The 288,358-nt window shown below is 44.1% G+C and overlaps 3 protein-coding genes and 2 non-coding genes across 20 annotated transcripts; 2 read left to right on the forward strand and 3 right to left on the reverse strand.

Annotated features, from left to right (window-relative positions):
- The first annotated feature begins 7,858 nt into the window (after positions 1 to 7,858).
- On the forward strand, positions 7,859 to 14,283 carry Kif12 (kinesin family member 12). Of its 5 annotated transcripts, none has more exons than XR_010051289.1 (19): positions 7,860 to 8,021; positions 8,118 to 8,183; positions 8,273 to 8,351; positions 8,483 to 8,610; positions 8,711 to 8,786; positions 9,088 to 9,222; positions 9,368 to 9,503; positions 10,291 to 10,382; positions 10,493 to 10,649; positions 11,301 to 11,419; positions 11,491 to 11,595; positions 11,909 to 11,993; positions 12,076 to 12,166; positions 12,362 to 12,448; positions 12,796 to 12,883; positions 12,956 to 13,060; positions 13,375 to 13,396; positions 13,564 to 13,682; positions 13,906 to 14,283. XR_010051289.1 is itself a non-coding variant. In XM_063260288.1 (19 exons), exons 1-19 carry the CDS (start codon positions 7,996 to 7,998, stop codon positions 14,043 to 14,045), a joined length of 1,935 nt encoding a protein of 644 aa, XP_063116358.1. In that variant the 5' UTR covers positions 7,862 to 7,995; the 3' UTR covers positions 14,046 to 14,283. The 5 variants fall into 5 exon arrangements, 3 of the variants coding, with proteins under 3 accessions (XP_063116362.1, XP_063116358.1, XP_063116381.1); XM_063260288.1 differs by having other exon boundaries at positions 7,862 to 8,021; positions 13,375 to 13,475; XR_010051290.1 differs by lacking the exon at positions 12,956 to 13,060 and having other exon boundaries at positions 7,859 to 8,021.
- A 9,896-nt stretch (positions 14,284 to 24,179) lies between these two features.
- Positions 24,180 to 37,128, forward strand: Ambp (alpha-1-microglobulin/bikunin precursor). The gene is made up of 10 exons (XM_013142665.3): positions 24,180 to 24,571; positions 25,935 to 26,077; positions 26,410 to 26,486; positions 27,427 to 27,543; positions 28,006 to 28,107; positions 28,782 to 28,828; positions 34,750 to 34,831; positions 35,858 to 36,025; positions 36,294 to 36,467; positions 37,011 to 37,128. Exons 1-10 carry the CDS (start codon positions 24,455 to 24,457, stop codon positions 37,040 to 37,042), a joined length of 1,059 nt encoding a protein of 352 aa, XP_012998119.1. The 5' UTR covers positions 24,180 to 24,454; the 3' UTR covers positions 37,043 to 37,128.
- Positions 37,129 to 40,236: 3,108 nt separating this feature from the next.
- On the reverse strand, positions 40,237 to 212,785 carry Znf618 (zinc finger protein 618). 12 transcript variants are annotated; one of them, XM_063260324.1, is made up of 16 exons: positions 212,638 to 212,785; positions 121,120 to 121,163; positions 103,513 to 103,772; positions 94,758 to 94,853; positions 91,768 to 91,845; positions 91,282 to 91,320; positions 87,774 to 87,863; positions 86,905 to 86,940; positions 86,734 to 86,811; positions 78,506 to 78,595; positions 69,127 to 69,366; positions 65,791 to 65,871; positions 63,868 to 63,912; positions 62,866 to 62,943; positions 48,403 to 48,504; positions 40,237 to 47,813 (listed from the first exon to the last, which is right to left on the reverse strand). In XM_063260324.1, exons 1-16 carry the CDS (start codon positions 212,668 to 212,670, stop codon positions 46,297 to 46,299), a joined length of 2,907 nt encoding a protein of 968 aa, XP_063116394.1. In that variant the 5' UTR covers positions 212,671 to 212,785; the 3' UTR covers positions 40,237 to 46,296. The 12 variants fall into 12 exon arrangements, with proteins under 12 accessions (XP_063116394.1, XP_063116387.1, XP_063116427.1 ...); XM_063260317.1 differs by having other exon boundaries at positions 65,791 to 65,874; XM_063260357.1 differs by lacking the exon at positions 69,127 to 69,366.
- On the reverse strand, positions 154,625 to 154,731 carry LOC111754388 (U6 spliceosomal RNA). Its single transcript, XR_002789080.2, has one exon. It is a non-coding gene; the product is annotated as a U6 spliceosomal RNA (small nuclear RNA).
- Positions 212,786 to 234,341: 21,556 nt separating the features above from the next.
- Positions 234,342 to 234,478, reverse strand: LOC111754327 (small nucleolar RNA SNORA2/SNORA34 family). Its single transcript, XR_002789030.1, has one exon. It is a non-coding gene; the product is annotated as a small nucleolar RNA SNORA2/SNORA34 family (small nucleolar RNA).
- Positions 234,479 to 288,358: the final 53,880 nt, after the last annotated feature.

A 288,358-nucleotide genomic window follows, 5' to 3' on the forward strand; every position in this document is an offset into this window, starting at 1 on the left:
CTTCCTAGAATATCCTTGAGTATTTTTGAAATGCTGATTTGGTAGTCAATGGATTTCTTTAGGTGTTTTTTACTATTTTAATGTCTTATTTCTCCATCAATTTTGAAAAATAGTTTTGCAGAATACATCAGGAAAGTTCTTTTCTTTTAGGGCTTCAAACACTTCATTTCAAGTTCTCCTGGCCTTGAAAGTTTGTGCTGAGATAGCTGATGTAATTCTAAGGGTTTACATTTATAAGTGATTTATTGCTTTCTCTATAACAGCTTTTAAAATTCTGTTCTTGTCTTGGACTTCTGGGAATTTGCATATAAGGTGTCATGGAGTAGTTCATTTCAGATTGTGACTATTTCAGGTTCTAAATGCCCTACTTATTTGTTTGCTAAATTATTTCCTCGTTTTTGAAAAGTTTTCTATCATTTCAGTAAACAGTTTTTATGCCACTTGTGTTGACTTCTAATTTTTTTTACTATTTCTCATTAGTCTTAGATTAGTCTTTTTTGCATCATCTAGCAGGGGCTGGACACATTTTCCTGTTTTCTTCTTGTTTTTAAGCTCTCCCTTGCTAACAGGTCCCTGACACTCTCCCTGTCTTCTGGTTCTGATGCTGTTCTTGCCTTGGTAGTGTCTGCTGCTTGCACGTTCTATAGCAATCTCCCTAATTTCTGTTTGGTACTTTTTTGAAGAATTATGATTGTGGGGGCTGGGGATTTAGCTCAGCAGCATAAGCATCTGCCTTGCAAGTGCACGGTTGTGAGTTTGATCCCTGGTACTAATTAACAACAACAACAAACTATGATTGTTTTCTATGCTGGGAATTCAGATTTTGCATCATTTCTTTTTTAGTTAAGTTAGTTTTTTACTAGTGTCTCTTACAGACTCACTCATAGTGTTGTTTATCAGGTCTATCACCTGTTTAGCTTTATCTTCTTTACACTCCTCAAGCAGTTTATTGAGCTGTTTTTCAAATTTCTCTGTTATCCTTTCAAATAATTCAGCTATAGAGTTTTTGCTTTCCTTCCCCTCCACGCCCCATGGATCAGTTTTGGGAGAGTTAGGAGTTTTGGACGGCATTTTATTGCCTTGTCTTCTATTTTCGGTTTGTTTATTGGTGTGTGTGCCCGCCCGTGGGGTGCACTGGGGTTTGCATGTTGATTATAGTACACGGTTTTGCTGTCAGACACCTCTTTAGTTAATGTCTGCTTTTCAACGATACCCTCTGGGCCAGCTAACTAGGAGCTTTTGCCTCTGTTCCGAGATCCAACCACCTCTACTTGTCTGGGTGAAGGGCTGCAGTATATCTGACCTAGTATTCCATTCTCAGGGAACTGGCCGTGGTGTTGTTAATGACACAAGGCAGTTTAGATATTGGCATACAGAGCAAATCAATTAACAGCAGCAACAGTGTTACCTTGGTTACAATACTAAAATCAGCAACAATAGCGCATCAAAGACATATCCTAAGGACCTGTAATGTGCCATCATATTGCCATAGAAAAGAGTTATATTTATAGTATAAACACTGAGACAAACCAAACATTGACATATGGTAATTATCTGCTAAATGGAACAACTTTACCTCCACTACCAACAGAACTGTATTCAACACAAACAACATAGAGTAATATGTAAAATTCATAGAGATTACTAGTTGCACTAGTAAAGATAGAGGGACTGAGAAACTAGAGAGCTGCAAAAGAAAATTTGAAATATTAATCGATGGAAGATGAGGCGGAGAGAAAAGTAAGAAGATCCTATTGAAGAATAAAAGGAAATTAATAGTATTAGATAACAGTAATGGGAAAAAATGAATGACAACAATAAAAAACAGAGCAAAATAAAAGGAAAATTTAAAAAAGACAACCCCAAAATCCTTTAAAAAAGAGAGAAAGAAAACAAACAAACAACAACAACAACAACAACAAAAACAATGAAAGGAAAAGCAAGAGAAAAAACAAAGAAAAAAGTATTGAGTTCGTTTCTTAAATTCTGTGTTTTTGAATGAATGGTTTCTTTCCAGGATCCGTGGTCTTAGAATACAGCAAGTCATGGTTTTCTCTGTGGACTCTTTGCAGGCCAGTGCTACAGGCCAGGTCTGTTTTTCTCCCTGGGCCTGTTGACTCCCTTGGGTTTATCTTCTCTCCTGGGTGTTGACCTTGTCCGTTGATTGGTTGGTCCGTGCCTCTGCTGCTCAGTGTCAAGGGCAAACAAAACACACAGTTTGGGGTGGCAGTGAGCAGGAGGCAGAATCCTTCCATGCAAGATTTGACCAGGGGAAGGGCAGCTTGCAAGGGGCAGGCTTGTCCTCTGACCATGCAGGGTCCAGAATTTGTATGCTGAAGCCCTTGGTTAGCCCCCACCCTGTATGTCACAATGTGATCTTACTCGGACATAGAAACATCGCAGATAAGAGTAAGAGGAGGTTAGGACCTGGCCTCATTTCTTAAGAAAATGAATTTGGAAGTGCTCCATTCCCTCTGGCTCTGTTGCCGGGAGTTTGTGTAAGATTGATATTTTTGCTTCCTTAATTGTTTGGAAGGTTCCCCAGTGACGCACCCAGGCCAAGAGTTTCCTTTGTGGGAAGGCTTTTAATTACAAATTCAACTTGTTTAACAGATGCAAAACTATTCAGATATTATGTTCTCCTATCCATTTTAGTAAGTTGAATTTTCTGAGAAATATTTCTCTGGACTCGTGAAAATGATCAAGTTTAGCCTAAAGATGTTTGTAGCATCTTTTTATTCTTTTAATGCTTGTAAGGTATGCATCAAAGTGTCCTTTTAATTTTTAATATCTATAATTTCCGTTTCTCCTTTCATTTTTTAGTAGTTTGCTAGGTCTTTACACAAGTTAATGACCTTATTAAAAACCCAACTCGTGGCTCTGGTGGTGTGTTCTGTTCTATGTCAGCTATGTATTTCACTAGCTATGCAATTTCTTTCCTTCTTTCTTTGGGTTTTGTGTGCTATTCTTTCTCTAGCTTCCTGTGATGAAAACTTTGATGACTGATTTTTTAACCTTCTTTCTTTTCCAATATAAACATATAGATTTTCCTCTGAGCTCTGCATTTATGTATTGTACTCACATTGTTGTCATTTTCAAAATATTTCTAATCTCAATTAGAAATATCCAGTGTGAAAATATTTGTCTTTTTTATTTCCTTTTTGATCTAGAGGTCTTTTAGCAACATTTTTATTTAATTTCCAACCATTTGGGGTATTTTCTAGTTATCTTTTTATTGAGTCTAGGTTAATTCCTCTATGGTCAGAAAACATACTCATTGTGCACAGTTTCAACCGTTTGAGATTTTTGGTGCTGGGAAATGTTTCTGTGTCAGTGTTTCCTGTGCAGGGAAGGGGGATGCATTTTGTTATAGTTACTGATTTTAGTGTTCTGTAGCTGTGGTCTAGATCAAATCAGGTAGCATGTTGTTCAAATCTCCTTTATGTTTAATGAAATTTTACCTGGTGCTCTATTAGTAACTGAAAGAGTTGTGTTACAGTTACCATCTGTGATGATGGATTTTGCAATTCTATCATTGAATGAATACAATGTAAGATTATATGTTGCATCATGTAAAATGCATCTCACTATCTCTACTGATACTTCTTACCCTGGAATCTGCTTTGTCTGGTGGTAATACATGTTCTTCTGCATAGGGTTTGTGTGGGATAATGTTTTCTGTTTTTACTTTTAATATATTTACTTTCTTATCTATTTCAGTGACTTGTTGCTTTAATTTTTTCTCTGCAGTACTGAGGATTGGTTGTGGGGGTTGAACTCGGTCGCTCTCCCACTCACTACCCTTCCAGTCCTTTTGACATTTTATTTTGAGACAAAGTCTCTGTGAGTGACCCAGGCTGGTTTCAAACTTGTGATCTCCCTGCCATGGCTAATGGAAATGTGTGTTTCTTTTTGTACTTTTTAAACATGGATACATTTTAATTGTTGTATCCAGTGTGAAAATATTTGTCTTTTTTATTTAGAGTATATAGTTTATATACTATCAATATACTGTTTGTTGTCCTTTAGAACTTACAGAGAATTCATTTCAGGATGCCCTCAGGATACTAAAATCCACATTCCCAAGTCCTTTATGTAAAATGGCATAGTGTTTATACATAACCTGTAATCCTCCTGTATATGACATCTTTAGATTACTTAAAATACTCAATTCAAGATAAACATTATCTAAATGGTTGCTATCCTGTGTTGTTTAAGGAAATAATGATGAGAAATGTCTACATTTTCAGTGCAAATGCATTTTTTATAATTTTTGATCCAAGCTTGGCTGAATCTGCTGATTGAGAACTCAAGCATGCAGGCTGCCAGCTGTATTTACCCATACAAATGGACTTAGTTGTACCTTATTATTTATTTACCTTTTGTTCACTGTGACTTTGTTTCTTCTTTTTTGTCTTCTTTTGAGTCAATCAACTAGTTTTAATTTATTCTGTATTATCAGCTTTTTTTTATTTTTATTTTTTATTTTTTTTTAAATTTTATTTAAGGAGAAAAGAAAAAAAAAGCGGGGAAAGGGTACAAGTTATACAGATTTACAGAAAAAAAAATGAACAGTAGGAAATCACTAGTTAGTGGATTACATATTGTCATCTTAGATATAATTGTTCAAGTCACAAAATTAAAGCTTGTAAAGTGGACATTCCATCAATGATACTGCAAACAGTTCTGTTCATTGATCCAATAAAACTCTGTGATATCATTTTCTATCTTATATCAGTTTTTAATGTTAATTTTAAAGCAATTCCCTTAAAGATTTCACTCTGCATCCCTGATCTATTGTGTGATAAACTGCTTTTATCACATCCCAAACAAGTGACAAGCCACTTCCACAATGCCATAGCTTAAATTCACTTACCATCGCTCCCAGCCCTAGTACTATTATCATGTGTATTATTTCTCTTTATATAATAGTGATAGCAAGACATTAGTATTTCTTCCAAGCAACCACAATGATTTTCTAGCCCTTCTTTCTGCTCCTGTTTATTTCTTCCTATAGCTTTATGTTTCTATATGGGATCATTTTCATTTTCATTCAACACCAAAACAACTTGCACTAATATTTCTTGTAGTGGTGACTGACCAGAAGTGAATTATATCAGCTTTGGCTTGTTAAAAAATATCTATTTTATCTATATTTGTGAAGGATATATTCACTGGAAATATAATTCTAGGTTAACTTTTTTGTTTTCTTTCTTTCTTTCTTTTTGGTACCAGGGATCAAACTCATGACCTCACACTTGCCAGGCAGGCACTTATGCCTCTGAACTAAATAAATCCCTGGCCCTTACTCTCTCTCTCCCCCCCCCCCCCCGCCCCTCTTTTTTAACTTTTAACTTTTTATCGGTACCAGGGATCGAACTCATGACCGCCTGTTGCAAGGCAGGCGCTTATGCTGCTGACCTAAATCCCCAGCCCCAACTTTTTTATTTTTAAACTCAGTTCTTTTCAAATTTTTAAGTGCATGTTGCAGTACATAAAGAACACATTCATCATGACAAATTGGTTCATTTACACACTGCATCTTAGTCTTCTTTGCTTCCCCCTCTCCTTCTCCTTTCCTGCATTTCCCTTCTCTCTCCAGCCCTATAAATTCAGTTCCTTAAAGTCATCCTGTTGTCTGTTAGTGTCCAGAATTTCATTTGGAAAATAGTTGTGAGTTTTATGGCTGCTGATTTGAAGGCTGTGTGTTTCTTTCTATAGCTGCTTTTCAGAGGTTTTCTTCGTCTTTGATTTCCAACCCTGTAAGATTTGCTGGAGCTTAGATTTAATCCTCACGTCTCTTACTTGATCCAATATCTTAACAAAGGTTCTTAACTCTATTCAAGACCTGACCACTTCTCTCATCACCTCCATTATCAACCCAGAGCAACAGTCGAAGTTGAGTGGCTTCGAGAATGGTTTGAATCAGGCCCCTTCAGCCTCTGGGACCACGTCTCGCCTCCCAGCCTCCCCCCAGCACCTTGCTCTTCTGGTCCTTAAACTTACCTCTGGTCCTGCTCTACTGCAGCCTCTGCACTGGGTGTTTCTCCTGCCCAAGATCCTCTTCCCCCAAATATTTTCTTGCTTAGCTAATTGACTTTACTCCTTCAGGTCCTTTTGCAAATGTTTCCTTCTCAATAAGGTATTTCATGACTCTTTTTAAAGACAACTTTTCCCATTCCCGACACTCTCAGGCTTCTTCACTCCTCACTGGCATTTTTCACAGCACGGAAGTCCTCAGACCACAGAAGTGGTAAATTATTTATAGTCTTATTTTTCTTTTCTGTCTTTCCTGCCTCACTGGAGGACAGGGATTTTTATCTGTTTTGCTCACTAATGTATCTCAAGTGCCTGGAAGCTTGCAGCCCAGAGGAGTCTTTTTAAAAATTTGCTGGCGAATGCTCAATGTGAGGGCAGCAGATGTGCGCACTCACTGTCAGAGGACAGAAGTGAAACCTGGCTCCTGCTCGCGGAAGTCAAGGATGCACATATCTGACCCGGACTGGGAACCCTGCTGCAAAATTCCCACTGAAAGCCATCAGCCCCTGACACACACCTTGTAGGCCTCCATACTTTCATGAAAGCCCCTGGGGCAGCTTGTACAAGCGCAACCTGATTAAAACAAAGTACTCGAAGATGCAAATGACTGATGGGCCTGAGGGCCTTAATGAATCAACTTGTTCACTTTCTGGATTTACAAGTGAAAAAAGCAACCTCCCAGGGAAGAGAGCATGGGACTTTCCAGGGCGTAGCTCCTGATTAAACTCTTGGATATGCCCTGGATAGGTGGATTCTTCGGTAATGTCATCTTCCATTTACCTCCGGTTTCCCATCTGAAAAACAACGGTAGTAATTCTTGTCCTATCCACTTCAGTGACTAAAAAAATACCAATAGATTAAAGAAATGAGATTTGAACATGATCGTGGGGATCATTTAGGGGTTTTTATTTATATTTTTAGGTTATTCTTTACAGTTTAAGGATCACTTTTAATTACACTGTCAGACTGGAATCACAGAGCAACCATGTAACGGGAGAGATCATTAAGCCTGGTTCACAGGAGGACAGAGGTGAAGAAAGGGCAAATTAATGGCAGCGCTGGGAGCTGCAACTCTTTGCTCCACAGGACCCTCCCTGAAGATGCAGCCAGCAGGCCTGTAGCTACAATGTCCGTAGGCTTTGCTTGCCTACCACTAGTTCATGGAAGCTCACTGCCACGTGAGACAGTTCATTCGCTGGTAGCAGTGGCTTTGGTAGTTGGCAGCTTCTGTGTTGGTACGGAGTGTAACACTGGGTGGGGGTGACTCAGGGTTTGCCATCTTAAGAGTGTGTTTAGGAGGAGAGGCATTTGCAGGAGCCCCCTGCCTTCCTGAAGTGTGAGTCTTCTGCCTCTGCACCTGAAGCTTGCATGCTGCGCCCTGGATTGATCTTACCTGACCCCTCTGCCAGTCCGGGGCTGGGAGCCGGGTGCACAGATTCCCAGCCTGGAGCCGGGCACAGGATGAGCCCTTGTCCAACCCCCTCCGGGGACCTCTCTCCTGCTGTCAGAAGCCGCACCAGGGAGATTCACAACCAACAGGGCGGCCTCGGACTAGATGTGGCCTTGCAGAAGTAAGGGGCCCAGTGTCTAACCAGATACTGGAAATCGGCTCTCAGGTCTTCCCTGGAGCCCTTCCGGGCCCAGACAAGGATGATCTGGGTGGTCCCGCGGGTCCCTTCCTGGTCGCCTGGCCAAGAGCAAAGACTCCAGAACCCCCTAGCGAGGGGGCCCTAGCTTGAGATTTTCCAGACCGTAGGGGTGGGGTTGGGGGGTAAATCTTTAACTAGCCAGCCGTGGGCCGCCAGGAGCTTTTCCGGATGGATGGTCGCCTGGGACCCGGGGGCGGGAGGTGGGGGTAAGGTGTGTGTGGCCAGTCTCGGGCTGCAGGAGAAGGGGAGGATTGGCGAGGAGAGACAGGAGACTGGGGCGGAGCCAAGGCCGTGCTCAGAGCGGGACATGGAGGAACGTGGATCTCCCGACGGGTAAGCCGAGCTTCTGGAAGGTCGGGGAGCCCTGCACGCCGCTCGCAGTGGCAGCGGGGCAGGGACACGGTATGGCGCCTCCTATTGCTACCACAGAGACCCTGCACGGAGCCTGGAGCAAGGGCCAGAGGGGCAGGAAACGCCCATCCAAGTGGTGCTCAGGTGGGCAGAAAGGGGTTGGAGAAACCCGGGCGAGGATGGGACCGATGGCGACGTCAGGCGGGATCATCTGGCCTTCGCTTGGATCCCAGGGTGCGCCCCATGAGCAAGGCTGAGCTGCGTCGAGGGGAGCAGAGCGCACTGCACTGCTCGGGGACCCGCACTTTGCAGGTGAGGAACTCGCACCTCCCCAACAGCCCAAGCAGAGGTCGCCGGGACCCTCAAGCGTCCCTCCCTTAGGCTCCTCCCTCCCCCAACCCGCCCGGCCTTCCCTTCGTGCCCCGCCCCCCGCCGCTCCCCAGGTGAGCCCCCCGGGCGGCGGCCCCGACGTGGCGTTCCGCTTCGGCGCCGTGCTGGACGGGGCGCGCACGCAGGAGGACGTGTTCCGGGCGTGCGGCGTGCGGCGCCTGGGCGAGCTGGCCCTGCGCGGGTGAGTGGGGCGGGCTCCGCCCGGGTCGCGCCCAGCCCAGCCCAGCCCAGCCCAGCCCAGCGCAGCCGCCCTGGTCCCACCGCGCCCCTGCCGCCCTCAGCTTCTCCTGCACCGTCTTCACTTTCGGCCAGACCGGCTCCGGGAAGACCTACACGCTGACCGGACCTCCTCCCCAGGTGGGCCGGGCACCAGCGACCCCCTTGCCAGGGTCCCCGCAAATGATGGGCTTCTTTTATTTTCCGGCCACGACGCTGAGGCTCCAAGGAAAGGCACTCACACAGTTTGGCGCCTTACTAGCTATTAGTTTCTTCCTCTAAATGGAAGTGACTACACTGACAGTGAGGATTAAATGAGATATTTATATGGGACATTGGCACGGTTCCTGGCGTGCTGTAAGTGCCCCAAATAGAGGGTAATTTATAACACTGCTACTGCAGCGGCCTACACGGCAGCAGGCCCAGCTAACTTCGTCTTCAGGGGGAGGGGGTGCCTGTGCCCCCCAGCTTGGCTGGCATCATGCAGAGGACCTTCGCCTGGCTGTTGGACCGCGTGCAGCACCTGGGTGCCCAGGTCACCCTGCGCGCCTCCTACCTGGAGATCTACAATGAGCAGGTAAGGGGTGGAGGAGGAGGGCGGGCCCCTGAAGTGCGGGGGCAGGCTGGAGGGCCAAAGCGGAGGTGGAGATCCTTGTCCAGAAGGCCTAGGGCTAGATGGAGCTGGATTCAGAGCGAGTCTTTACCTGCACCTCCTCCTCCAGGTTCGGGACTTGCTGAGTGCCGGGTCTCCCCGGCCCCTCCCTGTTCGCTGGAACAAGACTCGGGGCTTCTATGTGGAGCAGCTGCGGGTGGTGGAAATTGGGGGTCTGGAGGCCCTGATGGAACTTCTGCAGATGGGTGCGGCTCCTTCAGGGAAGCTGTGGGGTGTGGGTGCCCTCACTGACTGAGGCCTGGAGCCCAGGAAGGAGCTGGGGCTTCACAAATGTCTTGGTGAAGAACTGGCAAACGTGCAATTTAAAGACAGGGCCCACGGCTGCTGGCCTCAGTCCCCAGCCTGTCTCCAGGGTTGGCCACTTGTGCCCTCTGAGCCAGCTTTTTTTGGTTCCATGTCACCTCCCACCCCGCCACTTTCTTTGTCAGCTCCAAGTTCCTCCCTTCCAACCCCTCTCTGTGCTTCAGGCAGGCCACTTATCTTTTGTCTCCTGATGCCCTGATGCCCTGAGGGCAAAGGTCATACCTCTGAGCGCACCCTATAAACCCCTTCCCTTCCAGCCTTACTCATTCCTCCAGTTTACTGAGCAGCTGCGGCTCTGGATTCTGTGCTGCTGCTCCTCTCAGCGGATCCCCTGCCTCAGTTTTCTCCCTCTTCCCACATGGCAACAGGAGAGATGTTTAGGAGAGAGAATCTGGCTGTCTTGTGCTGCCCTCTGCCCGTCACCCTGGCATCTGACTTGTAGACCTGCCAAGTCAACACTACCTCCTGTCTCTGGGCTTCTGCTCTGCCACCTCTCCACCCCCCCCACCCCTCACCTCTACCCCCCTACTCTCCTACCCCCAACCCCCACCACACCCAGCCCCCACTCATCCCCCACTCCACCCCCCCATCCAGCCCCCACCCCCCGGCCCCCAAGCCTTTGCTCCCTTTTCATTTCACAGTGCTGCAGCTCCTGATGTTTCCCTCCAGGTCTCAGCAGGAGGAGGAGCTCTGCTCACACTCTCAACCAGGCCTCCAGCCGCAGCCATGCACTGCTCACGCTGTACATCAGCCGCCCCAGGGTGAGTGCCCAGTGCCACCCAGCAAGGGTCTGCTGCCGCTGGGAACTCTTGACTTTGTGACTGCAGTGGGGACAGTCCTTCCCAAGTCCCCATCAAGCCCTGTGCCCCAGCCGCAGAAGAAGTCTCCTTCGGACCCAGGGGAGTTCCCTGCTGCTGGGAAGCTGTGCTTTGTGGACCTGGCTGGCAGTGAGAAGGTGGCGACCACAGGATCCCGTGGGGAGCTGATGCTTGAGGCCAACAGCATCAACCGCAGCCTGCTGGCCCTGAGTAAGACCTGAAACAACACATCAGGTTCCTGCAGCCCTGTGCCTGACCTGTAGCTGACCACAGCAGGGCCCAGGGGCACTGCAGTGTGTAGGTGATGGCAGTGGTCCAGGAGCCACAGGCCTCATCTGACCCTGACTCAGCTGCTGCCCTCCCATCCCCATGCAGCACACTGCCACTCCTTCACATGCTGTAAGTTTCATCCTAACTCAGGAGGTAGGAACACCACTGCAGAGAGGGACCTCTCACGCACGACATTCAGCCTGTCCCCCTGTCCTTGGGAAGACTGAGGCCCAGAACGGAGAAGGGCAGGGACCTGGGTTCCACCCCAGATTATCAGACTGAGATCTGAAGATCTGTGTCAGGCGAGGGTGCTGCTCCTTTCCATTGAGCCATTGGTTAGAAGTTCCCTAAGCCCCTGCTCAGTGCCAGGCCTTGCACTAGACATAGGGGTTGGGGTGGACAGGATCAGCTGTGCCCCCTGAAGATGCTGAGGCGGGTGGTGAACACCAGTGAGTGGGTGAGGCGAGCATGCAGACAGACAGGTGTAGAAGAGTCACCTGGACCTGATGGCTATGCCAGCCCTGCAGTGTTCCAGCGAGATGGCCTTGGACAAGTGCTATAACCTTCGTGGCCTTGCTGTGTCCCTGCCAGGTCACTGCATCTCCTTGCTGCTGGATCCACAGCGGAAGCAGAACCACATCCCTTTCCGGGACAGCAAGCTCACCAAGTTGCTGGCAGACTCACTAGGGGGTCGGGGAGTCACCCTCATGGTACCCAAGGGGATACTGCAGGGAGGGTATGGTGGCTCTTGAGAGAAGCACTCAGGGGGCCTCCTCCCCAGGTGGCCTGCGTGTCCCCCTCTGCCCAGTGCCTTCCTGAGACTCTCAGCACCCTACGATATGCAAGCCGGGCTCAGCGAGTCACCACTCGGCCACAGGTTCCCAAGGTGAATAGAAGGATATTTGGGCAGGGGACAGAAAAGGGACTGTGGTCTCTGTTCAGAGCCTGAGCTGGCACCATGGTTAAAGTCTGGGACTGTGTCTGAGTTGGGATCTGGGTTGGAATCCTAGAAATGGTGTAACTGTGGTTGAATGGGAGGGGTCGAAGTCCCAGCCAAGGGATGATGTGGTTCCAGCAAGCTGCTGCTGCAGATGGATGCAAGGCCGGCCAGTGAGGCATGAGTTGGATTTTAGATGCCCTTCACTGCGCAGTTCCCACGCAGTTCTCAGCTTGTGCTGCCCTGGTCCTCTTTTCTGCAGCCCCCACGTCTGGAATCCGAAATGCTGCAGCTCCAGGAGGAGAACCGCCTGCAGCGCTGCCAGGTGGACCGAATGGAGCCCAGTGGTATGCACCCCCTGGAGACAAGGCGAGGTAAGGATGGGTTCCCCAGCTTCTGTGGATCCAGCCACCTCTTGCTTTCCCTTAGCCCCCGGGCTCCATGGGGCGCGGGCCTCCTGGGCCCAGCGGAACCTCTATGGGATGCTTCAGGAGTTCATGCTGGAGAACGAGAGGCTCAGGTAGGGCCCAGTACACAGCCTGGGGACTCTGTCCCCACCTATCCCCGCTGCTGTTTGGGCCAAGGTGCCCTGCTTTCCTGCTCCGTGGGTCCCCTTGTCACCTTCCTGGGGAGGCAGTCTCCTGCAGTGAGGAGAGGCTGACTGGCATGCCAGCAGCCCTGCCTCCTGTCACCCCCTGGGGCTCACTGTTCCCAGGAAGGAAATGAATCAGCTGCAGAGGAGCCGGGACCTGGCCTTGCGTGAGCAGCAGGTCCTCACCCAGCAGGTCCAGGAGCTGGAGAGGTGAGCAGGCCTCAGACAGAGGTTGCGGGCCAGGGGGTGTCATGGTGGGTAAGCATCTGACCTCTGAATCCCAACCACCCAGGTCTGCCGTATCCTGGTAGTGTCACCTCGGGCTGACCATTTGGGTCCTCACTCCCTGGGCTTCCCCCTTCTGTGACATGGGGGTCTTGGCTTGCCCACTTCATGGGGTTCTTTAAAGCCTGGAGAGCATGAGTTCGTTTGTGGCCCATGGGAACGGGGCCAAGGCTGGCACAGAGCAGGCGCTGCAGGAGTCACTGTTGGAAAGGGGACCTGGAGACCAGCCTAGGGCTTGGGGGCAGCAGGCATAGGCTCGCTCTTCCTCCCAGGCGCCTCCTCTCTGCCTGCTCCATTTGTCCCGGCCCTGCTGTCACCACACCGTGGCCCTGCTTGATGCTGCCAGCTGCCCCCTGCCACGTGAGTCCCACCACCCAACCTAGAGGGTAACGGGCTGGGATGTCACAGAGCCACTGAAGCACCCTCTTGCAGGCCTTGCCACCTCTCTGCTCCTGGCCATGCTGCCACCTCTGCCCCCTGTGCCAGTCACCCCTGGCCCACTGGGCATGTCCGCAGAGGGAGGGCCACCTGCCACAGGTAGGAAGGGCCAAGGTGGAGGCAAAGGGAAGTGGGGATTTGATGTGAGGCTCAGCAAGGGAAACCAGGGTTTCATGGTGGAAGATACGGGTGAAGGGCTGGCTGGGGCTCCCTCTGCACAGGGTGTAAGATGCCTAGTCTCAGGAAAGGGCATTGAAGGAGCCATAGAGGAAGGTGACCAACATCCCTTCGTGCTGCTTGATATTCTTGGTGCCCTGTGGGGGTAAACATGGAGGGTGTAGCTAACACCGGGGAAGTGGAATACCTAGAGCTCAGGCTGGGGTGTCTGACTGTGGGCTTGGTCTTTCCTGCAGATGCTGGACCCCAAGGCCCCAGGTGACATGCCTCTCTCTGCCCGGCCCCCTCCCTGGGCACCTCCATGCAGCCCTGGCTCTGCCAAATGCCCCACAGAAAGGTGGGCCCAGCCCTGGGACACTGGGTCATGAAAAAAAAGGCCTGGGGACAACTAAGGCTCACCTGCTGTCCCCACTCACCTGGCCCAGGAACCATGGCAGCTGGACACAGACCGCAGTGTTGGCAGAGATGCTGACTGGGGAAGAGGTGGTCCCCTCAGCTCCCCCTCTGCCTGTGGGGCCCCCTAACACGCCACCTGTGCTGCGAGGTGAGGGGGGGGTTGGAGGGGCCCTGGTGGGCTACAGGTTTCCTATCTCTGAATAGGGTGGGCTTGAGCAGTGTTTCTAAGATCTTTGCAGATTCCTACTTTAAAATTCTCTTTTTAGAGTGGATGGGATGGCAGGGGAGGGTGGCAGATGGCGTTTGAGCTTCCAGGTGGACCAGGTTGAAGACGGCTCAGAGTATAGGGCTCAAGTCTCTCTGCTTCTCAGGTGGGGCTGGAGTTGCAAACTTGGCCCAGAGGCTGGAGGCCCTCAGACACCAGATTGGCAGCTCCCTGCGATGTGGCCAGAGCCAGCCACCACCCGGAGAGGGCTCTGGGAACCCGGACCACATCCTTCCTCCCCACTGAAGCCACAGTGGGACCCAAGGCTGCGCATGCCCTGGGCCAGCTCTGTGCTCTCGAGTTCTTTCTCCCAACGTGTGGAGGGACTGGCCACCACCACTGGCCCTGAGCTGGGCAGAGGACACATCTGAGGTGGGAGCCCTGGGTTTGGGCTATTCAGGGAGAAAGGGCCAGCCTTCCCCAGCCTGGAGAAAACAGGCAGTGGGTAACAGAATGCGTGAATAAAGACAGGTGTTAACTCCAATTCTCCGGTGCCTGTCACCTCTGCAAGAGTGGAGGGGACCTTGAGAGGATCCGGAGGAAGCACAGTGTGTGGACCCCTTCTGCTCTGCAGTGTCCTAGGCTCCCCTTTGATTATTAGACAAGTTTTAATCGAGCAACTACAGTGTCCACTGGTGGGCAGGGTGGGGCAGGGTGGTGAGCACCAAAGTGAAAAAGCTCACTGATTGACTTGAGCTGGGACAGGGGAGTGGTCCAGGGTCCCTCACTCTGTGCCAACTGCGTGTGTCCTGGAGGGCTTAAGAGACTCAGCTTTGTGTGCCTCAGGTCTATGAGGGGACCCCAGGAGGCCCCTGCACAGTCCTGGACTGATTCTGGCCTCAAGTCCCTGAAATAGGGGACATAGCTCCTGTTCCTTCCAGGTCCAGTGAGGGTGAAGAGTGTGAGGAACATTATGGTCCTTGGTATGAGTCCCCAACAGGATGATCACAGTTCAGACACCACGTGAGAAACTGGGAATGGCAGGGGCAGTATCTCATGAGAGAAAGCCATCAGGCCAACCTAACTCTCCTAACTATTCGGGGAAACTGAGACCCATTATTCATTTATCCATCCGTCCGTCTGTCCATCCAATACCACTGCCCCTGTCTGCAGATCAGGCTGTTAGGAGTAAGTAAAACCAACAAGAAAGAAGGTGGTTTTGCCCAGGAAGCACACAGACTGGTGGGGATAAACAGTTACAAGTTTGCAAGTGATTTACAAGTGCTTCAGTGGGCAAGTGGGACTTGTGGCTGTACAAGGTGGGAGTCGCCCAAACAGAAATTGTGAAAGGGTCACGGAGGCCTTCAAGGAAGCCCTGAATGCTGGGAGGCAGCAGCCAGCAGCCCAGGAAAGATGGGCAGCTGGGAGGCAAAGGCCCAGACATCTCTGAGGTTCCCAGATCTGTGGGTCTGGGAATCGCAGGGCCTTGCTGGTCACATCCAGAGTTTGGGGCAGTAGAGGGCTCTTGAGGAATCACCGGCTTAGGTTTGCATTTAGATCATGCTGGCCGTGTATGGGAAGGAATATGACTAGGGGTGAGTGAGGGTGCGGGACCACTGAAGAGACGAGAACGGAGACGCCTTGGCCAGGAGTACTTGAGCCAAGGTGGGCAAGCCCCAGACAGGCCAGCTGTCACATGGCCTGGGGGGGGGGATCCGAGGAGGAGGATCAAGTCAGCCATCCCGGAGCTGCTGGAGACTTTGGGGAGCCCAAGGCTGAGGTAGGGAGGTCCCAGCTACATGTAGAGTCTTCCCATCTCTGAAGTAGGCTGGACCTGACCAGCTCAGGGAAGACTTGGTGCTGTGCCATCCGGCATTCTGCAAAGTAGCCTTGAGATTTGTCTCCAAATCATGCAGCAAGGACCAACCGGGCCAGCCAACACAAGCCCCAGGGCCAGGTACTGGGAGGTATGCCTTGTAGTAGGGTGTTAGGGGTGCTCAGAGTGGCCATGGTATTTGTGGAAGGCCAGGAAGAGGCAGCCCAGAACCAGAGGGTGATGCCAGGTACAGGAAGGTGGGTGTGGCAGGGCAGGAGGCAGCTAAACCGGCGGATTAACCACACAGGTTCCAGGCCTGGCTTCATCACGTATCCATGAGTGACTCTGGGCAAGTGATGTCACTGCTCTGAGCCTGAGCTTCTCATGTTCAAATGTGCCCATCGATTGGTTTCCTTTACAGAGCAGTCATGGGGTGAGACTCCCTGAGGTTTAGAAAGCATCTTGCATGTGGCTTTGCCTATTGCAGAGAATTTAGCCAAAAGCAGCTTTCAGTGAACACAGTTTGATGGAATCAAGAGTGCAGAATTCAACACAATCTGTGCTCATTAAACACATAGCCACAGGGAGCCTGCTGTGAGCTCAGAGGTGGTGTTTATGCAGATCCCCAAAGCGGGAGAGAACCCAGTTTACATCATCACATCCCTTTTCCCAGTCGCTTTTGGATGCCACCTCAGTATGGGGGTCTCTGCAGGGCCATAGCTGGGCTCGTTCCACTCCCCGATACTTTTCACACTGCCGCATCCCTGCTTGCTGGGAGGTCCACAGGCTCAGAGCGGGAGGGGGGGCAGCTGGCATGGAGCGTGAGAGTTCTGAGCTGCAGTAAAGTATGGATGGGGACCACCCAGGGGCACTGGCCACTGCTTTTCCTGATGGCCCTGGAGCCTTAGTTCCATGCTCCAGCTCAGCAAAATCTCCACTTCCTTTCCTCGGAGTTATGGGACTCTCAGGCATTGAGTTCCACCAAACTGTCTCACGAGCCATTTGCAGCCCTGTGCATCAGCATCCCCCTTCTAGGGGCCCGGAACCCAGGGGCCACCACAGGACTCCTGAACTGGGTGAAGATTTCAGCTCCATTCAACACTCACTATGAAACTGCCTCTTAAGGATAGTGTTTCTGGAACGCCAAGAGCCATAGCTCTTCTGCAGACTGCTGGAATGTGGGGGCTGAGGCAGTGGCTCTTAAACACTTCAAACTGAAAAGAAGGTCTCTGGTACCTTGGAGTACTGGAATGATAAAAGCTCTTGGAAGTGCTGAAGCATTAGGAATTTCCCAGAAATTCAAATGCCAGCGGGAATTGTAAAATATGGTCTAGAAGTTGGAAGGGATTCTGTGCAATCTTCAGGGGATGGAGTGTGTGCTGAGGGGAAACTCCCAGACTTGGGAAGGCCATCTGTGAGCTGGCCTCCTAGAATGCTGGTGAATCTCAAGCCACCTGGATGTCTAGAGCGCTAGTTGAGTTCTCCAGACTCTTGGGGATGCCAGGTTTTAGCCAGTAGAGTGGGGCACCACAGAAAACATGCACTAGAAGGGTGCAACTAGTTTTGCAAGGAGCGCTCCTGGGGATACTATGTTTACAGGGCTATGAGCTCTTGTCGGGGCCAACCCCCAGAAGGACCTCAGGAGCTGGAGTTCACAGGAGAGTGTGAAGACCGTATGAACCTAAACAGTTCACGGCTTCAGCCCTCCCAGCTCTGAGCCTGCCTTGTTTTCTGTCTGTGTCTTTCTCCCCGGTTGCCTACTGACACGTTTGCCCCAAATTTATATTCAATTCTAGCCCCTTGTGAGATACTTTGTGTTCTCTAAAATGTCTTTTTTTCATTTTCATCTTGGAACCTTGCTGAGGTTCCAAGCGGGCAAGATTGGGTAAATAGGCCCCTTCTTTCCATGAGCCAGGAGCAGTAGCGACCAGAATTTGAGGACAGCTCAGTGCTGTGGTTGGAGACCAGGAGTGGAGGAAAGAAACACAGGATCTAGACCCCTCCACCACAGACCTACTGGGTGAGCCAGACAAGCACCCTGGAGGTCACTGAAGCCCTGGCCACCTAGCAAGGGTGAGCTTTGACTTTGAGGTAGAGACCCCGGAACCTCCATTCTGCGCTGGTCCTGCTGTTTCTCATTCACTGCACAATGACAAGCCCCTCTATAAAGACTGGGCCTCTTCTCACTGGGTATGCATGACACTAGTCTGACCCTGAGCCACTACCCTGTTCTGAAAGAGTTTCCAGCCAGGCAGGGGAAAAGGACAAACAAAGCAACAATTACTGTGCACTAGAAATACAAATAGCGATAATTAGCAAGTTTATCTGGTGCCAAGCACTTGCCACGTGTTAACTCATTTATTTCTCAACTAGTGTTAGTGTTTTCATTTCACAATGAAGAAGGCAAGGCGAGAGGTTGGGAAGTGGCCTGGGGTCACACAGCCAGGAGATGACAGAAGTAGGATTTACACTAGAGTGCTCTGGCTCCTAGAAAGGGCTCTGACCGCCACCCACTGGGACCATAGGGGAGGACAGGTAGAAAAGCAATTTCCCCAAACTCAGGAGCCCATGGGTACAGTGGGGCCCCTCCGCCAAAGTCTCTCCTACCCCACCAGGCTGGATGTAGAGGTGCTTGGATAAAGCAGAGACTTTGCGAGCTCTTTCCCCCCAGGGAGGAAGCTCCACCATCCACAAGACAAAAGAGTTCTTTACCCATTACCCAGTGAAGCAGGCCTCTGCACTCTGACTGGAACCGAGAGGATTAAAAGTGGAGCCTGGGTGACCAGTCCTCGTCTACTGGGCAGGACCCTGGGCAGGGAGGCAGGAGATCAGGTGGTCTCCAGGCTACTCAGTCTCAGGCACCCTGCCCTTTACTAAGCCTCCATCTGCATTTAGCAGCTCTGGGCTCCTGGACAGGCTAGTTAGCCTCTGGACCTCAGTTTCCTCTTTTGCAAAGTGGAGATAAAACTGGTTTTCCTTTAGAGGAGTTAATTGCACCCAGGAGGTGCTATAAGGACTGAAAATGAAGCCTTTAAATTTTGAAAACAGCCTGGCACATGGCCAGCACTAAATACATGTCACTTGTTATCACTGTTATTACTGATGAGCACTCTTGGTGCAAATATTCTGTCATGCCTGTAGTTGATAGGGAGGAAACGTGTCAGTATCTGGACTCCTACAGACCCATGGAGTTAACTGACTGGTGCTGCCTGCTTCTTTCTACAGGGCGCCCCTTCTCACACGGATTCCTCCAGGGAGAGCTGGGGAGGAGTCAGGGAAGAGTCCCTCCCTCCCTTCCAGGGCAACCTGACCAGGAGGATCATTTATCTTTATTGCAAAAAGACATCATATTGTCCTGAGAGTCCACCCTGCCTTGTGGTTTCAGCAAAGAGCACCCCTTTTAAATGTGTGGGGTTATGTCCATTTGATCAGCCAGGAGTTGGGGCAGGAGGGCCTATTTTTAGTGGACAGATAAGACCAGGTTGTAGAGAGTGGGAATATGCCCATGTCTCCTCTCTGTGCCTAGACGGGGTCTTTAGAACATCCTGTGGGAGCCCTTTCCTCATGGTGCACAACGAGGCAAATCCTGGGTTACAAGTTCTGTCCATAGGCAGCCAGATCACAGGAATGCTATGAACGCCCCAAAATGTTCCACTGTCTGAGCTCCTCCTGCAGCCCCAGCCCCTGGCTGCTACAATCAGGAACTCAGACTGACATATCTAAGGGCCCATTACCTGAGCCAAGCTGTCTCCCAGGGGCACAGATGGGGCATGCTTCTTAGGCTTTAGTCTCACACCACGTAGGAGCTCTGAACAATGCCACCTCGCAGAAGAGGTTGCCCAGTTAAGATCAAACAGGCAGGTTGCAGCCATGATTGGACCCCGGATCTCTGTGGGTCTAAAGTCCTGCTCTTGACTATGTGGCTCCTAGCCCAGCACAGAGAGCCAAAGCCAAGGACACAGTAGAACCCGCTCCACGAGGGCTCCTTGCTGTCTAAATTGAGCTGTTCTTGAGTCGTCCAGCCACTGCACCATTTGTTCCTTGCTTGCTGGCAGTATTAAAGGACTCTCTGAGCAGGTTGATTTCCATCTCCCGGTCTCCCCCAGCCACCTTCTCCTCTGGGGTCCTTCTGGGGCCTAACCTAAATTCTCCCTCTAGATCAAAGTCAAGCAGCATTGTCTACTGATGTCCCAGCACAGTGCTGGACCCTCAGGAAGAAGAGAGGGCTGCACTTGGCACGGCAGAGGCCAGGCACACTCTTGGCTGCGGAAAGGAGAAACAGACCCAAATAATGCTCCCCTCTGCCATGAAAAGGCCTGGGAAAGGAAACACCTAACTCCAGGGGTCCTAAAGGAGGCCAGGAGGTCCCGTGAAGATCAGGAGATAGAGCCTGGGACAAGCCCACAGAGCGCCTTGGGTGTCAGGGAAACACATCCGGATCGGCATCACCACTCACTGAGCGGGCGACCTCAGCACTGACCACCAGCTCTCGCAGCCTCAGTTTCCTTACTTGTAATTGGAGTACCAGCCTAGAAGGGGCCTCCCAGAGGGCGCAGGAAGGCATGCTTGCAAAGTGCTCAGCAGAGGACATGGCCAATGTAAGGACTTAATAAAGCCGCAATTCAGGTGACAGTGACCTTTGTGGCCTATAGCAAAGGTAACCCAATATGGAACTCCCTCAGGGACCTTTTTTTTTTTTTTAAAGCCACAACTCATGCTCTCCCGCTGGGCTCTCTCTAGCTCTAGTTCTTTACTGGTGTTTGCTGCAGGCCGCCAGCCTTGTCTGTACAGAATAATGCTGAGCACAAACCCTGCAGTCTTTGTCAAAGCTCTCTCCTGCCCTCTGGTGGACACAGCATGGTCGTGCCTCTGGGGTACGATTCCAGCCACACTGGGGACTCGTGGGGTCCAAGTGCTCACTGTGAAGCCCTTTCCCAAGGTTCATCTTTCACTCTTCATTTCCGCCACGACAGACGTGGGCTAGAAGTGGAGGCCAAGGCCAGTGAGGGAGAGTCTGCCCCGTGGTCACAGCAAGTCATGAGCACTGAACTCGAGTCTCTGGGTGGCCTTTCTCTTTGGGGAGAGTAGCAGAGCCTAGAAGTGAGAGGGCAGGGAAAGCATTCCTTCTCACTGCACCGGTCCCTGTGTCCTGGGCACTATCCACCTCCAGCTTAGCCTCTGTGACCCTGAGAGAGGGCTTGAGGCAAGAGCTCCGGGTCCAGAAGGCAGGTCGCCGCAGTGTTCTACTGGGAAAGGAGACTCGAGGCTCGGCCACAGGCTCTGGCCTGTGTCCTACCCAGCGTCCCGGCCATGCAGCCCCCTGCCCCAGTCCCCGCCTCTTCTCTTTCCAGATCGCCTCTTAGAGAGCTGACCTGCAGCCCACTTCCTTCCCACATCTGCCATGCACTCCAGGTGAGGGCCAAGACGGCCAGCTTTCAGACTCACCCTGGCCACTGCTGTCGCTCAAGCTCCACAGCTATGAATTTGTGGTCGCTGCTTTTTTTTTTTTTTTTTTTTTTTTTGAGACAGAGTCTCACTAAGTTGCCCAACCTGGCTTTGAATTTACGACTCTCCTGCCTCAGCTTCCTAGCCAGAGTGCTGAGGTTGCAGATGTGAACTGCCACAGGCAGCCTGGATTTTTAAATTTATTTTCACATTACCAGACATCTCTGACCATGTGCCCCTTCTGCAGTTGCTGGTATCTGTGCATGAGCTCCTTCTGTCTTGTGGCAGTCCGGCTAGTTCCCACTCTCCAGGTTTGATTGCCTGCCCTGCCAGCCTCCTCTATCACTGTGGCGACCTTCCTGCCTCAGCCTCTCCTCCTCATTCATCTGCCCTTTGAAGAGACCTCAAGCCAGCACCTGGAGGCCCATGCTCCCTGTCCCGCCCCCAGAGCCAGGCACAGAGTGGCCATTTTGGTGACTGAATAAGTGAGCAAATGAATTAACGGTGGGGACAAACCCTAGGTAGGAATCAGGCCTGTCTGTCCCGCCAGGACCACAAGCTGGTTGACCTTGAATGAAATCTGTTCCCTCCTTGAGCCCTGCAGGTTTTCCTCAGCCCTGGGCGCCTCCTAGGGAGGCGCCTCCTCCTGAATGGGAGGGCCTTCTCCCCACCTGGACATGGCCAGGCCATGGTCACTTCCTCTGGACTCCTGGACTCCAGGATCCTTCCTCCCAGACAGCCAGGAAGGAACACAGAGCCAACCCAAGTCAGCAGGCCTGGCATCCTCAGGCCCAGGGTTAATTTTTACCCAGAAGCTCAAAGTTCAGATGGCCTTGGCAGCTTGTCCCACTCTGTTTGCTCGGGTTAATGATCTTGGGAGCACAAACATCCCCACTCCCCCACCCTCCCCCCACCACCCCCACTATCCCCCCTCAGGAAGAGGCTGTGCACTGAATGCTCAGCTCCAGGCCCCAGTGGTTAGGATGGGAGCTGATTCACCTCTGTGGGTGGCAGCTTTCCAGCAGGCCATGGGGTTGACATCTATGATCCTGCAGCCCCTCAGAGTGGGTCAGGTGAAGGGCTCAGTATACAGGGAAGGCCGGTGGACAGTTCAGGTCTTACCTCCACAAACAAGAGTCTTGCTTGAAAAAAAAAAAAAGAGTCTTGCTTGCTCTCTGGGCGGTCAGAATGGGGACTGCTATCTTCATTTTACAGATTAGGAAAGGGGTTGGGAAGCCACTCTTCAATTACTTAGAACACAGAAATAAAGAGGCTCTGGCTTCCAGTTCTTACTTCACACCACTTTCCTGCTACCACCACCAATCAATCCATAAAAGGCTGGGAAAGTCTGTGAGCCCAGTATCTTACTGTCCCAGAAAGCCAAAGCAAGATGCTACATCTAGTGTGTATCAAGGATTTGAGCTCCCTAGCAGCCAAAGCAAAAAGGAGATGTAATCAGTGCCCACACTGTCCGTTATGGAGCAAAGGAAGCACATTGACTTAGGAACAGACGCACACTTGTTCAGATACCAGTGAAAGGAATGCGTCAATCGGTCTGATTTTATTTATTGAGGTACTGACTATATAAGGGATCCCTCAATTTTCACAGAGCAGGAGGCTTGTTCTTGGACCCACCTTAAAAAAAGGACATCCCAGCCCTGGCAAGGAGGCTGCAGTGTGCACAGAATGTTCCCTGCCAGGAGCCAGGAGGAAGGGAGGACAGTAGCTTTCACTTTGGGTGGAGAAAGTGCCTTCAGGAGACCATGGTATCACAGGACAGAATTCGAGCTCTGGAGACAGACAGATCTGGGTTTTCAAAGATCCTACTTAAAATTTAAGAACTACTCACTAATATATTCATGTCCTTGGGCTGTTATAACAAAGTACCACGAACCAGACAGCTTAACAGAAATGGCTGGGAGTGAGGGGGTGTACCTGTGACCCTAGCACTGGGAGCCTGAAGCAGTAGGGTCACAAATGTATGGCCAGCCTGGGTAACCTAGAGACTCAGCAAGACCCTGACTTACAATAAGAAGAGCCAGAGGTGTTCTGTAGCTCAGCATAGCGTACACACACAGCGGTGTGAGACCCCAGAGGTGCGCTCACAAATGACTAAAAAGTGCTCCCTCTGTCTCAATGACAGAAGCTGCATGTCCAAGACCCAGTTGCCAGCACAGCCCGATTCCCTCTGGGAGCTCTAGGAAAGAATACTCCTCTGAGCCCTGCCAGCTTCCGGTGGCTGCCATCAGGTGGGCAGCCTGTCTCTGCCCCATCTGCACATGGCCATTGTCCCCGCACGTGTGCCCCCCTGGATCTCACTCTCCATCCTCTTATAAAGCCACAGATCATTGGATTTAGGGCCTATGATGAGGATCCCATGATCAGGACCCTAACTCACCTCACCAGCCAGTGAGGGTACATCCTGCAGCATGGGCGGGCATGAATTTTGGAAGGGGTGCCAATCAACCTACCACAGATGCCGTGGTACCACGAGCCCTCTAGGGTGTCACCAGTGCCAATGCCTGCATCCCTGTCCCAGTGTGGAGATCCAGGAGGGTGGTCTCTGGTTACAGATGTGGAAATCAAGGCACTGAGAGGTAGACTGAGTTGCCCAAGGTCACACAGCAGTAGGAGTCCCACAGCCAGCTGCTCAGTCCTGAGTCCCCGTGCTTAACTATTGACAAAGGCTCCCTTTCTTGGCGACCCCACGTCCCTGCTGGGGAACCCTGGCCAGGCACACCACCTCTTGGAGTCCAGTGTCTACCAAGAGAAAGACAGCACTCACTTCTGGAGGAGATTCAGATTTCAATGCAGCCCTGTGACCTGTGCAAATGCTGGGGACAAAACCTGCAGGTAGCAGGTGCCCAGTGAATGGATTCTGTTATATCAATACCACGACCATCACCACTGTCATCATCCTCATCATCACCATCAACGTCAACTCTGTTGTGCTCTGCAAAGTCCTCAGAAGCCGGGGGTCAGAGGAAGCAGGTCAGAGGCAGGAGGCCTGGTTCTAGTCTTGGCTCTGCCCAGAACCCCCAGCAGTGACTGGTAGGTCACTTCCTGTCTCCGGTCCTGTAACAGGACCAATCAGGCTCACACTGCTGGTACTCAGGTGGAGGGGCACTGCAGGAAAGGCCGCAAGTTGCCTCAAATGACTGCTGTGACAGCTGGTCATTCGCAGGGACCCTTCCCGGGGGCTCAGCCCTTCCAAGACAGCCACGCTGGCCTCTGGGCTTCAGGCAGCAACCTGACCCTCACCGGGCTACATGGTCGATCAGAGTGGCCTTGCTGCCCTGATTGGCCCTGGCAGAGCAGAGCAAACACTGAGGTCACCTACAAGCCTCAGGCCCTGTTCCTAGCCTCAGTTCACAGTCGTCCCTGCCAGAGAGGTGGTGGCTGCTGTGTCCCCAGTCCGAGTGCAGAGACACCCAAGACAGAAAATCTGGGAGCCATGTGGGGCGCTGAGGCCCTGCTGTTGCTGCTGGGCAGCTGCCTGGCCATAAGTGTGAATCCTGTGCTGACGCTGCCAGACGACATCCAAGTGCAGGAGAACTTTGACGAGTCCCGGGTAAGCTGGCCGCTCGCGGGGCTGCAGTGTCCAGTGCCCGGGCCTGGCTGGGCACGTCCTGCCTGTCTCACGTCTCGGTCCCTGTCTGGAGCTCTGCAGCTCAGTCCCTCTGGTCGGGATTCTGGGGCTCTCTGAAGCCGCAGTTCTGCCAGTGACTGGTCTGCGGGACTCTCCCTTGACATTGTGCGGCGAACGGCCTCACACTCTGTCCATCCCCATGGATCCCGGGGAAATTTATCCAGCGAGGAAAACTCACTGCAGGAGGGCTTTGTGCTCTCTGCCAGCACCTGGCAGCCCCCCTGGGCTCAGTGTTTAGTGAACTGTGAGGCCCGTCGGCTCCCAGTCTTCATCTTTTAGTGATTCGGCCCTGCCTGCAGCATCCTCCGTTAGCCCACCCTAGCCCCCCAATCTCACGCAGATGCAAACTCAGGGTTACTGGGAAGCAGGACAGAGGTGGATCAAAGGTTGCTGGGATCAAGGGCCATGGGTCAAGGTAGCATCCCGGCCCGGGGTGGGACCCAGCACCATGTGAGTCTGTGCACGTGTGCGTGTGCACGTGAGTGTGAGTGTGTGCATGTGTGGTCCTCAAACTGCCTGCAGCCCCACCTCTCAATGACACAGCCACCTCTGTGTGAGACTCTCGGGCCCTTCCAGAGGTAGCAACAGCAGACTTGCTTTACCTCAGGGACAAGGGAGAGGTGTGTGCAGAAAGGCTGTGGGGAGCAGGTCCCCCTTCGGGAGGTCAGGGGTGCCTGAGGCTTTCTGGCTCCTCTAGCCATGAAGGCCCAGGGGTGCGGCGTAGTGCCATGACCCCTCTTTCTACCACCGAGGGCAGCCTTGAAAGGTGGGGAGTGCCTTGTCACTGAAGGAATGAAAGGCAGGACTGGAACGTTGGGAAGCAGTGGTTGGTGACTTTAGATCATGAGTTTGCCCCTCCTTCACCCCCATCTCGGTGGAACATGGCCACCTGCAGGGCAATCAGAACTCTGCTCACAGCAGCTTACTGAGCCTGCGGGACCCGCAGCCCCACCCCCCACCACAGACATCGCCAGTCAGTTGTGCTGGCACACATCAGTAATCCCTCCTATTTCAAAGGCTGAGGCAGGAAGAGCACAAGTTCAAAGCCAGCCTGGGCCACTTAGTGAAACCCTGCCTCAAACTGATATAAAAATAAGTAAGTGGCTGGGGAGCTGACCCAGTGGTAGAGCAGCCCTGGGTCCAATCCTTATTGTTGTAAGACAAAACAAAACACCATCACCCACCACAAAAGGCTGGTCATTGAGAGAAGCGGGCAGGGGTGTCAACCAAGTCTTCTTCGGGGTCCGAGGCCCATCCAGACATAGCGCTGGTGGCGGCCTCCTAGATGTACGGGAAGTGGTACAGCCTGGCTATCGGCTCCACGTGTCCCTGGCTGAAGAGGATCAAGGACAGGCTGAGCGTGGACACCATGGTGCTGGGCAAGGGGGCCACGGAGGCGCAGATGAGCACCACCCGCACCCACTGGCGGTGAGTAGCGGCAGGAGGGAGCAGGACCCCAGCAGCCCTCCTTGTCCTGCAGAGATGGACTGGCCTCTGAGCACCAGATCTCTCCCCGCGGCCCAGGAAGCGTCCTTTCTTGTCCTGTCTACACTGCAAGTGCCATGTCCCCAGTACTGTGTGCTCTGACCCTGGTCCTGCTCCTATGTAAAGTGGGGTCTCCTGGCCTGGTGTCAGCATTAAATAGAAATATTAAATTTCCAAATTTAAAAAAAGGGAAGAAAAATCAGGGTCCGTAGTGGGGTTAGGTGTTAGCACCAAGGTTTCTACCACAAGTCACCTTTCTGGTTTGTTTGTTCCAGGAGAGGGGTGTGCGAGAGGACCTCGGGGTTTTATGAGAAAACAGACACGGCCGGGAAGTACCTCTACAGCAATCCCAGTGCGTGAGGAAGGAGAGCCGCCCTCCTCCCTGAGCCCAAAACCACCTTCGTCTCCTCAGTTCACTTGCTGTCTGTCCCTCTTTCCTCCACTTAGTTGAGATGTCACTTGCCTTTCTCCAGATGCCTCTTCCTCCTCTTCCCTCCTGTCTCCCACTCCATGTCTCTTTCCCCTCCTCCCCTCATGATGAATCAGGTTCCATCAGTCTTAGGTCTTGCTGGGCCTGGGGCCAACCGATAGACACTTGGGCATGCACTGAACCACTAAATAACGCTCTGGCCAAAAGATTAAGTAGGAGCTGGGGATTTAGCTCAGCAGCATAAGCGCCTGCCTTGCAAGCAGGCAGTCGTGAGTTCAATCCCTGGTACCAATGCAAAGGAAAAAGACAAAAAAAAAAAAGATTATATCACAGCTGACTGTGTGAATGATTGGATGGATGGACTGACAGGTGGATAAATATATGAGTGAGTGAACAAGCGGTGAATATATGTAGAGTAAGTCCCCTCTTTCTGGGAGAAGTGTTTGTAACCGCATTCATTCATAAGCCAAGGAAGAGTCCTACACAGTACATCGGTGAAAGTCTGCAGCTCTAGTGTTTGTAAGCCAAGGGTTACTGTGTGGAGGTAGATAAATGAGGTAGCTAATAGACACCTTGATGGAGTGACACAGGAAAAAAGGAAGAAAAGAGGGAAGGGAGGATAGAAGGAAGGAAGGAACAGAGCAGGGAGGAGGATTTCGAGGGAATTGGTGAGGTGATGGTGAGCGAGGTGATGGTGAGTACATAGTGGATCATCAGAAACCGAAGCGGGTGAACTGACAGCTACACAGAAGGCGCAGATGAATGGGTGAATAGTGGCCGAAGACTTGACGTGTGTGTGAGCAGGTGATGGATCTCAGAGCAACACCTTCTGCCCATGCATCCTGCCTTCATCTCTACGCAGAATGGAACTTAACCATGGAGTCCTATGTGGTCCACACCAACTATGACGAGTATGCCACTGTTCTGACCAAGAAGTTCAGCCGCCACCATGGGCCCACCATTACTGCCAAGCTCTACGGTAAAGGCCGATAGCAAGACGAGCCCCTTGGAATTGCAGGCACGAGGGGAGGGGACCTTTGATTCCAGATAGTAGGGTGGGGAAGAGCAGGGAGTTTTTTGCTCTTTTCTTTCTGACAAAACTCCGGTTAGAGGAAGAGGTAAGTGTTTACACTCCCGGAGGAGGGTGGTGCATCATCTTTATTGAATCTTTAAAATCAGTTCCAGGGCCTCTGGCCCTTGAAAGAGCCAGTGGAGAGAGGCCCATGTGGGGACACAGGACACATGGGAGTTCCTGCATGGGAGCCGAGGGGGAAGCTTCTTCCTGCTTGGGAACCCATCTTCCCACAAGGGCACTGAGATACTAACCAGGGCAGTTGCTTCCAAACTTTGCCTAAATAAAAATCTCCAGGCCAAATCATCTTGGCCTGGCCAGCTCAGGTGCGTGATGGCTTTACGTGTCTCTTCCATCTCCTGCTTTCAGGGCGAGAGCCACAGCTCAGGGACAGCCTCCTGCAGGGGTTCAGGGAGATGGCCCTGAGTGTGGGCATCCCCGAGGACTCCATCTTTACCATGGCCAACAGAGGTAAATGCCATCCCTACCCCACCTTGGGTTTCTGTCCTCTACTACTCCTTCATAATCCCCCGAGGCCAACTCTAGCCCCGTGTCTTTCCTGTAACCCTCGGGGTCAAACAGGGACCACAGTCCTCTCCCTCTTTCTAGAGAATCAGAAAGCCATTGGATCTCCCAGCATACCACGGCAGAGCTAGGACTAGAACTAGCTCCATGTTGGTGCCCATTCATTTCAGGGAGGGCGCATCAGAATCCATAAGAGCCTCTCTGGAGGCCATGGAATGCCGGGAGTGGAGCATAGGCTCCCTGTGTTTTAATTTATGTGGCTTCTGGCTAGTCAAGGTGAACCTCTCAGGGCCTCACTTTCCCGATCTGTAAGATGGGGACAGTAATGGCTCCCCTACCTCCTGCTATGAGGAATCGATGAGATAAAACCATTAAGTATAACAGTCCTGTGCCTGGTAAGTCCTCAATATTAGCTATGGCTCTTCTTGAGATGCTGAGATGCGGCAGGAGAGGGTGGGTGGGTGGTAATGATGGCGCATCTGCAGCCTCCTGTCTTTCCAACGAATGACCTCAAGCAAGCAAAATGGGCAGCGCGCTCGATATCATGAAAGAGATCGAGATCCAGTTTACCTCCAAGCCTGGTCCTCTTATTCATGCCTGTCTACTGTCCTCTGCTCTAGGGGAATGTATTCCTGGGGAGCAGATACCACAGCCCACCCCAGCCCTGGTGAGTATCTCTTCCCCTCCTCCACCCCATCAGCCCCGTCTTCAGTATTCCACGTGCTGGGTTGTTTCCGGCCTTCTGCGCCTGCTGTGTGGGGACAGATCACTGAGGGCTGCGCAGGACTTGAGTGCCAAGGCCAGACTCAGCGCTCAATCTTGGTTCTGCCCCAGAGCTGGTTGCTGCCCTATCTGGACCTCACTTTTCTCATCTTTAAAATGGAATCATTATGTTTGCCTCCTGGGCTTGTGCTAGAATCCAGTAGCATGTCGGAAAAGCTTTTAGGGCTTGAAAGTGCCTAAAAGAAGTAAGACACAAATATGAAATGGCAATATTTAGTAACACATTGTAGTACTCAGGACATGAAAATAAAATCAGTTGATTTCTCTTAAAATCCAAGAACAACTAACTTCTCAGATCAACTTCTGTCCTCAGCAGCTGTCTGAGTTTGCTCCTTTGCCATACTGACTAAGCTTTCTTCATTCTTGTTTCTGTACCTACTTGGAAGTTCTGAACCCTAATTTATTCTACTGATTTGCGTGTGATTTGTATGTCTCTATGTGTGTACCCAATGTGTGTATCTGTACGCACGTGTGTATAGTATATCTGTTTACTTAAAAACACATCTTTGAAAATTGAAAAATAAGAAAAAGTGAGATGAGAATGTCATTCTGACATAGAATCAACACTGCTAACTTATTATATATTTACTCTTGTATTTTTTAAAGAAAAATAACACATGTGCTCATTTAAAGAATTAAACCAGTGCAGGAAATATCAAGATAAATAGAATATTTTTTAAATCCTCAAACTCCCATTATTTGCATAACTTTAGCAATCTTAACAAGACAGACAAAAGGAAGCACGGATGGATGGGTGGACACACTTAGGCTCTTATTAAGCAAGCTTTTGTTACCAATGCTTTCGTTTTCAAAGCACTAATTGTCATTTTACTTAAATTTAAACACAAACCAAAGTGAACTGCTTGAACTTCAAATAAATATTCCCTTTCTACAAGAGACACATGGCTTAGAGGAAAGTAAAGGTTAGAAAAAGATGTTTAAGGGGCTGATGTTGCTATCTGTACATTGAAACAGTATTTATTCTCTCTGTGACTTGAAAGATAACATTAGAACTTTTAAACTTTGTTCCATCTCCTCTTGGTTTTTTCTTCTGCATAGACCAGGTTGACACAATCCCATTCCATTTTGTCCTGATGAAGCCCTCTGTCACTTAAGGCACTGAACGACCAGTCCTCAGCTCTGTCGTTCTGTTGTCAAATTAGCTCTCCTGGTTCTGCATGTTAGTTTTACGCCAGTCTAGTGACCATAACTGGATGATCCATTTCTGACTCATTCATTCCTATTAATGTTGCTCTTTACTGGGTAAAGTTTGAGAGGTAGTCCCTGGGTGTTTTAACCCAACAATCTCGAATGTTCGGGAATGACTGCCTGCTTCCTGCACACTCAGACACCATTTTGATAGGGTGCCATATCTTGGGATCATATTTGTCTCTTGGAACTCCGTGTGTCACTCAATCTTCTCAAGCATGGTGACTGCTGCAAAATGGGACCACCATGACATGTATTTCCTGTCCTCGCAGGCTCTGATACCTGTTTCTTCTGCTCTGATACCTGGGAAGATTTTGTCACGGAAGTCAAGGTCATGCTTGGTGTTCATGTTTCTGTGTAAACATTTCCTGGAACACTGTGTGCTCTTTTCCTGTGTAGATGTCCAACTACAGAGTCCAAGTATATTTCTTGTGTGTTCAGGGAAATTTCTTGCACATTGTGATTAAATTCATCTTCTGTTCCTTTTATGGCGCTTTGCTCATGGGGAACACTCATTCTCTCTACTTAGAGCATCTTTGTCTTTCATATTTACTAGTTTCTCTCCAGTTGATTTTAGCTCTTAAAGCTCTTTCACATTTGTTGGGATTGTCACTTATCTTGCATTTGTAGCCATTTTTAGTCACTCTGCTCTGTGGATAAGTCATTGCATTCTGCTCCTGGCAATTTCTATCTCCATTTTATTTGCTAGCTCCAAATTTTCATTGTTTTAATTCTTTATCTATTTAGGCCTTCACTTCTCATTTTATTCTGTTGTCTTGGAAATTCACCTTTGAGTCCTGAGTCATTTTCTCATCTTGAAACACAATTCCTGACACTCACAATTTAAAGGAGGAGAGACTTATTTTGGCTCATGTTTTCCATTCCTGGTGGGCTGGCTCCAAGGCAGGAAGGGTACAGTAGGAGAGTCTGGAGGAGGAAAGCTACTCACTTCATGGAGACCAGGAAGCAGAGAGAGGAAAGCCAGGAAAGAGACACACTGTCCAGGGCATGCACCCAGTGACCTCTTTCTTCCGACCACATCCCACCTTCAAACAACACACTTACTCTTCAGTAGATTAATCCACCGATGAGTACAGCATCCCCGTGATCCAATCATCTTCCAAAAGCCCAACCTCATGAGCCTTTTGGGAAACATAATAAAGCTATACCTTAACAAGCCCTGTTCTAATAAATGTATGTTCTAATCCAATGATTCTATAGCTTGGAGCCATTGGGAATTGTCTTCCATTCTTCAGTTCTGTTCTCATCGAGTAACACAGGTTGAGTTTTCTGGGGTCAGTATCTGTGAAGGGGAAGGGATGAAAGTGGGAGGGAGAAGTTGTGATGAGGGAGAAGTTGAGATGCAACATAGTCACCATGGCCCAGCCAGCCCTACAAGGACCTTTGCAGCTGGGATGACCCTTTTGAGCTGTCTTAAGATGGTGCACAGGTGCAAGACCATAATTAATATCCTTATGTGGACCAATCTGGGAAGAGCATACCTTGGGTAAAGTGGATTCCTTTAGCTGAGGCTGTCACTAAATAGCCATGTGAGAGCCTTCAGTGACAGAGCAAGTCCACTGCTGAGGGAAAATCTAGTGTGTGACAGTGTCCACCAAGGTCAGGCTCTTGCTTTTGTTTAGGTCATTTATTCACTCATTTCTGAGGTGAGTGTGTAGTGTATGTACTGTTTTACTTTAGCTTGCTTCTGTTTCCTTAGCTTTATCCAAAATTTTTTCTGATAAGGTAAGATGAGGTGACTCTTACTTCTCTGTCCTCTTCCCAAAATAATTTGAGCTTAATTCCTGCACATTTTACTTTAGCATAAGCCGTAGGGTGTTTTGTGTTCATCCACTTTCCTGAAGAGCTGGGGTGAGGTGAAACTCTCCCCCAAGGTGTACTATCCTGGTCCTCACACATTTTTGCTAGTTTCCTGGGGCTGCCCCAACAAGCCCACAAAGCGGAGGGCTAAGCAATAGAAATTCATTGTCTTACAGAGGCTCAAGATATTGATAGTGTTGGGTCCTTTTTAGGGGTCTGAAGGAAAATCTGTGCCTCTGGCAGTCTGCTGACCGTCTTTGGCATTCTGTTGGTATTCCATCTGGCATTCCCTGGTCTGTGGCTGCATCAGCTCAACTCCTGCCTTTATTTCCCAAGTATGCTCTTTGGGGAGCTCTATCCAAATTTCCCCTTTTTACATGTACATTACCTATATGGGACAAAGGCGCATCCTAAAGACCTAATCTTAATTAGTTACATCTGTAACAACCCTATTTCCAAATAAGGTCACATTCTCAGTTACTGGGTATTAAGTCAAATATATGAATTTTGCAAGGAACACAACTTATTCTACTATAATATTCGTTCTTCCTCTGCTGTGTTGCAAAGGATCGCTACACATTCTATGTGAAGTTCATTACATCTGTCTGGGTTGGTGTATTGTACAGCTGCTCCATGATTGTGTAGACATAGAATCTTTACACTCTTTTATTTCCCGAGGGCATTTCACTGCTCTTCTGTCAGGAAAGGAAAGAAATTGGATGTTCTCCAGTTCCTTTTCTCTCTGGAAGTATTGGGGAGAATTAAGAATTTGACTCTACACCAGCTTTGGCAGTTTGTGGACACAGCTAAGAACTGCCCCCTGCAGAACCATTATATACATTCCAGAATGTTCTATTTCTTTCATTGGTTGCCAGTTTTAAGTTTGGCTTTAAATCATGCCCCCTTTCCTTTTTTTGAGTGACACTGATAGAAACTTGGGGGTGTGTTGTTGGAAAAATTGTTTGCTAAATACTAAGGGGAAAAGAACTTGTGAAGATACTTTCTATCATGCCTCTTAGTTCAGATATCAATTTAATCTTCATTTCTTTATCCATATCAGGAATGAAGCAGTAACTAAAGACTCCCCTCGTTAAAGACAGAAATATAGCACATTTCCATTTTTCCTGCTTCTTGCTTCCTGTTTTTAATTCTTTTAAGTTTCCCATATTCTGGATTTTACGGATATTCTTGAAGACCGACATTTAAATCTTTCCACCTTTTGAAAAAGATTTTTTAAATATTTACATTAAATTGCATAACTGCTTTAGTAAATATCTATTGTAACTATGCTTTATTGCCCTTATCATAACTTCTTTGCTATCAAGTCTTTGATTTCTGGCATGTAGAATCTGTTCTCAACTGATAAGAGTATTTCTATAAGTAACTTTTCAAAAAAGAGGCATGAGTGGCAGGCTTCTAGATTCTTGCCTAGCTGAGAATGTTTTTCTGTGGTTGTATCACATGGTCAATAGTGTGAAAGAGTGAGAACTTTTAGGTTATAATCTTTTCTCCCTTCAGCCCTTAGAGATACTGCTCTTGGCATTTTGTCATTAAATCCTGTAATTTGCTCTGAGGATCACCTTCATTCATTTTTCCTGATTTTCTTTTCCCTTATAATTGAGCAACTCAAGTCTTTCTTCAACTCAGAAATGTTTTCTTCTATTAGTTTTATAGTGCTTGTCTCTCCTTCTGGAGTTTCAATCAATTGGATTTATTTTTTGTAGCATCTAAACTGCTGCTTATTATCTCTACTGTGTAGTTAAATTCAATATCTTTTCCATCTCCAATAGTTTTATTTTATAAATATATAAATTATAAATATAATTTAACATATTCATTTCTATCACATCTGAATCCTGTTATATTTATGTGTATCATTTTTAATTTCATTTGTGCTCTAAGTTTTCTTCTACTTCCTACTGTCATCTTGTGGTTTGTGAGAATACTCTCAAGTTTAATCCACTTTTTTTCTGAGAAACTGCATTATTTAACTTATGACTTTTCTCCACTCCTTATCCTCGTCAAAGAAAGCCTACACCTGCTAGCTTGAGAGGAGTCTAGAAGAAATTGGGGGTCCCTAAACATTTCCACAACTTTCAGTTGCATATAAAAAGTAGAAGGGAAGTTTAAGTTTACTATGGTTCTGCTTTTTCAAGTTCCAGGTCACATCTGTGGACAGAAAGGCTGCCTGGTTTCTCTGCTCATCCTTTCTTTAATTTCCCTGAGATTCTGCTTTAGGGGACTCTATACCCAGAAACCCTCTTAACAGATTTGGAGCCTGCTCCCTTCTCCATGCCCCAACACCCACAGCCAGGAATATTAGGCTCAGTCTTGGGATCCCTTAATACTCTCAAAATAGAGCTTTCCTTTGCAAGCAGCTAATGACTTTTCTCCTGAGAATCAGTCATGTAATACACTGTGTAAACAATGCCTTCCCATTTCAAAACTGATATGCTGCTTCTCCTTGATTTCCAACTCTTCGGTAGATTCTTTTCCATTATTATATTCCTTTAGGCATTTCAGTTGGAAGTTGGATATGAAGTTATTTGTATTTCATGGCTTTTATTTTTATTTCAGATTAGAAATCCACCCTATGATCTCTGTTCTGGAATTCAAGTTGATGCTCACGTAAAAATAGTCCATTCACCTGTCTAGTAGCTGCACTCAACCTATACCCCAAATTTTAGAATGTGTGATTGCTGTTTGTATATTCCTGGAGTGCAGCAAGCAGTGGTAGCACGGTCTCTGCAATAACTTATTGTTTCTTCTCTGCAGAGGGCCCGGAGGGCTGTGCTACTGCAGGAAGATGAAGGGTCAGGGGCCGGACAACCAGTGACTGATTTCACCAAGAAAGAAGGTACCGAGAACCTGCCTCTTCACCCAGCTCTGCCATGCTCCAAATAGGATCTCGCCCTAGATGCTTCGCTACTGTGAAAGCTCTGGCTCTCTGCTAGAGTTAAGACTAGGCAGGGAAAAAAGGAAACAAAGTCCTCTGTACTGTGCCAGGGCTGTAGGGGGAGAGTGGAGCATGAAGCATGATCGTGAATTTATGAGCTCTCAGCTCCATGATGAAAAAAAGTGTTGCTGCCCTGTCTGTGTCACTGTGTGACCTCCAAGCCTTGGTTTTCTCATCTATACAGTGGGATAATGGTCTGCTGGGCTGATCTTGGGGCTCTTGTAGGAGTAAAGGGGAAAGAATGTGAGGATACTTTGTGTTGTTCACAGTGTTCATAAATACCTCACTCTCCAACTCACTCAGCCCAAACGAAACCTGTTCAGCCCAGTCCTGTGCCAGCCACTAGGGTCACAGAAACAAACCCCCCTGTCTTCTTAGGCCTTCTGGTCTGGTGGGGAGACATCCAAGGAACAAAGTGGTGAATCCAAGAGAGGGTCAACAGGGGCTGGAGGAGCTCAGAGGATGTGGGGTGCACAGAGCAAAGAGACCTCCTGGACCAAAGGGAATTCACGCTACATCCAGGCATAGGTTTTATGGTAGAAGGCATTCCAAGAACAGGGGACAATGGAACAAAGGCACGGTGGTGGCATCTTCGTGAAGAGGTCAGGCTGCCTGGCTCAGGGCTGGGAAATGTATCATCAGCTACTATTATTATGGATTCTCTGGGCAGATAAATCCAACCTAAGCACATGGAAGGGCTGGGTCACTGGTAAGTCCCCGTGTTATAAAGTAGAATGAGCACTGGTTACAGAGTCCAACACACACGCTTTGGATCTTAGCAGTGTGACCTTGGCCAAGTCACCTCGTCTCTCTGTCAGCTTCTTTCTCTACAGAATGAGTTGGTAATCCTTCCTCTAAGTGCAGAGGTGAAAACTGAAAGGGTCGATGCCTGGTGACAGGTGTACACTAAGTGCTGCTCTTCTGCAGATTCCTGTCAGCTGGGCCACTCGGCAGGTCCCTGCCTGGGGCTATTCAAGAGGTATTTCTACAATGGCTCCTCCATGGCCTGTGAGATCTTCCATTATGGCGGCTGTCTGGGCAATGGCAACAACTTTATCTCAGAGAAGGAGTGTCTGCAGACCTGCAGGACTGTGGGTGAGTACAGTCGCTGCCTCGGCGCACTCTGCACTCTCATGGCCTGTTCTCCCTCTGTGACCCTCTGTGAACAGAGTTAGCAGAGCATGTCCACTGGTAGAATTCCAGGGCTTAAGGTCAGAAGACATGGACCTGGACATGGGTGGCCTGAGGCCCACCACTTCTTTCCTGTTTACCAGTCTGTGAAAGAGGGACCATGTGTTCTAGATGATCAGGGCCTCAGCGATCACAAGCATCACCAATGTCCTGTGTCTCTCTCCACCCACAGCGGCCTGCAATCTCCCCATAGTCCCCGGCCCCTGCCAAGGCTCGGCCCAGCTCTGGGCATTTGACGCCATCAAGGGCAAGTGTGTCCGCTTCACCTACGGGGGCTGCCAAGGCAACGGCAACAAGTTCTACTCTGAGAAGGAGTGCAAGGAGTACTGCGGTGCCCCGGGCGATGGTAGGAGGCCAGGGGGGCATGGGCTGGGCCAAGGGGCTGCCAGGATCCAGCGGGAGAGCCCAGGAGAGGGTGAGTCGGTCTAGACTGTAGCCAGTGAGCAGGCCTCAGCTGTCCATCTGAAATGGGCCAAGCCCAGAACCTTCCCCCAGCTGGAATCAGGCACCTGAGATGCCAGCAAGGTACCAGGAGAGGGCACACAGGGCAGGCTGGAGATTTGGGCAGAGCTGGGTGTCCATTCAGGCTGACCATAAGGGACAAGGGGCAATTTGTGCCTTCAATATCGCTTTCATAAAATGGAACAAAGTGCCGTGGTCACAGAATCAGTATTCAGGTAATGGCAGCTCTGCCAATAATGAAGATAAAGGAATAGCAGTCATTTAAGTTGCCCATGCCTTGATGTTCCCTTTGAAAATGGTACCCATTTTGTGGAACGCCCTTTGGAGAGAAGTCATCCAACAAGTGGCCTGCCCTCTCCGCTGCACTCCCTCATCCTCTGAGTGTCGCCACTCCTGGGCCACTCCCTGAGCCTCTCTGTGTCCACAGGGGATGAGGAGCTGCTGCGATTCTCCAACTGATGGCTGGAAGGTAGCCGGAGTCTGTGCCAGAGCAGGCTGGGCCAAGTGACCTGCGTCCAAATAAAACCAGACTGCTGAAGCTCCAAGTCCTTGCCATTCATTGTCACCCTAAATGTAACATGGTGAGGGGAGGGAAAGGGAAGAAGCTTAGGGGGGTGGGGGCCAGCAGGAGTCCCCAGAAGTAGAAAATGCATGGTGGGAAATGTAATCAAACTACCTGCAGCACATGAAATTAGCTATGCAGTGTGAAACACATCAGTTTGTTATGCCGCGATAGTGTAGGGATTAATCTGTTTTGTTTCAATAAAGGTAGAAAAGAAAGGAAGAAAAAACTCTGAGCACTTGTTTCTGGCAGAGGTTGGACCTGGGACATCAATGACAGAGGGTCAGAAGAAATACTGGTGCCCTAGTGTGCCCAGGTGGCTCAGGGCACACCCACAGTGCCTGGTCATTCCCATCTCCGGCCATACCCAGTTCCTCTCCAGGGTTTTCCTGTGGTTGTTGCCCCATTTCTGCTCCCACCATGGACATGCAATGCTTGGCTCTTTTCTACCTTGTCCTGGAATGCCCTTGCCTAGGAAGGAGACTGTTCACTGGCTTTCCACTGTGTCCAGAACCGCCAGCTGGACCCAGGATGAGACTGGAGGCCCTGACTGGGCTAGCTTCTCCCCACCTGAGAGAGATTAGGTGGGCTGTCCAGGGCACTCAAGGACCAGCTCGGCCTATGAATATGCCAGGAGACTCCAGAGTCCCAAGGCTGCTGCCACTGCTGGGAAGGGATGACGCCCCAGCTTCGTGTGGTTGGAGGTACAAAACTGAAACCAGGGATGGCCCATGCTCTGCATAGTGACCAGCGCTCTAAGTGCCAGTGACCAGTTCAGTCAAGGGCTGGAGACCTGTCAGGAAGGAAGAAGGGAGAGAATTTCATATCTTTTGGATTTGGATATGGAAAACTTTGCACCTCTCTCAGACACATAAAGACCTCCATTGGTCTCATCCAGAGTCCTGTGCTGGGCTGCTGGTTTTCAACAGGGGACTTTCCTTGGGACAGTATCTGCGACCGTGGTTAGGGCTCTCTGGGCAGACATGGGTGGAACAGGAGTTTGAACAGTCTGAAAGAAATGAAACTAGCCAACATTGTCCCATCCATGGGCATCCCCTATCCCTGTCACACATGCTTCTCATACCGGGAACAGGTGAGGATGGCAATTTGAAGGTGCCACTCTGAAACAATATTTTAAAATGACCCAGACTGAAGGACAAGTGCTTAACCACAAAGAACAAGCTATAAGTGCCTCGCCAGCAGGGTAGGATGTTAGACTCCTTGGGTCTTTTTTTTTCCCTATCTTTTTTGAGACAAGGTCTCACCATACAGTTCAGGCTGGCCTTGAGCTCACTTTGTAGCCCAGGCTGGTCTCGAACTTGCAACAATCCTCCCCCAGCCTCCCAGGAGCTGGGATTACAGATGTATACCACCATACCCAGCTCAGGGTCTTTTTTTTTTTTAAATGGGGGACTCGCTATACCATTCAGGCTGGCCTTGAACTCACTATGTAGTTCAGGCTGGCCTCAAACTCTCAGCAGCCCTCCTCCCTAGTGCTGAGATTACAGGTGTGTGTCTGGCTTTCCCAGGGTGTTTTTGAACAGTTCTGAGTTTCTCAACAAGCTGTCAAAACAAACAAACAAAAACAAACTGTGAAAACCTGAGCTTCTATTCTCATGAGAGGTTAAGAGGCATCTTGCAGTGCTGGTCGGGCAAGAGGGCCTGTCCTCTACCAGCCTGGTCCCTGAGACGTTTGCTTCTGTGACACTTATTGTAACTTTTCACTAGAATTTAAAAAATCAACTTCTCTTGACTTCACCCCTCAGTAGGGGGATGGATTCACATGCTCTGTCTCTGTCACAGAAAGTCACGATGCTCCTCTCATTTTATAAGGTACTGGGAGTCATTCTCAGCCTGGTAGTTCCTCCCAGACTCACTCTACTTCCTCACTTGAGTCTCACCTCCATTTTCTTTTAATGGTACAGGCCACATTTCCTACCAAGTATATGAAGGGGCTTAATAAGGAAACACTTCTTTTTTCTCCCTTTGAAAACCACACTGTGGGGCTGGGGATTTAGCTCAGCGGCATAAGCGCCCGCCTTGCAAGCAGGCAGTCGTGAGTTCAATCCCTGGTACCAATAAAAATGGAAAAGACAAAAACAAACAAACAAACAAACAAACAAAAAAAAAAAAAAACCCACACTGTGAGGCCCAGGGGCCAGTCCTTCAGCATTGAACTCTCTAGGGCCACGCCCACCCTGGCCTTACTTGGTTCAAGGGTGTGGGGGAGTCCTTTGGCCCTTCCTTTTTGTTTTAGATGCAGAGTAACTGGCAGCTGGGGATGTCCATGGTCACTCATCACACAGCTCCCAGGAGGGTAGTCTGGAGGGCAGAGGGTGGTGTCAGATGGGCCATTTGGTGATGTTTCCAGATGAACCAAGTAACTTGCCTCTTAAGGGAAAGTTAAGCCCTTACCCCATAGCTGGTTAGAGACTTGGGTGGAGTAGAGGCATGGGTGAGTGGGAGACAGGAAGACACAGGTGGCCTAAAGAGCTGTCACCCTCCCGATCTGTGCCAGCTGCTCTCTTGGGAATTGCCTCTCCTACCACTTGCCTTTGGTTTGTGTCTGTGATGTCTTGGGCTCTGGGCAAGTGCCCTGGGTTGGCCTCTCATAGCTTACCATGGAGAGTGCTGATTTTTGCTTAAGAGTCCTAGATGTCACAGGAATTAGGCAAAAGCCATGGTCACTCCTCCTTGGAAAATGGAGAACACAACAGTCACATGAGGCACACAAACCAACTGCAAGGTCCAAGGTGCTCAAGAGTCACTTGAATGACCATAAGAGCAGGCATACGGAGACGTGTGCCTTTAGCCACTGGGGCTGTGGGACACAGATTAAGCTCATCCCTTCTGCCACCGGGTAAGACCCCTACGGCAGGTGCACAGGGTCATGTCTTGGAGGGCCATGTCCCCCCTCATACATCACTCACTGGCTGAGCTGGGTCTGCAGCTGGAGAGGACCAATGACGCACAGATAAGGAGCCACACCCAACCTCAGTGTCCCTGCCTCACCCAGCTCCTGCCGGCGCCCTGCTAACTGGGTGGCAGAGCCAAACCCCAAACCCAAGGAAAAAACACTGCACACTGCATCTTCCTAAAGGTCATTTTATTGTAAAACCATAAATACAACACTGACATGAACTCATTTAAGCAACTGATCCTCTCTAACTGTTAAAAGGATGTCTTTTTGCCTTGGCATCAACCAACCGGGAAATAATGTGGCGAGAATTCAGGGGGCCGGGGCGGGGGTACAGAATCCTGGGCTGGGGCTTTTGGCGACTTAAGAAACCAGGTGGAACTCTCCTCCCAGAGAATGTCCCACTTGTGGACAAGAACAGACAGGTAAAAACAGCAACATTTAAACAGCTCAGTTTTAAATTTTATTACTTCGTAAGTTTTTTTTTTTTTTTCTGATCCTTTCCTCCATTTGACATCAGTAGAAGTTTTAAACATCATGAAACTGACTTGGCTGTAAATGGAGAAACGGTACCAAAACAAAATGAAACAGCAAACCTGAAGGACACACACAAAACCCTAAATAAACCCTCAAGTTTGGTCTCGGGGGTTCACGTATCAATAAGGACTGCCAACTCAACCCCCATGCAATGTGACTCCTTGTGAACTGCGGGATCCACACCAGCGATCAAGGAGACTGCCAGCAACACCTCTTGTAACACAGCGAGTGTGACACTGGGTGACTTTTTATTTTATTTTTTTTTAAATACAGTACATGGTACACAGGGTCCCAAGATGGCCCTGCATAAACCCCCGTGAAGACTTGAGCCAAGCACTGGCTGTTTATAAAAATATTGTGTTGCTACAAAAGTATAAATTAATGCTACCGGTATTAAGAAATATTAAACACATAAAACTTATAAGGATTAAGAAAAATATTCATTAATACCTGTAGAAAACTCTGGCCTAAAAAAGATATTTTTTTGTGTTTGCTTTTTTGTAAATTTTTTTGTTTTTTTTTTTTTAAGATGACTTGAGTTTCTTGCACTCAAAAGAGAGACACAGTCAGATGTGCCTATGGTATTGCCTAGAATGTCTTAACTACTGAGAAGGGACGAGGGGTGCACGCACGCGGTTAGAGTGGGGGGAAGGCGGGGGGGGGGCAGGGGCACCAAGGCGTTCTCGAGATTTACCTGATGTGAACGAATCACCGACGTGAAGTTGGGGGGGGGGGCGGGAGAAAAAGATAGGATCAGAAAACTGAAAATAATTTACATTTCTTAAAAAATATCTCTGCTTCGGGTGGTTGTACAAAATGATTTCCTGATGCTTGGGCTGTGGGTGGCCCTGCCGCGGGGCTCCCGCTCGCTCCTGGCTGGCGGGGCAGGCCCAGCCCATGCCGGTCCAGGAGCTCGCTTGCTCCTTGGGCAGCCACCCACCCTGGCTGGGCAGCCGGAGGTCCTAGGCAGAGACGTGGAGCCCTTCCTTCCGGCGGGTCTCAGACCCCATGGCCTGTGCCAACCGGGATTTCAGGTGGTGCCACAGAAACCCCAGGCCCCTGAGGTTGCGGACAAGGCTGGGCTGCGCCCCTTTAAGGAACTTTGGTTCGAAGAGTCAAGATGCCCAGGGGCACGCTTGGGTGGGCAGGACCCTGCTGGGCTGTGATGCTAATGCCCGGATGCAGACGGGCAAGTCCTCTTACAGCAGCTGGAGGGGGCGGGGCCTGAAGGTGGCAGACAGTGACCAAGAGCTGCTCCCTGCTTCCAGCGGGAGCAGGTGCCTTCTCATTCAGAAACCACAAGTCTCCTTGGGCAGAAGCCACGGCTCTCCCGACCACGATCTTTAGACCCAAGAGAGGAAGAAAATAAGAACAAAATCCGCCCCCCCTCTGGGAACCCTGCAAAGGGGAGGCCTGCAGGGAAAGGAAAGAGGGAAAACACTGTTTTCATTGGTTCACCATAACTGGCCTAGCAACATTAGCCACAGTGAAGGGCGGCTCCTTCCCGGATCGCCCACCGCCAGCAAGGGGTCGGCCGGCCGGGCAGGGCCCAGAGCCCCCAGCTTCTGTCTGCAGGGCACAGCCTGAGCCTCAAGTGGTTTCTTGGTGCCGTCGGAACTACGGCCTTTCCAGGAGTCCTCTGATACATCCCAGAGACAGTGTCCTTGCCATGCTCCCAAGGCCAGGGCGAATCTCGGAATTTGGTGCAGCTTATGATAGGGTCAAGGAGGCCACCTACCATTATGCCCTTGGCCACTCCTCTTCAAGCACAGCAAGACAACAGTAAGGTCTACCTTGCTGAGCACAGGCTTTTGATTTCCATCTTTGTTCTGGCTTCACTGCAAACCTGGTTACCCTGTGGCCCTAGACAGGACATGCCACACTTCTGACATCTCTCCAGGTGCCCTCTTCAAGGAGTCAAACCCAAGCCCAGGGGAAGCAAGTGTTAGCACGGAACTCCTTAAAGGTAGAGGTTTTGGCTTCACAGTGGAAAATGCCTTGCAGAACTCTTCGGTGTTTCTAGAAAGTGCGAGAGAGAACAGGTCAAAGTGAGGGCTCTCAGCAGGCCAAATGGCTGGTGCCAAAATTCCTTCCTGGGCTTCTGGAGATCCGTGACTTCCCATCCATGCCACTGGCTGCCCTTCTCTCCTTGCCATGAAACCTTGGTGCATTCTTCCTGATGCCAAGCATGAAGCCATCGAGTGGAATATGTGGGGATATGTCCTAACTTGTGATGCGGTAGGTGGCGTTCTGTGCTGGGAACCCACAGGAATGAAGACAGTTTACTCGGGTGGCACTAGTTCCTGGCTTCTAAATGCCACCAGAGGGGGACCTGACCTAAGCATGGGGAACTGTGCTGGGATGCGTGCATCCATCCACAATCAGGATACAGCATCTTCCTGGTAGACCTGAGAGCCCTGGGTTAATGAAAATCTGAGGGATCATTCAAGAGGCTGCAGTTCTTAGCTTGTGCTCTGTTGGTGACCACAGAGAGGGAAAAGCCCTGCTGAGCAGAAAGAAGCATATTTCCTCTTGGGTTGTGGATGTCAAAACAGAGGCTGATTCTGTCCTGGGAATCACATGGCTTGAGGCGAGCTGTCTCCCAAGTCAGCAGGCAACCACCTTTACTTGCAAAGCTAAGACGGAAATAGCCCAACTTCCTAGTCTGCCAGCTCGCAAAGGCCTGTGGTAGAGAGATCTATGGTAGTCACAGAATTGTGTGTCAGATGACAAAATCCTTCTGAAGGGTAAGACTAAGCCAGGCACCAGGAGATGAACTGGAAGAGCCGGTCTCAGTCCTTTGGATGAGCTGGAAATTTGGTAAGGTGGATATTGCTGGAAAAAATGGGGCAGGTAGCTGACCTGTGAGATCTTTGGATTTTGTTAAGCTGCCTGTCACAGCAGGATTTGCACCGTGGGAAGAGCCTATGAGAGAAGGCAGGCTGAGGGGGCACCTGATACAGCCTTTCCAGTTGGTGACACCAGTTTCTGGGGAACCACAGGTGCTAAGAGAGAAATGACTGCCTTCCACTGTGTTAGCATTGTGGACAAGGCAGCTCCCAAGACAGCTTTTTGTGAACCTAACAGCATTTACAGCTAACCTGCAGAGGCAAGCTAAGCCGAAGTACTGAACTCAGCTGCAAAAGAACTGGATTACTGGAGGTGACAACCTAATTCCTAATACTTCCGGTAGGTATGATTCACTCGTTTTCATTCTGGAGCACAAGTATCTCACACAAGAGGAGACTGCTGAGTGCTCTGTGTATCTTGGCACTGCTGCTGGTTTTGCAATTCAATGGTTCAGTAATACCCTGGCCAGCAAAACTAGCTCTGCTTTTACTGATAACCTAAATCGGCAGCTCCTGTCCTTCCCGTGTGGCTGAAAGTGCCACACTGTGATCGTCCCATCTAGCAGTCAAGCACAATTGATAAGAAGCATCTGTCAATCATCAGCAACCCAGAACCCACCTTCCAGAATGTCCAAAGGTCTGATCAGAAAATCTGCCAATGTTTCATATTCTTTAGGAAGCAATATTTGGTTCCTGTCTGGATTCTCCCTGTTCCAGCTCCACTGTGGATGGAGGCTCTTCTAGCTGGTGGTAGTAAGAGTTGGAAATACAGAAGAAATACCTAGAACTTCTTTTCCAGGAGAGGAGCCGGTCTTCGGTTCCTTGGGAGCATGGCTTGCTGAAGCAGTTGTGGAAATGGCCCACTCTGATCCATTTCATAATGTCCAATGCTGCAGGAAGAGCTGGGTTAGTTTCATGAGGTGAAGTGTACAGGCTTGGCCTCCAAAAACAGTGTTCTGGGTCCATGATCACGATGCTTAAGCCTTCTTGAGTTTTAAACCAAGTTTACTCCCATCCTGCCAGGGCCCCAGGAGAGAGGGCTATGGTACAGTGCTTTTTGTAATCGAGGTATCTCACAGTTGAGTAATGCTTTATTACTGGGTGTGTGGGGGGTCCACTTAGCCAACCCCCAGGATGGCAGAAGATGCCTTCGCAAAGAGCGCCAACAATGGTGGTCATTCTCAGCCTGAATCACAGCAATCCCTATCCCACAGCCACAGACACCTGAGGGACAGGGGACCACCAGCTCTTCATTCACTCAAGGGCGGGGTAGGGTGGAGAGGTGATCTTTCTCTCTTGGAGAGAATGTGTTCTTCTCAGCAGAACCTCAGTTGCTCCTGGCTGGGGGATCAGGAGAGGGGCCTAAAGACCCCTGTCACAGCATTGAGTGGAGGGTGTCACCATCAGAACATCAACTATTCAGCCCACAAGGCACCAAACTCAACTGCCATCCTGGCTGGCCATTGGAGGTGCCTCTAGGGACCCCTGAGGGCTGAAGACTGCCTGGATGAACCCTGGGGAGGGAGGAGGGACTGGATGGTGGTGGGGGGTGGCTGTGAATATGGATCAACTCAGGAGCCTTGGGGGTGGGGGATGTGGTGAGGAGCGGAAAGCACTCTGGGAACAGAAGCCAGATGCTCACAGTACCAGACACAGCGAACCAGAACACGGCTCTTCTGCTTACATTCCGAGAACCCCACGTGCTGCCCATATGGCTTCCACCAAACCCCACATCTGAGGAACCCGCAATCCCGCCCCCTCCCTTGGTCTCCAGACAGCACACATCTTGTCCATCTGAGAACAGGAAAACCGGACTGTATGGGGGAGGCTGATAAAAACCTTAGGATACTGAATATACCACTGAGATGAGCTAGTTTACAGTGTGACTTGAGGAACAAAAAGGGCAAGTAAAAACCCACACACTCCAAAACATAAGTTATACACATTCAGTGCCTCCTAGCAGAGTCTAACGCAAATCTGAAAAAATAAAATGAACCCCAAAAAGGTAAAAACTGCCAAAATGTCAGGAAAAACATTGAGTGGAGACAGTTATCTATACTTCTCTGAAAAATGTCTCTTTTTTTTTCCCTCTCTTATATTAAAAAGCAAAATGTCGGCTTTATATTCTTGTCTCTTTTCCTGATTTGGGGAGATAGATAGGTGTGTTTCTAAGGCGGCTGCCTGGGATACCCAAGGGTGATCACAGAGGCAACAGCTCAATGCCCTGAAGGTGAACGAGAAACAAAGTCCAGTGCAGAAACTGTCCATTGGATGCAGTCTGGAGAATCCACGGCAGAGCAGCTGGGGCAGGGGGCGGGCACCGTAGGGGTTGGGGGGAAGGAGGGTGGGGGGCGGCAGGGGTAGAGGACAGGGAACATCAAGTCACTTCAGATCGCAGCTGCCTGAACATGTTAATGTTTCTCCCAATCTGCATACCTGAAAAACGGAGTCTTTAGAGCCCCTTCCCGAGAAAAGGTGAAACTTCTCCCTCTTTCCCAGTCACTTGGCTTTCCTGACACGCCCAGTCCAATGCACACACGCCTTCGTGCAGGCGTGTGCACATGCACCAGGGTCGCGTGTGAGTGCACGTATGTGGAAACTTTTCTGGCTGCACAGATAAGCACAAAGCCTCCACACCCAGGGCACGCACGTTCAGGTGCGTGCACACATGTGGGTGTGGACACACAAGTACACACACACTGAAAAAAAGCACTTAAGTTTCCAGGGGGCATTTAGAATGAGGTCCACAGTGTTTAGAACTTAAATTCCTTTTCTTTGTTTGTGACAGTGTTGTGTTTTTCCAATGTTCTCCTTTTGTTTTGTTGATCTGCTTTCCCAAAGTAAAGCTTTAAAGCATGTTGGATTTCAGAAACATGAGTTTGTTCATGTCTTCTGGACTGAGCAGTCGCCTCCTTTTGATGAGAAGTGCTTGTTCACACATATTTACACAGCCACTTCTTGCCCCCACGGCAGGAACTGCCAGGAGCCAGAAGGCAAGCTTGGCGAGTTTTGTGTGCTTTTGGGTCACGCAGGACCAGTACTGGAAAAGATCTGGGGTGGCCTGGAAAAGGGGCTCCTGCAGGTAGTCATACACTTCGTTCTTCCCCAGGCGATCGTCCTCTTGAGCCGTGGGGTGCTCCCCGGCGGTGGAGCGTGGCTTCTTGGCAGCGGGCTCAAACTCAGCCTCTTCAGCCCAGGACTCTTTCACCTCATTGATGAGCTCACAGACCTTGCCGATGATCTCCTCGTGCTGGTAGGGTGGCACAGGCCGAAGCTTCTGCTGCGGGTCCAGGATCATGGCCACCTTGTGGGCTGGGTGCACCTTGAAGTTCTCCTTGAGCGCCTCCAGGAAGAGGTGGCACAACTTGCTGACAGTGCCCGCGTCATTGGCCTTGGCTGTAAACAGCTTCTCCAGCCGGACATAGGTAGGCAAGACCAGCTGCAGTGTGGGCTGGCTCTCATTGCTCAGCTCGATGACAGCCTGCTTCACAGGTGTGAGGATGGCGGCCAGGTTGCTGAGCAGGTGCTTGTTGAGGCTCTGGATGAGGTTCATCTTCTTGGCTCGGCTGTAGAATTCACAGATCTGCTCATAGCGCTCATGCACCAACAGCAGTGAGTCCGTCACTGAGTTCCAGCAGGGCGGTGGTGACGTCTCCTCCAGAGACCCAAAGGTCTCCTTGGCGAGGCCTGTAGAGCCCGCCAGGTCCTCACACACGTTTAGCAGCTCGATGACCTCGTGCATGCTGCGGGCTTGCAGTGTCCGCTTGCTCAGCACACTCTGCACCACTGAGTTCAAGGCACAGGCTGAGCAGCGAAGGCACATGCCAGCCTTGGAGAAGGCGGACGCGCTTACCCGGCAATCTGTCACGTACACTGTCCTGATCTCCGACATCACGAACTCTGACAGCACGTTTTGCACCCAGTGGTGTACCAGGTCGCCACTGTCCCGAATGTCCGCACCCTTTACGCCCAGCACATAGCTCTTGATGTGGTTCCCCTCAGCCTGGTAGGCTGTGAGGATGTAGCAGGAGTCGGGCCCAACACTCTGAGAGTGGCAGGTGACACCGATGCCCAGGCAGGCATTGCTGCCCAAGGCACACGTCACCTTCACCTTCACCTGGTTGTACATGCGTGGCAGGTGCTTTAGTGCCAGCGTGTTGAAGTTGCCCAAGATCTCAGTGACTGAGAAGGCCCCGTAGCGGGCACCACTGTCTACCAAGGTCTGGGCGAACTTGAGGAACTCCTTCCCGCTGACCACACTCAATGCACCCAGGTCAGCGCACATGACCCGCAGTAGGCGCTCTGCGATGTTTTGCCGCTCCTTCTCAGGGATCATGCTGTTGGGTGTTAAACCACTAGTCGTGGCTGGCAGAGAACACAGAGACACGTGATTAATTCTGGTGTTCAAGACTGAGTGGTCTAGCAGCAACCTAATTTGCTAAGCATCTAGGATTAGGTATGACAAGTGGATTTCATCTTGCACACGAACTGGTGGTGCTGTTTAACACGCAATAGTTACAGAGAAAAAAGTTCTATGATTGATCAGTAATACATGCCAGGGGTATGGAATAGTGACATGCATGCAACGTATTGATCATATGTGCCACTCACTTAGACCTTTGAAGACAATTAATACAAGGATCATCATTAAAATGGGAATCTTTAGTAAAATATATATAGCCAAAGAAATCATGGAAAGGTGGACTCTATTCTGATTCCAATGGTACTTGTGACCACAAAATGTTACCTCCTTTACCTGGGCTTCCTGTCTATCCTGTGTGTTAAGAATTCCTACAAATGAGGTCTTTAGTCTAAGTATGCTTTGGAGACTGTTGTGTGCCACCATGTGTCACCACAGGAGACTCAAGCAGTAGGAATTACAGGGAAGAAACACTGGAGGGAACTGGACAAATCTCTGTGCACACCAGGGCCCAGCCCCACCAAGGAGACCTACTGTTGTTGGCACTGTTCCTCTGGCCCTGAGGTTTCCACTTCTCTTCCACAACAGCAGGTGGTGAGCGGGACTGGTTGGAGGTGATGTTGTTTTCATTGTCAGCTGTGGGCACAAGGGGAAGGGTGTGTTACCTTGAGAGGAAAGAGGCTGGTGACAAACAAGACAAGAACCAGTGTGGGGGGTACAAGTGCAAATGGGACACTTGGGACTCAGGCGTGCATTAATTCCTGGATCTTCCTTACATAACTGTCTTTGCTTACAAAGCCTCATCTTCAACATCAGGGAAAATGGAGACAACCACACTGCCATCAGACAACACCCGGAAGGACTCTGGAGATGACAGAGAAGGAGCTCAGCTTTGTGCCTGAGGCACAGACTCTCAGCTGGTGGCAGCTGCCACATTCTGAGCCCGTGTTGGCATCCCACACGTATACCATCGCGAAGCTGCAGCTCTGAAATGGGGTGGTCAAAAGCACCTCAAGCACCCACTCTTCTTTCAAGTGTGCTTTTTGGCTTTTCAGTACATTTACTAGAAATTTCATAAGATGAACAAAACGAAGCCAAACCTTTTCTTACAAGATACACTGTACTTAATCACCAAAACCCTTTCCTGTAAGACGCAGAAACTGAAGTCCAGCTATTAGAGAACGTTGTCCAAGGCCACAGAGAAAATGGTGCAGGGCTGGGACTCGGACTTCAGTGCATGAGGAGCGTAGCAGAGTGGCTTTCATTGCTATGAAATGCATTTGTCACAGACTGGAGGCTGCTCCACACCTCTAAACTCTCAAGAACAGGACTCAAAAATACAAAGGCCATCTTAAGTAAATATATTGCAGACAAAAGAAATATGGAAAAAAATAATAGGAAAGTGTGACTAGTAGAACAACCAATCAATAGAATCAGACACTGAAGTGACAGATTTGATGGAGTAGTCAATAAAGACCTTAAAAACAGCTGTTGTAGATGTCATAAACATGTTCGCAGATGTGAAGGAAAAAATGAACACCATAAAGAGAAAAACAGAAAATGTAAAAAAAAAAAAATGGTTCAAACCATAATTACCCTGCCCAAGAGGAACTAAAGTGTAAAAAAAAACCCCACCACACATACATATATGAAAGAGTCTGGAAAAAATGAACACAGCATGGAAAATAGCAGGCAGTTTAATACACTCATAAATATAAATATAAAATGGAAATCTGATTTAAAAAAGGAGTGGAACAAAAACAGTATTTGAAGAAACCGTCAAAAATTTTCCAAGTTGGACAAAAAAATAAAACATATTTAAAAAGCTCAATGTGTCCCAAGCAGAATAAATATACATAAAACACCACTAATACACAGCATCACACAGAATCAAACCACAGAAAACAATGAGAAAAAAATAATCTTAATGAAAAGGGGCAATTACATACATATAAACAAAAATAAGCATGATGACAGACTTCTCACTAGAAATTATACAACCTAGACGCAAGAGAATAAAATACCAAAAGAAATACGAAAAGCCTAGAAGTCTATATCCAGTGATAGTATGTTTCATAAATGAAGATGAAATGGACACCTAAAACAAAAAACAAAAATTGGACTTGCACTATGAAAAATATTAAAGAAGTCCTTGAGGTAAGAAAAATGGTTTAAAATAAAAATCTGGAGCTACAGAAAGAAAATTAGACTATTGGAAAAAATTTTGTGTAAAATTTATATATATATATATATATATATATATATATATATATAAATTCTCATTTTATTTACTTTTATAGAGAGAAAAATAATAAAAAAGATACAGAATTTAAAAGCAAGATATTAGGAAATTAACAATGGTTAATATTCTACATATTGTTATCTTCAAAGCAGTTGCTCAAATTACAAGATATAGGTATGCAAAATTGATCCAGATATGCAAAACTGATTGAACAATTCTTTAAAATTACACACTGTTCTTTTCAACGAACTAACAGAAATTAGTACAGGTTATCTTAGCTATCATTTGTATATATTTTCTTTTTTTTTCCTTCCTTTTTTCCTCCTTTCCCCTATCGCAGTTGTTCTTTCTTTTTGAGCAGTTTCTTTCCTTTTCACAGAATCTATTGCACACTTTGGATATTTATTTTTTTCATTTTTTTTTCACTAGGGAAATGATACGATGTTTACATATGGGAGACAGTTATTTCAAGTAAGAATATGGTCTCCACCTATAAAATCTTGAGTTTATTCTCCTTTATAGCTGAGTAGTACTCCATTATATAGAAATACCATATCTTTTTTAATCCATTTCTTGGTTGACAGGCATTTGGGCTGTTTCCAAGATTTAGCTATTACAAATTGTGCTGCTATAAACATTGGTGTTCAGCCATATCACCTTGAATGAGCCCAATCCTGTCTAATCTCAAAAGCTAAGCAGGGTTAGGCCTGGTTAGTACTTGGATGAGAGATCGCCCCATTTTAAATGCAGTTGCTCACTAGAAAACAATTTCAAGAACTATGACAATCATGTAAAAGCATACTGTATACTAAGAGCAACAAGACCAAAAAGGGAAATTAGAAGACTTTGCTGAAAGATTCTCACACAGTATGAAAAGTAGGCTATTATTATTATTATTATTATTATTATTATTATTTGTACTGGGAATCAAATTCAGGACCCTGTGCTTGCCAGGCAGGCATCGTGCCACTGAGATACATCCCCAGATAGGCTAATATTAATTGTAGAAAATCAGTTCAAAATATGTAGTTGAAAACCCAAATAAACTAAATTTAGCAAGAATAAGTTAATATAAAAAAAGTTGTCAATCTAAAATAAGGTAGGGGAATTAGAGAAAAATAGAACAAAGGTAAAAGGAGATGAAGAGCCAACAAGCAGAAAATGGCAGATTTGTCCTCAACAATACCGAGATTCTGACACATGCAGATATCTCAAAACTCCATGGAAAGCTCACAGATTCATTAAGAAAAAACCCCAAAATGACCCAATAGTGTGTTTTTGAGATACGAGTAATAGGATGAACAAAGTACTGTATACCATGCACAGAGTAATAAGAAAGCTGCCTAGGTGGGTAATATTATTTTAGAAAACTAGAGCCTCAAATGAGACACATTAGCAGGGATAATAAGGAGATCTTGTGTGAAGACAGAGAGTCAAATTACCAGGAATGCATAATACTCCTAAATGTGTGTGCAGAGTTTTAAGTCATGTTAAGCAAAAACTAAGAGAAGTCAAACAAAAATAGAGACAAAGGCACAGTTATAACTAGAGATCTCAACTCTACCCTCTCAGTAACTTACTGAGAAAAAGAAAAAACAAAATGAACACTGATCATAAATGAGCAGAGAGGGCAAGATGAAGCAGCCTCATATGCATATAACTGGATTCTCAGAAAAAGAGGGTGAGGCAGGAAATGTCAAAACCATACAAGGTGTGGACTCTGACCATCCAAGAATTAAATTACAAGTCAATACCAAAAAGATGTTTAGAAAAATTATAATTACTGTACACAACAATATCATACTTTTGGGGCTGGGGATTTAGTCAGTGGCATAAGCGCCTGCCTTGCAAGCAGGCAGCCGTGAGTTTGATCCCTGGTACTGATAAAAAGGAAAAAGACAAAAAACAAAACAAAACAAAAAAACAATATCATACTTTTAAGTAACTCATGGGTCACAGAAAAAACCATGAAACTGGGAAAAAGTTTAGAATTTAATGAGAACAAAAACGTTAACATTTCAAAATTTGTAAGGAACATCTGCAAGGTTTCTTTGGGGCCTTAAATATTAGAAAAGAATAAAAAGGCTTAAAATCAACATCACTAGCTTCTACCTTAGGGATGTAAAGTCAGGCATGGTGGCGGCACATACCTGCAGTCCCTGTTGCTTGGGAGGCTGAGGCAGGAAGACCACTTTGGGTCCATGGGTTTGAAAGCAACTTGAAAAATGTATTAAGACCCCATCTTAGAAAGGGGGAGGGTAGAAAGAGACAGAGAGAGAGAGAGACAGACAGACAGACAGACAGAGAGAAAGAGACAGGGACAGAGAGAGGGAGACAGACAGACAGACAGAGAGACAGAGACAGACAAGACAGACAGAAGACAGACAGACAGATGGAAGAGTAAGTTAAGTCTGCAGTAAGGAGAAGAAAGAAACTATAGTAAAACAAATGAAATAAATGTAAAAAAAATTTTAAAAATCAATGCACATAGAAATTGATTCTTTGTAAAAAGAAAAATCAATAAAATTGATAAACATTAGCCAGAGGACACAGATCATTAGTACCAGGAATGAAAGAAGGGCCACTCTTGCAGACGCTGGAGATATTAAAGGAGCTAAAAACTATTATAAGCTTTATACCAATAAATTAAACAACTTTGCTATCTTGAAAGATAGAGTTAAATGCAGAAGAAATAGGTAATCTGAAATAGTCCTACAGTTATTAAATAAAGTGAATTCACAATACAATGAATTCCCTTAGGCTCGTAAGGGTTTATTGGTAAATCTGAATAAACATTTAAAGAAAAAGTAATACAAATTCTTCCAGAAAACAAAAGAAAGGTAAGAACTTCTCTGAATTTGTTTTATGAACTTGTCATTTCCCTGATACAAAATCAGAAAAAAAAAGTTTTTAAAAAAAGAAACTACAGAGCAAAATACCTCATGAAACAATATGTGAAAATTCTGAGCAAAGTGTTACCAAACCTGGGAGTGCGGGTATAATCAGTAATAAGAGGGCTTGCCTGCCATGTGCGAATACCTGGGCCTGACCCGCAGCACCAGAAAAAAGGTTAGCAAACTAACTACAGCAATGCATAACATGTAACCCTGACCACTGATGCACTTTGGGAGGCTGAGGCAAGAGGCCTGAAAGTTAAAGCCCAACCCGGCTGGGGAGGCAGCTCAGTGTGAAGGCCCTGCTTTCAATTCCCGGTAGTGCAAAGCTGAAAAACTCAAATTCCCACATTCTAGTAAATGGAATTTATTGCAGAAATGAAAGTTTGGGTTAATATTGGAAAAATCTGTTGGTTTAATTCCTATGTTGAAACAAAAAATAAGAAAAACCACCTTAGTAAGTGTTACAGGCACATTAAAATGACAAAATTCAAAACTCATTTATGATTCAAATTTCTGTCAAACTAGAAACAGATAAACCTGGTGAAGCGCATCTAAAGGAACACTTAAGCTTACTAATCATATAAAACTAAATAAACTATAAGGAAATACTATAAGCAATGATATTCCAATTGATTAGATAACCTGGCCAAAACAGACTAATTCCTAAAAAGACATAATCCAAGAAACTCATTCAAGAAACGGAAAATCTGGACAGACCTATAGAAAAAAAGTCACTTAGTAGTAAAAGTTCACACCAAAGAATATACACACATACACATAAAAACACACACAAAAAAAGCTCAAGCTCAGATGCTCATTTGTGAATCCTATTTTATGTTAAAAGAAGTCTTTTAAGTCATTTTATGAAGTATTATTCTATTTCTAAAGTCAGATAAAGAAATCAAAGGAAAAGAAACTACAGCCTCATGACCTTTAACAATAGAGATACAAACTTCCTCAATAACATGTATTTGCAGACAGTCCAGAAACATACATGATTCTTTACACAAACCAACGAGACTTATCCCAAGAATGCAAATGGTTCAATATGCAGGAATCAATGTAATGCACTATGTTAATAGGATAGGATGAAAATGGTACAATCACCTCACAAAGCCAGGAAAAGCATCTGACAAAATCTAGTGCCCTTTCATGGTAATCACACTCAGCATACTAGGAATTGAAAGAATCTTTTTCAATATGATAAAGGGGATCTATAAAAAACCTATAGTCAGTGTCAAGCTTAACAGTGAAACACTGGGGCTGAGGATGTGGCTCAGTGGTAAGCTCTTGCTTTACATGCATGAGGCCCTGGGTTTGGTCCCCAGCACCATGAAAAACAAAAAACAGCAGTGAAACACTGACAATTCTGTCCCTCAGATTAGGAATAAGAATATTTACTTTTCTGTTCAACTTGTAAAAAATGCCCAGATGCAAAAGAAGAAAAATTGTATTTATGGATGACATGATCATATATGTTGAAAATCCTATGAGTTCAAACACACATAAAACTATCAGAACTACAAAGTGTGTTTAACAAGACTGCAGGGATGTAAGATCAATAGAAAAAATATCAACGGTGTTTTCCTTCACTAGTAATAAACATCCCACAAATTAAAGCAATTCCACTTAGAATAACTTCCAAAACAATAAAATACTTAGTACAAATTTACAAAAGAAGTGCAAGAATTATAAACTGAAAATTAAAAATATTGTTGAAAAAGCCTAAAAAAGATTTAAATACATGGAAAGACATTCAATGTTCATGGATTAGAAGATTTAGTACTGTTAAAATGTCAGTTTTTCCTAGACTGATCAAGATACAATCCAACCATTATTGAAATCTCATCTTTTAAAAACAGAAATTGATAAACTGATCCTAACACCCATACTGAAATGCAAGACAGAATAGCCAAAAAAATCTTGAAAAAGAATAAAACTGGAGAGTTCACACTTGTTCATTTAGAAAACTACTACAAAGTTCTTATATAAAAAATAGTGTGGTATTGGTACAAATAATGACCTAAGTCAATGGAATACAATTCAAAATACGGAAATAAACATTTACGATGATTTCTGACAGGAGGGCAAAGAACAGTCTTTTCAAATCATACTTGGACAGCTGGGCACTCCAATATAAAAGAATGAAGTTGACCTCACATCATGTATAAATATTAACCCAAAATGGAATGCAGACTGAGTGTAAGAGCTACAACCGTAAGATTCTCAGAACAAGTACAGGAGGTAAATCTTTGTGACTTGGAGTAAGACAGGTTTATTTAGTATTTTTTTTTTCATTTTTATAGGTACTGGGGATTGAACTCACGACTGCCTGCTTGCAAGGTAGGTGCTTATGCCCCTGAGCTAAATTCCCAGCTCCGACAGCTTTATTTAGACATGATACAAAAACACAAATGACGAAAAGAAAAAATAGAGATATGGGCTTTATCAAAACTAAAAACTTAACGTTTCAAAGGCATAAGTGTAAGCATAGGTTCAAGAAAGTAGAGAGCCAGTCCATAATATTGGAAATCATATATGTGGGAGGGGCCTTACATTGATGACATACAAGACGTAAACACACAAGCCCACCCCACGACTTTATTCTCAATACCCCCCAAACTGGAGACTCCATGGCTTTCAACTGGAGAATGTGCATTAAACAGTGGAAAGCTTTCAGCAATACAGAAGGATTATAGATCACACACAAGAACACAGATGAATCTCAAAAGTATGCTAATTGGAAGACAGATCCAAAAGACCAAATACTGAATAATTTCACATTCATAAAGTCCAGGCAGAACAAGAGAGGATGAAAACACCTAGTGGTTGCCAGTGGCTGGGGCAGGGGAGGAGAAGGTTATAAAGGGGCACTAGGAACTTTTCTGGTTTGGGGCAATGTTGTGTATTCTGATCTGATTGTGGTTGAACAACTATATAAATTTGTCAAAGCCCATCAAACTGTACTCGGCAACTAGTAAACTTCACTTCTGTAAATTCTATCTCAATAAATCTGATTTAAGTTTAAAACAGACTGTAAAGAAACCCATCAAATTGGTAACCCCAGTCAGCTGTGAGTAGTGAGATGCCTGATTCTTCACATTCTAACTTCTGTGCGTTTTCCCAGTGCAGAGAATGCATTTCCTTTAATGTGGGACTGAACATGTACAAAGGGGAGGCAACATTTTACCAGGAAAAACAGCAGACTTTCTGGTTGACTTTCCCACCGGACGCAGGGGTTTGGAAGCCCTCGATGTAAACCTGGCTTTGCCATGGCTGTGGCACGTGACACTTGAGTCATTTTAACTTCGTGGGCCTGAGTTTTCTCTATTCCATCCCAAAGATGAAAGCTGGGTAAGCCTCAGGGTAATTCTCCAATTTGCATTCCTTCCAAAGAACTTGGAATTGAGATTATTCAATTTAGTATTAGATAACAATGTCCAGTATGGTTGCTTCAAAAAATTGTTTCTGTCCGTATCTTACAGATTCTCCTTCTGGTAAACTGAGGTACTAGTCAAAGCTCCATGAAGACACTTGACTGAGCTGAAATGACTGCACAGTGTAGCTAAGCCTGCATGTTCCCACTCCCTGACGGACATCTGTAAACCCAGAGGCAAAGCTGCAGAACTATTGGTTTTCCTGCAGAGGAAAGAGGGGAAAGCAGACACAATCCCTAACCTGAAAATCAAAATTTTAAAATGTTGTCATGCTGCCACAAGTAGGGAACTCCACCCCAACCTCACCCTGTGGGTCAAAGTCCTATGCAGGTGTACTAAAGCACTGTGTGAAACCGGCATCAGGTGATGTGTTATAAGGCGTGTAAGGAGCAAACGTGAGTTTCACGTTTAGACTTGACGCTCAGCCCTAGGATACCTCATTATGGAATATACGCACATATTCCACAGTTTCAAATATCTGCAATCCTAAACACTTCTGGTCTCAAGGATTACAGACAACAGATACTCAACCCGTACTTCTGACAGGCAATGGGAGAACAGGCCCCTGCCCTGGTTGAGTCCTGGTGTGTGTGACAGCCCTGCACATTACTCGTGCCATCTCTGCGACCTGCACCCACACTGTGGAGTTCCTTTCTCTAATCTTTTTTTTTTTTTATCGGTACCGGGATCGAACTCAAGACTGCCTGCTTGCAAGGCAGGCGCTTATGCTGCTGAGCTAAATCCCCAGGCCCACACTGTGGAGTTCTGATGAACCCACTTGACAGACGGGAAAAGCCTAGAGCAGCAAGGTGACTCAAAGTATTTTAGAAACCAGGTCTGGCCACCTCCCAAAAGCTCAAATAGCAAGGCTCCAACTTCATTTGCTGGAAGGTCCCTGTGTGCTTCCCCCAGTCATGGTCCACCTAGCTGCACTCTACTAAAGAACTGCAAGGGATGACCTTAAAGAGGGTCCTCTGTGGTCATCTTTTTCCTGGGTCACCTGTGGCTGATGAAGGCCCAGGCTCTGGATTCATCTCCAAGTTGGAATCCTGGTTGAATTACCACTGTGACTTCAGAACCCTGGGCAAATCGCTATCTTTTTCTGTGACAGTGGAGTTAATGTGAGCATTTAACCCAGAGGACTGTTCTGAGAATTAAATGGTGACAGTGTGTAAAACTCTTAGAATACCACCCAGTACCAAGTTCTAATGGTCTTGTTTGTTTTCTATGGGCTGTGCGATTTCCGGCCAGTGATTATATTCTCTGAACTTTTGCTCTTCACCTGTATAAAGGGGATGAAAATGTGATGCAACAGGCTCTTTGGGAGGAGCTCATGAACCTCACAAGTTGCAAGCGCTCACTCACTGAATGTTGGCCGTTATTAGTATCATCACTGCCAACCCACGCGCCTGAGCTGCCGCCAGCGCTGCCTCCAGTCCAGAAAGGAAGTTTATTAGTGTGAATTAGCCTGTGCCATTCAGCAGCCTCTTAATGAGATTGGTGTTATTCGAGCCTGATCCTTCTTATCAGCGGAGCTGTGAACTGCTCAACTCAGGACGCTTAATTTCTCGCCATGGAGCCAATCCTTTAATCCCGATTCAGCCTGGCTGGGATTCCGCCTGGCTTTTGGTTGGATTGCCCTGGAGCATTCTCCTGCCGCGCTGGACCAGAACAAAGCAACCTACAGCTCCAGGGGAAATAAGTCAAAATGCCTGGAGAGGTGGGGCCACCTCAAGGCTCAGCCTCAATTTGCATATTAATGGCTTCTGTCCTCCACGCCGGGGGTGGGGGGGTGGGGGGGGTGGGGGGGTGGGGGGGGCGGAGGCGGGGGCAGGAACGTCCTTTCTCTTTCCTAATTAGGGTTCAGCTTCCAGAAGCTGTTAGCAGGCAGGTGAAGTACAGGCTTCACCTGCAGGCTGTGGGGATCTCGATTAAAGGATATGTTCAAGCAGTGGTCCCCAAGCACAGTGCCAGTGACACTAGCCCGGTTTCCCATAGGGGACAGTCTGTTGAACTGAGTGGGCTTTCAACACCTTTCCTTGCAAGGGGTGGCTGAGATTCTGGAAGCTGGAGTAAGGAGTGCAGCAGTAAACCTGGGGTCTGTGTGCACCTGTTTTAGAGATGAAGATAAGGTTTGCTGACTGAGGTCACCCAGCACATCAGTGGAAGCAGAACTACAACACCAGTGTGCTACGTGCCAGCAGAAGCAAAGCCTCAACTTTAGAGCTCATCAGAAATTTAAAAAAAGATCCTTAAAAAGATCATGTGAATTAGTGTCCAGTATAGGTAGCTCGTAAGTGTAAATGTTGACTAAATGAATGACTGAGGATACACTAATAAACCAGCAATGAACATTAAATAAGTTCTAGGGCTATAATACAGCTTGTTTTTTAGAGATAGGGTCTTGCTATGTATCCAGGCTGCCCCTGAATTCACTATGTAGCCCAGGCTACCCTTGAACTTGTGGGATTCTCCTGCCTCAGTCTTCTGAGTGCTGGAATTACAAGATTGAGCCATCACATTTGTGACTAGGACTGTAATATTTCTGCCTGTCAGCACAGATCTGGAAAAGTGTTATGGTTGATACATTGTGTCAATCTGAGAAGTTCAGAAGTTTAAGAGGCTCACCAGGGAGCCAGGATCCTTACTTGGTAAATATTATCATTCTGTGCAGGAGGAGGGCACAGAGATCTTGTTGAGTGCTTCATCCGCCTTGGGGGTGGGGCTGGAATGGCCTGCATACAATATAAGGGAGGAAAAGAAGCTTGTTCTCCCTCTTTTATTCTGGCTGCTGCCTGGAAGTGTTGCCCCTGTATTATATCATCCTGCCTTGGAGCCAGCTGATTATGGACTGAAACCTCCACAGACAGTGAACTAAATAAACCTTTCCTTCCTTCATTTTGGGTGTCAGGTATTTTGTCCTAGCAACCAGAGAAAAGTAACCAAGACAGAATATGGTAACAATACAGTGAGGTCATTGCTGTGACTGTATCTGACCATGTGGTTCAAGAGCTTTTGGAGATGGCTTGTGGGAAGAGTTTGGAAAGACCTGGAATGCCTTAGGCTGTTCTGTATGGGAGAACAGCCTGGTCAGTGCTCAGAAGAGCAGAAAACCAGTAAAGATCAGGCTTGCGAGGTTTCAGCTGGGAAGAAGGACTGCACTGGTTGTTGGACTTCGGATGATGTGTGTTATGGCTAGGCAAAAAGTTTGTATTTTTCTTGTGTCCAGAGACTTTGCCTGAGACTAAGATGAAGGGTGGTGGACTAATTAATCTGGCAGAGGAAATTTCAAGGCTGTCGAATGTTGAAGCTGTGACATGGCTATTGTTGGGGGGCTTTTAGCCTGATTTATGTTGAGAATCAAGAGTGAAGAGCCCAATAGGATGATTTAAAGATTGTGAGTTTGGCCAGAAAGGAAGCTCCAATGAAGCTGTGGACTGCACAGACACATCTGAAGAAATTTTGACTGTTGAAAAGGAAAAGGAGAACAAAAAAGATGGCCTGAAGGCATCACTAATAGCAGCAAGTCTCTAATCCCTGCAGCTTCAAAACTGCAAAAGTGAAAGACTTTGCTTGTAGGAGAAAGCTGCAGAATATAATGTTCCAGAATGGTGGTGGCATAGAAAATTTGTTACTCAGAATTGGATTCAGAGTGCCCTGAGATCCTGGCACTCAATCCCTACAGCCAAAATAGAAAGCCTGGCTACTGCTCCAGCTGGCAGCAGACCTTAGCATCATCTATGTGGTGCTGGTTTTAGGTGCATACAGAATGCAAGAGTTCTGAAGTTAAAACGTCTTGTAACTCAATTTCAAAAGGCCTGGGAGGCCAGGCAGTGTGACCCTGAAAGGGCAGTATGTGAAGCTGTGAGTGTAAAGCCAAAGGTGCAGGGGAGACCTCAGAAGTTTGCAAAAGCTGGGAATGTGGATCATCTAAGGAAAGCTGCACAGAGCAAGCAAAGTGGGCCTAAGAGAGAAGCTGTGGGAGTTATAACCACCTGAAGTGCCACCCAAGCCCTTTGGAGCTCACAATTTGCCACAGATTGCTTCAGATACTGCATGAAATTATCGGATTTAACATTTGCTCTGCTGGATTTTGGACTTGCTTTGGTCCCAATCCTTTGTATTTCCCAATTGTAACTTTTGGAATGAAAATGTTTATCTTGTGCTATTGTATGTTGGAAATGTTTGTTTTCATTTGTACAGGGGCTTGCCACTAGAGTTGGCCTTACATCTTGGAGACCTGAGACTTGGACATTTTAGCAGCTTTTGCAGATGCACTAAATGTCTTTTGCATAAAGGAATGTTTATGAATCTTTGCTGGGGAGAGGGGAGGCCAGGACAAAATGTCATGTTTCTCATGTAATATAATTGATAGACTTAAAGCTGGTTCATAAGGATTGTTAAGCTGTATTATAATGTTCAAGTTTCAGAATACTAAGAATAAGCATGTCTTGTGTCTAGAAAGTGTTTAAAGAATTGTGTCTGGTTGCCAAATTGACAAGGGGTGGATTGCTACAGTTGAAACATAGTATCTACTTGAGAAGTTTAACTAAGAGGCTTAGCAGAGAGCCAGGATCTTTACTTCCTCATCATTCTGTGCAAGGGGAGGGCAGAGATTTTGTTGAGTGCTACATCTGCCCTGGGGGTGTGGTGGGGGTAGAGTGGCCTGTATACAATATAAGGGAGGAAAAGAATCTTGTTCTCCCCCTTTTATTCTGGCTGCTTTGCTGGCTGCTGCCTGGAAGTGTTGCCCCTATGTTATATCATCCTGCCTTGGAGCCAGCTGATTACGGACTGAAACCTCCACAGACAGTAAACTAAATAAACCTTTCCTTCTTTCATTTTGGGTGTCAGGTATACCATAGAAAAAAAGACAGTGAGTGAAAGATTTGTAAACCTTAGAGGGATACAAATAACAAAAACAAAGTGACAGAGGAAATAAGAGCAGCTGCCAATTACTGAGCCTCCATCTTGGGCTAAGCACGTTATTTCTGTTTCTTACTTCTTCCATTTCTATTTCTCAGGCCTTGCAGGTGGGTTAAACCTACATCCCAGGGACCACTTGCCTTTTTTTTTTTTTTTTTTTTTTGAATAATAAAAAATAATTTTAAAAAGGAACATTTGTTGCTAATATACATTTTGTTGCTAATATACATATTATGTACTTATACATAGTTCAAGACAATTTTCTTTACTCTGTGGCTCAGACAAGCCAAAAGGGCGGATGCTCATGCAGGGATATCTGTGGGGGATGGGGGAGGGACAGCTAGCTACAGCTGACCCAAAATTGTATTTCATTTTGCAGAGTGTTAAGCTGTCCCTGGGCACTGGCTCTGGGCATGTTCTAACCATGAATTTAGACTGGTGCTAGAACTAGTTCCTGGCCCTGGAATCTGAGCATCTGTGACAGATATTACTGGTGGTCTGAGGCACTAACAAAATGTGATGTTCTCACAGCCTCCCCCTCTCCCCAGCAGCTAGAGCCCCAAACACCCATGGAAGGAAGGAACTGGATTCCCAAGGGGACTTCTAACCAGGTTGCTGGAATCAGGCTGTAAAGTAAGAAAAAAATGATTACATGTTAAACCACTGGGAATCCTGGGCTTTTTACCTTTATAGCAAATAGTATCTCCCTGATGGAAACAGAAATTATACCAGAAGTGGGGACTGTCATGACCAAAGCCTGCAGCTGGAGATACGGACATGCCCCAGGCAGGGGATACACACCAAGATCTATACTACGTGGTCACAAAACACAAGACAGGGAGGCTTCGAGTGCTGTGCCTAGGCACACAGCAGTGGTTCTTAGTGCAGTCCAGGAACTGCCACAAATCCTACTGCCAAGGATTTATGATGAGAAATGGAATCCTAGGTGCACCCCCTACCTGCACAATCAGAATTCAAGGTGGAGCCTAGAAATCTGCCCTGAAAAGGGCTTCCTGGTGATGCAGGCATGCCCTGCTTTATGGTCAAAGTGTCAAGGTGCATGAAGACTGTCCTGAGATGCACTAACCCAGCCTGCTCCGCTCCCACCTTCTGCCTCTGCTCACTTGGATCTTGAACCACACTCAGTTCCTGCCTGGCCTTGAGGCTCAAAACAAGTGCTCTAGTGTTAAGACATCTTCAACTTTGACCAATCTGACTGCTCCCAAATGGCTTGAACTGTATCCCCAGAGTCAAGACCACCCTGTTGCAGCTGACTGGGGCTCCCCATCCTGTGACCAGTTTCCAGGACACTGCAGGGGCTCTGCTTGTCTCTTCCATGGGCAGGAACTGAGGTTGGGAAGGTAAGAGAGGCTGCCTGTCCATCTGGCTGCTGTGCCCCCTAGTATCCCACCTTTCTATCCACCGGACTCTTACCTGTACCACCTGCCCAGCTGCTGAGCCCTTCCCTACATGGCTTGCCCAGCTGCTCTCTTACCTGCATGAGACTGCATGTGCTCCAGCAGGTTGTTGTAGAACTGGAACTGGATCCCACAGGCGCCACAGGTGTAGGGCTCTGGGAGAAACAAGGTAGCAGGTGAGGAATCTCATGGTTGTTCTGCCAGGCTGCAGGCATCTTGGGAAGCAGGAATCAAATGCACCTACATCTCTGTTTTCGAGGCTCTGGGCCCAGCCTGTTTGCTCCCCTGTCACTAAACCAGAGAGGGAGAGGCTGGGGGAGGAAGGAGATATGGAGAGAGGAAGATATGCAGACAGAAGCTGTTCAACTCCAAGGAGCAGATCTTTATTGAGTGCTTACTGATTGCCGGGCCCTGGAGAAGTCTTGGGAGGACAATTTCTATGGATCAAGAGCTCTCTGAGGGCAGAGACTATGTCCCCTTGGTTTCAAAGGGACCAGAAGAGGTCACCTTTGAATGGCTAAATGAATGAATGAATGGACAAAAGACAAGGTGACAAGCATACACGCCGTAAAGGGGAGGAAAGAGAAAAAAGAAAAAGAAGAAGAGGAGAAAGCCACAGTGAAGCAGGAAGAGAGGTTGCTCAGATGGGCAAGTGAAGAAGGGCCAGAGGAAGACAGAGGCCTGGAGGGAGGTGGAACCCGCCTGTACTGCCAGATCTGGGTCCCCAAGGCTCTCATTAATGCCTGGAAGGGAAGAGGAAGGAGAGGAAGAAAGGAGAAAGGACAAGGATGGAAAGAAGAGGAGGGGATGGAGGAGGACAGCTAGGAAGGAATCGGAAGAGGCGTCCTGAGGCTGTCCTGATGACTGGGAGTGGCAAGTCCTCTGCTTCCACTGGGACTAGGGTGGTGACAGGGTGCTGCCCTACCCGTCCTTGCTCTTCCACCCGCCTGGGCCTTGGCCTGCTGCAGCTGCCCCAGCTGGCTGGTCCGCACACCCAGGTCGGGGCCCTGGGGAGGCCAGCTGAGTCTGCTCCCTACCCTGCCTTGCCCTCACCAGCCCCCCAGAGGACCACCACTTACTCTGCAGGAGAGGGAAAGGATTGGAAATCAGGGGACTTGCAGTTTCTGCAAAAGAGAAACAGTTTAGCTAAGTCTCTTCCAGTTCTGCTGTTTTGTGATCCTCATCGTCTCTCTTTTTAACCAGTGAAGCAGCTGGGGTTCTCAGCAGAGGGGGTGGCACTCACCAGCCCCACTCACAATGTAGGGGGCGGGAATGCTTGGGGGAGGTTGGCTTGGAGGTCACACCCTTCAGAGAATGTAGGCTTCCCATGGGTGCAGGAGCCACTGGACAGGGAAAGACTAGGTAAGGCCATCCCTCTGGGATGTCCTCAGTGACATTCAGGCCACAGGAGTCTTGAAGAGAGAATGTTCATTTGTCACAACCCACTTTGGGGCAGGGCACAGGAAGTTGCTTTCAGGTGGGAACATTGGTGCCAACCACCAGAGCAGCCCCAGGGAGCTGCTGAGCTTCTAAAGGCTGCTGCTTGCCCACACCCCCCTCTCCACCTCTGCCTGGCACTGTCAGTGCCACAGAGGTCACAAAGTATGGCCACACAGTAGGTGGGAAGTCCTGCCTTCACTGTCTACAATCTGAGTGACTCGGGGCTAGAGCTGACCTCTCCTGAGCCTCAGTTTCCTCATCCGAAAAGTGCAGATAACAGTAACACTGCCCTCAACACAGTCGTGGTAAAGATGGAAACAGGTAAGACACACAGAGCTCTGAACACAGGCCAGGCACACAGTAAGCGCTCAATAAATGAGGGCTGCTTGAAGCAGCAGCACTTGACAGGGTCGCTCCTGTCAGCTCTGGTGGTAGGAGTGGCACAGGGGTTATGCACAGGTTGGCTGAGAGTCCAGGGCACATCCAGTGTGCCTGCTGCTACTTATTCCTGAACACCCTCAGATAATCACTCCATCCTAGGCCCACCTGTTGTAGGGAAGCTTACAAAAACCCACAATATTTAAACCCGTGAACAACCACCACCCAAGGCCCCTGACACCTGAGTGTATGATCTGTGTGCTCACAACCGCCTGGGGCTGTGTGTCCTTCACACAATTTGCAGCAGAGGTGAAATTACGAGACAATCACCAGTCATTAGGTGGTAGAGCTGGGTACACACCTGGGTTTAGATGAAGTCGGGACTGCTATTAGTAGGCAAAAAGCACCCCTAAAAGTCTGTGCTCCTGGTGAGTTCCTAACACTCCTGAAGAGTGAGCCATGTCCATTACCTGTCTACACCCAGGCTGTGCCCAGCACCATGGCTGGCACAGATTGGCACTTAACATGTGAGATTTCAACCATACAGAAGAGTGCATGCCTTATCTTAACGCAACCACAGGGGCACAATGCCTGTCCTCTCCTGCCCAGGCTGTCACCGTGCAGACTGGCTTGCTGGCCTTTCTCAAACATTGCTCTGCCCGGCTAAGCCAGGATTCTGCATGAAGCAGCCATCAGGGGGCACCAAACACCACCCAGAAACCTCAGGCAAAGTGACCAGTGTTGTAGGGAGTGGAAAGCAATCTTTGTCCCAAGGGTCCCAGGTTCAAAGTGGAGCCAGAACTTGGGCCTCCAGTTCTCAGAGGTCTCCCTACCACACCCTCTTTGCCTCTCCTGGGAAGAAATAAGCCGTGATGTTTACGTGAAAAATTCAGCAATGGCTGTATCAGGCTGATCATCCAGGCTGGCTGAGAAGACACCATGAATTTTGGAAAGGAGTTCCCCTCTCTCTCCATGGGGAAGGTGAAGAGAAGCACAGAGGGACATCCCTGCGGAAAAGGTCCCTTGTGCTTCTGCCTGGCCCCGCTCTCCTTCTACTTCCATACCCAGCCTCTTCCCAGTGAGAGCCACATGTACCGCAAGAGCCCAGCCCACAGGCACCTGCCAGCACTGCAGAGGGGGTGGTGGCAGCTGTAGCACTGCACAGCTGTCACACACACACTCACCACTGGAGTTCTGTGAACTGCTGTTGGTCTCCTCAAAGTGGTTTTGTGCTTTGCCTTCCACTCTCCGACTGAAAGCGCTTTCTGCTGGGTGGGGAACAGGACCGAGAAAGAAAAGCATGGGGAGTGGTTAGCATACGGTCTTGGAGAGGGGTCCCTAAGGCTGGGTGAATGCAGGGGGCTCTGCTGGGTTGGGGGCGTCAGGACTTCAAGAGGACTTCATAAGCACCTCAGGCTCATGTGAACTGCCTGGCACCTTGCCAATGCCCCAAGAGACTGCTGGTGGGTGACCTACTCAAGGTCCCAGTGCTCCCATTCAGCCAATACAGCAAACAGCAGCATGGGTGCCCCATCTGTGACTCCTGGACATACACAAATCATGTGTCACAGTCATCCTCTGCTCCTTCTGTCAGATTCTGCTGTCATAGTCCCACAAAGGGATGGCAGGGGTGGGGGTGGGGGGCTGCAGCCTACTTCCTGGTGGCAGCTCTGACAGCAGGAGGAGCCCGCAGTGACTGCAGTTCCATCGGGTGGGGGAAGCCTGGATGGCAGGGAGGGTATTTTGGATTAGAAGGAGGAGATTGAGGGCAGCCCCAAATCCTAGAAAGACCAGAGACTAGGGGATGCAGTCAGAGCTCACTTGGGGAAGGGCAAAAGGACTGGTGCCCCCAGGTCTCTGCACCTCTGCTCACCTGCTGGCTTCCAGTCCAGCCAAATGGAAAGTCACAAATGTAGCTGCCCACCCTCCCACGACACATGGACAGTACTGACACAGAAAATCCGAGTTGGGAGGTAAGCCAGCTTTCCCAAGGTGCTCTTAGTACCACAGAGATGCCAGACGATCCAGGAGATGCGGACCCTGGGGATGTGCATCTAACACAGTCTTCTTCTTAAGGAGAAACGATTTGCACAAGATTATATGGCTCAGTAAAGTTCCACCAGCAAAGGACTCATTTCACTTTATTTAATCCAACCTTCCCCAAACACGTCAGGGGTCCTGCAGAGCCCCATTTGAAATAGCAACTCTGTGCTATTCCACACAAAAAAGGTGATTATGGAAAACTTCGCTCTCAGCCTGGCCTCCCTACTGAGAACGCTAAGTGCTGATTGCAAATTCTGGGGCCCTGATGCCCATAGGAAGATGGGGAAGGAAGCCAGTGGCGGCTCCTATGGCCTGCCTGATCTCCTCTCCATCCCAGCCCACAGGGCCTCCCACGGAGCGTTCTTCCTGGAGAGGCTGCTTCTGACGTGGAAGGTCAACACTCCCTTGAAGTGTGACTTAGGAAGCCTGGGCTCAGTGCCACAGGACAGCAACTACACATGAACAAAGACGGCCCTTGGTAGGGAGGGGTCCCGCTCCTGGGCACTGTTATGTGCCAGGCACTGGTTCAGACACTTTACGAACAGTTTGTCTTAGTTCTCACAAAAGCTCTGAGGCTACACTCTTATTTGCATTTTCCAGGTGAAAAAGCAGGACACAGTAAGGCCACCGAAGTCCTCAGGTACATTCCAGCCCTCTGAGATGGCAGAATGGATTCACTCGGGGGTAGGAGGGATTCTGCTCTCCACCTTAAATTCTGGTGTCTGCAGGGGACCAGGTACCTTCTTAGGCAAGAATGTTGCTCCTACCCAACATCTAGGTAGAACTTGACACCATCAAATTGCCAACTCCTACCATGAGTCTCCTACTGCTTAGCTGATGATGTGAAGTGCATGGCCCTGCAGGCGCAATCTTGCACACAGGCGTGCTCACAGGCACAGGTGAGGAGCCACACACCTCATGATGGTGAGGGCCACAACAACTTCTACCTCCAGCATGCACTATCTCCCAGCCCCTGCCAGTTCCTGTTCCCAACCTAGTGCCCTCTGACCTGCCCAGTTGGCAAATCCAGATGTAATCCCCAAGTTGCGAGTCTTCCAAGTCCCATCAAGGCAGCTTCCCAGCTTGTTAGAGGGTCACTTGGAGACACTGAGGGCCATCAACTGCCACACGATGACAAACTTGCCTCTGTGGGCAATTTTCTGCAGAAGATGTAGGCATCAAAACTCCCAGTTGCAAAGCTTGAGTCTGAGCAAGATCTCTAAGCCATAATTCTGGTGAAACACTGTCAACCACCATGAGACCAGGATGACCAATCTGCTTCTGGCTAGTTTAGGACTACTGTTGCAAAACTGCAACTGTCACACCACTGTCTCCCAGACCAGCTGACTCTTCTCCTTTTGAGAGATCTAAGCACAACAAACTATGCCTTTGCCTCCAATTAGCCTCCTGAACCAGAAAACAGGCTCATCACCCAGCCAGAAAGAGCCCATTCACTTGAGGTCACAACTTGATCACTTGTATGTACCATGAATGGTTCTGGTCTTTTAGGGTGTCCGAAAGTGCCAGGGGTGCCACATGACCCCAAACTATATCCTACAGATTCAGGTAACAGTCCAATGCTGGCTCCATGCAAGTGTGAATCCAAGGAATCCTGACAACTGGTACTCAGCATGCAGTGGTGTCATCAGTATTCCTGGGGAGTTTTTATTGCCTGACCACCCTTCTGAGACAGAGCCCTTTCCCATGTGGACTCAGGAGATACAGGAGTCGGCATTCCCTGGTCTCCTGCTGGGTCTCTGTCTCCAAGAGTCATTCCGCAGGCAGTGCTAGATGGGCACAGAGCACCAGGCCCACCACTGCTTCCTGGAGAGCAACTCCATGTTGAAGTAAGTGTTTGCAGACTGATTTTCTTAAAGGTGGAGGGTGCAGACTCATGCTAACAGGGTCCAGGTGGGGAATACAAAGGGATGAACTGGGCTGGATGCACAAAGACAACAGTGTGATCACAATGACAAATGACACCTACCATGGGACCACTGTGGAAGAAAAGCAATGTGGACTGGCAGGGGAAAACTGGACAGCACATGCCCTGTTAAAGGAGACAGCCAATTGTTGCCCTGCAGGAACTTGGGCCCAGAAGCCAGATGTGACTACCCAAAGTCAGCTAGAGATAAAAAGGTTTTCATAAAGTCCCCCACTGTTCAAGGGCTGGCAGTTAGTTTGAGAAGTTTTTAGACCTTCTCAAGGCCAAGTAAAAGAAGCCCAAGGGCACGATTTTGTGGAAAAATATTCTATTACTTTGCAAATCTTCTTGTATCACCCTCTGGTTTGGGGCAAGAGAACCTGGCTCACAGTCACAGAGCTGGCCAGAGGCAGAGCTGGGTCCCATACTTGTTCCGGGGCATGATGGGACTCCACGCTTGCTCTTGCAGGGGAACAATGGCTGAGCATAGTGGCGGCAGGTGGGGAGAAGGCGAGGGGTGGAGGAAGTGTAGGGTGATGCCAGCCATCGGTACCTGCGGTAGCCTTGCTCGCTGGAGATCCCGAATTTGGAGTGCGGAACGTCTGGGTTTGGGTGGCTGGAGGAGTTCGGTGTAAGAGCGTGGCGCATCGGACCACCGAGGCAGGAGCTTTTTTCCCTGACTGGTTCGTCTGGGTCTTCGCTGCCACGAAGCGTGGAGATGGAGTGACCTCTGGATGTGAGCACTCAGAGCCCGTGTCTGGATCGTCCGGCGGCTCCCACCCGGGGGCAGTACCTGAGAGGGTCACGCTCTCAGTCCCCAAGGGACCTTGAAGCTGCGGCATGAGTGGCCTCTCAGACCACAGGTCCCTGTATCTGGAGTTGGGACTTCTGCACCCAACCTCTTCTTCCACAGAGAGCAGGGACTATTGCTCCCACTCAAGAGGTCCCACACTTGGGAGTCTAGAACCTTCTCTAGCACCTCCTCCGAGGGGCCTGCCCACCAGCTCACACTCCGTCACCTGGAGGTGCTTGATCAGCTCATCCTGCGAATCACCTGCGACCCTGACCAGCCCAGTCTCTCATGTCTAAGACCTCAGCTTGGCTTCCTGGCCTTTTGCTCCACAGGAAAGCTGGCTCAGAAGGAAGACAGAAAGCAGAGAGGTAGGGGTCCTGAGGGGGAGGTAGGAGGGTGGAGGGGCCTGATGTCACACCTGTGGTTGTTGGGAAAGGGGCTCTGTGGAACCCCTACTCACAGTGGCTGACAAAGTAGCATACAAAGTGCAGGAGGGCCTGTATTCAGGGAAGCTCACGTCACGTGACCAAGGCACCTGCCTCCCTCAACTGAATTCTCTGCAGAAGATGGTGTCACTGACAGACTGACTCGGTTTCCACCTCTGGCAGTCTTAGCAGGCAACAGTGGCCTGATCCCTTACCCATGGAGTAACCCTCGCCTCTCCCACGTTAGATGCCAGAGGAGGGGCAGGAAGGGGAAGGGACTCCTTGGGTGCTGCTCAGCAGGACAGTCTAGAACCCACAAGAATTAATGACAGTCTAGAACCCACAAGAATTAATGACGTGCATCTGTACACAGGGCCTGCTAACAGCACTGAGCTGTCCGGAAAAGGTCCTGGCTCTGGCTTCCTGCCTCTGGGGTGGTGATGAGCCCTCCGAGGACAGTGCCCATCCTGGACAGCAGAGATGCCACCCACCCCTTAGAGCCTGACGAGAGAGGACCCCAACCCTCCACTTCTCACCATGCCTGGCCCTGAAAGGGAAGCACTGTCCCAAAGAAGCAGGACGTGGGGTCTTGCCTGAGGTCATATGGGCAGTAGTGACAGAAACAGGAAGCCATCAGAGTCCTGTGCCCACAACCTGTGCACTGGGGGAGGAGCAGAGCACAGCTTCACCTACTACAGGGGTGGCCAGAGGCAGCAGCGGGCAGTTCTATCGTCAGGGCTCTCTAAACAAGCCCGGCCCAGGCCAGAAGGAAACGCTGGGCTCAGTGTAGGGGTCTAGGGAAACCCATGAAGGGCTTGATATAAAAACCTGGGGGCACCCCCTGTTCGCCTCCGCTGGGCTCTCCCACTTCCTCTCGGGCCGCTCCCGTCCTTGCCTTCTCACCTACAACATCTGCTCCCCTAAGAGCTCATTCTGCTCTCTCTGCCTGCGACGCTCCTTCTTCAGAGTCCTGACGCCTGGCCCTGTACACTACATGTCAACAGCACTTCTCTAGGGACCTCTGCCTGATGCCAGCCCTTCAACTGACCATCAGTGGGTCCCCTCCTCTCTTCCCTTCCGAGCGCTGATCACCCCTACAGCAACACACGGCGTGGCCTTTTACCCATCTCTCTTTCCTGAGTTACTTGTTTGGTGCCCTATGCACCAATCACCTGGTTTATTCTCTGAGTGCTGTGTGTAGAGAAACTGTGGAGTTCATTACCCGAGGCAGGAATGGCCAGAAGAATAAAACTCAGAGTGCTGAAGCGCACATCAAAGACGGCAGATGGGGCGACTGCCCTAGTGAGGATACACTGTGCCAGGAAGCTGTCTCACACGCTGTCTTCCTCTAGGTCCCGAGGGAACAAGGCAGATGGGACCAGGCTCAGAGAGGTCTGGGCACCTCTCTGGGGTCACTCAGAGGGTCTGGGCTGAGAGAGGAACTGAGGCTTCCACTACCTCATGTCACTCAGCAGTTTGCTTGTCAGAGTGGAACTGCTACATAATCTCATACAAAGAAAGACTCCCAGACAGCTTGGCTGTCTGTGAGAAACACACAGAGGCTATTTACATTCGGGTATCTAAGCCCAGACCTGCTGCCACATGCAATTTACAGCTGGGACAAAAGAACAGTTTTTAGGCCTTGGTCAATAGACGGTGCCAAACTGCAGTTCTCAAGAGACGACACACCCCATGGTCATGCCAGTGCTCTGCCCAGAGTGACCTCTTGATCAGGCACAGAGAAATGGCACAAAGACAATGAAGGCCACCTCACTGAACTAAGGAGACAGTGATCAGAGGTCAGGGCTTCTGACATGGCTGGAATTTGCCATGCAGAACAACAAAGAGAAGAGAACTGAGCAAAGAAAAAATTCCAGAAATGTACATAGAGGTCCTCTTGATGCCTTTGGCTGAGAACTAAGTTGCATTAAGGGTCTGCAGAGCTGAACAGGAAATGGCTAATGGAGGAAGATTCAGAAGCTGCACAACACTGGATATAGTCGGAGTCCTCACCTGCCAGAGTGGAGAAACACTGCTGAAAACATCACATGTTGAGCTGAAACCCAAAAAGGCCAGGCCTTAGCAGAGCTAACCTATAACCCTATAACCTATAACCTTATAACCCTATAACCTATAACCCTAGAAAAAGAACTATTCTAGACCAGCCCTAAAGAAGCTTTTGGAGAACCAAGCTGATCTGCAAGCAAATTAACAGCCTGCCAGAAGAAAGGCAATGCTTTTCAAAGGAAGAAAACAAAATCTAGTCAGTCAACAGCACAGCATCCATACTGTGCAGCACAGACGAGCAGTTACTTTTCACATGAGGCAGGACAGTGAGATTAATAACCAAGAAGAAAATACAGACATGTCAGGGTGGGTGGAATTAGGAGACAATGTGCTCAAAGCTTTGGAGAAGGACAGGAATATGATGAAGAGAAAAAACGAAAGTTATAAAACAAGTAGCCAAGTGGAATTTCCAGAGATTAATAGCTGCATAAGAAACTATCAGGGAATTTAAGTCCAAGCAATAGTGCAGATCCAAATGGGAGCGCACAGGGCCAACAAAGCTGAACAATGAACAGTTTCAGTTGACGTTATCAAACACCTAACATTATCAAATACCTAACATACATGAAACGAAAGTCACAAAAGGGGAAGAAAGAGACATTTGGGAAGAAAAACATGAAGAAATGGTGGCTAAAAACTTCCCAAATCAGGTGAAAAATATAAACCCACTGATTGAAGGAGCTCCATGAACCTTACAAGCACACCATAAACACACCATAATCATAGTTAAGAACCAGTATAACAGAAATATTTTAAAATAACCAGACAAAAATACATTAAATATAGAGGCAAGATAATCAGAATGATCTCTGACATTTCATCAGAAATAACATAATATACAAGATAAAGGAACGATTTTCTTTAAATATTGAAAGAAAATGTTCTCAACCTAGGATTCCATATCCAGAGAAAACACCCATTAAAAATGAAGGAAAAATAAAAGCTTTTTCAGATGTGAGGTCCTTCACCAATGGGCCTACAATGTAAGAAATGCCAAAGAAAGTTCTTGAATAATATAGAAAATTGATTAATAGATAGAATTCAGATTTACATAAGAAAACCAAAGCACAGGAAACAGTAAATGTGTAGGCAAACATAAAAGACATTTTCTAGTTTCTTAAATACCTTCTCAAATAATTTACTATTTAAAGCTAAAACAGTAATTCTTAGGTATGAAACATATGCACGCTGTATGTACCTGTATGATAACAGCACAAAATATAGGAAGTATACTGTTGTAAGGTTTTCTATGAATATAATCTGTTATGATATAAATTCATAGCAGACTATAATACATTAAAGATGTATATAAGCCACAGAGTGAAAAAGAGTTAATAGCAAAAAGTTAACAGAAAACTAAAAGATATTTGCATAATACTACAGATGGCAGGAAAAAAAGAAAAAATTAAAATTAAGAACAAGTGAGATGGAAAAAATGCAATTTGAGAAACTTAAATCCACAATAAAGTATATTAAATGTAAATGGGTTAAATATGTTAATTAAAAGGCAAGGATTTTCAGACCCAAGAGCCAACTGTATGTAGACACTTCACATATGAAACTACAGACTAAAAGAAAAGGATTAAAGGAGATATACCATGTGAATACAAATCCTAAGAGAGCTGTAGTGGCTATCAGTCAAGATAGATTTCATGAAGATGGATATTGCCAGAGATAGACGGTATTGTACAATTTTAAAAAGAGTCAGTTTTTGTCAAGACATAATGATTTTAAGTGTATGCATCTAATGGCAATTTCATACAAGAAGAGTCAAAAAATAGCAGACCTAAAGGGGAAAATAGACAAATCTACAATTATAGTTGAGGATTTTGACACTTCTCAGTCCAAGATATGACAAACTCATATGGTTTTGAAAAGTCAAGAAGGGCACAAAGATCTCAACATTATCAATCAATTTCATCTGACATTAGAAAACAGGCCTTTTATTCAAGTGGACATGGAACACACAAGCAACAGGGTTAGGGTTATAAAAAACAACTCACTAAACTTTAAAGATTAAAAGTCACACAGAATATATACTCTTACCACAAAGGAATTAAATTAGAAATCGGTTTTTAAAAGTTGAGTAATTCACAAATATTTGGAAGTGGATTCTCTAATCCTTCTTAAAAAGAAAATCCCAGCTTTGTTGACTTCCACAAAATATTTATGGAAAATATTACCAATTCTATACAAGTTCTTCAGAAAACTGAATTGGGAAATTCCCTTTCCAACTCATTTTATGAGGGCAGTAATACTGTGATACTCAATGAAGACATTCTTGATATTCTTATCAAGAGGAAAGTTTCCTGTTGGTTAGAATGAAAAATGGCGCAAGCATTTGGGAATAGCATTTGGGCTATTTTTAAAATTAAACATACACCTTCCATACGATTCAGTTATCCCACTCCAATACAAATATTCACAGTAGTTCTGATCTGTATTAGTTTGAAACTAGAAGAGAGTCCAAATGTCTATCCATAAGCGAGCAGATAAAGCAACTGCAGCATGCCTAGACAAAATAGCATATTATGGTCATGCACAAGTTAGCGACCCTTCAGCCAGCAATGGACTACATGGACAATGGCAGCTCATTTCACCTAAAGGTGTCGTGCTGTCTCAGTTTGTGTAAGTACGCTCTCTGATGTTTCCACAGCAAAACTGCCTCACACTGCTCTTCTCAGAATGTCTCTGTCATTAAGCAATGCATGAATGTATTCACCAGTTAAAAGGAATGAACTACTGATGCATGCAAACATGGCTGATTTCAACACAATTATGTTTAATAAAGGAAGCCAGACTCCCTCAAACAACAAAAGAAAACACATACTGTAAGATTCCATTTACATGAAATTCTAGAAAATGCAAACTAATTTATGGTAATATAAAGTAGATCTATGCTTCTGAAGGGGTGGGAAAATGGCAAACAGGGATTACTAAAGGGCTCAAGGAAACTGTTGGGGGTATTCACAAGTGTACCCACAAGTCAAAATACACCATTTAAATAACAGGCTCTTTACTCTATGCTGATATGCCTTGATAATGGTATTTTTAAAAACTTGACCTGAAATTTATTTCCTTGACTTTGACAATTATTAACATACCACTGACTGAATAAGGGGAACTCTAATAATCTTACATTGTATTTCTGTGCCCTTGAGATAGTTTTGGGAGTAATAACAAAAATCAGTAAAAGCCTGGAAATGTTTAGATGGCAGTGAGCAGAAATCATGCCTTAAAAGCAAATTAATTGTAAAAATTACACTGGTTCTTCAAATAACTTAGATGCCTATGCAAGAACTTTATTTACTGTACTGATTACTTCACAGTGTACGTGTACATCAGATTGTAAAATTGTATATATTAAACGCATACTACTAAAAAGTAGAAGTTTTAAAGAATGATCATTCTTTTGATGAAGAAACATCTTTATGTTTTATTTAGTTTATTTTAGAGTTTGTTTTTTTTTATATTCTCAGTGTATTTTAAAAGAATAGGCATAGTGACTTGTTTTTTTTAAAACAATTCATGTCCTTTATCATGCTAACAAAATAAAACAATTCACTAAAATACATTTTCAGTAAATTATGAGCAGAAGGTAATCAGTTTCCCCAAGCGATAAAAAGGGCATCTATGAAAGCCTTCGCCTTAATGATGAAAATGGTCAAATGGTCACATTTAAATATTAAAAGTTGAAGCCTATTATTAGGAATAAAGCAGAGAATCTACTTATTTCTCCTGTTCCAAAAAGGTATGTCCCTAGCAAGATAGTGAGAAAGAAAAATAAATAACAAAAAGAGTAAGAAAGCAGTAAACTGTCTTTAACAGTAAGTGACATCATCGCACACAAGGAGTATCCTTAAAAATTCTGCAAAAAGCTATTACAATTACAAAGCAAATTCAGCAAGTTTGCAAGACAGAAATTCAATATACAAAAATCAATCATTTATATGTAACAGCAACAAAAATTGGAAAATTAAATTTAGAAATCAGTATATCATAAAATTCAAAACACATAAATACTTTAATGTACTATATGAAATAATTGTACTCTGAAAAGCAAAAACTATTGCTCAGAGAAGCTAAACAAGCTCTAAGTACTGGATATATATCCCAGGTGGATTTTTGGGGAGGAATTGTCAAGACTAACATTTATGTAGAAAACTAAAATTCCTAGAGGAGCCCAATCTTTCTAAAAAGAACCAAATTGAAAAATTAAGAGTAGCTATTTTGGGGCTATAAAATTCCAGTAAAAAAAGGCAATGTGGAAATGGAAAAAAGACAAACAGATCAATGAAAAATAAACTCATACGTATACATTGACCTGATTTTCAACACAGGTAGCAATTCATTGCAAAAGGAAAAGAGAGCTTAGATAAATGGTACTGAAATAACCAGGTATTTCTTTGGAATAAAACACGTCTCAACTTATATCTCACATCATTTACAAATGTTAACTTGAAATGGTTGATAGAAATGCAAAAGCTAACCTTATCTGCAAAGCTTCTGAAAGATAATAAAACAGAATACCCTCCCTATCTTGATATAGAATCCAGAAAGCACTGACCATAGAAAACAGTGCTAAACTGAACTTCATCAAGATGAAAAACACATGATCAGGAGATATTGTATGGAAATCTACAGGTATGCCTTTCTTACTTATTCAAAAATGATGAATACTATGTCCACAAAAAGCTTAATGCAATTATTTTCATAGTAGTTTTACTTATGATAGCCTGTAACTAGAAACCCAAAGGAGCAGGTAAATGACAAAACAAAGTGCAGTGTACAGTTTGTTTACGGTGTACACAACTGTATGCAATTCATACAGCGGAACACTGCTTGGAAGTAAAAATGAATTTTCATGAAAGACGCAAGGACAAGAGTACAAATTGTGAGTCTGTTTAGAAGAAGTTCTGTGGCTAGCCTGGGACTTTCTGACTCTAGCCTAAGTCTCCCATGCCGTGTTTGAAACACGGACACTTCTGGAGTTCCTAGACTTCAGTAACTTGGAGAGATTCATTCAACAAGTAGATGCAGAAAAACAAAGAAAAGACAAAACAGAAAGCTAAGGAAAACAAGGAACAGAGAATGAGAAGTAGTCAGTGATCTAGGGGAGAAGCATCAGGATATCAGGAAGGAAAGAAACTAGGGGGCAAGTGACACTTCTGTATCACCACTGTAGATTCAGGACAGCTTCACAGCATACGGGCCTGGAGCCTACCAGAAGGATTTAAAGCCACGTTCTGTCTCACCACCTCATGACCTCGCTTAGATCCAGGAAGTACAGAAGCAGCACTGAAGATCCTCTCCAAAGGCTGAGCCTGAGCTAGCTGCAGGCTGGTCTCATAAGCAATGCCATACTGGAAGTGCATGCTGGGTAGCATCCTCCTACCAGGCAACAGGCAAGAGCTGCTTCCCTGCAGTGCACAGATGCACAGTTGCCGTGAACAGCCCTGAGGCCTGGGTACCTTGGCCATGAATGGATCAAACGGATGGACCAATGTCCACGTAGCACAACCCTTGCATTTTCTCTACTTATGCACCAACTAGCTTCATGGTGGGCACCTGACCATGGCACGTGCCTGCTGAAAGTTGCTTTACACCAAAGGCATCCAGAAGCCAGATCCTAGACTGGAAAGACCTTAGCCTCTCACAGATAGAACTGTACGTTCAGGGAAGGGATGCCATACGTAGCAAGTCACACAGCATTCAAAAGTCAAGCCAGAATGAAAATTCTAGCCTAGCGCTGGACCTCAGGAACATGCAGGTCCATGCAATGTCACTGGCACTCAGTGCAGGGAGACTGCTGCCTCTGGACCTAATCTTCCCAACCACAGAGAAGGGGACAGGGATCTCTACAGCTCTTCCATGAATAATCTGAGCAGTGAAGTCTCCAAACATATTCTTTAACACCTTGCCTTATTACCCTGAGATGCTGTCAGCACAAAGCATCCTCCATCTGAACAGCCAGCGCCAGAGGACTGAGGACCCTCTTAGGTCAGAAGCTTAGGGATCTAAGGATAGAGCCCATCTGACCTGCACAAAAGCAGTTGGGAAGTCAGCAGGGAGGCCCACAGGCATCAGAACGGAAGGCCAGGGTTCTCTGGGGAAAGAGGTCTTGGAGTCTTTCTTTTCCTTTCCAAGGAAGGAGTTAGACACTGAGGGCAAAAGACAGGATGGGGTCGCCAAGGATCACCAGCCGCCTGTGAGCTTGCTTAACACCCAGGGTTCCAGATGCCCAGCCTGCCACGCCTGCTACCTTCTTGCTTTGCACTCTGGAGGACAGAGAGCAAGCTGTCTTGTTTCATCAACCACATTCCTGGCCTGGATCAGTCCCTGCATTAACTCAGACTGAAGCTGCACCACACAACCGTGGCTTGGGGAGTGGGGTTAGGAAGCTCCTGGTTTGGAGGTGTTCAGAGGGAGCTGGGGACAAGCCACTGTAGGGCTTGGACAAGTGATGCTCACCCTCTTAATGCACCAGGCCTCAAGTCCATCACGGGAGGACTCTGACCCTGCAGGTTTGAGGGGGGCTGTCCAGTCCCTACAGTCAGGGCGCCCCAGGTTACACCAGTCACCTGGCCAAAGGCTGGCCTCCTCCCCCACCTCATGATGCCCCATCTCCCACTGGAAAAGGTACTCACTGATGGGGGCGTGTAAGGCCACATGCTCCTGGTAGGGCGTGTAGTACTTGTACTGCTTCCCACAAAACTCACAGGTGTAATTGCCAGTTTCTGTCCAAGAAGGAGAGGGAGGTGTGAGAATGGATACCTGGCCCCGACCCAACAGCATTAGCTCCCCTCCCCCAAACTCCCTTTCATTCCACCAATTAGAATCAAGTCTGACTCAAACTCCAGCCCTGCAACCTGCGGCAAGTCTCTTAACCTCTCTCTGTGCCTCTACTTCCCTACCTGAAAAACAGAAGTAGTCTTGGGACCACCTTGTCAGAGAGATGGCTGTGAGGAATAACGTGTACGCCAAGGGCTTAGGACAGTACCTGGCACACATTCTCTCCTCCATCTCTTTACCCCCAGGCCTGGTGCTCAGAAGTATGTGGTGAACCCAGGTGCTTTCCACGCCAACCTCTCCATCAGCCTTTCTGCAAGCCCTGTCCTCTATGGCCACAGCCAGGCCTATCTCTGAGCGTTTCCCGCCCTTCAGCAGCAGGGGTCACTCTTGGGGTCACTTCCTCTTGCACACCACACTAGACTTTATCTTTCCCTCTCAAAGGCTCTGCCTAACTTCTTTGTTCTTAAAAATGCCTGATGTCTTATTGTTCACTGGGAGAAAATTATAAAATACTGATAAATACAGGCACACATTTTTAAAGCTAAGGAGAAATTTCAATCACCTACGACCCCAAACAACCCTCCAGGGGGCAGCATCCACCTGCTATAGGCCCCAGTCTCCAGCTTCACCCTGTCTCAGCTGCAGGGGACTCCTCTGGCTGATATCATTTCTCTGGCTCCTATGGCCTTGAGTTAGTCAGTCCGGATCAATATCCTCTTTGTAACCTGGTATATGCAATCGACAATACTTTGTGGACATCTTGCCCAATCAATAAGTATTGATCTCCCTGGCCTTTATTGGCTGCATGGTTCCCATGGGACTCTGCAATTTGCTGAGCTAGTCCCCTCCACCAAGAGACCTTTAGATTTATTTCAGATTTTTTTCCTTATTAAAAAAATGCCATGGTCCACACCCTTGTGAAAATTTTTGCACATTTGCTCATTAGTTTTGCACATGATTACAAAATTATGGATTACTGAACAGACTCTTTGCACATTTTTTCCTTAAATTCCAAAAGGCAGGGGAAAGTAAGCATTTTTACAGCCTTCTGATAATCACAGCATCACTATTCCAAACAGAAAAATGTGAAAATGATTGTCCTCACTTATTGCAGCCAACATTAAGCAATATTATGTCTCTCTATTTTGCATATTTGATGGGAGGAACTATACCACACTGTTGAATTTTTCCACTTTCTTTTCTTTCTTTCTTTCTTTCTTTCTTTTTTTTTTTTTTTTTTTTTTTTTGCTTTCTAAGGGAATTATTTTTCCTGTTTAATCAATTAGCTCACCTTTTGTAATTTTTCCTTTACAAATTACCAAGCTCATTGTAGATGAAGGGCAGTAACTTTTTGTTACATATGCTACATGTGTTTTTTTTTTTTTTCCTTAATTTGTTTCTTAGTCTTTTTATGCCTTTCCTCTCCCAGTACAGGAGCTTCAGATCTTTTGGTAGGTAAATAATATAGCTTTGATAAGTAAAAAATTTGTAGCTGACTCATGAACACTGAAAAAGATACATGTTATCTGCTCTATATTGGCTTCAAAGTTGTTCAATCATGTTCAACTAATTATGTTATTCAAATCTTGTATCTCTGTCTACTTGTTCTGGCAAAGATTAAATGTTGTGATATATCCTTTCACTTGGTAGTACCTCTATATTTACTTTGTATTCTTACATACAATATTGTTTAATGCACCAACATTCATAAGATCAAATTCTTCATGAACTCTGTCTGAACAAGAAACTATTTTCTACTACAGGACTTCTCAAAGTGCAGCTTCTGGACCAGCAGCCTCAGCCCTTCTGGGAACCTGCGAGAAATGCAAATTCTCTGGACTGCCCAAGATTTTCAGAAAGAAAAATTCTAAGAGTGGGGCTCAGCAACTTGTGTTTTAATAAGAAAATCCTGATGCATGGGAAAAATTTAAGTACCAGTGCTCTGATGTTTAATTATACTGTCTTATTAATTTGTCTGACTTTAATATCATTAATTATTTTGGTAATTTGCCAGATCCTGCTTTCTATTTGTTTGCATGTGCCTAAAGATACATTTCTACATTTTCTTGTATTGTCATTCATTGAACACACATTGAAGTGCTGAACACAGGCAGAAAGTATTGAAAAAACCAACCATGGTGCCTGTCCTTATGGAGTTTAACAAGAAGACAGAAAAACTGAATAATCACAGAGACAAATTTATTCACTTTTATAATACAGGAGATTGAACCCAGGGCCTCTGCACTGAGCTACAACATCAGCTTCATTCATTCATTCATTCATTCATTCAATTTTTGAGACAGGTCCTTGCTAGATTGCCAACTTTCAATCCTCCAGTCTCAGAGTGCTGGGATTACAAGCACGTGCCATGCCTAGCTCGGACAAATCTGAAACTGCAACAATGACAGGTTACAAATACACTGGTATGAAAATTATGACAGGGACTTTGATCTCTTTAAGGAGGTAGGAAAGAGTTCCCTGTGAGTAAGGAGCATGAGCCCAGTATAAAAGAAAAGGGATTCACTAGGTATGTCTCTAATAAACCATTACAAATTGGATTATTCTAAATTAACCTGACAAAATTTTATCTTTCAACAAAGGAGATTATGTCATTTGTTTATAATTGATTTAGTTTTACAAGTTGAACATCTCTAATCCAAAAATCTTAAAATCCAAAATGTTCTCAAAGCTGAAGCAATCACAAGAGGCCCTAAGTGGAAAATTCCACTCCACGTACAAAACTGTTTTGTACTTCATGTACAAAATTGTTTTTAACAATTGCATGTAATTACCTTCAGGCTATCTCTATCTGCAAATATTCCAAAATCTGAAAAAAAAATCCGAAATCCTCCTAAATATTCCTGGTTCCAAGTATTTCAGATGAGGCATACTCAACCTGTACTTACTTTATAATCCTGCCATCCCGCTGTCGTCTTCCTCCTGCCTCGGATTAAACCCAGAGCCTCACTGGTGTTAAGCAAGGGCTGCACCACTGCACTACATCCCAGCCTCTTGGGCTACTCTATCTGCCTTGCTCCCTAGTTTTTAGTTGTGTGGTATATAAACACCCCTGTTGTCCCATTCAGTATCTCCAATATTTCACCGTTTTCTAGTATTGGCTGGGGCTCGGCCGGTGGTGATGTGCATCTGCACGTGAACATGTGTTTTGAGTCAGGGACATGCTAGGTAATTAGGGCAGACTTGAATTCACTCTGTAGGCCAGGATGGCCTCAAACTCATGATCTTCCCCTTTTAAGCCTCATCACCAGGCTCAGCGCACTGCTATTTTGCCTAGTACATATTTCGCTATTATTAGTCGAATGGAAAAATGGTAATTTCGAGATTTGTAATCACTGAGAAAGGCAGTTTAATCCAGTGCTTCTTAAACTTTAGGATGCGCAAGAGTCAACAAGAAAGTCTCCATCACAGGGCACTCTATTCAGGCTGCATGGTCTGAGCTAGAGCCTAAGAATTCACAATGCTAATTAGGAGACACTAATCTTCCTAGTCTGGGATAGTCACACTATCAATAGACTGGTTCAGCCTAATTCACTGTAGCACTCACCCATTCCTTCCTTCCTTCTTTTTTTTCAAAAACTCACTTTTTCATATTTTAGGATTATCTTTGTGTTAGGCACTCAATTTTATAATTAGATTTGAAAGGTTTTAAACTCCTAGTGTATCTGTTTTAACAGTTACAAAAGTTATTAAAACAGTGAATTCCTCATAGTTGGGCCCTTAAATGTGCTCTACCAGTTAGTCCACTGGAGTACACATTCAAATAAGTTTTTGAAGACAAAGAGAGAGTATGTATGTGCGTCCTTGCTTTTTTCTTTATACATGAAACACACTTTATCCAGATATAAAGTTCTTCTATTAAAACATTTCTGTTTTGCAACACATCTATTTTCTTCTAGCATTTAGAATCGTGGAACATCTAAGGAAGTCCATCTTGCATTCATCTTGTAGAGACTTGATTTTTTTTGTATCTGGATAGTACTTCACGTTAGCTTAAAAAAATCACTTACAATCTACTCAGGTAAGGATTTCTTTAAATTGACTCTAATTGACAAGTGATGAGCATTTCAAATTTGCACATAGGTTCTCTGCTTTCTGAACAAGTTTCCAGAATTCTAGTAGATCTTGGAATACCGCTTCAGTCCCATGGTACTAAAATCACCTATTACCTGGAACTGGTTTCTTGTTGCATTTATCACTGAATTTCTGTATGTTGTCCTTTCCCTCACCAATTCCATTTCTGCAGACTGATTGTTGTTTACTATCTACACTGTAGCTTTAAATTCTGTTCTTATATTTTCTGCTTCCCTGAAGTCTTCCACAGCTGTTCTCTCTTCGGTGTTTTAACTTAGCTCGCTGCTTTTTCACCTTACAGCTTCAAGCTTGTGTTTCACAGGGTCATGCCATGAACTGAACTGAGTTCTCCATGTGATGGGATTTAGGGGCTGGGCTTCCTGGAGATGGGTGATGAGAGTGGGGCCCACGATTGGATTAGCACCTTAGAAGAAATACCTTTTCTTGATAGCTCTTTCCTCTCCTTTTCTTCTCTCTCTTCCCCTTTTTCTTCTCTGCCTCTCTCCCCTCCTCCCACTACCTCTCTCAGTCAGAGAGGTCAGAAAGCAAAACTTCCCAGAAGCACCCTGACCTTGGAATGTCAGCCTCCGGAACTATAAGGAATTTTACCAAGGCTCTTCTCTTTGGTTGTAGCAGCCCAAGTTGACTACAGTCATATTTTCTGATACTTCACTGATGTTATAAAAATTTTTTCTCATCTAGAGTATATCACTTTCAGAGATGTGCTCTTCCTTGGAGTCTCCTAAATTTTCTTTTTTGTTATGTGGAATTTTCATAGTTTCCATGTTTATTTTTCAAGTTTATTTTTCTTCTTCATCCAGGCAAAAAAATCAGGTAAGTCATATATGAATAATCCAGCTTTACCATTCCAATAGACCACAGAGGAACTGTTGTCCGTTTTCCCTCGAAGCATGGTGGTCATTCTCAGATCTGCTGCTGAAGGTCGAGTGTCACCCAACCAGCTCTGTCCTTCTAGTGGGTGTCTTTTGCTTTCCTACAGCTCTGGCTTCTTCCTCCCTAACTTTAATTGGCTTAGCTGATGCCAAGTGGAAGAGATTTCCCCCTTTCCCTGATCTACACAGTTTTACTTGGAGTGACCAGCTCGTTCAGAATACCTGGTGACTCTACTGGCTCCCCTTGTTCTATACCTAGTTGTTTTTAGTGTGTGGCGGCTCTGGCCTGCTCACAGGAAGCAGCAGCAACTCAAGAAGCAACAGCTTCATCTCCCAAGACAGCTGCTGAGTGGTAGCTGGCTTTCCGTAACTCCAGCAAGCTCAGTTCCATGATAGCAAGCTAGGAACAGTCCGGCTTTTCTCAGTAAAAATGCACAACCCTTATCATCTGTGAAAATACCTGCAGGACCTAGCATGGGTTGGCTATCAGACTGAGTTACAGACACACAGAACAAGTTTCATCTTGCTCTGAATCTTCATGGGTGGTTAACAGGTCCCACTCATTTAATGCTTTCCAAGCATGTGTCAAGGACTATGCTAATTCCCTTACAAACATAATCGTACATAATCCCCATGACAAGCTTGAAAGTGGAGTCTTATTGTCATCACCCCACTTTAGAGGTAAACTGGATTAGACAGATTAGAAAACTTGTGGGGCTTCATGCAGCTATCAAGTGGAGAGTGGGACTCATGTCTGGGCCGGTTCCAAATTCCTCCCTGACATCTCTCAGTAACATCCCGCTTCTCACACCCTGACTACCACGTGCTGAGCCAGACACTTCACTTTCTTGCTGCTGTTTTTAGTCATACTGGGGATTGAAAGCAGGTCCTCACACACAACAGTCAAGCACTTGACCTCTGAGCTACATCCCCAGCCCTGGGCCAGACACTTTATGAATGTATTTTCCAAAAGCCCTGGAAAACTGACTCCAGGGACATTCAGAAGAAGCAAACAGCCAATAGCCTGGCGATGCCAACAATCACACTGAGGCCTATTTCATTCTGAAGCCTAGCTTCATAATGGCAGAGCTTTGTAAAAAATGCAGGGCCCCTCTGGAAGACAGTGGACAAACGGATGGTAGGAGATGGTGCATCCTAGCTGTGTCCTGTATCTGAACAAGAATGTCTGGCTCTTCCCCCAGACTATGAATTCCTCAAATGCTACAAACCTGTCTGATTCCCAATTGTGTTTCCCCTGCTAACACCCAGCAGTTTGGATGTTTATTTCACCACCATCTTCATCTGTAAGGTGGTTTTCATGCTTCTATTTAGGGAGCATTCACTATGCTCTTGACATGCACTATGCTATTTACTTTGATGACATTATCTTCTCCGCAGTTTCCAGAACACTTTAGAAAGTGTTAAGAAGAAAGCCAAGGGACTGGGAATATAGCTGAATGGCATAAACACCCACCTGGCAAGTGCAAGGTCCTGAGTTTACAAATAAATAAATAAAGCAAGCCAAGGCCCATCCTCTGGCTATGACAAGCTAGGAAGAAGAGATGACTTCAGGAAACCCATCCAATATCTTTCCTGTACCAAAACTTCTCTCTTTGGGGTACAGTTGACTACACTGTTGTAATGACTTTGATTTTCCTTCACCCAGACTTCTTCATCTCCTTTTTGTGTATATTTCTGCAAATAATCTTAGTTCTTTGTTGTAATGCAACAGATACAAGAAAGGTCTCTTCTTGGGTAGGAAGCGATGAATAAGCCGTAACTTCCCAAAGAGTTGGGAGAAGGAACCTCCCACACTTGTGGTCTCACCACACCTACCCCAGGCCTAACCACCTGATCTCTTCCAACTCAGCCTCCTCCCAGTGCTCAAACTGGTTGTTACGGCACCTATCAAAAATGTCCCCTAAAAGTTTCCTGTGTTCAGAGATGGGGCTTTTGGCAGGTCATTGGTCACGGAGGTTCTGTAATCCGCTGATGAGTTCAGGGCTGAATGTGCTGGCAGGAGATGAGGCCTGGTTGAAGGTGGACCACTGGGTCGGGAGCTGGAAGGGTATATTCTTCTCCACAGTTCTTCCCTTCTCTCTTTCGGCTTCCTGGCTGCCAAAGTTTAGGAGCTTTCCTCTGCTGTGCCATTTCTGCCTGATAGCTAGCCAATCATAATCTAAATCCTCTGAAAACCACGAGAGACAATAAAGCCTTCCTTGTTTAAATTGCAGGTACCAGATATTCTGTCCCAGCAAATGGAGAGTGACTAATACACTGGTCTCCTAAACTGCAAACTCCATCAAGTCCTTTCCCCATTTGGTAAACTCTAGTCTATTCTCAAGAAGACAGAGTCCAGATGCCTCATCCTGGGATTTCAAACTCCCAGATTCTAGGACTTTCTCAAACACAGCACTTCTCCAGCTTCTGTGGGTGTGGAGCAAGGGCTACTCTCATGCCCACTCTGGGAGCTTCCTGGGTGCCCAAGACTGGACTTCTCCAGATTGTCATTCCCACTCACTTACCATACTGTCCCCTACCCAACCTCTCCGTAAATTACTCCAGGGCAGGGGCACATCTGTCCTGTTCACTGCTGTGTTCCAGCAACACTCAAAACAAGTCTGCAGAAAACAAGTGAGTCACAGGCATGGCTCTTGCCCTCAAGGAGATGTGCTGTGGCAAAGACAAAGCATTTACACGCAGCCATTCAGCACAGCTCTGTCCTCTCCAATGCCCCTCGAGATGACCTGCCAAGCGTCTAAATGCTAAGAAGCATTTGCCTCTATGACCTCACTTAATCCCCCACCAAACCTCCAGGGAGGGTCGTCCTCTCCGGGTGGTAGTCAGGGTGAGGCTCAGGATGGCTCATAGACTTCAAGGACGCCATGAAGCACAGCAAGCCTACTACCTGAGCCCTCCCCTGACCCTGTATTGTCCACGGCTCCTTAAACCAATATTCTGAGACTACTCAGCCCAACTGACAGGTGGTTGCCACCACTGCAGGTGGGAGACGCCACCCCCTCTGCCAGCACTGGGACTGAGCTCTGCCTCCCTTAGCTGGTCCCCACCCAGCCCTCTGCCCAGGAAGCACTGCATACTTGGACCAATTTTCTGGAAAGGTTCCGGGGGCTCTTCCTTCACCTCATCAGTGGCCACAACACCTTGATCGAAGGGGTCTGGAGGAGAACACACAGCATTAGCACCTTGGTCACTTGGGTCTCCAGATCCTCCCCGGGAACAAGGAAGATGAGTGACTACCGAAGACTTACCTGCTCGATTCTCGGGGGCCCCTTCCACACTGAACACTGCATCCAGGTGGGAGGTGGCAGCCGCAGAGGGAAGGAAGCAAACAGGAGCCCGGTTAGTCCCTGGCCGTCACTGCCCCTTGGCTGTTGCTCCCAACCTGTGTGCCAGCAAGTTTGCCCCTGAAGCTGGGAGGGCTGCCTTGGCCAGGGTGGAAGCCCAGAATGAGCACATCTGCACCAGATGCAGCCGACAGCTCAACTTCTCCTGCCCATGGGCAGCCGCCTCCCCCAGGGCAGACAGACACCCTCTCCCTGCACCTTTTGTGGACCTCAGCACGCACTCCAGGGGCATGGCAGGAGTAAGGGGCTGGGAGAAGAGGTCAGAGGGATGAGCCAGCGGCCATGGGTGGTGGGCTCAGGTGCCCTGGCCTGAGATGGGCTGGGGTGTGGGACTAGAGAGGGATCCCCCAAGTCCTCTCTGGGTCCAAGACCCTCTTTCTAGGATTCTTAAAGCTCCACAAATGAATTGCCTAAATTTATCGTTCTAATTTCTAGCTCTATAATCGAATGCTGAAACGCCATTACTCATTTTAAAAAATTGGTTTAATTTCACTACAGCATGCAAATACCCAATATAAAACTATAAAATGACATGATACAAAATTCAGTACTCAACTGATTTTGACCTATACAAATGGCAACTTTACCTGGAGTACCCTAAATAGAAACACACTGTGGGTAACCATGAGGGCATCCCCCCCCCACCCCCGCAGAATCCTCATGTTTCTGGCTGCTGCTGACCTTTCTCTGGCTAAAAGGAGGGCGGGCTGGGGATGGGTCCCCAAGGAAAGGCATCTCTCTGTAGGACGCAAGCAGCATGGGGCCTGACTCACCATCCACAGCGTGCAGGTCCCGGTGCTCTTGGAAACAGCTGTAATACTTGTACTTCTTCCCACAGATGTCACATGTGTACCTGAAGTTGTCTGCGAGGGAGGGAAAGCCACATGTGCCACAATGCTTCTGTCACTGCGAGTGGGGATTTCTGGCCAATGCATCTGCCTGAGGCACCAAAGCTGGTACCAGCCCAGTCTGGCAGGAGCTGGATGGCCCTTCTTTTCTGGGGTCTGTGCACTTTGTTTCTGTCTGGGACATTTCACTCTCCCTCCTTCTCCTGCTTCTCAGCACTCAACACAGGAACTGACGAGACTGCCTATCCCAAGGCTGCTTTGCCCAGTGGTGCTGTGGGAGGGTTTCTGGCCCCTCAGGTAAATATAGGGCATAGATGACATGAACCACCTCCCCTCCCATCTTTGCCCTCTCCCTCAGGCACACTGGTCCCTAAGCAAGGAGCCTGCAGCATTCGAATTTGTAGATGTTCTGAAGACGGTGGGCATCAGAATCCTCCAAGGGGAAGCCAGTGAGTTGTGGGACATCAGAGGCCTGGTCCTGCTTCCTCATTTATCCCCTAATTTGAGATGGAGGAAAGACCACAGACAAGCTGATTCCCAAGGCCTCTTCCAGGCTAGTGTTCCCAGGACTCCAAGCTGGCTCAGGTTTTGACCCTCTCTGATGGCTGGCAGTCAGCTTAGACACCCCCAACTGCAATGCCCCTTGCAGACCCTATCCCAGCATCTCCCCTTGTTCCACTCTCACTGGGGAACAGAGTTGGAGAGATCCACGGGATCTGGTTCCAGATGGGGCTGCACATCTGAGATTCCTCTCTCACACTGACCACTGCTACCCCACAGCTGTTCTATAGTGGGCCAAACCCTTTCCCACCAGTAAGACAGAGACCCTAACTTTCTGCTGCTGAGAAGAGCCCCAACTGCCCCATCAAATCTCATACCATAATGTTTTCTCAGTGTGGATGGGGACCATGCTCCCTACTCCTAATAGAGCAGGGATGATGGCAAGAGAGTCATCCCCAAAGGAGGAGGCAAAAGGAGTTTTTACCAGTGGCACTACCCAAGGAGTTTTCAGAATCCCTAGGAGCCTGTGTCTCAGGAAAGCCTCTGCAAACTCCTTTTGGTGAGTGGGCTCTAGAGTGCAGCTGCCTAAGCTAAAAATCCTGCTCTATCACTTAGTAGTGTGATGGACTTTTGGCATATTGTTTAACTCCTGTGCCTCCACTGTGTCATCTGTAAGATGGGAAAAATGATAGTTTCTTATCTCCCACAGTTGTAGTAAAGAATGCACTTTATAAATTACAAACTAGTAAGAGCTATAATAAGGAATAAATAAAGGACTGAGGCTGGCTCAGTGGTAGAGCATTTGCCTAGCATGTGGAAGGCCCTGGGTTCAATCTCCCAAAGAAACAGAGACAAAATAAAAAGCACAATGCTAACATCTGGTATACACTTGGTAAATGTCCTGTGAAGAGAACCAGTGTGACACAACGAACTGCATCTGGACCTCATCCTTTATCCTCTCCATTCAGAGATGGCTGAATGGTATATCTTCACGTCTCTATCTATGATTGGACTATTTTCCTAATAAATAAACAAAAAGCCCCTGGACTAGAGTGTGTGACATCTATCTCCTCTACTGCTAACAAGTGGCACGATTCTGTCCTCTGGGACTCAGTGTCCTCATCTGCGAAGTGGCAGGCTAGACATGATGCCCTTCATAGGACCCTTCTGGCTCCAAGACTGCACTGCCAGGCTCCCTGGAGAAGGGAGGCTTGAGGGTTTGCCAGGTGTTCCAACAACACCAGTTGCCCGGGCCAAGGTTCGAGACTGAGAAGTCAGCGGAGCATGCTACGAACAAGAAGTGTGTGACACAGGAGGAAGGAGGTGAAGGGAAGCCTAAAGATACTGCCAGCCACACAAAGCCCAACCCCCAGTTAGCTTGTATACAATGGAAGCCAGACAGAACATAGCGGCTCATGGAGAGGTTCCAGGAAAGGCCAGAGGCCCAGAATAGTCAGGAAAGGGGCAGTAATGTGGAAGGTTTTAAATGTGTATCTGAACACAGGTGGACCATGGGAGTAGGAGAAGAAGGAAACTATTGAGGGGGACGGGAGTCAGGACTAGGCTGGGATGAGGAGGAGCTGGGGAGGCACAGGCTTCCGCCTCCTCCCAGTCAGAGGCCCTGGCGCAGGTGTCTGCCACCCTGACACAGAGAATGCAGGGACTGTTCCAGAAGAAACACAAACTGGGTCCAGCCCTGTAAGGCTCCTTCTCCAGGCCTGAGTACCTCAGAACCCTCTGTCCTGGTCTGATTTGTTCTCGGTAATGTTTACAAATTACCATAAAAACATGCTTCTGGTGGGACATTAGACCTGAGGAAGAGGGCTGGCCACACAGCAGTCCCTGGGCCAGATCCAGCTGCACACTGTTCCTGGCAAAACCCCTCATACAAGGGCAGGGCTCAGTGCCCGTGACAAAGAAGTCAGGCACCTCAGGTCTAAGCTAATGCCCACCTGGCCCTCTGCACAAAGCAGCTGCTGACTCCTGGCACAGGATGGTGTGCGCAGGATGTAAGCAGACAGCACAGTCAGGGTTGGCAAGGGGAAAAGCCTCTGGAAACCCGCCGGGCTCACGCAGCCATGGCATGGGCCCCTCCTGCACAGCCCCCCTTCTGATGCCCACCAGGCCCCCTTCACAGGTGTCTGTACTTTCTGCAAGGTTTTTGAGGATGACTGTTTGATGTCTGGCGAGTCCGGCTCCAGGATACACTTGTGAGAATGACCCTTGTTGTGGAGCTCACACTCACTGCTCTACTCAATTAGCACAGAAGCTCCTAGCACCAGTGCACTAAGCACATTCTAGTTCTTTCTCATGGCCGACGTGTGCAGCAGTCTCTGCTGGACACCCACCTACGGGCAGAACCGCTGGCTTGGGGAGCTCAGTGTTGGGGAGGCAGAGGTTCCAAGTGGTCTACACCTGCCTGGTTACCAGCCCTTTGAGGTATGGGGCTGGCAGGGCTTGTGAGCAGCTACCCCTAGATGTCAAGGCCCCACACGGTGCCCTGGGGCACAGCACCAACAAGCAATGGTGTCTCCCACATGTGCTTATGAGGTAACTCTCCGAAGCAGCATTTCTCCAGTCAGTGACAAACCCTAGACCCATGAGTCACTGTCAAAGAACACAGGAAGCTCTGCACAGGCTAGGCTCCCGGAGATGCTGGGATGCCTGCTCTTTCAAGTAGGAGTTCAGGTTTCTCAAAGCTATTTGCCCAGAGACCTCTTTGTTGGAAGAACACCTATCAACCCCCACAGAATGAGTGGGCTATGGACCCACTTTGGGACAGGCTGCTTTGTGTTCTGATTTCCTAAGGACCCTCTAGCCCCCAGGCTTGGATCCCAGAGGCCACTTGGGGCTCTCTTGGGGAGGTAGCTCCTCTTCTGTCCATCCTCAGCTCTTGGCCCCCACCAACCCACGGAGGGGGAAAAATACTCACTGCTTTGGGAGGCTCCCTCCCCTGAGGTGGCTTCGGTGTCTGTGAGAGAGAGAGAGAGGAAGGAGGAGGTAAGCCATGTGATGGGGACAACAGCAGGGCTGGTGCCACTGGAGAGAGAGTGAGTGACAAACAAGGGACAAAGTCTCAGTCCTTCCCCAGCCCTGACATCAGCCTGAGCTGTCCCTGTGTCCCCCCGACTTCAGAATGGGAAGCAGCTGGTCCCACTTCTGAGCTGTCGTGAGGAGCACACAAGTAGATACGAACTCATGGCCTATGGGTGTCTGATGGAGTCGCACTGGGCATCCTGGGGTCCTCAAGGCAGAAGCTGTGTCCTCTGCTGCAGGCTCCACTGCTGCCCTGCACAAGGAGGCCTCCCCTCCTTGGAGGGCACAGGTGCTCTCTAGGCCTCTGGGGATACCAGTGAGGGGCTCAAGTGAGAAAACAGGCAGAAAATGGGAGGTGCAGCTCCAGGAACAACCCACTCACCGCGGTGTGCCCGTACGTGGGTCTGGAAACAGTTGTAATACTTGTACTTCTTCCCACAGATCCCACATTCATAGGACCCTGGAAAAGACAAGAGGAGAGGAGCAGTCAGCCAACATCTATGACCACTGACTCCAGGACCCACAGGTACAGCGCCAGATGCTGCTAACTCTGTGTCATAGGGCAGAGACGTCCCCAGCAAGCGGAGAGGGAACACGGCCCAGCCACAGGGCCTAATGTCTACACACAGGTTCGCCTCCAATGTCTGCATGGCCTTGGGCAAGGTGCCCCCCATTTCTGAGCCTCAGCCCCCATATCTGGAAGATGGAAAAGGTAACTTCAGCTGTCAGCTCTTTTACTCACACTCCAAGAGGAGAGAAGAGACGAAGAATACAAAAGTGGTAGGAGCAACTGCACCCACACAAAGAAATCACTCCGTCACCGCATTAGAGGAATTTCCAGCTGGCCTTTCTCAGCACAGGACCAAGCGTCAGATGCGCTCTGGTCCTCGTCTGCATTTTGCTGCTTGCCAGTATGCCAGCAGTTCAGTCTTAGTAACTTTCTCAGATACCTCAGCCTGCTTATCTATGGAATGGGCCCTCCAGGGGTAGCCCTTCCCAGCCTTTAGGAAGTGTCCAGCCTACTCCTAATTCACTCAGCAAGGAGAGGACTCAGCCCTGCTCCCTCAGACATTCAGACACCGATACCATGGAAACACCTAACCTCTGTCCTGCTGGCCTCTTCCCAGGAGCAGGCAGACTGGAACTGCTGTTGACTTCCCAGGTGAAGAGGGCCACACCATGCAGTCTGGACAAAGGCACATGGCGGGAAGCAAGGCAGAGCTTATGGGACCTAGCCAGGCAAGGACCCCAGGAGCTGAGGCTGTGCTCATCACCGCCCATCAGGGTCCTCGGGCAGGCCTGATACTCTCTGGGCCTTGGCCCAGCTCTTCCAAGCGGAATGTCCAGGGAGTGTACACAAGCACAGAGGCCCTGGACGTGGACAAGGCTGGGTGCTCGAGTGGTTGGGGACGGAGCCTAGGCATCTATCTTTTCCACAAGCCCCAGGGTATTCTGGGATATAGGAACTGCTCGTTTAGAATGATCCTTGGGCTGCTACTCCACCGTGCCTCAGTTTCCTCATTGGAAAACTGTGGCTATGCAAGCGGGCGGATGCACAGACTGCATAGGTATGAACAATGTTCCCAGCAAGGCCTGGCAGCGGACTACCCGCGGACTGGCAGCGATCACCGGCTGTGATTCCCTTTGACTGTGCCTTTAGCCGGGTGTAGACCCAGGTGTTAGAACAGCGCTGGGCATGGACAATGTCAGCTCATCTCTGCTACCCCTTCCTGTGTGACCTCAGATACATCCCTTTTCCTGTCCAAGCCTGTCTGCTCACTTGCCAACAAGTCTGAGTCCTGCTCCTCATGAGTGAGGTCAGGGCCAACAACATGTGGGCTGACTGGCACACAGGAGGCACTGAGGGAGGGTGGTCCGTACCAGTGCTGCTCCCGGATGTCACTCCAGGGGACACTGTCATCCTAACATGCATGTGAAATTTAATGTCTGTTATTTACGGGTTGTACATGTGTTACCCCTGCCACACAGGGAAAATACAGCCACATGGAGGGCAAAGATCACGCTGCATATTTCTTTGTGTTTAGCCCTGTGATTGGCACACTAAGAGGGCTCAATAAATTCATGGTGTCGCGCTGTTATACTCATCTGTCACCGAGTAATAATGACTCTGACTCTTCCGGCAGCCTCCACCCACTCTTCAGCAGTTTCTGCCAATTCCCCTTCAACCAGCCAAGGATTTATTGAGCATCTGCAACAGACCAGGCACTGAGGCTCCAACAATAAGCCAGATCCCCTCCCTGCCCTCCAACTAATGGGAAGCAGACAGGCCGCAAGGCTGGGGAACAACACGGGGTGATGGCCTGTGACAGCCAGAGCAGGACCTGAGGCATCTCCGTTGCAGTGAGGGGCTGAAGTCCGCGGAGTTCCCACTGTTTATAACCAAGCCAAGTTCTTCCTTGGCTTTATGGGATCCACACCCGAGTCCCAACCTGTAGAACAAGACATAGGACCCCAGGAGCCTTGGTAAGGGCCTCAGAAAGTCCTGGAGGATCCTCAGACTTTGGCTGTCCCAGACACAGTGAAGACCAAGCAGATGACTGGCAGGAGGGACATTTCAGCCTACCCCTCACTCACCCTAAGTGTCCACACTAGGGAGGTGGAAGGTGAGTCCCCAGAAGAGTTCATCAGAGTGGTTGCCCTACCATCCAGCAATGCCGGACAACCTGAGCTCAAATGCTGACCAGCCATGGAGCAGACAAGGAAGCCCTCACCAAGTCACAGGTTTATCCATATCTCATGATACATCCCTTAACAAAACTGCCCATGGTGGGTGTGCAGGGGACGATAACACACATAGTGTATTATTAGCACAGTGCTTGGTACACAGAAGACATTCAACAGATGATAGCTGTTGTCATCATGGTCACACCCCAAGGTTTTTCTTTAGAACTCAACTTTCTGGATGCATGCCAGGAAAAGAGAACTATGGCCAGGTGAGTGTGAGGAAGATTTCCTGATGTGGCTCTGTCCGGGGAAGGCACAAGGCAGGCGCTTCCGAGGATCCTGCTGTGAAGGAAGCCACTACCATCAAACCTGAGAACTCAAACATGTAGCACGGGACCCTCTTGTCTCTTGGCTTGAGTCACAATCATGGTCCCCAGGAAGTGCTGTTGAAATGGCCCAGCAATTTAGATGCCAGCCGTCCAAATGTTGTCATTTCTCTAGCAGCCACACCCTCCTAGGGCCCAGGGAGGCTCAGAGTTGCTCACACCAGGTGGTATGGGGTGCTGGGGAAGGTGGCCTCTTTGGGACCCTGAGATAGTAGTGGGGCCTGTGTAGCTACGGCTGTGTTCAGCCCTACCCCACCCCATGCTGACCCACATCAGGCCCTGTCCCTCGGCCATCACGTACCAGATGCATATCTCAATGCTTGGTCAAAAATCCAGGTCCCTGAATACCGGCTTCGCACAGATCCACCGTGAGGGCTGCTTTCGGGCGCTTTTCCATCTGAATCACGTGAGAAATCAGAAAGAGCCCTTAACATTGGAGAATGCCTGGGAGTTGGGGAGAGAGGCAAACGCAGCTGGGGGCTGACTATGCTTAGCCAGTCACCTGCATGGTCAGAGCCTCAGTCTCCCCAACTGCATGCTGGAAGGGTGGGTAGGACCACACTGTATAGCTCCTCATTCAAGAACTTGTGCTGGCCAGGGGCACCCACTTTTCCCCAGGGAGTGTAGAAAGCTGAGGCAGACCACGTTTTATGTTTTCTCTTTACCTTGCTTCATCGCATGGTTAGAACATAAAAGCTCTCCCCAGAAACCTTCCAATAAAATGACCCCCAAAAAGATGTGTACCACATGTGCTATGGTGTGTCCCCCTGACCCATAGCCACTGTTGGCACATGTGCACCAGAGGATCTTTTTGGGGTCTTTCAGCTCACTATTCTAATGCAGAACCCTGGCCCTGCATGCTTGCTTGTCCTCTGGCTTGCCATTTGCTTGTTCTTCCTACATGAACCTCAGCAATCACTATCACCACCTGCCTGCTAAATGCCAAGCGTGCCAGGTGCTGTGGCCATGTCACCTGCAACATTTCTGTACATAATTGGTCTCTGACCCCACGGCCCAGGTGAGGGAACAGAGGTCAAGCAGCACCTTGCCCAGTGCCCACAGGTGTGGGACCCCAGCTCTGGGGCTTCTCACATCAGTTCAGTTCACTGTTACAACTTCAGCAGGGCACCAAGATTATTAGCCGCATTTTCCACAGGTGCGAGGTAAGATCTGAAGTGGCCACACTTCCGGCCACAGGTTGCCCAGAGCTGCCCTGTTCCAGAGCCCATGTGTGCAAGCATCATCACCTTTGCTGGGGCAGCAAAGATGGTGCTTGTGAGCAGTTAGCACTGATAGAGTGCATCCACGCTTCTTCTCTGCCCCATTTCTCCACAAGTCCTCCTGAGGTTAGTACGACCCAACCTCCATTTCACAAGACAGCATATAGTTCTAGAAGCATCAGGGCTGGGTTCGGCAGCTAGTACCTCAATGCCAGCTCCCCTACTGCAGGGCAGAAATCTCCTGCCAAGTCTGACATGACCACAGAACTCCTAAGAGTTCTATACCTATCAAGTACCCTGAGCACAGCTGGTGGGGACAGCAGCTGGCAGGGTTCACCAGCATCCTGGAGTCCAGCCTTCCCTCCTGGTTCCCATCATCACTTGTGCTAGAAGAACCCACAAGACAAATCCTTGTTAATAGCTCTCGCCTGCATGTCACAGCACCTGGCAGAGGGCTTGGCACAGCTTCCCAGGGAGAAGACTGAGGAGGCCAGCATGGAGGGGGAGTCATCTGAGGACAGGGAAGATAAGGGTCACCTCTCAGTTCCTATCACATATACCCAGAAAGCTCCAGTGAAGCCAAAATATCTTTTAGAATACACAAAATACAAGAAGAGAGAAATGCAGAGCAGGTGAATGAAAGAAGATCACAGTTCAAATACTCAAGAGTGCAGTGTCCAGTTCTCCTGGTTCCAGACATGATGTGAGCCAGGCCAGAGCTTGCCAAGGACAGTGGACTTGGAGAGGGGGCTGCCTGTGGCTCCCTGGGGCTTGGCCTCAGGTCCAATGCCTTGCGCAGCAGGGTCACCAAGCAGGCAGTGACGCTCTGGGTATTATGGAGGGGCTCGCTCACTGCTGCGCTTCCCTCCTGCTTCTTTCTTTGCCCTTCTCTCACTCTCTCTTTCACCTATTCTAATCTTACCACCTTGCTTTCCGCAGAGGAGGAGGTTCAAACCAGGGCCAGGTTCAAAAAGTGACAGTCTCACAACTGAGGACAATTCTTTTTCTGAATCTAAGGATTTTCAATTCTCGGCTTGCAACCAAGATAAAGAAGGATCTAATGAAGTTGTTAGTGGAGAAACCATTAAAAATACTGTCTGATTATGGACCTGGCGTGATTTTTGGCATACATTTTGGCAGGAATTCAAAGAACAGAGTGACACATTGACACAAACCCCATCATCGCCAGCTCCTTATTATGAGCTCAAGCTTCCTACATGCTTACTCCCGTGAACACAGAAAACTAAGAATAAAATGAAGGCCGAGTCTTGTCTCGTTCTAGCAATAAGAAATATTAATTCACAGACACATGACTCAATTGAGAGAGAAATAAAGCCATATCCATTTCATTAAGAAATGCATTTTCAACAATTTTTTATATTTTACATTTACTATTTATCTAAATTTATTTCTGACAAATTGCATGCTAATAACTCAATCTGGAAAAATAAAAAAAAAAGGTTTTAAAATGTAGAGCTTTATGATCCTAGGATTTTCCCCCCCAGAAATTTCTATTTCAATTTATGTACCTCTTGTTGTGGCGAATGAGTATGAAACAGTGATCAATAAAAGACTTTCAAGCATAAAAAATATATTACATTAGGATAAAACCCTGTGGGGGAAGTGGAGTGGAAATATGAGTTCAAGGAGAAAAAGGAAAGACATAAAATTTCTGACTGCTAAAGATGAGCTTGTTCATATGTTTTTTAAGTGACAATGGCGGATATCAAATAGTAGGGGTATTTGGATTCCCTTGGATCCATTTAGCAAGAGTGGTTCACAGCTTTATTTCCACTGTCACCTTTTTTTTTTTTTTTTTTTTAGAAAATACAATATTACAGAAATCATATCCTCTGCAGTTACTCAAACTGGATAAAATGTTAAATGTCAACTTAAAAATGCGAAAGAGAATATACTATTTCTCAAATTTCTTTTAGGAAGTATTGAACAAAAGGGTGTGACACATTGGCTTTTTAGGTTTCTATCTCACCCAAGGTTACCCAAGAGATAGCTATGTCCTGAGGCTGCAGCCAATACCAGCATCTGATTTGTGTCTTTATTCCTCCCTTAATAACCCCTTTATACCTGTTATCTAAGAAGAGCAGACTTCATTATACCCATAACCATTCAAGACACTGTAGCTCAGAGAGCCTAGGGGTTCATCCAGGCCCCATGGCAGGGTACCCCAGCCCTCCTGAAGTACAGCTCAGGAACCTGTCCTCACAGGGCTCCTCCAACAGGATTCCCTGTTCCCTTCACACCATCAGATGCAGAATCCACAGCAAAGACAAGCAGGCCGGGAGTGAGGCCAGCACCACTCCTTTCCATGTGGCCGCAGCGAAGAGCTGGGTGTTGGTTCTGGCAGTCTCGGGCACAAAGCTCTGCCAACAACCCATCGAAACAGGAAACTAACTATCAGCTGGCACTAGCAAGCAGGACCTGGCACCTTTGCTGCCTTGGTTTGTCACAGGCCCAAACCCACGTAGCTGTGTCTGAGTGGCTGTCAAGCTCTTCTGTTGCTCTTTCCAGAGCCATAGCCAAGCTGCCCTCCTGGCTGGGGCCTTTGCTTCACCTTTTCCCTTCTCCCTCCCTGGGCAACCCTACATATGTGAAAACACCTCCTTCCCTGGGTGCTCGAGGCTCCCTGCCAGGACTGCCTTGCAGAATCCAGTCTCCCATCTGATCCTTGACTCCCCATCCAACGATCCTCTCTGCTCACCCATGTCTGAGAAGGGGAACTCACTCCACAGACCGGCATTCAATTACCAAACAGTTCCCAGCCATCAACTCCACCCTTGCACTAAAATCACCTCCTGATGACCTCTCCATATTGACTGGGGCTACCACGAATGTGTCTGTTTCATTGTTCCCCCAAATGCAGTAAGTTAAGAATATTTACATTCTATTACCCACCCCTTGCCTCCCCACTGTCCCAGCCTCCTCTTCCCCAAGACAAACAGTCCTTGTCTCTTCCACAGGGCTCTTTCGGACACTGAGGTAGGTAATCCTCTGACAATAACCTGGATGGTCTACATCCTCCATAAGAGGTAGTGCCACTCGGCCCCTCCACAGTTCTGAATCACCACCAGGAAACTTGGCACACTGAGGTCTCCATAGAACCGAGGCCCTCTCGGGACTCTTCCTCTGGACCCTCCGTGGGATTAAGGACCACTGGTCCCACAGCACAGAGAACAGCAGACACTGCTGGGTGGTACACTCAGACCACCGTGATGGGTTCCAGGTATCCCCTTAGCTCTTAGAACCACAAAACGGCCCATGAGCTGGATGTCCTGACTGCCACAAGCCCAACTGCCTTGTTATTAACTAGGGCAGGCATCCCCATCCCCAACCCCTGGGACACAGACCAACACCAGTCTATCAGGAACCAGGATGCACAGAAGGAGGTAAGTGGTGGGCTAAGGACACAGTTTCACCTGCATTTTTAGGCAACCCGCAATGTTCCTATTACTGCCTGAGCACTGCCTCCTGTCGGATCAGCTGCAGCATTAGATTCATATGGGGGCAGGGGCTATACTGTGAACTGCGCATGTGAGGATTTAGGTTATACACTCCTTAGGAGAATCTAATGCAATAATAATAGAAACAGAGTGCACAATAAATGTAACATGCTCAAATCATCCTGAACCCATCTTCCCTTTAACCCATCCATAGGAAAACTCTTCTAAGAACTAGGTCCCTGGTGCCAAAAGGTTGGGAACTGCTGATATACGATAAGAATGGCGAGCAGCTTTTTGTGGCCAGGGAGCAATGCCTGCCATGAACACAGATAGCGGTGATGGCTGTACACAGGGATGCGGCTTCTCAGGGGCACAGGCATGCAATACTTGCTTCTATTCAATGACAGTGGTTGTAAGAGTGAGAGATGCCCTTCTGGACACAAGGGCTTTTCTGGGCAGCAGGGCAGTAGCAGCAACTGATGCAAATTTGTCACCCAACCTCCCGGTACCAAGGCCTTTCTGACTCTCAGTCAAAGGAGTTGCCAAATGTCACGTGCCTATTCATGATCCGGACTGCTTGACAGGAGTTGCCTTGGATAATGTCTGTATCACTGGAAACACTGCTTGGTTATTAGTGGCCAGTCGGAACTTGGTGGGTCTCTCATGCAGCAGCACTGGGTGACTGAATGGATCACTACTCTACTCCACAACAAAGCCTGTCCCTGGGCCAAGAGCGTGGCTGGTTAAGCAGAGCAGAGCAGAGCATGCACACTCCCCATCCAATCCCTCAGGAACATGCCAACAGCCTGCATCCAGCCACCAGGACACAAAACATAGTGACATGAGCCTACCTAAAGACCGGGCTCTAGCCAGCTTCTCACCACAGCCAGGACCCCAGAACACTCTCTTTGCTTTACTTTTAGAAGTGACCATGAGGCAAGTGTTGGGAAATGAGTGGGTCCTTCACAACAAGGAAGAAAATGTCACCAACTTGCTATGTGACTGGGCAACTCTCCCTTTTCACAGGCCTTTGCTAGCCTCTCTATAACATGAGGGGGTCAGGGGTATCAATTGATACCATGTGTAGCCCACTACCTACCTCCACACCCAGGGCAGACATCAACAATCAATCATACTACTCTTCAAAATCTTCATCACAGAACTTCTAATAAAAATTGCTTGAACTTTACCCACAAGATGAAATCTACTTGCAGTCTGAACATGAGATGAGGGGTTCAAAAGGTGGATTCTCAGTTGATTTTGTTTTACTGCTTTCTTTGGTAGTGATGAGGCCAAGCCAGCTTCCCCTGAGCCTGACCCTCAGCAGAAACTATCCCTTTCAGCAGGAGAACCTGTTTTGGGATGCAAGCTAAGACTACGGTCAGCAGGGAATGAGTGATGACCACTGGGGCTTCTGCAGCCCTTTCCATAGGGGTGTGTGAACGGCAAGTAACTCAGACATTTCACAGGACACTTAAAGCCCCTGAGTTCTGGAGATGCAGCAGGGACATCTGGGACTTGTCCGGTGCTAACTTTCTTCCCCATCCCATTTTTTTTCTCTATATCACAGTGGCTTATTTCTTAGACTGGTGAGAAAAGGGATAAATGATTAGTACTCCTGCCCCTTAAAGAAGTTCTTCATGTCATGAATACTAGTACTACTGCTAATAATAGCTCATCCATTGTTCCCTATGCCCCATGCGGAACTCTCTGCATACATTACCTGATTACAGCCTCACATAACCCCATGAATTTGCAAGTAGAGCATTGAGGCACAGAGAGGACAAGCAGCTTGCCCAAGGGACCACACCCTTAAGGTCAGAGACCCTGGGTTCACTCTGAGTTGGAGAAGCTGAGCTCCTCCTGCAACACTGTTCTTCCTCGTGTCACTTCAGATTTCCACACCTGTGAATTGACCGAGACAGGGGCTATGCTGCTTTTAACAGAGGATGTCAAGGCACAGCAAGGTCAAGAACTCCGCTGCTGAGCGAGGAAACCAACACTGGGGGCTGGTACCAGCATCATGGGCCCTGGGGTTTTCACTGTGCAGCCCAGAAGCTCCCAACATTTCCTGGCCTGGCTGCTCAGGACTTTCCCTGTGAGATCCCTTTCGAGACTCAGATTCCACTGCCCTTTGCTAGGCAACTCCTGGTGAAAGACATAAAATAGCTACTGGGTCTAACGAGTCTTAACACCCACACTCCAACAGAGCAAGGGCATGCTTTCTCCTCCACTAATGAACAAATCTGCTAGTGGTGACACAATCTGAGGCCCCGGGGAGGGAATACTGAAGACAGAAATCAGGCACAGCCCCTGAAGAGACTATCCTCTTATTCAGCATTGGGTACATCTTTCTGGGTCACCTCCATGCTGCCATGAGGAAGGATGGTGGTTGCCAGTCTCCTTAAGGTTGGGCAGGGCCACATGACTAGTTCTGGCCAAGGGCTGTGAACAGAATTAACAGCTCTCCACTCTGGCTGCAGCAGTTAATCGCTGGCATGAGTCCACCCATTTGGCTGGCAGCAATCCACATAGTGGTTGCTTTTCATCTGGGTGCAAGACACATGAGAGACCAACGTAACTCACAATGGACATGTAGCGTGAATAAGAAATTTGGGATTTCAAGCTACAAGATCTCTTGTGACTTTCTTTGGAGATTTTTTATTATTACCTCATAACAACGTAGCCCCTTCCTGACGATTACAGTACCACTGCCTCACTGCTTCCCAGAAGCCAAAGACCTTGCTAGGAATTATTGACAGGGTAGGTATAGGGAATATGGAGAGAGATATAAGGCAGGTCCTGGAGCTCCAAGTACTAGGGGCTTCCAACTACATGACAGAATTAGACACAGGCAGGGCCTCTAATTTAGAGACAGTGGAAAGTGGTCCAGTGTGGGGGACGATGGAGATAGAATCTCCTGACCAGAGGAGACAGAGGGAGGATTGTCTAAAATGGGCTGGATCTGGGAAGACGCAAAGGCATTCCTAAGAGAGGCAACAGCAAAGCAAAGTGCAGGAAAAGTAGGATGCCCTGCACTAGGAGCTCTTGGAAGATCAAAAGCAGTAAATGGGTTGTAGAGGATCTCAAGCCCATGGCCTGGACTCCAGAGATGGTAGGAATCAGTCCCACTGGGGTTTACAAGCAGGAGGCAGAAAGGGTCAGTGGCTTGTTTCTTCCAAGGTCTCCTTGCAACCAGCATGAAGAACAGGTTAACACTGAGGGGGAAAACACAAAAGCGTAACTCAGTAGGATGCTGCCACTACACAGGAGGGGGTGATAATGGCCTCAACCCAGAGGAACAGCTGGACGGGAACATGAAGCCATGGAACTGGAAAGAAAGGGCCACAGAACATGCGAAAACAGACACCAGGGACCTTCTCCGTGGGCCATGCACAGGATCTGCACCAGGAAGACGGGGACTTGGAAGTCACAAGGGTTAGTCCCTGACCAGGAAGGGCAGGCAGGGACAAGGAAGGCAGCAGCACTCTTAAGACACACCTAGGCAGGAAACACACAGAAACAGCAGTCCGGGGCCAGATCAGGAAGGGTCTCCGTGCCAGGCTGAGAACTAAGGACTTCAATTCAGCGCAGGGGTTGCAAGCTTGGCCCTTGGAATGACCCACCAACACGCTTCATCTGGTGGACTTTAAAAACTGAATTTCTTGCCAATGTTGAAAGCCACAAAGAATGCATATCATAATTTTTCTTTTTAGTACAGGATTTGTGCAGGGATCTGGCAATGCCAAGCAGCTGCCCTCTGTATGTGGGGTGTGGGTGCTCCAAATGAACATGTGTCTCCATCACCTGTCCTGCTGTTTCCTCTACTTATGCTAGATAGGCATGTCTGCTGGCCCTCGTGGGCCTGAGAGTCTGGCAACTTGGCTGTGGAGCAGAGTCCTCACATCTGCTGGAGAGAAGTCAGTCCTAACAACTGGTTTCCCCAGGGCTCCCCTCAGTAAGGGAAGGTGTTGGTCTGCCACTGATCTGCTCTTGACCAGGTGTTGGTTCTGAGCAGGGCCTATGCTAGGCACTGCCCAAGGTAGCTTCCCATCAAGTCAAGAGAGAAGAAAAGGAAAGTGGCACCTGGGACATTGAGGGTCAAAAGCTGTGCTGGCCATACCAAGGGCACCTCAGGGCTTGAAGGGTTCACTGAGCCTGGAGCAGGTCCCAAGTGTTTGGCTTCAGCAGCGGCTAATGGGTGGGCAGGGCTTTGCCCATCCTGGAGCAAGAGAAGAGCTCTCCAGATGGGGATTGGCTGAGCAAAACCAAGACCCAGGAAGTTATAGGAGACTCTCTCAGCCAGGGAGGGGTAGAGATGCCAGGCTTTCTCCCCAGGACTTGGTCCTGGCGCTGACTCTCATGAAAAGGCACTCACCGAGGGTCTGCTGGTTGCGGACGCCGCCGATCACCACGCAGATCTCAGCAGGCACATCGCCGGTGCCATCCTTACTGACAGCCTTCTTATCCTCCTTGGCCTCGCCCTGCCAGATCACTTCCTGGATGTAGTCATCAGGCAGCTCAGTCTTCACCTTCACCTCCGTCATCGTCCCCTGCTCGGCACTCAGCGAGGCCTCGGCAGGCACAGGCTCTGGGCCCTCCACCTTGGCACTCTTCTGGCTGCGCTTCAAGCGCTCCCTGGGAGAGAAGAGAGTCTGCTCAGAGTGAACCCCAAACCTGTCCCGCAGCCTACATGGGAGCCCAGTCCATGGTACCACACAGACAGGCCAGGCTGGGTATACAGTGGACAGTAAGGCCCCAGCCCACTTTAACTTTCCATAACCCTCCTGGCTATCCAAGGCTCCTCCAGGGAACCCCAGGGCTCCATGAAACAGTCTGAAAATCATGAGCTAGTATGGCTTCAACTGCACCCCTTTCACAGATGGGGAAGTTAGGTCTAAAGAAGTCCAGATGTGCACAGCTCCTGCCCTGTTTATACTTAACACAACTGGAGTTATGTGGAACCTTTTAAAAGGGCACCTCTGGCTGGTTAAAACGTTTTCCACTTTTAGTGTGCGTAGCAATCAGACAGGAACCTGGACAAATGCAAGTTCTGGTTCAGCAAGACTGGGCTGGTGCCTGAGATTCTGCACTTTCAATCAGCTCCCAGGTCAGGATGATACCTAGACTGCTAAATGTGTTTTGCTCTGAGCAGCAAGGGTTTGAGCGAATCACACACTCACTGTTCCTTGGTAAGGGGGCTGGAGAGCTCGCCTCAGCTCTTCCATCTCCTGTGTTACGCATGTGGAAACTGCAATCCCCAAAGGCTCCCATGGCCGAGATGTCATGGGGCCAAACTTGGGTGTGGAGGTGGCTCCTTCAACATTAGAAAACATCTCCGAGGTACTGAGGCTGGTAGTGAGCAGGGCAGGACGTGTTATTGAGCCTTTGTTACACGGGAACACCGAGGCCTACAGCAGGATCGTAACCCACTCAGACACCCACACAAGCAGCAGGAGGCTTGTCAACCATTCCTGAGCCATTCCCTTTCCCACAGGATTGTGTGCCACCCTGTAGCCCCACATCCTTTGGCAGGCAAGCAGTCACATGACTCCTCTTTTCTGAGGGCGAGAAACAGAGGCTTGTACCCACAGTCATATTCTGGCCTGAGAATACATCCAGACTGGATTCCAAGGCTGAGACTCTATGGACAGGCAGGCAATGCCCCTCAGCAAGCCAAGTGAGAACCACCGAGGTGCCGGAGCAGGGAGGCAGGGTCTCAGCTCTGATTCTCATCAGTAGGGGGCCTTGCTGTGGGCTCTGGACCAGACCCTTTGCCTTGCTGGGCTTTAGCAGTTCCAACTATCACAGAAGCATCAGTGGTCTCATGTGTGTTGTCCTTCCCAGCTGCAGAAGTCTCCCAAGCTGGTGAAAATAAGTAAACAAAGGGAAGAGTCCAACTAATGAGAGGACGGCAAAGAAGGCTGCCAGGGAAGTGCTCTGGATCACACTGTCCCTGTCAAGTTTCAATGCTGGTGCCCTGGCCCCCTGACTGTATCTGGAGTTAGGGTCATTAAGAGGTCCTTAAAGTTAAATGAGGTCAGGAGGATGGGGCCCTCAAGATGGGATTAGTGGCTTTATAAGGGAAGGGAGAGGAACGGAAGGAAACAAGGGTGGGGGGAGGAAGGGAGAAACAGACAGACTGATAGACACTGCTTTCTCTTCCAAAAAGGGACATGGTGGAAGGTAGCCACCTGTAAGACAGATTCCAAGCCAGTTTGTACCTGATCTTGGATCTCTGGTCTCTAGACTAGAAAAGAAAGACATGTCTATTGTTTGCTTAAGACACAGTGTCTCGGTGTTCTACTACAGTAGCCCAAGTAGACTAATGGAGAGGTGAGGACTCAGTGGGACAGAGCAGGGGTGACCAGGCTGGGGAGACCATTCCAGGCACGTGTAGTCTACACTGGCCACCTCACTGCTCAGCCTCAGAGTCTCCTTTTGCAAAGTCCTTTTGCAACCAATACAGTTGTCATTTTGGTTTTAATCAACAAACACACAGAAGACACTCACCAGAGTATGTGGCCTACAACTGTTCTCTTGACTATTGACAATGGCCTGCAGGAGTGTCTTCAGCATGCTGTGGCCCAAGGATGTCCCTCCTCAGTGTGTCTGCACATCAGGGCCACCAGACACCATCTGAGCCTTGGCCCTTGTCTACTGGATGATTCAATCAACTAAGAAGTCATTTCCTTTACTATTTAAGAAACTTAAGTTGAGTTTCCTATGTGCCAGGCATTGTTGTAACACAGGGACTCCTTTCATTTTTCAGTCACAGCCCTGGCAGGTGAGTCCTGGCTTATCTCCATTTACAGTCCAGGAAACTGAGGGACTAGGAGACACAATAAATGTTCACAGACATACATGTGGTGAAAAATGAGGTCAGGGCCTAATGCAGGTGTCTTGCTGCTCAGCCACAAGGCATGAATTCCTCTCCTGGACTGGGGACAAACTTGTAAAAAGAAGAATCTCCCCCAGGTAACCCCAGCAGCACCCCAGTCACCCACTGCTGGCCTTTTACATATTGAGCAATCAAACCAAGGTGCTGGGGTGGTGGGGCACATGAGGACAGGGGGCTCCTTCACTTTCTAGTTGCCTGCAGGGGGACATCCGAGCTAGAGCCCTGGGGGAGGGAAACAGGGTTCCCAGCAGGCTGCAGGGTTTGCACAGGGCAGAGAAGCCTCGAAGTTCTGCAAGGCCCCAAGAGATGACAGGACCAGCTGCTCTAAGAAGTCTCAGGCAGAGGTGTGGCTCTGGAGAGGATGGTGATTCCGGCCTGCCAGTAACAGAAAGGAAACCCAGCTTGGGATGGCCCTGGTCAAGGATGACACTGAGCAGAGGCTGGCTGTGGCCAGATGGGAGTGACAGGTCATAAAGTGAGACAGAAAGAATTCCCAGCTTGAAGGTGAGTCATCCCAGAGGCAAACTTTGGAACTACTGTTCTCAGACTGTGGGCTCCTACACAGGGGACTCTGTCTCGCAAAGTCTTGGTCTTCAGATCTACACAATGGATAAACATAGAACCTATGTCACAGTGCTGTAAGGTCCAGAAGGACCTCTGACAGAGGCCTCTGTGGACATCCTCTACTGGTGTCTTCTCTTTTCTATGGGAACAGGGCAGGGGAGGGCCACTGTGTGAGTTATCTCCTAAGGCCAGTCCCCAGTGTCATGCTGTGAGAAGTGATTACAGCACAAGGGCGTGGCCACCAAAGGATGAACACTGGTCTTGTAAGAGCAGACTGTTTTAGACTGAGTCTGACCCAGGAACTGTTCTGGCTTCCCATCTTGCCATGTGACCTCTTCCTCCTGCAACTGGGCCACCATCTGCCAGGAGGGCCAACCAGAGCTGAGCCCACGCTGGTGCCATGCCCTTAAACTTGGAGAACTACAAGCTAAAGACACCTCTCTTCTTTATAAAGTATCCACTCATAGGTATTTTGTTACAGCAATGAAAAATGGACTAATACAGAGAGTGAGCAGGATATATAAGGGAAGGATCTTACACAGCACATTTGAGTGTGTGGCCTGTGGACTTAGCTGATGGGGGTTCAAATCCCAGCTCAACCACTGCTGGGTAGTAGGACAGCAGCCTGGGAGAGCAAGGACCTTTTTTACAGTTGCTCATGGAGCAGAGACGATCATGCTAATGGCAGCTGGCGGCAGACCTCATTCATCAACATGAAAGAGACACAGAGTTCTATTCACTGGCTGAGTCTACTAGGTGCTAATGACCAACCAGTCCTATCTGCCTTGAGGCTTGCCGGCAAAAAGACAGGACAGATGGGGACAGACAGGCTTCCCACCCAGATGCCCTTGCTGCTGATTTTGTCACTGCTGATGTTCTAAAACAGACTGATGTCCTTTCCTGTCCCCCAGGTCTTCACCAACTCCATAACACTGATTGGCAGGGAGGAGCAGTGGAGTCAGACAGCTGGGTGTCACTCACCTGTCCACCAGGTATGCCGAGACCTTGAGCAGAAGAGCCCTCTCTAAGCCTCAGCTTCTTCAATTGTTACAGGAGGACCACGATCCAGCTGGCAAGGATGATACCCATGAGAAGCCAGCCAGGGATGGGCAACAGGGAGTGACTTTTACAGATGGCAGCTGTCATTACAATGACAAGGGTTCACAGTGTCCTCCTCTCCTCTGGGAAGCCTTCCAGCTCTGATGCCCTCCCTGAGTGTCATATTACTTTTCGAAGGTGCTTCTTCCAGCCCTCCTCACACAGCATACTAATGATTCACCTTGGTACAGGCCATCCTCTTGCTGACCACCTGCATCTAGCTTCCATCACCTCTCTCTGTCTTTTTCCTTCATGGCCCCAGCTGTCATCTGAAAACAACCTGTCCACTTTTGACTCACCACATCATATATACCCTGAGGAAGTCTGCACTCCCAGAGTCCTGGCACTCAGGGAGTAGGTGCTTCAATCTGCTCTACTTGCCTAATGACTGGAAGGATACCCACCTCCTCGGATGTGGGCACCAGGACTTACGCCTGCTGTGATTGACTGCTGAAGGCCCGCTGAGACGGAGGTACCCTGTAGAATGGACAGTCACCCACGTGCCACAGGCCTGGGAACAACTGCATTATGGAAGAGCCCTTTTCTTTTAAGACACAAGGATTCAGCAAAACCACCCATTGTCCTATCACTGAACTACCAGCCTCCAGTCACCAGGGGTTTGGGAGAGGCGCGGGGCAATGGCCTCCCATGGGAAAGCAGACTCCTCCCCAGTTCTGCTTACACTTGGTACCCCAAGCAAATCAAGAGGCCATAATGAATATCAGAGCTGCAGCTGTGACCAGTCAGACCCCTGGCTTAGCCCATGGAGGATGGGAGCCAGGGGAGCCACCCACAGGCTCAAGAGCACAGAGCCATGCACACCCTTAACCACAACAGCCCGAAGGCGTGATGGCACCAAGGACACATGCAACTTCCCTCTCCTCCCCTGACTTCTGCGCCTTAGATTTACAAGCCCAACACTGCTTTTCTTGGATGCTCTGCATTTAATTAGGTGTCCTAATAACAATGGAATTGCAGAAGTACTTATATCACTTTGAATTAGTGGTGCAGCTCCTTCTAACTTCTTTAAAAATTTTTTTCATATATCATTCTTTAAAATAGAGCTCATTATTTTAATTATATCCATTTAAATGTACAGTGGAGTCCTTGGATATTCTCAGCACGAATCATTAGGTATATTAGTGAAAAAGCACTCGGAATCTATCTACATGCTGACACTCCATAATCTATTCTATTTGTGTCGCTGTAAAATAGATTTATATATAGATAACTACAAAATAGTTGCTCAAGATATGCTATGAATTTTATATTTAACCCAAGTCACACTTCAACATAAAATCCAAAGTTGGACACTAAAGCGTATTTTTCAGTGAGCACCTGCCATCCGCAATCACTGGTTACTGCTTGTATTTGGCTTCCAAGAGAGGAGCCAAATCAGACAGGTCTTTGCCCATGGAATCGCCAAGAGCCTGCTCTTTGTCTCAGGCAATGGTTCTCAAAATGTGTTCCCTGAAGACCTAGGGGTTCCACGGCAATGGCTGAGAGGCACTAGGATGGGGAGGGTTGCAGGAGAGGGCCCTAAGATCCCATTGCTTTGACCTTCAATAAGCACAGCTTTGCTTTTTGCCTGACGTATGTACATCTGGGCTTCTTCCTCCCTGAGGTGGGGTAAAAGTTATGTACAGGTTCTAATCCCAGAATCTGTAACTGTGACCTTATTTAGAAAAAGGGTCCTTGTAGATATAAAAGATGTTGGGATAACAAATTTCATTGTAAGACATTGGAGATTTACGACAGAAGAGAACAAGCCACAGAAAACAAGTTGTGGCTATGTGACCACAGAAGTAGACATCAGAGTAGTAGGGCCACAAGACAAGGAATGTTGACAGCTACCAGGAGCAGGGTGTATTTTTCCCAAAGGCCTCCAGAGGGAGTGTGATTGTGCCATACTTTGATTTGGACTTCGGGCCCCAAGAACTATGAGAAAATAAATTCTTGTTGATTGAAGCTACCCAGTCTATGGCACAAGAGTCCCTCTTATCTGCAGGCGAGGCATTTCAAGATCTTCCAGTGGATGCTTGAAACTCGGTATTACCAAGCTTTGTGTATACCGGCTTTTTTTCCATCTACGTTCTTCAACATACACATCACCAGACTAATTTGTCCTTCCATGTTTTATACACTGGTATCTCTTTTGCATCGTTATTCTTGTACTTGAGGCCTTTATTAAGGAAAAACAAAATTGCAAACACAAGAGCTATGATACGGAGACAGTGGCTCTGATAACCAAGACAGTTATTAAGTGACTAACGGGCAGGCAGCGCATATGGCTTGGATACCCTGGACAAAGGTATGATCCAGGTTCTGAGCAGAATAGAGCAGGACTGCAAGAGATTTCATCATGCCATGCAGTACAGCAAGTAACTGAAGATGTATGTATTGGTTATTTCTGGAAAATTTCATTCTAATTCTTTTGAACTATAGTTTTAAAACCATAGACATGAACGTGTGGACAAGAGGCAACTATTGTAGTTTGTTATCATGGCCACAGGCAACTGACATATAAGACTGAATTTAAAAATAAGGCCCCAAAGCAGGCAAGGGTATAAACCACATCTCTCCACAAGCTTCAGTTTTCCTTTGCTTTGTTCTAATTCATCCCTCACACTGTGTTTGACCCATACGCTGTGCCCAAAAAGTAGCAGAGACAAACCTCTTTCTCTGAGGTTCAAGTGCTCATACCACTCACTACACCTGGGGTTCACAAGAGCCCTGTGGCCACACAGGGAGACCAAAGCACAGATCATGCCTGTGTCTGTCTGTTCACTGTCACATCCCTAGCGCTAGCACTAGGCCCAGCACATAGCAGCAACCTGACACACACGGCAGATGAATGGCATGCCCGAGATCACTCACCTTGAATAACTAATTTAATCTGAAAAGCATTCTTCTGGCTCTTATTCTGTTCCCACTAAGTCTTGGAGCCCAAGACACAGCAACCAAGAAACCTACTAGTGGATCGAAGCCCCCATGGACATGTCATTTCCAGGATAGCTGGAGCCAGAGTCCCAGGTGACACTAGGAACCCAAGAGTCACTCAATGTTTCTAGGCACAATTTCTAAGTCATTCCACCAAAATGCTGACACCAAGTTACAGTAAATATAAGAAGTCCTCTGCACCCTGCACGTCAGTCCTGTTTCTGCTGCTGATTCTCTGGGCTGTCCTGCCTGGGCTTCATGTCTAAACCTTTGTTTCCTCTTAGAGACAGAATCTGTTACTGTTGCCCAGGCTGGTCTCACTCAAATGATCCTCCAATCTCAGCCCTCCGGGTAGCAGGGAATGTAGGTGCGCAGCACTGCACTCAGCTCCTGGAACTGAGTTTTATCCCCTACACAAAGAGCAAGCTGGAATTCCCTTACAGAGACCAGACCTTTACCCAGACAGGGAGCAGTGCGTCCATATACGCCCCCAGACTCAGTCCGCTTCCTCCACAGGGAACATTTACTTTGATACCTCAAATGTTCCACCTGAAATGATATTGACGGGAGAAAATCCTTTATCATGGTATGCAATAACACCTTGCTTAACTCCTTCTAGAATAAAACATTATTAAAAGACTCCACTCCTTAGGACTGAGAGTGAACTAATCTCAGGCTGTGTTTAAATACATTCTCCAAGAATGCGTGGATGCAGGAGATGTGAGATGAATTAATGTACACCCTGCCACGACTCTAGGGCTCCAGTTGCACTGCTGCACAGGCTGCCCACCGACCAAACCCTCCAATTCTACTCCTCTTCCCAACTACCTAAGTACGAATGATTGCTACGACTTCCACAATCTTGGTGGCCCTTGTCAATTTTTCGTAAGTCTGATGAGGCAGCTGCTCCACTGCATCATCAGAGCTGGTCTCCTGAGGTCTCCTGTGACACTGTTAAATCCAATGGTCCTTTCTCGGCTTCCATCTGATGCATCCTGTATCAGCAGCCTTTGACAGAGGCCACCTCCCTCCTCCATCCAAATCCCCCCTCACTTTGCTCTGTATCTCCAGGGGGCCTCCACTCATGGCCACTCCTTGCCTCGTGCTGAAGCCTCTTCACCCTCTTCACCTTTCAATCTTTTTCTGTTGACATGGCCCAAGAATCAGTGCTAGAACCTGTCTGATGTTTATCTCCACTCACCCCCTTAGGGAGACGGTGAAAGTACATACTTTTAAGTATTAACTCTGTGATAATGAATCTCAAATTGTATCTCCTGAACTCTGAACCTGCACAAACAACACATGCTGGGATGCCTAACTGGCACCTCAAATTTAACAACTCCCAAACAAAGCAATTGTTATATCCCTCCCTACCCCAGGAAAATAGCTCTGACTCTCAGCCTAGTGCTCCTTCTACCAAATCATGTGGTCTAAAACATGATCAGATAACCACAGTCTTTTCTGCTTTGGGTGATAGTAATTCCATCCTTCCAGCTGACTCAATGATCCTTTCCATTCCATCAGCCCCTATTAACTCCACTCCCTTCGTCCCTATTAATGAACCTACCAGCAAATCCTGTCAATTCCACCAATAAAAATGTCCCAAACACTTAACCCTCCCTAACCATGCCAAGCTACCATGATGCTTCAAGCCACCTTTCCCTTTCTTCTGCAATCCAAAGTCAGGGTGAGTCTGTCTGTCTGTCTCTCTCCCCAACATTTGACCCATGCAGCCCCCACTCCCACTGTTATAAAAATCTACATGAACCAGCAGCCAAAAAGATGCCCTTACAGTAAGCCAGGCGAGGTCCCTCCTCAGTCAAAACCCGTTTGTGGCTCCTCAATATTTATCCAGCCAACATCTTTTAATTCTCTGTCCACCTTATCATGTTTCCCTATCTAGAATATGGGCTACAAGAGAATGAGCCTGATCTTGTTCTTATTTTACCCAAAGCTGTAGCATGCAGCAGATGGTCAGTAAGAGCCTGTTCTCCAAACAAACCAGGGACGGTCAGGTCACTGATACCTCTCTGCAGTCAGGCCACCACCAGCACCTTTACCGTCAGTGACCACCACTTCAGTGAATGGCACAGGGTGGTGTTGCCGTCAGTTGACTCCCACATCTTTTGTGGAAGCCAACTCTAAATAAGTGAAGTTTATTCCTTGAGTGTCAAAGTCTCATCCTTTCTGCTGAAGATTTCCTTCATGCTTCTTACCTTCTGAAATGCCAAAGAGCGGAGCCTGGTTATACCCTGACAGCCTGTCTTGAGAGGGCAGGGTCACCAGGATGAGCACTGATTAGCACAGCCTCAGGTGCTCGGGGGACAGCCTGGCAGTCCCTTTAGCTGTCACACTAGAGGTTCTAGAAATGCTGCTCCCACTTTTTAATGGGCCCTGCTCCAAACTTCCCCCTAGGGATTGTGTATTACCAGCCAGGGCTCTGTCACACCTCATTTCTGCAGCCCTGTGTCTGGACTCCCCCTCTCCACCAAGTGTCTGCCAAGGTCTGCTGAACACTTCTAACAAAAAATGACCAGGCTTAAACGTACCAGGATATGAGGGGAGAGGTGAGGCTGGTGTTGATGTGGGGACGCTGCAAAAGGCAGAAAGCGGGTAATGGTGGCAGCTTCAACACTAGCCCAAGAGAGAGGACCTAGAGTGCGACCTCAGCTAGAAGCACTGGGAAAGGAGCCTGACTCTGCCCTCACTCACTACATCACCCAAGTTTCACATCTTCACGCCACCACCTGTCCCTTAGTAAACCTCCAAATTGTCTACACTTCCAGTTCTGTCATGTATCACTGCTATATTTTAATAAATAGTCAAGCAGCAAAGATTAAGTAGATTAAAATTATTAACCTATTAAACAACTCTTACCAGTCTAGAAACTCAAAATAACCTATAATGCATTAACATATCATTAGTTTGAGATAATTCTTAGGCACTTAATTTCCCATGCACTGTGTCAGCCACAATGCTGGGTAATACTGCAGTGCAGAAAGAGAGCATTAAGACTTAAATATTAAGACTAAATTCTCTGGTTAATTGAAACCTAAAGTGGAGAAAAACGAGAGATCTGGGCAACACATCAAGTGACAAACTCCCAATTTCAGCTAGGTGAGGCTCTCTGGTTAAAGCTGGGACATTCTTTCATGGCACCTGTGGGCCTACGAGGTTGGACATTAAAAGGAATTAGTGTTAACAGCATTTTACATGGACAGGCAGCCTTCATTTTCCAGGGGTCTGGCAGTGGCATAATTCTGATCCATTAGCCCTGTTCTCTGCAAGCCTCCTCCCGCTGCTGTGTTCTCACACATCTGTCCACCTCGCAGACACAGGAGGGTGGGGGATGGAGGTCATTGAGGGGTCCATGTCCACTGCCTCTCAAGGGCAGAAATCCTCTAGGGCATTCATGGGATCCCATACAGACCCTAGAAGACAGGGAGCTGCACAAAGAAAAAGTGAGGCTACCCCCACTTTCTATACGGGACATAGAAACAAGATCCACATGCTCCTGCTGCCCGCCAACCTTATTTCCTGCTGAGGTTGCCATTTAGCACCCGTTCATTTGTATCATTTGATGCTCAGCTCCTCCTAGGAATGACAGGATGACACAGCTCTCCATGGAACTGCTGTTCTACCTCCACTCTGCCCATGTCACCAGCAAATGGTCTGCAGTCCCTGCCATGTGCTTCACCCTCCTGACATTGCTACTGGCCTCCTTCCCTCTACTCTCCAGTCCTCCCAGTGTGCAGCACATCAGGGTGTGTGATGGCCAGTCAGTTCTGACCACGGCACTCCCCAGGGACACTTAGCCCAGGCTTGCTCGCTGCCTGGATGTACAACTGAGGTTCCCTCACCTATGTCCAGCCTCACAAGATACTTGGGGATGAGGAACTTGATGTCAGATTTGCTGCCAGGTCTCCTAACCTGCTCACACCTTCAGTTCATTGTGTGTAAATCAGAGACAACACTGACCACTAAGGGTGGTACGGGAGATTAAAAGACAGGTGTGTGTACGGCACCCAGCATGGCGCCACACACAGTCAGCCATCCACATCAAGCAACTAAAGATCGAACACGTTCTGGGAAAAAACTACATCTGTATTGAACAGAGATAGATTTTTTTTCTTACCATGAGTCCCTAAATAATGCAGCAGAACAACCATTTACACTGCATTTATGCCATGTTAGTACTTCAAGTAACTGAGAGATGATGCAAAGTATATGGGGGGGATACACACAGCCTATGTGCAGATACTGAGCCATTTTTCATAAGGGACTTAAGCCTCTTCTGAATCAGTATCTTGTAGGGTCCCAAACACAACCCTATGCAGATCCCAAGGGACAACTGTACACAGCAGGTGGTTAAAGTAAAAGTTAAAGGTGGTTCTTTTTTCTCATTCTTACAAAACTCCCCAGACTAACGGTGAGAAGTTTAGAGAAACTATGAAAAAGGTAAGCACTCACGCCATTGATAGAGTACTTCATATGTGAAGGTAGAACAATTTTCAGCCTGCATGAGAACAAAAGGAGCGGCGGGGTAGCTGACTCCCCCACCCCCAAGCGGCAGTGGCGGCGATAGCAGCAGAAGAGCACTGTGGACACAACATGGCCAGGCTCACTGCAGGAGGGGCAGGCGGGAGTGATCTGGGAGGGTGTGGGACACCTCAGCCTCTCCATCGCCCTCCGCGGAGTATGCAGGAAGTGCACGCTAAGTGTCACTCTCTCCCACTGTCTTGCTGGAAGTTATAGCATGATTCTCAGTTCAAGGCCTTTGTCATGAGGGGCCCAAGAAGCAACAGGCTAGTCCTCCTCCTAGTGAGCACTGAAGCCTGTGCTTCTTCAGGATGAGGCCAGATCCTGTGTGCTCTAAACTGTTGACTCCAGGTTCATCTGTAGCTTAATTTGCTCACAGGGCACAAACAGCACTTGTACTGCATGGTTGGGCCAAGCAGAGGGTCCCTATGGGCTCTATTCAATTCCCTTTGCAGGGCTACCCTCAAGTGCCTTTGGGAAAAATGACTCTGAGGACTTGGCTATCTGTGGGTGGAGATTTGCATTTTCATAAATGTCTCCAGAGAGTGACTAAAGCTGCCTCTGAACTTTACAGAATCTGCCCTATTTACAGAGCCTAGGTTTAATGGTGGCTGATTAAGTAGAATGACCTCTGTCCACCAAAAAGTAACTGGCCCCTTTGGAATAAGCACACGAGCCCCCAGTGGCAACCTGCAGTTCATGATTTTGTGGACATACTTTGCCTAAAGTTTGCTAGGGTGAGAATGGCTATTTCTGGGCATCAGATCTGAACTCCACCAACAGGAAGCCTAGAGTCAAGATGAAGATGCCTCCTGGTGAAAATACACCAGTTCTCAAAGAATTTACTCTGCTAGTATCCACTGAGTAGATCTGGACAGATTGTTACAGTGAAATTTTGTGCAAAAGAAATTAATTTCTTTAGGACAACTTTTATTTGGCTGTTGAAACCAAAATGCTCTACAACAACAAAACATTATTTGAAGCATTATGCAGCCATATACATGTGGTTATGATTAAATGGTCCCCTGGTGAAAGACCCCAGCTGGAGGCTAAGACTCAGCTAGAGTCATAGCCATGCACTGTTTGGGTGACCTTGGACGAGTCTGTCATCAATTGTCTGTGGAGAAGAACACTATCACTACCTCACAGGGCTGCTGGGAGGACTATTTTACAGTCATGGCCAAAGTCCTAACAACTATCTCCAGAGGCCTAAGCACTCACACTGGTCTTGTCTCTTTTGCTCTAATGCACATCGACCCTCTGGCCTTTGCACTTGTTGTCTCTGTCTGGAATGTATGTCCCCCACTGACTCCCAGACTCTGTCCCCCATCTCTTTCAGGTTTCCTCCTGAGTAATGTCATTCCTGACTAACCAAACTAAAGGAGAAACATCCACTCCAGGTCTCCCAATCTCCCTCTCTGCTTTCTCCCACAGCACTGGATACCTAACATCTGAAGAACTAATATTTTAGGTATCTGTCACATCTGACCCACTCTCAGTGGAACATCAACTCTATAAATAGGGCAGGGAATTCTGTTTTGCTCAATTCTGTACCCCCCAGCACCTAGGGCAGTGCCCAGCATTCAGGGAATGAGCGAATGAGTGAGTCTGGATTTTACCATCCCCCCATCATCTCCTCCCAGCTTCAGCCTCCAAGACCCTGTTCACTTGTTAGGTAACGAGATACAAGGGAGCAATGAGCCACTTAACCTCTTTGGTCTTGCTTCCTTTTCGTGGAAACAAGCGGCTAGACTACATTATCTATGAAGTGCTTCCACTGTGACAAGCGTCAGCCAACAAGAAAGGCCTAATTCTCCACTATGGCAAGCTTGCAACTGCATTAACCTGCTTACAAAAGCTGTATCTCTTTTACATTTTCCCAAGTTCAGGCCCTGGAGGCCCCCTGCCTCTTAGAGCAAGCGAGGTCTGGCTACCACTGTCTCTGTGATTTGTAACCTGCACGCCAGGTCAACATTAACCTCGAGAGCGAGATCACTGGTCTTGTAAAACTGACTCAGGTTAGGTACAGGGAAGTAAAGCAAACCACATTTGGTTGTTTCTTAAGATCAGGAACACCACCTCTCCTGTGCCCCTCAATTTAACACTAATTCCTTAGCAGCCCCTGCTGTTGGTTTTGGGGTCGAGCCAGAAGCCCTCTGGAGAAATAACAAAACTGTGTTTTCCAGGCCAAAAGGAAGGCACTGGGTGGAAAGCAGAGCTTGGTATAATAACAGAGTTCGTGCTGTGGCATGGGTGGGAGCAGAGGCCACGTCACAGGGGCAGGGTCCTTCACGGGCATTCCGGCCCATAGCATTCTAGGCTGGTTCTGAGTTTAATAAACTTTAACAACTTTATTTCTCCACTGGAAACAGAGACTCCCGATCTCTAAATGAACTCTGATGCCCTGTGTGCCCATCCATCTAAATCTCACATGACTATGTCAAAGACATCAGTGGTACTAGCTAAGCCACCACTAATGTTCCCTTGGTGCTTGAATGTGTCATTCTCTTATCAGACTATCAAGTCACTATCCCGCCACACTGGGTTAACTTACAAGATGCTGTTGGTTGTAGCCACAGAATCAGCAGCACTTCACTGGTTGCCTGTTCACTGATGGGCTGCCAAGCTCTGGCACAGTCTCAGACCATGCCAGGCTCCTGGAACTCCCATTATCCAGACACATCACATCCAGAAGCAGGAGGGTACAGCAGGCAAGCCCACACAGCAGGCCAATGAAACTTGGGCAAGCAGCTCTACCACTGTCAACCTTTCTGTGCCTCCCCTTCCTCTTCTGTAAAGTGGAATAATACAAGTGTCTCCCTATTTGGGAGATCACACCCAGTGACTAAACAAATACCTCAAAGCACCTCAAAGCAGAGCCTCTAGAGGACATGGCAATCAATGGCTATTAACAGGAATTGTGTTCACATCTCAAATCACACATGATCCAAAGGTTTGGGCTGGCCCTTCCTGCTGTAGTTATAGAGTTGTGGTAATAAACAGGACTTGGCTACTGAGAATATGTGTTGGAAAGCCCAGGCTGACCACAGAGGGAAAAGACACTGCACAGGAACCACCCTGTTCCTCTGCTGAATGGGCAGATAACGCTAATCAATCTCTGCACTGTTCTCCTACTGACTGTGATTTGAGAGTACTAAATTCATATGAAACCCACCTGCTGTGCTCTGAAATTTCACACCAATCCACTGGCAAAGAAGAAGTTTATGCATTAGAGAATGAGGACTAGTACCATGTCCCACAAGAGTGATGTGAGGGTCCAGGCATAGTGATACAGGCCTGTAATCCTAGCATTCTGGGAGGCTGAGGCAGGAGGATGACAAGTTTGAACCCAGCCTAAGCATTTTAGCACCTTAGCAAGATTTATCTTAAAGTTCAAAAGGAAGAGGGTTATCAGACATGGAGGCAGATGAAGCCTTCATCTCTTGGTTTACTGATGTGGACCTGGCACTCAGAACAGAGCCAGCAAAAGCTACCCACACATCTTCTGAATGAAGTTGCACATGGCCCACTAGACTTGCACAGAGTCTGCAGCATACAGCACTGAGCACACCACAGCCCGCACTCAGTGACTGTAGATCGAAGGTGCCATGACCTGCTCGACTTGTGCTTAGCATAGCATCACCATGTGGGGAGAACTCAGCTCCAGCAGGTTCCAGGCCTGACACAGCCACTCACTCTTCACATCACCCTGAGAGGGATCTTTCCTCAGAAACTTGACTCTTCCCATATGCACACCGAGAGGGTGGATGAGATCAACTTCAAGGCCTCTTCCGGTCCTGACCTTCTGTAATGCTTACTCTTTACTGCCAGCCTGACTGGCTTGAGAGGTGCCTAGGAGATTAAGAAAGTATACTTCTGGGCATGCCTGTGTTGAGTCACAGGGGTGTGACCTTTAAGGCTGTGTCAGATTCTCAGCTCCTTCCTCTTGGGCTCTTGCCCTGTCCCTCTGCTTCTGGCTACCATGAGGTGAGCAGCTTTCCTCCACCACGCCCTTCTGTCATGATGTCTCTGCTCTGCAGCCAGTCAACCATGGGAAGAAACTGAGCCAGAATCAGTCCTCCTCTCTTCAAATGCATACATAAGGTATTTTGTTTCAGCAACAGGAAAAAAATACTTCTTCTGATCCAAGGAGTACTTCCAGGCACCAGCAGGCAGCCCTAAGCACCACCTCTGCCCTGGAGGCCACGGCCTCACACACTGTTCTTACCCAAGTCCACCAGCAGGGGTCCAGGACACACAACACTCTGGACAGCCACAGATGCAAGCCAGGATGTCCCAGCCTTCTGGGCTCCAACCCCTCCCTCCATTCCAGTGTACACTCCTGTCCCTGCATCACCCCTCTTCTTCTCCCTTCTATCAATGTATCCATCACATCAGCATACAATGAGGGCCTACTAGGGTCCAGGCCCACAGGGGTGCACAGCGCAAACACGGTCTGAGATGAGAAGCAGAAAAAAGGGACACAAGCAAAAGGAATAACTAAGGAGCATAAGCATGCTATGAAGGACACAGGTCATGGGCTGGAACAGTAGTACCTCGAGTGAGGGGATTGAGGAAAACTCTCCCAAGCAAGGGACTGAATTGAGGCCTGGAAGATGAAGGGTACTAACCAAGGAAGATAGAACAGTGCATTCCAGACAAAAGCAGTCAGGCAGGAAGCAAATTAGGATGGGATCAGCAAGCTACTGTCATTTAAGTACACATTAATTATTATCTATGGTTGTTTGCATACTACTGTGGCAGAGTTGAGAGACTGCCAGAGGCTATTTGGCTTGTAAGGGATAAAATACTTTCAGGTCACACTGAGTTGTGTGTGCCAGGGACCTCCTATCTGGTGTCATGATCTGCGATCTACCCTGCAAAAGGCTGCCAGGGTGATCTTTCTGAAACACAAAGCGAAATACATTATTCTTTTGCCCAAACAACTTCAGTACTCTCCATGGGTTCTCAAACTATGCTCCAAGGAACACTCATTTAATGGCATGAACCCCAATAAAAGTATCCAAAGCTTAATGAAGTTTGAGAAACATGATGTTCTCATCTCTCCCTTACATGTTCCCAAACATTCACATCAGCACAAAAATGGCTGTGAGAAGTCCCATGGCAGAGAAAACTGTTTGACTTTGTTTAACCTACTGCCCTCCAATTTTACATGCCCACAAAAAGAAACCCCCAAAGTCTATTAACATTTTAAAGAACTGGTACTCTGAGGGCTAATGGACAAACTCTTGACTTTACTTTCACATTCTGACCCTCAGCCCAGCACGTAATCCCAGAGCCCATTCTGCGTTTTATGCCTGAACGGGGAGCCATCTCTCATGCTTATCCTTTGCCTTTTTCCTGCCTCCAGTGCCCCAAGTGAAGGTGACATGGTTGCTTCAGCTCTGTTCTGCCCAAAAGGCACTAGGAGCATCACTGCTGACATTTACCAAGTGTCTACATTTGCCACTTGTGGTGACATCCACGGCTTGGGCTGGTCTGGCATCTCTTTCTCTCCCTGCTTTGGTTCCAAGTTCCCTTTGGGAACCACCTTTATCTCATCCAGTGCCAGCTTCCAAGGGTAGGGATGGACCCTGGTTTGGCTCATCAGAGTATCCCACTCCCATGCTCAGCACCTAAGTCCTTGGGCCAAGGAATTCAACACTAGGAGAATCTGTTCCCTTGAAGTTCAGTGCTGTAGCAGCAGAGCTCCCCATCTTGGGTTTGGCCCTAAGCTTGCCCCAACATGAGTGACCAGAATGAGTCACGCTTGGATTCTAGTCACAGATACCCACAGAGGAAACATGGAAAGTGCTGCTCATGACTTCACATCCTTTGGGACGGTCTGGACCATCCACCTCTCCACGAGAAAGGTAAGAACTAGAGAGCAGTAGCCGAAAACCGGAGACAGGGAGGGGGTGCTGGTGGCGTGGAGAGGCATACCTGCTTGCAGTGCTTTTTCTTCCGGCTGCACTGGCTCCGTCAGCCTGCAAAAGAAATCCAAACATCTCCATCAGCCAAGGCTCCAGACAGAGATTCTCCCTACTGCCACCCCATCAGCTCTGCTGAAAACCTTCAGCCTTCAGACAAATGGTGAGCAGGCCCTAAGCCCCTGTTTCACTCCTCCAGGTTGGAAAAACCTGCCCCCAGTGGTGAGAGGGAACCAGAACACATAACCTATCCTATTTGCTTGGCCCTTTAAATCCCACTGAGCACCCACGGCCAACACAAGCCTAGCAACCATACAGCCTTGGGGACTCCGTGAAAAGTAAGTAACCAGTTAAATCTGAGATTGAATTGCACCATTTTTATTTTCAGCTGGGATTTCCAATAAAACAGTAGCTGCAGATTTATTCCTACCAACTGGAGGGGAAAAATCCTATTATGTTAAAATATTCTGTCCCCCAACCCTATGAGCAGGAGAAGGCAAGAGAGTGCCAGTTCTTAATCTCTTTTATTTGGGGGTGGGGGATGGAGAGATAGGGCTGACCAAATGAAATTTTCAGAAATCATAAAATTCTGGTTGAGATGGAGAGACTAAGGCTTCCAGGTATACAGAGAGACGTCTGAAGTCTCATGAGGGACAAAAGACAAATACCTGGAGTACTGACTCTCAAGCCAGCGCTCGTGACTTGGGTGCAGGGCCAAAAGAGGCCACAAATGACGAACAATGAAGGCCTGGACTTCCATCCACCACCATGGTGCACTCCCTCGCTCTCTCAAAACTCATGTAACAAGAGGAATCACCATAGCGTAACGCAGGTCTGAAAATCTAGAGCACATGTTCACAAATTCAAGCTGTTTCCAAGTTTAGAAAGGTAATACTGCCTATGCCCTTATTTTTAAATACCCCAGCAAGATGTGTGGAGGCACCCAGTAGTTGTGCATGTGGGTGTTTCAGTGGTGACACAAGCATAGGCAACCCTACGTGGACCCAACACGGGTGACCAGAAGTAGCCCCATTCCCCTTCCAGTCAAGTTCTGCTGCCCACTGACTACAGTCTCTTTGTTTCCAAGCTTTTAGAATTCAGGATCCTGAATGAAGAATTCAGGATCTAGAGTAGAAAGAGCTACAGCCTTTGGGATTTGTTTACAAGAAAATGCAAAATAGCAAAACCAGATGGTGGACTTCGTTCAAAACAACCAGTAACATACAAAATAAAGGGACTTTGCCCAAGAAAGATTTCTAGCTTCTCTTTAAAAAAGGGGGGTGGGGGGTGGGGGCTGGGGATTTAGCTCAGTGGCATAAGCACCTGCCTTGCAAGCAGGCAGTCATGAGTTCAATTTCTGGTACCGAAAAAAATGAAAAAGACCAAAAAAAAAAAAAAAAAAATCCAGCAACACCCAGTCCTACAGAGTGACAGCTAGTGCTGACCTACTTGCTCCTTCGAAATCCCCACCACCTCTTCTTGTCTTGTATCCAGTGCCTTCTTGGCCCGTGGCTGTTGAGCTCCTCCCCTAGGTTGCTTGCCACCAGGCACTACTTCACAAGTAAAGCCACAGAGGCTCGGTGCCTTTAAGTCATGTATCAAAAGTTCCACAGCTTCAGATCAGGTCTGAGTCACTCTCAAGGCTGCTTGCTCAGTTCTGGAATACTTTATCTCCCACCAACATTCAAGAGAGCCAAATGGGAAATGAGGTGACATCACAGAGTCCCATACCTGACATAAGGAAAATGAAAGAGGACGAAAAGGGAGGGTGAAATGTAAATTCCAGAGGGAGAACTTAATGGGATGTGGGCATGTGATTTCAGCGACAGAACGAGAAGACAGAAAGCGGCCTGTGCATCACTTCACCGGGAGCAAAGGACAGGATCTTTCTGAAATTTTGTGTTCTGGTACACAAAGCTGTTTTAGTGTTCATATTCTGAGAGGCAGGGGTGATGCAGGGGTAGAGGTTCTGCCCCAGAGAGTTTTAAGAAACCAAAACCTCAAATGATCTCTCTCCTTTCCCACTTAACCCTGCATGTGCACTTCAAGCATCATTTTTAATGACGCCTTTGCTGTCCTCTGCCATTACAATTTTACTTAGGGTTGACCAGGTCAAGAGCAGTAAATGTATGACAGGGTAGGGAGGATCTGAGGCTCTGCTTTTGGCACATCTGACATTCTCCATCTATGTTTCTTTTTCACTAAGTTGATGACACTTCAGCTTCATGGTATTGGCAGACACCCTAACTTCTTTTTTTTCCTACTTATTTTTATAAAACAAAGACAGAATGCTAAACATATTCCAGTAGCTGTTAAAACAAATTCTTTTGCAGAGACAACAAATGGTGGCACTAGGGTCCTGGAGCTGTGAAAGGCAGGAGTACCTACCTGGACAAGGTGAGGGATGTCCCATTAGTAGCAGGTACAGGCATGTAATGGTGTGGTGATGGCCAATGGATGCAGTGGGAGACGTCCAAGATGCATATGGCAATACTACAGCACATGGTAACCATGGCCCACCACCAGGACAGGGCACAGACTCCTGGGCTCTGCAGCTGAAGCCCACAGTGCTGACAGACAGCATCAACTCTCAAGAGTAGAAAACCACATGACACTTGGCTGGCTTTGTCCATGGACAAATTCAATTAACTTGAACTCTGATGCTGCCATTTCTTAGACCAAAATGGTCGAAGATGAGCAATTTCATATAATTCAACTTAAACCACAAGCTCTCCCTTATCTAGCATAATCCGACCTGATTCTCCACATCAACCAAAGTTGAAGAGAGCAGCTGTGTAGTCTGAGTCTGAGTCTGAGCGAGTCCTGCTTTTGCCATTTTCTAGCTGTGTCATCTTTACCAAGTCACCTGGGCTGCTGAGACATCAGTTTCCTCAACTGCAAATTGTGCGGGTGTGAATCCTAGAACCTACTGCACAGACTGAGGCACAGGACTACAGAATAGCTGTGTAATATCACACAGCAGGTGAGCAAGTCACTAATCACCCAGGACTGCCAGAATCCCATGTTCCAAGTGTCACCTCATGAGGGTCCAAAAGACTCCAAAGCCCTGAGGCTCAGTGAGAAGCACACTGAACGCAGCGTGCAAGTGAAGGCACCAAGACCATGCTGTGCATAAGCAGTAACTGCTCTGGTGATGGGAACTTGGTAGCTGCTATGTCACACCACTGTCATCCGCCAAGGGGTCACATGCTTCTCTTGGTCTCATTTCGAAGTTCACAAACTCTTTCCCTGCCCTGGACCAGAGGGTCTCCATAGATAAAAATGGCAGCAGGAGTAGAAGATTAAATCAGATCCCCTTCCCCCTCTCTAACATCTTTATGTCAACCTGAACCAGTCCCTCTATGGCAAATGAAATATGGTGAGGGATCTAGGGCACATGGGAGACAGTGCACCTCACTTAGTGGCGGGGGTTGGAGAACCAGCCCTCCTCCAGCCCATTAGGGTGCCCACCCCCCTCTTCCTAGCCACACCCATCTCTTATTCACCAGCTTCTCCACAGGCCCTGGGCAGAGCTATTTTTAGTTTCATTAGACCCTCCTCTTCCCTCCCAAATGAATGTTAAGTTGTTCTTTTCCATTCTCTTATTAAGGGTTTTCTTGGAAAGAAAATATTATTCCAAACCCAGAAATTTTATTTCTAAATTTGTGCAAATGTAAGTTGTAAGACATTAGCTGCATTTCACATTTTGTGCAAATGGCAGAAACAGGCAATTCGTGTGCTACGGGATGGGGGCTGGCCAACGATTTCGATAAAATAAACCCTTTTTTAATTTAAATGCTAATGCACTGAATTAAAATTTAATAACTGAGGAAATTGAAAAGCCGAGCAGGAATATTGGAAATAAATCCAAGCAGAAACAGCTGAAATTAAAAATTCTAGAGAGTGGGAGGACAGCAGCTAAGCTGTCTTATATGATTACATTTTTTTTTTTCAGAATGAAGCAAAAAAAAAAAAAAATCCTATCTCTCGCTGGCTCTAGGGCAGTAAATCCACAGTGCTGTGATTTATTGCTCAATTTTCCTGAGGGAAAAAGGCTTTCTTTCATGCTGAAATATTTCATAAATTTCAAGCCAGCATAAATTCTTAATTTAAAAGTTATGGAGGTCACATTTAGTGCACTGGTATGATTCCAAAATCTTAAAGGAATAGCAGCAAACCAAAAAAAGAAAAAGAAAAAAAAAAAAGAAGAGAAAAGGAAGGGTAGAATTTCCTTTTTTTTTTTTTTTCATTTTTGGTTTTAATTCACAAGTTGAAATTTCATTATTAAAGATTTCTGTTGGATGGATAGAAACCAAGCATGTGGGAAGCTGGTGTGTGTTTGGAAATCTGCTGCAAAAGATAAAGAGATAAAGATTTAATTCAATTATAAAAAGGCATTTTTTTTAAGCCACTTGAGGAATTTCTGGTAAAAATTTCCTCCCTTCATTGCCCGGGAAGGGGTAAGGGTGGGGGAGGGTGGCCAATGTAATTGCTTCTCTTAGATCTCCAATCTTTTGTGCACACTGATATATTCATTTGTTATACAGCTGTTCAGCGGCGGAAAGAATGCTGGGGCGCCCATAATTCTAAGCAAATCAATCAAAAATTAATGATTTGTCATGCTTGCACAATGGAGGAAAAACAGCTCCTTGGGTCCTGGCTGCCTGATCTCGAAGAATGAAATGCCTTTCTGTGATAACAGAGCTGAGCCAGAGAGTGGGGGAGCCTGAAAAGTCACCGCAAACATGGGGGCAGAGTGGTGCCCCCAGCTCTGTGACACAGGGACTACCATCTTTCAGTGAGCATGTTCAAGATGGCACCTCAGCCAGCCAAGCCCACTATGGACCAGCCCAGTATCCATCCCAGCACATGTCTGCAGCGGAATAATTAGGTCCTTGTCTTTTCCCTCCCCCACTGCAACTTGAAAATCACTTCCTCTCCAGAGAATTGACTGACTCCCCTCCCCCCTTTAGATGTAATTTGTCCCTGTTCATTGTTCTCCCAACACTGCTAACACACCACATCAGTGCCTTCCACCAACCCCATAGGACCGAGGCCACGATTCCTACAGTAACTGCCAACCCCACCACCACCCACCACCACATGACTGTGTGCCACTTCTTTTGGGCAAAGATCGCATCCAACATATGGTTCTGGCCCAGAATGGGGTAAACACTTAGCAAATACTGTTCAATCTGTTCACTGGGATTCTTAGAAAATACTGATAATGAGGTTGCCTAGCTAAATGATGAACTGCACTGACCTTTTTTGTGGATGAAATATAACAACTCATCTTTAATAATCAATCACTCCTCTAGTTACTTGGCAAGTATTTGTTGAAAACCTACTGTGTGTCAAGCACTATCCTGAGCTTTGGGTGTACAGCTTCCAACCACTGGGGTACAATTCCAAATTCCTAGTGGTCAGGACTTCTCAGGCATGGGGATGGGAACTGTGTACAGGGCTCAGAGAGGAAAGGAAGCTCGCTGCATGCTCCATCATCCTTAAGATCTTGTACCTGACCAACTCTCAATGATTCGTGTGAAAGCTATAGTCAACTGCATATTATATCTCAATATGCATGGGTTTCACATGTATGTCAGGTGCATGGTATTAAATGACCCACTGGTACACCTGAACCCGCAGGAGATGTGGATTACGGCAAAATTCACTTGACCCAGAACCTGCAGGCAATGCACCTGTGCAGAGGATGCGTTTGCATTACCTAGTAGTTATAGAAGACAACGGGTCTCAAACAACTCAAGTCCCATTTATATATCTCTTTCCAACAGCCAGAAGATCCCCAAAATTGAATGTGTAAGTTTCTGTCTCCTTACTTAAGTTTTACTTTTTTTTTTTTTTTTTTTTTTTTTGCTTTTTTTGTACCAGGAATCAAATTCATGACCTCTTGCTTGCCAGGCAGGCACTGTGCCACTGAGCTTATTCCCAGCCCTCCTCATTTATGTTTTAATTAGAATGGTCATGGCAGTCTCCTGGAAAGAAGGTGGACACCAGAAGGAGACAGAGACGAGTCATATAGGGTCTAGGCATGGAAGAACAGCCATTACCAAGACCACAGGGCAGGACAGGGCCTGGTGTGCCCGTAAACAGCAAGGACGCTGGTGTACCTGGAGTGAAGTGAGGGAGGACTAGAGGTGATGGAGGTCAGCTCATGAGAGCCTTTCAGTTTAGAGAGCCACTAGCAGGGCTCTGACTAGGTGACACAGTTTGATTTTATTGTGATAGTTGGTTTAATTTTATGAGTACATCAGTGCAGCTTTTAGGATGAAAGCAGACCGTGAGGCTACCGCAGGGTCCATGTAAGCAATGGTGTCTGGAGCTGCGCGGCATAGCATCTGACTTCTGAATGTACTAGAAGACAGTGGACTTAAGGAACTGGAAGTGGGGTATGAGACAGTCAATAAAAACTCCAAAAGTCTTGAGTAGTAGCTCCAAAACATGGAACTGTGTCTCCAACATGGGAATATTAACTGTGGGCACAACACTGCACAGACCCAGATCAAACAGGACCTCCGATAACCTTTAGTGAGACTCTATAGTTTAACTACCCGTTCTGATCGTTAATTAACCCAGCACCCAGAGGCGCTCAGTGGCTTTTCCAAGGTCACACAGGTAACCTGTGGGCTCACTCGGGTCTTCTCACTCCACATCACGGCTGTGTGCTACACACTTGGCCCTTTATCTCTAGAACAACTATCTGAAACCTGACCCTGAATAATCTGATGAATCGTTTTCCCATCTCTCCCTACCATCTGGGTCTACCTTGGACGCAGAGTTCTTATCACTATTCACCACCAAGTGTTTCTGAAAAACACCTAGGAAGGGTGACTGCCATGCTGAACAATGGCTTTGCACATCTAAGATTTTCCTCCTCCAAAACTAAACACATTATAAATTCTCCAGTTAAGCCATGCCTCATAGATGCTATTCAGTGACATGGTTCTAACATGTAGGACTTGGTTTTTTATTTTGTATTTTCTTTCCCTACTGTGCCTGATTGCTCAAAGCCACTGAATGCCCTGGGTTCCAAGCCTGAGGGGTGGGAGAGATTAGAATGATGATTCTGGGTGGAAAGAAGTGGAACTGTGATGGTGCCTGTTGTTTTCCAGTAAATATTTATAGGACTCCTATCAGATGTGAGTCTGAACAAGGCCTTATTCATTTACCCGGTTATTTCTGTGTATTACTCCGGTAAGTACCTACTATGTACTGGACAGTTCCTGGTAACACAGAACACAGTCAGATGACAGGCAGTAATGACTTAATGACTTTGGGCTATCAACTTATTACCAACTGAGGTGTGCTCTGAAGAGAAACAGTAGGGTTCCACGAGCACCTCTGACAACAGGACTTCAGGAGATGGCAGGGGCAAGGGCATTCCTGAGGGACGGGTGTACATAGATGAAGCAGAGCTCATATTCAATGAGGAGGAATGTGAGATTTCTATATGGACGAAGCTCACTCAGGCTGGAGCACACCATCTATGAGCAGGACAGTGAGAGCATCTTACCTGGCTGGGAAGCCTGGGTCACTAAGAAGCACAAGCCTTCACCTCTCAGGGAGGGAACAAGCCCACTCAACATGTACAGGCTAATACCAAGAGACTGTGACTGACTCTTAGGGCAGAGTTCAGGCCTCTATCTGGACTTAAAAGTACCATGATGTTTTTCTTTTTGCCATGGAGTGCTCACAATGGCCCACAGGACAGAAATATGCAGACGGTCTCCCAGCAAGGTCCAGGCAGCTTCTCTGACAGAAGCCCCAGTGGCACTCTTATGGACTAACCAAGTTTCCAATTACAAGGGAAATCCCCAGAAAATGACCAAATTCTTTATTTCTCCCAGTTACAATGACCCTTCGCCCCTCCCCAAGCTCTAGGTCTCTGAGGTGAAGGATTAGGAACTAAAATCCTGGGAATGGAAGCAGCATGAGCCTATTTCCTGTGCGTCTCCAGGTACAGATGAGTTCAGCTCTCTGTGGATAGCCATGTAGAGTGAATCCAGACCCTGACACCATCATCTGCATCTTCATCACCAACAGTCAGTTATTAGCAAGCACCTGTAAGTCTAGCCAAGGAGTCTCACAGGCAACCCTGGAAGTCACATATACCCCAAAAGCATCAGCTGGCCACATTCTGGAAATGGGAAGCAATGGGCTCAACCCACAGACCATCATTACCTCCCCAGGAACAGACGGTGATGGTTCCCAAGGTGGTGGCGAGGGAAAGTTCCAGAATGGAGCTCTCGGGTATAGCGACCAACTGAGAAGATGTTAGGAAAACACCCAGTGCAAAGTTGGCATGTGCAGTGGCTCAGTGAATGGTGGAAGTTTGCTGTCATCACTTTTTAAGATTAAACCATTGAGAAAACCTGCCAGTCTCAGGCTGTGTGCAGAGGGTGTCTCCATACACGGATCTGGGCCCCTGGCAGGGAGAGAAGTAGAACAATTTGCCTTCTAAACCAGGAGCCTGGGTTATATATATAGAAGAAGTGGGAACTGTGGCCACAAAGAAGGGGACAGCAGCCTCCCTGGTGCTGCCACATGAGTCCCACCGCCCAGTGGACAAGTCTGGTTTTCAAGAGTCCAGCTGCCACCACAGTTAGAACCCCACATGCATACCAGAAGAGTGCCATGATGGCTCACGACTGTGTAAAGTGTGTTCATTACCTTTCCCTGACTGGGTCAGTCATGAAGTGTCCTATGTATTGCTGTAGTAGAGGTTCTCCTGGGCTAGGTCCAAGAGTTGCTGTGGTTTTTAAACATTTTAGAATGAAACAATTTAAGAGTTAGTACAGGAGCATTCCTCTCTCTTTCCCCAACTTGAGAGGCCTTGGTAGGAAAGAAACATGGCCAGAATCCCATCTTTACAGGGTACTCTAGGATCTGGCCTAAGACAACCTGCATCAAAAGAGGGAAACCAAGGGCCAAGGCCGGAGTGGTGTCCCTGGGAGTCAGCTGAGCACAAGGTTCTGCCACTTACTAGTAAGACTTTGGCCAAGTGACAACTAGGAGTGCCTCAGGTCACTCCTCTGTAGAATGAGAGATCGGTGCTCACCTCTTAGGGCTGCTGGGCAGATAAAATAAGCAGATCAGTCATACACTTGGTTTGTTTGTTTGGTACTAGGAATGAAACTCATGATCTTGTACTTGCTGAGCTGTATCCCCAACCAAGTCATGGACTTGGAATGAACCTTCACATCCACAGATGTCAGTACCGCCACCAGCTCAGCACAAAGGGCCTCTACTGAGGTGATGCTCACTGTCCAGGAGCAGCTATCACTTAACAAGCACCTTCCATGTGCTCGTGGCTTTGGGGCACAGAATATACCCACTCATCTAATGTTCTCAGTTACCCTGAAAGACAAGAATGTCGCCAGCCCTGGTGTCCAGGTACCAACTCAGGACCTCACACCTTTTCAACCCTGAGCCACCATCTCCAAAGCTAGGGGATGACCTTGGATGAAAGACTTTCCCCACATTTTGGAGTGGACATGGTCCTCTGGATACCTAAGTGCTGCTCTGTTTGTTCTGCTTTCTTAAAAAAAAAAAAAAACTGTGCACCTCAATTCCTTACAGTCACACAATTAATCTCTCAATTTATAAAAGAGCAAGTCATGTGACTGGATTCCACAAAAATTCTCTCTCCAGGTTTATGATTTTACAGAAAACTCCAGGGAAAACTGCCTGGAGCAAGTTAAAACCAGATCAGCCATAAACCATGTCCTGGTACAGTCTCACCAAGCCAAGACTCAGATTACTCATTAAATATGTGATAAATATTCACTTCAGATCAGCAGGAAGTGGGGGAGGGGTAAAAAAAGAAAACTCTTTTGCTTCCTAGTAGGGGGGATCTATCATAAATACAAAGAATTGCAAACTCCAAAGCAAATAAGCCCAGATTTGGGGTATAGAGGGTAAATCACCCTCTTACATATCTGTAAGTGAGGCAGGAGGGGAAGAGGGTGCCCTCTAACCTCTTCAAGAGAACCCACAGCTGGAGCCCACTGTGATATAGCCATAGTAGTGCTGGTGCCCAAACAGCCTTACCAGGCAGGAGCAGGAGCTACACATGCCAGGAGGGTCCTCGGTCTACTGCCTGCCCAATGGGCTATTGGACTGATACCTGGAGCCAGGCAGACCCAGGTCTGCATTCTGACCAGGCCAGTAAGTAGCACCATGACTTTGCTCTAGTTCCCACATCTCTGAGTCTCCAGTTTCCACATGTGAAACAGAGATGAGAAGTGCCCAAAAGCATGGGCTGCGGAGTGGATGAAATGATACAAAGTCTATAATATTCTCAGCCAACTAACAGCACGACATGAGTCTCACTTGGATGATAACATGTTGATTATATGAATAGTGGGAAATAAAATTAATACACTAAAAAAATTCTGGGTCACTTACAGCAAGACTTGGTACAGTGGTTCCCAGCATAGAATCTGGAAGCACACTGGCTGTGTTCAAACTCCACTGTTCATGAGCTGGGTGATACCGGGTAAGTCACACAAACTCTACGACTCCGTTTCCTCATCTGTCAAACCAGGGTGGTAACAGTACTTACCCTACAAGATTACCAAGGACTGAGTCTACTAAGAGAGACATAAAGCTTCTCAAACAGTGCCTAATACAAACTAAGTATGTGTTAAAACATGATAGTATGATAAAAACATTCCCAGTATTATTACTTTTGATTACCATGATTTCTCAACCATTTTTAGCTATAAAATGGATCATCTGATAAAATTCCAGCAAGTCCCTCCTTTTCCTGTGAGCCTCAGTTTCCACAGCTATAAAGTGGATAATTTTGATAAGGTGGTCTCTAAAGATCCTTCTGTTCTAAAGCTTGCTGATTCTGTTGCCTTTGTCTTTGCTCCTGCTGTCTTGATGCCTTGATTACAGTGCATTCCAACTTCCTCTAGGAAGCCATCCCTGACCACAGGGACACCTTGACCCTAGAGCATTAAGGACATGCTGACCACCACTTTGTGCAGCCCTGCTCCCAGCCACACTGTGGGTTCTCTGAGGACAGTTAACTTTTTGGGGGCTCCTCAGTGGCTCCACAGCACATAAGGCTGTGCTGCACAGAGATAGAGCTTCATAAAGATCAATCAGTTTAAAACCTAAAGGAAGGGGGCTGGGGATTTAGCTCAGCGGCATAAGAACCTGCTTTGCAAGCAGGCAGTCGTGAGTTCGATCCCTGGTACTGATAAAAAAAAAAAAAAAAAAAAAACTAAAGGAACAGCACTGCCAATACTTAAGGGAACCATGGTAGTAAATGAGGGTAGAGCAGTGGTGGTGAACCAATGCTGCAGGCTGCTTATATCACTGAAAGGTCTGAAAGGCTCCCCATCACTGGTCTATGGAATCGTCTGGTCCAAGAATGGAAGCAGAGGCATTCTTTTTAGGTCCACTTCTAATCAGTCAGTCATGGCCTGTGTGGAGAAGGCTCTGGAAACACACTGGAGCTCAACTGGAAAGAGTGCTATGACCGTCTAGTGATATCTGCAGTGAGCACAGTGAAGACAGGGATGGTAGCACGCTTGCTCCCTCGAATCCAAGACAGCAGCACTCTCCTTGTACATATAGAGAAACTGAGGCCTCCTGAACCTCAAAATCACCTTTTTTCACATCACCACAATCTCATTTGCAAAAACATTTCTGTACAAAGAAGCTGAGCCCTTTAAAATTCAGAGTAAGAAGTGACATCAAAAAAGAGAGAAGACCAAACACAAATACACACAGGGAAAAAAATTAAATAAAATGAGGGATTTATTTTCTAAGTAAGGTTTTTTGTATTTTTTTGTTTTGTTTAAAGAAAGTCTGGAACACATGCTTAAAGTAGAAATCTTATGAATTCCTATTGCAAAATAACTTCTGGCCAGCCAACCACAATCTCTATAAATATATTACAAGATCAACAGTCCAGTCAAACAGGGGGAGGGCGAACAACTGCATGAATTTTTTTAAAAATCAAAATAGTTCCTCTCACAGTTGGGAAGGAAGGAGCCACCCATTTTCCTACAAAATGAGAGGTCCAGAAAGAAAAGCAGATTGTAATTCTACACATCCCATTGGGTGCCCGCTGAGAAATCTGGGCAGCCAGAGTATTTTGAAATTATTCTACAATTTTGTTTTGTTTGCAGAGGTAAAATGAAAGATAAAACAAAAAGAAATCTAGTGCTCTGAATTCATTAGGGCAACCCTGATTTCACAATGCCTTCCATGGCATTATGCGGACTGGAATAGCTGATCAGACGCTCTTATGGTGTCTGACATGGGGATGTCCTTCAGGGTTGGGCCAGGAAAACAGCAAAGTCACTCTAGATCTTTTCAACAGAGGCAAGTTAACACAGGGACTTGAGTGTGCAGCTGATGGGTGAACTGAGAAGCCAAACAGGCAGAAAAGTGACCAAGGATTAGCACAGAAGGGAGAAGAGGGAGTTGCTGCCATGCCTAGACTCTGTATGAGATGAAGGGAAGAAATGATACTGCCAAAAGTTGGAGCTGTCCAGCAAGACACAAAATTACAGCAAGCAGTGCCCAATGGGGATGGACCACAAAAGGGGAGTGAGAGCTACACAGAGAACATCACAAGCAGCACAGCAGGAGTGAGGAGAAACAGCCCCCTGCTCTTTCCTTCCTCTCATATACCAATATACCTGCTGAACATCCCAGGACTGAACTGTCTGAAACCAGAGAGCAAGAACTCCTGAGAAACACAGTATCTTGTGATACAGAGCACTGTCTTGCACAGCTCATTAAAGGGCGTGATTGGGCCCAGCTTTTCCATCCAGACTCTACCTGCTGCACAGACAAGGCTGCCTCATCTTAAGCTGCATCTTCCCGTGTACTACCTAACAGAATCACACCTCCAGGTTTAAAGGAATCTGAGTCTGAGAAATGGAAACGTGGCGCTGTGATCCCAGGCACAGGTCCTAACACAGGGGAATGACTAAATGGCCCTCCAGCATATTTTCACTTCCAGTCTTTTCTGAGAAGCTACTATGGACAGAAAATACACATGGAAGGCTAGTTGTCCCATCTCCCAGTAGCATCCAGCACCAACTGGGTGCTCCACAAGCATCTTTTGAACAAAACTAGAACAATACCCTTACAGGCAAAGGCTCTGATGCCAATTGGGCTAAGGCAAAACCATTCCTAATGCTCAGAGCTTTCCAATTCAAAGCCATCTCAGATCCACACCAGAACTTTCTGTTGTTTTCTAACAGTACCATAGAAAGCCAAGGTACCCCTAACCCACACGGGTACAGAGTCAACCCTGTGAACTTCTTTCTCATGGCTGTGACGGAAGGCTTGATTTAGCTACATTCTGCAAAGAAAGAAAGGGCCCTTCCCTTTCCTCTAAGGCTCCATTCCCACCTCCCCCAGGCCAGAGGCCACCTCCCTCCCCTGTTTTCTTAAAGCACTTATTGCCTGGGCCATTCAAACGGTATTGATCAAGCAGCTGGTACACTCAGTCATCTTTTTATGGCCTGTCTTCCCAGCTGGACCATCTATCTTATCCAGGTAGGGGCTATGCCTCTGGATTCCCCAGTGTCCACCAGACAGCCCAACACACAGAAAGTATCTACACAATATCCTTAAAGGGGAAGATGACTCAGGTTCTCGGAAACCTGTGTCTGTGTGAGGCAGGAATGACATAGTCTATCAGTGTTGCACATATATTTGCTTAGTGACTGGGTGGGAAGGGGGTTCTGACCCATTAATTCACTTAATTTTCCCAAGGCACGAGTCATGATTTCCATTTCGGAGAGGAAGGAGCAGAAGTTAGTCACTCTGCCCAAAGTCACATGATTACTAGCACGGCTGAGATTCAAACTCACATCTTCTTCCAAGATAAACACCAACATCCTTTCCTTTCCAAGATCCTATGTCTTGCTTCTCTTTCAAGAAATGAGCTGATTTAATGAAATGTTTACATGAAAAGAGTTCACAAATGTCACATTTTAGACGGCAGCTGGCATAGACTAGTGCTGTCTACAATAGTCCTCACCTTCACCATCCCCACTGAACTCGTTCCATCTATCACATCCCTTGCTAGCAAACTTCACAGGCAATGCAGAAGAGAATGGTTTGAGTATCCAACTCAAACCAAGAAATCACAGAAAATCTCATGACTCAATAATTAAGAGGAAAGGCTGGACATGTAGCTCAGTGGCATAAGTGCCTGCCTGGCAAGTGTGAAGTTGTGAATTTGATCCCTGGTATCAAACAAAACAAAACAGAGGAGACATGAAGAAACTGTATGTTTCTCATGCATCCTACCCAAAGAACTGACCATCATTCCCTTTCCCTATACCAGGCATTCACCAGCACATTTTTTAAAGCAAGGTTTACAATTCCTCCTTATCAACTTTGCTAGTGAACACTTGTGTACAGTAAGTCCCCAAGTTAATGAGCATTCAGGTTGTGAACATTCACAGGTTTAATGTGTAAGATTCACTTCACTGGCTTACAACCAAGCCCGGCTTACAGATAATTCTCCTGAAACGGAACTCATCCTTAAGTCGGGAACTTACTGTACAAAACACAATCCAGTCATTAATATAGTGTCCTTCTGAGCCACAGGGCCTGCTATATGCATGGAAAATAAAGGCCTGGAAGTAGAAGTAACAATGCACAAGGTCACATACAAAAATCAGCACTGCAGCTACTAGCTCACAGTTTGATCCAAAGTGTCTGAACAATCAAAAGGGACCAATAGCCACCAACTCTAGCTAAGACAAAGGACAACATGAAGCACTGCAGCCAGACTGTCATGCCAACTCTCCAACAAAGATTCTTCCCAAAAAATCTCCAGAGCAGCTGTGTGCCTCAGCTGTCACATCCACTGCCACTTTTTCTAAGTTTTAACTTGGTGCCGTCACAACAGCCTTACCAGCTCCCACATCCTTTGAGTTCGTAATTTCTTTTTGGGAAACAAAGTCTATGAGTACTGTACAAAAGAAGGAAAATGTTTCACGTACAAAAATGTCCCCTACATTATTTATAGTACAAACTCAAAAACAACCACTAAGCACAACAATATAAGCAAAGTCCCGCCTAGAAAGCTGTTGGAATGGGTGTTGAGCAGTGGCAGAGAGCTACATGAAACAGGCTAAGTGACAAAACAGAATCCAACCTGCATACATAACTTTAAAGTTTACATAAACAAACTCTCTACACAGAGGGACAGTATCCACAAAAGCACGGGCCCTGGATGCTAAAAATATGAATGACTTTTTCCTCCTTTCTGCTGGAATTTCTATTACTAGTGCTTTTGAGGAAAGACTCGTCATACTTTAAAATGCTTAGATAAGATAAGATTAGATAAGATGCTTATCTAGAAGGGCAGCTACTGAGACAAGGCCATTGCCTGCGGCCCATCCTATTCAAGACTAAAGACCTGTGACTGCCAAAACCTGCACCTGTCTGTCCTAAGGATGGGCCCAGGGATAGTGCCACAAGCAGGGCACCTGAGCTCTACCCAGGAACCAGGTAAGGTGACCCCTACAGAACTTTCAAGCACTGTGAGTTCCTCTTTACGGGGATCTTGGGGGACATCGCCTTTAAACCCTCTGCCTTTTAAATACATTAGACCCTGGAAGAGAAGTTTTTATATTGTTAAGTAGTGACCACCACAGCTGGATTGTGCTAGGGTGGATTAAGTCACTATTATGTGCTGATGATTCTAAAAGGCTCATTACATGTATCTGAGCTCATCCAGCACCCTCATTAACTAGAGATTATTCATCTACTTTACACCTGGGGAAACTGAGTTGGTGAGAGGTGACATAATCTGCTATTTGAAGAAACCAGATTCAAATAACAATGTCACAGAGCCAGTCTTGCCACATGGCTCAGGCTGGAACATGCATGTGGCTCAGGCATCTTTAGTAACCACTTCATTTTACCCTCCCACTTTACTGTGCAGTAAAGGCTGTAGTGCTAACTTAGTAAGTACTACATTAGAGATCCTAATGCTATTTTACAGATAAAGAAAGCAAGCCTCAGACTGGTGAAGTCACTTTTCCAAAACCACACAGGTAGCAAGCTTGAGACCAAGCCTGAGCCCAAGCTTGTGTGGTCCCAAAGCCCACACTCTCAAACATCTTACCATCACCACCCCCACCCCCCACCTCACAATGAAATAAGAGAGCTATGTGAAGTCAGACTGTACTTCAATACAAGGAAATACATTCAGAGTCACAGAGTTTGCCCAGAGCTGGGAGCTCCTGTGGGGGCTTCCATCTACTTGGTGAAAAATTTATCAGTAGGTTTGAATGAAAGGACGGATCAGCTAACAAGTATGAGCAAAGTGCAGTGTTCCTTGTCTAGCTATTTCAGGGTTTGGAACCTTCTGGAAGATAGACCTTCCTGATGCTTCTCAGACAGCTTTTTGTTTTCCTTGCTGACAGGCCACCATCTTTGGGTAAAATGCTATGGACTAAATATTTCATTTCCTTTATTCCCCTCTTTCTGGTTTCACAAGTATAGTAAAAAGTTAATGAATCTATAAACTGTTCACTGGCTTAAAAAAAGAAAAAATAGTTAATGGAAATTTTAATGAAACGCCCCGTCCACATAACTGATGATAAACCCAGGGCCAAGACACCTGGCACCAAGTGGCCCAAATGGGGTACCATGAAAGGATGAGGAAAGTGCGGTTCCAAGTGCACCTACAGATGCAAGAAGACAATCTCCTACCTAGGCTTCAGAATGGCGACAGGAATGACACGTTGAAGGGAAACACTGTAATCATGTTCAGGCATCACACTAGGAAGTCCAGTTTTTGAGAAAAGGAAAATGGCACCAAACACAATGGTTCTCTGGGGCCTGAGGCAAAAGGCACAATGACTGGGAAGCCACCCTCTATCCAAGATCCCATTCCATGTCACTTCTGGAATTCCCCTCTGCAAAGGCCAGGAGAAGGAGATGGGCCAGGGACGGATACTGGAGAAGGTGCCCCTGGCCTTGCTGGCACAAGCTCACCACCTGGAGACCTACTCCATGTGAGTCTGAGCTGGAGCTTCTCTCTACAGACATTATGTTTCATAGGCCTCCACCACACGTTAAGGTTAATATGAATACTCGTACTTTGCTGAGCGAAGAGGAGTTCAGACATGAAAAGACCACCTCAAAGTCACACAGCTAGTCCAGCTCTACACAGCAAATAGTTATGCAGAGAAAATTATCTGGGCCTTTTCCTGTAGCAGGTTTCCCTATCTCTGTTCAAGACCCTTCCCATCTAGCAACTTCCACTTGCAGCTTGTTTCTTCTTGCTAGTACACAAGTCTATCCATACAAATTCTCTGGCTTAAACCTTTATTTCCTCAGCACACTCTCTCTACACTCCTCTTCTGCTAGGACACTGCCCTGCTCTTCTCCAGCACAGCTCCTACCCCAGCTATGCACACCCCTGCCGATCCGGCCACACCAGAGCTCCTGGCCCTATGCCTGGGCTCACTGCCTGCGGGGCTCTCCTTCCACTGTCTGAGCCCCACCCTAGACAGCTCTTCTACCAAGAAACCTGTCAGACACCCTGTCCTGCACCCCCCCCCCCATGACTCTATGTACCTTGTTACACTTCCTGATGGTCCCACTGCACTGTCCCCAGGCTGAGGACAGACCACAGCAGGGACTGAGACTCACCCACCAAGTGCAGACCTGGCCCAAAGAAGAGGCTTGGGAAATGTACAGAATGGTAGAGTGGCACCAGTCTCCTCATGGTTCCCTCATCGCGCACCCTACACACAGATCCTGGTTCCAGGTCCAACACTGCCCACCCTTTCTGAGCCTCCCCCAACCTCTCCAGGGAAAAATCACATCGGTCATCAACCCAAAGCTACCAGAGATGATGGAGTACCTACAAACACACCTGCACTCTTCTCTCCAAGGATCTGAGTGAACATGGTTAAGACAGTGACAGATTCAAAGCTACAGACAGCAGAACCAGGGTATGAGAAAGAGGAAACTGTGGGAGGACAGGGCAGGGAGAAGGCTGGGAGAGCAGAATGAGCTCCAGTGATATTCTAGGCCAGAGGTAAACTATGTAGCCTGACACAGACAGCAGCCGGCTGCAATCAGGGACATGAAATACCTGGAAATTATAAGTGCTCCTTTTAGTTTCCAGAGATTTTGAAGCCTCTTTCTCTTTGTTTTTCCCCTAAACCAGTTACAATTAGCATGGAGGGATATAATTACGTTGTTAGTCTAATTGCCTGTTTGAAGCAGGATCTACAGGGGTTTAATGGAAGATCTGAAGGGGGGCAGATGAAATAAAAGTCGGGGTAATCACAGAAGAGATACGTAACATGACTTTCTTCTCAGGTAGAGACAAGGCCCAAACTGAGCCAGAGGCCAGGGTACTGCCTCTAGTGCCAAACAGCAGGCCCGCCTGGGCGGAGAATGGTGCTACCAGGCGAAGCGACTTCACTGGAAATTGATTTTGGAGATGCTGACCTAATTAATCAGGAAGCAATCCTAGAAAGGCCCTTGGATTTGGAGCCCTCACACTATTATTGGCAATGACACACTTACATGTTGGCGTGTAGTATTTTCCCAGATGAAGTCAAGGTGATGGAGCCTGACAGGGCTGGGCTGTGTGGAGCCCTTCTGCTGTGGGAGGAGAGAAGAGGGTGTGGGCTCCTGGGGGAAATCAGAGAGAGGCAGTTCCGAGGTTGGGAAGAAGTGGAAATTTCTCCTTCAGGGGAAAGTCTGACTGATAGGTAGTAAGTGCCCTGACCACAGAGCCATTCGAGTTGGAAGGTCCTGCTACGGGGACTCAGAGGAAACTGCTATGAGGACAAGGCAAGTATCTCTGAGAGACTGCACAAATGACTGTCACGGGAGGGGTGCTGGGAGAATGAAAGGGTTTGCTTCCCCCCAGAGGACGCTCCCTGGACTTGAGTCCCATCCCTTGAGTTTTAGGACTTGGGCAGTGACACTCAATCTTCTGTGCGGGCTGCAATGACTAACAATACTCCTCCGTTTTCACCCCAACACATGTAGTAATCTGTAATGAGCAGCATTCCGTCTGCCTCTGTGTGGAAGAAATGAAGTTCCAGCACAGAAGTCAAAAACCAGACAATCTCATGGGCAGTAACGGCCACCATCATGCTGGCGCTGGTTTCCTCTGTTGCATTCTCCTTCATCACCTGGTTTAATTTGATCACAACATCTGGATTGGAGACCAGGAAGCCTGCTTTCCACTTTCATCTCTGCCATTGAGTTTCTCTTCCTACGGAAGAATGGGAGAGTCAAGGATCCCACAGCACAGAAGTCACCTTACTATGCCAATGAGTGCAGAGACAACCACATCAGCGGATCTGACCCTGGCCACAACCAGCACCACTAAGAGATTTTCCCCGTATTACCAGACTCCCATGAACTCATCCTGCACAAGGGGCTCTGAGCAGCCTAGCAGGCACAATGACACCCCAATATGTAGTGGATGATTGACACAGGATGGGCCCTTCACTGGCAACTACAAGGTGGTCTGGTGAAATAACATGTGACCTTTCAACCTGTTGAATTTTGATCTGAAGAGCCTCCAGTTCTGGATCAAAGGAGAGGCCTTCCAATAGCCATCTTGACCCGTCCCATACCCAGTCACACACACCTGCCTCCTCTGATCTGACAGCTGTGAGGAGCAGGCAACTCTCCTTAAGACCCAGGAACACTTAAGAGAAGGCATGCATACTCAAACCTGCAGCAAAGCTTGCTACCCGAGTACCTTATGGCGGGAAAGATAGTCACCACCTTCCAACTGGCTTGCACTTATAAACAGATTTGTTGGATCACAAATCCTGAGCTTCCTGCACTTTCCAGTTCTAGGTGACCATGGCCAGAGAGTGACCAAAGGCCCTCAGTACCAAGGCAGCGACACTCTGCTGCTTCACTGATGAGGCTACACTGTGTGTATGACCCAGAGCAGATAGACTCATTGAAATCCAATAAAGATGAGGGGTGGAGGCTGCTCTGATGCTGAGAGGAACGCAGCACCTCTGGCCACACAGTCTGTCTGGCTCTGCCACCCACTGAGGGAGCAGTGGGTGGCAGAGCCATGCTGCCAAGCTACCATGCTGTCGCCGTCTGTCAAGAGTGACAAGATGATGACCACAGGGACACCCACTCTAGATCTCCCTGCCCTTCTTTTTCCCATCCTTCCAGGCCTTCAATTTAAAGGATTTAACAGTTCAAAGCAGCTGTGGTTTCCTTGGAGGGGAAAGGTGAAGGAAAAGTAAACATTTTATTTACAACAAGCTGAGACAATTGGTGGCTGATCTCATATTCTAGAAGGCTGGGAGGTCACATACCGGATGGAGAGCTTCACATCCAGGCTGTTTAGGCTTGGGGACATGTGGATAGACCTAGTCCCAAGCCTCTCCTGATGGCCTAAGGCCTCAATAAAGCATAGCCAGAGCTCTCAACTCCTTTCAGTTCAATGATCACCGGAGGCACATGACTATGGAAATGGAAGGTTCTAGCGGGGATCTGTGTGCCAAACCCTGTGCTGGCTGTTGGAGATTTAGGTGATAACAAAGAACCTGTCATGCAGGAGGGCCTCCACAATGTCATGTGTCACATAGGCCCTATATTTACTGATACCACCAGGAAGCTCACTGTGTGCAGTATGTGCGTGTGCAGTGAATTAAGAACTTCAGATGTGTTGTCTCCTTTAGGGCATATAATAATGCCAAGTGTAGGCAGCCTGTATTCCCACTGTCCAGAAGAAACAAGATTACCGAGATTAAGTACAGTATCTTGCTCACATATAGCATCCCCAGTTCAAATCCAGTTCTGTCTAAATCCAAAAGGTCCCTAACTAACCAGGGCTTGTTTTCCAACCAGTTTTTCAGAGTCCCTGAAAAGCTCCCGGCCAGATTCTTGTTCAAGAGACCAAAGCAACGTGAGCTTGCTTCCCTGCTTCCACCTGAGTTCCTCCTCCGAACTGGACACTGACGCTAGTAAACGGTGGGGCTAGTCAGAAAGGGAGAGGGCACATGCTGTCCATTTCACCATCAAAACCAAACAAGGATTTCAGAACCTCAGAAAGTCAGCAAGAGGCAGGCTTTCTGGAACCATCTGGGTCAGAACAGGCTGCAGTGAACTGAGCTGGTAGCAGGCATTCCGCACAGGGAGTGGGTATCCAGTACGAGCAACAGGACAACCAGCCACTGGCTCCCACTGATTGGGCCTACAAGCCCCTGAGATCCACTGCCAGTGTACCACACACAGCCAACCCCAAAGGTGTACCTATCGTCACATCCCCTTTCAAGATGGAGAAACTGAAGCACGTAGACCTTCCGCCTCGGATGTTGATTAACACCACAGCATGGCCCCCACCTCGCCCCAGTAATTACACACAGGGCCAGGGCTGAGCTCACCCCTCCAGGTCCTGTCTGCCACCACGGGAATGAAGGTACGGTATCTTGATGGAGCACAGTTTCTGTCTCTGTGAACTCAAAGTAAGTCCCAGGACTCCCGTTTCCCTGGAACACACTTTCTGAACTTGTCACCAATAAATTGTCTGAATCTTTTATTTTTAAGCCTTCTGCCCATTTCACTAATTGCATTCATTGCCTTTTGCTCCACAAATTTAATTAACTTGCTATGTGACCTTGGGTTAGGAAAGCCACCACCCCCCTTCAAACTCAGTTTCCCTCTCTGTAAAATGAGAGTGAGGCTATATCTTACAGCCCTGACAGCTTGAGCGTCCCAGGACTCCATGATGGGGCTAAGCCCTTGACCTTGCTATTCTGAGCTGCTGCAGCTGAGCGCTTCCCATAGTGCCAAGACCACCCTGTTCTGCAGGGCTCTCAGCCTGTTGGGGTCACCTGCTCTCAAAGTCTCAGCTCACTTGAGATGAACAGACAGGACTGCCTAACCTGGCCAGGTCCTCTCTGTCCCCGATGGACCCCAAAGCTCCAATCTGCCTCTGGCATGTCAGTGGAGCTGCCAGTCTGTGGGAGTAGGAAAGACTCCAGATCAGGGGCTGGATTCAGAGCATAAGCATGAGGCTGAAATTGTAATAATAATAACTGACATTTATATCACGCCTTTCATCCCCAAATCCCAAATTAATTAACTTTTTACGAGACATTTTTAAACTAGTGCCATTTAATAAAATTCTATTAGGAGAACTCTTTTTTTTTTCCCCAGCCCTATATTTTTATTAACAGCCACCAAAAATATAATTTACAGGCAACTGAAAGCCAGTCAAGAGAGGGACTCAGCAAGGACTCTGCCAACGACAAAGCGGAAGGGCAGCTCTGGCTGCAGGGGCTGAGCTGCTGGCCTCGCTCTTAAGAGGCCCAGTCCTTGGGGTCCCCTGGGTCCACATTACTCTACGAGAATGACTTTCAATCCTCCACCATTCATCTCATATTTATTGATCATCTATTTTCTGCAGGCACTACACTTGCTACTGTGGATAAATCAGGCAAACAAAGGAGCCAGGGCCCTTCCATTTTTGAAGTGTGCAATTTAATCAGGTAAAGAAACATTAAGCAACCACCTCACCAACTGGAAGATAAGGATCATGAGGCGGTGCTGAAAGGTAGACTCTTCTCTCTCCCCAAGAAAGGAGAGTAGGGTGTGATGGCACAGACGTGTAATCCCAGCATGCTGGGAGGTTGAGGCAGGAGGATTGCAAGTTTGAGCCCAGCCTGGGCAATTTATGTGAGCTCCTGTTCTAAAATTTAAAAAAAAAAAAAATTGTAAAGGGCCAGGATGGCCAGGGATATAGCTCAGTGCATGGCGCCTGTCTGGCAAGTGTGAGGTTATGAGTTCAATTCCTGGTGCCAAAGGGGAGGGCATGGGCAGGGATATAGCTCAGTGTAAAGGTCCTGAGTTCAATCCTCACAATCGTTTTTAAAAAGAGGAAAGCAGGGCTGGGGATTTAGCTCAGTGGCATAAGCACCTGCTTTGCAAGCAGGCGGTCGTGAGTTCGATCCCTGGTACCGATAAAAAGTTTAAAAAAAAAAAAAAAGAGGAAAGCAATCTAGTCTGGAGTTGGCAATAGGGAGATAAAGACAGGCCATCCCTGAAAAATAGATATTTAACCTGAAAGATGGTTTGACATAAGCCAAGCACAGGGTGGGGTGGGGTGAGGTGCCAGCCAGACATGGCACAGCATGTCTTGGAGCCTGGAAGGTGCTGGCCATCTCTAAAGAAGACCAGCACAGAAAGAGGCAAGAAGCAAGATGGCGCTGGAAAGACGAGTGAGCTGGACAGATTCTACCTTGAGGAGACTGGGGAGCTCCCCCAGGCCCAAGCAGGCAAGCCACAGGATCAAACATGTCCTTGTAGCTCAGTAACTGGTGGCTTGCACTCTCTTGTATTTGTGGAAACATCACTTTTTCTTTAACATTCAGTCACAGTGCCACAAATCCCTTGTGTCTACTGAGCTCTGGCACTGGGACTAATTCAAACAGAGATGGCTGACAGGTGGAAAGTACACCCTGACTGAGGAGGCTCTGAATAAAGTAAAAGTGGGTACTACCTTAATAAGAACTTTGATTCCGATTACATGTTGAATTGATGAACTGGAGATACTGGGTTACATAAAATACCACCCAAATTCATTTTGGATAGCTAGCTCTGTGATACTTACTTCAGAACAAGAATTCTGAAAGATTTCATCTGCTGTGGGAGAAGGTAAACATGCACTGGGAAGGGGGCAGAAAAGTCCATCTCAAGGGCTAGTGTGGCCAAGCACTTACTCACTCAGCCATCTCCTCAGTCATCAGTGAAGAAGAGGAGAAATTCCACATGAGGTCAGACTGTGCCAAACCAAGCAGTGTCAAAGGAAGTCAGAATCTCTAAGAGGTAGTCAAGCCTCAACTATCACCCATCATACTCCCAAGCCAGGTTTAACAAAAAAAAAGTTAAAAGAAGAAAACTTACAAGGCACAGTGGTGCATACCTATAATCCTAGAACTGCAAGAGGCTTTCAAGTTTATGCCCAGCTTGGGTAAGTTAAAGACTTTGGTGAGATCCTGTCTCAAAATAAAAATTAAAAAAAGGGCTGGGGACACAGGTCAGTGTAAAGTCAGTATGATCAGTGTAAAGCCAGTGTGATCAATCCCCAGTACTGGGAAAGAGACAGAGAGAGGAGAGAGAGAGACAGAGAGAGAGAGAGAGAGAGAGAGAGAGAGACAGAGAGAGAGAGAGACAGAGAGAGACAGAGAGAGACAGAGAGAGAGAGAGACAGAGAGACAGAGAGAGAGACAGAGAGAGAGAGACAGAGAGAGAGACAGAGAGGGCAGAGAGGCAGACAAAGAGAGACAGAGACAGAAAGAGAAAGAAAAGGAAGGGAGGGAGGGAAGGAAAGAAAGAAACAGGGAAGAGAAGGGAAGGAAAGGAAGAAGAAGGAAGGAAGGAAAGCAGGAAGGAGGGAGGCAGCCAGCCAAAACTCCTCTTTTGATTCTTATGTCCCAACTCCTGACTCAGTAAGGTTTGCAGATCATCAATTTCTGGAACCCTTTCGCTCCCTTTCAAAATAGAAAGCTGCATATGCCCTCCTAACGCTAGCCAAGGGCAGACTGGGCCAAACTCAAGGCCAGATTAGGCCGTGGGTTCCCCTTGCACTTTTGCTCTCTCCACCTGTGAACAGGTTTCACAAACTGGTGACCTAGAGTGTGTGTTTTGAATGTTACATTATTTTAATTTCCATTATTCACTGACCTTTTTTGTTTGTTTTTCACTGACCGGGGACTGATTCTAGGGCTTTCACGCTGAGCAACATCCCCAGTCCCTGCCCCTTTTTGCAGACAAGATTTCAGCAAGTCCCTAAATTGTCCAGTGGGCTCAAACTTCTGATCCTCTTGTCTCAGCCTCCCAGAGTATTGGTATTAAGACTTATACACCATCACACCCAGTTCTGTTTTGTTTTGGTCAACGTCCATGGCTAGAAAAGTTTTACCTACAAGTCCAGATTCCAAGCTTTTCTTTGAGAGAAAAACAGGAACTCAGATCTGGCCATCTGTGTCCTGCCATGGCAATAATCAGCTGGTACAAAGTGGTAACAATGCTTCAGTGATGGGACATGGGAGTCCCAGCCCTACTGTTGATGGTGCACACTCTGCCCAGACATGCCCTGCCGGAACCTGGGACGTGTGACTGCCAAGTGCATAGTACGTGTGGCCCAGCCACTGGCCACATGGCAGAGAACGCCCTGCCCTCTCTAGTCCACCAACAGGCTCCGGCTCGGCCACTACTGTCCTCGCTGACCCTGTCCTTCTGGGGGCAGAATTAGTGCTTTGTACACTCTACCTCAAGGATTCTTTCCCATACCTGCTCGGGATATCTGGAGCAAAGGTGGCACCATGCAGTGGCCCACAGAGAACAGAGGCTCAAAAAAGGTCTGTGGGTGAATCACGCCAAAGGGAGAGAAGACTTGTTGGAAATCAGGCCCTTCCCAGCTAACTCACCAGTTGTATTCCTTCCTGAAGTTTCCAGAATCACCAGGGACATAGGGACATAGCCCACTTGGTGAAACCAATCTAGGACACCTCTCTAAGTATATTACACTTTCACCAAATACTTTCCAGGCTTAAAAAAAATCATTAGAAGTTGAAAATTATATGGAGTTTGGGATGACTTTGAAGCCAAGTAACCACCTAAATAGCCCTTTCTGTTGAGCAAACAAGAATTTCTTGATTGCTCTTTTTGAAGTTGCCAGAGCTCCATCTTACTGCTATTAAAATGGAGTTTCACAATGGCTCTGAACCAGTTCTTCTTGTTTTCCTGAAAGAACTGTCATTCAACTACACATAAAATCTTTTATGAAACAGCAAATGCAACCGACACCTACCCACTGAGGTAAGAAGCAATCATTTCTCCACAGAGGAAAAATAAAGTACTCATTCCTCTTCTACTATGTAAGCATTTCCTAAGTACCTACTGCACGCAGGACATAGGGACACACAGATGAGCTTATAGTCCTGCGAGTGGCCACACACACAGGGGAGAAGGTTGGCGACAAAGCTTGCACAAAGACACTGCCTCTGGGGTGTGTCTACACCGACCTTTCTACATGGCTGCAGGCCTTTCTCAATACTAAAGCAAAGGCCCTTTGAACCCCTGGATTCCGCCTTCAACAGAATCCTATTAACCAGAAAGACCAAACACAATGGGGAAAAGAAGAGAAGACAAGGAGACAAGAGGTAGAAAGACTTAAGATTCAGAAGTGTGAAATTATCTCTTATCAAGCCTTCCTTCTATGAGAAATTTTTTAAAAGAATAATGAAAGGAAAACCGTAAAGGAATAGCCTATCAACTCCATCATTTCTGATACGGACCATGAGGCTCAGAGGCCTCAATTTGTCTATCCCTCAGTCCAGTTCACAGGCCCACACCGCCCTCCATCTCTGATACCCCAGGAAGGACAGAAAGCACAGGTGCCACCACTGACTGCTCACTGCCCACCCTAAAGGTCTGCTGGCTGTTTCCTCTCCTGACACCTCTGTGTGGCAGCCACTGTTCTCATGGCCTTTTCCAGAGGAGGAGAGGGCACCTCCGAGATGCCTCCCCCTGGCAATCCACTGCCGGGGCCTCACCACGGTTCCACTTCAAAGACCCAATTATGCACTCGGATCTTCACGGCAGAAAACAAACAGGGAAAAAGTCTGGGTTTTCAGACTTGAAGACCAAGAACTGAGAAAGAGGAATAAAACAAGATGCCCAGACAGGCTGATGAAATCACCCAACGCTGAGAACAAAGAGGAAATCCTAAATATTTCCTTGAAGGAGAAAAAGAAGTCAGGGAAGATGGATGGCTAGATAGAAGAAGAGCAAGTAGCTACAATGTTCTGAGAAAAACAATGCAGTCTCCAACAGCCAAACAACCTAGAATTCAAGCTTGACAAAAATAAAGACCTCTTCAGACAGGCAAAGATGCCACCTCAACACTGATTCTGAAAAGAACAGTAAGGAAAATAAATAAGAGACGAAGGTACCAGATAGAATTTTAGATGGGAAAACCTACCCAACAAAACAGAATTGTCTAAACAACGATGGAAAATATGGCTAGGAGGCTCAAGGCGGGTCAGCTCATTGAGAATTCCCAAAAACATAATGGAGCATTTTTCTTTAAAAAATGGAAATAAAATTCCATATCCCATTCACAAAGAACAGACCATAAAGGAAGGATAATTTAAAGGTCAAATGCATTTTGGGGTGGGGAGTGGGGGCATTATTTAAGGGGAATCAGTGACACTAATTTATTTTTTGCCCAAGATTCAATACATCTGCTAAAATTTCATGTATAAATCTTAAATGACATATTGAACTGTGACTTTCAACCCAAAGAAAAACAGCAAAAAATGGCATAAAAAAATTTTGGCAACTCAATGATAATCAGAAAAGAGAAAATCGTGGAAAACCAAATACAAACTAAGGTGGCAGTAAGAAGCTGAATTTAAGCAAGTAAATACAATAAATATGACAGGATATAAATTGCCCTGTCAAAAACACGGAATACCAAAAGCTGGGATTGCAACAGGCAGGCCAGGAGTTAAAGGAGACTCATAAATAAAATGGAAGAGGACACTGTGGTGTAAGATGCCACCCATGAGAAAAGCCGGGAGCAGAGCAAAGGAACACTACTGTTTTTGCAGCTCCCTAAGTCTTATTTTAAAACAAAAACTTGTTTAAAAAAATTAAGGAATTAACAAAGTTACACCAGAGCTATGTCAATAAAAAGCAGACATGGTTAACAGACTCCAAGGGGATATAATTACAAGGGACAAAGAGATTTACCAATTTACCAAAGGAAATCCGACAATGACTTTTTACATATCCACAAAACACAGAGATCAAAAATTGTTGAATTGGAGGGGGGATCTGTTTCTAGAGGATACTGCAGCACCTTCCCAGAAATGTTCTCATGGGATTCAAAACAGAACAAGTGAGGCAGTTAAGGACCTAAAATACACAATTAGCCATTTTAATATATTTTATATGTCCTTAAAAAACAATATACATCTTTTAAAAAATCCACTGAACAATTACAAGTTGATCATGTGATAGGCTACAAAGAAATCCTCAATAATTTTTTTTAAAATTAGAAATTTCACAGGCCATATTCTCTAGCCACAAAGCAGTAAAACTAAAAATTAAAAAGAGAGCCACTAAAACATTACTCACTTGAAACTATAACCCAAAGGTTATTTAGAGGAGGATTTAAAAAAAAAAAATTCAAGTGCAGACTATTTAAAAATGAACAATGACGGCCTTATATAGCAAACCCATGGGATGTTTCCAAAATAGTCTCTCAAGAAAAGAAGTGAACTAAGAAGAAAAAAAACCAAAATAAACCAAAAGAATGTAGAAATGAATAAAAATAAGAAGCTGAAATACATAACAAAAGCCTTGATAATAAAAGCAAATTCAGGTTCTGTGAAATTACCAGTAAAATATCTATGTCCCTCCCCATGTGTCTGGGCAAGAAAATAAAAAATAACTTTAAAATATTAAGAAATAAAATAGCTATAACTACAAAATCATAGGGAGAGATGGAGAAAAGAATAAAGCTTTTATATTAATATATTTTCCATTTTCTAAACAAATACTACCCAAAACTGATTCAAGAACAGAAAACTTAAGCCAATAATCAATGGGAAAAAATGAAGTATAAAATTATTGAGAATACTCAAATAATTTACTGGCAAATTTTATTAAATTCTCAATAAATACATCAATGTTTTCTAAATTGCTGAGCAAGGAGAAGAAATATTCCAATTCTTGCTACGAAGCCAGCATAATTCTCATGTTAAAACTGAGCCAGGATTTGTTTCCCCGGGCAGTGCTGGGGAGGTAAGCATTCTATCACTAAGCTATCTATGCCCTGCCCAAGAATAATTTAAGAGATAAGTGGATAAATCTTCCAACAAGGATGGATAAACTTAATAGATGCTGAATCCCTACATAAACATTAGCAAATAAAATATAGCACTAAATTACAAAATTAATACAACTCCAGAAAAGTACCATTCTAGATCTTGCAGAATAATTAGGAGTTTTTAAAAAAAATCTGCTCAATATAATTCTCTAGGAATTTTAAAAAACCTTTTTAAAGAGGATTTCTCAAGAGCCTCCTACAAGTATTTAATAGTATATATAATACCAGAGCTACTCCAATCAAGTCAGGAATAAGCAAGAATACCCCATATATCTCTACCATACTATTAAAATTTATTATGAAGATCTTGGCCAATGTGAAAAAGCTAAAAAAAGAGAAACAAGCCAAATATTAGAAAGAAATAGATAAATCTGCCATTATTTTCCAATACAGCTGTCAAAAATCTAACACAACTGACTGAAAAACTGTTTTCAGAACAAAAATAATTTGGCAAAGTAACCAGATACAGAACAAATATTCAAAAGTCAGTGGCTTTCCTACATACCAACAATAATCAACTAGAAAATATAATTGGCTGGAAAATGCCATTTCTATGAGTAACACAAGCTTTAAAACACCGAAAAGTAAATCTATTAAGAAATGTGCGTGACCCCCAAAATGGCTGTGAAATTTTTCTAAAAACATCAAAGACCTGAATGATGAAGAGGCTCATTTCTGCGTGGGAATTTAACATAAATTCGTCACTTCTCTAAAAATGAATCTATAAATTCCATGTGATTTCAGTCAAAATCCCAATGGGACTTGAAAGACCTTATGGAGATGATACAAAGCTTATGCAGAAAAACAGTTTTTTACTAGTCTGTAGTATAGACTGTGTGCTTTATAAAAGAATAACATAATCTCACACTAAGAGGGTACAATAATTAAAACAGTTGAAAACAGTGCAGAATTAGGTGAAATGTTTAATTTAAAAGAATAAAAAGCCCGGAACCAGATCCATGTATGTTAGAGGAGTTACAAAGCTGGGAATGTGTCATCTGAAATCCCCGGGGAAAGGACCAATTGTTCAGTCAGGAATTACCCCACCACCATGCCCTGCTCTCCAGTGATGCTCTGCTCAGTTCTGCAAGCTCTGCAAGCATCACTTCTGTTTTTACATCATGTACTATGTCTATCCTTGGTTTTGACTGACAGCTTTGTTTTGCCATATTAGACTTTATTCTCTTCCGAAAAAAAAAGTAGTAAGAACTAAGGAGTAATAAAACCCAAAATGTGTAAATTTTGTTGTAAAAAAGAGAGGGAAAAAAAGTGCTCTAAAGGATACAACTGCAAGTGTGTTTAGGGGTGTTAAATAGCTGACCATATTAATGTTTTTGGTTGGATCATTGAACACAACTGTTTGCAGTCTCTCTGTTTGAATGTCCACTTTGTATGCTTTGACACTGTGACTTGAGCAACTATCTCTAGGATGATAATATGTAATCTATTAACTGGTGATTTCTTACTGTTTTTTTTTTTTTTTTTTTTTTTTGTAGTTCTGTATTACTTGTACCCTTACACCACTTTGTTTTGTTTTGTTGTTTTTTCTCTTTTTCCTTTTAAATAAAATTTTAAAAAAAAGAGTTTAACTTGAATGTAATTCAAGGAAAGACTAGACAGAACCAAAATCGAGGGATGTTTTATAAAATAAGTAGACAAGAGAGCCTTAGAAATGTCAAGGTCGTGAAAGGCAAAGACTGAAAATCTCCAGGTTGAAAGAAACTAAAGAACAACAGGAAAATGGAATTCCACTTGTGATTCAGAATTTTCTTATCCTGTAAAAGGTGCCAGAATAGATGGTGAAAAATGAACAAAGTCTGTAGATTAGCTAATACTACCTATGTTAATTTTATAATGCAGTCACTCGCTGCTGTGACATAAGTGAATGCTCCTGTCTGTATGAACACAGCCCATCTTGAAGTACGGAGGGGTTCACAGGGGATCATGCCTGCCACACAGTCTCAGAAGCCTTAGAGTTTTTATAGGAGAAGGAGAGACAGGAAGAAGAGAAGAGGTAAAGAGAGTCAACGATGGAGCAACATGGGAACTGTTACCACGTGGGGAGCACAAGCAGAAGATAGGGGAATTCTCTACCCTATGCTTACAACTTCTCCATAAGCCTGAAATTACAGCAAAATCAAATTTTTAAAAGGAAAATAAAAGTTATGACATTCCTTAGGACAGCCATGATTTCATCCTTAAATGCCATTATTATAAGCCAGCTCTGGGAGTGATAAACACCAAATCCTCCATTGTGGTTGCTTTAGGAGACTGAAGGGACTGAGGCTGAGAAGGAGGTTTCGATCCCTGTCACAAAGTTTTAGTAACTAAAATCAGATATGGTAAAAGCAAATACATCAGGTGAGTAAGTGAGCAGATAAAAGGGAGGCACCTGGGCAAATACGTGAAACTAAATTCCAGATGGATTAAATAGCCAAACAACAAAAAGATTCTGAGAAACACTAAGTAAATAAACTATCTCAGCTGATCCTTTGAACAACTGGATGATGCAGGAGCTTGCCGTTTGGAAAAGGTTTGGTCACCGGCCCAAGAGACCTTCCCGACTCCCAGTCCTGTACCGGGTTCTATCTTTCTGCACTACTCACAGCACAAGTTCCTCTGCCCTTTGCAACTCCTGCCCATTAAACTTTACAAAATAACCCAGCAGCTGCCAGACTCTAGGAGATCCCAGACACATTCTTTCAACAAATAATTATTACTCTTTGAGTTCTTTTTTTGGCTCCGTAGCAGACACTTCACTTATTTTAAACTTCACACCACTGAGGTAGCTTTCACTGTTCCCACTTTTGAGCTAGCGTAACTGAGGTTCAGATTCTGGGATTCATCAGGCAGCACTGAGATTGGGACCCAAATCTCTTTGGCTCTGAAGCCTCATCGCTGGCCCAACCAACCTGTGCCTTCCACTTCCCTGGAGAAAGAAATACTACCAACCAGCGGCCTCAGGCCAAGCGCTGTCTTCCCTGGGACAAATGCATCCATCCAAAGATACTGACAAGAACAGGTCCCGTATGCTTCTTGGACAGCCAGTAAGCTCACTGCCTGACTCTCAAGAGACAAATAAACACGAACATGATTCATTCAACAAACACTTGTTAAGCAGCTACTAAATGCCAATCCCAGGGACACTGCCAGGAACTAGGGAGACTTTCGCATCACCATCAAAGAGTGTGTAGTCCAAGAGTTAAACATTTAGTCAATCAATTAAGGCTGACTGGGGCTGCGGAGGAAGGGAGGAGACACGGGGGCTCACCATGCCTCACTTTCCCAGAGGCAACACAGAGGCCTCGAGAGAACTGTTTCTTCAAAGGTTACCGGCAGTAAGTGCAAGACACAAATTCAGCGTTTCCAACCCCGTTCCCTGGCTGTGTCCTCTGCTGTGACATGCATACTCTGGACACAGTGCTGGAGAGTCCCAGGCCCACTGGAGGGCAGGTGGTGCTTCTGCCCCTGGGAACAGTGCTCATCCCAATGTGGCTTTGTGGGCAGCTGCCAAGGGTGTCAGCTGTACCCTCTCCTGGCCCTGGCCCTTGGCTGGCCTTTCTCACTTTAGCTCCTGAAATGACATGCTCACCTTGGCCATTGCTCCCCTTACTGAACTCGGTAGAGTTGGGCACGGTGTCATCTGGGGGGCTCTAGCCACAGACATCAGCATGAGCCGAGTCTCAAGAGTGGCCAAGGCTGGGAACCCCACCACCAGGGGTCCTGGGCCATAAAGCAGCTTCCTGCAGGCAAGAGAACCCTGGCCACAGCCCCAACCAGCCACAGGGGCTCCACAGCTAGCCACCTGCAGTCCCTCTCATCCCTGACAAACCAAGGATCTTATGGCCTTTCATAAATCAGGCCCTGTTCTGGCTTGCACTGGGGGAGGGCCAGCTGGACCAGATCCTGAGCTCCACTCCACCACTCTCAGTCCGTTCTCCTCTTCATCCCACATGGCGTCTTCTTGGAGCTGCCACAGCAAATGAGCATACATAGCGTAAAGCACTGTACAAACACAGGACACCCCGGCAGCCCTCGTTCTCCATGCTCAGACCAGGACCAGGTCTTCCCAGACTCCTCCCATCTGTTGTGAGTCACAACAGCCCAGGAATTCACTTAATTCAGCACGAATCACTACCCACATCTGCACCAAGTGCCTGAAGACCTGGCTTCACCCACCACCCAGAAGGCACACACCAAAGGGGATCCCTTTTAAAGTCCCCCCAAGGGGCTGGGGATTTAGCTCAGCGGCATAAGCGCCTGCCTTGCAAGCAGGCAGTTGTGAGTTTGATCCCTGGTACCAATAAAAAAGAAAAAGACAAAACAAAACAAAACAAAAAAAAGTCCCCTCGGAGACTGCGTTCCCTTCCAACGACCCCAATGGGAGAATATGTTTGGCATTTGCTCTCTGCAAACAAATTATTCTCAACGATGTTTTGCTTCAGTGACAAGTGACCAGCCTGTCATGCTTTCCATTAACCAAGTACTGGGCTCAAGCACAGCCTTTATGCTTTGTCCACTTTGTCTTCACACTGACAACAGAGGTTGATAGAACTGTTATCCCTACTTTTCTTTTCTTTTTTTTTTTTTTTTAAATATGGAACGCTTCATGTATTTGCACGTTATCCTTGTGCAGGGGCCATGCTAATCTTCTCTGTATCGTTCCAGTTTTAGTATATGTGCTGCCGAAGGGAGCACATATCCCTACTTTTCAAAGAGCAAGTGTCACTGGCTGGTTCAGCCAAGGGGCAGCCATGGTGAAGCACAGGGTCCTCCAACCTCCTGTAGCCCCGTGACAGCACACAGAGTCACCGCAGGCCCCACGAACCACTCTTGTGACCCTCTAGTCATCCATCCTCAAACGCCATTCCTCCAGGGGCCTACCTGTCCTCCACCCTTGTGCCTGCTCAACCAGTCACTCTCGACCCTGGGCTTGCCAGGGTGACTCCCCGACAATCTCAAATCCAAGAATCCTGTCCCAGACTCCCAGACCTTCCCATCAACTCTGGGCCCCCAGGACTGACAACACACCCCAATCACCCCTGCCCCTCCCATCCATGTCCCATCCCTCACTGCTGCCCTTCTTGGTTAAAGCAAAGCCTGGCCCAGTAATACCCCTACACACACACACACACACACACACACACACACACACACACAAAAGCACAGCTCTTCAATCCTCAGCTCTCTCTACCCTTTCACTCCTTGGCAAAACCCAAGTCAACCCCTCCTCACACTGGAAGCACACAGACAGCCAAGTGGGCTTGTCCCACTTTAAATCGTGACCACAATCCTCCAGTGGACTCCTAGTATAGCCAAGGATTTCCCTCTACCGCTCACAGTCCTTCTGGAGCATTTGAGCCTCTCACTTTTCTCCTTAAACTTCAATCAGCCTCCTCTCTGCTCCCCCAGCTGCCTTCACTGAGAAATTAAAGCGACTGGAAGAGAAGGACTCGTCGTCCCACCACCACCTCTAACCCCCTCCTCCATTCGTCTGCACAGAACCCCTCTGCCTTGCCACCAACTGTACCTTCCTGGGCGCATGTGGGGTCCATGCCCTCTTGTCAACTCAAGGTCTCCACACCAGCAACTTCCCTTGCCCTCCTGTAACATATCTTCCTTGTCCCCCAGACCCTCTCACATCACAGCAAAGAGACTGCCACACCAGCACCGAGTCCAAGTCCCTCCATTTAACTCTGTGCGCCTACAGAGTTCCTCCTAGTGTATCCACGGTCTGGATAGCTCTCCCCCAACCTGCATGCCTTAATTCTGCTCCTTACCAGCCACCCCTGCCATGTCAGCTGAGATCATTCTCCTTGAGGTCGCTGGTAGTCAGTGCTGCCAAACCTGCCAAACCATGGACAGCTCACCTTCTTTCATAAATATTCTCTTCTTGGCTCTGAGGATCCCTCCTCTCTCCTGATAACCTCCCTCAGGGACTGGCTCCTCCTCTTCTCCCTGTCAGAGGCTCCACCACCTGCACTCCACAAAGAAGCTCATCAGGTACACAGTCAAATGCCACCTAGGTGCTGTTGATTCATCAGTTTTCTATTGGGGCTGTGGACTCATCTCCAACTGCTTTCTTACCCTCAGGGCTTGGCATCTCAGAGGCACCCTCAATGCCTGTGTAAGGAGTACTATATTCCATCCCATCCCAGCAGTTCCTGCTCCCAGGTCTCACCTCCTCAAGCAATAGTGCCTCCAGCCATCCCATGTCTAGGCCAAAAACCTAGGCTGGGTGGCCAATAGCTCCACTCCCTGTCACCATCCACAACCAACCTGCAGAAAGTCCTCCAGCTGTAATATCAACATTCACCCCACACCTGGCTTTTCCATCAGCTCTCCACAGCCCTCTCCAAACTGGTGCTACTTCTCATAGTATTCTCAATTCCATTTTTTCCCCATGCAGCAGCCAAAGGATTCTTTTAAAATGTAAATCAGCTTCTAACACCCCAGCCCCAAACTTTACCCCTTTTCAGTAGCTATAAAATTGTCCACAATACAGTTACTCCACCTACCCAGCTGCCCTATCTCATCCTCACCACAGGGGCCTTTTTGCTGGTCCTTTAGTGCTAGCTCATTCCAACCTCAGGACCTTTGCATTTACTGTTCCTCCACTTAAGAGCGCTTTTCTCTACCAATCACAAGGTTTTCTTCTTCATTTCATTGAAGCTTGTCTCTCAGAGTGGTCTTTTCTGACTCACAATCTCAAAGAGTCCTTCACCCAAGTCTCTGGCCCTCTCTGTATCCTGGTCCCATTTCATCTGTCTTCATAGCACTTAACATTATCTGAATTCTATTACTTAGCCGTTTCATCTCTGCGAGGCCAGGGATCTCATCTTATTCACTGCTGTGATCTCAATGCCCACAACAGTCCCTGGCCCTCAGCAGGCGATCTATAAATACATGTTGGATAAATGAACTCACAAATGAATGAATCAATCAGTGTACTAAATAGCCTCCCGTCAGCCAGAGAATGGAGAACAGCACAGCCTGACAGAAATATAAAGTCAGCCACAATGAAATTTTAAATCTTCTAATAGCCACATTTTAAAAATTTTAAAAAGAAACAGTAAAATTAATTTTGGTAATACATCTTTATTTAACCCAATATATCCAAAAATGATTATTTCAACATGATAGCAATTGAAAGAATTATTAGTGAGATGATTTCATACTGTTTGGTACTTAAGCTTTGGAATTTGGCGTATATTCTATACTTACAGCATATCTCAATCTGGGCTCAATTTCAGGGGTCCCATGTGGTCATGGCTGTTGTTATCTGCACAGACTTGAAACAGGAAGCTGAACACCACACTTGCACACCTAACCCTTTCCCAGATACCTCATAGCTCTGGGGCTAAAGCTCCAGCTCCTCAGCCAGCACAGGACCTGTCATCCACCGGCCTTGAACCTTGTCTGTCCACCAGGCCCCTCCACCAAACGCACCCTCCAACTATGCCATCCGCTCCCTGCCTCTGAGCCCTGGTACACGGTGCTGTCCCTAAAACACCCAGCTCCCTGGCAGCATGTGTGTGCTCCTGGAAGGCAGGAACCCCTGTTCCTCTGTGGGGTGCACACAACAGGGGCTCCAGGATCACTGAGGGTAACTCTCTGCCCACTTACACATTGCACCACCCACAAAACAGGGCCACAACATAGTGTCCCCACCACCTGCTTTGTCCTAAACCCAACCACTATTGAATTCAAGGAAACCAAAATTCCATTTAAACTCTGTATCTCCATTAGTCTAATGGCGGGGAGTCAGATAATTAACACACAATTTAATGTGAAATATTCCACGTGATTATCTGGCCTTTATGCTTCCTTTTCTTAGCTAAAGCAAGGCCAAAATCCAGGCAAGAGAAATATGGAAAAACTGGTCTTGTTGGATAATCATAACCTGGAGCCCTAAGGAGCAGCAGTTCAATACCAACACCCAAGGCACCGAGTACCCAAAGGGACAGCGACACCATTATAAGAGAAAGATCAGCTGTAAGGGAGACAGAGCAAGGAATGTGAGCCCCTGAGCCTGTGGCGCCACCTCACCACTCTGATGGATGGGAATGTGGACGTGTTCCTGCACACACTAACAAATCTGAACAAACACCCTGTCTCCACAGGGCACTGTGCCATGTCCTGGGACACAACCTCAAAGGGTAGAAATTTTACTTGACTGTGTCTTCTTAAAATGGCAACAATATCTTATCATTCAAAAATCAACCTGCTGCTGAGTATGGTGGTGCATGTCTGTAATCCCAGCATTCAGGAGGCTGAAGCAAGAGGACCATTGAAAGTTTGAGGCCAGCCTGGGCTATACAGTGAGTTCAAGAACTGCCTGTACTACAAATCGAGACCCTATCTCCAAAATACCAAAATAATAATAACTATAATAATTAACCTGCTTCTTTTGGCCAAATTTCAAAAATAGGAGACCTCTGAATCTATGAAGTTTATCATGATGAGGTTAGTGCTTCTCTGAAATTTTAAAAACTCAATTTAAAATAGCAGAACTGGGATTAACCATAGTTTTAAATGCATGAACCTAACATGACACTTGTATGACTAAACAAAACACACAAAGCTCTTCCTTGCTTTAAATGAGTTAAGCGACATCATATGCACAAAAACTAGCAAATGATAACCTGGCTATATATTTTAGTCACCTCCATCCCAAATTTCCCCAAGTCTTGGACATAGAGAACATTTAACACTAGAATGTAGCAAGAATAAATGAACGACAGCCACTCTGCATCACACCTAGATCCTCTCCCAGGACTCAGGTCAAGTCAGCTATCAATGCAAAGCTTTTACTCGTCAGAGGAAGAAGAGGCCAAGATAAACATGTTCTGAGTTGCTGGCTATTCATACAATGTTGTGTGATTGCTGCTTCCAATGTTCCTCTTAAGAGGCCATTCTATTATTTAAAAGCATCAGCAATGACAAAGCTGGTATCAGGAAATACTTCCATAAAGCACAGATTCATCACCAAATCATTTCTTTATCTTTGGGAGGCATCAACTAATAGCACAGGAGGCCGGAAGGGCTTCAACCCTGTTCTTCTTGAGCGCTGGGAAAACTGAAGCCCAAGAGCACAGCTTGGATTTGAACACAGGACTCCAAGACCAGCCTGGTCCACCTGTAATTTGTCCCCCACAAGAGTCAGGAAAACCCAGAAAAATAACAGACCCAGAAGCAGTCTGGCCAGGCTAGGCCAGGCTAAAAGGGAACAGGAAGGAACAGGCATTATTATATGGCTTGGCTGAGTCCCTATGTTTCTACTAAGTCCTTTAGCAAGACCATGAAATCAGGGGACAGCTACACTCACCCACCAGGTGGGGACTTCCAATGTGCACTCTGATACATAAAGTGCTTCAAAGTCACTCCTGTCCTCGCAACAAGAAAAAGATGGAAAAAGTGAAAATGGACAACTTTTCTTAGATCCATTGGAGAACCAAAGTCACAGACCAGTCACTGTGAAAACTACAGAGACAAGCATGTTATGGCTGGATCAGTTCGTTAAAGGTTGTCGGCCTGTGGTGCTGCTGAGAGTAGGCAGAATCGTTAGGGTAGGCCCTGGTGGAAGGAAGTTAAAAGTCACTTGGGCCAAGCTCTTGAAAGGGATTCTCTCTCTCTCTCTCTCTCTCTCTCTCTCTCTCTCTCTCTCTCTCTCTTCTCTCTGTCTCTGTCTCTGTCTCCCCCCCACCCCACTCCTCCTGTCACCATGAGATGGGGCCTTTGCTCCACTATACATGCCATGTCATGATTTTCTGTCTCACCACAGCCCAAAACCAACAAAGCCAATTAATCACAAACCTCTGAAACTATGAGTCATAATGAATCTTTTGTCCTTTTAAGTTGATCTCTGGCATTTTGTCACAGCAAGGGAAAGATGACTAACAGAAGAGCTTATTAGAAGTTGGAGGCTGGGGGCTGGAGATTTAGCTCAGTGGCATAAGCGCCTGCCTTGCAAGGAGGCAGTCATGAGTTTGATCCCTGGTACCAATAAAAAAATGAAAAAGACCAAAAAAAAAAAAAAAAAGAAAAAGAAAGAGAAGTTGGAGGCTGGAAAACTTAAACTTAAATTGACTAAATGCCAGAAGCCAAATGTGGACTGGATGAGAGTGAAAACCCCTGAGGGCTACCCAAGCATGGCGGCACCTATCTATAAATCCCTGCACTCTAGGAGGCTGAGGCAGAAGGAATTACAGGCTCAAGCCCACCCTCGGCAATTTAGCAAGACCCTGTCTCAAATTAAAAAGACTGCAGATGTAGCCCAGTGTAAAGGCCATGGACTGCTAGTCCTATGAGAGCTACATCCTTTCACAGCATTTAACTCCAGAAGACTCAAGGAATTTTCTTGGAGATTAGAATAAAACCCATTGGCTTCAATGAGGTAGTCGTGGAGACCAAAATCTTTTTACATCCAAAGAGAGAGTAACCATCCTGCAACAGCACAGGAGAGGGCATATCTTCAAATGAAACGACTTCACCATAGACTTCTCTTACCCGATGGAAGAGCAACGGGACAACTCCACCTGTCTACTGAAGCTTCCTAGCTCAGCAAAAGGGGAAAAAAGGCTTAAAAATGCTTCCGAAGACCAAGGGACTCAGAACCACTAAAAAAACAAATAACAGCAGATTAAATCAACGTGGGCACCACTCCCTCTCCCTGATATGGTATTACACCATCTCAAAAGGACGCTAGTGAAATAACAGCAGATTATAAATTAGAGAGCTGTAAAACAGATTTTACAGCTATTTAAGAAGGATCTTTTAGGGAAACACAAAGACAGCAAGGAAAAGGAAAGAAAACCAACAAACAACAGAAACTGAAGCCAGTGGTGTACACCTGCAATCCAGCTATTTGGGAGACTGAGGCAGGATTCCCAAGTTAAAGGCATACCTAGGCAACTTAGTGAGATGCTGTTCTAAAAGAATAAAAATAAGAAGGGCTAAGGATGCAGCTCAGCATTTTCTGGGTTTAATTTTCAGTACCTCAAAGTGGAAAAAAAGGAAATTGAACTTTCTGGAACCCACGGTTACAGCAAACATTAAATTTAACAGTCTCAATCCATATAAATATGAAACTCCACACTGAAACCCTCATGACCTCAGTGCCTATTACAAGATATATCATGTCTGGCTTTCAACCGAAAGTCTTATGGCATTCTAAAAGGTGAGGGACAGAAAACACAGTCCGAAAGACAGTGGTATCAGCTCCAGCTCAGATCTGACACAGATTTTGCAACAATAATAATTTAAGGAGATTAAAGGAAAAATTACATTAAAGGAAAAAATACAAAACAGATGATTAACGTCAGCAAAGACATGGAAACTGTACGAATCAAAGAAAATGCAAGAAATCCTATTACTGCAAAAGAAATGAAGAATACCTTTTGCAGGGGGGCCCTCAGTAGACTGAGGAAAACAATCAGAGTTGGAAGATAGTTCATCAGCAGCTACCCAAACTGACATTTGCAGAGACTAAAGAGAAAGAGATTAGGGAAGAGGGAGGGAGCGGGAAGGAGGGGGGAGACAGTGCAGGGAGCAGAAAGGGGGCCAGAGGGGGAACCTCACCAGCTTCTCAGGGTTGAGACAGAAAAAAACTCAGTTCTTCTTGGTGCTGCTCCAGCCAGGTAGATGCCAGTAACAACTCTGAAGTACCTAAGAACATTCTGCTCTACTCAACAAAGGACCACCCTCCAGGGAAACTATTTACGAGTATACTCAAGTGGCGTTCCTTAGCACCTGGACACCAGAATGGAAATGTCTAGCCACCAGGATGGAGGCTAGATTCCTCCAGCCTTCTTATCTCACCCAAGGCGGGAACCTGAGAAGCACTGTGATGGTCACAGCCTCTGGTACAGGCCCACGAAAGGACTGAGGACTAACCAGGAGACTCCAGAGTACCTTCTCTCCCCAGACTTCGCTACTTAACTGCGCCCTGCATAACAGGACCTGGGTAGAAAGAGCTGCAAGGCTCAGACTCTTATTTAAAGAGTCTCTAGGGAAACTCAAAGACAGCTGGGGATGAACAACAAAGGCACTAGGGGACATTTCCGTCTGACAGCTACAGACACAGCCTATTGTAAACACATCTTAACTCCTAGACAGATAAATACCGAACTATGTATTACAGTATAGGCCTGTTTACTGATGCCTAGATTCCTTTAACCTGGTAACATGGATAGCTTTCATCCAAAAATCAAAATGCAGGCTATGTCAGTAGCTGTTACTAGATACATTATACACCTATTACTAGATACATTGTGTCTAACTTTCAACAAAAAACTACCAACACAGACCAAGTACCAAAAACCAGACTCAGGATACAAGGGGAAAGACCAGCAACACTCAAGGACAGATGGTAATATAAGCAAAGAAATGCAAACACTAAGAATCAAAAAAAAAAAGATAGGCATTTTCTGTTACAGTTTAGGTCTAAAATGTCCCCCCAAAATCTTAGGTGTTCAGAGTGGGAGGCTTTTGGAAGATGACTGGATCACAGGAGCACCATACTTATCAACAGATTAATCCACTGATAAGTCCATGGCTGAAAGTGATGTTAAGAGAATTAGGTCTGGTTGGAGGCAAGTCATTGGGAATGTGACCTGGAAGGGTGTATTCTGATCCCAGGCTCCTGCCTTCTTTTTCTGCTTCCTGGAGGCCATGGGATGAGCAGCTCTCGTCTGCCACGTCCTTTCACCATGCCATTTCTGCCTCAGAGACAAAAACCACGAACTGTACCCACTACAACCATAAGCCAAAAATAAACTACTTCTTTTAAGCTGTGGGTGCTGATATTGTGTCCCAATGACAAGAAAGTTGCTTATATTGAAAACTGAAAAAGGAGAATAAAGAATTTTAAATACAAAGCTGAATATCCAACAACGGAGGACAGTTACAAAAGAAATGATAGATATGTAATGGGTATAATGGAAGGAAATAAAGGAGAAAAGAGAACAGAAGAAATATCTGAAGTAACTATGGCTAAGAATTTTTGAAAATCAATGACAGACATAAAGCCATAGATTCAGGAAACTCAGAGAGCACAAAGAATAATAAAAACTAAAACAAACTACACTTCTGCATATTACATTCAAACTGCAGAAAACCAAAGACGAAGAAAATTTTAAAGAAAGCAGATGAGTGAAAAAACTGACCTTACCTATAAAAAGACTAAGCATAAAATTCACATTGCATTTCTTTCCAGAAACTATACAAGCAAAAAGATAGTCAAGTGATGTATTTAAATCATTACATGGAAAAAATCACCAATCTGTAAATTTGATACAAGAAATTATTTTTAAAAGTCAAGGAGAGAGCTGGGGATACAGTTCAGTGGTGTAAGCACCTGCCTGGCAAGTGTAAGGTAATGAGTTCGACCCCTAATACCAAAAAGTCAAGGAGAGGTCTAGGGTGGTTCATCAATAGAACATGTGCCGTGGTTCCAATCTCCCATGCCAGAAAAAAAGAAAAAATGAACAAGAAAAGAAATAAAGAAAAATGTGAGGGAATTTGTTCTCAGAAATAGTAAAAGAACTTCTTTAGAATGAAAGAAAAAATAGAGGTCAGAAACTCAGATACCTATAAAAAGGGGAATGTGCTAAGGAATCAGTGAAAGATAAAATCTTTTATTTTTCTAAATGTATTCCAAATTGTGCTAACAGGCAACACTTTCTCCAAAATAGTGTCAGCAAGGCATGGTGGTACATGCATGTGATCCCAGCACTCAAGAGGCTGAGGAATTCTATAAATTCGAGGCCAGTTTGAGCTACACAGGAGTTTAAGGCCAGGCTGAACTACACAGCAAAATTCCGTCTCAAACAACCACAAATATAATAGTCGTAGCAGTAGTAATACCAACAGACTGATGTAGCTTATGGGTAAGTGAAATGAATGACATAAGGGATGAGAGACAGCAACTAGTATAAAAGATACTTCTCTTGACTTACGATGTTTCAACCTATAATTTTTAGATTTTCCAGTGCTTTTTAGAGATATTAAGGACATTTCCACTGTAATAGTATTTTTGCCTTACAATACGCTTATAGTGACATAATCACCATCAGAAGTTGAGGAGCATTTATACTCCTGTTATAAGGTACTTGGCACTTCCCAGGAAATAACAAGATGTTATTTGAAAGTAGACTTAGATTAACTGTTAATGGATATTGAATACTTTTGAACAATTGGATTTATTTAAAAACAGACATGCCAAAAGAAGGGAGAAAATGTTTAATTGGCACCAGAAGAAGAAAACAATGACTGGAGACAAAAAAGAAACAAAGAACATCCGTAACAAAATCACAAATATGGTAGAAAACAATCACAAATATGGTAGATTTAAATAACTATATCGTGAGCACTTTAAATGTAAGTAGTGTACAAAAAAGACAAACTATCAGGACAGATTAATTTTACTTTTTTTTTTAAAAAGAGGCCCAACTATATACTGTCTATAAGAAACTCACTTTAAATAAAATAACACATACACATTTATATTGAAAGTACAGGCATGGAGAAAGATGCATAACTTGAACACCAATTACAAGAAACCTAGTGTAGGGGCTGGGGATTTAGCTCAGCGGCATAAGCCCCTGCCTTGAAAGCAGGCAGTCGTGAGTTCGATCCCTGGTACCCATAAAAATGAAAAAAGCCAAAAAAAAAAAAAAAAAAAAAAGAAAAGAAAAGAAAAAGAAACCTAGTGTAGCTGTATTAGCTTTACATTTAAAAGACAAAGCAGAATTCAGATCAAAAAGAGCATCACATGATAAAGGAATTAACACTTCAAGAAGACATAACAGTCTTTAGTGTGCATGCATCTTGGAATACAGAGAAAAAATATCTGAGACAAAAATGGACAGAACTCAAAAAACAGACAAACTCATCATTAATATTCTCTATCAATAATTGACAGATCCTGTAAGCAGAAAATCAGTACAGATACAGTTAAGTAAACAGCACTATCAATCAATTAGATCTAATTGACATTTATAGAGTACTTCATCCAACAGTAGCACAATATACATTCTTCTCAAGTTCACACAGAACACCCACCTAGCCAGGTCACAAACATACCTTAACAGCTTAAGAGAACAGAAGCCATACAGATTACACTCAGACTACAATGAATTAAACTAGAAATCTGTAACAGAAAGATTGTTGGAAAATTCTAAAATATTTGGAGATGAATACAATTCTAAATAACAAAGATCAAAGCAAAACTTCTGAGAAAATGAAAATTACTTTGAACTAAGTAAAATGAAAATATAATTACTAAAATTGGTGGGAAACAATAATTGTAGGATTAGAGGCCATTTTATAGCACTGAATGCATGTAAGAGGAAAAAAGAAATCTGAAATCAATCATCTAATCTTCCACCTTAAGAAATTAAAGAAGAGCAATGTAAACCTAAAACAGGCAGGGAAAAAAAATCACAAAAATTAGATTAGAAATACATGAAATTGAATGAATAGAGAAAATTACTAAAACCAAAAGCTGATTATTTGAAATGATCACAAAAAAGCATTACTTTCTAGCCAGTGCAGTTAAGATGAAAACAGAAAAAAAGACATCAGAAATTGAAAATCAATCCCATGAACTACTGACCTCACGAACTTTAAAGGATAAGAAAGGGGTTTTATGAACAACTCCCTGCCCACAAATTTGATAATATAGATTAAATGGACCAATTCCTTGATAGATACAATCTACCAAAATTCAAAGAGAAACAGATCATCTAAATATACCTTTATGTATTTACTTATTTGTACCAGAAATTGAACTCACAACCTCATGCTTGCCTGGCAGGAACTTCTGCTGCTGAGCTAAACCCAGGGCTCAATAAACCCATATTTATAAAATAAATTATAATTAATAATTTTTCAACACAGGATGCACTGAGTCCACTGGTGAATTCTACTAAACAATTAAAGACAAAATGATACCAATTCCCTATCTATAGAATATCTACAGCTAATAACCCACTTAACTAGGTGAGAAATAAATGTCTTTCTTTCCCCCAAGATCAGGATCAAGGCAAGGATGTCTTCGATCACCATACCCTTCAGGATCGCACTGTCAGTCCTAAAAAGCATATTAACAAGTCCACAAAGCGGCTGTAATTCATGTCTTGCTGCCAGGAAGCTTGAACCACTGGTGATCATGCAGGGGTGATGTTTTACTGACTTTATTGGTAAAAAGACTGATAAAAGTGATTAGCTCCATTTGTACCACCAGTGGTACAAACCACCCAATGAGACAGTCATGTACGTACCACTGATGATTCAAGCCAGAAGGAACATGGTGAGACAGAAAAGGAAATGTATACATATTGGGAAGGAAGAAAAAAGGCTTTATTTGCAAATGACTGTCTAATTTAAGATAATTTCAATTGAATGAAATATTCATTAACAATGAAGTTAAAGTTATCTTAAATTTGAAAAAAAGACTCACTATGTAAAAAATACCAAAGAATCAAAAAAAATTGAAACTAACAAGGAATCAAGGAAAGTTGCAGGATATAAGGTTAATGTACAAGTTAACTGCTTTTATATGTAACAGCATTGAAGAATTAGAACCTGAAACCAAAAGTACAATACCACTCATAATGGCAACAACAACAAATATATATATATGGCTATAATATGTACAAAGATATATAAATAAAACTGTAAAACTCCCAAAAAAAAAAGAGATCAAAGATCTAAATAAACATTGTGATATTCTATGTTCCTGAAGGGCAGATTCCAAATTATTAAGAAATCTATTCTCCCCAACTTTATATAGATTCAACATAAAAAACCCAGCTATTCTGTGACTACCAACAAAATTCTGAAGTAATATGGAAAGACAAAAATCCAGAATAGACTACAATAGAGAACAATAACAAGTTGGAAGACTGATACTCCCCAACCTCAAGACTTACAGCACTGCAACAAGAAGACAGAGTAGTGCTAGCAAAACAAAAGAAAAACGAGATATGGGGAAGGGTGTCCAAGGGAAGTAAAAATGATTAAGATGCAGTATACATGTATCTACCCCTCAAGTACAATTTCATCACTATATATTGCAAATACATATTTGCAAAACACTTTTTCTAAAGTAATAAGCAAGTATATATGAATGGAACAGAACACAAAGTCCAGAAGTAAACCCTCTCAAACACAGTCAACTGGCCTTTAACAAAGAAACAAAGGCAATTCAATGAAGCAAGAATAGTCTTTTCAATGAATGCTTGCACACTGACATAGGGGGAAAAGTTAAAATCCTCTCAGGCTTCCCCCAGGTACCACCAACCACACCACGTGCTTTGGACTGTCTATGGCTGTACTCTGGGGAGCTATCAAGTGATCTTCCTCTGCCCATTCAACCTCCCATTTTATGCCAACATAAAACTTGAATATTAGCCGCTCCCAATAAAATCAAAGCTCTGAGTCTAAGGCAACTTTATCAACTTCAGGCCTTCCCTTGGTCTCATTTCTGCTCCAGTTTCTTCCCTTTTTTTTTGCTACAAAAATTGTTTCCTTGAGAAACCATTTTTCAGTCCCTAATTTATCCCCAACAACATGTATATAATAGTCAAATACTTTCTTGATGAATAAGCTTTTAAGTTATATACAAGTCCATGATGTACACTGAATATATACATCAAAATACCAAGACATCAATATCAGCACCCAGAGTGATTATGCCTAGGTGGGAGATTATGGATGATTCTGAAGAGGGAAATGGTAGTGGGGATTGGACTCTGGGCCTCCACACACAGCTACATCCCCAGCCTTTTTCTTCTTTTGAAAAGCATCTCACTAACTCAATACATTGCCCGCATGGGCTCACACTTGCCATCTTCCTACCTGGTTCCCAGAGTGCTGAGATTACTGGTATGCACCTCCTCACCCAGTTGTGATGTTTTGTTTTTATTCCTCTTACTCATCTGGACTTACTAACTGCTCAGCAGTGAACACGTATAGCTCTGAACCACAAGATAATAGTAACAGACAAAAGAAGAAAGAAAGAAAACAACATAAGAAAGGCCAAGTGTATACAAAAGGCACACCAAGATGCTGTTTACTTTACAGGAGGCAGCTTCTGCTTTGTAAAACCTTACCAGAAGTCTTTTATGCAGGCAGTACTCAAAAAAGGGTCTGCTTTTCAGGAAGCTTTTCAGGATGGAGTGAAGTTCAGAGAGCCCCACTTGTGAGAGGAATGGAACAGGTTCCTTCTTCCTTCCTTCCCTGGGGAACATGCAAGGGTTTCTCCCTTTCTCAAGGGGATTCCAGCTGCTCTGTTCCAAGATCAGTGACTCCTGACCTCATCAGCTGTGACCCTTCAGATGAGGGTGTTCTGTAACTCAGGAAACCCAAACTGGACTCTGCAGAGCCATGATGAGCAAGGAGCCCTCAGTCGACTGGAGGGAGGGAGAACCCTCAGCCTCTCAGGTGGAATGCCACAAAATCCAGTGGGATCAGAGCAATATCCCCCCACTCCCATCCACAAATGGTGCCTTGGATCAGCTTGCTTGTGTGCTCCACGCTTGCTCTGAGGCCCTGAGGAAAATCAGGGTAACACTGACCCAGTTGTACAGATGAAGAAACAGACCAAAGAGGGAGGTCTGCAGTCATTCAGTTAGTAAATGGAGGAGGCAAAACTCAAGGTTCCAGCCTTGATCTGATGGATACCAAAGCTTCCATATATGCTCACGCCATTCAAAAATGGTGAAGGTATCCAGTGTTTATCTGTGCCTGGTTCTCAGCGATGCTGGACCCAAATCACCAATGGGAAAGCCACTGTCCCTGCTCCAGTAAAGTGTGATGCTAGCAGACAAATGCATCATAAAAGTGGTACAAACACTTCCCAAGTAGGATATCACCCTCCCCTGGGGAGGGACAGAAAACTACAACGAGCAATGTGACAAATGGCAGAATGCTCCAACTCTGAATTCCATGAATACTCTCACGGTCACTCACAGGGCTCTGTTGGGTGCAGACACTGTGTTTGGGTCTCCATATCTACTGATTCACATCCTCACCATCACCCTATCACATATGCTTGTTTATGCCCGTTTCACAAGCAGGGAACTTGAGACTCTAGAACTGAGTTGAAAATCAAGATATACTTCTCTCTTATAGTTGGTTTTCCGCAACATCACAGCACAGGTTCCCTCCACAGGCTGAACCCTAAATCACAACTAAGGGACCTTCTCATGAGCATCACACTGACAGTTACTCTTGGGACAGTTTTGCAAAGTCTCAGAGAGCACAGAGGTGGCTTCTGCACAGCCATGGCAGCTGGCTAGGGAAGCTCAAGCACGCCAAGAGAGGCACGAGGGAGGATAAATTCAGAGGTTCCTGCCACCTTTTCCAACAGCGATTCCCCATTCAGTACTCAGCAACTCCCAAGGCCCTCATGCCTGGCTCACGCCCTTCCTTTTTCCCTATATCTTACCAGGCACTGGGCCCCCTGCACAGTGTTGTCCAGACCAAATCAGACACCTGTAGCATTCTTACTCTCAAGGATCACGACCAGAGGGGATTGAGGTGATGCACAGTCATTGGGCCACCTCTGCTATAGACTGACAAAAATTTTTACAACTCTCAGGGTTTATATCCCCCTTTTACTAGAAAGCATTGGTCACTTCCCTTTTTCTGGACCTCAGTTTCTCCACTTGAAAAATGGGACTGAATATCCTTGCCTGACCCACTTCCAGAATCACCATCAACACAGAGGTTTGCCTTACAGACCCAGGCTGCGAGTCAAGGCAGCACTGGTGCGGTCTCCTCCACACAGAGAAGGTTCCACTTTGCAAAGAGCCAGTGCTATTCTCAGAGGATTCCGGCAGCAGCTGGCCCAGGAGCCAGCCAGACCTCTCATCTCTATGAAACAGCTACAACTCGCCAAGTTTGCTCCTGGCATCCAAGTCTGCCAGGGGGGATGGCCAGAAAGGCTGCCAGCCAGTCAGTTTTCTTCTTCAGGGACACAAACACACACACACACACACACACACACACACACACACACACACACAGAGCATTGAACTCATAAATAAAAATCTGATTATCACAGGCTTTTCTAAAGCCAATGTGACTGAGTTTTAATCTTTTATAAAGAAAAACTCATAAAATATTCAAGCAAGGCCTACATGTCTCAAGAGATTCAAAATGGCTCTAGGCAACTCCCAGCCACAGACAGTGATGGGAGCACCCCAGGACTGCTGCCATCAACCACCAGAGTGTGCCCACCATGGCTGCTGTGCAAGTCATTAGCAACAAGCGGGCGGGCTCTGCCAGCCCCTCCTGCCATCCTTGTCCCCTGGCTGCTCTCCACTCTCTTGGCTCTTTCTGCTGGATAAGATCCGGGATACCCAGGGCTCCTTTCAGACCACGCGACACTAAGAACACAGAGTGGATGAAATGTGAGGGAACAGGGGAAAGGGCCCTGCCCTTACACATGGCACATTCAGGCTCAGCAGGGAGCCATGGGGAGTGTGAATCACTGCCCTGGGAAGCTGGCCACAGAATCTTCCTTTCCAGATTCATTCACTCATTCGCTCACTCATGAAATCATTTCCAGGAGCCTACTATGTGCCGGATACCATATTACCAGCAATACAACAACAAGCACTGCAGACAAAACACCTTTGCCCTGCTACATGGAAGGGGGACTGATTCCAGGGCCGGGGTAAGCCTGGAATATCCTGAGGACCTAGAAAGTCAAGGTGTTCAACGAGTGATGAGGACTTGTCCAAAGGACAGAGGAGCCTCATGAAGGGGCTGCTTTGGTCAAATCTGGAATACTTTAAGTCACTAAAAAAATAATGATAGTGATGGATTCTAAATCCATTAAATCCCATTAACCCATAAAATAAACATCTAGGAGTCTAAACTGATGTGAAGGAAAAATAAATGAAAAGGGAGAGCTTTCTGCAGAATTCTGATTAGTAAATGTAGAGGGAATGATGGAAATAGGAAATCACTATTTGGCAAACATTACAGGCATCATTGTTGCAGGCAAGAATCAACAATGGATGCTAAAATTAGTGGACAAAAGTAACAAGATATTGGCATTGTCTCAAAATAGCTCCCCACAACACATTTATTATTGCAAATGGTAAAAGAGTAGCTTTACTAAAAGAGGCAAAACCTGGCAGATGCCACCTTCACCAAGTGTTTCCAGTTAACACCAACAGAAACAAGCTATCAAAATTCACATCCCTGATGCAAGGCAGAGAGAAGGGCAGTTTCTATTTGCAACAAAACTGGGGCTCCTGCCAGAAAAGGGCAGCCCCAGCCATCATTAAAAATTAAAAATCCAAAATGATCTGAAATCCAAAACTTACAAGGTAATGTACATGTGTACAGTTGTACGTACAATGTGTGTGTATGGCAGAATATTATTCAATCATAATCAGTTAAGTTCTAGATTTTAGATTTTGGATTTCTGATTTTTGCATTAGAAATGCTCAAGCAGTAAAGTCTATATAAATACTGAAAAAGCTATAATCTGAAATACTTCGGGTCTCAAGCATTTCAGATAATGGGCACACAACCTATGGTTTTCCCATATTAATATTAATTCCAGTGTGTAGTTTAAGCACCATATCCTGTTAATATTGAGGAAGCTGAAGTGGAAGTATATGAAAACTCTTACAATTATTTTTGCAAGATTTTAAAAGTGTAAAATTCCTTCAAAATGAAAAGTTAAAATTTTAAGCTCTATATTCACAAAACTTACATTCTTTGGAAGGAGGGAGTCAACAAAAAAAGTATACAAATTCCTTTGTTTTTTAAATGAAAAATTTATAGTCTACAAAAACAATGTATACACACTTAAGTAAAAGAAAAATAGCAAGACGTTTCTTAAAAAGATGGTGTTACCCTCATATGAAGGCCCTAGAGGATGTCGTATATCACAGGAAATCCACTACACCTCTAGCCCTACAAAAGAAACTGCAAATGTACATGCATCAATTTCGTGACCAAAGTTACCCAAACAACAGTTTGTCATGCTAATAAATGTCTGGGAGCTAATGGCCACCACTTTGAGCATCTCTTGCAATACAGGTAATCTGCATTAATCTCATGATGTCTCAATAAATTTAGTAATAAAATCTTTATGTAAGCTTTTCCGGAAGTGTGTATGATGTTTTGGGTGGACTCTATATATACCGTTAGATGATAACACTATGATGAAGAAAAACAAATTCAAAAAGGATGGAGAGAGGGTATAATTTTAAATAACACCTAAGAACAACAGGCTTGCTGAGAAGAACATAACCACGTGCGGGACTAGCCCAATAAAACAGCTAGAACTGCGCACCGCGGGCTCCAGCACAGCAAGTACAAGGGCCCTGATGCTGCATTGCCTGGAGCAATGAGGGAAAAAAACGTCCAGATGAGGTAGGCCAACCTCCCCATTCCACTCTTGCCAGTGAGGGAGCTGGCCACCCCCTCCAACCTGTCTTTACCTTCTGAGTAAGCTGCAAGATCAGCCACCCAAAAGGGAGGCACAGGTGCATCTTGGGATGAAGTTCTACAGCAAATGAGCCAGCCCTCAGATGCTAATAGTACTACTGACTATTTTTTTAGAAGTGCAACAGCCAGAATTGAAACACAGCCATGCTTTCCTAGTTGAGCATCAGAGGAAGACATGACTTGCATTGAGGGACCACACTGTAGGGAAGTCACACATCTGCTAACACAAGAATGGCATCACTCTTTGGGAGACCAAAAGCATGGCAGTGCCTGTTGCCTAATCCTAGCCACCCCAGGGCATCTGCCACCTGAAGCATTCACATTCTCCTCAGTTAAATGCACATCTGGTGAGACAGGATGATGCTCGCTCATCTGTTACGCCTCTGCTTCAAAACCTGCAGGGCCCTTCACCTTCCTCGGGCCAGCTTCCAGACTGGATCCACGCACTTCACATCTGCAACCCACCAACAGCAGGCAGTGCCTAATTGCATGAGAAGCTAATTAGAAGTCAAGCTGAATTCGGTTTTCGGCTCTTCTTTCATAAATTTTCTGCTGGGACTTGCTCACTCCCATCCACAACTGAGCTCATCACGAGTTCCATGAATGAAGAAACTAACGCTAGCAAAGACACGGACTCTGTTAGTGCAGCTGCCTCAGGAGCTTGGTTCGTTTTCTAGGCCAGGGTTCATGGCTGTGATTTTTTTATTGCAGCCATATAACATGGTCATATTTTCTGCTAGTAAAATTGTCCCTGGGTCAGACAATGGAATCATATTGATCAATATTTCGCAGCACTGTTGCAAAAAAAAAACCCAAAACACTGCTTTCTGATATTCATGTTTCTCTCCAATACCACATACACTCCCAGCAAAGAATGAAAGAATGGCCCAGTTTCATCTTCACTGGTACAAGGAGTTAATGATATCCCCTTAACTGGGATGCCATAAAAATAAATACACTAAGTACTTTCATTCATTCACTCAACGAATATTTAATAAGCTTCTACTATGTCTGGGAACTGAAGACAGAGAGATGAATAAAACAGACACACGGTGCTCTTGTGGGGCTTAGGGCCTGGCCACATTCGTTTCGTTGGTTAGCAAACTTCTACATCTGGTTTTCAGCATCCTCTCCAAGGATACCCAGCATCTGTCCAAACACCTGTTTACTCATCCATCCCTGTCCTGCCCCACCCTCATACCCTATACACATCTCTTCTCTCCCACCACTCCCCCCACACTGAGTTTGACTGCTATTTCCAGCATCCCTGAGAAGGTATTTTTAAGCATTCTGAAATGGCATTTACATATGAAGCCTCGGCTAATTATTTTCTCTCCTTTTGAGCCCAGGATGCCTCTGCTTTCCCCTCTGCCTATCTCAATATTAACCCCCACGAAGTCACCCAGCCCCTCGGGCAGGTGTTCCTGACCCTTCTCAAGCTCTCATCGCTCTTCTCGCCCAAAGTTCTCTCTGATTCAGCATCCCCAAAAATCCTCAGAGAGCCAGTACCCAGGGCTCACCTCCCCCTTCACCCCATCTCTGACAACAGTAGATTCCCAGGGCGAAGTCTACTTCCACTGTGCAGAATCATGTTCTGCACAATCATGCTGGGGTCTAGTGCGGAAGCTCTGCGGACACGTGGCTGGTGCTGAAAAGCATCCTCAAGAGCTCACAGCGAGGCACACTGTGGCAGGCAGCCTGCTCCACCGAGGCCAGGAGACGAGTTTTACTCAACTCCCAGTGCCCTGCACTCAGCCTGATACACAGTAGATGCTCCACAGAGAGTGGCTGCTGGCTGTTGAAAACGCCTGTCTTTGAAAGTTTGGTAAGTAAGGATTTCCTCTAAGGTTAAATGGAAAGGAAATGAGCAATTTTATGCTAACTTTGTTCTGAAAACACTACAGAAAACTGTTCTTAGAAAGACAAGGGTGCAGATTTCAAAGGCTGAGGCACAGTGCAGGCGCCAGCACTGGGAAGATGAGGAGGCCACACTGCTCACACCTGCCTCTGCCAGTGGGACGCAGATGATCGAGTTTGCCACTGCCACAGTGGCCAGGATGTTAAGCAAGGGGAAAACCAACTTTTGCCTCCTGTGAAACTGCGGTTTGAGAGGGCAGTGAGCTATAACCCCACCCTTTTTAAAACTTTTTGAGACAGAGTCTCATTAAATTGCCCAGGCTGGCCTTGAATGTGGGATCCTTCTGCCCCAGCCTCCTGAGTACAGTAGCTAGATTAGATTATAGATGTCCACCACTGTAGCTGGTGGGAAATTGGACTTTTTTAAAACTGGCAACTAGATCGTCTTCCGTGACCAGCTGGTGTTTTACCTCTGACTTAAACTCTGTTTAGCTCTTCTCCCCTCCCTGTTCACACCACTCTCAAACAGAAAAGGTGTTTTTATAATTAGCGTAGTGTTTATATTCCAAGGGAGTTTTCCAGCAGCTTAAAAATAGACTGACTTCTCACACACCTTCGCACTCTTTCCCTGAAGATCTTGTTTACACGACCACCTCCCTTAGCAAATCTTCTGAAAAGGTCAAGTGCAGGTCAGGGACTGAGCAAGCAGCTCTGCATGACTGGGGCTCTGCAGGGCACACCTAGAGGACTCCTGAGCCCCACATAGAGGCTCCTCCACCTCCTGTGCCCAGTGGGGAGCACCTTCTTCTCCTGCAAATTCCATAAGAAATGGGCACTGGAGACCCCCCAAAGAGTAGATCAGGACCTGAGGCATTGGCTGTCCAGCAGGAGAGGCTCCTGGGAGTCGGCAGACCTCTGGATCCCAGAACACTGACTCGGATTTAAGAAAACCTAATTTAGAGCCTTAGCTACCGCTACTTTAGCCAATCCTAATGACCACTGCTGAGGGTGTGTTTATATTTCATCCACTGCAAATGTATAGATGGGAAAACTGAGGCCCCGAGGGGACAGGACCCGTCTTAGTGCACAGAGCAGGTCAGTGGCAGCAGCAGACTGGGCCACTCTGATGCCATCCATCCCTCCATTAGCGCATCCCACTAGGGGGAGGAAGGCAAGGCATCCCCAAACCCACATCACGTTCCACTGATTTTTTAATAGACTTTAACAATTTACTGACACCAGCGGAGCTTATAAAGTAGTTTAATTGAATTAATTAGGCAGTCATGACTTACTCCTGAGTTCCCCCTTTGGCTCCAGGGAGGCTGTGCCAGCCGCCTGGTTAACCCCTCGCATCTTAGTAAGACTGTCACTCACTCTCCTGTCAGACAATTCACCAGTTTCCTAGTTCTTACCTCAGCTCCACTTGGATCCCACAGTAAGTACCAGTCTGCACTCAGCTTCTGCCGGACTAGGGTTGCTCAAATCCTACCCTAATAAAACCTGAATGGAGGGGATCCCCTTTTTGAATGAATGCTGGTTTCTCCCAGGGTTTTCCAGGAGACAGGGGCAGTAGAGGGGGGTGATGGCCCCAACACAGGAGCCACTCATGGATCTGCCTAAAGATGATGCCCACAGAACCCCCACTCTCCCATCTCCTTATCCTCAGCTTCCTTCCAAGGAGAGGCTGGTATAGGCCACTAAAAGTGCAGTCCATGGCAACACTATCAGCTCAGAGCTTGGTACAAATGCAAACTCTGAGACCAGCTGCACCTACTCAGCCAGAACCTTTGGAAGCTGGGCCCAGCAAGCTGTATCTTAATAAGCCTTGCAGCCTTCTAGAACAAGCTTAGTTCAAGAAGTGATTTACTCACTGAGATTTCTTCTACATTAAAAAGACAGGAAAAAGAACCCAAAATATGAAAACTAACACACTCACCAGATATTCTTCACAGAATTATTTCTAATAGGGAAAAATAAAAAAAAGAAAAATACTACCCCCCCCCCAGGGCACCTGAAGTAAACCAAGGTACAGCCGCCTCGAGGGATACCTACTAACGCTGCTATCCTCAAAATGTCTCATCAAATTGAAAGGGAAGCAAGCATTATCCTGATATCAAAACCAGAAAAGAATCAACCAAAAAGGAGAACTATGGGGCAATTCCCTTACCCAATGAACATAGAAGCGAACATCCTCATAAAGATACTGGCAAACAGAATGCAGCAAGTTATCAAGACAATTATATACCACGACCAAGTAAGATTCATCCAAGGGGTGCAAGGATGGTTCAGCCTATGCAAAGTGATAAATAATACATCATAACAATAGAGCCAAAGACAAAACCACACGATCACCACAACAGATGCAGAACAAGTGTTTGACAAAGTCCAATACTCATCCAATACTCATTGTTTAAAAACACCTTGAGGAAAACTGGAATATAAGGTCTTTATCTCAATCTGATCAAAGCCATTTTATAACAAGCCAACAGCCAAAATCATACTCAATAGTCAAAAACTAAAAATTTTCACTCTAAAATCAGAAACATGACCAGGATGCCCATTATCACTATTCCTGTTCAATACAGTTCCAGAAACATTAGCCAAAGCAGTTCGACAATAGAAAGAAGTTAAATTATCACTATTTGCTGATGGCATGACACTCTACATAGAAGACCTCAAAAACTTCACCAAAAGATTCCTAGAATTAATAACCAAATTCAATAACGTAGCTGAATACAAAGTCACCACTAAAAATCAATAGCATTCCTGTACACAAATAACAAGAAAACTGAAATATTTAAGGATCAATCTAACAAAGGAAGTAAAAGACCTATGCACTGAAAACTATAGTACTCTGAAAAACGAAACTGAAGAGGAAAATAGAAAACTATCTCTAGTTTTGGCCAGACAGAACCAATATAGTAACAATGGCCATATTTTCAAAACTGTTACACAGAGTTAATGCAATTCCAACCAAAATACCAACAGCAAATCTTACAGAACCAGAGAAAACAATCCTAAAATTCGTAAGAAACCAGGAGAGACCTAGAATAGCAAAACCGATTCTGGGGAACAAAGGCAAGGCAGGGAGCATCACAATCTCTGATTTGAAGCCATTTAACAAAGTTACCGAGATAGACACAGCACAGTGCTGGCAAAAAACAGTCCCAGAGATCAATGGAACAGAATAGAAAATGCAGAAACAACTGCAATCACACAACTACCTTATGTTTGACACAGGAGCCAAACACCTTCACTGCTAGAAAGACAGACTCTGATAAATGGTGCTGGGGAAACTGGCTCTCCATATACAGCAGATTAAACCTAGACCCTTATTTTTCATCATGCACTAAACTAAAATCAAAGTGAAGCAAAGATCTAAATATTAAAACAGAAACATTTAATCTGCTGGAAGATAAAACAGGTAAAACTCTTAAAGCCATAGGTATAGGCGAAGACTTTATGAACAAAACCCCAAGTGCATGGAAAATATTACAAAGAATCAACAACTGGGATCTCATCATATTAAAAAGCTTTTGTTCATGTGGGAGCAACAAAACCCAAAATGTGTAATTGTCATTGTACAAAACAGAGGAAAAGAAAGTGCTCTAAACGATATAACTGCATGTATATTTAAGTGTATAAGATTGATAATGATATTACTGAGTTTTGTTGGATCATTGAACAGAATTGTTTGCAGTCTCACTGTTGGAATGTCCACTTTATAACTTGATTTATAATTTTGTAACTTGAACAATTATTTCTAAGATGACAAAATGTAATCCATTAACTAGTGATTTCCTACTGTTTTTTTTTCTGTAAATCTGTATAACTTGTACCCTTTCTCTGCTTTTTTTTTCTTTTTCTCCTTAAATAAAATTTTTTAAAAAAAGCTTTTGTTCAGCAAAAGAAACCACCAATGGAGTGAAGTAACAATCTACAGAATGAAAAAAAAGTCTTACCAGCTATTCTTTAGAAAAAAAACTAATATCTAGAATATATAAAGAACTCAAAAAATAAGACTTCCCAAATTTAAAGCCCAACCCAAAAATGGGCATCTGAAATGAACACACACTTCTCAGATGAACAACCAGCCAATAAATATATGAAAAATGTTCAACATCACTGCAAATTAAAACAACACTAAGACTCCATTTCACTCCAGAAACAATCATCAAGAAATCAATCAAAAACAAACGCTGGCAAGACTATGGGGAAAAAGGAACCCTTCTCCACTGCTGGCAGGAGTGTAAACTGGTACAACCATTATAGAAATCAGTATGAAGGTTCCTTGAAAAATTCAAAACTAGAGGTTCCATTTGACCCTGCTATCCCCCTTCCTGGTATCTTCCTGAAAGAGTTAAAAGCATCATATCATAGCAGCATATGCATACAATATGTAATATAGCTAAACCTTGGAAATAGCTTAGATGCCCATCAATGGATGAATACATAAAGAAAAAACAGTTTTTAATATATAATGGACTACTATTCTGCCATAAAGAAGGATAAGTTTGAGATATCTTTAGGTAAATGGACACAGCTTGAGACCATACTTTCAAATGAAATAAATTGGACATATATGTTTAAATATCTCATTGTTCCCTGTGTGAGGGAAATTCCAAGTGTAAGTAAGGTCCAAAATGGATGACAGATATTGGGAAGTAGGAGGAAAATGTTCAAATGGGGATGGGGAGGGCAAAGGGAAAAGTTAAAAAAATATAGAAGGAAAAATGGAAACAAAGCTTTTATAAATAAGGAGAGGAAAAAAGGTTGAAGGGAGGGGAGGGAAATGGGAAAAAAGGGAAGAATTAAGATATATCATGTATGGGAACAAATTCCCTATGATGAATCAAAAGTGTACCAATAAAATTAATTTTTAGATTTTTTAAAAAATGGTTTTATATATGAAAACAATAAAAAAAACCCAGGTTTACAGAAACACTAGAAAACTCAAATTTTATCATTTGAGGGTTTTTACTCAGAAGAGAAGTGGCATCCATCACACCTGGTAAAAACCAGTATTTAGAATGAAAGGGTCAAAATGCCACCACATTGGCATCTGGAAAAGGATCTCGAGGCGGCATTCTTGCTTCCTCATACCTGTCTGTGTTTCCAACTTTTCTACAAGCACCACTGGCTACTTACCAAAATGAAGAAAAACATACATGGTTTTGCTGTTCTTTCATTGTTGTTCTTGCTGCCTGAAGCATTGGGAATCAGACCCCGAGCTTCATGCCTGCTAAGCAAGTGTTCCATCACAGAGCTACATCTGCAGCTCCTTATGGTTTTAAATAAAACAGAAAAATCTTGCAAGAAGACACTGCTTAGAAAGCAGAAGTTCTGTGCTCTCTTGGCAAGCATTTGGGATCCTTAGCTCTTCCCCATCCCTGCTTAGGTGTGAAGGGAGGAGGGAGGGAGGGATCGGGAAAGTGCTCTCCAGTAAGTCATTCTAAGAAACCAACTTTCCCCTTGGTACAGAATTGGATGATTATCTGGGGGTTGGGGGGGACACAAAGGGCCAAACCCAAGAAAAGTGAAAATCCACCTCTGTGCCTAGGAGCACTTCCTTTACAGCTGCCTTGCACACCTGAACACACCTGGCTGGCAGAGACCCACTCATTAGTAGGCCAGTAATAAGTCACTGTTTCCAGGAACTTCTAAGCCCCCGAAGCTGGACTGGGGCAGCAGGGCCAGTCCAGCTGTTCATGCTAAGTGGCCTCGGCAGAAATCAGTAATTACAAAGTAGAGAGCAGGAGCCAGGTGAACAAACACCAGGCCTGTGATCAGAAGATGGCTGGCCAGGGGGCACCCCCACCATGAGGCCAGAATGGGGTCACCCTGTATCTCACTGTCTATGTTCTAGGAAACTTTGTGCTAACAGCAGAGGTGGCATGAACAAAGCATGGAGATAGGGTCTTGGGGGTATGCAAGAGAGTCACTTAGCATGATAGGGACAAGGGGCAATTGGGGGGGACATGCAGATAGGCTGGGCTGTGGGTGTGGGAGAGCAGGATGACAGCAACCCTCACCAGAGCTGCAGGGCCTCCGAGGTTGGACAGGATGGGAAGTAATGAGCCTGTCCTTTCTGCCAAGTTACTGCCCTCCCTAAGCAAGCCCAGGCCTCAAGCCAGTGACACCTTCCACCTGGGGCCAGCAAGCCTCAGGGAGGAAAGCCTGTCACCATGCTCACTTTCCCTCCCAACAAATGACTCATAAGCACGTGAAATCGTGAGAACACTGGACAGCTGCCCACCAGATCCTGGCTTGACCAAGTTCTCCTAAAAAGACTTCAGGAATACTGGGCAGGGACAAGGAATGGAGAAGGGCTGAGCCCCCCATTTTTGCTGATCCTCACATTTTCCCCAGTAACAGTGCTCCACCAGGACTCAGCAGGACAGGGACGTACAGGGCTTCTGGCCCCAGACCTCTGGCAAACTGCGTCCGAGAATAATTCAGCCCAGGAACACCTGCCTTGGTCTCCCCTTAGCATCACACAACTATGACAGGTGAGAAGACCATCACCTCCAACACGAGGCACCTCGAGTTAGAGAGGGAGAGAGAATGTCTCCTCAGCTCACCCGGCATCCAAAAGGCAGAGCTGCCTCTCAAATTCCAGATGTCTCACTCTTAGTTAGGGTGGCTCAGCCGTGACTTGGGCACTGAAGGCTCGCTGACTTGGGTAAATAGTGGTGACTCAGGGACTTGATGAGTACCATGAAACCATACAGAACTGCACCAGAAAGGAAGACGGCAGCAGAGTAATGAGCTCTGTTTCTAGAAGGGGTTTGAGCAGAGATGGGAAAGACCACTGTTCAGCATAAAGATTCCTTTAGAAATTGCAGGGTAGACCCTCAGATTTTACTTCTGGTTATGGGGAGTGGGGGGTTACTGTCCAAGTCCATTTTCAGTGACTATAAAGTACCTGAGACTGGGTATTCCATGAGGAATAGAAGCTTAAGGGCTAGTGGTGTAGTCCAGCGTGAGCCAGATTCAATCCCCATCACCACTACCAAAAAAATTTTTTTTTTAATTTTAAAAAAGGAAAAAGAGTAAAGGTTTATTTCCATTCGTGGTTCCAGAGACTGGGGAGTCTGAGAGTGTGCTGCCAGCCAGGGTCTGCCCAGAGCCTGTGCTGATAACACTGCAAAAGAGCAGAATGGCGAGTGACTGCACAAGGAGTAGAAGCAACAAGGGCTTCCTAACAACCCTCTCTCACGACCAGGAACCCACAGGAACCCAGTCCTGCGACAGAGAAACACATTAATCCCTCTTAAAAGCTAATCACCTCTTAAAGGCCCCGCCTCCCAACACTACAGACACCAGCTGAATTTCAACATGTGTTCTGGAGGCTGAAAAACCACATTCAAACAAGGCGTGAGTGACTTTGACAGTTCATCTTTATTGTGATTTATGATTCCGTGATCGTCAAACACTCCCTGGTGAAACCAAAGCAGCACCTGATAAAGAACAATGGAAGAGGTGTACAGTGGGCTTCAAACTGGGGTCCACTCCTCCAGCTGGTGTCAGGGCCAGCCAGAGGGTGGCCACGGGGTGGGGTGGGGGGATGGGTCTTGCTCACAGCAATGTCCTGATCAGGCACAGCAATCACAGTGCCTATGACACTTTCAGGGGTACACCAAAATGCATTCATTTCTTTTAAAATCATAAAAAAACTGAACTTTCAAGTCAAAAAAAATTTACATATAATATCTTCATCTTTATACCAATGAATTCATCAAGTATAATTTTTAATTTTTTTTTATGAAGGAGCCCATGAAAGCAAAAGTCCCTAGGGTCCACAAAAATTCTAACGCGGTTGCCCTTCCTCAATTAAAAAAAAACTTTTTATCTCTTAAATATCATGAGCTAAGACTACATTTACGAAAGGGATCTTTGGCTTAGAAGGTTCTTGCAATCGTGCAGTGTATAAAAATAGTTTTTTCCACAAAGAGGGTCTTAACTTACAAATAAGTGAGGTATGGTTATTATGTTACTCACTGAGTTTTTCTAAACCATAGGGTTAAGACACAAAGATTTCTTGGACTGTCAGGGTCTCCTGGTTCAAATGGCCAATCATCACATGTCAACGTCTTGGTAAATAACGTAGGCACACTGTGTCTTGTCCTTTCTTTTCATGTTGGAAATTATGTCTTGAAACACAGAAAGTACAGGATGCAAAATAGTAATTCGACACCTCCACCACTCTGGAAAGAGCTGCTGCAGTGAGGAGGAGGGAGAAGAGAATCTTTGAAAATGGATGAACCAGCTCAACTCTCCTACCCAAAGGAAGGACAATCTTTTACAGAACACTCAGCCCACTGGAGATCATCTCACTGCAGCCCCCAGCTTTTGCACAGGAGAACACAGCTCAGGGAGACTGAGGCAGTCAGCATTGTGAGCTGTACCTCCCAGAGGTTCAGAAACACCAGCCTGAGGACAGGGAAGCTGATTTGGAGCAAGGTGCCCCTCGAGTTCTAAAGCAAGAGGTCCCAGACCACACTCTGAAAATTGCATCTATTCATGAAAGAAGGGCTTCAGGGGTGTCCCCAGCCTGCTGCCCTGCTGCCTGATGTCAATCACTACTTCAAGGCATCAGCCTGAAGAAGGCAACAAAGATGAGAGCCATGTATTTCTGATGTCATCTGAGAATATGGACCAGTCACTCCTAGCTAACTCTGCACTTTTCAGAAAGCCTGCACCTGCTTGTTCATCCAAGTTTGACACGGCTTTCTGTCTGCTGCAACTAAGTCTATTATACCAAGTCACAGATTATTTTCAAAGGCAAGAAAAACCAAAACAATCCACCTCATTTGGCTGGAAATTAGCAATGTGACGTGGGGCAAGCCACATCACTTACCATTTCTTGGTTTCCATTTTATTCCAGGCTCCCCATGTTGTGGTAGGGAATTAAACTATAGTACAGTGAGTACCTGAAACGCCAGGGCATTATTTGGCATTTGTAGATGCTCAGCAGATAATAGAAGGAAAAGAGTATTCCAGATGTCACCTTCATCTGCTAAGGCAGTAACAGTCGTACAATGTCTAAGGTGACCACAGTGACTGTACCATCTAAGAATTGCTTGAAAGACCAAAACAGCCACCAGAGGCCCCAGGTCAAAGGATAAACAGCCAGAAACACATAACCCTTGGCATGTTCCCAATGCATCACAGAGCTCTAGGCAGTGTCATATCCATCATCTGTCCCCCCAGCCTCTACAATTAGAAATGAGATTCTCAAAGGCATAAAGTGACACAGCCTTTCCATGGGCCAATTTAGTAATGTCATTAGAATACAGTCTGTGATCCCACACTGCCTCCTCCAGTGTGCTAGCTTCCAAAAATACCCTCAGAAGTGCAAATATAAGAAGCATCAGTGGCTTTTAGTCATGACTGAGTAGTGGGTTCGCATTTATCACCCATCTTAAACAACTAAGAACCTGGACAAAATATAAGGAGTGATGGTTCTGAGGGAGTGGGTACAGGTAGCACAGGACAGTAACCCCTACCAGAGGAAATGCAAACAAAGTGGGGTTACAAGTGTCCCTGATTACTACCTGGAGACTTTCAAGCTGCAGTGCGGGAGGGGGAAGCGAGCAGGGGCCAAAGGTCTCCTTTACTGAGGAGACAGAATGAAGAATTTGAGGACAACGAGAAGGAAAGTAGAATGTTCAGGGTAAACAATGACAGAAGAGAGAACTGCACGGAGAATGAGCTCTGGCTGTGCAGAGGCTTCAGTTGAGTATGGCCCAGCACATGGGTGTAAGCCCAGAGCCCAGAGAAAGAACCACCCAAGAGGATCAGCTAGAGCAACTCTCAGGCTCAGCTGGGACTAGGAAATGTCCACATCCACAACAGGCAAAATGGTGAGATTTAATGATACATGAGACATCAGGCTGTGTACTCAGAAAGGCGAGGCCTCAACAGTGGGGATGATTTAGCCGGAGGCCAAGAGCGGGAACACTTTCTCGGTAAAGGATCACAAAGTAAATGTTTTAGATCTTGTGGGTCATGGTTGAATACAAACAGCCACAGACAGACAAGTGAGCAAGCTGTGCTCCAATAAAATTTTATTTCCAAATAAATTGCAGATGGCAAGCCAGTTTTGCCCTATGGGTTCTAGTTGGCCAAACCCACTCAATTCTAAAGGCTACTCTCACCGTGCCTAACAAGGCTTAAGAGTAAGCCTCTAAAATTCAAACTGTTTCCAAATAACCGGAATGCTATGATAGGCAGGACAAAGCTCCCCAAAGATGTCCACATCCTAATCCTCAGGATTGTCAATATGTTAGGACATGTGCCCACAGAATTAAGCCTGCTATTCAGATGGCTTTGGGATTGGGGAGACAGCCTAGGTTGTCTGGGTGACCCCAATGCAAGGCCCCAGTGCATTTTTATTACAGTAAAAATGGATGACAAAGGTAGGAGAGAGAACCAAAGACACATGCAGCTTTAGAAGGACTTTGTACAATGTTACTAGCTTTGGCCTGTGGCATTCAGCTAAGAAATGTGTGCAACTTCTACAAGGTACACAAAGAAAGTGATTCTTTCCTATGGCTTCTGGAAGTTCTGTAAGGAAGGAAGAGGGAAGGGCCTGACTCCCCTAAAAGGCACTTTTATTCTGTGGCTAACCCAAACGCTTTATGGATTTCCAATCTACAGAACTACAGGCATGCGCTATGGAACGATTTGGTTAATGACAGGCCACCATGTACATGACAGTGGTCCCTTACAGCCTGGGACATAATTCACCCTGGCTGCTGCAAGCTTTGGATCTAGACTTATCCCAGATGACTAAACCAGAAACCACTCTGGATAATTGTGCCCCCTGCAGCCCTCCTCTCTCCCCTACCCATGAAAAAAACAGTCTAACACCACGCATGTGCAAGCCCATCCCTTAGCAGGTTCCTCCTACACTAATCCCCCTTATGCTACAGTGTGAATTCTAACAAAGCCGCTTCTAGATGGCAAATTCTTGCCTATTTGCGATTTCTATTTCAAGCAGAACATGCTGAACTGGTAACACTAAAAGCTGGTGACACCAAAGTCAGCTGGCGCCAAAAACCACCAGCAGCCAGGGCTGGTGGCTAGCAATAGAAAATGACAGAAAGCAAAGAAAAATAGCCAAGAGCTACCATCTCTGGTGGATGGAAGATTTCCTAGACCTACCAATAGCTGCTAGCTCCAAGTGGTTAGGAAGTCCAACACTAAAAGAGCTGCTGGCGTTCAAAGCCCAGAGCTGTTAACACAAGAAAGAGATGCCTTGCCAATTTGTAATTTCTATACAGATTGAGCAAGAATCTTCCGCTGACTGCTAGCATCTTGGAAGGTGGGATAAAAACCATCCTCTTCAAAGAGCCCTAAAGCAGAAGGCAGGCAAGGATGACAGTCAGCAGGCCCAAGAACCAGTCTTCACTTGATTTCCACCTGTGGCTAAGAACTCAAGCAAGCCAGAGGCACAGGCACCTTGATCTCAGACCAATGAAGCCCATTTCAGATTTCCAATCTGCAGAACTACAGGCATGGCTGTGGAACAATATGGTTAATGACAGGCCACCATGCATAGGACAGTGGTCCCTTAAGGGACCTGAAAAATCCCTATCACCTAGTGACCTTGCAGCCACTATAGCATCTGACATAAAACATTACCATGTGCTTGTGGTGCTGGTATAAACAGACCGCCTGCACCACAAGTCTTCATACAATACATACATTTAATAAATGACTGTTATTGGTTTATGTATTCACTATACTATACTTTTTTAATGAACTTAAAGTGTGCTCCTTGAACTTATTAAAAAAAAGTTAACTGTAACTGTAAAATGGTCACAGGCAGGTCCTTCCTGAAAAAGGCATTGTTGTTGCTGGAGGTGACAGCTCCACACTTGTTAATGTCCTTGAAAACCTTCCAGAGAGACAAGAAAGACAGCTACGCTGATGATACTGACCTTGCATAGACCTAGGCTAATGTGGGTGTCTGTGTAATCATTTTTAACGAGACAGTTTAAACACTAAAATAAAACTTAAAAATTTGAACACTGGGCAAAAAGCCTACAGAATAAGAATCTTAAAGAGAAACATTTTTGTATAACTATAAAATGTATTTGTGTTTTAAGCTAAGCATTATTAATGAACTGTCAAAAATTAAAAAAAAAAAAATTAAGAGTGTGGAAAAAAATAGTTCCCGGGCTGGGGATTTAGCTCAGTGGTGTAAGCACCTCCCTGGCAAGTGTGAGGTCGTGAGTTTGATCCATGGTGCAAAAAAAAAAGCAAGAGTGAGTATCAGTAAACTAAGGTTAATTTATAATTGAATAAAATACTTTTTCCAAGTGGAGCACAGCCTGAGTGTGCAGTGTTATAGTCCACAGCGGTGCATGGTAACATTCTCGACCCTCGTACTCCCTTACCGCTCACCCACAGGATGCCTCTAGAGCAACTTCCAGTCCTGAAAACGCTACTCATGGTTAGTGCCTCCCACGGGTGCACTATTTTTACTGTACTTTCTCTATGTTTAGATATGTTTATACACAAATCCCTACCACTGTGTAACAACTGCCCACCATACTCAACACAGTAACACACTACAGGTTTGTAGCCTAGGAGTGACAGGGCAGCAGTGGTGAACCTACGGCTACTGAGATCTCTGAAAGGTTTGCCATCACTGGCTATACTACTCACCCTAGGCTTGTGGGAGTACACTCTATGTTTGCACAGCAAAATTACCTAAGGACGAATTTTCCTGCATTATTTCCATCACTTAAGTGATTCATAACTTTATAAGATAATGAAGTTGTAGTGTTTTAAGCAGCTAAATTGGTGGTAATTTAATAGAGTCATAAGAAACTAATACAACTAATACAACATCAACAATACAGTATACACAAAAATATTTTAAGAAATGCCAAAACATCTAGTACCAAACAATGTAAAATTCACATTCTCTCTCAGCCAAAAATTATTAGGATTTAAAAGTAAAAAAAAAAAAAATAGAAAGAGACACAAAGATGACATAAATGATAGCTTTTAAGTACGACAAACAGCTATCATAAAATAAGTATATTTCATGAATATTCAAGGTGAAAAAAAAACAATATTAAAGAGAAACACAAGAGGTAGAAAAGACTCAAATCATACTTCCAGAGCTAAAAATATAATGCTTGAGAAAAAATAAAACATTGGACAGTATGAATAACAGATGAGTTAGAAAAGAAGATTAAAAACAGCAATAGAAACTAAGCTATTAATAAACAATAAAACACGGGGAAAAAAATAGGAAAATGGCAGGGATGAGCTATGAGACAAAGTCCAAAGGCCCAATATGCACTTAGTCTCTGAATAAAAGAGAAGAGGAAGGTGGCCTACATTTTTCCAACTCGGTGCAAAATATAAACAAAGAAAACCCAAAAGCCTAATGAATCCCAAGCAGAAGAAACACAGAGCTACTCTTAGGGACATCATGATCAAATTGTTAAAAATGAAAAGTAAAAAGAAAAATCTTAAAATTCATCAGAAAAAAAAATTAAATACATTATAACACCAAGGAACAAAGATAAAAGTATAGCCAACTTATCGGAAACAATCAAGCCAGCCAGACTTGGTGGCACACATCTGTGATCTCAGCACTCAGGAGGCTGAGGCAGGAGGATCATGGTGAGTTCAAGCCAACCTGGGCTATGCAGTGAATTCAAAGTCAGAATGAAATACATAGAGACACCCTATCTCAAAAACAGTATGAAACAATCAAGTCAGAAGACAGTGAAGCAACATCTTTAAAATACTGAAAGAAAAATTGCCAACCTGTAATTCTATAGCTAGCCAAATTATCCTTCAGAAACAAAATTAAAGTTAGAGGGACTCATCACTAGGAAGCCAATATATGAGAAGCTTCAGTTCTCGGATGACAACAGCCAGACACCAGGAACACCCATCAGAAGAGGACTGGCCACATAAACTTTGGTAAATTCTTACAATAGAGTATTGAGCACTGATGGGGAAAAAAATGAGGCAGATTTATTGGGATTAACATGGAAGGGCCTTGTGACATCCTAGTAAGTGAGAAAAGCAAGCGGTAAAGCAGCATGAATGGCTCACATTTGTGCTTGCAAATGTTTAAGGAAGGACCTAGAGTGACATACTCCACTGTCACAGAGGCTCACCCTCTAGAAGGGAACCAAGGAGGAAAACTAGCAAGGTGATGGGCCTCTTCCCACTTTTATTCTTTATTCTATCATTATGTGTCATCTGAACTGATTTCAAAGAGTATGCACTCAAGTGATTTCATGTTTTAAAAAATTTAAAAAGTAAAGAGGTGCCTTAGCTGGAATTCAAGGCAAACCCAACAGTCACTAGCCAAGTGTCATTAATAATTTATTCGACCAAGGCCTGAAAAAGTCCACTTTTTGCTTCCCTCAAATACTCTGTATTTCATTCTAATCCTTAATTCCACCCCTGAGTACACCTCATATAAAAGGGCTCATAGACGTCCACGTGGGAACACATACAAGGTCATCTGTTCAGTGCAGCTTTCTCTGGGGTGAGAGGAATTTGAGGCAAATAAGAGTAAATGCAGAAATTGAAGGGATTCATCTCCAAGAAATCAGCACTACAAGAAGCAGTGGTCCTTACTTAATCAGCCAAAAAGCTAAAATATTCATCAGAAGGAAGCCGGTTACACTCACTATAATGCAAGACTGAGGACCCTTTACCTGCAATCTTTGGGGCCAGAAGTGTATCATATTTCTGAGTTTTTCAGATTTTCAAATATCTGCATACATTTTAACTAGTTTAACATTTCTAATTTAAAATTACAACATCCCAAATATTTCAAAACTCAAAACTGCCAACACTCAAGTTTCAGATTTTAGCACATTTCAGGGTTTTTGGATTAGGGATGTCCAGCCAGGAAACTTTACAGTAGAGCAGTGGGCATGGCCAAAACTGCTCACAAGTCACTGCTGATGCGAGGAGGAGGGGTACAATGGGCTGGTTCACCCGAAGCTCGAAGTCATGTGGATGAATCTCAAAAGCTTTGGAGTTGACAGAGTTAAGTAAGAACACTATGTGTCATTTATATAGACTCTTCAAAGTATCACAATAGTACACACTTCTAAGAATGCACATAGACAAAAAGATGCAAGTTTAAACACATTAGAGTGAAAGTCTTGGAGCTAGGTGAGGAGGGAGCAGGTGGAGAAAATGGGGCCAAAAACTAAAGCAAGAAAGATCCATCGTGAGCCACTGCCTCCCTGTGCCCTGCACTGAGCGTAACCTACTGCTTCGGAAAGGGAAAGGAAAAAAGAGGTAACACTTGAGTTCTTACTATATGCTGGTGCTTTGCAGCTATTAACTCATTCGACCTTCATAATCTGTTCTCTTAGGGATTTCTCTGACTCCTCCCACTCTGCAGTCTACGAAGAGGAAACCAAGGGAGGTTCAGCAACTTCCCCAGAGTCACACAAGACGGATGCAGCAAGGGCCAGGCTTGACTGCTGAACCTGTGCCCTTCCCCGAACCTCATTAGCTTCTGGTTCCCCTTAACCCTATTCAAAAGGGCAATACAGAAGAAGCCTTGCCCTTTCTTCTCAGAAGCATAGGCGTGAGAGCTGCATCACATCTCACAGGATGCCAATGTAAAAATCGTCCTGAAAAGACGCACAGGAGACACTGCTGGACTGGGCATGCCCAGCCTGGTGCTCCCCACTGTGGCCCGGAATGCTAGGGACTGAACCCAAGCCCTTTATGCTGAGCTACAATCTCCACCTCCTGTTGTATTTTTTTTTTAAATTTCATTTTCCCTTAGTGAGACAGGGTCTCACTAAGTTGCCCAGGCTGGGCTCAGACTCTCCATCCTCCTGCCTCAGCCTCCCAGAGTGCTAAGATTACCAATATGCACCACGAGGCCTAGCATGGGTCCTGTTTGTCATATGCTGGAAATGCCCAAGTGGCCCTGGCATGGGCACTGATGTATCAGCTAATGTCTCATTCAAGTTGTCAGCGCTTTGTTAGAGCCAATTCAGTGAGTAATTAGGAAAAACCTGGGCCCAGATGGGGAAGCAGATGCTAGCAGTTCCCTGTGTAGGGGAGGCACTGGCGGCCAGCTGGGAGAGCAGGACTACCATGACAGCTGCCTAGGGGAAGCAAGGACAGGAAAAGCCCATTTTAAAGGAGAAGAAACTGAGGCCCCAAGAGGCCAGAGAATCTGGGGCTTCCAGGAGGACGAGAGGGAGTAGAAATGAGAGGAAGACCAGAAGCTTGATGGCAAAGGCTGACAGGAGGCAAAAGATGTCCCCAGGGAAACAGGATGGTACTAGGAGGCTTCCTGCCTCCACTCTACCACTCTCACACTGCCTCACCTCACAGAAGCCACCCGTCCTCTCTATGCCTCAGTTTATTCCTCCATGAAATGGAGGAAACAATCCCAGGACAGTCCACTCAAGACGATGATGAGCTGAATACTGTGTAAAGTGTTGCGGATAAGCATATGCAGCTCGTCTGTACAATATTATTCAGCCTTTAAAAAGGAGAGTAACCCTGTCATACACCGCCACCTAGACACGTGCTGAGAACATTATGCTACGGAAAATGAACCTGCCTCAAAAAGACATGGGACGTGGGAGTAGCCAAAGTAACAGAGACAGAAAGTAGAACGGTGGGAACACTAGGGAAGTAACAGGTCAGCGGTAGAGCAGGAGAGTGCTTGTCCAACAAGCTCAAGGCCGTATATTCAAGCCTGGCACTGCCAGGAAAAAAAGTACAGAAGAGTGGTTGCCAGCGGCTGGAAGCAGGGGAGTAGAGAGTTGTGGAATGGCTAGAGTCTCAGTTTTGCAAGATGAAAAGAACGGCAAGGGCCAGGAATACAGCTCAGTGGCACAAATGCCTCCCTGGCAAGCATGAGGTTGTGAGTTCAATCCCTGGTACCAAAAAGAAAAGACTGGCAGTACCTACCACTACTGCACTGCACACTTACACACTATTAAGATGGTAAACTTTGTGGGTATCCTTTATCACAATTAAAAATTAAAAACTAGCGGAAAAAGGCAGTCCTGAAGCAGAGTCACACGCGTGTCACCTACCAAGGCATTTCTGCTAGACACCAGATAAGTGAGGACACAGCACAGGGCATCACAGCCACCTTCTAAGACAGCGATACAGTTGGTAAGCTGAAGCCCAAAAGCAGGACAAGGGGAGGTGCCAGGACCTACAGAAACTCACCGGGGAAACTCCAGAGAAATCCCAGTGGCAGCAGATCCACTTCAACCTGAGGTGTTCTAACCTACCTGTGACCCCAGGAAAGCGTAACCCAGCAAAACCGTGGATGCCAACTGGAGGAGGCCTCCTTGGGATAACTGCAGTCCCAGCCACCTCTTCAGCCACAGGCTGCTGGGTCACAACCCCTGTATAAACTCAAAACACCCCACCCTGCTTTCAACTCAAGACCTGAGGAGGAGCTCATTCTTCTTGGCACACAAACCAGCCCAAACATAACTTTCCTTACTTTGAATGAATAAATGAGACAAATAGGAGAGGGGGAAGGAAATAAAATGAGGTGACACAAACAGGAGCTATGCATTCCATTCAAGATTCAACACACAGAGCCAGGTGCGGCAGGTACCACATGCCTCTAATGCCACCTACTCATGAGGCTGAGGCCAGAGGACTGGAACTTCAAGGCCAGCCTGGGATATTTAGGGAGGCCCTGTCTCAAAGTGAAATATAAAAAGATGTAGCTCGCTGCTCTCTGGGTTTATCCAGAATAGTAGGTAGTCAGAAAGAGGGAGAAAGAATCAAGAAAGCATAGTTTTCCTACTGGAAGCAGAATTCCATTTTAAACACACTCTCCCTTGCACAATAAAAAGTAAAGACAAGAACAAAGTGAAGTAGAACAGGAAGCTCAAGAATGACAGTCCAAGGAATCAAATAATGCCACTGTAGAATTAAAGCCAGCATCAGAGGCAGTAAACAGCAAAACTGCCAACACAGAAAGCTGGGTACGTGATGCAAAGGGTAAGCTTGAGAAGCACTTATAAAACACAAAGGGGAAAAAATAGAGACTAAAATAAAGGAAATATCCTTATGGAAAGCAAACAGTATGGATAAATAGACACCTGCCATCCCAAAGAGAGGACACCAATGGAAGAGGTGGAGCAAAGATCTTCCTATTACTAAAAAGCTACCTCTGATGTAGTTTGTACTGCAGTTAAAGTTTGTACCTAGCAAACTAAAGGAGGATCAAACAGACATAGCCTGGAATAACCCTTTCATTTTCAGTCAATGATGGAGGCATTCAGAGAGGGGGAGGGAGACACAAAAGCAAAATATCATGTAAATTCTGAGTTATCTTCTAGAAATATTTAACAACATAAGACACAGAATATCTATAGAGTACCGAGGGATGAAATGCACAGTAGCTATATTCATCTGAGTTGCCACTCATATCAGAATGGCTCCAAAAATATCTTCTTTATACAAGAGCTTAGGGGTAAAAAACGTAATTGGATGAAAGAAGTAGTAAACCACACTAGTTATTATACTAAATATAATAGAAGGAGTAAGGTCTGTACTAAGAAACCGATTCTCAGACTCTGAATTTTTAAATACGTATTTTTTAAAAAACCACATTATCCAAAATAAATATAGTTATTTTTTAAAGGGCATAGAAGAAGCAAAAGTAAAATAAGTACGTAAAACTACACTAGGTAAATTTTATCGAGAAAACACGAAGTATTTTATAGAAAAATCGCTAGAATTAAAGTCAAACACTAACCCATAAATACACACAATTATTATCTGAAATTAAATCAAAATAAAACTATCGACTCCAAAAAACCACAAAAGCAAAACAGGAAATGAATTATAAAAATTACAAAAACTAGAACTGAAAATAGAAAGTAAAAAATGGGTCAAGGAAGGCCTATATTAACAGATGAAAGGCATAATCCATAATAAGTATACCAAACAGGTATATTTCTGCTAAATAATCCAGCAATAAAATAAATAAAGAAAAAAACATAAAGGAAAATGAAGAACTCAGAAGAAACAGTATTGGAAGACATGAATGGACTCTCAATTTCTTAAAATTGAAAAGATTATTTCTTTTGCAAGGCAATAAAATGTTTACACACATCAACATTTAAAAAGGAATTTTAAAAATCTCCAAGTCACAAAAAAAGCAAAACTATCACTTGCATTTTCTCACAATGCAATAACCTGAAAACAAACAAAAATAAACATATAAAAGATGAATCACACAAAAATTTAAATTATATTTAATTTTATATTTAAATTATATTAATCTTTAAGCTAAAAAGTGACAAAATATTACTATATTTAGGGGAATAAGTATGAATAGTAAGACTTATGAATGTGACCAAACATGTACTCAGAGGAAAATTCATTGAGAATTTTTACTAAACAGAAAAAATAAAGGGCGAAGCATTTAAGAATTTAAAAATTTAAAGACAGCAGATAGATATAACAAGCTGGAAATATTTTAAGCAGTCAAAATTGACTGCTTAAGTCAATTTTAAAAATTTAGTCACAGGGTACAAATAATTATAAAACAGCTACACATGCTAGTCATTCAACCAAGAAAGAAAGAAAAACAATATGGCCAATAAAAAATCAGATTAGGAAACAATCATAAAAAAAGACATGTTTAAAAATAACATTATATTTTGTTCTGTGCAAAAATAGTTCAAATCCTGATGAAATGAGTAAGTTTTTCAAGGAAATCTAAAATTGCCTCAAGAAAAGCAAAGTCAAAAAAGTTGCTGAAGAATGGATTATAGTAGAAAACAACATTCCCCAAAATCTACCGAGATAGTTTTAATGGCAAGTTATTTTAGACTTTCAAAAGATAGATAATTCCTGTGTAATATAAATCATTTCAGGCAGGGACTACAAATCAGCATCTGGCGTGCATGCTTAAACCCTCATTTCCTACCCTCTTACAAGACAATAAATAAATTGTTTACACAAGAAAGGCATCAGAATCTTTCTCAACCCGGCCATCTCTGCAGCCACTACTAATAAGTACACAATCTGAAATATTTTTGCTCTCCGTGTTCCAGATCATTGAAAATAATGGAAAACTTTCCAATTTATAACCCACTATATGAGCATAACCTCTATTAAAAAATGACAAAAACAGCACTCTAAAAATAAAACTGCAGGGCAATCTCCCTAATGAATTTAGACACAAAACACTGCAAAATGGACCCAGGATGTATTAAAAGAATGAAATTCCATGAACAAAATGGGTTCCTTCCAGGATAGTTTAATATTAGGAGATCTACTAATATAATTCATCACATCAGCAGATCAAAGGAAGAAAACCATATGGCCATCCGGGTACATAATGAAAAGACATTTGTTAAAAATTCATCATCTTTTCCCCCCTCTATTACTAAATGGCTTTATGGTGGGGGAGGGAAATGATTCACTCCCTTGCAAAGGAAAACATCAAATACCAAAAAGTAAAACTCACTCCTATATCATCATCACCTTGATAAAATTTTTAAAATAACTCCTAGCAACTCAGAACGATGCTCACTTAGTGACAATGTATTTCTGAAACCAAAATAAAACATCATACATAATCATGAAACACTAGAATCCTTCTCACTAAAGTAAGAAATAAGACAATACAAGAATACTTATTATCCCTGCTATGATTCAGACTGTTCTTCAATATCTAGTTGATGTATAATACAAGGAGGGAAAGAAGGAAAATGAACATTATTTGTATGTGATATTACTGCCTACCTGTAAACCATAAGAAACCACTGGAACTAAGAAGAGAGTATGTTATTCACCAAAAAAGAATCCACAAAAAACCCAATAGCTTTCCAGTGTACCCACATTAATCAAGCAAGAGACACAATCAAGAAAATGATCCCACTTGAAACTGCAGCAAAAATACCAAATGTCTTAGAACACACTTAAAAGTAAATATTTAAAACTTAGGTGGAAAACTACAAAATATTATTGAGTCATAAAAGGGAGTAAAGAGTAATGAGTGAAGAGAGAGAACTTGTCATTGGGAAGTAATACCTATATGATGTTTAAGAATGCCCTTTTTCCCTCCTTCCTCCCTCTCTCCCATAAATTTAACATAATTAAATACACAAATACAAAGCCAAACTCAAATGCTTCTTCCTCCAAGTAGAGGCCTTGGATTCTCTTTATCAAAATTGAGCTTTCCGGGGCTGGGGATTTAGGTCAGCGGCATAAGCACCTGCCTTGCAAACAGGCGATCATGAGTTTGATCCCCGGTACCAATTAAAAATGAAAAAGACAAAAAAAAAAAATTTTTTTTGAGCTTTCCCTCCACCTCCCCTGGCAGCCAAGCGCAGAGCACTAATTTTCCTACAACGTATTACAGATATCTATGAACAGATTCAAATTAATTTAGCACCTTGGCTCCCATCAAAGAGTCATCAGGCATAGATGGCACAAATACGCAACAGTCAGGTGATTATATAAGAATATAATCATCATCCAAAAATGAATTTCCAGCCAGTAGCAGCCATGCAGGGTCAGAAAGAGAAACAAGAAGCCAGTCTAGCCTTCCCATGAGCCAGCAGCAGCCACACAGGGCTGGGAAAAGAAATGAAAAGCCAGTCCACCCTTCCCATGAGCCAGCTGGCACACAAGAGCCACACACACACACACCGCCACCCATAAGCAACTGACCGCTTCAGATCACAGGCTGACTTGATAGCAACCGAGGTACAAAACTAACTTAATTCTTGTGTTGTCTGACTGACTCTTCAAGCCTAAAGCAGGTTGTCTAAATTTTGAAGATATTAGTCTTGTATTTTGAAATAATAGTATGCAAATAGCAACTACAGGGGTTTTCCTTCTGTCTTGTTTTTTAAATCGAGTATTGTTCTCACTATTTTGACTTGTTCCATTTTAGTGTTTTGGTTTCTTCAATGTTCTGTTTTGTTTGGTTTTATTATGTCTGATAGTATGAACAGCAATTTTGAAGATAACAAGAGACATTATGGTAGCCACTGCTGATTTCCTATGATCCTGTTTAGAAATCCTGTATCACTTTCACTCCTATGTTTTCATTGGCTTTATTCTGTTTTATTCATTTAAAATAAAATTTTCTTTTTAAAAAATGAATTTCCTGCATAAATGTAGAAACATCAGTTATCAGAATTTTGGCTAAAATATAAGACTAAAAGTAATCTACTAGGCATATACACTGCTTACCTAGCACGTGTGAGGTCCTGGGTTCATCTCCATTTCCACAAAAAAAGAGAACTTACTGAGAAATTAATATTTTTATAAATATCCAAGTCAAGAATAAACATGAAATTAATGACTATCTCAGAGAAGTATAAAATTATCAAGTCTCTCCTTTTTTTGCATATATTTTCTAAATGTTCCTTACGGAACATGAACCTGTTTCATAATAATCAAAGCCATTTTTAAAGAATTTACTTCATTTCTTTTCCAAGTCAACACAGGGGATTCCCAAAGCCTAGTATCAATAAATGTCAGAAAAGAGGTGACACACTGTATAAGGAAATGTATAAAATTAATAGCTACCTTTAACCCAGGAACCTTTCTTTGGGAATATAGCTAAAGGAGATTAATTTTTAAAATATCAAAATATTTTATAGAGAGAAGATACAATTTTATAGAAATGAAAAATCAGAACCTAAGTATCCAACAATGACATTCATATGGGTTAAATAAACTGTCTATTTTCTTCCGTGAATATTGTATATTACATAATCTTAAAAAAATGATTATTAGGGAAGACAAAGTGGCTAAGCAGAAAAGATGGGGGTAGTAAATGCAGAAGCAAAATTCTAATATATTATCATTTAAATAATAAAAATATGATTAAAAGTAACTAGAAGAAAATGTAACAAATGAAGAAAATGCAAAAATTTTCAAAAATGAATAAAGGAAAACAAAATTTATGAGACAATCTTTTTATTTTTTGAGACAATCGTTTTATTTCTTTACTATCTGATTCCTCTGTAATCTCAGTAATTTAAAAATTAACTTATTAAAACAAATATTACCACCTGCCTAACTGCAGTTAGGAGAATATCCTGGATAAGCCATGACTACTGTTTGCCATCCAATTCAACAAGTAGGTATGGCTACACTCTGGATGCTGCGTCATACATAGGGAAAGACATTTATGCACCCAGAAGATGTACCATGCTGAGAAAGAAAGTCCAGAGAACCTTGGAGTTGGACACACTCAACCGAGGCTCCAAGCAAAGTCACTTATGATAGTCTGGGTAACGAGGCAAAGTCGCCTAGTGAAGAAAGCCACTCCAACTTAGCACCACAGGTAGTGATTTATATGCTACCACTTAAATCTGCTCTTAAAATATGATTCTAGCATATTTGTTTATGTTAAAGTCATCAAATTAAAACAGGGTGTTACCTGTACATCACAAGAACATAAGAGAGTCCAGAAAGAGACCCAAGTACATGAAAATTCAACACAAAGAAATATGGCATTCCAAATCAGGGAACAAAAGATCAATTGTTCAATTAATGGTGTTACAGCAAATAGCTCATCACTTAGGAAAAGGCAGAGCCTGATGGTTGTGTCCCTCCTTTAAATCAAATATATTCCAGATGAATAAATCATTTAGAGACTTAAATAGAAGAAAATCTATAAAAGATAACAGTAGAAATAAAGATGAATATTTTTATACCTGTTGTCTGCTTCCCAGTATTTCATATTACAAGTAAGTCCACTACGAATATTTAACACATACTGCAAGGTCTACAAGTGTAGGTATTTCTTGTGCATGTGTTTCTAGAAAACAAAGGTACTGGCTTGTTAGGTTACTTAATGTTTAACTTTATTTTTCTCTATCTTAACCATTTTAAGGATGCAGCCCAGCACTGTGAAGTATATTCAAACTGTTTTGCAACTCTCTAGAAGATTTTCATCTTGCAAAATGGAAACTCAGTAGCTGCTGAACAACTTTCCATTCACCTTCTTCCAGTTCCTGACAAGAACACCCTAATCATTACAGAATCACCAGGCAGCTAATAAAAAGATACCAAGAGATATTCAACTTCATTTTTTAGTTTACAAGGCCAAAGATTTAAAATATTAGTAATACAAGGTAGATGATGGCAAGATGTGTAAAATGAGTGGTCACAATCTTCTAGTAGAAATATATACCTGCTTCCTAAGCAGGCATCTAGCAAGTTCTCACCATGTGTACAATGTAAATGCCCTGGAGTCCATCTCTGAACTTTCCAGAGAGTGGTATTAATGAGATTACCAGGTAAGGAAGAAACATGACTGAAAAAAGATGTATCTCACAGGGTGGATTATAACAATGAAAAATCAGAACTAACCAAAATCCGCAGGACACTGAATTTAGGAATATATATATGGTAGAAATATACTACAGTCAGAAAAATAATTAGAAAGATCTGTATTCACTAACGATAAAAGATATCTTTGAGTTTAAAAAGAAAGCAAGCTACAGAACAGCATGTAGAATACAATCCCATTTTTATAAAACTATAATTGTATATACATTTATGTAAAAATGACTTGAATAATGGTCATTCAAATGTGAACAGCGGTTTTCTCAGGTGATTTTTTTTTAAAGAGTAATCTTCCTATTTCTCAGGACTGCTTCAATGTTTTTCTAATGAACATGTTATATTTATAGCAAAAAATACCTCTTTTCACTTGGGAGAAAACAGGAATGAGGCAACTCTAGGAGAGATATTTCACACTCAGAAGTCAGCCTGGAGCCTATCTCATCTGTGGACACAGCCTGGGAGAGTGTGATCCAGAAGCACTGATTTCAAGTCCTGCCCCTGACATTAATTAGCTGAAAGACCCTTGGGTAAGCTATTTGTGCTTCTGTCTCCTCCCTGAAAAATAGAGATACTATTGTAATTCTATGGGACTATTTTGAGGGTAAAGACTATTCGAAGGTAAAGATTAAGACTATTTTGAGGGTAATTTAGTATATTGAGTAGTTCTCAATACTAGTCTCATTTGCCATCCAAGCTCATTAATGAAAGCACCTATCTATATCTGGCACATACTAGGTGCTCAAATCCTGTTGAGCAACGGAATGGGATAGATAAGATACATAGATGGATATATAGTCATATGGAAGGTCAAACCTCAAAAAGATGAAAGGCAGAATAGGTAAATGGGTGAGTCAAGAAAAAGATGACCAAAGAGGTGAATAACTAGACAAATTGATGGTTGAACAGGGGACATGACAGCTTGTATTTTCCCAAGATTATATAAATCTTGTAGGGTTCAAGATATATAATCCCACCCTACATGTTCAACATGGCATTAACACTCCCTTTTAGGTGGAATTGAACTAGACATACCTCTGTAACTGCCAGGTGCACACCACAAGACTGTGGAAACTAAGTCACAAGAGGTGATATTATGCTTGCCTAGCTTTCTCTCAATCTCTTGCTACCTACACTTTCAGAGTCTCAAGATACTGTGTATGAACCGTCCATGCCCGAGACCACCACATGGGGCAGGGGTGCGCAAGGAGCCATAACTGACTACGTCTTCAAAATCCTGGCAACAGTGAGTGGAGAAGCCTTTAAGATGATTTCAGGCCTAGCCATAATATGACCACAACCACAGAGATCCTGAGACAGAACCTCTCTACCCACAGAGCTCCTCCCAAGTTCCTAACTCACAGAAATCACGAAAGACCCTCAATGATTATTACTGTTTTAAGTCACTTAAATTTTGCAAACATTTGTTACCAAGCAATAAACACTCAACAGAGATGAGGTGATACTGTATATGCAGACAGGAGGATGGACTCACAGACTAGATGAGACCGGCAGATGGAACTACAGAAATCAGCACCACCCTGCACTGGATAGCCACCTCTACCTTGTACTTTTCTTTATCCCCATGGCCTCCTGCTTACCTATTTATCCCAAGCAGTTTTCATCTCAGCTACTGATACTTCCAAAAGCCAGTCCTCCAAGTTCTAATTCTTAGGCTGACGATTTAGCTCAATGGCATAAGCGTCTGCTTGGCAAGCGCAAGGTCCTGAGTTCAATCCCCTGTACAAAAAAAAGCGCTTCCAAGTTCTAATTCTCTGATTAACTGCCCATCTTCTCCAGAACTATGCTTTCAGAGACTCCAAACCCTTATTGCACAATAAAGAAAACTGAGGCCAAAGAGGGAGAAGACCTACATAAGACCGGAGACAAGGGCTCCTGCCCAGAAATCCAGAGCTGTTTCTCCCTCAGCAACTTGCAGGTTCCGGGTGACCCTGGGGTTGAGTCCGGACTCCACTTCTCACTGCCTGTTACAGTCCCATTAGGGTAGTGAGCGTCACTGCTGGCCCTGGCTGGGACATGCCAGAGCTCTTGGCTGCAAGCGTACCTTACATCTGTCTAGGCATAAATTTGCATTCTGCATCCAGGAGGCCCCCATTCCAAGTATGTCAAATGTAATTAATTACAGCAAACCTTCTGCAACTGTTTTCAAACGTGGTATTAAAGGCTTTGTGCACATAGAACACACAACCTTCCGGTGCGCTGAGGCACATGGAGAGCTGAGAACAAGAGCCAGGAGTCCTGGGTCCAAGTTGCACGGCATAGGGAGAGCAGCTTCCAGAGGTACCCTGGTTCAGAACGGCCCTCAGAGCCAAAGTGAGCCTCAATGTCTCAGGACCTCAGATCAAGTTCTGCCCTAGTGATCAACCTCACATCCTTCAGATATTACTCACTGCACCTTCCCTGTCGTGTAACACAAGATGTCACACCTCAAAGAGCGGTTCTGAGACTGGACTGTGGCACCACCTGAATTGAATCTAACCGTCACTCAGCTACACAACCTTGGGTAATTCCTTTCACCTCTCAATCTTGACTTCTGCACATTTTTTTAAATCCCTGAAAAGAAAGTAGGGTGACTGTACTAAACAATCGATGTTAAATGCCCCGTGCTTGGCACATACTAAGTAAGCATCTGGCAAATCACAAATGATTATACTTCAAGGCAGAAAAACCCTGTTTTGTAAAACTAAAATACAATACACATGAACACTAAGCTTCACACTTTTGATAGAATTTCTGATTTACAGAATGAAAATGTGTAAGGCTGAATTTCCAACAGGTGGCTCAATCTCCTTTCAGAGCCACTCAGAGGAGGAGTAACTTCCTGCAAAGTTGGAGATTTGCTGTCCCCTGGTCCTCCCCTGCAGGACTCTGAAACTGCTGGGAGCTGGGACAATAGACAGACACTGCCCACTCACACAGTTTAGGTCCTCAGGGTCTTCTAAAAGCCTCACTCCTCCAATCATGATGGGAGCAAATGCGATTCAGCAAAAGAATGACTTTCATACTCCTCCTCCAGGACCCCAAGCCCACAACCCTAATGAGACCTGGCCTGGGTCTGTACACCCAGCCCTGAAACACTGATTCAAAAAGACCTCGGTTCAAACCCAAAGACTAAATAGGCTTTGGAAGTTTTTTTTAGCAGGCAGCAAAACCTTTAGGAGTTAGCTTTTAGATTTGTGTCTGCCATCTTGGTACATTTAACTTTCTTCGCAAGTATTTAAATAAAGTTTAAAAGAGTGGATAAGCAAAGTGGGAAACTAAATTTTCCCCTGAAATTCTGTCTCTGTCACTTTCTGTCTGTCTCTGTCTCTGTCTCTGTCTCTGTCTCTGTCTCTGTCTCTCTCTCTCTCTCTCTCTCTCTCTCTCTCTCTCTCTCTCACACACACACACACACACACACACACACACACACACATTTCCATTACCCCTTCTATTTTAACCGTTCATCCTTATGCCAGGTTCTGAGTCCTGCCCTCTGTCCAGGAACCCACTAAAGCCAGCCACTCCCCTTCTCTGGGGTTCCACTTCCTTAACAACAGAGGGAACAGGTTGGCTTAGAGAAGCACAGATTAACAGAAATACAGTATGAGCCACATGGTTAATCTCATTCCGAAGGGCTACATTATTTTTTTTTAAAAAGTACAAAGAAACTGGTGAAAATGAATTTTAACCATATATCTTATTTAATCCAATATGAAACATTACCATTTCAATTCCAATACTTAAAAATTATAGCTGATATCTGTTATGTTCTTTTTCTCCAAAGTCCTTAAAATCCCACATGGACTGACTGGCTACATTTCAGCTTCTCAACAGCCACATGCCACAACTGGTTCCCAGAACACACTGGGCACAGAGGCTTAGATAATCTGCATGAGCCTTTTTAGCTCTAGACTTGTCAGGTAAAAAGAAGACCAGTCTCAGAACAAATTCCACCTAAGGCTAGTGGCACCCAGGGGAAGTTTCCTTTCCCTGTGGCCTCATTTCAGGCCAGTTTCAGTTTTATTTCAGATCAGTTTCACTTTCTGTTTTTCCAGCCTACATTATAAGCAACACCCACATAACACACTTAAATTTTTATAGTTATTTTTCCCAGGTGATGAAATTTTTTTTTTCGTCCCAGACATCCAAGAAACATCTTCCTTGGTTCTCTCCGGGCATCCCAAGTCCCTAAATACCACTTGACTCACTAAACCCTGAGCCCTAAATAAATTAAAACACTAATTCTCTTCGCAAAATTTACCTGACTGAAAAATCCCACCCTCATGCCCCCAATTTTCCAAAATCAAATGCAAGTAAGAATAGGTGCTGTAAGTCTCAAAGCCAGGGCAGCATGGCTAGCTCCTGGGGAATGCTGTCTTGGACAATACAGCACATCTGCCAAAACAGCTTCTGGCTTAGTGAACTGCAGGCCAGGGGTTCCACCACAGTGCTGGGGTCATTTCCACCCCTCAGGGAGCAGGTTTCATTCTTCTCTAGGCCCCCATCCAGGCCCAGGGCTGGCCCCTGGCCTGGGGCTCCCTTCACTAGAAAGCAGTTTCCCCTGTTTTCTCCAGAAAACTTGAGCATCCCCTGATTCCATTTATTCTCTTTAGCTAATATGAAACTCCATTCTGCTTTGTCAGCCAAAATATTTATATCATTTTTCTGTCGACTCAATACCATCCTCACCTCTGCCTCCTTCCTTGCCTTTTTTAAGAAAAGGAATTGTTGCCAACATGTTTTCCAGCTCTTTGCTATTTGGGAAGCACTTTCCAGTGTGTTTACTCAATGATGTTTGCAGGAGGCCTGGCAGGTGTTAGAATGAACTGTCTCCCATCAGACAGACAGAGGGGTGTCAGGGGTTCCAAGCTCCTGTGCCTCCACGCTCAGGGCTTAACAGGAGAAGGACTGCAGACAAGGAAAGAGGACAAGGCAGACCCTGTGGAAAGACCCAGAATTCCAAACTGCTTGAGCCACAGGCTGGCAAAAAGATAAATAAAACACAAGACCAATTAATCTTGTGGGCACAGTTCTGTGACTGTCAGTTTACACAACTTACCCAAAAGGGCACTAATAATCAGTGATTACTATTGATTACAAAAATTAACACATATAAAAACTGACACAGTGTATAAGGTTTCAGAGCCTTTTCAAACATGCTGTCTGGATTCAGGCCTGTAAAGGGCTCTTAGCAGCCCACTTCCCAGATACGGAAACTAAGATGCATGCTTCAGAAGGCAGAAATAGTAGACATGCCACGAACCCAGGTCACCATCTCAGGAAGGCCAGGCCTGCTTTGCCCCTCTCTGCTGGATCATCTACACCATTGTACAGCAAGGGAGGTACATCTCTGCCAGTCACAGCCACCTCGGTCCCCACTCCCAGCATCTCCCCTTTGAAACCTGATCACTACTCCATCAGCAGGAGAAGCAGGTCAGCCAGCCCCCACTTTGATGACAGCCCCAAGGGTATCTAATTATAACAAGGAAGGGAGGAGCCAGGATTCTCTATTTCTCAAGACCAAATTAACTTTAATTCCTTTTGACACAGTGCATGTACATATAGCAGGAAAAGCACTGGCTGACAGGTCAGGAAATCTGAGGTTTTAATCCCAATTCCACCTCTCTGCTGAGTTTCTGAGTAAATCACTCCACCTTCCTTCCCAGATCTGAGTTTCACAGTGTGCAGAGGGAGGGGGTGGTAACAGGAACCATCAGATCAGGAGAACAAATTGGCTTCATGTCTCCCGCTAACCCCAACTGACTGGTAGCATCATACCAAGAAGCATTCTGAGACCACTGGAAAAGAATGCCATGATCGATTAGTGATGTCTGCCATAGGCTTAAGAATAGGAAATGGCAGTATATATGTTACCTATTTACTGTCCTCGGACTAGATGACAGACAACACACTGCAAATGGAAAGCACTCGGCCAATCACAGAGTTTTCTCATGCATCTCACAACCCTGTTATTACCAACACCATCACCATCAGTAACAGTCTTACCATCAACACATTACACATAAGGAAAATAGGATACAGGGAAATTAAGTTCTTCAGTAAAGATCACAAATGATTCAATGGCAGAGCAAGAAGAGAGCCAATTCTTGTCTCTCCAACTTCAATCTTGTTCATTGTGGCTTCAGATATTCTGCCATCAAGAAAGCTCATCCAGCTGTAGAAAAGGGACCACTCATGTTCAGGGCTTCCCCTCTCCTACAGGCTACTTACACTTCTTAGAGGAGAAGGCTGTAGCAAAATGATGAAAGCAAGCCAAACAGATGACAGGAGAGGGGTGTGAAGTCTGAGTTCCTGACAGGAAACTTCCCACAGCGAAGTCCACCCACACTGGACAGGTGGAGAAGCCACAGCCCGACATAATGAGGTAAGAAGAGCAGAGTTTGTAACTCTCTAAGGTCGCAGTGCACCCCTCCCTAGTACCGTGTACCCACCTGGAGCAGGACACCCTACTTCCTCAACTCCAAGATGCCTTAGACTGTGAGATGCACTGTAGACTTTATAACAGCTTTTAAAGAAAAAAATCTAAAAGGCAAAAAACTGCTGAAAGAACACATCTGTTGTAGTGGGGCATTCTCACTTCCAGCAGTGTGAAAACACAGCAAAGTGAACAGTACAGACTCTTGGGCTACATTTAAGTGGGATTCCATGCTCATGTTGAAATGGGCCAGAAAGTGTTAAAAACAATGGTGTTTTGTGTGAAATGTACAGGAAAAAATTAAGCAAATATGGTAAAGATGTTTTCTGTTTTTTTTCTATAAAGTCTCCTTGATCTTTGGCATCTGCAAAGCAGAATCCAACCAAAGATGGGATCTGGTTAAACATCAAATCACACATTTAGCTACTTCAAGCTGAAGAGGCCCCTGTGTTCTGTAAATAGCCCCCTGACATACAGTTCTGTACACACAAGCCTGGGGCATGACCAGGCACTCCTATCTTTCTAGAATGAGCCATCCGGATGTGAATCCAGATGAATCTTCTACTCATTTAAAACCTTATATACCAAGTAAGTGAGGAAAGCAAAGATAAAAGTGACCAGATAAACTTTTTAAAAATTCCCCAAGACATGTCAAGTTAAAGGAGAATTCTCCCTGAGGACCTTGCTTGGCCTTATTATTCCAAGGAAGCCAAGGGCTTCAGATCCAGCTGTAAAGAAAATGTTGTTTATGGCTCCCTAAGAAGACACTCGTTTTGCCCAAATGGCCAAACCCAAATTGGCCAGCCACTCTTCACTGGACTCAAATCTGACTGAGCTATTTCCAAAAATCAAATTAAATCATCAAATATTTATTGAGCTGCTGCTCTGAGTCAGACCTAAAATGAATAACCCATGATCTCTACCCTCAAGGAAGTCACCAGTTGGCTGAAGAAACAGAAATGCAAGCAACCACATCTCGTCTCCTTGTCCACAGGGTTTGGGAACGGGTGGGGATCTGACACTTCCAGGGGTCTCATTACCCACGGGGCAGCGATGAAGAAGGGAAAGGGCACTCCAGGCAGAAGCCTGACATAATTAAGATTTATCTCTTTTAAAGACCGGGCCACAGGCTCGAAAAAAAATCCAGAAATATTTGGAGGAGCTAGAACAGTGATGGTAAATCTTTTAGAGTTTTGCATGATACAAATAGCCCGCTCCAGCACACATGTCATACGTTCACCACCACTGAGCTAAAACATCCTTGGGATGGGAGCCCTAAGTACAACTTTGACATACAAGTCTCCTCTGTATCTGAAAAAAAAAAGTAAACACATTCTGCTGCTGCCTAACTCTGACCACTGAAGACAGGCCAAGAAGTTTCCAGGACTACTCAAAGTAGTGTCGCTGGAACTCATTCTCTCCAGATGGAGAGAGAACCCCAGGCCACTGGGTCAAAAAAATCCATTAACAACTGTTGACCACTTCGTAAGGAGCTCAGCCTAGCTGGACATTTTCACGCACATACGCGCGCGCGCACACACACACACACACACACACACACACACACACTGCTTTCTTTAATCGTAAATCACCTTTAAGGTCAAAATCCTTACCCTCTTTATCACTATTTTCCAGATGCAGACGTTGTGGTTCCAAAACCAGAAGTGACTTTCCCAGAGGGACACAAGGCTAATCACACCATGAGAGTACAATCCAAACTCTGGTCTGGCTGAACTCAAATACAGCTTTCCATTTGCCAACTGGGGTGAATGTCAATGTCTATGTATCTCACCATCCTGGAGGAAATTCCTGGTGGTCCCACGTCTTTGGTGAGGAAATGACTTTCTTTGACAGGCCATCAAAGCTCCTCCCTTCCTTTGGACTCTGACCTTGGTCCTGGCCACCTGCTGTCTTTTTGTATTTTTATCCCCATTTCAGGCAACACCTCCAATGACTGCCCGTGTCTGGCACTTCTCAACTTCAGCAGTACACATGTTGCGCCACATTGTCCTGGAGTTTCTAGCCACCACTTGTCATTTTCAACTACAGCATTCTGGCCTAACCCTTGCAAGAAGACCACTTTGAGACAAATGAAATGGAGCTGTGGACCATTTTAACCTGGAAAGGTTAAAAGGATGGGCTTTTCTACCACTAATGCTGAGATGCTTCGAATGAGACTCAAATGGGAAGTCCTGCTAACAAAGTGTAGTAAAACCTCTGCGGTCAACAGCACTACTACAAGACAGAACATGACTCTGGCCCTGCACTACCCAATATGATAGCCAGGAGCCTCGTATGCTGCTAAGCACAAGAAACTGAGCTGCTCCAAAAGAGTAAAATGCACACTGGACTTCAGAGACTTCAGTTACTCTGCCCAAAAAGGAGCGTAAAATGTCACATTAATAATTTTTTTATACTGGGGTGTGTGGCTCAGTGACAGAGCTCTTGCCTTGCAAGCACAAACAAGGCCCTGGGTTCTATTGCCAGCAACACACACCAAAAAAAAAAAAAAAAAAAAAAAAATACTAATTTTTTTTATTAATGACATGTCGAATAATAGTGTTGTGCATTTATTGGGTTAAACCAACTATTACTATAATCAATGTCACCTGTTTCTTTTTACCTTTTTAATATACTACTAGAAAATTTTAAATTATATGCATGGCTCGAATCTGTGGTTTAAATTAGATTTCTATTGGACCACTGTGGTCTGACATGTTTAAAGATGGAAAACTCCAAGACAGTGATCCTGTTGAAGGAGTTTGTTCACACAAAAATAGACTCACACAGAGGCTGATCAAAACTAAAAATACAGCGGGGTAACTTCTGGAAAACACTTTTCTAGCAACTTGAAGTAAAAGTGAGGAATTCAAGCAATCGTGACTGCTGTTTTCATCAATACAGGGATTCTACACTACCTTCAATTACGTTTCCAGTGAGGGGGCCAAGCAAAGATGGTACCTCACACCTAGCACTTGCCACTCCAGTGCCCTACCAGGCCCACAGTTTGTGCCCAACCACACATGCAGCAGGACTCCGTGCAGTGGACTCCACCAGGGCTGGCACAGGTGACCCATTCCACAGAGGTCACTGGAAGTCAACTAAATAATGAACCTGAAGATAATGAAAACATAAGCAATGACACACAGCACCTCTGTAGCACATCACAGTGATTCATCTGGTCCAGCACCTCTCAAACTGACTTCGATTCCCAAGAGTAAGTGTATTTCACAATATAAGCATGCACCTGAGGAAATAAGTTTCATGAAACGATACTTACCTCTACCCTACGCTATGTCTCTGTTACATTTATTTTTGTCCCCCTGTTCCTATTCTGCTCTTTTTAAAAAAACTGACTGTGATTCATCAAGTTGATTCCACAACCATCAATGGATGGTGATTTGAGGTCTAGTCCTGGTATGCTAATTCAGAGGTTCACTCAGATTTTCACTGGTGTTAAATCACTGCGCCTCTTTCTCTGGAACAGGGAAGAAAGAGTCCAGTGACGGGTTCAGAATCTTCCTCAACATAGTGATCCAAGCTGCTACAACCAGTGCCTTGAGATGAAACTCAGAAACGAAACCTATTTATCACTATTCTTGATCTAACCCAAAGTAGTAAGTTTAGGAACAAAAACATATTTTCTGCAGCTCTCCAGGAAAAACTGATCTGCCCAAGGTCACAGAGCAAGACTTTTTGCGAGCCAGGCCACTTCAAAACACAAAGCATCTCAAGAACACAGAAAAGACTGAAATTTCCATACAGCCATGAAAAGTCAGCTTATATACATCCTGAAGTTCTCATTACCCACCAAGGAGAGGATGTAAGGATTTGGGAGTCAGCAGAAACTATTCTGAAATTGGAGGAGTTTTAAATTTTTTCTCAAATCAAATAGCTATTGTTTATCTTCTAGGATCAGGGAGAGGTGAGCATTATATCGACTGGCCACCTTGTCAGGCTCCTTCTACAAAAGCAAGCGCCCCTATTCAAGTTCACCTCTGTGCAGGGCTCAAAGCATGTCAACCCTTTTCCCCAGCTTGATTCAGTCAAGCTAGAAAGCAGGCCCTTATTTCAAACCTTATTTTTAAAAAAATTCTTTAGGCAGGAAAGCAAAACATTAAGTAATAAGAGTTTCTACTGTGAAACTGAGCATAAATGATCTTTCACCAAAATAACTCAGACCATCATCAAATTACCACTCCTTAAGTCCAATTTGCCAGATCTTTTGCCCTATAATATAACAGAATGTGCTGAACAGACAGAGGCTCATAAAAATTAGCTCTTATATTCATTGTTGGTCATAATTCCATCTAAAAGACACAAGAGACACACAGTCCAGGTCAAATCTCAATCCAGAGGCACCAATAGAAACAAAAGGGAGCTAGCTCCGCCCCCACCAGGACCATCATGCACTTCTACTTCCTTTACAACAAACATGATCAGAATAACCAATTCAGTGGAAGGCAAAAAAAAGGTCTACACAAACAGAAATGATTTTCAATTTCTAGCTATGGATTACTTTCAAGCCATAAACAGAACAAAATTTCAGCAGAATAAAATTGGAAGAAATCTGAATTGTATGTCAAGAGATTCCAGGTCACATAAAGGCATGGGCTACAATATTTCTGTTTCTTGTACCAGAAACAATCTGTTAGCTATAGTTCTTTTTCTCAGATGCCCCTACCCTATCCCACCATCCCCAGTCCAGTCCTCTTCCATCACAGCTAAACTCAGGCTTACTATCTCATGAGGCCTTCAGAGCTCCTTGGAAATTATAAATTCCTTGACTGTCCTAGGTATCGGCCTAAATAATTCAAAAGGAAAAAAAATTTTAATTATGCTACTTAAAAAAAAAAAGAGAGCTCATTCCTAGTATGTCAGAATGTGGCCAGTCAGCCCTGAAGGATTTCATTACTCAAAAAAAAAAAGAAAAGAAAAAGAAAAAGAAAGAAATCCTCCCAAATGCAATGGCAATGATGAGAAACGTCAAATCTGTGCCACTGTCAAACATATTTTACAGAATTAGTATCTCCTTAAAAACCCAATTTCCATAAAACAAGGTGAGAGGCTAGGGACTGGGGCCACAAATTCTTCCAAGACCAGCTGGAGAGGCTGGTCACAGGAGTCCACATTCCCTCTTTCAGCACTGTGACCCACCATGAGCTCCCTCCTGGAAGTCCCACACAATCTCGCTCAGCAAATAATACAATATACTCTTTCTGGATAGAAAAATAAGAACTTTCTAAAAAAAAAAAACAAAACATTTTTTTGGCTCAAAATCCACAGCAAATTCAATCCAGATTTTAATGCATCATAAATTAACCTTCTTTTTTGGATAAGAACCTTTTTTCCATTTGTCACAATTCAATTCAGTCAATATTTGTCTTCTGAAAAAAAATTTTTTTTTTCCTTTTCTGTTTCACCTTCATTTGATTCACTTTAAGACCAAAAATGCCATATGAAATACTATTTGTACAGATGCTTTCATATTCCAAAGGCAAGAACCTTTGGATTCGGCTTTTGTTTGTATTGATTTTTTTTTCCCTTTAAAAAAAATAAATTTTGCTGCCAGAATCAGCTGAGTTGGTGGTTTAACTCATTTCTCCAACTAAGTGTTTCACCTGGTAAGAATCAGAATTTTGCTCTCTTTCTTCTTCTTTCTTTCTTCTTTTCTTAAATTGGAAAAATTTATGGTTTTTTATTTGTTTTTGCTGTTGTTACTGTTTTTTGGGTCACAAATTCCCCAAAATGATCAAAGCTAATGGATTTTTTTTCCTCCCTTTGAAAAATCAAATTTTTTAAAAATACAAAATGTTAATAAATTACCAACCCCACACCACAATCAAAAGGCCTGAAACCAATCTGAATTTAAAAAATAATAATACATTTTTCAAATTAGAAGACTGAATAAGACAGAGAAGAGAAATTTTTTTCCCTTACCAAGGATTCCTCAATCCTTGTCTTCATCAATTGATTCAGCTGCATGTCATAAAAAATGGGCTTCTGTGAATCCACTGTTAGTTTTTTCATAATAATGTTAATTATGCATATCTTATTTTAATGGCGGTCTCTCATACAAATCTGTGAGCTACTCAATTTGTATAATATGTGAATTTACATTTTTTCCACTGAATATTGCTCAAAAAAGGTTCCTGACATTTTCTGGACAAAACAACAACAGAAAAGAAATGCTTAGATCCTTCAGGAAACAAAATCAGAAAACAGTCTTAATTATTTCATCAAAACAAACAAACAAAAACCACACACACAAACCCCAACAAATCCAGAAAAAAGAAACACAGGATTTCACTCTAACTTTTCCAGCTTCTGTTTTTTCTTTAGAATGTTAGGATTTAAATGCAGTAAAATGTAAATGAAAAAATTTTTTTAAAAACTACAATTTTTGGGTGTGTCCAAAGCCAACACTTTAGGTCTATTTTCTCTTTAAATCCTTCTTTCTTGGAAACAAAATTACTTTAAATACTTCAAAATGGTAAAATTAGCAATTTTTGCCCGCTGAGCTAAACAAGTTCCAAATTACAATGAAGTGCAATTTCTAATTGCTTCATAAAGCCAATTCTCCCAGTTTTCTCTAAACTCAACAATTTCCGTCCTTTCCTCATTCTAATTAGTTTTTTCCTCAAACTAAAATGCGTTGGGTGGCTACACTGACTTTGCTTTTAGGAGGTTTTTTGCTTTTTCCTCTTCAAGAACTGAATTCATTCAAATTCCATCTTAATTTTTATTTACATACTATCTGGATTTGTCTTCGGAAATAAAAATTTTCTCCATGCTTCTGCAAAGATCAAAGTGGAAATGTTCACCACCAAAAAGAAAATAAAAAAGAATCCCTTTCCCTCCTACTGCCTTGTAGAGTAAACTTTTGAAAAAATAAGAAATAAAAATATTTCTGTTCAATTTTAATTTCTTTTTTTATTTACAAAATAGTATCCTCTAGGTGGCGTTGTTTTAATGGGAAAAAACTACCGTTTGAAGAAAAATTAGAAAAAAAAAATTGAGAAAGGGAAATATGGCCTAAAAAAAAAAAGATTGTTGCAAAGATGGGGGGCCTGGTGGGAAAGCTCTCCCGAAGGGGGTCACCGGGGACTGCGATCGCTGAGAGGGTCAGGGGGAAATTGCAAATTTAGGGGGGAGGGGGGAGAACTGGAAGGGGTTGCATTTTTGCAAAATGTGAATTGTCCAAACTGAAATGGCTGCTCTGTTCTCTCGCCGCTTTGTTTTCTGGGCTCCGGTCCGAGCCTGGGGCTGGAGGGGGCGCCGGGTGGGGAGCCCCGGAAAGACACCCCTCGCCGCCCCCGCCCTCCCCACACCCCGCAGGGCTCGGGGGGGTTCTCCGGACCCCAACCCTCCTGTCTGCGCCCACAAAAAGCCCGCAAACGCGCCCGGGCACTTTGCATCCTGCAAAGCCGGCGCTGAAGTGGCGCAGCCCGGGCCGGCCCCCGGGGTCCCCCGCGCGGTGCTGCCCCCGGCCCCCGTTGTACCTGCGGAGCCGCCGCGCCGCCCGGCTGGTTCATGGGTCCGTGCGGGAGGAGGCGGCCCCGGCGCGTCCTGCTCCTCCCGGGCCGGGCTGCTGGTGCGCGCACAATGCCAGTGCCGCCGCCGCCGCTGCCGCCGCCGCCGCCGCCGCTCCCTCCTCCGCCCGCCCCGCTCCGGCCGGGGGGGCGGGGGCGCAGGGCGCGCGGGTGGGGGGCGCCGGTCCTCGCCCCCACCCCGGCCGGCCCGGCCGGCCACCGCCCCCGCCCCCGCCCCCGGCCGCCCTCGCGGGGCGGCCGCCGCCCCTCGCGCCCCGCCGCCCCCGGCCGGCCTCGCCGCACGGCCCACGAGCCCCGGCCTCGGCCTCGGCCTCCGGCGCCGCACACAAAGCCAGCTGCCCGGGGCGCGCCACTGCCCGCCCCCCAAACTTTCCCGCGCCCCCACACCTGCCCCCAGGCTCCCCACTGCCCTCCTCGGGTCCTGTGGCCCCTCAGAAATGTCATTTTCTGGTTGGGAAAAAAGTTTAGGGAGCCCGCAGTTGGCAGAACACAAAGGGTTAATGAAAACTCCTTACCCCCTACTCACCCCCCAAAAAAACATCAGATTGGTGTTTAAAATAAAAAGTTTTGCAAAGCGGGCCTTCTGGAGGCATCAGAAGTCTTACTTGGGAATATTCCTAGTGTCCCTGCCATCCCTACCAAATTCCTGGGAAATAAAACTTTGCAGAAGAGGCCCCATGTCAGACAAGAAGGGTAAGGGGTTCTCTCTAGTCAACCCCCCCATACATACACACCCCGATTTTTTAAATACGCAGGGAGGTGCTTTTATGTGCGGTGCTAGTGAACTACTATTTCTACCCACCCCTGCCAAATTTTAAAACACACGCGTTTTTTTGGTTTTTTGTTTTTACATTTAAAAAGGTGAAGAAGGATCAGCCTCTCCTCCCATGGCCCCCAGATCTGTGAAACAGAAAAAAAAAAAAATTGAGAAACTCATTCTATGAGAGCTAAAAGGCGAAAGAGGACATTTCTCTCCAACATTCTAAAGAAATAACAGTTTTAATTTGAGGAATTTGCCTCAAATTAAAATTAATTTGCCTCCATTTGACTTAGAAAGGATTATAAGAATTTTTTTCTATTCTCCTCAGTCTTATGTCCAAAGCAGATTTTCTTTTTCTTTTTCTTTTTTTCAATTGAAAGTGCAAAGGCCTGCCCTGTAGTGAGGCAAGGATTACTGAATCTTTTCTGCATCTTGCTCAACTGATTGATTTTTGGAATAAACAGTTGAAGAATTGCTCATCAATAAGATGACAGGTGAATAAAAATCTTTCTTTACTTCTAAGAGGAAACAGTAAGGATACTTTTAAAAATACAAGCATTGGAAATTCAGAGTAGATAAATGTCTTTTCTCTGCCCACATCTTAAAAAACATTATTTTTAAATTTAATTTTTAAAGAATTGGGTCAACATGAGACAGGAATGGTTATAGAATTTTTCCCCTACAACCTCCCCAAAGTTATTATTTTTTAACTACATACCCACTTTCCCTGAAGAGTCCATATGTGGGCATTTGGCCCTCCATAGGAGGAATGAATTAACATAAGTCTCACCCTTCCTAGCAAACACAGGCACACACACAAGAAGTTAAAAGAATCCTGTGACTACTTCCTCCAAACCCCCAAAAGATGAAGATAAATTAAAATTAAAAAGTGGCCATTTCTCTTCCCACCAGCCTGGCAAGCGTGTCCCTGGCAGAGGTTTGGCATCCCCTGCCAAGGCTGATGGGGTTTAGGCAATGAGGGAGCCAGAAGCCTGCAGAGTCTGGCAGACTTGGGCTCCTGGGAGCCCTGGGCATATGAGCTGCCAGGTAGCCCCCAGCATGCCAGCCTGTCATGCACCAGGTGGCTGGAGGCTTTGGTGCCTGGAGAGCTGCCCCAGGTTCAATGTCTCTCTGGCTCCATCCTTGAATGACAGTTTTCTAGCACCTACCTCGAGACCAGGCCCCTTCCTCTGCCTAGGCCAAGCCAGTAGGAATGACACCCGGCTGGAGGGTGACTAGAAGCCTACTTCCTCTCAGGCTCTTAATTAGATGGCAATGTCTTTCTACAGCAGGGATTCTTAGGATCCTTTGTTAGGTTCTTGGTTAAGTTTAAGGATTCATTAACTGCCCCTAGGCAAACATATCTACATGTACATTCTGGGAAAGGAAATCTTTGATTTCCACCAATTTCTCAAAAGGGTTCAGTGACCCCTCCCCCCCAACCTAGAATTAGCTGTAGCCTACCAGAGATTTCTGGCCTGCAAAGTCTCATGGTCCTTCTCAGCCTTCTCCTCCAGGAATAATGGCAAGCTCTCTAAATCCTCACCACGATGGTTCTAGGCGTTCTATTAACACACCTGGACAGAGTCTGAAGCTTTCAGCACCACCATGGAAAGGCGCTTTCCCCATGGGACCCAGCCCTAGAGAATATGTCCCTTCTTCACTGTGTTCCAGGTGAGCCCAGGAGGGTATGCTAAAGGGATAACAGCTCAGCTTGACATCTTTCTGACAAAATTCAATTTATAAATGAAGTCAAGTACCTGGGTATGTTGGCACATACCTGTAATCCCAGAAATTGGGAGACTGAGGCAGGAGAATCACTGGGAATTTATGGCCAACCTGCACAACATAGACCCTAACTCAAAACAAATAAAGCAAGCCACACATTACCCAAACCACAGCAAAAGGGAGCAATCACAGAGCTGATCGATCCCTGTTTAGGGCATTAACTAAGGGTGGATTCTTAACAAGCAGAAGTCGTGTGAAACTTTCAGAGTGTCCTGAGGACCTGCTCAAGAAAGTGCCTAGGTACTGTGCAAGGTGGCTGTGGTCCCATCGGATACACTGTGGTCTTATCTTAGCCCTTCATTTGCAGAGAACAGTAATGCCAAGACCAGCATTAAGAGACCCCAATCCATGTCACATAAACGACTGTGAGGGGAAGACACTGACAAACACTAGAAGAGCTCTGGATGGGGCGGGGGAAGGTGTGCAGGCAGCCAGTATGTTTTGTAGGAGCTCAGGAGGCAAGACATGCTCAGAGATAAAACAGCTTCCAGGATTTAGCATGACCAAGTGACCACTGATAGACCAAAACTCATGTTGGTGAATTTGTGGTCCGGTACAGACCTACAAAGGCTCTCCTGTGTTTTGAGGGTCTATAGCTCCACTTGTCATACCTGAATGATCAAATTCTGGAAACTTCTGCTATTTCTGTGCCCAGCCTACTGTCCCCCAAACACTTGCAAATGTCACAGTTAAGAGCCCAGCTCACGGGTCCTCCTCCCTCAAGCTTGGCACTGGACCTTACCTGCAAGATCTCAGGTAGACAGCTTCTCCTCACTCCTGTTCACTTGTTTGTACAATGGTGCTGCCATGTTGCCTGCCTGAGAGGCACTTGTGAAGTTTCTAGAAAGCACCTAGGACAGAGCAGTCCGTGGTCAGTCAGTGGAATTCCTACCCCTGCCTTCTGTCAGCTGTGAGCTCAACTCCTGGCTTAATGTCCAGGCCTTAGTTTCTGTCTCTGAGACATGTATCATTTTATCAGGCCCCTTTTAGTTGTTAACTGTAGAAACAAATTATACTTTAAAAAAAAGAAAATAAATAAATAAAATTAAAATATTATTTTGTTAAACTAGGGAGTAGATCTTGATACCCAAGGGCAGGAAATGAAATAAAGCCCTCAAGAAGTTCAAAGCAGGAACCAGAAAAGTTACAGAAACTAGGCTATTTCTTTCCACCACTCTGGACCGCAGGTCTCTTGACATCTGGTCCTGAATTCTTTCTCTCATTCTTTCTCATCACTCCCACACCCAATACATGTAGTCTCTGCCTCTCTGGGCATACAGTCAAAATGGCCACCCACAGGCCTCCTAGTACCAACAGGTGCTGATTGGTTTCTCTGGGCACCAATCCAAGCTCTCAGGAGAGGGAACGTGATTGGCCAATCAGGTGACACCAAAGCAGATCATGTGGGGCCAAGGGAGACAGGATCCCATAATGCACAGAGCCTCAGAGCCACACCTGATGGAAAGAGAGAGATACCATGCCCTCAGAGAGGATGTGCAGACTCCCTGAGGTCAGGGACATGAAGCTACTGGGGACCTGACACTTGGACACATTCTAAAGCTGCCTTTCTGCTTCCTAGAAGCTGATGACATTTAGGAAAATTGGGTCGAGAATTCTGAGGTGACAGACAGATGTCAAGCTTGTGTTATAGCAGAAGGAGTTGAGAGATGGAGCTGCCCCAGAAGAGACCTTTGGGTCCCAAACTGCCTGGGAGCTTGGCTCAAAGGTAGTAAAAGGACTTTGGTAGAAGATACTTTTAATATGAAACTGGAGGCGGTGAAGTGTGGAGTGTTGAAGGGCAAGGACTTGGCAAAAGCAATGTCTTCTACGACTGAGTGAGTTTTTTAATCCTCAGCATATGACATCATTGTCTCCAAGCCTGGGTTTTCATATCTGTTAAATGGGACTAATAACATGTGAGCATATTTTGTATGAGAATTAGAAAAAATACTGAATGCCAGCACATAGTGAGAATCCTAGACATTAGCAATAATGATGCTAATTATAGCAATATCTCAGTGGATTTATCTGCAAAACTTTCCAGGGGTGGAGCATGTCACAAATGATACCTCAACCCTAATCTCACCCAGTTGGGCTCCTCAGTTCTGTCCAGATGAGGAGAGCAGGCATAGAAAGGGACAACGGCATGGTTCTTTCTCCAGTGACCGGGTAGACCAACAGCATCTGCCCCTTGCTGGGATGAACCCAGAATGGACAGCACTCACATGGAATTCCTGCCGGAAGTGTGTAACCCAAATCTAACCATAATGAATGTCAGATAAACCCAGAAGGAGGGACAGACTACAAAATAACTGGCTTGTAGCCTTCACAAAGTACATTATGAAAGTCTGAAAGCTGCTTCCCATCGAAATGTATTAAGTAAATACACAGGACAATTACATGATCCTGGATGCTACAGTGAACCTACATCACCTTTTTGTTGTTGCTTTTGACTCATAGATTAGAGTGGGGGAAAATGATACAAAGAATACTTAGGGGACAATTGGTGAAATTTGATTATACATGATAGACTCTTGGGTGATAATAAAAAAGAATATTGAGTAATAGTATGTATTTGAATTAATTTGAGGGGATACCAGGAATCAGACTTAGGACTTAACACTTGCCAGGCAGGCACTGTGCCACTGAGCTATTTCCCCAGCCTTTCCCCAGCCTCTTGAGTTAAATTTTAAGATTTTTATTAGGACTTGTGTGCAGTAAATAATGATTCCATTCATCACAGGGAGTTGGTACATGCACACAACACATCTTATTTCTTTTTTCATCCCCTTCCTCTCCTCTCACACTCCCTCCTTTCATTCTTTGGTCCTTTTCCCTTTTGAAAAAGATACATCTGTGTTAAATTTTTAAATCAATAGTTGTTTTCACGTTGTGTAAGATGATGTTCCTGCTCTTAGAACATTCGTACTTTCCAATGAAATTCACAAATGGTTCAGAGAAAAGACAAAATAAGTATGTACACATATATACAGTGGTACCTCAATTTACAAACTTAATTTGTTTTACAGTTCAGGGTTAGATAGCTGCATTTGTGCTTTTCATCTGATACAGAGTTTGTGAAGAGAAACAAAATTTTGTCACTTTTGTTTGCAAATCGTTTGCAGACAAAAGCGTTCATGAACCAAGGTATTACTGTATGTGCATATGTGTGTGTGCACCTACATATAATCCCTCTTTCCTTCATCTATATGAATGATAAAACAATATGTCACTACATGTTAGCAATTAGTGAATTTAAATAAATGTTATGCAAGAGTTCTTTGTATTATTCTTGCAACACTTCTATAACTTTGAAATTATTTCAAAATAAAAAGTTAAGGCAAGTAAAATATGTGAAATATTTGACCTACAAGGACAAGATCCCCGCCTGAAAATCAGTAATTCCGATGGCACTAGCAGCTATTTAAAAGATAGCAAGACACATTATGGAAGCCATTATGTATCTACTACTGGCTTGTTTTGATGTCCTTTACTCCATTCACTGTTTTGTTTCTAGTCTATTCTGTTCGATTTTTAGTATGTCTGAAAGTATCTGCAGCTATTTTGAAGACAACAAAGGCATTGTGGTAACTATTGTTGACTTCATAAGGTTTGGAAGTCCTGGATCACTTGTTCTGGTTTATTTGGACTGATTTTATTCTGTTTTATTTTCCTTGGTTTTATCTTCTTTACAATAAAAATAAAATAAAATAAATAAAAATGAAATGTAGAAGCCTACATTGAAATTATTTTCATCACACTGAAGGCTTTGGTGCATGTTTGAGAAAATGTTTTTCTTTCTACTTTCCTTGCTTTCTTCCTTCCTTTAATTTTTCTTTCTTCTTTGGGGGACTGAATCCAGGGCCTTCACACTGTGCTACATTCTTGGCCCCTTAAATTTTTTTTTTTTTTAATTTTGAAACAGGCTCTCTTTAGGTCTCTAAATTGCCAAGGCTGAACTTGAACTTGCTGTCCTCCTGTCTCAGCTTCGCAGAGTGCTGAAGTTTCAAACAAGTGCCACCATGCCTGGCAATAATAAAAAATTTTTTCATTCATTGATTAATGGTTTGCCCATATCAAAATTTGGTGACTTTTTTCCTAACAACAAGAAGGTTTTTGTGGCCATTATTTCTACTAGGTCCAGTTTTTGCTGGTTAACTTTTGTGTCTCAATTTTGTTGTACAGATTTTGGATTTTCCATCAACTTTTAGTCAATAACAATATTTACTGTGTACACTGTTCATCTTTGTCAATTGTTTCTAGCAAGTAAATTTTTTTTCATTTTTGCAATTGTGATGTTACCAATAATATGCAATTCTTTGCAGGTTTTTTCAACTTCTAAAATTAATTTTGTTTTATGTAATTGAGAGGGATTCTCTAGTCCCACCTGGCCATCTCAGTCACCTAGGAGTTTTTTATTGTTGTTTCCTGGTACTGGGGACTGAACCCAGAGCCACACCACCATCAAGCCACAAGCCCAGTCCTTTATATTTTGAGACAAGGAGTCTCTAAGTCACCCAGGCTGATCTCAAACTTGTGATGTTTCTGCCTCAGCTTCCTACATCACCAGGATTACAGGCATTCACCTTCGACCCTGGAACCTAAGAGCTTTGAAAGTACAAGTTTCCAAGATTCTACCCACTCCCAAGTGAGTCTGAGCCGGGTGAGACTTGGATATCTGCATTTTTAACAGCCCCCACTTTCACAGTCTGCATTACACACTAGCACATCCCTTGCCATGGTTACCATCTTGTCTTGAATTATTATCTTAAACCCATCAGGCCTTGCTATCCTCACTATTTTAACAGTCTTTCCCCAGCTTAATATGGAGGTCGCTGAGGTAAGGGACCAAACAAATGATTTCTATATGGCTAGCATAGCCCATTACATAAATTAAGTTAGCAGAAGAAATATATTGGCTGATTAACTGGTAGCTCAACTCAAACCTTCACTATGGCATCAAAAGAAGGAACTTCATTTGCTAAATTGTGATAAAATATATATAACATAAAATTTACCATTTTAGGTGTACAGGTCAGTAATATTAAGTACATTCACGTTATGCAACCATCATTACAATTCAGCACTAGAGTTTTTGTATCATCTCAAACTGAAACTTGGTACCTATTAAATACTGAGTCCTCATTACTTCCTACCAGCTGTTGGGGTGTGGATCGAGAGTGTCCCCCCAAACGTCCAGCTCACAAAGGTAAGGCTATGGAAAGTGATCTGATTATGGAACACGACAGCTGTCTCGATGTTAGAAAGTGGGGGTTGGTCAGAAGTAGAGGGACACTGGACTCACCTGGAAGGGTGATCTCCCTCCCTGGCTCCTCCCTTAGCTCCCTGCTTCCTGGCTACCGTGATGCCGGCAGCTTGTCCTTCCCTACACCCCTTTGATGGCATTTTCTACCTTGGAGCTAGCCAACCACAGAATTATGAACCAAAATAAATCCCTTTAAGTTACAGATGTCTGGTAGGTGTCCCAGGGACAAGAAAATGACTAAGACACAGCCCTTCCTGATATTGCCATTCCATTTTCTGACAGTGCATTAGACTATTCTAGATAACCCACACAAATGGAATCATACCACGTTTATTATTTTGTGTCTGACTTATTTTACCAGCAAGCTATCTTTGAGATTCATTCATGCTATATAAGAATTACAACTATTCTTAAGACAACAAAATTCCATTTTATGGACATACCACATGTTGTTTCTCTATTCATCCAATAATGGATGCTTGGGTTTTTCCCTTATGAACCATGTGTTAAACCTTTTTTTAAATCTTTCAGTGACCCACCACCATATCACAGTATTGTATATAGTAGCCACAGAAGAAAAAAATTAAAACCAGCTTTAATAAAGGCAGAATGATGATTAATCTTTTATGAATTTTATCCAGAGTTTATTGAGAAACAAAATCCATATATCTATAATTAGCAAACTCAGAGAATCAAGAGGAGTTACCCTCTCCATTTGTTCTATGGAAAATTGATGGCATTAAAGGCCCTCCTGCTCTGTTCTTCCTTGAATCTATCCCTCTTCGCCACTGACCTTGCAATTCTTGTTACTAAAAAGATGGAGTGTTTCTCCATTCCTGGAGCATAGTCATGTGACTTGTTTTGGCCAGAGGTTTAGAAAATGTCACACCAACGGAGCTTTGAAAAGTGCTTATGAAGGAGAATATGCAGTTCTCCTGCAAGCATGACTTTGACATGAGTATACACCCACAGTCAGCCTCTAGAAGAATAGAGAAGAAAGACAAAATATCAGTTACTCCAGCTTCTCACCAGACGTGTGAGCACCCAGCCAACAACCAGTCACCCCCAGAGGGTATGAGTACTTGGAGGAGACCATAGGGTCTTCCAGATTCAATTTCTAGCATGCAGACTTGTGAGCTAAATAAATGCTCACTGTTTTGTGTGACTGATATCTGGGGCAGTTTGTTATACAGCATCACTGTGGTGACAGATAACAATTACAAGTGCCTTCTTCCTCTGCCAATCTGCTAAAATTTCTGTATCTGTCAAAGAGTAAGGAGCCAACCAATTTGACTGACTTCATAGAGCTGTCATGAGAAATGATAGAACTGGATGGCTCTAGCTTTGCGAGTTATAATCTCAAGGCCTATTTCTTCATTCCACCCCAAGGCTCCTCTCCTTTAGTTTACTGGGAACAAGGATGGGTAAAGCATGTGTTCTCTGTTCTCCATTTCTTCTCACTTTAGTTACAGAATCTTTTTCATTTTTTGAAGTACTGGGGATTTAACTCTGGGCCTTCTCACTGATCTACATCCCGGCCCTTTAAAAATGTTATTTTTTAATTTTAACACAAGAATCTTGCTAAATCACTAATTGCCTGGGCATGGATTAAGTTGTAATCTCCTGGCCTCAGTTTCCTGAAGTGTTTGGATTATGGGCACAGACCACCACACCTGGCTTGTATCTCAATTTTTCTTAAAGAACATACTCTATAGCATGCTCTGGGTGGAGTTATTCTACCCCTAAGCCATCAACCAATCACCCAGCCCTGGTCAATCGGTATATTCCATCCCCTTGACCCCAAATTGATTCAAGGTTTGTGTGACAGGCCAAACCAATGAGGCTGAAAGGAGGGTTTTCCACTAAGATTACTGAGAAGATATAAAGTCTACACAAGCCAAAAGATAGCTCAAGAAAAAAGCTTGGCTGAATATACCTAATACAGAGGCAACATAGGAAGAAATAGTCTTGATAAGATTAAAAACCCTTAAATACAGTCAGGCCTGAAACTATATTTTGCTTGAATTCTTAGTCATGTGAGTCAATAAATATTTTGTTTGTTTTGTTTTTTAATGCAGTTGGGTAAGGATTTTGTCCCTTAGAACTGAACAGTGACTTGTCTTGTGTCTTTCTGGGTCCCCTTCCTGACTGCATGCTCCTTATCATAATGGGCTCCTTTGGAGAGCTTTAGCCCCACTGTGGCGAAGGTCACTGTGCTTCACACTGCTAGACACTCCTGGAGCTCCCAGACAGGAGCTTCTGACAATGTGACACCGCCTCCATGCAGGATCCTAGGAGCTGGCGGCAGGTCTGGGGCATGCAGGCAATCTAGTTTACCCTAGGCAGTTCCAGTTTATGCCTGTTGTCCTAGTGTGATTGCCCCTTCGCTGCAGATAATGAATGATATGATCACTTTAGCAGGCCATGCTTCCTTTCCTGTCACATTGCTTTAGTCTCCACCCCACCCACATAGAACGGGGACATCTGAGGCATCTGATGTCACAGGTAGGTGTAGCCCACAGGTGGTCGCAATGACATCTCCCCTCCTGGGTGCTCTTCTGCAGTGGGGCCTTGGCCGTCTTTTCCTGAGGTGGAGTCTAACTCTCCTCCTATCCCATTTGGGTAAATTTGTGACTGTTTCCACAAAAAGACCACTGTGGAAGTGGAGTGCAGTGGCTTCCTGGATTGAGTGTGAAAGATAATCTGGCTTTTACAGTACGCACCGGAATGTTTGTGCTTGGAACTTTGAGCTATCCTCTAGGAAACCTGACTTTCATGAAGCAGCTGTGTCATGAGGAAGGTAAAGTGTACTGACAGACTTTATGTAGCGCCTCTGAGAGGCAGGGAGGACAAACAAATGCCAACATGGCCTCTGCGGTTCATGCCCTCCCACAAATCCCTTCCTCCTGAGTGAGGATGAGACTCTAACTTGCTCCTCCATTAGTGGAACACTGAGAAGATGGTGGGATGTACACCTATAAAGATATTACATGCTATTGTAACACCTCCCATACACACCAAGTTGATGTGTATGGGAGTCCCATATGGCAGGGGTCTGAGGGCAGCCTCTGGCCAGCAGTCAACCAGGGAATTCAACCTCAGCCCAACAACCCAGTGGGAACTGGATCCTTGCATGGACAACCATGCAAGTGAGCTTAGACATAGAGCCTTCACCAGCTGTCTTCAGCAAAACACCAGCCCTGGACTGGAACTCATGAGCAGACTATTGGCTCACAAAAATTGCAAGGTCTTCCATGTGTGCTGCTCTTAACTGGTAAGTTTGTGATCATTTGTTACACAGCAGTAGATAAAACTAATTCACTGTCCCAGTCTTTGAATCCCCTGTGAGTGTGAAAACTGAAGAGTCTCAGAAGATTCCAGTCCTCAGTTTTGGACTCAGCTCCTGCCTTTGGGTTCTCCATTTTAGTTCCAGACAGTGTGGGACAAAAATACCTGTTTCCTCCAAGTCCCATCCAAATTCCTGACCGCAGAATCCAGAGAGTCATCAAATGGTGGTTCTTCAAAGTCCCTGTGTGTGGGTAGTTTTTAACACAGTCATAAAGAATGGAACAGAAGGTCTTATTGTAAAACTGTACATCAAATATAACTTTCCAGAGGTCCATGATATAAGTTAACTCCCAGTTGCTAGTGTCACTGCTGGGTTTTCATGTCTTTCTTGTTCTTTAAGGATGGCTCTCTGCAAGTAGTTTTCACCAATCAATTGTCAACTCCTACACTGAGGGTGTGGTCCTGCTCCAGGCTGCCAGCAACAGTAAATTCCTTGACAACATATATTGCCTGTACAGCTTTGATGTTGTGGCTTATGAAGACCTGATTAAATTCTACACAGGGACCACTCTATTTCCTCTTCTTTGGATGGATGGAGATGGTTTTGTTCTTTCAGTTTTACAAAGTTCAAGTCTCTTTAACTTCTGTGTTCTGAAAGGCTCTGATTAGTGACTTATGTATACTGTGGAGGAGAGGAGGGATGGAGAAGGAAAAGAATGGTTGGAGGAAGAGGTGAGGGTCTGATCCAAACCACAATGCCTTTTTCATTTTTCTCCATGAGATATGCAGACTCTTATTAACCACAGTAGATCTTGTGCACACATATGCCAGTGTAAACACACATGTACACACACATGTGTACACATTCACACATACCCTACTCCCTCCTTCTACCTTCCTTGCTATAACAGGACCACAAGTATTTGATCTGTGTGCTTCATTTAAAAATAATATGATAGCCAGGTGTAGTGATGCACGGCTATAATACCACCCATCTGGGAGGCTGAGACAGGGGGATTGCAAATTCATGGGAAGCCTAGACAAATTAGCAAGACCTTATCTCAAAATTAAATTTTAAAAATAGTCCTGGGATTACAGCTCAGTGGTAGAACACTTTCCAAGCTTACAGGAGGCCCTGGGTTCAAGTACTGTAAACAACAACAACAACAACAACAAAATAATAATAATATAAAAGCATGATTTTGAAAAGTGTTCAGAAAAAGAAACATTCTCAGTGAAGTTTTGCAAGTAGTTGAGGATTTCCTTTATATGCACCAAAACTTGCATTTTAGTAATTTAGAACAGAAGTATTTTTAAAACAACAGGTGACATCATTCCTCCTGCCCTTCTTGAAATCTCACATTAACCCTTGCCCCAAAATCTATTAAGAGGCATTAACTAAGTACAAGACATTCATTCCATGGAGTGAGTTTTCAAAAGGAAAAGATATTTTTTCCAGATTATTAGTAGCTGATTTTTGAGAGCTGAGTATGCTTCTTTAGCTCTTTGGAAGCCAATATTTGATTCTATGAAATGAAAAACAGCCCTTCCAGGATACAAATGGATCCTTCCTACAAAGACAGACACAATCTACCCACCCCCTGCGCTCTTCTAACCTGTGTGTCTCAGCGAGGCCACATAATATTTATTTATTTATTTGTTTGTTTGTTTATTTATTTATTTAACAAATACTTACCAAGGGATTGCAATGAGCTATTCTAATTGCACTAAGAGCACCTGATTTTTGACAAAGATACCAGGGACACACAATGGAGAAAAGACTCTCTCTTCAGTAAATGATATTGGGAAAACAGGCTATCCATATGCAAGATTAGACCCTAATCTTGTATCATGCACAAAACTCCATTCAAAATTGATCAAACATTTAAATACAGAAAGAAAACTGTAAAACTAGTAGAAGAAAATAGGGAGAAAGTCCCATGATATTGCTTTGGTGATGATTTTTTTGCTAAGATTCCAAAGACAGACAACAAAAGCAAAAACAAACAAATGGGATTTCATCGAACTAACAAGTCTTTTTTTTTTTTTTGTCTTTTTCATTTTTATTGGTACCAGGGATCGAACTCATGACTGCCTGCTTGCAAGGCAGGCGCTTATGCCGCTGAGCTAAATCCCCAGCCCCAAACTAACAAGTCTTGCACAGCAAAGAAATCAACCAACAGAGTGAGCAGATAATCTACAGAATAGCAGGAAATATTACAAATTATAATATGATAAAAAATTAATGCTTCAAATATATAACAAACTCAAACATCTCAATAGCAATAAAACAACTCACTTCAAAAAACAGGTAAAGAGTCTGCACAGATATTTCTCTAGAGAGAACTTACAGACAACATAGGATAGGGTGTTCAGTATCATCAGTCATCAGGAAATGCAAACCAAAACTATAAAGATAGATAATTTCACACTTTAGAATGGCTACTACCGAATTTCAAAGAATAGCAAACAGTGAAATAATGTTGAAAAAAAGATTTGGGAGTGGTGGTACACACCTATCATTCCAGCACCCTGGGAGACTGAGGCAGGAAAAGCCCAAGTGCAAGTCCAATCAAGGGAATTCAGCAACTTAACAAGACTATATTTCAAAATTAAAAATAGAAAGGACTTGGGGATGTAGCTTAGCAGAGGACCTGGGTTCGATCCCCATTACCACCACCAATAATAATAATAATAGAAAATAAAAAGAAAGAAAGAATTTAAAAATTGGAGAAAAGGGAATCCTGAAACAATGTTAACAGGAAAGTAAATTCGTCCAAACTTCATGGAAGTCAGTGTGGATTCCATTAAAAATTGAAGATAGAACCACCATATGATACATCAATCTCACTACTGGGTATAAATCTAAAAGAAACAAGGGAGTCAAAGAGATGCCTCCATTTCTGTGTACACTGAGGCTTTATTAATGATGCCCAAGATACAAGTTCAAACCAAATGTCCATCAGTGGATAAAGGATAAAGACACAGAGGTGCATATCCCCAAAGGAACATGATTTGGTCCTTACCAAGGGCATCCCATCACTAGTGACAACACGGAGGATGTCAGCTAAGAGAAATAAGCTATGCACAGAAACACAAATATTGTATGATTCTATTTACAGTGGAAGCTATCCAAAGAAGACCCCATAGGAACAAGGCAGAGTGGCGGATACTGGTGGCTTGTGTAGGGAATCAGGGAGATGTTGGTTAAAGGATACAAAAATTCAATGAGGAGGAATAAGTTCCTAAGATCCACTTTACAATGCGATGACTACAGTTAATAGCAGTCTGTTGCACGAAGCTTCTAAGTGTTCTTCTAGGTTGGGAGGATGGGTTTGTGAAGAAATGCATGTCAATTAGCTCAACTTAGCCATTTTCAAATGTAGGCACATTTCAGAACACGATGTTGTATGCCATAAATATACACAATTTTTATTTGTCATTTTAAAATGTTAATGCCTATTTTAAAAACTATTAATCCTCATAACAACTTTACAAGGTAGGTATGTTTTATTACCTTCTCTGTTTTACAAGTGAGAAAACTGAGGAGATGAAGGAACTTCCCAAGGACACGGAGCTCATTAATGGGTCTGGGTTTTGAAGCCAGGAGTCTGACTCTAGAGCATGTGCTCATCTTTACTTAGCTATGCTGAATCTCACTGATACAATACAGACTCCTTCTGTCATGGTAGAAGTTTTGGAGTCGCCCTCTTTTCACTGGTTACCACTATTACCAGAGTCCTCAGGAGACATCCTATGTGGTCTCACAGCTCCCTTAGATCAGTGATGGTGAACTTTTTAGAGATCGAGTGCTCAAACTGCAACCCAAAACCCACTTATTTATTGCCCAGAGCCAATACAGACACTATTCCTGAATGCTGAGGTTTTAGTTTAGCAAAAACAACTGTTATCTGATGTGTAGCAGCTGGAGCAACTTGGTTTATGTGTCGATAGAGCTCTGTGCCACTGCAGCACACACAACACGGGTTTGCCACCACTGCCTTAGCTCTGCTCCTCGGGGACAGGGCTGCCATTATTTGTATGCTATCCACTGTCTACTACCAAAGCAGTGCTGCCTAACAAACATCTCCAAAATGCAGTGGCTTCAAAAAATAAGCTTGGATTTTATTCCTGAATGTGCAGACCAGCTGAAAGTTTCTCACCTTCTTGGCTGGGCGTGGCCGCATGTCTGGGGTGCCTGGCTCTTAGGTGAGTGTATTGGCTGAGACCAGTAGGGCTACTTGGTTCTGAGCCACATGTCTCTCATCCTCCAGCACGAGAGTCCAGGCATATTGACTAGGCAAAGGCAGAAGAAAAAAGCAGAAGAATCCGGCCAAATGAGCACTCTGCAAGCCTCTGTTTAAATCATATTTCCTAGTATCCTTTTGGCTAAAGAAAGTCATAAAGCTAGACCCAAAGTCAGACCGGCAGGATGGGGTTGTTAGTCACTTTCCCATCACTTAGACAAAATACCCAATGCCCACAACTTAAATAAGGAGAGGTCTACTGACACACAATTTTCAGAAGATTGAATTCATGGTTGGTTAGTGCCAACGCAAAAAGAGTATGGCAGAGGGGTATGGTGGAAGAAAGGGGTACAACCCATGCAGCCAGGAAGCAGAGAGAAAAGGAGGAAGTAGGGACAAGGCTTGTTCAGGTCATACCTCACAGTGACCCTTCAAGCAGGCCCCGCCTCCTCCTAGCACATTCGGCACTAAACTCAACAATACATTAATCCACTGATGAATACAGAGCCCCTAAGAGCCAATCACCTTTCAGAAGCCCCATCTCTGAATACATGAGACTTTCAGGGACCATTTTAGATCTAAATCATCACAGAGGAATAAAGAATTGAGGTCATGAATAATCTCAGTCTATCAGACTTATTACCAATTTTCAACCTTCTCAAAAAATCACCAGAAGAAAAGTAAATTTCAAAATATAGAAACCATGTAGATAAAACTGCCCAAGATTCCATCAATTAAAGTTGTGCTGTGAAAGATGACAAACAAGGAAGCCAAAGAAAGGGACAATGTGCACAAGTGGTTTCTTTATCAAAAGAAAATAGCAGCATTCCTCTGTGTCAGTAGGAAATAAACTGAGAATTCAGAACTCAGACTGCTAATGTGCCAGGGAGGCCCACATTCTGGCGGCAAAGTGACAGTCTGCAGGGTAGTCATTGTGCGGTCCCGGTGTCTGAGCAATAATGTTAGCACAAAAGTCACATCAGCGCGGGCTGACGGCAAAACTGACTCAGTTAGCAACTTCTTAGCATATCAATGTCTCATTTTGTTTCTCCAGGAGAAAGCTCAAATATTGGATTGCTGGATTCAAAATTGGCCCCCAGGCAACCATAGTGCTTCCAGGAGGGCACAAGTGAATATATATTTCACTCCCATTCTTGGAAAGCAAGAACTGTCATTTTCTGGGCTCACATACCCTGCGCATAGCCTGATTATAATTCTTTCCTTGAGAAAGGGGGGAGTCCTAAGAAAGGAGCCAAACTGGTCTTCAGATCTACAAATCCATGGCTCATTGGTCTTGCCATGGGAGCCACTGGTGGTAAAGGTCAAGACCAGCGGATAAATATTGACTGATGCTTTAAAAAATCAAAAAAAGCCTCAGTGGTCAGTAAAACAGCAAAAAGAAAAATAAAACACACAAAACTGAGCCAAAGAGCCTGGAGTGCTCTTTTTCATTATGGGACTATCCAGATGGCCACAATGGCAGCTCGTTACCTCAGTGTGGAGACCTGATGGAATTTAACAGGTTAGCATGATGACAGGTGTGGAGCTTTTTGATCTCTTGCAAGAGTATAGCTGAATTTGGGAAATAAAAACAAAGAATCCTTTGAATTCTGTTTAAGTATGGTCAAAAAACAGTATTTTGGGATTGGGGATTAAACCAAGGGCCTTCACACTGAGCTAAATCCGTATCCCTTTCTTAATTTTGAGGCAATGTCTTGATGCATAGCGAAGTTGACCAGGCTGGGCTTGAACTTGTGATCCTCCTGCCTCTGACTCCCAGAGTGCTGGGTTTACAGGCATGAGGCACCATGTCAGGCTTCAATTAATTTTGATTCCCATGAAATGGAGTTGTATAAATCTCTGTTTACAGAGGGAAAACTGAGTCATGAATCTTCAGGTATAAAAATTGTAAGTCATATAGCACACCCATCTAACTCCAGCATTAGCTTTCTTAGAGATGACCCCATTGAATTTCCCACTGAAAAGTACCCTTCAGATGTCAAACTAGGGAGCACATCTACTGTGTATACAATTTCCAAGGAGTAACCAAACCAAGAGCTGAAAAGAATCTATTTCTAGATTCCCAACTTTTGTAAGTGAAACCCTAAAACAGGGCTTCCAAAGGACTTCAAAAGAAAGACCTCAACCCCCATTTCCATTCTTACCTTCTCTTTTTCAGCTATCTTTTTCCATTTGATACAATCAAGGTGTATCTTTTGTCCACCCCAAATCTTACTGTGGGGCATTACCTGGAGAGGAAATATCCTGAACTGGGAGGCCAGCGGGGAGGGCTGGCCTCTGACCGTGGGGAGCAGGTTTTCCTCAGATCAGCACACTACAATCTTTCCTCCATTCTCCTCACTGAGAGATGAATTTCATTGACTTTATCTTTTCTGTTTAACAATGATCAAAATTTTGATCCATTGCATCCTACAATTAAATGTGTTGATGTCTCAGTTCTGAAAAATGTTTATCCATTAGAGACTTATGATCCCAGAAAATATAAAAACTTTTAAGTTTCCATCTATAAACATATTTTTTATTTAAATACTGTGCCAAGATGATCCATATGAGACTTCGCAGTAGAAAAATATATTACATTCCTATAAAATTCTGTGGGAGAAATGGAATGGAAAAAATGATTTAGAGGAAAAAGAGGAACATTGTAAAAGTTCTGTTAAGAGTTTGTTCATGTATTTTTTAAATGGATGGTGGTTGATATAAAATCACTATGATACTGAAATTTCATTGAATATGTTTAAAGAAGTGATGTAATGATTTTATTTTTAAATGTTAATATTTACAGCACACAGGCTATACCACAATTTTGTCTACAACTATTTAAAGTCATGATGAGGAGAGAGAAAAAGATGGGCCTCTAAATGTCAACAGTGAAGGTGACTAAATCAATACTGGAGGAAAGCAGGTATCCTGAGGCAGAGGGGTAAGGAAAGATAAATGAAAAGAAAATTTAACTGGAATAAAACCCAGAGTCGAGGGGGTTGTGAGAGGTAACCAAACCACTCCTGGACCATGGCACTCCATCGCACCCACCCTATACACACCCAGTGTACATGCCGTCCTAAGGGAAGGTCCGGCTGAGGGAGGGAGCTGGCCCTGTGGTGACAGCCTGGCTGATGGGATAGGCTCACAACTATTCTAACTTTCCCACTGGGCATGCAAGTAAGACATATGCTACCATGGAAGTTGAAAGGAGAACAGGACGGAACACTGTTCCAGCACCTGTGACCCACAATCAGTTCTGTTAAGAGTTCCAGTACTGGGGCTGGGGGTTTAGCTCAGCGGCATAAGCACCTGCCTTGCAAGCAGGCGGTCGTGAGTTTGATCCCCGGTACCGATAAAAATGAAAAAGACAAAAAAAAAAAAAAAAAAAAAAGAGTTCCAGTACTTATGAATGGTGGGACAGTGGATACAGAGAAGGCTTGCCTATCACAGAAAAATATAAATCACCCAATCCCCCTCACACACAACTGGAGAGCTGTGCATGTGGGACATTCAATGTATCACCCATGACTGCTGGCTAGGGGTGGGGGTGGGGGCTGGAGGGGTGCAATACGTCTTAGCTGGGGACAGCAGGAGGCAGGGAGACCTGGGACTGTGACAAGAATGCGGAGTACAGCCTGGGGCTGGGGGCTTGCTGGCCATGTACTAGGCAGGTAAAGTCTGTGAGGGGAAAACATGAAGGCACTCGTGATATTGACTCCCCAACCTGACTAAGGCAGTCGGGTTCACAGAGGCCTGCAGTGGGTCAGCTCCACAGCAAGCTTGCAACCAGGACACAGGGTCGGAGGGAGCCAGAGCCCTCGGGCTTGGGCAGGCAATTGACTGGTCCTCAGCGAAGCCCTGCTTTGCTGCTTGCCGTCAGACTGTGACGCCAGTATAGAGAGCGCGGTGTGGGTGCTCTGGGTGAATGCCATAAACAGCTGTGTGAAGCTTTTAATTTTTATTATCTATTTTTATTGTGCATATTGTAGTTATTTTTCCTGGTTTCTGGAATCACAAGATATTATACTCAGGGAAACCTTAAAAATGGTAAGAGAACAAGAAAAATCATTGAATAACGACTAAATGATACTAAGAAGACTAACCTAAGGCTATTGAAATTAGAAGACAGTGTATATGGCATAAAAAATCTGCATACAGAAATTATAACAGAAAAATTTCCAAATATGGGAAAAGAACTCAACATACAGGCAGGGCTTATATAATGCAAATAACTACGATGATAAAAGATTTCTATGATTCATTATAGTCAAACTCCCAGAAACTTAACAAATGACAGAAACTTAAAAGCTGTCAGAGAAAAAGCAAAATAAATAAATTAATTAATTAATTTAAAAAATTACTTATAAAGGTTAAACTCAAACTTTAAAGGTGAATAAGCCTTGGGGTGAAGGGTTTCAAATCCCCCCAAAACCACTAGCTTCCAACCAATATAACCTACGATAGTTTGTAAAATTACCCTTCAAAATTGGTGGAAAAATAAGGACATTCCCATGACAAAGAACACCTAAAGATTCATGTTCACCAAACTAGCATTCCAAAAAATACCCAAGATATCCTAGATGGAGACAAGGAAGCCAACAGAGCCAAAAGGTTGGATGAAATAAATACATCAAGCAAGATGTTAAAAAGGGGAGAGGGGAAGGAGTCAATAACAGAAAAAGAATGCAATGACAGGAATAATTTGATCCCTTTCAGTAATAACTACAGTATCAATGTAAATGTCCTCATCTCCCTAGTTAAAAACACAGATTGAGAGACTAGATCAAAAACAAAACACTACGGTCTGTTACATTTAAGAGTCCCATATGATCTAAAAAGAAATCCATAGACTAAAAATAAAAGGATGAAAACATAATTCCAAGCCCCAGAATACTGGAAGCAAGTAGCAATTTTATGCTCAGTATACATTTCAAGCTAAAACTGATCAGTAGAGGCAAATAAGACCATTGCATATTAGTAAAGGGAGCAATTTAATAGGAAGAGATAGCCATGATAAATATATGTATCAAATACTTGCTCACCTAATTTCATAAAACAAATGCTACTGGACATAAAGGATCATAGTGAGTGAACACAATGCCCCATTTTCATGGCTAGACAGATCAAGGAAAGAAAAAACTAACAAAGAAATATCAGAGCTGCGCCACACCTTTGAAGAATGGGACTAAGTAGATGTCTATAGAATGTTGTAACCTACTACAATTGAACACACATTCTTAGCAGCACATGGAACTTTCTCCAAAATAGATCACCTCTGAGTCCATAGATCCTAAATAACTAAGATCATCCCATTAATATCAGAGTTTATTGCACTGAAACTAAAAATTAATTGTAATAGAGATCCCAGAACATATAAAAACTCATGGACATTCAACAACACACTAATGAGCATGTCAAAGAAGAAATTAAGCAATTCTTAGAACTAAACAATAATGCCAGTACAACATATCAAAACTTACGGAACACAGGGCTTATATAATGCAAATAACTACGATGATAAAAGATTTCTATGATTCATTATAGTCAAACTCCCAGAAACTTCTGGGAATGAAAAGTCTTAAGTGGGAAGTTTATTGCTATGAATGCTCACATTACAAATAGAATGAGTCCAAATGAATAACGTAATAATGTACCTCAAGATAATAAAACACAAAAAGAGTCCAAATCCAAACCTATTAGGAGGGAAATCAAAAATATCAGAGTGGAAATTAACAAAATTGATACTAAAAATCCAAAGAATTCAGGAATTGAAGAGCAGAAATTAATTTTTTTAAAAATTTTTAAAATTTTTATTTTAAAGGGGGTAAAATTAAACACAACAAAACAGAACAAAATAAGACATAAAAAAGCAATGTAAGAGATATAAATTTCAAAGCTTGATGACCTGAGATCTTCACTATCTATCATATTGTCTCTTGTTTTCTTCCAAATAGTTGCCCATGTCTTCGCATACAGTGAATTCATACAAAACAATATAGTATAAAACTGATCCGAACAGAATGAGGAAGGCATTTTAGGTCTTCAAAACCAGACAATAGGGAAGACACTAATGGCTATCTTAGAGTCTCTCATTCTCTTCAAAATAGCTGTCCATACTTTCATGTATATTGAAGTTCAACAAAACAAAACAGGCAGTGGGGAAGGGATTGCTTGGTTTCCTGGAGCTCCAGTCCCGGTATGGTGTGGGTCCCAGTAAACGCAGATGACTCCCATCATGGGCCACCACAGCCTGCCATGCTCACAGCCCCTCACGGTGGGTGGGGGCGGGTTTGCTTCAAGCTGTTTCTTTCTAATGAATTGACCATTTCACTGCCCAAGTTTTGAAATGGCCAACAGATCATAGAAAGACATCTCTTTAGGCTCCTGCTTGAAACCAACAGCATCAGGAAGCTGCGGGCCTTGATTCAGGGCCAGGAGCAGAAACTAATTAAAGTAAGACTAAAATACAATATGAAGACTCAATGAATCAAAGAACTAGTTCTCTGAAAGAACTGAAAAATTAGAGAAACCCTTAACCAAGCTTACCAAGGAAACATACAGGCAATTAGAAAGGAAAAAACTAAAATCAAAACAGATATTGTCAAAATCCAGAAGATCATTAGTATGAAAAATTATCTTAAAGAAATGCATAGATTCCTAAACATGTATGAATTACCAAAACTAAATCAAGAAGACATAGCAACTCTGAACAATCCAATAACAGGCATTGAAATCAAAACAATAATAAAAGCCTACCGACTAAGAAAGCCCTGGACTTGATGAACTCACCTGAATTCTATCAGACCTCTGGGGTAGATATGGCACCAGTGCTCCTCAGACTCTTTAATCAAATTGAAAGGGTTTTCAGACTCATGCCTAGAAACTAGCATTACCTTGATTTCAAAACCAGACAAGGACCCCAGTAATAACGAAAACTACAGCCCAATCTACTACAGGCCAAATTACAGATCATTTCCTCAACAAGATACTGGCAAATAGAATATAACAAATCATCAAAATGATCATACATCATGCCCAAGGTTTCATCCCAGGGGTGCAAGGATAGCTCAACATATGCACTTCAATAAATATAATATATCATATTAACAGAAGCAAGGATCCCATGATCATATCAATAGATATGGAAAAAACTTTTGACAAAATCCAACATTCATTTATGATAAAACCCTGAAGAAGATAGTATAGAAGGACTGTATCTCAATTTAATAAAAGCATCTGTGACAAACCTACTGCCAACATCATATTAAATGGGGAAAAGCAAAAAGCTTTTCTTCTAAAATTTTGAATAAGACAAGGATGCCCACTCTCTGTTCAATATAGTATTTGAAACATTAGCCAGAGCAATCAGGCAAGAAAAGGGAATATATATATATATGAAAGAAGTTCAATTATTATTATTTGAAGATAATATGGTCCTTTATACAGAAGATTTGAAAATTTCACTGAACAACTACTAGAATCAATAGCCTAATTCAGCAGTATAGTAGCAGGACAAAAAATCAGCACACACAAAAGAAATCAATAGTGTTCCTGTACACCCATAATGAACCTACCAAGAAAAAAAAATAGGGAAAAATACCATTCACATTAGCATCAAGAAAAATTAAACACCAAGAAATTAACCTAAACAAAGAAGTAAAAGGTTTTTACATTAAAAGGTATAGTACTCTGAAGAAGGCAGTCAAACAGAACATCAGAAAATGGGAACATAAGCCCTGTGTCTAGATAGGCAGAACTAATAATGTCAAAATGGCCATATTTCCAAAACTGTTATATAGATTTAAAGCAATCCCAGTCCAATACCAACACTGTTCCTCACAGAACTTGAAAAAATCCTAAAATTCATATAGAATCAGAAGACACCCAGAATAGCAAAAGCATTCCTGGACAGCAAGAGCAAAGCAGGTGGGATCACAATCCTAAATTTCAAGATATAAAACTACAGTGAGAAAAACAATAGTGGTACTGGCACAAAAACGGATGTGGATCATTGGAGCAGAATAGAGGACACAGGAGCAGTATAGGTGGCCATCTGATCTTTACCAAAAAGGCTGAAACATATGCTGCAGAAAAGACAACCTTGTTAGCAAGTGGTGATGGGAAAATCGGCCATACACATGAACAAGATTCAAGCCAGATCCCTATCTCTCACTAAATACTAAATAAAAATCAAAATCATTCAAAGATGTAAATATTAAAACAGTAATACTTAACCAGCTGGGAGGTCAAACAGGTTCGACACTCTTGAAGTTACAGGCAAAGGCAAGGATTTCCTCAACAAAATCCCAATTAAATAAGAAATAACATCATGAGTGAACAAATGGTATAATATCCAGTTTAAAAACTTCTGAACAGTAAAGGAAGCAATCAACTGAGTGAAGAAGCAACTCAATAAATGGGAAAAAAAATGCCAACTAAACTTCACAGAGAAGACTCATATCTAGAATAATAAAGAACTAAAAACTAGATGTTATGAAATAAAATACCCACTCAAATAATGCACAACTTAATGAATAGATACATCTCAGAAGAAGTATAAAATGCTAGTAAATGAATGAAAAATGTAAAACATCACCAACCAGCAGAGAAATGCAAATTAAACCATCATAGATTGCATCTTACTCAAGAAAGAATGACTATATCAAGAAATCAAATAAGAACAAGTGCTGGAGAGGCTGCAGGGGAAAGGGACCCTTCTACACTGTTAATAGGAGTGTAGACCAGTACACTCACTATGAAGAGCAGTGTGGAGATTCCTCAAAAAACTAAAACAAAGATTGCATTTGATCTAGGTATTCCCCTTCTAGATATCTTTCTGAAAAAGTCAAAGTCATATTACAGTGATACATGTAGACAATATTTATAGCAGCGCAATTCTTAATAGCCAAATGTGAGAAGCACTCTACATGTTCATCAACAGGTGAATGGATAAGAAAATGTGGTATTTATGTATAATTTGAAATAAACTCTGCTCCAAAGATGATTAACCCTGAGTTAAGTCATGTAGGAAAATGGGTGCAGTTTTTGTTTTTATCAGTACCAGGGATCAAACTCACGACTGCGCGCTTATAAGGCAGGCACTTATGCCGCTGAGCTAAATCCCCAGCCAATAGGTGAAGTAAATAGGACACATGAACTTAGATATTGCATGATTTCTTTCATGTAAGAAATCCAAAATAGAAATGAATCAAAATGAAATATAAAAATAAATAATAGGAAACAAGGAGATAGATTTTTTACACATGGGAAAAGGATCAAGAGATGGTAGGATGTGGGTATTGGGGAAGAAAAAGGGAGGCAAAAAAATTTAAGATTTTTATGTGTATATATATCAACCCTTAAGAATGAATGTAATATTTATGTATTGCAAACATATATTAGTAAGAACAAAAATTAGAAACAAAGAAATAAAAAATATTAAGAAACCATGGTAAGAAATTTTGAAATATGTTGTCACTTTTCAATATTCTTTTGGACACTGTTACAGGTTTGATTTAAAATGTCCCCCCAAAGCCTCGTGTGTTTACAGGCAGGTCTGGCTGGAAGAGATGAGTTTCAGCCAGGATCATGACCTGGAAGAAGATAGTCTTGTCCCTTGCTCCTCTATTCTCTACGGCTTCCATAACATGAGCAACTTCTCCCCACCATCCTTTTTCTACCAAGTCAACCATGGACTGAAACCTCAAAGCTGTGAGCCAAATGAAGCTCTGTCATTTAATGTGTTAGGTATTTCAGCCCAGGACAGGAAAGCTGACTAAGACAGAACATTGATGCTGAGAGCGGAATCTCCGCTGTACCTGCACCTGAGCATGTGGCTTAGAAGGCTTTAGAACCCATTTCAAGGAAGGGTTTGGAAAGGTTTGGAAGTGCTGACTAGAGAAACCTTAGAATTCTGTATGCAGAGATTGATTAAAGATCTTGGTTGGAGTTTAGAAGACCAGAATCCTGATGGGAAAGCAGATTGTAAAGGTCATGTTCATGAGATTTCAGTGGGGACTGCATTGGAGGTTAAACTTGAGGTCATACATTTTGCATTCTCACAAAGGACTTGTCTACATTTTGCCCATGTCCTTGGACTTTCCATGAGGCTGAGTTTAAAGGTGGCAGACTAACAGATCTTGTGGAGGAAATTTCAAGGCAACTTAATGTTCAGACCGTAGCATACATTTATTAGATCTACAGTGAAAATCAGGAGTAAAAACAGAGCTTAATAGTTTGAGAAGTTTGCAGTTTCACCAGAAAGGAAGTGCCTGCAGTTTGGACCAAAGAGAATGTGGTTGCTGAAAAGATTAACATTAAAAAGAGGCCAAGTACTTTACACCTGGAAAATAAGAAAGATGACTTGAAGATATCTCAAGAAACCACCAGATCCCAGCTGATGAAAGCTCAAGGATATGAAAGAATAAATTACTCTGAAAGACTATGCTTTGAGAAGAGAGCTCCAGGACCCCCTGCCCATTCCTACTGTGCCCCTGAGGTCAGCTGTCCTGCCCCTCGGAGGTGATTAAAGTCATGACTCAAGGGGGCTAGGCTATAGCTGAAGCTGGCAGCAGACCTTGGTGTCATTCATGTGTGGTAGTTTTTCAGGCATGCAGAGTTATAAGGTTATGGAGGCTTTCCCCCAGATTTTGGAGAGTTCTGTGAGGCTTGACAATGTTCCCCTGATAGGGTGATACATAAAGTTATGAGAGTGAAACTACAAGTACAGTGGAGACCCCAGGAAATTGGAGATTCCAGGAACACGGTGAGGAAAGCTCACAGCCAGGGAGCAGATTCTTCCTAAAAACAGACCTTGAGGGCTGCAACCACCAAGGCCATAGGGGTGAGGCTGCCCAAGCTCTGGAACTCACTTTTACTATTTCCCCACAACCTTCCCTGGGTTCTGGCCATGGAGGTAGAGGATTTAATGTTCGTTCTGCTGGGTTTTCATCTTGCTGTGGTCAGATTTCTCTCTCCTCCCCCACACACTATGGAATGAGAATGTTTATTTTTACACCATTGTACATTGGAAATATTTAACTTTTCCTTTTTATTTTTACAAGGGTTCACTGCTTTTTTGGAGTTGGTCTTTTCAGCAATGCTGGCACTGTTAAGACCTGGGTGACTCTTAGAGATGAGTTAAGTGCAATTTTCTTGTTTTTCTTTTTCTTTTTTTTTTTTTTTTTTTTTTTGTCTCTTTCCTTTTTTCGGTACCGGGGATCAAACTCACAACTGCCTGCTTGCAAGGCAGGTGCTTATGCCGCTGAGCTAAATCCCCAGCCCCTTAAATGCAATTTTCATAATGAGATGAGCATGATCCTTTTGGGGTCCAGGAGTACAATGTTATGATTTAGATCTAAAATGTCCCTCAAAAGTCTCATGTGTTTAGAGGTAGGGCTAGTCTGAAGGCTGATCACTGGAGGTGTGACTGGGAAGGGTATGTTCTTATGTATTCTTGCCCCCCACCCCGCTTTTTGGCTGCCATGAGATAAACAGTTGTCCTCCTCCATTCCCTTGCACTATGGCTCTTCTACCTTGGAGTCAGCCAGCCATAAACCGAAACCCTAAAACAATGAGCTAACTGAAACTTCTCCTTTTTAAATTGTGGATTTTGAGTATTTTGTCCTAGTAATGGGAAAGCTGAGTGATACAGAGGTAGCCAAATGAAAAACTGTGCAAAAACCCCTGAATTTGTCCAACTGTTCTTTCTACAGATGAGACATTCAAAATGTGAAGCATAGAAAGGGTTTGCTGAAGTCCACATGGCAAAGTAGTACCTGACCTGGGATGATGGTAAGGTCTCGTGGCCTGCTGACTGACCTTTTTCCTCAGCACCGCTGGCACTCTGTACCAGAGTTCCAGCAGGTGCCAACACTCAAAGTGCAGGAAGAGAATGAAACTTCAAGTGTGTTTACAGAGGCAAGGTAAAGGTTAAGAGAAAGCGAAAAGGCAAAGTTATTTCCAGCCCTGTGCCTGAAAGGGCAAAGCGAAGGAGCCTTACTCAGGCCCTGCGAGACCAGTAACTACAGCAAAGGCCACCAACAGGAGCTGGGTTTTAAACAGAGGAACATGGTCATTTCCAAAGCACAATAGACACAAGAGAGTGGAGGAATTGCTACCCTTATTTCTGCTCCTGCTCTGTTTTCGTGCTAGCACCTCTTATTGATCAAACCGACCAGAAAATGGGGATGGGAGGCTGATTGAGAGAATCTCTAGATGGCTGACTTGTGAGCACAGAATAAGGATAAGAAGGATGGAGAATCCAGAGAAGCAACCGAAAAGGGTCCACTGCAATTTCCATTCTGATATTGTGTTTAAACAAACAGGTGAAACTTCCCTTCAAGGTAAGCAACAAGATAGAGAGATCTTCCTCCAGAAGAAGGATCAGAAGGCCTTTCACGAGGCAGAAGGAATTTCAGAAGAGGTTAGGATTTGTATTTTTCACTTTGCAACTAAGATACACAGATATTTACTTTTTTAATACAATAATTTCCTGGCATTTCCTCTTATTGGAAATTCGTTATCCCTAAAAACTGCCTGATTAAACATGGATGTTTTAATAGTTTCTCCAAACTCCACCTAAGCTTCAGAATTGAAGGAAAGTCATTGAGAAACAAAAAACAAACATTTTAAATGGAGATATATTGTTAAAGATAATATAAATTATTAATAACTTCCCATTAAAGATAAGATTAACTCTGCTATAAGATGTATGCAATTACCATAGTCCAAAATGCTTTCCTACAATTTCCTGTGTTCAAGTTATGGAAAGATTAGCGCCCTCTAGGGGCAAATGCTTCAGGACCTACTGCTCTTGGACCTATGCATTTTGTTCACATCAGTATAACTGTGATGGAGGTGGGGTGGAGGATTCAGGAGTGATATTTTTCTTCCCGGTTCTCCCCAGAAGTTGTCAGGGGTTGCTGCATAAAGATCCTCTGCTGGAGAGAACACCCTGGTACCAGCTTCTGCACAGTCTCTCACTCTGCATTCTGGGGAACATCTCTCTCCTCAGTGTTTAGCGCTAGTATCTTTTATGTCTCAATTGCCTCAATTTTAAAACAAGAACAACAACAACAACAAAAGATGTATATACTAAATAAATTAATACTTTCTGGGCTTGGTGGTGCATACCTGTAATTCCAGCCCTTGATGGGATGAGGCAGGAAGATTGCTATAAATGCAAGGGCAGCTTGAGCTACATAGTGAGTTCAAGGCCAGCCTGAATTATATGGTGAGGCCCTGTCTCACCACCCCTATAGAGTAATGACTGTGGAAAATCTTTGTAACTTGTCAGGTGCAAAGCCAAGACAAGGAAGGTTACATGATATAACAAAAAGAATACACGCTCAGGAACAGCTGACCTGGGTTTAAAATTATAGCCTGAAATTTCAAACTATGACCAAATATAAGATTAGTAAATATTCTCCTCCATGACAAAATTAACAACAACAAAACAAGCAAGCAAACAAACAAAAGCAAAAAACACTGTCAGGTCTCTGGAACTCAATTACAGTATAGGCATTCAATGATTTGAGAAGCATTTGTGTTGGAAAAACTGTTAGACTTTGGGTGAGAACATGCAAGTGTGGTGCTCTTGCCTGGGGGTGCTTCCAACTTCTGTGTCTTACTCTAGTTGGTACAGATTCTGCCAGGAGGGGGCAGTCCTGGAGGCCAGAAAGGTGCACGGCTGAAATCAGAAACATGTGCAGTTTGCAGCCGAGTGCTCATCTCCAGCAGCAGGGGGTGAAAGTGATTATCCTGCTAGTAGGTGAACAGGGAGAGCCAAGGGTACTATTAGTCTGAGATTCTGGTCATTGTTGGGGTAAGAATATTTCTGACCAGGGCTTCATATAAGAGTAGTTGAGAACAGAGAGAACAGAAAGGACATAAGAATACACAATCCTGGCTGGTCATGATGCTGTACACACGTGTTCAGGAAACCCAAAGAGCCTAGAAGAAACTAAAACGCTGGGTAGGCTTCAAGATGGCCTGAACACAACCAGGCACAGCGATAAGCACCTGTAATCCCAGCACACAGAGAAGCTAAGGAAGCAAAATCACACGTTAGAATCCTACCTGGGCAATTTGGTAAGACTTCATCTCAAAATAAAAAGTGAGAAGGGCTGAGAGTATAGCTTACTAGTGGAGCTCTTCTGGGCTTAATTCCCTGAAACCACCAAAAATAAAATAGAGTGAAAAGACTGAAGTTTGAGTATGTTGTCTAAACTTACATACAGATTTCAGCAGAGGATGGAAGCCCTACACTTGAGATTAACATAACCGGGGCTGGGGATTTAGCTCAGCGGCATAAGCACCTGCCTTGCAAGCAGGCAGTCGTGAGTTCGATCCCTGGTACCGATAAAAGGAAAAAAAGACAAAAAAAGAAGAAGATGAGATTAACATAACCTCTGCTCACTCACTGGTTGACTACTAAGATACACAGACACAGGGTGATATTTTGGGAGACTTCTAGAAAGGAAAGGCAAAAATTTTAAAAACATCTGGAGGTTGGATTATAGCTCAGTGATGGAGGGCTTGGCTAACATGCACAAGGTCCTGGGTTCAGTCTTTAGCATGTTGGGACGCACATGCGCATGCACCACACACGCATGTAAGTATGCAGAAGTAGCAGCTGCATACCATTGGTGACATAGATTTAGGTTCTTTAGTTTACTAAACAAACATTTATACAAATATTAAAAAAAAACCTTTTAGGGAAGTACAGAATACAAAGTTGTTACAATATTGTTTAGTCCATTTCCTGTTACTAAAATGAAGTCTAGAGGCTGGGTGCTTTATTTAGAAAATTGTGGAGGTTCCAGGAAATGGCACCAGCATTACTTTAGTGATGGAGAGGACCTTGTGGAGGGAGGCATCCGAGCAGGGATGTGTGTGAAAGGGGTGATCATATGGTGAGACAGGAGGACTGAGACACTAGGGATGGGCCAGGCTGGCTCTTTTATGACAGCTCTCTCTCTCAAGAACTAACCAAGGCTCATTGAAAAAACGCATCAGTTCCTTACAAAGCGGTGGTCCCTATGACTCAATCACTCTCCCTGGACTCCGCCTCTTAAAGGTCCCACCATCTCCTAACATTGCCACAGTGAGAACCAGGCTTTCAACCCATGAACTCTTGGGGGGCACACCCAAAGCACAGAATATCTATTATTTGGAGAATTTTCAACCACAGTAACAGAAGACACAAAAGAAAAGGACCGTGGCTCACACTCAGGTAAAAGAAGAAACACTAGAAACTTCTTTGGAGTGCTCTGAGGTATTCAGTTTAGTAGACAAAGACCTCAATTCAAAGCACCTAATTAAATTCATTCAAAGAACTGACAGAGATCATGTTTAAAAATTAAAGGAAAGTACGGCCCTAAAGAATCTCAACAAAGAGGACCTATGGAAAGGAAACAAATGGAAATTCTGGAGTTGAAAGTATAATTGGAACCAACTGAGCTCTGAGACTTCCACAGAAGATTCAAGATGGTGAAAGAATCAGTGGGGAAAGCAGAGAATAGAAATGATCCATTTTGAAGGACAGAGAGAAAAAATTGAAGGACACGATTAGAACATCAGGAGTTTGTGAGAAATCAAGCCTGCCAGCATACATAAAATGGTAGCTACAGAATGAAAAGAGGAAAAGAATGAGCCAAAAACATTTGATGAAATAAACATTAAATTAAGTATTTTTGTGATTTGACAAATCCCGAGAAGGATACAAACAAAAAGATCCACACCTAGACACATAAAACTGTTGAAAGTCAAAGAGAACAAAATCAGAAGAACAACAGAAAAATGAGTCGCCACACGCAGGAAGTGAAATACTAGTCATTCCTGACTAGTATCCACTATCTACGATAGTGGAGAGACCAGAAGCACAAATCAACAATAATGGTTCAAAGTAAATAAATAAAAGGAGAATAAGCCTATCACAAAAGAATTTTGTATCAAGAAAAACCATTCCTCAAAAGCTAAATAAAGACACTTCCAGGTTTAAATAAATAAATAAATAATAAGCTGACAGATTTCATGACGAGAAGACTGTCTTACAAGATACTGTAAAAAGTCCTTTAGGCCAAAAGGAATTGATACCAGACGGTAATTTGAACTTACATGAACAAGTGAAAACCACCAGAAATGGAAAAGATGAAGGGCAGTTCGAGGCCTTCTCCTCCCCACCCCTATTTTATACTTTTCACTTATGAAAAACACAAACTGGATGCAGGAGCTCGCACCTCTGATCCCAGTACTTGTGAAGTTGAGGCAGGAGGATCCTAAGTTCAAGGCTGCATAACTGTTATGTTTACTGCTAGATGTCCTGCAAGCGCCTCTCCTACTCATAGGTTGGACCTTTAAAGGTGACCCAATTACCGGTGCAGTATAGCTGACCTATTGTTAGGGGGTGGGGTCCAGTCAGAAGACGCCTACAGGGAAACTTACAGCCTAGAGTGTGTGAGAGGTAAAATTCAAAGGAAGGAAAGAGTGCATTCATGAGGCCTTGTGTTATGATCATATCAATAATCTAAATTCTGACCTTAAAAAACTAAAAAAAAAAGAGTAAATGAAAATCTAACAGGCACTGAAAAGAAATAACGAAGATTATAGCATAAGTCAATGAAAGAGAAAACAAAAAATTGAGAAAATAAAGCCAAAATTTAGTTATTTGAAAGGACCAAGAAAACTGAAAACTTTCAAGGTCAACAAACAAAAGAGAAAGACACAAATCATCAAACTCAGAAATGAAAGAGGGATCATCAATATAAACAACAAGTGCTGTGAAGGAACATTATTGTTATGGTTTAGGTATAAATGGCCCCTGAATCCTCATGTGTGCATTGGGAGTAGAACTGGCGACTTCCTGTTAAGATGTGGAATCTGGTTGGTAGAGGGAGGCCACTATGGGCATAACCTAGAAGGATACATTTTCCTTCTCAGCTCCTGCTTTGAATCTGCATCCTTTCTCCTGACATGAGGAGCTATTCTGGAACATCCTTGTGCCATGCTGTCCTGCCTTCAAGCCAGCCTACCATGCAGTGACTGAGATTACTTAAATGTGAAAAGTAAGGCTTTCTCCCTTTAAATTATGGGTTTTGAATATCGTGTCTAAGCGAGGAGAAGGTGACCAACACAATTATGAACACTTTCTATGGCACATTATTAAAGTAGACACATAAGACAATTTTATCAACAAATGCAGATGATCAAAACTGACTCAAGAAGAAATAAAATATAGAGCATATATTAATATATACAGACTATACAAAATATAAATATATAATGTAAAAATAAGAATATAATTTACATATATTCACACATATTGCAAAGAAATCTAATTGCCAATTCTCCAAATAAAGAAAGCTCAGATCCTGATATCTTTGCTGATGAATTTTATCTTCGTGTATTTAAAGAATAAATACCAATCCTTCCCAAACTTTTACAACACATCAAAGAGGAGAGAACATTGTCTAATCTATTTTATAAAGTCAACATTATCCTGAAATCAAAACTAGACAAAAAGATAACAAAATAAAGCTATGGACTTCAATCCTATGTGACTCTCGGTGTAAAAATACTCAACAAAATAGTAGTAAAGTGAACCTGGCATATTAAAATAATTACGTATCACAACCATGAGACTTTTATCCTGGAAATGCAGGGTTGATTTAGCACATGAAAATCAATCAGGGTAGTATACTGCATTAATAGGATAAAAAGAAAAACACCCCACGCAATCATCTTAGTAGACTCAGAAAAAAAATCAGTCAAAATCTAACAACTAGGATGGCTGATTACACCCCAACAAACTAGGAAAGAGAAAGGTACACAATAGCCATAGTTCCCACCATACTTAAAAGACTGAATGTTTTGCTACTAAGATAAGAAACAAGATGAAGATTCTCTCCTTTCATCACTTACACTTAACATTGTACGGCAGCTACTTCTAGTGAAATAAGGCAAATAACAAAACAAAATATAGATTCAAAGTAGGTAAAATACCTTAAGAGATGCCATGAATCTTTATGAACAAAAATTTCCTAAAGGATTTCTAAAACTAAGAAGCAGGTTTAGAAGTATCAAGGATAGGAGCTAAACACACAAACGCAAATTCTATTTCCTACTCACAAAAAAATACTCAACTAACTGATTCCATGAATGAACAAATAGTAAAAAAGACAAAATGTTTCACTGTGTTTACATTTCTAGAGAGAAAAATAAGTGATACACAGAGAAATAGACAAAGTACTTACTCATCATCTTACATGCCAAGTTCTGTGAGGAAACAGAAAGCAGAAAGAAGATACAAAGACATAAAAAGATGCTGTCCCAGCTGAAACCGGTAGATCTTCTCTGAGAACACAACGCAGCAGAGACCAGAGAGCAGGAAGAAGAGAAGTAGTCGTGTTAACAGTTACTTTTGCATTTTAGGAAGTGTGTCCTGTGCGTAAGTAAATGTACGGTGTGAGAGGACAGCTCCCTGCCTGCATACTCTTCTGGGATTTTATAATGTCCGTTTGCAGTGAGCATCTCCAGGAGGAAAATGTGGTTCACACCACTTCCGAAACCTTGCTGACCAAGGCACCGTCTATTCCAGAGGAACCACCATTCCACAAGCCAGGGAAATGACAGCTGCCAACTCCAGAGGATGGGAAATGTGGTGATCCTTAGAAGCTGGCCGTGTGGTTTTGTTGGGAACAGGCGCTGACATTTAAATACCGGAGTATTTCTTGCTCTAGGTTCATAAGCTGCCGAGGCTATGGCAGAAGTCCAGCTACGAGGCATCTTTTTCATGGAGAGAAGGGAAACAACTCGGCCAGCTCTTCTTAGTGGGTGGACTCAGGGCACAGTGGCTGAGACGGACCAGGGCCAGGGAAACTCAAGGCAAAGCAACAGAAAGAGGGAAGTCTCCTTCGCCTTTGGAATTAATTATTTTTAACTGGATCACCTCTTTGTCGGAAGGAACACATTACCTACTTCCTGTGTTGACTTCTTGGTACATTGGTGGCCACTTTTCTATTTGGCACACTTGTTCTTATGGATTAATTTTTTTCTTTTTACTTGATGCATTATTTTCACACAGTTACTTTCTTATCATGTGGTCAAATCTATCAATTCTTATGGCGTAGGAGAACCTTCTCTATTTCAAGATTATATAAACATTCTCCTATATTTTGGTGCAGTTGTTCTAAATATCTCACTGGCGTTTAAATCTTTAATGTCACTGGAATTTATTTTGGTGTATGTGGTGGGTGGACATCATTTTCCCACCAAAATAATAGCCAGGTGTACCATCATATATTAAATAATCTTTTTTTCCCTTTTAAATTTGAAATACTGTTCTTATAATGCACTTAGGATCTTTGGGGCCTACATAATCTATTTCATTCATGTGCTTATTTATTCTTGTTTTAGGATTACATTAATTTCATACTGTAAAGTTTTAGTGCAATTAACATTTAATGAGCAGACCCAACATCATTTGTCTAGTTCTTTTTTTCTAGTTTCCCTCCCCCCCCAACATTTTTTTTTTTTTTTTTTTTTGCTGTAGAAAAGTTAAGCTTACTTATCAACTTGATTGGCTTGAGAGTCACCTAGCATATTTGTAATGCATATGTGTGGATGTCTCTATGTATGTCATGCAAGTGTGACCCTGGAGTCTATACCCAGCCCTTTGTCCTCCTTCTCACATGCTGAACCTGGATATCTGCCTTGTTTCCTGGATACCAAAAGTTAAGAAGCTTTATTCTACTAAACCCTTTCACCATGATGCTCCTTCTTTGGAGCCCGGTAGCTATGGACTGAACTGTCTGAAGTAGTGAGCCAGATAAATCATTTTCTCCTGTAAGCTGTGAATATCAAGTATTTGGTTTCAGCACTGAGAAAGCTAACACACACATGTATCTATTTTTAATCAAATTTGATACCTATATAAAGACTTTCAAAATAATATTTATCAGATATAAAAACATCATTAATTTGATAGAAATCATGTTGAAATAGTTTAACTTGAGGATAGTTACAATACTGAACCCTTTCGTTTAAGATAGTAATATGTCTTCTGCTATGATCCTCAGTCAAGTTCTGCTCTTCACATATATCTTGCATATTTTATTAAGTTTAAATTGCCTTTGCTGTATAAAAAAATTAGATATAGACATAAATATAGATGTTGATATACATACATATTTTTTAAACAATAGATTGTTCTAGCAATTAATTTGATTATTAAATGTACCTAAGCAGCTGGGAATAATGATCCAGGCCTATAATCTATGACTTTGGGAAGCTAAGATGGGAGATTGCAGCATGGTTCAGCCTAGCCTGGGAAACATCAACTGAACAAGACTCTCTCTCAAAAGTAAAAAAGTTTTAAAAAAGAAGGATTCAGGATGCAGCCCAGTGTGAACACCCTTGGTTTAATCCTAGTATTGACACAAAAAAGTACCTAAGTATTTTAAGTGGTAAATGTTCTTGACTTTCACAAATCAAAACGGCAATTTCAAGAAAGGCAGCTGGAACTCTCCTTTAAAAACATTTATAATTCTCAGCAGGACTGATCTCCTATGTTACTCTACAGTATGCCTCGCCAGGCTTTACATTCTGGAATACTTTTACATCAGCTGGTAAATAATGCTCCAGTTACAGCAAAGCAAAGCAAAATCAGTTAACGACGACTTTGTTTTTGTTCATGGTGGCGACAGTACTGGGGATTGAACCCAGCCTTTTTATATTCAGGCAAGGTCTTACTAAGTTGCCCTGGCTGGCCTGGAACTTGTGATCCTCCTGCTTCAGCCTCCCACCTATCTGCCTCCATGGCTGGTTTAATGACTTACACTTTAGTACAAATGAGTCCAAGCTCACGTCTACCACGTGTGGTAACATCTGCTGGAACACGAGCTTCCCAGGATAGTGACATCTGAGAAATTCCTTTGGCCTGTTTGACCCATTTCCAAGCAAGCAGTACACATATAGTACCTACTATATATTTAGGGCAATGGTTCTCCACAAGTGGTCCAGTGATCTCTGGGATCTTGAGAGCTCTATAAGGACAAATTTATTTTTAGTATATGTGCTGCCAAATTGAGCATGGACAAACCTATTTTTACAATAATAATAATAATACCAAGACTCATTTGTTCTTTTCATATGCATCCTCTCAATAGTGTATGTGGAGTTTTACAGAGCCTGCTTGATGTGTGATATCATAGCAGACTGAAAGCAGAACAGATCTGAGAATCCAGCTGACTTCTATTAAGCCAAATATTAAAAAGATTTACAAGAGTACCATGACACTTTGCTCACTTTTTTTGTTTTGGAAAATATAGCTATTTTCATAAAATAAAAAATTATTTAAGCTAACATTCAATAAGTTTATTATTGTTATTTTTAACTGAACAAATAAAAAAACAAAGTTCTGTCTTCCTGTCTCATGTGGTAAGTGGTGATAGACATAACTCACATAAACAAAAGCTCTGTAGGTGTCCTAAATAATTTTTAACACTGTAGAAGTATTCTGAGACCAAAAAGTTTGAGAACCACAGCTTAAGGAGAACCCACAATTTATTATTATGACCAAATTATATAATTGCTCTTGCTTCTAAGTAGTTCAGTTTGTACTTTGCTTTCATTGTGAGGGAGCTATAATTCTTTGTGTAAATAATAATTGTGCAGTGTTTTGATGTTTATAAATTCAAGACATTATAATAAAATATTTAAAATGAAACCCACATTGAAGGTACAGAAGAGTTTGGATACATTTCCTAATGTCCTTTTTAAATATTATAGACATGAGTCTTCCTGCTGTGGGAGAACAAAGAAGAAATGATTGTTACAGTGAGCCACGCGGGGCTGACACTGTCTGTGCAGAAAGCAGAACCTTTTGAAGAAGTGGTTCAGAATCAAACAAATAATTTGCATAAATGGACTGAAAAACAACTTGATCATTTCAATAAAAATAATATGAGTGACTTTGCCTCACTAACATGTAAATGTTCCTCAGATCATCAGAATGCTCAAAATTTGTATAATTAAAGGTTGAACATTGCTATAATCACACATTTCACAAGAATGGCAATTGCATCTTGCTAAAACTCATGGTTTAAAGAAAAATTTCACAAATGAGAAAAAATTTTTAAATATCGTACATGTTTCATTTAAAACGCATTAGCAATAACTAAGAATTCTAAAAAACTGTATCAGAATATTGGTAAAACAAATTAAAAACACCTAGAAAATAGCATCTGTATGTTTAAAAATAATCGAACATTCTTAGACATGAAATATTTAATAAACTTCAAAAAAGGAATAATATTAGCATGGTTTATTGTAGCAATCTAAATTTATGGGCTTGCTTGTTGCAAAAATATTTATTGGCTGATATGAAAAAACAACTTTTTGGAAAATGTGTAAATCAAATCAGTAAGATTTCAATCATTATTGATGAAGCCTCAACTGTTTCATATAAAGTAGTTTTAATAATTTACTTAAAATGTGAAATTCAAGACTTTGAAGATAATTTAATGGCTTTTGTTGATCTCATGAAGCAGGAAGGAATGACATCTGAAATAATTTATCAAAATTTACTGTTGACACGTGAGAAAAATGGTTTCAGTGAGAAATAGTTCCCTGAAATCTTATTAGATTCGGTACAAGCAGAGCCTGAGAAAAGCTAAGAAGAAAGTCTGCAGTTTCAGCCAAAATTTTAGAAAACTTTTTGGAATGTTTTAATTAGGCACTGTCCGCGTCACTGAAGCCAATTATTCCCGATGGCTCAATGAAACGTATAAAGCAACTGAGTCATTCAAATGTGTTCCCAGTGTAATTTTTCCTTCCTTTCATGCATCACATAGCATCAGGAAAAATTTAGAAATACAGCTGAAGAACCGAGAATGAAACAATGAACTTAGAATACTTGGGCCGGTCCCCGCAGCCTGTGCTGCTATCATTGCAAAGTAGCTTAAATGTTATAGTGTTTACTGATTTAACAAAAGTAATGCTACAGGAGCAAAAGTTTAGAAAATTATCCTTTAAAAAGAGACTTCTTTTAAGCTAATTTGAAAGTAAAACTATCAATATCTTTAGCTTAGTTGAAAGTTTTACTAATTATAAAAGACACAATGCAGAAAATGTTAAAAATGTTTTAATGCATAAAACTAAATGACAGTGGAGAAATTAACAGAAACAATTATAATAAAAAAGAGAAAGTATTAATTTAAAGGGAAAATATATTAGATGAGACATTATCAGAAAAATGTTTGTTGTTTAATGACAAAAGTAAAACAATGAGTGTTTTACCTTTTTTTTTTTTTTAACTAAATTGTGTTCTTTAGCCTTTAATCACTATTGTTTCGGCCACTGTTTGGCCTTCCAAGTAGAGTGAAAATAAGTTAAAGTTGATAAATGAATTTTGTAATTACAAACAGTCATTCTTCACTTAGCTACAGAGATATATTCTGAGCAGGTGTCTTTGGGTGATTTTTTGTGCAAATTAATAGAATTACACTTAGACTTAAGGTGGTTGTAACATCATAAGCAATGTAATCTTACAGAATGACCATCTTATATGCTGTCTATTCTTGAGTGAAACATGACACATTACTGTATAAAATTATAGTAAACAATTTTGTGGATTGTTTGATAAGAGATTTTTAAAACATAAAAACCTGAGAGTTTTAGACTTTAAAATGATGTTGGACTAACTGCTATGAAGTTAGCAGAAACTGAGATATGAGTGAGCATACAAATAATATTGTAGGTTTTTGTTTGCTTGCTGTGTTGAGACAGAGTCTTTCTGTGTGGTCCGCCTTGCTGTCATAGAAACCCTCCTGCCTCGGCCTCCTGAGTGCTGGGATACAGGTCTGCACCAGCATGCTCAGCTAACATTGTGGATTTTTTTTTTTACACTTTTTTTTTTCTTTTTTCTTCTTATCGGTACCGGGAATCGAACTCACGACTGCCTGCTTGCAAGGCAGGTGCTTATGCCGCTGAGCTAAATCCCCAGCCCCAACATTGTGGATTTTAAAAGATGTATTTTATCAGTCACCCATTAACAACTGATTAATAAGTTTTTGAAAGAATAGAGTGTGATATGTTTGATTAAATTATGCCTCAGAGAGGAATGGCATTTACTTAGTGATGACTATATTTTAAAATATATATATTTTAATCACACATTTGCTTAGATTGCTAAACTCCTTGTTAAATATTTTGAACGTTGTTCATGCTTTCATTAATGTTTATCACTTAATTGCATGGGCAGGCACTGATATGATGAAGTTAAATAGCACTGGTGGTTAGGGGCCTTGCTGTCTTTTTCCTGAATTTATTTACGTTGTTAGTACTCTGCTATCAAACAATACTAACATTAGATTTGATGTAATTAAAAAATCAAATTGCTTGAGCATTATGCCTGGTATATAAGGGGTTTAACATGGCTTTCTATTTTTGACATATTAATGTGGTTAGTTTATAATAGTGGATTTTTAATATTGAATTGACCTTCTATTCTTATAATGAGTCTTACTTAATGTTGCTATGTTATTTTCTTAATGTACAGCTGGAATCAATCATCCTTCTTTAAAAACAATTTCATACCCATGAGCCAAACTACAACTGGGTATTATTTCTGCATGTGTCCATGAACATTATCTAGCTTGATTCTGAATGATCCACCAACACAACAGTATAGATTCAAGACCCTTTGGGTATTTGTTGATCACCTCAAATTCAACTGTAGTTTTTAGTCTAAGCCAGTCTGCTACTTTCCCCCACTCATTTATCTATTTATTACTGTTTTTTAATGCATGTGTCTTTATTTTTTCCAGCTTCTATTTCTTTTTGAGCCCATGTTCTTATAGAACAATCTAGTTCATTAAAATTTCCAATTTTTGTGCATAGTATTTTGGTAATTTCAGTGTAATACATGCTTATAAATAACATTTTTCTTTCTAGATCTTTAGTTAAAACTGCCTTATCATTCTGAATAGTGCAATTTTAAAAATCAAGGTATAATTCATATATCATTCAAACTCACCCTTTTAAAGTTTACAATTCATTGATTTTTGCTATGTTTGAAAGTTTTTTTTAACCACCATCACCTCTATTCAATTCCAGAGCATTTTCATTATCCCTAAAGGGAACCTGGAGCTTACTAATTTGCTCTCTCTTTTCCCAGCTGCTGGTAACCAATTATCTACTTTTTGTCTCTATGAACTTGCCATTCTGGACAAATAGTCATACAATGTGACATTTTGTATCTGGTTTCTTTTACTTAGCATGTTTTCAAGATTCATACATGTTGTAGCAAGTATTATCAGTGTTGTTTCCTTCAATGATTAAATAATATTTCATTGTATATATGGATATAACATATTTTTTCCTATGCATATACCCTAGATGGGCATTTGGAGTTTTTAGTTTTTGGCTATTATAAGTGATACCTAACATTAAAGTTCAAGTTTTTGTGTGAATGCGTGCTTTCAATTGTTTTTGGTATATATCTACGGATGATACTGCTGGATCACATTTTAACTCTATCTTTAATATTTTTTTTTCCTTTTTACCAGTACCAGGGACTGAACTCATGGCTGCTGCTTGCAAGGCAGGCGCTTATGCCGCTGAGCTAAATCCCCAGCCCCCTATCTTTAATCTTTTGGGGAGCTGCCAAACTGTTTGAACCATTATGACATTCCTTTCAGCAAAGTACAAAGGTTGTAATTCACCTGTTAATACTCTTCATCATCTGTCTTTTTAATTATGACTATCCTATAGAAGGAATTTAATGTCATAAACTTGGGGATTTTAATTGCATTTCCCTAAAGACTAAAAATATCGAACGTCTTTTCCTGTGCTTATTTGCAATTTGTATATCTTTTTTGGAGAATGGTTATTCACATACTTGGTCTATTGAAGTATTTTAAATTACGTTATTTGTCTTTTTATTGTTGAGTTGTAAAAGTTCTTCATGTATTCTGAATACATATCATTTATATATGATTGTCATATGAGAGTGTTATTTGTAAATGTTTTATCATATTCTGTGGATTGTCTCTTCAATTAGATAGTACCTTTTGAAGCACAAAATTTTAAAATTTTGATGATATCTAACATGTATTTTTTCTTTGCTCTCTTGAATGTTAGGTATTACAACTAAGAAACTATTTCCTAATTGAATATCCTAAAAATTTATATTTTCTTCTACATGTTTTGTAGGTTTACATTTTATATCTTGTCTTTGATCCATTCTGAGTTGATGTTTGCATATGGTATCAGGTAGGGATCCAACTTTGTCAGTTATTCCTGCACCCTTCGGTGAAAGGGCTTTTGCATCCTTCCTGGAAATTGGTTGACCATAGTTGGATGGATTTATTATAATTGTCTGACTTCTCAGTTCTATGCCATTGATCTAATCTCTTATGCCATTTACACACTGTCTTGATTACTTTAGCTTTGTCATCTAAGTTCTAAAGTTAGGTAATATGAGTCCTGCAACTTTGTGTTTCTTTTTTAATATTGTTTTGAACAGTCTTAGAACCTTGTTTTTCCATGTGAATTTTAGGATCGACTTTTCACTTTATGAAGAAGAAAAGCAGCAGCTGGACTTTTAGTGCTGAAGTAGAGCTTTTTAAAGTTTGTGTGTGATTTGATTCCCCAGCTTCTCTTGTTAAACTGGTTTTTCATTTCTTATTTCTTTATTTAGTTTCATTAGTACACATACACCATATGTAATGATCAGATTCATCATAAGGAATTTGTACCAGTGCGTTCCGTGTCTTAATTCCTTTTTCCCATTCACCTCCCCTCCACGTGAATCTTCTTCCCCTCCGACTAACAGAAGCTTTGTTTTCACTTCCTCCGCCCACCCTCTTCCTTCCCTTCCTCCTGCCCATCCCCTGCTTCACCTCCCCTCTGCACATGTTCTTCCATTTCCCATGGACTATGCTCCATTTTGTTCCTACTTACTCTTCGGGCTGCTCAGGAAAGAGAAACAGTGTGATCGAAAAACAGGCATCTGAAATGAATGGACACTTCTCAGATGAAAAAGTGCGAATAACAAATAAATACATGAAAAAAATGTTCAACGTTACTTCAAGTTAAAACAACAGGAAGATTCCATCTCACTCTAGAAAGAAAGTCTATCAACAAGAAATCAGCCAATAACAAATGCTGGTGAGGTTGTAGGGAGGGAAAAAAAAAGCCTTTTCCATTGATGGTGAAATTGTAATTTGGTAAACCACTGTGGATATCAGTGTGGAGATTCTTCAAAAAACTAAAATTAGTGATTCCATCTGACACAATTGTTTGCCTGCTAGGGTATCTTCTCAAAAGAGTTGAAAGCATCATACCACAGTGATATGTGTATACCCACTATATAGCAGCACAATTCATAATAGCTAAATCTTGAAAACAGCTCAAATGCCCATCATTGTTAGATGAGTGGATTAAAAAATGTGGTATTTCTAGACAATGAAATATTACTCTGCCACAAAGAAGGATAAATTTGAGTCATTTTTAAGTAAATGAATTCAGTTTCAAACCATAATTTTAAGTGAAATAAATCAGATACACAAGTTTATCACCTTGTTTCTCTTCTGTAAGCTTGTTTGTTTTGTTTATTGTTTTGTCTACTTTTAATATACCATCTCAGAAATCCAAGAAGTTAAACAATTGTCTACAATTGTTTATGACAAATAGCCTGAAAGAAAGAGGCTTTTTGTACTGGTCAAGGATGGACTCTGGGCAAATAAAGATGACCTTGACTATGGAATATTCCAGAGACCACCAGACAGGCCAAATAATGAAAGCTCACCAGGAGCATGGCTTTGAAGGAGATCCAGCCTTGTTCTGTGCCCTCTGGTAGTTTTCAGACTATTACTGGTTTTCACTGCAAAGCAGGTAGTCGACTTCTAAGGCTAATTCGGTGCCCAAGAATGGAGAGTTGGGTTAAAGCAATTCAAACACCACAAAGCCTGCTGCTTTTGTCAAGATACAGCTGTTTTAAGTTACTAAACACTTCCTATGTTACTGCAAACCTTTGGTTTATCTTCAGAGTTCTGGGGAAAAAAGGCTGATTCTGAAAACTGTCAATTTTTCCATAATGAAAGAGAATTTTTGGAAGTCTTTGCCTTGACCACTCAAAAATATTAATTTACCATTTCTCTTTATGTTTTTATCTCTTTCTTTTTTGATTAGTTTTGCCAGAGCTTTGCCTTATGGTTAACATTTTTGTTTGTTTGTTTTGATACCAGGGATTGAACTCACAACCTTGCACTTGCCAGGCAGATGCTTATGCCACTGAGCTACATCCCTGGCCCCTATGGGTAACATTTTTTAAAGTTCCAGGTCTAGAATTCATCAAAACTCTTGTTTTAATTTTTCCAATTCATTACTTTTAATCTTGATAATTCTTTTCTCCTTTATTTAAGTCCATGTTATTTTCCTTTTTTATTTCTTGAAATAAACACTTAGCTCATTTGCTTTGATTCTTCTTTGTTTCATAGCAAACAGCATTAACATTATGAATTGTCCTCTGAGCAGTACCTTGGAGTCTCATAAGTCTTGATACATGGTGTTACAATTATTTTCTAGCCTGTAGTTGCAGCATGATTTTGTTTTGACTTAAGCTTTATTTATGATGGCTTTTTTAATTTTCCAAGTGACTTTTATTTATTATTGTGCTGCCCATTTCCTATTTTATTGCATCACAATATGTAAATATGTCAATGAAATCTTCCTTTTTTAGGATTCATTTTTTTCCTTTGTAAGTCATAAGATCATTAATTTTAGAAATATCCCACGAACACTTGAGAATAATACAGTCACAAGATATCCTTTTTATTCCTCTCTCACATCTATCATAATCAAATGTAGTATTCAATTACTCTATGTCCTTATTTGATCTATCAAAGACTGAAAATTATTTGAAGGCAACTTTATTGATTGAAGCAAAAATAAATTTATGTACAGGTTACACACATCAAAATATATCCATTTTAATTTTTTTTTAGTAATGGGGGTTGAATCCTGGGCCCTACACATTGCTAAGCAAGCACTATGCCACAGAACAGCATCTCCCAAAATACATCCATTGTAAATGTGCATTTTGATGCGTGTGCCCCAAATCAAGACAGAGAACATTTCATTACCCCAGGAACCCCTTCCAAACCAACCTCCCAATTCCATTCCTCGGCAACAACTCTTTGGTTTTTTGAGGTTATAAATTATATTTGGCTCTTCAGAATTTCATATAAGGGAAATTATGTATTTTGCATTCTTCTGTGTTTGGCATTGTGTTTTGAGCTCATTCATGCAGCCGCGGGTCTCCCGTGCTCACGCCGCCGGGCTGAGTTCCGCTGCACTGTGTGGATATACCATAGTCTATCTGCTCACCAGCTACTGGGATTTGGACTGTTTCAGGCTCAGGCTATCATAACTAAAGATGCCAAAACAACAGTACTGTTAAGTGTTTACAATTTTTGTGTGACATATGGCTTCATTTCTCTGGATTGTCCTGTGTGTTTTTAACTCTGTAGAAACAACCAAAGTTTTGCTATAGTGGCTGTACATTGAACTTTCATTGTTCGCATTGTCGCTGATATCAGTGTTAAATTTTGGCCACCAAAGCAAATGTATGGTAGTATCTCACTGTGTTCCTAATTTTCATCTCCCAGGTCACTGATGATGCATGGTTTTCTCACTGTGTCGTCTTTCATCCGTTTCAGTTTCTTCTTATTTTAAAAATGAGACTATTGGGCTGGGGGTTTAGCTCAGCGGCATAAGCACCTGCCTTGCAAGCAGGCAGTCGTGAGTTCGATCCCCGGTACCGATAAAAATGAAAAAGACAAAAAAAAAAAAATTGTAAAAATGAGACTGTTTTCCTTATATTTGAATTGTGAGAGTTCATTATATATCCTCTCTCTGTCTCTGTCTCTTTCTCTCTCTCTCTCTCTCTCTCTCTCTCTCTCTCTCTCTCTCTCTCTCTCTCTCACTGGGGATTGTATCCTTTGCACTACATCCCCAGCCCTTTGTTAACCTTTCTTTTTTTACCCCGAGACAGGTTCTCACTGGATCACCTAGTTGTCCAGGATGGAATTAAACTTGCTATATATTCTTTTTGTTGTTGTTGTCTTTTTCCTTTTTATCGGTACCAGGGATCAAACTCACGACTGCCTGCTTGCAAGGCAGGTGCTTATGCCGCTGAGCTAACCCTCCAGCCCCTTGCTATATATCTTGAGGCAAATCCCTTGTCTGATGTAGATTTTGTTCAGCTATATAAACAATAGATAGACTGATTTATTCTATTTTATTTTTTTCACAAAAAAATTTAAACTATTTTAGTTTTTTAGTCTTTGGATATAATTTAAAATTTTTTGTCTATATCTAGAAAAATATCTTTTGGGGATTAAGATAAAAATTGCATTAAACCTGTATTTCAATTTGAGGTAAATTTACACCTTTACTATGTTCCGTCTTCTGAAATATGAACATGGCCTATTCCCTTACTTATTTAGATGTCGTTGATTGCTTTCTTCAGCATGTTATACCTGACACACATAAACCCTGTATATCTCCTGTTAGATTCTACTGAAGTATTTTTTTGTTTTGAGCAATTTTTGAATGGCTTGCATTTTAATTTTTGGTGTCCATGTGGCCATTGCTAGTACACAGAAGTGAGATTCGTCCCTACTTTGCCCTGTGACCTGACTCTGCTGAACACACTTATTAGTTCCAGCAGTTTTTGGTAGATTGCTTGGGGTTTTCTATATAAACAATTATGTCATCTAAAACCAGCGTCAGTTTTCTTTCTGTACTTCTGATTGTCTTGTTTTATTATTATACTGAAGCATTAATCCAGCCCTGTGCTGAATAAGAATAATGGAGCAAACATCCTGGTTTTCCCAGTCTTCGAGGAAACTCAGTCTTTCACTGTTAAGCACAATGTTAGCAGCAGGTTTCCTGTAGAAGTCTTTGTCAAGCTGAGGACATTCCCATCTATTCCTGTTTTCCTCAGTGTTTTAATGAATGGGTAATGGATTTCTTCAAATGCTTTTTCTGCCTCACATAAGCACATTATTTTTCCCTTAACCCGTTAAAATGGTAGATTACACTGATTGATTTTTGATTATTAAATAAGCCTTGTACGTCTGAAATAAATCCTGCTTGGTCTTGAAATAAATCCTACTTGGTGTACAGTCATTTTAATACATTGCTAAGTTCTATCTACTAATACATTTTAAGGAATTTGACATTTGTATAAATAAGCAGCACCATTTGTCTATAGTTTTCTTTGCTGTACAGCTTTGGTTTTGTTAGGAAAGTAACACTAGCTTCACAAAATACATTTGAAGTGTTCTTATTTGTTTTACTTTATGGAAGAAATTGTGTTGAACGTTAGTTCTTCGTTAAATGTTTGGTAGAATTCTTCAGGAAAATTAACTGAGCTTGGGGGTTTGGGGTGGGGGTAAAGTTACAAACTTAATTGCTGAATCCTGCAAATTTGCCAGTTTTTTACAAGTTATGAGCATTTTTTAGTCTTTATTGTGTTTATGATTAAGACATTTACCAAAGAAAAGAGTCAGTTTTACGGCTTCTTTTCCTATTTGTAAGTTTGCTTTTAATTTTCTTGATGTGTTGGATAGCTACAATATCCAGAATAATACTGATTAACACTGGTGAGAGAAGACATCCTTCCCTTCATAGCTAATGTGAATGGAAAGGATTTCTTTTTCACTATTAAGTAGAATACTAACATACAGAATACAGACAGCCTTTATCAGATGCTACTCCAAGGTTGCTGAGAGTTTTTATGGATTGTGACTGTTAATTGTGATGTGTGAAACTAATTTGAGCAAGAACTGCCTAGCAGATTAGTGAAGTCCTGTCTGCATCTGTGGCTGCCTAGGATACAAAACAGCAAGCTATGGAGAAGACACTCTCCCAATGCAGGCAGTACCAACCGATATGCTTGCTGTCTGGATGGACTGAAAAGGGAAGAAGAAAAGTGGGGAGGGAATGTCCTCACTCTGGAAGGACTCCAGTCTTCACCGCTGCCTTTGAACGCTGATCTGTTTTTCACCTTTCCAGCACAGAATCTTCAGCCTTTTATCACAGAGTCTCTGGCCTATGGGCAGTGATTTGCACGGGTGCCTACAGTAAGCTTCCAAGTCTTCAACCTCTGACTGTCGCTGGATCCTTCATCCCTCCAGTGCTCCGATGGTCACCGTGGATTCCTCTGCCTCTCGTTCCACAGATGGCCGGGGGACTGCTCCACTTCGGACCCTGAAAGCCTACTTAATATATCCCTTAGTATAATTATACATTTATTTGATACTGTTCTGGTCCTCTTGAGAAGCCTAACGCAGGGAGGGATGCTGAATATTGTCAAGGACTTAATAGACATTGTTATACAGCTCATGGCTGATTGACTTGATTGATTTTTTTAAAGAAATGTTTTATTTTATTGATTTGTTTATTGCTTTTATTTTAAAATTTTATGAAGTTTGATTGTGATCTTTATTGTTTCTTTTCTTCTGTGTCCTTTGAGTTTTATTTGCTCTTCTTTCTGGTTTAAGATGGCAGACTGGATACGGATTGAGTTTCTTAAAAGGTGCTGAATGTTATAAATTTTTCTCTAGGTTCTGCTTTAGCTGCATCTAGAAATTTTAATATATTGTTTTTCTTTTCTTTTGTTTGGTTTCTTTTTTGACTCAGGAGTTATTTAGAACATGTTTAATTTCCAAAAAGTTTTTGGCAATGGCCCTTAACACAACTGTGAGACAGCACACTTAGTATGACTTGAATTCTTTCAAATCAAGGTGTCTTTTATGGTCCAAATGGAATCTGTTTTTGTAAATGTCCCATATGTACTTAAAAAGAATATATATTTTTGTGTTGGTAGACAGTATGTTTTATAAAGATCAAATATACCAAGTTGTATGATAGTTTCATTAAGTATTCTGTATTCTGATTTTTAATCTGTTTTGTCTGTCAGTTGAAAGGCATTGTTAATATCTTCGACTGTAGCTGTTGGTTTGTGAATATCTCCTTATCAATTTTTGCTTCTGATAGTTCAAAACATTTCAAAAGGCACATAAGTCTTTAGAATTATTGCATCCTAATAAATTGACCCCTGTATTATTATGAAATGACCACTTATTTGTAGCTACATTCTTTGTTCTAAAATACATTTTGTCTGATACTAATTCACACATCTCACATTTCTCTTGATTAATATTAACATGGTGTACTACTTTTTATATTTTAATTTTGATGCTTTTTACAGGCTTATTAATGGCATCTTTTTTATGGAAGTTGTTACTTTAGAGCTGCTTGTATACATCTTTGATTTATCATAATCTCCCATCAAGTGACAATTTATTGGTTCATGTACATGTACTTCCTCATTTCCATTCCCAAATTTTAAACAATCATTTCATCATGTAACCTACACATATGTTATAATCCCACATCATTGCTTTCATCAGCCAATTGCCATTTCAAAAGCTTAGGGTTTTTTTTTTTTTTTTTTTTTTTTTTTTGGTCTTTTTGAGACAGGATTTGCTATGCGGTTCAGGCTGGCCTTGAATTCACTTTGTATTGCACGCTGTCCTTGAACTCACAGTGATCTTGCTGCCCTCAATCTTCTGAGTGCCGGTATTATAGATGTGTGTCACCACACCCAGTTTAAAGAATTAAAATAATAAGAGTCATTTTGTTTACTCAGGTAGTTGTAATTTCTGGAGTTCTTTATTGCTTTTTGAATTACATTTCTACTTACTATCATTTTTCCTTTGTAGGATTTTCTTTGACATCTTGTAATATGTGTCATGGGTGAATTATTTCAGCTTTGTGTGTCAGAAAAAGTATTTTGCCTTTTTTTAAAGGTATACTTGTAGTTTTTAAAGTAAATTTATGAATTTTTATTTTGAAAGTTATTATTTGTTTGTTTTCAGTACTTTAAAGATGTTGCTGTTGTATCTTCTAGTTTGGCTGTTTCTGATGGAAATTCTGATGCCACTGTTATCTTTGTTCTTCTGTACTTTTGATAGATCTCTTTTTTCTGGCTGCTTTTCCTTATCATTGATTTTAAGCAATTTGATTGAGGTGTACCTGATGGCAACTCTTTATCTTTTCTTTTTTATTGTTTCTTTTGCTTGGCTTTAATTAACTTTTTTGGATCAGTGGCTATATAGATTTGACTGTAAAGAAGAAATCTTTGTCATGATTTCTTCAAATGTATTTTATGTCCCCTGATGATGTTACTGGTTTTAAATCTCTGTCCTCTTTTCGTTTCATTGTGATAGTTTCTAGTCTATATCTTCCACCTTGTGAATATTTTGTAATACAGTGTCAAATCTGATGATCCCAACCATTATGTTTGATCTAACACATTCTAATTTTTATCTCCTGAAGCTTGTCAGTGTTTTTACCAAATCTATACTTAACTTTCTCAATCTTTTTCTAGCTTCTTAAACATATGAAATGCACTTGTAGTATTGTGTTTATATTTCTATATACTCAGTGTCATTTCTGAGTCACTTGTAAATGACTTGACTCTCCACCTTATTGTTGGTTGTTTTTCTGCTTATTTACAAAACTGATACTTTTTTACAGCCTGAAAATAATTGATTCACCCAAATTTTCAGAATTTTGAGATTTCATGACAGAAGGGCTGGCTTTATTTCAGATATGCCATCATGATCAGAAATGAAAATGGGGCTGAGGCAGTGTTAATAAAGCTTTTCATTATGACTGCTTGCTTTGTGTGTTGTAATGTTTTGTTATTTAACGGTTAAAGTTTATTATTCATTATAAATAAGGATTTTACTTTTTAAAAAATAATTTAGGTCTATTTTTCCATTACAACTTGTGATTTAGCCCTGTAAACTCCTGCCACTTATGGGCCGCTGGAGAGTCAGCCAGATGGCAGCCTTTTTCCATGAGTCAGTGCCATTTGCAGACTGTGGGGGAGGAGGACAAGAAGTCACCAAGAAGCAAGCCCTCCCTGCAAATCAGCACCATGCACAGGCCACTGAGGAGACAGCCGGATGCCAGCCCCTTCTGGCACGTGGGCTGGAAACAAGGAAGCCACCTTACTGCTATCATCACTCTGTAAGCAACGACCCGGCCCAGAGAAACACAGGTTGCGATGATAGCTGTTGAGGTAAAATGCGATTTAATGCTTGTAGTGGTTAGTGTTTCACTGACTTTGCAGGCTGAAAGCTGCTAGTCTGATTACCTATTCAGAGGATAACAATATACAATGTAGCATCTATTACGGATCTCCTTCTGAAGGTGGCGGCCATTGTTAATTCCCTATTATCTTATTTTGAAGTCCTGTATCATTTTAATTGCTTTGTTGGGTTCGATTTTATTCTGTTTTGTGTTGTTTGATTTTATTATATCTGATGGCATTGGCAGCTATTTCAAAGATGACAAGGTGTATTATGTTAGCCATTTTGGATTTACTCATCTTATTTTGAAGTCCTTGTTTTGTTTTTATTGGTTCTATTCTATTTTTTTTTTTTTTACTATGTCTGAAGGTATGGGCAGCTATTTTGAAGACAAAAGGCATTATGGTAACCATTGTTGATTTCCTATTGTTTTGAAGCCCTTTACCACTTACACTGACTTATTTTGATTGGCTTTATTCTGTTTTATTTTGCTTGGCTTTATTCTCTTTAAAATTTAAAAAAACTCTTCTGATTTAAATTGTCTTTTATATTATTATTGTTCCTGTATTCTTTACATAGACTAATAGTTGCCTTATATTTTTTGCCAATTCCTTTATTTTAAACAGTATAATTTTGGTTCAGATGGGCTTTGCTTTTTTACATTCAATATAATAGTCTTTGTCTTCTTAGATAGAGTTTGATCTGTTTATATTTATTGTGATGACTAATTTTTTTTCTCAATTCCTTCATTTTATTTTATATTGTTTCTTATTTTCTTTCCCACTCTTTGGTAAAGTATTGTTCATGTTTTCCATTTTCTTTCTCTATTCTTTCAGAAGTTACATGCATTTTTATTTTATTTTGTTTGACCCTAGGTAAAAAATTAAACCTTATTGATTTTGACCCATTTCCATTAAGTCTGACATTTGAAATTTTCACAGTATTTATCTAGGTGCGTGTTCTTCAATTCATTTTACCTCTTCTTTCTGGGGGCTGTATTGTCAAATAGTTATTGCCGGTTTTAGCCTTACTCAGATGCTTTTGCTCATCTTCTTTCATCTCCCTATGCTTTTCTCTGAATTCTATGAGATTTTCCATTTGGAACAGACCATTTAAATTATTTATTCCATTTTCTTCAATTTTTAATATGCTCCTCACTGCTCCTAGTGCATTTTAAAATTCTGCAATCACGCTTTCTACCCTAAAGTATATGATCTTATCTCACATCATTACCCTTTAAAAACTGCTGTATGTTCTCTAATCTCATGGAAAATATAAATTTGATGTTAAGATTTTTCCTTCTGTTTCTTGGACTGAATCTGTTTCATAGGAAAACATTTGATCTGATCATACATCTGATTTGGTTCCTTCTTTTGTATTGGAGGAATTAAAATGTTGCCTGATGATTGTTCTTAGTTTAGTTCTCCCTTACGAGCAAGCAGGATTTGCAGATGAAGTCTGTCAGAGGAGGAGCAAGTTCAGATCTTTTAATCTTAAATGTGGAAAAAGGCAGAAGTTTTACGTATCTGAAGGTTTTGTTGGTTGTTTGCTCATTCAATTTAGCAGATGTATAGGTTATAACTGCTTGTAGGCAAGTTATTCATCAGGGAAACTTTGTGTAACCTGTCCTCTGAGCCCCTCTGTGTGTGGGGTTGGGTGGACACCTCTCCCACAAGTAGGTGTTGGGTTTAGGATAAGCTAACTTCTCAGTGCCTTTTAGCTCATTCTCCAAGCCAGTCCTAGAACTTGGATGAGTTCTAAATTCCAGATGCCAGAAGGAATTGGCAAATGTCTCTGCAGAACAGGGACACTTAAGATCAGTGAAGATTATTTCCTTGTGGTTAACTGAGTTAGTTGAGAATGCTACACCTCTTTTCTAACCTTCATGGACCGCAGGGAAAGCTGGGGCAAATGGTGCAGCCACCATGCGGACCTCTACAACTATGTTTTGCTCATGGTTCTAATGTTCTTAAACTTGGTTTTCCTTGTTTCTTAGGTGAATCTTTCTTTGATCCTCTATCCATTCATCCACTCACTTAACTAATAGTCACTGAGCTGTAAGCGTAGGCCATCTACTGCTCTGGATGCTGGAGACTCAGTGCTGAAAGAAGACAGGTGAGGAGCTTGTATTCCAGAGGCAGGCTGCACGGCATGGTGTGAGGATTTTGTCTTCCTCAAATTAGGCTAATTTCTATTGCATTACTTCAAACTGTCCTTGTATTCCAACACTGGCACAACTATTCTAAATTCTGTGTCATTTCGAAGAACTGGTAATATGCTCAAATCACGACTGAAGTATAAGAACCACCTACCCTTCCAAAAAGGAAAAATTAAACAGAAAAGAATACGGAAAGAAATAAAAGAAAGAGGAGGAAAGAGAAAGAAGGGGAAGTGGGAAGGGAGGGGAGAGGAAAGGGAAGGGACCTCAGAGTTCACCACCGAAACCCCTCCGCTGGTCTCAAAACTTTCATGTGCCCAGTTAGATGAAACCAGGAGCCCTCGATTTGAGTTGCATAAATCCTTTGCAATCCCTCCTCTTCTCAGCTTTTACTGTAGTATAGTATCCTCCCCATACTTAGTGTGGAATATAATTTTTATAACATTAAGGGAAATTTTAATCACCTTTTAGTAAGTTAATTAATTAAAAATCACCTCCTTGTACTATTCACTATATAATTTTGTTTAATTTTTATTTACTATATCATAATCACATTCTCTTTTTCATAATTTTAATTTTAATGACAGCACAACACTGCCTTCTGTCAGGTTTGAAGATTGTCTAACTGTCTCTCTACCCTTTTAATATTTAAAGCATTCGCTTTCATCCTAATATAATTTTTAAACAATATAATGAAGGTCTTTAAGAAGCTTTGTACTGCAAATTTATTTCATGAATGTATTGATGTTTTGGGACTGTTGTTTGGTATTTTAAGTTACGTTTTAAAGAGGGCCAGCGATGTGGCACTTTTCCTGAAACCTCATCAGCATTAGTTTGCTTTTTAAAATCAGGTTCATACCAATATGATAATTTAGTAGACAAAAACTGCAACATTATGCTGTGCATATTGATTGTTTGCCCTTGTGATTATTATTTTTGTTTCCTTTTCAGGGAATTGTTTGGTCATTCATTTTGTCATTTATTTGTTTGGCCTTGGGTGTTCTTAAGTATTGCAATGTACTCTATTCTTTTAGATGAGGCTTTTTTCTTTTTGGTATTGGGAACTGAACTCAGGACCTCGCACTTGCTAGGCAGGCACTGTGCCCCTGAGATGCACTCCCGGCCCTAGATCCTTAGCCTTGGCTCCAAGGACTAAGGAGGACATAGGGAGTCCACCAGTCTGCGAAGACGAGGTGTCCGCTGGTCTCTGTCTGTGTTTATGTGTTTGTCTGTGTCCGTGTGAACTGATGTGTGTGTGCTTCTGCGAATACGTGTGCCTGGATGTGTGTCTGCACGTGAAAGTGAAGGACTTTTTAACTCCAGCTTTTCATGAAGGTCAAGTTAAAGCCTGAGAAACCTGTTTGATGTAAATCTTTTCCCCGGCACCTATTTCCGTTATCTACTGTGTCTGCGGAGGCACACACTTAACATCTTAATATATAACTTAACCTGCCGATTTCTCCTTTTTTGTAATTTCTTCTATTTTTTACTCTACCCTTGGCTCATTATTCTTTTTCAGATGGAATAAATACATGTGGTACTTGACTTAGGATGGTTTGACTACCTTTCCACTTTACTATGGTGTGAAAGTGATATCTGCTTAGTAGAAACCACACTTCCAGTTTTGAATTTTGATCTCTTCCTGGGTTAGTGATATGCAAACCCATATGATTACTGGATTCTGGGATGTTGTGGGGTCATTTTAGAGCTAGGGTCTTGTCCTGAACAAAGAATGGACAAGAAATGCACAAGTAGCAAGGCTTTACACTTATTAAAGGTATTACAGGCAGGAAAAGAAATATGCTCTGAGAGTGAGAGTGGGCCCATTAAAGCTGGAAGAGAACGGAGGCGGCCACCAAAAGAGCTTGCAGAGGGTTGATGCGTCCTCTTCTGTATCCGCCCCCCCCCATTCTGACGTCAGATCTGGGCTGTCCTATCAAAAACCTGCTTGATTTCACACGGGAAGATTTAAAGAAAGCAACCTCTGATTGGCCCCAGGCACAGGGCTTGGGCGCATGTGTCCGGGATCTGTAGGGCTAACTAGGTGCGCCCACGTGCTCAGCCCCTGGCCTTGCTTAATTTCCTGCCTCGGTAACGACTCTTGAGATGATGTCGGGTGCTGTGGCAGCGAGGTCAAGTTCCAATCAGCCACGTGGTCACAGGGGTAAAGAATGGATACTCTGAATCCCTCTGTGTTGCTAAGCTGGGTATTTGGGAGGTTAGGTGTATTTGATGCTTTACTGTATTGACTGATTTATTTATTTTTTGAGACAGGGTCTCACTGTGCAGTTAAGGCTGTCTTGAACTAATTATGTAGCCCAGGCTGTCCTCGAACTTGCAGTCATTCTCCTGCCTCAGCTTCTCCAGTGCTGCGAGTTCCTCAGTGTGCTACTGTGCCCCACGTCAATGCATTTTTGACCTATAGTATATTTTTTTCCTATTTGTGATTTCTTTTATTGGGCTGTAATCTCATTTTGTATTAGAGGGCATCTATTTGTCATGTTACTTCCACTAATTTGTTTATAATACTTTTTTAAAATTGGTCTCTTGTAAATTTGGGATTTATTTCTAGGTGTAGACTTTAATTTGTCTACTTATCTGTTGTTCAATTTCTTCAACGCCTTTAACACAACATTTACTCTCATCATTTTATGGCAAGTTTTTTTGTGTTAAGTTTCCCACAGCACTGTTTGCTTTTGGACATTCAGTTCCATTCAGTTATAATACTAATTTTGCTTTGGTGCTACACTATTGCACAGTTACCATTCTTTCATGACTTATTTAAATGTCATTGAAATAATTGAAAGAGCAACTATTTTGGCTTTTTTCCAGAATGTTCTTTGCTGTTTTGCTGGTTCTTTTCCAAATTATTTTTAAGTGTACTGTCAAATTCTATGAAAAATCCTTTTATATTAAAACATAAAATTATACTATTTAGACTTTGTAGTGAGAAATGTGATATATTTTTTCCACTGTTCAAGTTTTCTATTATGCTTTCTTGGAAATTTTTGAATTTTCGTATATATCTTGTTCATATTTTTAATCTTTCACTATTCATATTTGATTGTAAATTAAATCTCATTTTGTAATTTGTTTCCTGTTTTGATATTGTATTTATTTAGAAAGTTACTGATTTTTAAAATGTATACTCTATATGGATAACATCTCATTAGTTACTGGACTTTTGAATTATTGCTAATATTAGTTTAGAGGAAGCATTAGTTTTTGTTTTCATTTTTGGGATTGTGTTTTTGTTATTTTGAGACAGGGTCTCACTGTGTAGTGTACGCTGGCCTTGAAGTCAGTATATATCCCAGACTGGCATCAAACTCCTGATGATCCTCCTTCCTCAGCCTCCGGGTGCTGGTATTACAGACATGCTCAGGTCTGAGAACATTAGTTTCTAAAGTGTACTGTCATATTATCTGCAGATAAAACTTTCTAATCATTATTCCTATAGTTCTTTTTTCATGTCTTATTTCCTCAGCCTTAGTGCAATAATAAATAACAGTAGTGATACAGACCTTACTTATTGTTACCCTTTTGAAATAGAGTTTTTCCACTAAACAGGATGCTGGCTTGGTTTTAAATAGATCTTTACTATGATCAGGAAGTCATGCACTAGTCCTATTTTCAAATGTTTTGACCTCTGTTAAAAGGCATTTTTTAGCATGTACCTGAGTGATCATATGGTTCCTATTCTTTAATCTATTGATCTGATATGTTATATTAATAGATACCTTTTTGCTGAACCTTCCTTTCATTGCTGGAGAAATCCTTTGTGGTCATGGTGTTTAGTCTCTTAATATGCTCCTGAACACTACTTTCTTAAATCATATTGGATCTTGGTTTATTTTCATAATTCTGTATCAGAGTTTACAATCAGAACTGTATTTGCTTTGGAAAATGAATTAGCAGAATTTTTATTGTTATTTTCCAATGTTAAAGAATAAATTTATGAAACATAGAAGTGCAGTGTTGTGTAAAATTTGAGTAGATCCCTCCGCAGATTATCGGGATGGGTAAAAATGTCTTTCTCAGAAGTGGGAGGGATTGTTCTTTAATGTATTTCTCACTCTTTCAGATTCTTTCTTGCCTGCTGATCTAATCCACCCATGTATTAACTTATAATTTTGTAGACTATCATCTTTTTCCCCCAAGAACTTGGGAACAGAACCCAGGGGCTCACACATTCTAGGCAAGCACTCTGCCCCTGAACTACATCCTCTGCTTCCATCATATGTTTAATTGATAATTTCAAACAAATGTGCTATAGAAGTATGTCTATGTTCCCCCTCAATATTTTTTAATCTTTTTGATTCATTGTGATAATCATTTTCTCATTTCTGATTTCGCTGGGGCTTCTTTCCTTCTCTTGATTATATTTGCCAGAGGTTGGTCTTTTTTATTAGCTCTTTCAAAGAACAAGAGCTTGGTTTTATTTATTGATTCCGCTGTTTTTTGTGTTCCCTAATCTGTTTATTCTTGCTATCATCTTTCTTTCCTGCCTAATGTTTTCCTTAGGGTTTGTACGTGTGGCAGAGGTAGGGCAGGGAAACTGTTTTCCAAGGTAGAAAGCAAAAAGCTTGTCTCATCTAAAAAATTTTACCTGTTGGCTCTCTGAGTTACTTTTTGTGATCTTAGAATGCCTTAGACCCAGGTCCGTTTGTTCCTGTATCCTGTGATAACTGACCTGTAGCGGGATGGGGTGTCAGGAAGGCCAGCAGAGAGATCTGGCCCAAAGTGGCTCACTTCGTTCTCTTCTGCCAAGAACTCTGTGTTTCCAGCCTGCCCTGCCCCATGTCCCTTTCACCACCTTAGTCTCTACAGGTGACTGCGTCTGTGAGAGTATTCATGTGCTGGCAAAAAGAACAATGTTTTCCGAATGGACTCAGTGCCAATACTGAAGGCCATTTCATTAACAATAAAAACAGCTTCAAACACCTCAGAGGCTCTTACCCTATGGAATACAGTTAGCACGTGAGAAATCTGTGAACTTTGATGGGAAGGAAATACATAGTTTTCGTCACTAGAAATTAGAATTTAGCATTTTCTTCCATTTTGAGTGTAGGGCACAAACCATTATCACTGTGACAGCACCACAATGAGTCGCCCATAAAGACCACGGCTGCTTCCCTATCACAGCTCAGGATATCTGGAAAACCAGTCAAGGTTCACTCTTATTTCAAAATCATGTTAACTATCGAGTTTATTGCTAGAGCTTGTTATGTGATTCATTATAAAGAAACATATCTGTTAGGTTTCTTATATTTGTTCTTTGAATGTGTTTAAAACTATATTCCAACATAATTAATTCTCTTTATAATCCTGTGAAAAGTTTTCATCACAATGTATATAGTGTGTATATATATATATATATATATATATATATTCGGACAATGATCCAAAAGTCATTAGGAAGTCTGTTCTAATACATGGTTGCAACCAGGTTTTCCTGGGCCTTTGTGGGGTTTTTGGCCAATTCAAGGATTCTTACAAACTTTTTGAAGACATCGAAGACCCGAAGGAAGAGAGGGTTGGGGGGTAGTTCTTTCTAAGTCTGATCGTTAAAATATGGTTGTGGAGTTGAGCGTGCAGCTTAGTGGCAGCGTGTGTGCTTAGCATGCACGAGGGCCTGGATTCAATCTCCAGCACCGATGTCAGTAAGTAAATAAATAAATTGATAAGATAAGAATAAATACGTGTCATGGTCAGCCTCATTCTTCCTGTCCTGGTGCATGTTGAGCTGCGTGCCTGCTCAGGTGTTTCCTGTTCCCTCTGGAGCTAATAGGACTTCTCTCTCTCCCAGCCTGCCGACCAAGCTGTTTCCTCGTAGTTAACCATGAGCTCTTCTATCTCTGATCAGTCTCTCCTACCCCTCTCATAGGCAGAATGAGATGTCTTTTTATTTCTGAATCTTTTAAGACAAAGGCAGGGTTGGGGTATTGTAGGAAGCAAGGGATAGAAGTCTATGTGTCGGGAAATAGGCTTTCTGACAGGGATGCTTCTCAAAAACCCCAGGAATTTGCGTGTATCTTTGCAGAAGGCAATCACTTAGATCACCTCAAGTGACCAGCACTGTGTAGAATCGGTACCCATTCTACAGAGGAGGAAACTGAGGCTCTATGCTGTTAGGACACTAGCCCTGCAACTTTATAGAAGCTGGAAGCTCACCTTAATCTCTCTGGCTCTCAGTTAATTGCTTTGCCTGCTCAGCTACAGTGCTTTTGGTAGATGCTCATTTTCTGTGATCACACATGTAACACTGTGATTGTGGGGATTTTTCTTTATTTTCAGCATTCCTCTATTATTTTAAATGAGTCACCCAAGTACACTTGAGGCTTTCCAGGTCAAAGAGATGACACTGATCAATCTGTTTTAACCTGAGCTCCAGGGAAGTCTTAAAATCTGAAAATTCTCCCTTTGATCTATCTTTGTTCATAGTCACCACCCTTCTAGTACCATCAAAACTTTTTTTCAATTAAAAACAGAACCAAAACAAAATGTGTAATCCCAGTTATCCAGAGACTGAGGGAGAAGAATCATGAGTTCAAGGCCAACCTAAGCATCTTAGGAAAATAAAAAGTAAACAAGCATAGACAAAGAACTTAATCATTCCTCATGCTTTTATTTCAAATACTTTTTTATTTCAAATATTGAACACCTACTATGTGCAAGACACTCCACTTGTAACTACTTGTGGTAGTGGTTGATACATTGTGTCTACTTGAGATGCTTAAGCAGTTTAAGGGACTCAGCAGGGGCCTGGGTCTTCACTTTGTAAACATGCTCAGCAGTGTGCAAGAGGAGGGCACAGAGTTGGGGTGAGTGCTACACACTCCTAAGAGGGGTTGCCCTGCATACAATATAAGGGAAAAAAAGAGGTTTGTTCTGCCCTCTTTTCTTTTGCTGTCTTCTGCCTCCTTAAACTTCTGTCCTTCTGCCATATCGCCCTGTCTTGGAGCCCCTGATTATGGACCGAAACCTCCACAGACTGTGAGCTAAATAAACCTTTCCTTCTTTCATTTTGGCTGTCAGGTGTTTTCAGCAATGAGAGGAAAGTAACAACCCACATGTTCATTGTGGAAAAACCAGAAAATACAAATAAGACAACTCAGCAGTCCACCAGCGTAAAATGGGTAGATGGACTGCAGTAGAGATATAAAACTTACCATTACATAAATCAGATGTAACAACCACGGCCACAAGAAACAACAAGGGTATATTTTAAAGCATAATGTTGACTTAAAGATAGACACAACCACTCTTTAAAAAATACAGTAAGACAATTTACATACGTTTCAAAAATAGGCAGAATTAAACTCTTTAGGGATGCCTTGTTACACTGTTAAATTATCAAAAATAAAAGCAGAGAGAAGATGGGCAAAAAGCTGGGTGCTGGGAGTGAGACTGGTTTTGGTGACAGGCCACTAGGGCACTGAGGCTACAGAGACATCGCCTTCATAATCTACCTCAAATTCCACATTTATGTTCCAGGCACACTCCCCTGTGTGCATTTGATTACATTAGAAGGAAGGCAACTAAAAATTCAGATAAGAATAAAGCAAAAAAATAAACATTCCACCGCAATTGTGAGTAAATAATTTGGCGTATATTTTCCCAGTCCTTTCTTTTTTCCCCTGCTCATATCTTGTTTTTCCTAGCCAGAGTGAGATCTCTGTTTAATAAAATTTTGACTTTTGTCACTTTTTCCTCCCCAGGGACCACCCCACCAGCCTTGGACTAGGGGCTGTCTTTATGTGAGCCCGTAAGCAAAGGCAAAGGAGAGATGGACTTCCAGGTAGCTTGCTCTGCTTTGAAATTCAGATGGGAGCGTAGGCCGCCTGCAAAGTAACAGCCACCTTGGGCCACTGCGCCATTTACACACGAAAGGACTGCTGACCGAGGAGGTGAAGCGACTTAGGTCGTCAAAGGACCTGGACCACGCTGCTGGGTGGCAGAACTGGCCCGGCCCGTCTCTTCCCCCTCCGGGCCACCGCGTTCACCCGTCGGGATCCAAAGGGGCCGTCCCCAGCTCCCGCGCCTGGCGCGCCCAGGTCCCTGCTCGCAGGGCCTCCGCGGCCCGCCTGCGCCATCACTCAGGGGAGCGAGCGAGCAGGGCGGCTGCGGGCTCCCGCACGACTTATTGCACCATCGCTCACTCCCTGTCAAGGCTTATTGCTCCAACATCCCCTAAATGACAAAGTTGGATTCATTAAGTGTAAATTCAATCAAACTTGAGCAAGAGAGAGAAAATAAAAGTGGCTCGGAATAAGAAATGGGAGCGCCGGTAAGCGGTTGTCGCTCTTCCCAGCAGAGGCCCGAGGCCCTCCTGGTGCCAGCAGTGCGAGGAGCGCCTCGTCGGGGTGGATCCGCGGTTCTAGTCCCGGCTCCGGGGCTTGCCGCCCGGGAGACCTGGGCCAGGTCTCATCACGTGTCTAGGCCTCGCTGTGCTCCTCCGTCCGTGGGTGGGTGACATCCACGGTGCACAGTTGCTTTGAGGACAAGAGGGTGGTGCGCGCATTATCACGGTTGTAAAGAAGGCTCCTCCTCTGCATCCCAGCAGCCTGCAGATTGCATGCAGTGCCAAACATCCCGAGCTGGGGCGGGGGGGGGGGGTCCTAGGCTTGTGGATGTGAAGAGAATGGAGGAGTGGGAGCGCCGGGCTGCAGAACACAGAGCTGGATACAGATTCAGAGCTGTGACACTGCTGCCTAAGACAGAAAGCCTTCATATCAGGGTGTGTGTGTGTGTGTGTACAAGTAGAGCCAATGTTTAAAATGTTCACTTGTACTATGGCAGATGCACGCCAGTATTTTTCCCCTTTATTTTCTTTTCCATCCACTAAATTGTTTTATGATCTATGCGCTCTATGGTTAAGGTCACATGGCAAGTTTGGGGCTGTCCTGGCCTCTGGTCCACCCAGGATGCTCTTCTACCTGTCCCAGTCAGGTATCCAGTTCAGGCTGGGTGAATGGGCACCGCTCAGAGCCCAGGAAGCCGAGGGACAGAGTAGTGGGGAGATTGGGTGGGGCTTGAGCCCCCAGGTTGTAGCGGTAAAACTCAGGGAAAGGCTTTATGGAAAGAAGCGTTCCCGTTAGAGCCCAATAAATAGGGATTGAGTTTGAGGGTGGGCATTCAGAAACCACCCCAAGCTGGGACCTGAGCCTAGCTCTGCAGTGTTGTGGTGGGCTTTGCAGCAGACATGCCTGCTCTTTGCGCCTCACTTTTACTTTGGCAGGTGTGTGGGTGGGGTGGGAGGCCGAGGTTCCCACACCTTGGTGGGAAAGGTTAAGGGAAGTTGCTTCTGGCATCCAAGGGCTGCTTTGAGGCACTGCCACCTACTGATCACTCCCTCTCATTACACTCCGCCACTTGCTGAGAATTCTGTTTTGGTAATAATTCATTAAGTACAAGGTCCTTCCCTGGGTTCAAAGCTTTCCTACCTCAGTCAAGTTTTCTGAATCCTCAGAAAAATCTCTTGGGAAAAATGGATATCCTTATAGCCATCTTATATGTGAGGAAACCGAGGACCAGAGAGGTTGAATGACTCACTTTAAGGGCACACAAGTTTTCGTATGGAGGTCCTGGCTCCCAGGTCAGGCTTCTTTTGCTTATTCTGTGTAACAAGCTCTAACAGGATAGATGGCTAAAGGCTGAACGAACAGACCAGAGACTCGATTGGTTAGAGATTTGGAATCTTGGACTGCTCAGAGGGGAAGGAGACAAGACTGCTTGCATGGGTAAAGAGCATTTTGTACTGATTAACTTCAGGCACCCTGGGAAACCAAGAAAGAAGAGGGATTTCAAAGTACGACGTTGTCTGGCTCCAATATGCATGAGGTGTTTGGGGGATGTGGCAATTACCAGGCCGATCTGGTCCACCTAGACAGCTGAACTGACTGGCTTAGACCCAGGACGGGCTGGGTTTGTTGCCTTTCACAAAGCAATAAGCAAGAGAGGTAGAATGGGACGGTAACTGAGAGCTGGTTCTAGCGTTGTGCTCCTGGGATTCATATGCTGAGCAACCATCTTACTAACCACGTGACCGTAGGCGCATTACTTAATGGGAATTCTCAGTCCCTTCATCTGTAAAGTGAGCACATCCATCATAGTTTGTCTCACTGGATGCTGGTGGATTAAAGAGGCAAATATCTATAAAGCATTAGAGAGTGGCTGGTACATGGCAGGCACTTAGTAAATATTAAACTTTTTTATTGGTGTTCAGAGGCAACATTTCAGGTACGTGACTACATCACGGACAAACCTTTCCTTTCCATCATGGGCAAACCTTTCCTTTTGTAAGTTTTCCTCACTCTGCTAGCTGGCCTTCTCTGATGGACTGTCCTCGGATTCCCGCTGCTGCTTCCTATCAACCAAGTCCCCATGGAAGCTGATGTGCAAGGTCAGTGGGTGGTGGGTTTGGCTGGTGTATGGAGTGGCAGGTGGGCTGGCAACCATCTGCTGCCTTCGTTAGAATGGCCTGCTTCCTTTTTCCCCCTTGGAACTATGCAGCAAAGGCAAGCAACCAGGTCTACAAATCAATTTAAACAAAAGCATGGAGGCAAATACCGTTGAAGTTCAGAGATTCAAAATAGCCCCATCACCATCCTTAGCCAAATGCCCAGTATCTAACTTCTCCTGTTGCCTTCTCAGAAACTGCCCTTCTGGTGGAAGCTGACCAGATTGGAACCTTTGAGTCCCAGAGGATGTGAGTGTTGCATAGACTCACAGAGTTCCATCTGCAGCTTCCCCTATTCAGTGATGGCTGTAAGGTTGGTGCATTCTTAGGGAAATGAATCTTATTTGTTGATATCAGGAAGACCGGCCAGCCATCTTAATAATGACCCTGGCTACTTTGGGAGTAGCCAGATTGGTACAGCCTTCTTCATGGAATGCTTGAAAGATCTACATAGAAACTGGGGTGGAACTGCTTAAAGAGAGTTGGTAGGGGATGAGACAAGGAGTGGGCAATAATTTATTTGGAAAAAAAGGAAAACAGAGCTGGGCATGGTGGCTCATGCCTATAATCCCAGAACTTGGGAGGCTGAGGCAGGAGGATCATGGCGAGTTCGAGACCAACCTGGGCTACAAAGTGAGCTCAAGGCCAGCCTGAACTGTATAGCAAGACCCTGTCTCAAAAAGACACAAAGAAAGAAAGAAAGAGAAAGAAAGAAAGAAAGAAAGAAAGAAAGAAAGAAAGAAAGAAAGAAAGGAAGGAAGAAAGAAAGGAAGGAAGAAAGGAAGAAAGGAAGGAAGGAAGAAAGAAAGAAAGAAAAAGAAAGGAAAGAAAGAAAGAAAAAGAAAATAAAGGCAAACAGTATTTACTATGTGCCTCCCAGATGCTAGGTGCTTCAAAACAATAATTTATTCCATCTCTATGATTACTCATATGGAAGATGTCTTGATGCCAGTTTTTAAAATTACAGTTTCTTTATTGAGACATAATTCATAGTCCATTGATTCACCTCTTTAAGTATGGAAGTCGGTGGTTTTAATACATCCTTCCAGTTGGACATTTTTATCACATCACAAAGAAATTCCTAACACATTAATAGCTACTCCCCATTCCTCCTTTCCCCTGGCAACCACTCATCTGCTGCTTATTTAGATCTGTCAAATCTAGATATTCTATATTAGTGGAACTGTTTAATATATGGCCTTTGTGGCTGGTTTCTTTCATGTAGCATAATTTTCTCAATGTGCATCCATGTTGTACTACGTACTTCATTCCATTTCATGACTGTATAAAATTGGGTGAAATATATACATACATATATGAATCATTAGTTGATGGATATTTGGTGTTCTCTGTTTTTGTCTTCATAAACAATGTTCTTATTAACATTCCTGTAGATGGTTGTATGAATTACAAATGTTTGTAATTCTCTTGAAACTGGAAATACAGAACTGCTGAGGGTAGAATTGTTGGGTCATTTGCTAACTGTATGTTTAACACTGTCATATTGTTTTTCAAAGAGGTCACACACTTGTACCTAACAGCCATGTAGGAAGGGTCCAATATCTTTGCATTTTTTTGATTATGGCTGTCCTACTGAATGTGAAGTAGTGTCTGTTTGGGGTCTTGATTTGCATTCCTCTAGTGACTAATGATGTTGAATATCTTTTCATGTGCTCATTGTTCAATTTTAAATCTTCTTTGGAGAAATGCATAGTCACATCTTTTGATATTTGATTTACAGTAAACATTTTGAATTTTTTACTGAATTGTAATATTGCTTTATATACCATTTTCTTATATGATTTGAAAATGTCTTCTTCCATTCTTTTTATTATTTTCTTGATAGTATCATTTCAATTGAAAGTTTATGTTTTTTAAATGAAGTCTAGTTTATTATTTGCCTTAGTTGCTTTTCTCTCATTGCTGAGACAAATACCTGACACCCAAAGTTAAAGGAGGAACGTTTATTTAGTTTGGAGAGGTTTTAGTCTGTAATGACAGGTTCTAATGCAAGATGGCACATGGCAGAGGAACAACTGTTTATGGCAGTGGAAGAGAGCAAAAGCAGTAAGAGGAAAGTAACTAAGACAGATTTTGGTACCAGGAGTGGGGCTTTATTCTCAAAGGAAACTCTTTCACTTTTGCAATTTTGAGGCTGCAAAGATCAGAGTCCTGCTGCTTTTTGTGATGCCCTTAGGCCATGCTTTCTATTCTGTTCCTCCTCAGCAATCAAGATCTCTGTTCTATCTTTGCAGTACACAGTTTTACTGGAGCTTCTTTTCTGGCCAGATCCATAACCTTTTAGATAATTCTGCTATGATTTTTGCACTTGATTCTCAATGTAGATATAGTTTAAAGCCTCCACAATAAACATGCTACTGCCTTAACATTTGACTGCCTTGAAATTTCTTCTGCAAGATTTGTTTGCCAATCTTAATCTCAGCCTCAGGCAAAGTCTCTGGACACACAGAAAATGCAGGCAAACTTTCTGACAAGCCACATTATCTGGAGTCTACAGCCAATGCAGTCCTTCTTCCTAGCAGAAACCTCCAGAGCCTGGTCTTTTCTGCTTTTCTGGTCTTCTGAACTCTAACAAGAATTGCCCATAAAGAACAGCATAAGTTGTTCCAGCTCTGCTTTTCCAGCCAGCATCTCCGAGTCTTTCCAAACTCTTTAGTCATGCCATTCCCAAAGTTTCCTGAACCACATGGCAGGGATAATCACAGAAATGACTCCACTTTTCTGATACCAAATTCTGTATCAGTCAGCATTTAACTAGAGAAAGACATAACGCAAGATATACAAACATATAAGAAATGACAAGATTGGCTTATGATGGTCATTGTCATGGTTTATGTCTGTGTCCCCCAGGCCTCATGAGTTTGCATTGTGCATTATTGATTAGCTTATTGTCTAGTGCTTAGATTGATGATGTCAGTGCTCCACCCAGAAAGGGGTGGATCCAGGATATGATGTACTGGCAGGATGAAGGTGTGTCTTGCTCTTTGCTGGTTCCTGCTTGCTGTTTGCGGCCGCCATGAACCGTGGCCCAGCCATGCCCGCCTGCCTTGGAGCCAACTGAGTGTGGGCTGAAACCTCCAAAAACTGTAAGAAATAAACCTTTCCTTTCCCAACTTTGGGCTTCAGGTATTTTGTCTCAGCGATAAGTAAAAAGTAACTAAGACAGTCATCCAGAGTTGGATGAGGAAGAATACAGAAGTTGTCTGCATGTTGGAGACCAAAGAATTCATTTGAAGATCTGGAGCTCACTGCAGTGTCCCATTCAAGTCTGTAATAGGAGGCTGATGGGTCTGAGATGAAAGGCTGAAGAATCTATGCCAGAAGCCAAGAGGTCACACTAGAAGGCTGAAGAGTCTATGATGGAAGCCAAAGAGGATATGCTGGAAGCTAGAAAATGATATCCAAGCTGAAGAACAGAAGCAAATCCATCCTAGGGGCTAGAATTGCTGAGCTGACTTAACTAAGCTTCTAAATTTCTCAAGTTGACACAATCAACCATTACATTATCTTGAGGGGTAACTTACATTTTTGGCACCATGTCTAAAAAGCATTGTTCAAACCAAGGTTATAAATGTTTACACCTATGTTTAATTCTAAGTCTCATAGCTTTAGCTCTTATATTTAGATCTATGATCCATTTTCAGTTTGTTTAATAATACTTGAGGCAAGGATTCAACCTCATTGTTTTCCATGTGGATAGTCATGGTCTCTGTGCCATCTATTGAAAACACTTTTCTTTTGCTAATTAATATGTCATCATCTTTGTAGAAACTCAGTTGGCCATAGATGCATGTGTTTATTTCTACACTCTAAATTCTGAATTACTGATCTATTATAGATTTATTCTTATGCCAGTGCTGTCTATATTGTCTTCATTACTATAGTTCTGGGGAAATGTTGGAATTGAGAGGTGTGCATTCTCCAACTTTTTCTTTTTCAAGACTTTTCTTTGCCCAGTCTCAGCCTCTTGCATTTCCATGTGAATTTTAGGATCAGCTTGTCGATTCTGGAGGAAGAAAATCAGTTGGAATTTTGCAACTGAATATGTAGCTTATTTTAGTGAGAATTTCCATTTTAGCAGTATTAACTATTCCATGAACACAGGATGCCTTTGTCTGTGTTTATATCTTCTTTAATGTCTTTCAACCATGCTTAGTAGTTTTTAGTGGGCAAGTCTTACAACTTCTTTTGTTAAGTTCATTCTTAAGTATTCTTCTCAAAGCTATTAGAATGGAAAATTTTAATTTCTTTTTGATTATTGCTGGTATAAAAATACAATAGATTTTTGTACATTAATCTTGCATCCTGCAACATGACTGCTGACACTGTTATACAGATGGAGGGCAGAGGATTAGAAAGCGTAAGTGATTAGTTTGAGATTACTTAGCTTTTTAGGCCATTCTCCCTTTACTTACAGAGCGCTTCATGGAAACTGTGCTTGTACAGTGGGGTCATACTGCCTTCTCTTCCTGCCCCAAGAATGGGACACAGCCATCTTCTCCCACCATGGATGAAATTTTGCAGAGGACTGAAGTCACTATGGAGAAAAAAGCTCAGTGTTGGAGAGAGAAGGAAGGCTTTGTCATCATCACCTAGTACCTGGATCAACGATACAAAGTCACAGTTCCTCTAGAGGTTTTGAATGCTGTAGCTAAAATGTAGTATTTGTTTTTAGTTTAAACTCATTTGAATTCGGGTTGAATTTGGGTTACACTCACTTGCCTGTCATGCAACCAAAGGAATCCTGACTTACACAGGCAGTAAAAGGCAGAGTATGAGTTTGAAACCAGTTGTACTCACTCCCCTGTGCCTGCCTTACCCTTCTTTCTACTTACACTGGCTGGGTAGATGTTCAAGAGGCTTTCAGATGAAGTGGACCTTGCAGTTGATAAACAACAGAGATCCTGGATCCATGACCTCTGGGCCCTGCAGATGCAAGGAAAGGTTCAGAAAACCAGGCACAATGACAATTAGGGTTAAAGGTAGACCCTAACTCCTACCTCCTATGGAGTCTTGGCCAGTCTCAGTCTCTCATGGATCATTTTCTTCACCGAGTTCTGGGTCTATACGAGGCACACGAGTCATGGAAATAATCATGTTGTGAAATGTCCCTGCTCACTTGTCTCATGTGAATTGTATAGCTGGAGAAACTGAGGCAAGGCAATATGCAATGACTTGTTTAAAGATTCTTAGCTCTGAAAGACTAAGTGGAGACCTGGTCTCGTATTCTTTGTATCTCATATCCTCACCATAAATCAGAGGAGGTAGCAGGGCCTCCTTGGGATTTGCCTGGGGCCTGAGATTTCCCATAATCCAATTAATAAATCAACCAAGATGGAGGGCCAGCTCCCAATTAGTTCTCCTCCCTCCCTGGTGCCTCTTTGAGCTTTGCGGATAGCAACTCCCTGGGAAGGAAAGTGGAGCCCCCACCCTGCACTCCCTCCTTGGGAATCAGGGGTCTAGAAATTAGCTGATTCTTGATAAGCCCTAATTATAAATTAGGTCTTATTATCTGTGGCTCCTGAAACTACACTGGATGAATTAAAACTCTAGGAAAAGGAATATTTCAATTAACCATATGAACTCAGGTAATTGCCTACCGAGGCAAAGCCCTCATGGAATGAGTCTTGGAACTGTTATGAGGACATCAGAAGGGAAAGGCAGGGACCAAAGCATGGGTGGTTGGTGCAAGGCTGAATGGGGGTGGGCCTCTCTGCAGCTCTGTTTTCTAGGGATGCAGTCCTGAAAGCGGCAGAGCTTATGGGTGCAACCTTACCAGCACCTTGGTCTTAGAGTCAGAGTCAGGTTGAGGTCATCCTTCTGCTGACTACTGATCTAGAGACTCTGCCTCAGTTTCCTTATCCGAAAATGGGTAGGTCAGATGAAGTGATGGGTATGAAAGGGCTTAGCCAGCTGGAAACCGTGGCACATGGACCAAATATCATGTTTGGCACGTTCTTAAGTGAGGAAGAGGAAGGAGATTGAGAGTAAGGGGTGACCTTCATTCATCTGTTCATTATGCAACATTTCATGGATGCACAGAGCCAGGTCCCATCAGGCACAAAGAGAGGCCACAGCCTAGGGGAAAAAGACACAAAAGCAATTGGGGTGCTCTTCTTGGACACCACCCATATCTTCACTGCTCACAAAGTGGCTCTCTGGCCATGGCCCTCTGTGGGGACGTATGCAATGCAGGGTGGCAAAGCCTATGACATTAGTAGAATCCCTTCAATAAAGGTCAGCATGGGTGATCTAATAAAGCAGCCCTGATTTTCCGTGCAGTCTCTTCATGCAGCTCGGAAAGCTCCGAGAGTCGCTCAGCTTCTGCAGGGAATTCCAGAACCTCCACGTTAGTTCAGATCAGTCAAATACTGCTCCAGTCTGACTGTTACACATAAGGAGGCAGAGCAGTCCGTGTGGGGCTGGGTGGCTCTTCGAAGTAAACAGAGAAGGGGCTGGAGTTAATGCTGGAACAGTTCCTGCTGCAGCTCATCAGTTAATAAATAGGCTGTGCCTGAATCCCACCAGCTCTTCCCAGCGCTCCAGGCGCTCTCTACCCCAGGATCCTAAGGTGGTCAACATTGCTGCTGAGCTCACAGAGGCCGATCAGAAAAGTAATGTCTCTGAATTGTAGAAGCAGGTTAAAGAAGTACCCACTTTGGCACTCTGAAGCGCACACAGCACAGTGTAGACAACTCCATCCCACTGTCAGGCGTGAAGGAATTAAAGACTGGAAAATAACAGACCAGAGGAGTCATCAAGGAGGAACACACATTTGTTCCCAAGAAGTTTTCACTAAAGTCCTGCACACTGTTGAAAAATTTTCTGTGGAATCTTCCTTGCAGCTCGTGCTGAAAGGTGCTCCTGTCTCACCTACCAGTACATGTTCCTTAAAATTACAAATCCTCTTTTAATGCTGGCGTTCCTGCTGTAGCCCATCAGTTAATAGGCTGTGTTTGAATCCCAACAGCAGCAGGAAACTCACGACCTCAAAAAAGAGTTTGGTCTATTGCCAGTCCTTTAGAATCATCATTACATTTCTGTTTGTAATGGACTGAAATCTGACTCCCATTACAATGGTAGCCACTTTTGTTTATGGAGCTAGGATTTTTGCTGGGTGGGCATAGGAAGAATCCCTTTCCATGGAAGGAAAATTCTTTCCTCTTATTTGTTGGTGCATCCAAACATTTAATTATAAAAGCGTCTCCAAGGCAATGGATGTTAAAAATTAAGATGAATACATTCATTTTGGCCAACAGCACAGCCTGCTATTACTCTGAAAGTACCAATTCATTACTGTATATTGTAACGGAACATTAACAGTCGCATAACGACCTCAAGACCTGTCTTGCATGCACAATCAGCAGGCCCTGCCAGGGCTCCTCTACACAAAAGAAAGCAAATGAGAGAGAGAGAGAGAGAGAGAGAGAGAGAGAGAGAGAGAGAGAGAGAGAGAGAGAGAGATAGGTAGGGCAAAGAAAGCCAAATGCCCTTGGGGGAAATTGCCTCTCCAGTGGAAACACTGATAGACCTTTACCTGCAATGGTCTTATAATGCTCTTCCTCGCTGATAGACCTCACCATGCATGGTCAGATGATACAGTTTAGTCTCTGGGTCCAGCTAGATGACCACATGGAGGGGGTGGACAGCTATAGAGAATGAGGGCTTCAGATCTCCACATCTTCTTTCACCGGATGCCCTCCCTCCATCCACCAGGGGGTGCATTAGTCGCCTCAGACTAGAGTACTAGGAGAGATGAGCCGGCAGAAGGCAGCCCAGCCCTTCTCCATGGGATTTCCCTTTCTCACTACAACACCCAGACTCACTGAGGCAAAGTTCAGCATGCAGGTGGGCCATGTCACTCTCTGCAGGAAAGCTTCAATGGCTCCCACTGCCTCTGGGATCTGATTCCCATCCTAACAGAGACCCCCAGTTTGAGTGCTTGGCTCCAGTCCAACCTGCACCACCCTGGCATTTCCCCCACCCACCCCTCCGCAGTATCTTCTCTCTGTGTCTAAACTTCTTTCTCACTCGGGGATCTTGTACATGCCATTACCCCCAACATCCTCCTGGGCTGACTGATTCCTCTTCCTTTGTCAGGCCTCAATTCGGAGGTCTAGAGATCTTCTTCGAAGTGAGACCCCTTCCTCATCTCCCGTCCTTTCCCACCTAATGCTTGTGCTATGGTCTGGATACGGTGTGAATGTGTTCTCCAAAGGTTCAGGTACTGGAAGGTGGAAACTCACTGGAAGGTGGTGAAACTTTTGAGAGGTGGAGCCCAGTGGAGGGCAATCAGGTCATGGGCATTCCTTTTAAGGGACTAATCATTCTCTCATGGAGTGTCTCAGTTCACACAAGAGCAGGTTGTTATAAAGGAAGACATCCCTATAGATTTGGCCCCTTTTATATGTGGTTCTCTTTCTCCTTCTCTGCCATATTGTGACACAGCCAGGGGTCCCTTACTTGAATGCTGGTATTATGCTCTTTGGAACCTCCAGCTACCATCAGGTCATAAGCCAAAAAGCTCTTTTCTTTATACATTACCCAGCACCATGCATTCTGTCATAGGAACAAAAAACAGGCTAAGACAGTGTAACACAACTGGTCACCATCTAATTTCTTGTCACCTATTTGCTCTCTAGTTCTTTACCATCCCATGCTGAATTAATCTCTCCTGACACAATGCCTGGTCCACAGAAGAAAAGTAATGACAATTTGCTGTTGAATGAAGAAATGAGTACATGGTGTACCTAATTGCAGGATGTTTAAAGTGCTCCTGAAACTCAGATATGGCCCTGACTGACTTGGGCTTTCAGTCTTGGCCCAATTTCACATATATCTAGGCACTTTGGAAGAAGGCAGGGTAGGGTTCCCCTGCATTGGCCCTTGTCTTTCGGGGCACAGAAGACTCATACAACCTCCACCACTCCTCAGTGCTTTAAAAGTTTTCCAATTTGCAGATAAATATATTTAGAACAGGACCCCCTATGGGAAAGCTAATTCAAATTCCTTGTGTCAGGAAATGCTTGTTAGCCATAATTTTCCTTGAGTTTCTCAAGCCAGATTCACCTTGGCTATCAAAATAGAGTATCAGGAAATATAGCTGTTAATTTTGAAAAATCTCAGTCTTGTCATATTTGGGGACATTAGATTTGTCAGAATCGCTTTCTTTGTGCCATGGTTGTGATTCTGTGAGTTTCCTATCTTTCTTCCTAGTAGATTTTCAGCTTCTCAAGGTAAGTCCACTAAACGATTCATCCTTTGTTCTCCAAATCCCCTAATGCTGCTGGAGTTGTGGGTGCAGTAGCACAAACACAGAAGCCCTTTGAGGAGATGGGTGTTATAAAGGGTAAATGATGAAATATACCCCACATACCTGGCAGTCTGCCAGCAAATGAAGATTAACTCTTACAGTTTTGGTAATGGGGAAAGTCTGGATGAACAGGCATCCTGATTTCCCTGGGACTGTAGGACTCCTCCCGGGATGGCCAGTCCTGGGTAAGCCAGTGTGAGTTGTTCACGCTAGGACTGGTAGGGGTTATTGAATGCATTATGACTGGCTAGACCTGGTTAATGCAGACAAATTGTGTGAATTATCTCATTTAAGCACCATAAAAGCCCTGTGAGCTAGTCATGATTTTTCCCTTTTCCGAGTCATATATTGAAGCTTTATGTCATGCCCTTCTAGCTATTAGATCTTTCCCATCAAATACTGATTTTTAAACAAGCAATGACTTAGTTGTTATTTTATTATACTGTGGTATAATAGATAACTCCTACTCAAATAAATAAAATAAACCCCTACTCAAAAGTCTTCTCTCCTCTCTTGCAATGACTTGGCCATATGTCTTAGTCTGCTTTCTGTTGCTATAACAAAATACCTAAACCGAATACTTTATAAAAGAGGAAGGTTTGTTTATAAAAGAGGAAGGTTTGACTTTGAATGCAGATGGCCCAAGATTTGGCTGCCCTAGCTTTCCAGTTTCTGGTGAGGACTTCCTTGGCTGCATTATAGTGTGCCAAGGAGCAAGAGGAGAAACAGCTACATGAATGAGACAAATTCATAGGGTGGCCTTGCTTATAACAATTTACCAGGGTCTCTTGAGAACCTCATTAATCTCTTCCAAGGGTGATGCTTCAGTGACCTAATTCCCTCCTCTAAGCTGCAACTGTTGTAAGTTCTTCTACCTCTTAACTGGGGTCCAAGTTTCCAGCACATGAACCTTTGTATGACACACTCAAACCACATCATCATGTAACTTGTTTTGGCCATGTCTGTGGGCAGAACCAAAGTCTGGGCCTTCTTTGCTTGTTTCTGCTCATGCTCCTGAGCCTTTTCCATCCCTAAAAGCAGAACATGCCCCAGCCAACCTGCTAGCCCAACAAGCTCAGAGGTGTACACAGCAGAGCTGCCCACCAAGTCACAGGGCTGCTGTGAGAAAGACTGCTCATCTCAGCTTAGCCAGCGCAGGCAAGCAGAGTGGGTGGTTGTCTTGAATCACTGTATTTAAGTTCCTGAGCATTGAATGGGTTTGTTACACAGAAATAACTAACTATAGCCTTTATTAAGTCCATTCATTGCTAAACTTGTCTGTTGCATGTGGCTAAATTTCTTTAGTTTCTGGGTTCCTAATTGAAAGGATGGTTGTTATGCCTTCCAGGCATATTTTTAAAAGGTTAAGAGAAGGAAAACACACTATTTCCAAAGCAGTGCTTGATGGTTTCCAAGGATCTCTTGTCTGGGAGTTTGAAGTCTGTTGATTCAAAAGCCATCTTAAGTCTCCCTCTCGAAGAGAACAAGGACCTTAGAACCACAAAGTTGTTCTAGGGAAGGTAGAATACAGAGGGGTTATTCTTTGGTGGCATCATTTCCCATATGCACCAGAGGAACAGTGGGAAGAGGAAGCTGGCCTGAGACCCAAGCTGCAGACCCAGCTCTGCAATGTATGTGGTGCCTTGTGAGCCTTGACTCTGGGCAAGTTGCTTCACCTCCCTGATCTCCGCTCCCCATCCCTATGAGAGTAACACAGGGTTACTGAGACTTGGGTGCAAGAAAGGGTATAAAGGACTGGCACACGGGAACCCTTCAGGCAGTGGTTCTTGTTATCATGGTATGGTACAACTAGTTAGTCTTTAGAGGTCAGTTGTCTCAAAACAGCAATCAGACACTCTGAATAGCATAAATATTTTTCTGCTTCTGCACCATTTCAAGCATCTCCTCTTTGATTTTACAGTTGCATTTACAAGAGAGTCATTTACAGGGCAAAGGGATAGGATGGCCTGCTTCCTTGAAATGGTTTCACAAATTTCCTCTGCTTCCTGTTAAGATATTAGCGCCCAGTAATTGTCGCTCTATATAAATGTGAAGCATCGGCTGCGAATGCACGCCCCATAGTAATTGTGAGTTGTCTTGACGCTAATTACATAGGGGAGCCTGTTTAATTGCCAGTTAAATTGACTGTGTGTGTTTTCTCTAATCTGTGTTTCCGGGCAAGTTGGATGACATCAGCTCATCGTTGGACTGAGTGTGAATTTGGAAGATCCCAAGAGGCCACTGAAGAAGAGAAGGAGCTGGTGGAAGGCAGATGGGTGTGGCAATGCACATTCTGTCTTTGACCCTCATGGGATCCATCCCGGGGTCCCCAGGCTAGATGAGGACAGTAAAGTGGGAGATGAGGAAAGTAAAATTCCTCTTTCAGAGCCAACCTGAGGGCTGCACGGGCCCGGAATGACCTCCGCTGAGGCCTGCAGGTGTCACCTGGTGTTGTCATAGCTGCCCAAACTGTCCACCCCTGCAGGTGCTCTCAGGTCCCTGTCCATGTCAGTGCTTCTGTCGGCCTTGCAGGGCTTGGTCCTTCCTCCTGGTCCCTTCTTACTCCACTTCTGGAGTACAGTGGAGTACACTGCTGTACAACGCCCAGCTGCAAGGCCACACTTCCATGCAGCCCATCCTGATGTCCCTGTCAGGAGGCGAGGTCCACCCTGGGCCGCTCCCTCCGCCCTCATCTGTGTTCTCTGGCAGCCCTCATCTCCCTCTTGTATTTGAACTAATGGAGACCAGACTGTGAGCCTCTGAAGACAGGCCATGCCTCACACAAGGGATACATTGCAACACTTGGCAAAGTCTTGGAGAAGAGATGAAAGAGAAGAGAGGAGAAAGAGGAGACAGAAGGACAGGCAGCAGCAGAGGAAGAAAGGAGAAAAAGAGGAAATCAAATTGAGAGGTCATGAAAGCAGCTGAATTTTTTTCTTTAGTTGAATCCAGGGTCTTTGCACTGAGCTACATCCCCAATCTGCTTTTTATTTGTTTAAAATTTTGAGACAGGGTCTTGTTATTTTACCAAGTTGCCCAGGCTGGGCTCAAACTTTCCATTTTCCTACTTCAGCCTCCTAGAATGCTGGGACTACAGGGACACATTATCTCGCCCCGCTGAGCTAACACTTCTCCAGTGTTGACACACATGCATGTATATGCACACACTCAAATACTTCATCTCTGC

The sequence above is a fragment of the Cavia porcellus genome, unplaced genomic scaffold (genome assembly GCF_034190915.1).
Source record: "Cavia porcellus strain 051 isolate PalLab524CR breed Dunkin Hartley unplaced genomic scaffold, mCavPor4.1 scaffold_1, whole genome shotgun sequence".
Taxonomy (NCBI): Eukaryota; Metazoa; Chordata; class Mammalia; order Rodentia; family Caviidae; genus Cavia; species Cavia porcellus.

Excerpts from the sequence above, each read along its gene's own strand:
- Kif12 (XM_063260292.1), top strand. The coding sequence starts at position 7,861 with ATGGTCGCCTGGGACCCGGGGGCGGGAGGTGGGGGTAAGGTGTGTGTG. Across the intron at positions 10,650-11,300 it reads CCGCAGCCTGCTGGCCCTGA|GTCACTGCATCTCCTTGCTG; the intron begins GTAAGACCTGAA and ends TGTCCCTGCCAG. Across the intron at positions 13,476-13,563 it reads GCCAAATGCCCCACAGAAAG|GAACCATGGCAGCTGGACAC; the intron begins GTGGGCCCAGCC and ends CACCTGGCCCAG.
- Ambp (XM_013142665.3), top strand. The coding sequence starts at position 24,455 with ATGTGGGGCGCTGAGGCCCTGCTGTTGCTGCTGGGCAGCTGCCTGGCC. Across the intron at positions 27,544-28,005 it reads CATTACTGCCAAGCTCTACG|GGCGAGAGCCACAGCTCAGG; the intron begins GTAAAGGCCGAT and ends TCCTGCTTTCAG. Across the intron at positions 28,108-28,781 it reads CTTTACCATGGCCAACAGAG|GGGAATGTATTCCTGGGGAG; the intron begins GTAAATGCCATC and ends CCTCTGCTCTAG.
- Znf618 (XM_063260317.1), bottom strand. The coding sequence starts at position 212,670 with ATGAACCAGCCGGGCGGCGCGGCGGCTCCGCAG. Across the intron at positions 78,596-86,733 it reads TTTCCAGAAAATTGGTCCAA|AAACTGGCAATTACACCTGT; the intron begins GTATGCAGTGCT and ends CTTCTTGGACAG. Across the intron at positions 47,814-48,402 it reads GAGGAACAGTGCCAACAACA|CCACGACTAGTGGTTTAACA; the intron begins GTAGGTCTCCTT and ends GTTCTCTGCCAG.